The 288,358-nt window shown below is 38.0% G+C and overlaps 1 protein-coding gene and 3 pseudogenes across 7 annotated transcripts, besides 6 other annotated features; 3 read left to right on the top strand and 1 right to left on the bottom strand.

Annotated features, from left to right (window-relative positions):
- Nucleotides 1-26,699: 26,699 nt before the first annotated feature.
- MAP2K4P1 (mitogen-activated protein kinase kinase 4 pseudogene 1) lies at nucleotides 26,700-65,510 on the bottom strand (annotated as a pseudogene). Its single transcript, NR_029423.1, has 2 exons — nucleotides 65,385-65,510; nucleotides 26,700-29,112 (listed from the first exon to the last, which is right to left on the bottom strand). The product of NR_029423.1 is annotated as a mitogen-activated protein kinase kinase 4 pseudogene 1 (transcript).
- On the top strand, nucleotides 37,928-38,666 carry RPL7P53 (ribosomal protein L7 pseudogene 53; annotated as a pseudogene).
- Nucleotides 58,535-59,174: an enhancer, noted in NCBI's record as "OCT4-NANOG hESC enhancer chrX:72775946-72776585 (GRCh37/hg19 assembly coordinates)". NCBI's record gives its function as "activates a minimal SCP1, AML or CMV promoter by ChIP-STARR-seq in primed H9 embryonic stem cells {active_cell/tissue: H9 hESC(primed)}" and the evidence as "EXISTENCE:reporter gene assay evidence [ECO:0000049][PMID:30033119]".
- Nucleotides 65,542-65,601: a silencer, noted in NCBI's record as "silent region_20905". NCBI's record gives its function as "represses an Ori minimal core promoter by ATAC-STARR-seq in GM12878 lymphoblastoid cells {active_cell/tissue: GM12878}" and the evidence as "EXISTENCE:reporter gene assay evidence [ECO:0000049][PMID:35858748]".
- Nucleotides 65,573-189,536, top strand: CHIC1 (cysteine rich hydrophobic domain 1). Of its 6 annotated transcripts, XM_017029583.2 has the most exons (7): nucleotides 79,832-79,886; nucleotides 81,129-81,210; nucleotides 84,805-84,836; nucleotides 86,842-86,997; nucleotides 181,751-181,807; nucleotides 182,079-182,138; nucleotides 183,380-189,536. In XM_017029583.2, exons 2-7 carry the CDS (start codon nucleotides 81,195-81,197, stop codon nucleotides 183,428-183,430), a joined length of 372 nt encoding a protein of 123 aa, XP_016885072.1. In that variant the 5' UTR covers nucleotides 79,832-79,886; nucleotides 81,129-81,194; the 3' UTR covers nucleotides 183,431-189,536. The 6 variants fall into 6 exon arrangements, 5 of the variants coding, with proteins under 5 accessions (NP_001287813.1, XP_016885071.1, XP_016885073.1 ...); NM_001039840.4 differs by lacking the exons at nucleotides 81,129-81,210; nucleotides 84,805-84,836 and adding an exon at nucleotides 65,622-66,005; XR_001755699.2 differs by lacking the exons at nucleotides 181,751-181,807; nucleotides 182,079-182,138; nucleotides 183,380-189,536 and adding an exon at nucleotides 65,573-66,005 and having other exon boundaries at nucleotides 86,842-86,928.
- Nucleotides 174,331-174,506: a silencer, noted in NCBI's record as "fragment chrX:72891741-72891916 (GRCh37/hg19 assembly coordinates)". NCBI's record gives its function as "represses an EF-1alpha promoter that drives an FKBP-Casp9 reporter gene in an ReSE screen in HepG2 liver carcinoma cells {active_cell/tissue: HepG2}" and the evidence as "EXISTENCE:reporter gene assay evidence [ECO:0000049][PMID:32094911]".
- Nucleotides 230,958-231,506: an enhancer, noted in NCBI's record as "OCT4-NANOG hESC enhancer chrX:72948368-72948916 (GRCh37/hg19 assembly coordinates)". NCBI's record gives its function as "activates a minimal SCP1, AML or CMV promoter by ChIP-STARR-seq in primed H9 embryonic stem cells {active_cell/tissue: H9 hESC(primed)}" and the evidence as "EXISTENCE:reporter gene assay evidence [ECO:0000049][PMID:30033119]".
- Nucleotides 270,239-271,124: an enhancer, noted in NCBI's record as "H3K4me1 hESC enhancer chrX:72987649-72988534 (GRCh37/hg19 assembly coordinates)". NCBI's record gives its function as "activates a minimal SCP1, AML or CMV promoter by ChIP-STARR-seq in primed H9 embryonic stem cells {active_cell/tissue: H9 hESC(primed)}" and the evidence as "EXISTENCE:reporter gene assay evidence [ECO:0000049][PMID:30033119]".
- Nucleotides 271,475-273,045, top strand: SEPHS1P4 (selenophosphate synthetase 1 pseudogene 4; annotated as a pseudogene).
- Nucleotides 287,891-288,358: part of an enhancer, noted in NCBI's record as "NANOG hESC enhancer chrX:73005301-73006000 (GRCh37/hg19 assembly coordinates)", that runs on past the window's edge. NCBI's record gives its function as "activates a minimal SCP1, AML or CMV promoter by ChIP-STARR-seq in naive H9 embryonic stem cells {active_cell/tissue: H9 hESC(naive)}" and the evidence as "EXISTENCE:reporter gene assay evidence [ECO:0000049][PMID:30033119]".

A 288,358-nucleotide genomic window follows, 5' to 3' on the forward strand; every position in this document is an offset into this window, starting at 1 on the left:
GATCTGCTACTCTCTTTAGAGCAGGCAGGCAGATATGTTTAAGTCTGTTGAAGCTGCACCCACAGCCACCTCTTCCCCCAGGTGATCTGTCCCAGGGAGATGGGGGTTTTATCTATAAGCCCCTGAATGGGGCTGCTGCCTTTTTTCAGAGATGCCCTGCCCATAGAGGAGGAATCAGGAGAGGCAGTCTGGCCACATTGGCTTTGCTGAGCTGTGGAGGGCTCCACCCAGTTGCAACGTCCCCACAGGTTTGTTTACACTGTAATGAGACAACCACCTACTCAAGCCTCAGTAATGTTGGATGCCTCTCCCCCCACCAAGCTCGGGTGTCCCAGGTCAACTTCAGACTGCTGTGCCTGCAGTGAGAATTTCAAGCCAGTGGATATTAGCTTGCTGGGAACTGTGGGGATGGGATCTCTTGAACTAGACCACTTGGATCCCTGTCTTCAGCCTCTCTTTCCTGGAAGTGAACAGCTGTGTCTCACTGACATTCCAGGTGCCACTGGGAGATGTATATATATATATGTATGTATCTATATATAGATGTGTGTATATATATATATATATATATATATATATATATATATATATATATATCTTGCAGCTAGCTCAGTGTCTGCCCAAATGGCTACCCAGTTTTGTGCTTGAAACCCAGGGTGCTGGTGGCATAGGCACCCGAGGGAATTTCCTGGTCTGTGGGTTGCGAAGACCATGGGAAAAGCATAGTATCTGGGCGAGAGTGCACCATTTCTCATGGCACAGTCCCTCATCGCTTTCTTTGGCTAGGGGAGGGAGTTCCCCAACCCCTTGCACTTCTTGGGTGAGGCAACGCCCCATCCTACTTCAGCTCACCCTCTGTGGGCTACACCCACTGTCTAACAAGTCCCATTGAGAAGCTCCAGGTAACTCAGTTGGAAATGCAGAAATCACCCACTTTCTGCATTGATCTTGCTGGGAGCTGCACACTGGAGCAGTTCCAATTCAGCCATCTTGCCAGCCTCTCTTGAGTATGATTTAAGATTATATATTATCTCTTCTTTTGCTGTATCATTTATACTTTTTTGTTCTTAACATTTTGGCAGTTACTTTGGGGTTTACAATATCCATTTTAAATAGTTGGATTCTACCTTCACATAACATTATACACTGCATGCATAGTGTAAATATATTTTATCAGAGTATGCCTAATTCCTTTTTTCTGTCTTTTTTGGTATTGCTGTTATTTATTTTACTTATGCATATACTATAAATACCAATACATTGCTGCTATTATTGCTTTAAGCAGTTATATTTTAGATTAATAATAAAAACAATTAAAAATTGTTTTATTTTTATTAATTCTTTTTCCGATGATTTTAATTTGTATGTAGATCCAAGTTTCTTATATGCCTAACAAATTTACTTTCTGATGATAAACTTCTAACATTTCTTGTAGGACATATCTTCTGGCAATAAATTACCACAGTATCTGTCCAAAATTTTTTTTATTTCTCCTTCAATTTTGAAGGAAAATTTTCTTTCTGGATGTAGAATACTAGGTGTGTAGATTTTTCTTACACCATATTAAAGATTTAACTGCATGGTTTCTGATGAAAGGTATGCTGTAACTTCTTTCTTCCATACATGAGTTTGCTTCTTTTGATTCTTACAAGATTTTCCTTTCATTTTTGGTTTTCTGCAGTTTGACTGTGATATATCTTCATGTGGGTTTTTTTCAGTTTTTGTCCAGCTTGGTGTTCTGGGGCATTTGACTTTGCATACAAATATTAGAATAAACTTTTCTATATCTACAAAACCCTTGGTGGGGCTTTGATAAATATTGTGTTAAATAGGTTCATCAATAAGGGGAAGTCTGACTTCTTTACTATATTTGGTCTTCTAATCCAGCAATACATTTTTTTCTTCATTAATTTAGGTCTTTTATTGATTTCATCAGCATTTTGTAATTTTCTGCATAGAGATCCTATACACTGCATGACTCATTGTTAAGTTTATACCTAAGTATCTTATTTTTATGCACTTAATGAATGATATTGTGTTTCTAATATTTACTTCTACACATTCATTATTAGTATGTATAATTGTATTTTTTTGTTTGTTTGTTTTTGAGACAGAGTCTTGCCCTGTTCCCCAGGCTGGAGTGCAGTGGCAAAAACATGACTCACTGCAGCCTCCGCCTCCCAGAGCCAAGTCAACCTGCAGCTTTAGCCTCCTGAAAAACTGAGACCATGGGCATGTACAACTATGCCTGGCTAATTTATTTTACTTTATTTTATTTTTTGTAGAGATGCAGTCTCCCATGTTGCTCAGGCTGTTCTTGAACTCCTAGGCTTAAGTGATCCTTCTGCCTTGGCCTCCCAAAGTGCTGGGATTACAGGCATGAGCCACCACACCTGGCCTAGAAATGTAATTTCTATTTTGATGAGTATCCTGTGTCCTGCAATCTTACTGATCTCACTTATTCTTATTCGTTATAGTAAGTGTTTTGTAGAATACTTGGGATTTTCCACATAGACAATTATGACATTTGAAATAGGGACAGTTTAATTTCTTTCTTTTCTAAAAGCATGCCTTAAATTATTTCATACTTTATTGCACTGGCTAGAACTTCCAGTAATATCAATTATAAGAGTGGTGAGAGCAGACACCTTTCCTTATTCCCAATCTTGAAGGGAAAATATTTACTCTTTAACCATAAAGTATGTGGTTAGCTGTAGACCTTTTATAGATTCTCTTCATTAAGTTATGGAATATTTCTGTTATTCCTAGTTTGCTGAGCATTTTATCATGTGTGAGTCCTCCATTTTGTCAAATTATTTTTGTGTTACTTGATATGAATATATATTTTTCTTCTTTAGCTTATTGATATAGTGGATTACATTGGTTAATTTTCAAATACTGAATGACAATTTTATACTTGAAATAAATCTTACTTGCTATGATTTATAATCTTTTAAATACATTGTTTGCTTTGATTTGTTAATATTTTGTTAACAATTTTTTGTCTAAATTCATGACACATATTGATATGTAGTTTTATTTTTTAAAATTTGTACTGTCTGCCTGATTTTAGTATCATAGCAGCATTTATCAGGGCAAATTCAGCCCCCGATATTTCACGCAGGTTCTTTTCTATTTTCCCTAAGTGTCAGCCAGTCAGAGAAATAAAGGGAAAGAGTACAAAACAGAGAAATTTTACTAAATATATATGCACCCAATACAGGAGCTCCCAGATTCATAAAGCAAGTCCTCAGAGACCTAGAAAGAGACTCAGACTCCCATACAATAATAATGGGAGACTTTAACACCCCACTGTCAATATTAGACAGATCAATGAGACAGAAGGTTAACAAAGATATCCACGAACTGAACTCAGCTCTGCACCAAGCAGACCTGAAAGACATCTATAGAACTCTCCACCCCAAAGCAATAGAATATACATTCTTTTCAGCACATCACATTTATTCTAAAATTAACCACAAAATTGGAAGTAAAGCACTCCTCAGCAAATAGAAGAGAAATCACAACAAACTGTCTTTCAGACCACAGTGCAATCAAATTAGAACTCAGGATTAAGAAACTCACTCAAAACCGCACAACTACATGGGAACTGAACAACTTGCTCCTGAATGACTACTGGGTAGATAACAAAATGAAGGCAGAAATAAAAATGTTCTTTGAAACCAACGAGAACAAAGACACAATGTACCAGAATCTCTGGGACACATTTAAAGCAGTGTGTAGAAGGAAATTTGTAGCACTAAGTGCCCATAAGAGAAAGCAGGAAAGATCTAAAATCGACACCCTAACATCACAATTAAAAGAACTAGAGAAACAAGAGCAAACAAATTCAAAAGCTAGCAGAAGGCAAGAAATAATTAGGATCAGAGCAGAACTGAAGGAGATTAAAAAAAAACCTTCAAAAAATCAATGAGTCCAGGAGCAGCTTTTTTGAAAAGATCAACAAAATAGATAGACTGCTAGCAAGACTAATAAAGAAGAAAAGAGAGAAGAATCAAATAGATGCAATAAAAACTGATAAAGGGGATATTACCATTGATCCCACAGAAATACAAACTACCATCAGAGAATACTATAAACACCTCTATGCAAATAAACTAGAAAATCTAGAAGAAACTGATAAATTCCTGGACACATACACCCTCCCAAGACTAAACCAGGAAGAAGATGAACCTCTGAATAGATCAATAACAGGCTCTGAAATTGAGGTAATAATTAACTGCCTACCAATAAAAAAAAAGTCCAGGACCAGACTGATTCACAGCCGAATTCTACCAGAGGTACAAAGAGGAGCTGGTACTATTCCTTCTGAAACTATTCCAATCAATAGAAAAAAAGGGAGTCCTCCCTAACTCATTTCATGAGGGCCAGCATCATCCTGATAACAAAGCCTGGCAGAGACACACACAAAAAAGAGAATTTTAGACCAATATCCTTGATGAACATCGATGCAAAAATCCTCAATAAAATACTGGCAAACAGAATCTAGCAGCACATCAAAAAGCTTATCCACCATAATCAAGTCGGTGTCATCCCTGGGATGCAAGACTGGTTCAAGATATACAAATCAATAAACGTAATCCATCACATAAACAGAACCAACGACAAAAACCACATGATTATCTCAATAGATGCAGAAAAGGCCTTCAACAAAATTCAACAGACCTTCATGCTAAAAACTCTCAGTAAACTAGGCATTGATGGAACATATCTCAAAATAATAAGAGCTATTTATGACAAACCCACAGCCAATATCATACTGAATGGGCAAAAACTGGAAGCATTTTCTTTGAAAACTGGCACAAGAGAGGGATGCTCTCTCTCACCGCTCCTATTCAATATAGTGTTGGAAGTTCTGGCCAGAGCAAACAGGCAAGAGAAAGAAATAAAGGGTATTCAATTAGGAAAGGAGGAAGTCAAATTGTGACTGTTTGTAGATGACATGATTGTATATTCAGAAAACCCTATCATCTCAGCCCAAAATCTCCTTAAGCTGATAAGCAACTTCAGCAAAGTCTCAGGATACAAAATCAATGTGCAAAAATCACAAGCATTCCTATACACCAAAAACAGACAAACAGCCAAATCATGAGTGAACTCCCATTCACAATTGCTTCAAAGAGAATAAAATACCTAGGAATCCAACTTATAAGGGATGTGAAGGGCCTCTTCAAGGAGAACTACAAACCACTACTCAATGAAATAAAAGAGGACACAAACAAATGGAATAACATTCTTTGCTCATGGGTAGGAAGAATCAATATCGTGAAAATGGCCTTACTGCCCAAGGTAATTTATAGATTCAGTGCCATCCCCATCAAGATATCAATGACTTTCTTCACAGAATTGGAAAAAACTACTTTAAAGTTCATAAGGAACCAAAAAAGAGCCTGCATTACCAAGACAATCCTAAGCCAAAAGAACAAAGCTGGAGGCATCACGCTACCTGACTTCAAACTATACTCCAAGGCTACAGTAACCAAAACAGCATGGTACTGGAACCAATACAGAGATATAGACCAATGGAACAGAACAGAGGCCTCAGAAATAACACCACACATCTATAACCATCTGATCTTTGACAAACCTGACAGAAACAAGAAATGGAGAAATGATTTCCTATTTAATAAATGGTGCTGGGAAAACTGGCTAGCCAGATGTAGAAAGCTGAAACTGGATCCTTTCCTTACACCTTATACAAAAATTAATTCAAGATGGATTAAAGACTTACATGTTAGACCTAAAACCATAAAAACCCTAAGAGAAAACCTAGGGAATACCATTCAGGACATAGGCATGGGCGAGGGATTCATGACTAAAACACCAAAAGCAATAGCAACAAAAGCCAAAATAGACAAATGGGATCTAAATAAACTACAGAGCTTCTGCACAGCAAAAGAAACTACCATCAGAGTGAACAGGCAACCTATGGAATGGGAGAAAATTTTTGCAATTTTCTTCTCTGACAAAGGGCTAATATCCAGAATCTACAAAGAATTTAATCAAATTTACAAGAAAAAACAAACAACCTCATCAAAAAGTGGGCAAAGTATCTGAACAGACACTTCTGAAAAGAAGACATTTATGCAGCCAACAGACACATGAAAAAATGCTCATCGTCACTGGTCATCAGAGAAATGCAAATCAAAACCACAATGAGATACCATCTCACACCAGTTAGAATGGGCATCTTTAAAAAGTCAGGAAACAACGGATGCTGGAGACAAGCATCGCTAATCACTAGGATAAATGCGAATTAAAATTATAATGAGATATATCCTCACACATGTTAGAATGGCTTTCTACAAAAAAATGAAAGATAAACATGGCAAGGATACAGAGGAAAGAAAATTCTTGTACATTGTTGGTAGGAATGTAAATTAGTAAAATGATTATGGAAAACAGTATGGAGTTTTCTCAAAAAACTAAAAATAGAACTACCATATGTCCAGGAATCCCACTTCTGTGTGTATATCCAAAGGAATTGAAATGTGTAATTCGAAAGTGTTGCTGCACTTCTATGTGTATTACAGTATTATTCATAATAGCCAATATATAGATGCAACCTAAGTGTCCATCAGTGGATAAAATGAATAAAGAAAATGTGGTGTATATATACACAATGTAATACTTTTTGGCCTTTAAAAATTAAGGGAATTCTGTCATTTGTGATTGTGTGGATGAGCCTGGAGGCTAGCTAAGTAAAATAAGCTAGGCACAGAAAAACAAATACCACATAATCTCATTTATACGTGATTTCTGTAAAATTGAACTCATAAAAGTAGAGAGTGAAATGATATTTACCAGAGTCTGGAAGGGGAGTGATGGAGGGAATGAGGACTTCTTGGTCAAAGGGTACAAAGTTGCAGATAGACAGGAGGAATATGTTTTGAGATCTATTACACAGCAGGATGATCATAATCAATAATAATGTATACAGTCATGCATCACTTAATTACAGGGATACTTTCTGAGAAATATGTCATTAGGTGATTTTGTCATTATGTGAACATCATAGAGTGTACTCACACAAATCTACTTGGTATAGCCTACTATGCACCTAGGCTATATAAAATAGCCTATTACTCCTAGGCTATAAAGCTGTACACATTGTGACTATACTGATTACTAGTAGGCAGTTGTAACATCATGATAAGTATTTGTGTATCTAAATATATCTAAACATAGAAAAGGTTAAGTTAAAATACTATAATATAATTTTATGAAGCCACCATCATACATGCACTTCATTGTTAACCAAAAAATCATTATGTGATATATGATTATATTTCAAAATAACTAGCAGAGTACATTTCAAATGCCTCACCATAAAAATTAAATGAAGGGAGTGATAGAAATGTTAACTAGCCAGATTTAATCATTCTATGTTATATACACATATCAAAACATCATATTGTACTCAATACATGTATACAATTACGATTTGTCAACTAAACATAATATCAATGAGTAAATTAAAAACACACAGGTCAAGGAAGAAATCAAAAGAAAAATTAGAAAGTATTTCTTACTGAATGAAAATTAAAATACATCTCAAACTGTGTGGGATGCCACTAAATCAATATTTAGATAAAATTTATAGACTATTTCAGAAAGCAAGAAAAGACTGAAATCAATTTTCTCAGCCTCCACCTTAAGAAACTAGAGGAAAAAAAAAAAAAGAAAAAAAACCTAAAGTGAGCAAAAGGAAAGAAAATAATAAAGCAGATAAGAGAACAACCAACAAAATATTTTTTTAAAAATGGAGAAAATTGACAAAACTGAAATCTGGGTTTTTAAAAACTCAACAAAGTCAATCGATTAACTGATAACATGTGTTACATTACTGTAGCATTTGGCGTATGGCTTTTTCCCCTGAGCATAAAGTTGTTTAGATCCATCCAAGTTGCTGCATGTATTAACAGCACGTTTCTTTTTATTGCTGAGTGGTACTCCCCTGTAGGGGTTTACCTTTATCTGTCAATTGACTTATGAGGGAAATTTGGGTCTTTGCCAATTTTTCTTGCCTGTGGTTGTCTAATTGCTCCAGCATCGTTTGTTGAAAAAGTTATGCTTCCTAATTTGAATTGGTTTTGTACTCTTGTGAAAAATCATTCCTTTGATTCATGTGTATATGTCTCCACCAATAATATACAGTCTTGATTACCATACCAAACTCAATATTAGATAAAGTGATTATTCCCACTTTGTTTCTTTTTGAAATTGTTTAGCTATTGTAGACACTTTGTCTTTCTGTATAAATTTTATAATAAAGTTGTATATATCTACAAACAAAAATTTTGCTGGGATTTTGATAGAAATTATGTAAAATCTATAGATTAACTTCAGGAGATTTGGCATCTTGACTTTATTGTCTTCCAATTCATGAACATTTTATATATATGCATTTATTTGGATCTTCTTTTATTTTCTTTATCAGAAATTTCTAATTTTCAACATACAGAGCCTATATATGCTTTGTTAGAATTATACTTAATTCATTTTGAGAGTGACTGTAAATTGTGTCACATTTTAAATTTCCATTTCCATATATCAATTGCTAGAATATAAAAATTTGATTGGCTTTGGTGTGTTGGTCTTGTACCCTGTGACATTGATACACTCACCTACTAGTTCTAAGAGTTTTGGGTATATTCTGTAGGATATTTATGTAAATAACCATGTCATTTGCAAGTTGTGACAGTTTTATTCTTTTCTTTCCAATATGTATGCCTTTTATTTCTTTTCCTTGACTTACTTCATTGGCTAGAATTTTCAGCACTATTTTGAATAGGGATGGTTAATTAAGATATCTTGTTTTATTCTAGAGCTTAGGGGAAAAGAATTAAGTCTTTCACCATTAATTTTAATGTTAGCTGTAAGTTTTTAAAAACGCTCTATCAAGGTAAGGAAGTTTCTCTCTAATCCTAGCTTGTTGAACAATTTTTTTCTTCATGAACAACTATTGGATTTTTTTCAAATGCATCTCTGCATCAATTAATATGATTATGGTTTTTTCTCTTGTTTAGCCTGCTGACATTGTAAATTACACTGATGGATTTTTTAATATTGAAAAAAAAACCTACTTGGTCGTGTTGTAAAATTATGTATAGACATAGCTAGATTCTGTTTTGTAATAACTGTTGGTAGTTTTTTGTGTAAGTCTGTGAGAGATATTTATCTGTAATTTTCTTCTTTTATACTTTCTTTGTGCAGTTATGGTACTAGAAAAACACTGGCCTCATAAAATGAATTGTACAGTAATCCTTCACTTTTTATTTTGTGTAAGAAATTGGGTAAAATTGGTGTTAATTTTTCTTTAAATATTTGGTAGAATTTTCTGGTGGCATTATCTGTGCTTGGGGATTTTTTTAACTCTAATTTAATTTTTAAATAGTTCTAGGACTATTTTAATTATTTATATCCTATTGGTTGGCTTTGGGTAGTTTGCGGTTTTTAAGTAATTGCTGTATTTCATTAAGTTGTCTAGTTATTGTTTCTAAAGTTCTTTGTAGTATTTTCTCTTTTTTTCTTTCTTTTAACTTTTATTTTAGGTTTAAGGGTACATGTGCAGGTTTGTTAGTATTTTCTTATTATCCATTGAAGGGCTACTGAATCTGTAGTAATATTCCTTGCTCTGTTCCTGAAATTGGTAATTAGTGTCATCTCTCTTTTTACTTTTGTCAGCCTTAATATAGGTTTATCCACTTCACTGAACTTTTCAAAGGACCATCTTTTATTTCGTTGATTTTCTCTACTGTTTTTCTATTTTTAATTTTATTGATATGTTTTTATTATGTCATTTCTTCGGCTTGCTTTGGGTTTATTTTGTTCTTTTTCTATTTTATTGACATGGGAGTTTAGATTATTTATTTTAGGCATTTCCCTTTTCTTTTTTTTTTTTGTCTTTCTTTTTGTTTTTGTTTTGTTTTGTTTTGTTTTTTTGAGATGGAGTGTCACTCTGCCACCAGGCTGGAGTGCAGTGGCATGAACTCAGCTACCTGCAACCTCCGCCTCCCGGGTTCAAGCAATTCCCCTGCCTCAGCCTCCTGAGAGGCTGGGACTACAGGCGTGCACCACCACGCCCAGCTAATTTTTTTTTTTTTTTTTTTTTGGTATTTTAGTAGAGACGGAGTTTCACCAAGTTGGCCAGGATGATCTCGATCTCCTGACCTCGTGATCCACCTGCCTTGGACTCCCAAAGTGCTGGGATTCCAGGCATGAGCCACCGCACCCGGCCTCCCTTTTCTAATTTAAGTATTCATTGCTATAAATTTCTCTCAGTCCTGCTATAGCTGCATTCCATGGATTTTGATATGTTTTCATTTTAATTTAGGTTTTTGTACTTTTAAAAAATATTTCTTTGAGACTTACACATGAATTATTTAAAAGTACATTGTTTAATTTATAAATGTTTGGAGATTTTTCTATTATCTATTATTAATTTCTAGCTTGATTCTACTGTGAGCAGATAATGTACTCAAAATTATTTCAATTGTTTTTTATCTACTGGCCCATTTTATTTTTATTAGTGTTCACATGGCATATTTTCTCATGACCATTCTTTTTTGTATTTGTATTTTTTTAGTGTTAGATTCAGGGAGTACATGTGCATGTATGTTACTTGTGTACGTTGTGTGCTGGCTTACTTTCAATCATTACATTTGAAATGTTATTTGTAGACAGCATATTATTGGGCTTGTTTTATTTTTTAATCCATTCTGTCAACTTCTGCCTTTAATTGGCATATTTAGACCATTTGCTCTTGAAGTAATTTTTGTTAGTTAAGGCTTAAGTCTACCATTTTATTATTTGTTGTTTGTTCTATTTCTCATTCTTCTGTTTTCCTTTTCTTGTCATTCTGATAATTTCTTGAATATTTTTAGAATTCCATTTTTATTTACTTATACTATCTTTAATATCCTTCTTTTTATAGTTTTAATTCATATATATATATATATATATATATATATATATCTCCATACACATGTGGGTCAAAGAAAAGGGGAAAAGGGTCGAACTCTGTAAAATATTTGAAGAGATTTATTCTGAGCCAAATATGAGTGACCATGGCCCCTGACACAGCCCTCAGGAGGTCCTGAGAACATGTGCCCAATGTGGTTGGGGTGCAGCTTGGTTTTATACATTTTACAGAGGCATGAGACCTCAATCAAATACATTTAAGAAATATATTGGTTTGGTCCCAAAAGGTGGAACAACTCAAAGTGGGGGCTTCCAGGCTATAGGTGAATTTAAACATTTTCTGATTGACAATTAGTTGAATTTATCTAAAGACCTGGGATAGATAGAAAGGGAATGTTCAGGTTAAGATAAAGATTGTGGAGACCAGAGTTCTTTAAAATCTTATAGTGGCTGCCCTTAGAGGCAATAGGTAATAAAGTTTTCCTATCCAGATCTTAGTTAATCTCTTTAGGTTTAGGAGGGTCTGGAAGAAAAAGATCCAGCTATGTTAATAGAGATGCTTTACAGATGCAAATTTTCCCCTACAAAGAACAGCTTTGCAGGGCCATTTCAAAATGTGGCAAAGAAACATGTTTGGAGATAAAATATTTTTATTTTCTTCTTTGTCTTGTAATGTTATGCCAGAGTCAGTTTGGAAAGTAAATCATGATATATAAGGTTAAATAAAACCCATCTGATTAGAATTTATTATTTGTAGGGCATGGCTCCCCAAATCCCTTAGGTAGAAATTAGATAAAAATATAAGAGTTTAGTCCTCATGTGTTAGTGTGTGTGTTTATGCAACTTATCACAGTCTACTGTGATTCTACAAACTACTACCAACATTAAACAGCTTCAAATTAAGTATTGAAACCCTACTTCAACTTACCTCCCTTTACCCTGCCCGCTTTTTAAATGTAGTTGTCTTGGACATATTTCTTCTACACACGTTGACCACCATATCAGATGGTATTATAATTTTTGCTTCAACCTGTCAAACATGATTCAGAAACCACATGAAAAAAGACCTATTATATTTTTATCCCTATCTTTACTCAATTCTATATTCTTATTTTCTTTTGGAGATTCCAAGGCTTCTGCTTCTATTGTTTTTTTTTTTCCTGTTAAGTAACTTTCTGTAGCTATTCTTTAGGGGTAGGTTTACTTATGACAAATTATTTTAATCTTTTTACCTGAGAAACTCTATTTTCCATTCATTCTTGGAGGATATTTTGCTGAATATAAAATTTTGAGTTAACAGTTCTTTAATTCCAGTACTTGAAAATGCTGTGCCACTTTCTTCTGGCCTATATGATTTCAGTTGAGAGATTCAGTTTTTTATATTGTTATTCTTCTATGCATCATTTTTCTCTGTATTCAATTTTTTTCTTTAGTTTTAAAAAGTCTGATTATGATGTGTCTTGGTGTGGATTTCTTTGGGTTAATCTTGTTTAGTTTACATTGAGCATCTTGAATCTATATGTTCATGTCTTTTGTTAAATTTCAAGTACTCTTTTAAACCCACACTTATTTTCCCATCTTTCTAAAACTCCAATGATATAAATGTCAAATTTATCATTGTCTCCCAGGTTTTTGAGACTCTCACTTATTCTTTTCAGCCTACTTTTTCTTTGTTGTTTCAGCTAGGTAAACCCTCTTGAACTATCCTCTAGTTCACTGATTCTACACTGTTATATCCACTCTGGCATTGAATTTAGGCAGCAAATTTTCTATTTTTGTAACTTTAATTTTCAGTCTATAATTTACATTTAATTCTTTTTATCACATTTTAATTTTTTACTTCTTTTATTTTTTCATTTATTTCAAGAGAATTTGAAATTTCTGATAAAAGCATCTTTGTGATACCTGTTTTAAAATCATTGCAGATCATTTCAATTCCTGTGTCATGTCAGTTTTGGCATCTGGTGAATGTCTTTTTTAATTCATTTTGTGATTTTAAGTTTTGACCTCCTATATTCCTGGTATGATGAGTAATTTTCTATTTTATCTGTATATTTTGGATTAGTCAATTGATTTTTATTAAGTTGCAAAGGCAACTCAATGCAACTTAATGAAGAAAGGATTGTATTTTCAATAAAGATCACTGAAACTACTGGACATCTGTATGCAAACAGATAAATGAAAGTCCTCTCATAATTTACACTTCATAACTAATTAACTCAAAGTATATTATAAATCTAAATGTAACACTGGAAAGTACAAAACTTCTAAAAGTATATATGAGAGAAAAAACTTTTGGCCTTGCATTAAGCAAATATTCCTTAGAAATGACACCAAAAGAATGACCCATAAGAAAAAATGATAAATTAGACTTTATCAAACTTTTCAAAAGAAAAACAATATATTTCTTCTCTGTGAAATACATGGTTAATAGAATAAGAAGCTAAGCCATAGACTTCAGTGAAATCATTGAAAATCACACATCTGAAAAATACGGGGGAGGAGCCAAGATGGCCAAATAGGAACAGCTCCAGTCTACAGCTCCCAGCATGAGCGAAGCAGAAGACGGGTGATTTCTGCATTTCCAACTGAGGCACCAGGTTCATCTCACTAGGGAGTGCCAGACAGTGGGCGCAGGTCAGTGGGTGCGCGCACTGTGCGCGAGCTGAACCACAACTGCGCACACTGTGCACGAGCTGAACCAGGGCGAGGCATTGCCTCACTCGGGAAACACAAGGGCACAGGGAGTTCCCTTTCCTAGTCAAAGAAAGTGGTGACAGATGGCACCTGGAAAATCGGGTCACTCCCACCCGAATACTGCGCTTTTCTGATGGGCTTAAAAAACGGCGCACCAGGATATTATATCCCAACCTGGCTTGGAGTGTCCTATGCCCACGGAGTCTCGCTGATTGCTAGCACAGCAGTCTGAGATCAAACTGCAAGGCGGCAGCGAGGCTGGGGGAGGGGTGCCTGCCATTGCCCAGGCTTGCTTAGGTAAACAAAGCAGCCGGGAAGCTCGAACTGGGTGGAGCCCACCACAGCTCAAGGAGGCCTGCCTGCCTCTGTAGGCTCCACCTCTGGGGGCAGGGCACAGACAAACAAAAAGACAGCAGTAACCTCTGCAGACTTAAATGTCCCTGTCTGACAGCTTTGAAAAGAGCAGTGGTTCTCCCAGCACGCAGCTGGAGATCTGAGAATGGGCAGACTGCCTCCTCAAGTTGGATCCCTGACCCCCGACCCCTGAGCAGCCTAATTGGGAGGCACCCCCCAGCAGGGACAGACTGACACCTCACACGGCCGGGTACTCCAACAGACCTGCAGCTGAGGGTCCTGTCTGTTAGAAGGAAAACTAACAAACAGAAAGGACATCCACACCAAAAACCCATCTGTACATCACCGTCATCAAAGACCAAAAGTAGATAAAACCACAAAGATGGGGAAAAAACAGAGCAGAAAAACTAGAAACTCTAAAAAGCAGAGCGCCTCTCCTCCTCCAAAGGAACGCAGTTCCTCACCAGCAACGGAACAAAGGTAGATAGAGAATGACTTTGACGAGCTGAGAGAAGAAGGCTTCAGACGATCAAATTACTTCGAGCTACGGGAGGACATTCAAACCAAAGGCAAAGAAGTTGAAAACTTTGAAAAAAATTTAGAAGAATGTATAACTAGAATAACCAATACAGAGAAGTGCTTAAAGGAGCTGATGGAGCTGAAAACCAAGGCTCGAGAACTACGTGAAGAATGCAGAAGCCTCAGGAGCTGATGCGATCAACTGGAAGAAAGGGTATCAGCGATGGAAGATGAAATGAATGAAATGAAGCGAGAAGGGAAGTTTAGAGAAAAAAGAATAAAAAAATGAGCAAAGCCTCCAAGAAATATGGGACTATGTGAAAAGACCAAATCTACGTCTGATTGGTGTATCTGAAAGTGACAGGGAGAATGGAACCAAGTTGGAAAACACTCTGCAGGATATTATCCAGGAGAACTTCCCCAATCTAGCAAGGCAGGCCAACATTCAGATTCAGGAAATACAGAAAACGCCACAAAGTTACTCCTGGAGAAGAGCAATTCCAAGACAAATAATAGTCAGATTCACCAAAGTTGAAATGAAGGAAAAAATGTTAAGGGCAGCCAGAGAGAAAGGTCGGGTTACCCTCAAAGGGAAGCCCATCAGACTAACAGCAGATCTCTCAGCAGAAACTCTACAAGCCAGAAGAGAGTGGGGGCCAATATTCAACATTCTTAAAGAAAAGAATTTTCAACCCAGAATTTCATATCCAGCCAAACTAAGCTTCATAAGTGAAGGAGAAATAAAATCCTTTACAGACAAGCAAATGCTGAGAGATTTTGTCACCACCAGGCCTGCCCTAAAAGAGCTCCTGAAGGAAGCGCTAAACATGGAAAGGAACAACCGGTACCAGCTGCTGCAAAATCATGCCAAAATGTAAACACCATCAAGACTAGGAAGAAACTGCATCAACTAACGAGCAAAATAACCAGCTAATATCATAATGACAGGATCAAATTCACACATAACAATATTAACTTTAAATGTAAATGGACTCAATGCTCCAATTAAAAGACACAGACTGGCAAATTGGATAAAGAGTCAAGACCCATCAGTGTGTTGTGTTCAGGAAACCCAACTCATGGGCAGAGACACACATAGGCTCAAAATAAAAGGATGGAGGAAGATCTACCAAGCAAATGGAAAACAAAAAAAGTCAGGGGTTGCAATCCTAGTCTCTGAATAAAACAGACTTTAAACCAAAAAAGATCAAAAGAGACAAAGAAGGCCATTACTTAATGGTAAAGGGATCAATTCAACAAGAGCTAACTATCCTAAATATATATGCACCCAATACAGGAGCACCCAGATTCATAAAGCAAGTCCTGAGTGACCTACAAAGAGACTTAGACTCCAACACATTAATAAAGGGAGATTTTAACACCCCACTGTCAACATTAGACAGATCAACGAGACAGAAAGTCAACAAAGATACCCAGGAATTGAACTCAGCTCTTCACCAAGCAGACCTAATAGACATCTACAGAACTCTCCACCCCAAATCAACAGAATATACATTTTTTTCAGCACCACACCACACCTATTCCAAAATTGACCACATACTTGGAAGTAAAGCTCTCCTCAGCAAATGTAAAAGAACAAAAATTTTAACAAATTATCTCTCAGATCACACAGCAGTCAAACTAGAACTCAGGATTAAGAAACTCACTCAAAACCACTCAACTACGTGGAAACTGAAAAACCGGCTCCTGAATGACTACTGGGTACATAATGAAATGAAGGCAGAAATAAAGATGTTCTTTGAAACCAATGAGAACAAAGACACAACATACCGGAATCTCTGGGACACATTCAAAGCAGTGTGTAGAGGGAAATTTATAGCACTAAATGCCCACAAGAGAAAGCAGGAAAGATCCAAAATTGACACCCTAACATCACAATTAAAAGAACTAGAAAAGCAAGAGCAAACACATTCAAAAGCTAGCAGAAGGCAAGAAATAACTAAAATCAGAACAGAACTGAAGGAAATAGAGACACAAAAAATCCTTCAAAAAATTAACGAATCCAGGAGCTGGGTTTTTGAAAGGATCAACAAAATTGATAGACCGCTAGCAAGACTAATAAAGAAAAAAAGAGAGAAGAATCAAATAGACACAATAAAAAATGATAAAGGGGATATCACCACCGATCCCACAGAAACACAAACTACCATCAGAGAATACTACAAACACCTCTACGCAAATAAACTAGAAAATCTAGAAGAAATGGATAAATTCCTCGACACATACACTCTCCCAAGACTAAACCAAGAAGAAGTTGAATCCCTGAATAGACCAATAAGAGGCTCTGAAATTGTGGCAATAATCAATAGCTTACCAACGAAAAAGAGTCCAGGACCAGATGCATTCACAGCCAAATTCTACCAGAGGTCCAAGGAGGAACTGGTACCATTCCTTCTGAAACTATTCCAATCAACAGAAAAAGAGGGAATCCTCCCTAACTCATTTTATGAGGCCAGCATCATCCTGATACCAAAGCCAGGCAGAGACACAACCAAAAAAGAGAATTTTAGACCAATATCCTTGATGAACATTGATGCAAAAATCCTCAATAAAATACTGGCAAAACGAATCCAGCAGCACATCAAAAAGCTTATCCACCATGATCAAGTGGGCTTCATCCCTGGGATGCAAGGCTGGTTCAATATACGCAAATCAATAAATGTGATCCAGCATATAAACACAACCAAAGACAAAAACCACATGATTATCTCAATAGATGCAGAAAAAGCCTTCAACAAAATTCAACAACCCTTCACGCTAAAAACTCTCAATAAATTAGTTATTGATGGGACATATCTCAAAATAATAAGAGCTATCTATGACAAACCCACAGCCAATATCATACTGAGTGGGCAAAAACTGGAAGCATTCCCTTTGAAAACTGGCACAAGACAGGGACGCCCTCTCTCACCACTCCTATTCAACATAGTATTGGAAGTTCTGGCCAGGGCAATTAGGCAGGAGAGGGAAATAAAGGGTATTCAACTAGGAAAAGAGGAAGTCAAATTGTCCCTGTTTGCAGACGACATGATTGTATATCTAGAGAACCCCATTGTCTCAGCCCAAAATCTCCTTAAGCTGATAAGCAACTTCAGCAAAGTCTCAGGATACAAATCAATGTACAAAAATCACAAGCATTCTTATACACCAACAACAGACAAACAGAGAGCCAAATCATGAGTGAACTCCCATTCACAATTGCTTCAAAAGGAATAAAATACCTAGGAATCCAACTTACATGGGATGTGAAGGACCTGTTCAAGGAGAACTACAAACCACTGCTCAAGGAAATAAAAGAGGATACAAACAAATGGAAGAACATTCCATGCTCATGGGTAGGAAGAATCAATAACATGAAAATGGCCAAATCGCCCAAGGTAATTTACAGATTCAATGCCATCCCCATCAAGCTACCAATGACTTTCTTCACAGAATTGGAAAAAACTACTTTAAAGTTCATATGGAACCAAAAAAGAACCCGCATCACCAAGTCAATCCTGAGCCAAAAGAACAAAGCTGGAGGCATCACACTACCTGACTTCAAACTATACTCCAAGGCTACAGCAACCAAAACAGCGTGGTACTGGTACCAAAACAGAGATACAGATCAATGGAACAGAACAGAGCCCTCAGAAATAATGCCACATATCTACAACTATCTGATCTTTAACAAACCTGAGAAAAACAAGCAATGGGGAAAGGATTCCCTATTTAATAAATGGTGCTGGGAAAACTGGCTAGCCAGATGTAGAAAGCTCAAACTGGATCCCTTCCTTACACCTTGTACAAAAATCAATTCAAGATGGATTAAAGACTTAAACGTTAGACCTAAAACCATAAAAACCCTAGAAGAAAACCTAGGCATTACCATTCAGGACATAGGCATGGGCAAGGACTTCATGTCTGAAACACCAAAAGCAATGGCAACAAAAGCCAAAATTGACAAATGGGATCTAGTTAAACTAAAGAGCTTCTGCACAGCAAAAGAAACTAACATCAGAGTGAACAGGCAACCTACAAATTGGGAGAAAATTTTCGCAACCTACTCATCTGACAAAGGGCTAATATCCAGAATCTACAATGAACTCAAACAAACTTACAAGAAAAAAACAAACAACCCCATCAAAAAGTGGGCGAAGGACATGAACAGACACTTCTCAAAAGAAGACATTTATGCAGCCAAAAAACACATGAAAAAATGCTCACCATCACTGGCCATCAGAGAAATGCAAATCAAAACCACAATGAGATACCATCTCACACAAGTTAGAATGGCAATCATTAAAAAGTCAGGAAACAACAGGTGCTGGAGAGGATGTGGAGAAATAGGAACACTTTTACACTGTTGGTGGGACTGTAAACTAGTTCAACCATTGTGGAAGTCAGTGTGGCGATTCCTCAGGGATCTAGAACTAGAAATACCATTTGACCCAGCCATCCCATTACTGGGTATATACCCAAACGACTATAAATCATGCTGCTATAAAGACACATGCACACGTATGTTTATTGCAGCATTATTCACAATAGCAAAGACTTGGAACCAACCCAAATGTCCAACAATGATAGACTGGATTAAGAAAATGTGGCACATATACACCGTGGAATACTATGCAGCCATAAAAAATGATGAGTTCATGTCCTTTGTAGGGACATGGATGAAATTGGAAATCAGCATTCTCAGTAAACTATCACAAGAACAAAAAACCAAACACCGCATATTCTCACTCATAGGTGGGAACTGAACAATGAGAACACATGGACACAGGAAGAGGAACATCACACTCTGGGGACTGTTGTGGGGTGGGGGGAGGGGGGAGGGATAGCATTGGGAGATATACCTAATGCTAGATGATGAGTTAGTGGGTGCAGCGCACCAGCATGGCACATGTATACATATGTAACTAACCTGCACATTGTGCACATGTACCCTAAAACTTAAAAGTATACTAACAATAAATAAATTAAAAAAAAAAAGAAAATCACACGTGTCAAAAAAGCCTTTTATTCAGCATACATAAACAACTCTTGAAATTCAGTTATAAGGAAACAAACTCCTTTTGAAAGCAGGCAAAAGTCTTGAATAGTTAACCAAAAATTATACAGGTAGCAAAGAGGCACATAAAAATATGCTCAATATATTAGTCATCAGTAAAGTGCAAATTAAAATGATGATGAGATACTACTAAACACATATTAAAACTCAAAATTGAAACTTAAATTTTGTAACTAAATTAAAAAATTTTAACATTAAAAGAACTGACAAACGTGGTGCTGTTGAGAATGTGGCATAACTGGGATTATTGTTGGTTATACAAAATGGTATAACAATCTTGGAAAAAGAGTTTTAGTTTCATATAAGATTAAACATCCACTTACAATATAATACAGCAATCACATTCTTAGATTATTGCCCAGATAACTAAAAACTATGTAAGTACAAAAAAAAAACCTGTTTAAAATGTTTACAGCAGCTGTATTCCTAATTGCCAAAAGCTGGAAGCAACTCAATGTCTATCAGCTGTTGAATGAATAAACAAACTACGGAACATTTATACAATGTGTAATGCTACTCAGTAATAAAAGTGAATTGATACATGCAACATGATGAATATTAGAAGAAAAAGGTAAGACTCAAAAAGCTACATACTATTTGATGGCATATTATATGCCTGTCTTAGTTTATTCCTGCTGTTATAACAAAATATCTGAAACCAGGTAATTTATATAGAACTTAAAATTATTTCTCATAATTCTAGAGGCTAGAAGTTCAAGATGAAGGTGTTGGCAGGTTTGGTCTCTGTTGAGAGCTTGAGCTCTGCTTGCAAGATGGTACTATGCTGCATTCTTCAGAGAGGAATGATACTATATCCTCATATGACAAAAGGAACAGAAGGGGAATAAAAAGACTGAGCTAGTTCCTTCCAGTGCTTTTATACGGCACTAATTATAACCATGAGAGCAGAGTCCTTATGGCCAAATAACCCCCTAAGGCCTCACCTCTTAATACTGTTACACTGGGGGATCAAGTATCAACATGAATTTTGGGGAGGATACAAACATCCAAACTATAGCATTCTGCTCCTGGCCACCCCAAATTCATGTCCTTCTCACATGTAAAATACATTCATTGTATCTTAATAGCCCAAAACATCTTAATTCATTCCAGTATCATCTTTAAAGTCTAAGTCAAGAGTCTCATCTAGATTAAATATGGGTGAGATTCAAGGTATCATTCATCCTGAGGAAAATTACCCCTCCAGCTGTGAAATCAAACAAGTTGTGTGTTCTGAACTACAATGGTAGGACCAGCATAGGATAGACATTCCCATTCCAAAAGGGAGAAATAGGCAAGAAGAAAAGGGTAACATGTCCCAAGTAAGTCCAAAACCCAACAAGGCACATAACATTAAATCTTGAGGCTTGAGAATAACCTTTTCTGACTCTATATTCTGCATTCCAGATACACTAGGGTAGGGTTTGGGCCTCTAAGGCTCCAGACAACCCTGACCCCATGACTTTGCTGTGGATAACCCACAAAGCAGCTCTCAAGGTTTGGAGTCAGGTACTTTCAGCTCTCCTAGGTTGATATTTCATGCTGGAGGCTCTCTATTTCTGGGGTCTTGGAGGCAGCCTTACCCTCACAGCTCTGCTTGGAATTGCCCTAGTGGGGGATCTCTTCATTAGCCTCAATTCCACACCTCTTGGCATTCCTCTAAGTGGAGACTCTCTGCAATGGTCCCACCCACATGGTAGACAAGGCATTGCCCTAATGGAGGCTCTCTGAGGTGGCCTCACCCCTGTGGCACTTCTCTGCCTGGGCCCTGAGGTTTTCTCCTAAGAATCCTTTGAAATCTAGGTGAAGGTAGCCATGCCTCCACAGCTCTTGCACACTGCATGCCTGCAAAGATGATGCCACATAGACATTGCCAAGATTTACTACTTGTACCTTTTGAAGGGGTGGCCAGAGCCACACCTGAGTCCTCTTGAACCACATTTGGGGTAGCCAAGGAGTGCTGTGCCCAAATGCAAGGAGCAGAAACTTGAGATGGCACTGGGTAATGAGCCCCATGGTTCTACAAGTCATTTGGGTCCTTTCTTTGAACCTGTTATATCCTCAAGGCCTTGGCACTCGGGGCCTGTGATGGGCATGGTAGCCTTGAAGATCTCTAAAATGTTGTCAGTGTCATTCTTTCATTCTTGATAAATAGCATCCAACTTCCTTATGTCCATACTAACCTCCTTATCAAATATTTGCTTGGTCACACCCTAGGTATTCTCTCCCAAATATGCTTTTTATTCTTTAAATGGCTAGGCTGAAAATTTTATAAAATCTTTAAGTTCTACTTCCCTTTTGATTATAAATTTATTTTTATTTATCTATTCATTCATTTATTTTGTTTGTTTGTTTGTTTTGAGATAAAGTCTCACTCTGTCACCCAGGCTGGAGTGCAGTGACATGATCTCAGCTCACTGAAACCTCCACCTCCCTGGTTCAAGCGATTCTCCTGCCTCAGCTCCCCTGAGTAGCTGGGACTACAGGCGCATGCCACCACACACAGTTAATTTTTGTATTTTTAGTAGAGACAGGATTTCACCATATTGGCCAGGCTGGTCTTAAACTCCTGACCTCAGGTGATCCACCCAACTTGGCCTCCCAAGGTGCTGGGATTATAGGCATGAGCCACCTTGCCTGGCCCCATTCATTTATTAAGACAGGGTCTTACTCTGTCACCCAGGGTGGAATTCAGTGGCATGATTATAGCTTGCTGCAGCTTTGAACTCCTAGACTAAAATGATCCTTCTGCCTAATGCTCCTGCATGGCTAGGACTACAGGCACATACCACCATGACTGGCTAACTTTAAAAACTTTGTAGAGATGGGGTCTCACCATGTTGCCCAGGCTGGTCTTGAACTTCTGGCCTCAAGTGTTTCTTCTGGCTTGGTCTCAAAAAACACTGGGATTACAAGCATAAGACATCTTGGTCAGCCAATTTCATTTTTAATTTCTCTTTTCTCACATTCTACTATAAGCAGTCAAAAGAAGCCATGCCACACCTCAAACAATTTGCTTGGAGATTTCTTCCACCAAATATCCTAGTTTATCACTCTTAAATTCTGCTTTCCACAAAGTGCTAAGATATGGAAATAATTCAGACAAGTTATTTGCCACTTTGTCATAAAGGTGGTCTTTTTCCAATAAAATTTTCAATATTTTCCAATAAGATATTCCTATTTTCTGTCCAAGACCTTTACTTTCCATATTTCTGCCAACATTCTTATCACAACCACTTAGATAATCTCTAAGAAGATTCAGGCTCTGTCTACAGCTATCCTATTTTGAGCCTTCAACAGAATCACCCTTAATCCTCCATTGACATCAATCCAGGCTTTTTCTAGCATTACCTTTAAATTCCTCCAGCCTCTAACCATTAACCAGTTCTAAAGCCACTTCCACATATTCAGATATTTGTTACAGAAATACATGAGTCATTAGTACCCATTTCTGGCTCAGTCAGTTCAGGCTGCTATAATAAAATACCACAGACTAATTTATTAATAATAGAAGTGTATTTCTTACAAATCTGGAGGCTGGGTATCCAAGATCAAGGCACCAGCAGATTCAGTGCCTGGTGAAGGCTACTCTCTATGTCCAAGATGACATCTCGTTGTTGAATCCCCCAGAAGGGATGAATGTCATGTACTCACATAGAAGAAGGGGAATAAAAGGCCTACTTAGTTGCCCACAGCCTTTTCATAAGGCACTAATCCAACCCACAAAAGCAGAGCCATCGTGGCCTAATCACTTCCTACAGGCATCACCTCTTAATACTGTTTCATTGGAGATTATGTTTCAACATAAATTTTGGTGGGGACACAAACATTCAAATGATAGAAATGCCATTATGGAAAAGGAAAAATTTTAAGTGGATGCCAGTGGATGAGGGTTCAGGAAGGGTTGGACTACAAGGATACAGCACAATGAACTTTTGGTGGATGATGGAATTATTTCATATTTTGATTGTGGTTGTGATTACACCTGTTTGCATTTGTCAACACTCATAGAATTATATAACAAAAAGTATGTTTACCATATGTAAAGAGAAAAAATGAATAAACTACCAACAAATGTTTATCATTTATTTAATAAGAAATATTGTAATTTGAATAAAAACACTAAAAATGTATCAAGGAAACTTAGTGGTGATCTTCATTTGTATCCAAAGTCCAGTAAAATGGAAAAAATTATTTCTGTCATTTATGAGCTAATTGGAAATTTGAACACTGGATGTAGAGAATATAATTAGTATGTTGGGTATGATTGTGGTATTGTGGTTTGTTAAAATAATACCATTGGGAGCTATATTTTTTAATGTATTGAATACTTATGAATGAAATGTGATGTGTAGAATTTTCTTCAAAATAAATATAAGAAAAAGAAAAGTGAATGGGTGTACTGATAAAAGTAAATATTGATTATGTTGTTTTTGCTGAGTGATTCTTGAACTTGATAATGAATACACTGTGATTTATCATACAATTCTGTCTATTTTTTTAAATGTGAGATGGTTTGGATATTTGTCCCCGCAATTTCTCATGTTGAAATGTAATCTCCAGTGTTAGAAGTGGGGCCTGGTGGGAGGTGTTATGGTCATGGGGGCAGATCCCTTATGAATGTTTGGGTGCTGTTCTCACAAAAATGAGTGAGTTCTTGCTGTGAGTTCATGTGAGATACGACTGTTTAAAAGTGTGTGGCACCTCCTACATCTGTCTCTTGCTCCCACTCTCACTATGTGACATGCTGTTTCTACTTTACTTCCCACCATAAGTAAAGGCTCCCTGAGGCCTCACCCAAAGCCAAAAGGATGCTGGCACCACACTTCCTGTACAGCTCTGTGCAACCATGAGCCAATTAAATCTCTTTTCTTTATCAATTACCCAGTCTCAGGAATTCCTTCAGAGCAAAAGAAACACATTAACACACAAAATTGTTACCAGGAGTGGGGTTTTACTATAAAGATGCCTGAAAATGTGGAAAAGACTTTGGAACTGGGTAATGGGCAGAGGTTGGAAGAGTTTGGAGGGTTCGGAAGAAGACAGGAAAATGAAGTAAAGTTTGGAATTTCTTAGAGACTGGTTAAATAGCTGTGACCAAAATGCCCTTAGAGATATGGACAGTAAAGTACAGGCTAAAGAGGTCTCAGATGGAAATGAGAAAGTTATTGGAAACTAGAGTAAAAGTAACCCTTGTTACATGTTAGCAAAGAACTCAATGCATTGTGTTCATGCCCTGGGGAACTGTGGAAGTTTGAACTTAAGATTGTCGACCTAGGGTACCTGGTGCAAGAAATTTCTTTCTTTCTTTCTTTTTTCATCATCACATCCTAGATTTATTACAACTGACCTGCAGGCAAAAGGACAGAACTACTACATAAACACTTTGATTCCATGTATACAACTTAAATAGAGGAGGAATTCAAACAAGAATACAGGATAAAATATTCCAAAGCTCCAAGAAGCAGTTATGTTACTGAGCTCCATTTTTTACAGACAAATAAGGCAATATCCCTGCACATTATCTTTTTGATAATTTTTATACATTTTTCTCTGGTACAAGAGAAAAATAACCAGAGCTAACAATGTACAGTTCTTACACTATTTTCACAGTTTGTGAACACTATTCACACTTTTGTTTTAATAAAGATATATTGCAATAAACTCCTTGCCCTTAAGTTTATAGTTTATAATAATCTATGATTAATACATGAAAATTTCCTTTTTATGTGGTCATCCACACAATAGAATGGTCAGATTCGCTCCTGGACAGTCAGAATTGCTTTTATCTCCATTTGCATAATGGCAAAGTGACCCTATGCTGAGCCAGATGGGAAGCTGACAGCAGAGAAACAGATTCCTCTTGAGTCCCCGGGAACAATGGAGGATGACAGCTTGCTGTGGTCAAAGGGAGACATAAAGCAATGTCTCCTTTCAGAACAGTGGGAAGTCTAAAGTTTAGGATGCCATGGGGGAGAAGATAAGGAAATAAGGCAAGTAGATCAAAGAGATAATCACTTTTGAATTCTGCAATTTACAGGGATGTGATTTTAAACAGCACCATTCTTCCTTTATTGTTTGATAGTATTTATGACTGTCACTCTAAGAGGAGACACAGCAATACCTGCCATGATTTGGTTCTGTAATGGCATCACCTGCATATCAGACCATGGCTGTTTTATATTCCAGTGTGCTTGAACCATTCACGGTGCTGCTTCACTGTCATACAAAGCCTTAAGGTTCAGTGCCAGGGAGGCCCGAGCAAAATCTAATGAGAACCTGGCTAATGAGTAAGTTAAGAAGCGCAAGATACTTAAATGGTCTCTTGTAACAGTGCTGAGGGTTTTGTTTTGCTTTTTATATTTTTTCCAGTAGGCTTCCAATGCCAAGAAATGGTGTTGTACTACAGGAGGTTCTAGCTGGTGATGAACATAAAGGCTGCCATTTCAGATCCTCATCTGGTCCAATGTGTCTCTAGAAAAGATGCCTCTTTATCACTTACCACATCGGCTGGGCCCCACTATTCTTAGCCTTTTAAACACTAGCGCATATGAGAGATTTGGGGCTAAAAATCCTTGGTAAGAAACATCCCTGGTAATTATAAAGGTTTTTTGATATAAAAAAAGGCAAAATATTGGATTAAGCAAAAGTCACATAGCGACAACAGACCACAGGGGAAGGGAAAGAGATTCGGAAACTGAAGACCTGGACCAGTGATGGCAAGAAGGAAACAACTGAGATTTGGTCTTTTGCTGCCTACCAGAAATCTTTATCTAATCAATCAAGGCACATTGCTACTAGCTACTTCTCCCTGTTAGTGAGTTAGGATGGCTAAAGTATCAGGCTTAAGACCAAAGGGAAATATATAACTGCTACAAGTTGTTCCAGATAAAATAGTAGAATTAAAAACATCTGTAAACTTTGCCTTCTGTACTGTTTTCTTCTTTCAGTCCTGGTGGTTTGTGGCAGGTGGAACATCAAGTTGGCAGCACACCGAATTCTGAGAATGAAAAATTATTAGGATCAGCTCCTTCTTTGACAAGTGGCAGACTCCTGAGTCTTCCCAATGCAAAGTAGGACTGGTAAAGGAGAAAAGAACACATCTGGTCCTGTCTCAATATTTTAATGTTCACCTCTTTGAACGCAACATGGTTTTTGGTAAAGATAAATTCATTCTAATTTAACATGATATGTCAAACAGGAAATTTGGCTGAGCACATCAATCCCCAAACATCAACTGTAACTGTAAAGCAACAGAATATCACATCAGTAAATCTATTGCACTTGGTGAAGAAAGTAAATTCCTCCTTTGTCTCCTAGCTCCAGAAGGCAATGTGTCTCGTTGGCTGTGCAAGCTCTTCTCACTCAAGCCTGAGTCTCTATGTTCAGACATAGTACATCCATCACCGTGTCCTTCCAGGATTTGGAAGTCTGATAAAACACCATTCCAGTAGCTGCATCTCCAGGTTTGGAGTCTATAAATGAATATAAGATGTGATCTAATCACAGTCAACAACTTGATCATACTGACTTCTACATTTCATGAATATGTTCATCACAAAAGAGCAGGATGAGGTCTCTCTGACCAGCACTAACACTGTGTGATCAATCAGGTATTACCAGGATGCACGTTCTAGGTGACAGGAATATGTAGACATGATGGAAATGAACACCAATGTCATTGCACATGGTGTCTGGGTGAGCAATAAAAACACTGTGATAGGGATGAAAATTCTTTACCTTTTGCTTCCTCTCAGCCCTTTTTTTTAGTCTGATGTAGCAGCGATATCAAACAACATACATGGGAAAGCTGGGAGTAGCTGGCATTTGATCCAGGATTTGACAAAACATAGCATGCGACTTCAATGGTACGTTCTTCATAAATCAAAATAAAAAGATGTTTCAGAAGCTCTTTATGCTGTGGTCTTTTGGATTCATCCTTCGTAAGGCACAAGTTGACAAAGTTGATGAAACTTGGGGAGAATTCGTTTTCCTCAGAATTACTCAGCTGCGGAGGATCTCCTTTCACGACTTGTGTTAGTTGATCAAATACACTATTCCACTTTGGATAAGGAAATCAGCCCGTGGCCAACTCACACAATGTGATCCCCAAACTCCAGACATCAGAGCAGACATCATATGCTTGTCATGATGCACTTGGGTCTATTCTTTCAGGTGCCATGTATGGCCTACAGCCAGCATCTTCTGTCTTGGCAATAGAGTCCACAAGCTGCCCACTGATGCCAAAGTCACAGAGTTTAATATTTTCACTTCTGTCCAGAAGAATATTGGAAGGTTTGATATCTCTGTGAATAATTTTCAAGTTTTCTTTTAAGTGATTTAATGCTTTCACAGATGCTAAAGTGATTCTGCCTAAAATTTCTTCTGGAATAACATCATCTAATACACTATACACATATTTGTAAAACTTATCAAACGAGATAGACATGAGTTCCATACAGGTCCAACAGTCACCCTGTCTGTAGAGTGCATCATAAAACTGAACAATGTAAGGGCAATCACTACTCTGCATTACTTCATCCAAATCCGTAAGAGGTTGTTTTTGTTCTTTTTCATTCACTGTTGACCGAATTCTTTTAACTGCCATTATTTGCCCACTTGGTTTGTGGACCATTTTGTTGGCAGAACCATAAACTCCTCATCCAATTTCTCCAAGGTCTTTCAAGTCCTCTGCAGTGAAATCCCAGTGTTGTTCAGGGGAGATCTTCAGTTTTCCTGATGACTCAATGCTGTGTGATCTCAGTCTCTCTATGTGTGGGTTTTGAACTCCTGTAGGATTGGGATTCAGAGTAAACCTTGCTGTAGATTTGAAAGGTGGATTTGCAAAATTCAACTTCAGTGCTTTGCGTTTACCCTGCATGCTGCTGATGGCTGGGTGGCCTGGCTTCAGGGATCCTACAGGTCCCGGGGTGAGGCTGCCGCTGCTGCCCCCGGAGCCGCAGCCGCCGCTCAGTCTCGGAGCTGCCATTGTTGGGAGTGAGGAGCCAAGCGACGCCGTGGCGGCTGCAATGCAGCCCTGGTACAAGAAATTTCTAAGCAGGAAAGCATTCAAGATGTAGCCTGGTTGCTTATAACAGCATATTATCAGATATAGGAGCAAATAAATGACGAAGTTGGTACTTATATTTAAAAGGAAAGTAGAGCATAAGTTCAGAAAATGTGCATCTTAGCCCTGTGGTAAAGAAAGAATCCAAGCAGACTGTAGAGCAATCACTTGCTAGAGAGATTAGCATTACTAAAAGGGAGCCAAGTGCTAATATCCAAGACAATGAGGGAAAAAAAAGACTAGGAGGCATTTCAGAAGTCTTTGGGACAGCCCAGAGGTCTACCAGGAAATAATGGTTTCAGGGCCAAGCCCTGGGCTGTGCTATACTACACAGCCTCAGGACACTGCTCTTCATATCCTGGCTGCTCTGGCTCCAGCCTTGGCTCAAAGGGGTCCAGGACACTGCTTCAGAGGGCACAAGCTGTAAACCAGCAGCTTCCATGTGGTGTTAAGCCTGTGGACACAAAGAATGCAAGAGTAAAGGAGGCTTGGCAACTTCCACCTAAAATTTCAAAGGTTGTATGAGAAAGCATGGGTACCCAGGCAGAAACTTGCCACAGAAATGGAGCTACAACAGAGTGTCTCTACTAGGGCAGTGCTGAGGGGAAATGTGACATTGCAGTTCCAATACAGACTCTCCACCAGGTCACTGCCTAATGGAGCTGTGAGAGGGGGCTGCCATCCTCTAGACCCAAGAATAACGGAGGTAAGGGCAGCTTGCACCCTCAGCCTGAAAAAGTCATAAGCACTGGACTCCAACCCATCAGGGCAGCCATGTCAGCTGGATTCAGCAATTCCATAGAAGCAGAGCTACCCATGGCTTTAGAAGTCCTCTCCTCACACCAGTGTGCCCTGGATGCAGGACATCAAGTCAAATGAGATTATTTTGGAGCTTTAAGAGTTAATGAGTATCCTGTTGGGTTTAAGACTTGTGTGAGGCCTATTAGCCCTTTCTCTTGGCTGAATTCTCTCTTTTGGAATTGGATGTTTACCCAATGCCAGTACCACCATTATATCTTGGGAGTAAATAACTTGATTTTGATTCTACAGGTTCATAGATGGAAGGAACTTGAGTCTCAGATGAGGCTTTGGAAATTGGACTTGGGAACTTTTGAGTTGGGGCTGAAACAAGTTAAGACTTGGGGGGACAACTGAGAAGGGATCATTGTCAGGCCTTTGAGCCCAAGCTAAGCCATCATATCCCCTGTGACCTGCACATATACATCCGGATGGCCTGAAGTAACTGAAGAATCACAAAAGAAGTGAAAATGGCCTGTTCCCACCTTAACTGATGACATTACCTTGTAAAATTCCTTCTCCTGGCTCATCCTGGCTCAAAAGCTCTCCCACTGAGCACCTTGTGACCCCCATCCCTGCCTGCCAGAGAACAACCTCCTTTGACTGTAATTTTCTTTTTCTTTTTTTTTTTTTTTTGAGATGGAGTCTGGCTCTGTCACCCAGGCTGGAGTGCAGTGGCGCGACTTGGCTCACTGCAACCTCCGCCTCCTGGATTCATGCCATTCTCCTGCCTCAGCCGCCCAAGCAGCTGGGACTATAGGTGCCTGCCACCATGCCTGGCTAATTTGTGTGTATGTGTGCATTTTTAGTAGAGACAGGGTTTCACTATGTTAGTCAGGCTGGTCTCAAACTCCTGATCTCTTGATCTGCCCACCTCGGCCTCCCAAAGTGCTGGGATTACAGGCATGAGCCACCGCGCCCAGCCTTGACTGTAGTTTTCCTTTACCTACCCAAATCTTATAAAACGGCCCCACCCCATCTCCCTTCCCTGACTCTCTTTTTGGACTCGGCCCGCCTGCACCCAGGTGAAATAAACAGCCTTGTTGCTCACACAAAGCCTGTTTGGTGGTCTCTTCACAGGGATGCAAGTGAAATTTGGTGCCATGACTCAGACTGGGGGACTTCCCTTGGGAGATCAATCCCCTGTCCTCCTGCTCTTTGCTCCGTGAGAAAGATCCACCTACGACCACGGGTCCTCAGACCAACCAGCCCAAGGAACATCTCACCAATTTTAAATTGGGTAAGCAGCCTCTTTTTACTCTCTTCTCCAACCTCTCTCACTATCCCTCAACCTCTTTCTCCTTTCAATCTTGGTGCCACACTTCAGTCTCTCCCTTCTCTTAATTTCAGTTCCTTTCCTTTTCTGGTAGAGACAGGAGATGCATTTTATCCATGAACCCAAAACTCTGGCACCAATCACGGACTCAGGAAGACAGTCTTCCCTTGGTGTTTAATCATATGGGGATGCCTGCTTGATTATTCACCCACGTTTCAGAGCTGTCTGACCATGCAGGGATGCCTGCCTTGGTCCTTCACCCTTAGCAGCAATCACTGCTTTTCTGGGGGGCAAGCACCCCCCCCAACCCCTTCTCTAGATGTCTCTACCCATTTTCCACTTTCCTGGTGGGCAAGCACCTCCCATCCCTTCTCCACTTTCCTGGGGGGCAAGCACCCCCCACTCCTTCTCTCCATTTCCCCACCCCTTGTCCACTTTCCTGGGGGGAAGCACCCCCCCCACCCCTTCTCTCTGTGTCTCTACCCTCTCTTTTCTCTCCACTTTCCAGGGGGGCAAGCACCCCCCACCCCTTCTCTCCATGCTACCCTCTCTTTTCTCTGGACTTGTCTCCTTCATTATAGGCAACCACCCTCCATTCCTCCTTCTTCTCCCTTAGCCTGTATTCTCAAGAACTTAAAACCTCTTTAACTCACACTGACCTAAAACCTAAATGCCTTATTTTCTTCTGCAATGCCGCTTAACCCCAATACAAACTCGATAATGGCTCTAAATGGCCAGAAAACGGCACTTTCGATTTCTCCATCCTACAAGACCTAAATAATTCTTGTCGTAAAATGGGCAAACGGTCTGAGGTGCCTGATGTCCAGGCATTCTTTTACACATCGGTCCCTCCCTAGTCTCTGTTCCCAATGCAACTCATCCCAAATCTTCATTCTTTCCCTCCTGCTTGTCCCCTCAGTCCCAACCCCAAGCATCGCTGAGTCTTTCCAATCTTCCTTTTTTATGGACCCATCTGACCTCTCCCCTCCTCCCTAAGCTGCTCCTCGCCAGGCCAAGCTAGGTCCCAATTCTTCCTCAGCCTCCGCTCCCCCACCCTATAATCCTTTTATCACCTCCCCTCCTCACACCCGGTCTGCCTTACAGTTTCGTTCCGCAACTAGCCCTCCCCCACCTGCCCAGCAATTTCCTCTTAAAAAGTTGCCTGGAGCTAAAGGCATAGTCAAGGTTAATGCTCCTTTTTCTTTATCCAACCTCTCTGAAATCAGTTAGCGTTTAGGCTCTTTTTCATCAAATATGAAAAACCTAGCCCAGTTCATGGCCCATTTGGCAGCAACCCTTAGACCCTTTACAGCCCTAGACCCTGAAGGGTCAGAAGGCTGTCTCATTCTAAATATGCATTTTATCACCCAGTCAGCTCCTGAAATTAGAATAAAGCTCCAAAAATTAAATTCCAGCCCTCAAGCTCCACAACAGGACTTAATTAACCTCACCTTAAAGGTGTACAATAATAGAGTAGAGGCAGCCAAGTAGCAATGTGTTTCTGAGTTGCAATTCCTTGCCTCCATTGTGAGACAAACCCCAGCCATATCTCCAGCACACAAGAACTCCAAACGCCTGAACCGCAGCTGCCAGGAGTTCCTCCAGGACATCCTCCCCCAGGAGCTTGCTACAAGTGCCAGAAATCTGGCCACTGGGCGAAGGAATGCCTGCAGCCCAGGATTCCTGCTAAGCCACATCCCATCTGTGCAGGACCCCACTGAAAATCAGACTGTTCAACTCACCTGGCAGCCACTCCCAGAGCCCCTGGAACTCTGGCCCAAGGCTCTCTGACTGACTCCTTCCCAGGTCTTCTTGGCTTAGTGGCTGAAGACTGATGCTTCCCAATCGCCTTGGAAGCCCCTTAGACCATCACAGATGCCAAGCTTCGGGTAACTCTCACAGTGGAGGGTAAGTCCATCCCCTTCTTAATCTTAATCATTATGGAGGCTACCCACTCCACGTTACCTTCTTTTCAAGGGCCTGTTTCCCTTGCCTCCATAACTGTTGTGGGTATTGACAGCCAGGCTTCTAAACCTCTTAAAACTCCCCAACTCTAGAGACAACTTGGACAGTGTTCTTTTATGCACTCCTTTTTAGTTATCACCACCTGCCTAGTTCCCTTATTAGGCTGAAACATTTTAACTAAATTATCTGCTTCCCTGACTATTCCTAGGCTACAGCCACACCTCATTGCTGCCCTTTTCCCCAGTTCAAAGCCTCCTTCACATCCTCCCCTTGTATCTCCCCACCTTAACCCACAAATATGGGACACCTCTACTCCCTCCCTGGCAACCAATCACACACCCATTACTATCCCATTAAAACCTAATCACCCTTAACCCGCTCAATGCCAATATCCCATCCCAAAGCATGTTTTAAAAGGATTAAAGCCTGTTATCACTTGCCTGTTACAGCATGGCCTTTTAAGGCCTATAAACTCTCTTTACAATTCCCCCATTTTACCTGTCCAAAAACCAGACAAGCCTTACAGGTTAGTTCAGGATCTGCCCCTTATCAACCAAATTGTCTTGCCTATCCACTCCATAGTGCCAAACCCATATACTCTCCTATCCTCAATACCTCCCTCCACAACCCATTATTCTGTTCTGGATCTCAAACATGCTTTCTTTACTATTCCTTTGCACCCTTCATCCCAGCCTCCCTTCACTTTCACTTAGACTGACCCTGACACCCATCAGGCTCAGCAAATTACCTGGGCTGTACTGCCTCAAGGCTTCACAGACAGCCCCCATTACTTCAGTCAAGCCCAAATTTATTCCTCATCCATTACCTATCTTGACATAATTCTTCATAAAAACACACGTGCTCTCCCTGCTGATCATGTCCAACTAATCTCCCAAACCCCAATCCCTTCTACAAAACAACAACTCCTTTCCTTCCTAGGCATGGTTAATATGGTCAGAATTCTTACACAAGAGCTGGGACTGTGCCCTGTAGCCTTTCTGTCCAAACAACTTGACCTTATTGTTTTAGCCTAGCCCTCATGTTGGTGTGGAGTGGCTGCCACTGCCTTAATACTTTTAGAGGCCCTCAAAATCACAAACTATGCTCAACTCACTCTCTACAGTTCTCATAACTTCCAAAATCTATTTTCTTCCTCCCACCTGACGCATATACTTTCTGCTCCCTGGCTCCTTCAGCTATACTCACTCTTTGTTGAGTCTCCCACAATTACCATTGTTCCTGGCCCGGACTTCAATCTGGCCTCCCACATTATTCCTGATACCACACCTGACCCCCATGACTGTATCTCTCTGATCCACCCAACATTCACTCCATTTCCCCATATTTACTTCTTTCCTGTTCCTCACCCTGAACACACTTGGTTTATTGATGGCAGTTCCACCAGGCCTAATCGCCACTCACCAGCAAAGGCAGGTGATGCTACAGTATCTTCCACACCTATCATTGAGGCACCACTCTGCCCCCCTCCACTACCTCTCAACAAGCCAAACTCATTGCCTTAACTGGAGCCCTCACTCTTGCAAAGGGACTACGCATCAATATTTACACTGACTCTAAATATGCCTTCCATATCCTGCACCACCATGCTGTTATATGGGCTGAAAGAGGTTTCCTCACTATGCAAGGGTCCTCCATCATTAATGCCTCTTTAATAAAAACGCTTCTCAAAACTGCTTTACTTCCAAAGGAAGATGGAATCATTCACTGTAAAGGCCATCAAAAGGCATCAGATCCCATCGCTCAGGACAATGCTTATGCTGATAAGGTAGCTAAAAAAGCAGCCATCAAAAGGCATCAGATCCCATCACTCAGGGCAATGCTTATGCTGATAAGGTAGCTAAAAAAGCAGCTAGCCTTCCAACTTTTATCCCTTACGGCAGTTTTTCTCCTTCTCATCTGGCCACTCCCACCTATTCCCCCACTGAAACTTCCACCTATCAATCTCTTCCCACAGAAGGGAAATGGTTCTTGGATCAAGGAAAATACCTCCTTCCAGCCTCACAGGTCCATTCTATTCTGTTGTCATTTCATAACCTCTTCCATGTAGGTTACAAGCCACTAGCCTGCCTCTTAGTATCTCTCATTTCCTTTCCATCATGGAAATCTGTCCTCAAGGAAATCACTTCTCAGTGTTCCATCTGCTATTCTACCACTCCTCAGGAATTTCTCAGGCCCCCTCCCTTCCCTACACATCAAGCTCCGGGATTTGCCCCTGCCTAGGACTGGCAAATTGACTTTACTCACATGCCTGTGTCAGGAAACTAAAATACCTCTTGGTCTAGGTAGACATTTTCACTGGATGGGTAGAGGCCTTTTCCACAGGGTCTGAGAAGGCCACCACAGTCATTTCTTCCCTTCTGTCAGACATAATTCCTTGATTTGGCCTTCCCACCTCTATACAGTCTGATAATGGACCAGCCTTTATTAGTCAAATCACCCAAGCAGTTTCTCAGGCTCTTGGTATTCAGTGAACTAATGGTCTTTTAAAAACACACCTCACCAAGATCAGCCATGAACTTAAAAAGGACTGGACAATACTTTTACCACTTTCCCTTCTCAGAATTTGCGCCTGTCCTTGGAATGCTGCAGGGTATAGCCCATTTGAGCTCCTGTATGGATGCTCCTTTTTATTAGGCCCAAGTCTCATTCCAGACACCAGACCAACTTGGACTGTGCCCCAAAAAACTTGTCATCCCTACTATCTTCTGTCTAGCCATACTCCTTTCACCATTCTCAAATACTCATAAATGCCCTGCTCTTGCTTACACTGCCAGTTTACACTGTTTCTCCAAGCCATCACAGTTGATATCTCCTGGTGCTATCCCCAAACTGCCACTCTTAACTCTTAAAGTAAATAAATAATCTTTGTTGGCAGGGCTATGCTGAACCTCCTTAGGCACTCTCTAATTGGATGTCCTGGGTCCTCCCAATTCTTAGTCCTTTAATACCTGTTTTTCTCCTTCTTTTATTCTGTTTAGTTTTTCAATTCATACAAAACCATATCCATGCCATCACCAATAATTCTATATGACAAATGTTTCTTCTAACAACCGCACAATATCACCCCTTACCACAAAATCTTCCTTCAGCTTAATCTCTCCCACTCTAGGTTCCCACCCTGCCCCTAATCCCGCTCAAAGCAGCCCTGAGAAACATCACCCATTATCTCTCCATACCACCCCCAAAAATTTTCACTGCCCCAACACTTTACCACTATTTCATTTTATTTTTCTTATTAATCTAAGAAGACAGGAATGTCAGGCCTCTGAGCCCAAGCTAAGCCATCATATCCCCTGTGACCTGCACATATACATCCAGATGGCCTGAAGTAACTGAAGAATCACAAAAGAAGTGAAAATGGCCTGTTCCTGCCTTAACTGATGATGTTACCTTGTGAAATTCCTTCGCCTGGCTCATCCTGGCTCAACAGCTCCCCCACTGAGCACCTTGTGACCCCCACCCCTGCCCACCAGAGAACAACCCCCTTTGACTGTAATTTTTCTTTACCTACTCAAATCTTATAAAATGGCCCCACCCCTATCTCCCTCCACTGACTCTCTTTTCAGACTCAGCCTGCCTGCAGCCAGGTGAAATAAACAGCCTTGTTGCTCACACAAAGCCTGTTTGATGGTCTCTTCGCACAGACGTGAGTGAAAGTCATTATATTTTGCAATGTGAGAAGAACATGAGATCTGGGGGCTAGGGGTCGAATGATATGGTTTGGATATTTTTCCTCTCCAAATCTCATGTTGAAATGTAATCTCTAATGTTGGAAGTGAGCCGTGGTGGGAGGTGTTTTTGTCATAAGGGTGGATCCCTCATGAATGCCTTGATCCTATCCTCACAATAATGAGTGTATTCTCACTCTGAGTTCATGTGACAACTGATTGTTTAAAATAGTATGGCACCTCCCCCCTCTATCTTGCTCCTGCTCTTGCTATGTGACATGTTACTTCCATGATATGGTTTGCATCTCTCTCCCCACCCAAATCTCATGTTCAATTGTAATCCCCAGTGTTAGAGGTGGGGCCTGGTGGGAGGTGACTGTATTATGGGGGTAGATTTTTTATGAATGGTTTAGCTCCATACCCTTGGTGCTATTCTCATGATAGTGAGTTCTCACATAACCTGGTTGTTTGAAAGTGTGTAGCACCTCCCCCCAGCTCTCTCCTTTATTCCTCTTCCTGCCACCTTGCTCCTCCTTTGCCTTGCACCTCCTTTGCCTTGCACCATGATTGGAAGCTTCCTGAGGCCTCCCCAAAAGCAGAAGCCTTATGCATCCCGTACAGCCTGTAGAACCATGAGCATGTTAAACCTCTTTTCTTAATAAATTACCCAGTTTCAGGTATTTCTTTATAACAATATAAGAACAGACTAATACATCCTGCTTCACCTTCTGCCATGAGTAAAACCTCCCTGAGGCCTCACAAGAAGCTATGCAGATGCCAGAACCATGCTTCCTGTACAGCCTGCAAAACCATGGCCAATTAAATCTCTTTTCTGTATAAATTACCAAGTCTCAGGTATTCCACTAAAGCAATGCAAATTGGCTAACACAGTATGTGATTAATATTTTCTATAATATACAATTTTTAAGAATAAGTGCATATATCTTCTTTTATAATAGCAAAACACAAGTGGAAGAAAAGCAAATGTATAGCAACAGGTGTACAAATAAATAAACTGTGGTAGAAGAGATTGCTAACAGCCTAAGGAACTGAGCAGAAATTTTTATACACTCATTGGGACTGTACAAAAAAAAATTCGAGTTTAGGTACTACCAATGTGAGTAAAGTGCTGGTAAATACTTTAGGATCTGAAATGATTGTAGAAATAAGAATGAACAGGAAATATCCTATTCCTCACATGAACTTAATTAAGCTCAGATGGGAACTCTCTCAAACTATGATTGAATACATATAATCTATTTTATCTCTAAGCGTTATCTAGTGCCCCTAGCTATTACATATAAAGAAATATAAACCCTCTCTGAATGAAGACAACATTATGCTTGGCCTCAAGTTATCTCTATAACTTATCATCTACAGTGTTCAGCACTCAATAAATAAGGCATTTGAAGAAAAAGATGACATGATCAAATAGGAAGAAAAACAATAAATCATAGAAATAATCACAGAGTAAGGCAGACAAAAATATCAAGAATAAAACTCTGAGAGACAAAGGGATGAAGTCTTTTCTGGCTGGAACTGTGGAGGGTGTTGAAGAGAATAATAAGGTTCCTGCTGTGCCAGAAAGCTTTAAGGAAAAGGGAAGAAATTTCACAGAACTGAAGATCAAGCGCCTGAGAAAAGTTTCCCAAAAGATGCTTCTAAAGGCAAGGAGGAAGCTTATATATGAAAAAGCTAAGCACTATCACAAGTAATATAGGCAGATGTACAGAACTGAGATTTGAATGGCTAGGATGGCAAGAAAAGCTGGCAATGTCTACCAACCTGCAGAACCCAAATTGACACTTGTCATTAGGATCAGAGGTGTCAATGGTGTGAGCCCAAAGATCCAAAAGGTGTTGCAGTTTCTTCACCTTTGTCGGATCTTCAATTGAAACTTTGTTAAGTTCAACAGGGCTTCAATTAACATGCTGAAGACTGTAGAACCATATATTGCATAGGGGTACCCAAACCTGAAGTCAGTAAATAAACTAATCTACAAGTGTGGTTATGGCAAAATCACTAAGAAGCAAATTGCCTTGACAAATAACACTTTGATTGCTCGGTCTCTTGGTAAATATAGCATCATCTGCACAGCAAATCTGATTCATGAGATCTATACTCTCAGAAAATGCTTCAAAGAAGCAAATTGCTTCTTTTGGTCCTTCAAATTATTCTCTCTATGAGGTGGAATGAAGAAAAAGACCATCCATTTTGTAGAAAGTGGAGATGACCAACAGGAAAGAGCAGAGCAACAGGCCTATCAGATGGATGAACTAAGGTGTCCACCACGATAGTTTCTGTAATCCAGTCAGTTAATAAACAGTGAATGCTTTCAAATTGAAAAAAAAAATAATGTATCAAAAAGAGCAGCAAGATACATAGTGGACAGAGCAGGAAAAGTCTATGTATAATGTATATCCAAAAAGATAGAAGAAAAAGAAGAGGAGAGAAGCAGATTTGGAGAAAACAATGGTTAAGAATTGTCAAAATTAAAAGAAGATAAAAAGCCACAGATTAAAGAATCCCTACACAATTCAAGCAGGATAAATACATAATACCCACACCTAGACACAACCAAGTAAAATGTTAAAATACTAAAGGCAAATAAAAAAATCTTTAAAATTAATAAAAATTTTTACCTTGAGCTTACTAATGAATTCCCATTGCAGCTGAGGAAAGAGAACAGAGGCTATCATAAAACTCTACCCAGATTTTTCTTTCCTATCTCACTAAAGAAACAAAATTTTTAATCTTAAGGAAGAAGGTTCCCAAAACCATGGCCTATGGACACTGGTGGATATACACTGAAACTGAGGGAAGGGAACTGGAGAACAAAGTTCTACCTATGGAAGAGAACAGAAATATTTATGAAGGCCAACACTGTGATTCAGGTCTATAGTGCTTTGCAAAGACTTAGGCTTATTCACAACAATGAAGAATGCCCCCTTCCCTCCACCCCAAACACCACACTAAAATGCCCTGAGCCAAACTAACAGGGAAGCACAGCCGGGAGAACTACAAAACACAGAATTTTTCTGCAGTACAGCACAAAAGAAAAATCCAAAGGGAAAAATAAGTTATCACTAGAAGGGAGAAAAAAAATGGTATCACTAGAAAAATTTGAAGTCTCCTGTTACCATAGCAATAACACACTTCAACTCTGGTAAATAGCAACGACAAACTTTAAATGCAGACTAATTTCTAATTAATTAACAAAATGTGCCATACTAAAAGCATAGCAGAAGGAAATGTATTCTCCAAGCATAAAACATACTTATTACAATATCTAGTGACCACTACAAATCTCCAGTTTTCACTAAAAAGTTATGAGGTACACCAAAGGCAAGAAAGACAGTCTGAAGAGACAAAGTAAAGATCAGAATGAGATTCAGATATGACACAGATGTTAGAACTATTGGAAGGCAAATTTAAAATAATTATGATTAAAAATAGGAGGAAGATGGCAGAATAGGAGGTCTCCAGGTCATGTGGTCCCACACAAATAATGATCTGGCAGCCATCTATGGACAAAACTGCCTTATGGAATCTTTCAGATCCGGGTAGAAGATTGGAAAACACTGGTGAAGCCCAAGCCTGAGAGCCACTTTGAGATGAAAACCCACACCCAAGAGTCAGGGTCACTAATGTGGTCCCAGCTGCAGACTAAAAGCAGCCGCATTTCCCTATAAATGTGGCTCCAGGCCCACTATCCCATAGCCTGGTGTCAGTTTTGCCCACAAAGGAAACCTGTGGAACACATGCCTGATCATGTCCCTAATAATAAGCCCACTAATTTCAGACCCAGCTGCAGTCACTGAGGCAGACCAGTGACCTGGCTCCAGCCCCCACTCTGCTGTGGTCTGGAAGCAGTACTGCCAACCCTGAGACCCACTCAGGGACCCAGCAGGAGACCATTCAGGGACCCAGTGAGACCCATTTCTGCCCCAAGTAGAAGGCCTGCCATCTGCCCACTTGAGTGGAACAAAAAAGCAGCCCTGTGACTTGGCTCCAGCTCTGCTTAACCATGGTTCCAGAAATAGTCCTATTTGCCTCAGGATCCAACAGGAATAACACACACCTATATTCCCACAACAGTCCTGCTTAGACCCAAATGTGGACCAGTAGCAGCCAATTGATCTGACTCCACCCTCACTCAGCTGCCATTCTGGAGTCAGTCCCATCAATCTGGGACCAGTGAGAAAATGTCTGTACTTGCTAAAACCAGTCTGCAAAGACACGGAGAGGTATTTGCTCCTTCAAGTGCAGAGACTGCATAGATCACCAAAGAATCAGGTGAATAAGACACTACAAGAAGAAATTAGTAAAATTTTAGAAATCAATCTCAAATAAAGGAAGATTTACAAATTGACTAACAAAGAAATCAAAACAATTGTTTCAAGAAAGCTCAGTGAACTACAATAGGACTTGAATAGACATTTTTTAAAAGAAGACATACAAATGGCTAACAGGTATATGAAAATGTGCTCAATATCACTAATCACCAGGGAAATGTAAATCAAAACAATAATGACAATATCAAATCTGTTAGAATGGCTATTATCAAAAAGACAAAAGAGGCTGGGCTTGGTGGCTCACACCTGTAATAGTAGCACTTTGGGAAGCCTGGGCAGGTGGATCACTTGAGGCCAGAAGTTCAAGACCAGCCTGGCCAACACAGTGAAACCTCATCTCTACTAAAAATACAAAAATTAGCCAGGCATGGTGGTACAAGCCTGTAATCCCAGCTACTTGGGAGGCTGAGGCAGGAGAATCACTGGAACCCAGGAGGCAGAGGTTGTAGTGAGCTAACACCACTGCACTCCAGCCTGGGTGACAGAGTGAAACTTCATCTCAGAAAATAAATAAATAAATGTGTTGGTGAAAATGTGGGGAAAGAGGAACCCTAGTATACTGTTGACAGGAGTATAAATTGGTACAGTCATTATGGAAAACAATATAGAGATTCCTCAAAAACTTAAAAAGAGAACTACCATACTATCCATCATTTCCATTTCTGGATATATATACAAGGGAAATAAAATCAGTATCTTGAAGTGATATCAGCACCCCCTGGTCCATTGCAACATTATTCACAATAGCCAAAATATAGAAACAACCTAAGTGTTTGTCAAATAAATGGATTTCTAAAGTATACATACACACACACACACAACACACACACACACACACACACGGAATATTATCTAGCCTTAAAAAGAAGAAAATTCTGTCATTTGTGACAATGTAGATAAACTAGGAGGATATTACGTGAAGTGAAATAAGCCAGACACCAAAAGATAAATATTGCAATGTCTCCCTTATATGTGGATTCTAAAAAACTTGAGTTGGCTAGGTGTGGTGACTCATACATGTAATCCCAGAGTGTTGGGAGGCCAAGATGGAAGGATTGCTTAAGGAAAAAAGTAGGAGATCAGCCTAGACAACATAGCAAGACCTAGTCTCCATTAAAAAAAAAAAAATTGCTGGGCATGGTTGCACACACCCTGTAGTCCGAGCTGCTTGGGAGGGTGAGGCAGGAGGATTGCTTGAGCCAGGAGTTAAAGGTTGCAGTGAGTTATGATCATGCCACTGCACTCCCCATCTCTGAAATTTAAAAAATATATAAATAAACAAACAAGTTTAACTCATGTAAGTAGCGATTAGAACACTGTTTGCCAAGAAATGCAATGTAAAAAAATGGAGAGCTGTAAGTAAAAGGGTACAAAAGTTTAGTCATGTGGGATAAATAAGTTCTAGGGATTTAATGTACAACATGGCGACTATAATACTATATAATAACTATAAAATACTGTATTATAGATTTGGAATTTGCTAAAAGAGTTGATCTTAAGTATTCATAGCACAAAAAATAAGAATGTGATGTATACTTCACATATTCAAGTATACTTCAATAAAGACAGAAAAAATAAACAGAAAAAATTCAATAAATCTACACATATATTATTATCATTAATAAGAGGTTTAGTAAATTTGCTGAATAAAATTTATTATACATAAAATAGTCATAATATGCTGAAGACTCTAATGGAAAAGATAGAGGACATGCAAAATCAGGTAATTCTAACAGGGAAATCCAAAATATAATAAAGAATCAAATGAAAATTCAAGAAGGCAAAAATGCAATAACAAAAATAAAGAAGACTTTGCTAGATACCGGGAGACTTGAAACAGTTAAGGGAAAGAATCAGGTAACTTGAGAACAGGTAAACAGAAATGACAAAAACTGACACAGACATGGAAAAACTAGACTGTAAGAAACAGAACACTACATCCAAAAGCTGTTGGATAATACTGAATGGGCATAACATGTGTAATTGTAATCCCAGAAAAAAACAAAAAAAGAAAACATGACAGAAAAAACATTTGAAAAAATAATGACAAAATAAAAACTGTGTCAGGCACAAAATCACAGATTGAAGAAGCACAGAGGACAAGCAGGGCAGATGTCAAGCAAACAAGCAAAAAATCCACCAAAACGTATCAAATTCAAACTAGTGAAATTCAAACAAAGGAAAATTATGAAAGCAGACAGACAAGAAATGTCATTACCTACAGAACATGAGAATTACAGCAGAATTCTTATCAGAAATCCTACAGGCAAAAAGAAGGTAGAGGTGAGGGGCCAAGATGACCAAATAGGAACAGCTCTGCTCTGCAGTTCCCAGTGAGACCAACACAGAAGGCAGGTGATTTCTGCATTTCCAACTGAGGTACCAAATTTATCTCATTGGGACTGGTTAGGTAGCAGTTCCAACCCACAGTGGGCGAGCAGAAGCAGGGTAGGGTGTAGCTTCACCCCAAAATTGCAAGAAGCTGGGAGATCACCCTCCCCCAGGCAAGGGAAGCCATGAGGAACTGTGCTACCCAGCTGGGTTACTATGCTTTTCCCATGGTTTTTGCAATCTGCAGATCAGGAGACTCCCTCATGTACCTACACCACCAGGGCCCTGGGTTTCAAGCACAAAACTGGGCAGCTGTTTGGGCAGACACCAAGTTAGCTGCAGGAGTATTTTTTTGGTACCCCATTGGCACCTGGAACCCCAGCAAGACGGAACTGTTCACTCCCCTGAAAAGGGGACTGAAGCCAGAGAGCCAAGTGGTCTCGTTCAGTGGGTCTCACTACTATGGAGTCCAGCAAGCTAAGAAACACTGGCTTGAAATTTTCGCTGCCAGCATAGCAGTCTGAAGCCAACCTGGGAAGATCAAGTTTGGTGGGGGGAGGTGCGTCTGCCATTACTGAGGATTGAGTAGGCGGTTTTCCCCTGACAGTACTAAGGAGGCTGGGAGGTGTGGACTGGGCGAATTCACCAGAGAGTGGCAAAGCGACTGTGGCCAGTCTGCATCTCTAGATTCTTCCTCATGGGGAAGGGCATCCCTGAAGGAAAGGTAACAGCCCCAGTCAGGGGCTTACAGATAAACTCCCATCTCCCTGGGACAGAGCACCTGGGTGAAGGGGTGGCTGTGGGTGCAGTTCGGTGGATTTATTCATTCCTGCCTGCCAGATCTGAAGAGAGCAGCTGATTCTGACAAGAAGGATTCTTCCAGGACAGTGCACAAGCTCTGCTAAGGGACAGACTACCTCCTCAAGTGGGTTCTCATGCCTCCTGACTGGGTGCACCTCCCAACAGGGGTCAAGAAACACCTCATACAGGAGAGCTCTGGCTGACATCAGTCTGGTGCCCCTCTGGGATGAAGCTCCCAGAGGAATGAGCAGACAGCAATCTCTGCTGTTCTACAGTCTCCACTGGTAATACCCAGGTGGGCAGGGTCTGGAGTGGACCTCCAGCAAACTGCAGCAGACTTACAGAAGAGGGGCCTGACTGTTAGAAGAAAACCTAACGAACAGAAAGCAAAAACATCAACGTGAATATAAAGGACCCCCACAGAAAAACCCCATCCAAAGGTCATCAGCCTCAAAGATCAAAGGTAGATAAATCCATGAAGATGAGGAAAAACCAGGACAAAAACACTGAAAATTCTGAAAACCATGCCTCTTCTCCTCCAAATGATAGCAACTCCTCTCCAGCAAGGGCAAAAAACTTGACAAAGAATGAGATTGATGAATTGACAGAAGTAGGCTTCAGAAGGTGGGTAATAACAAACTCCTCTGAGCTAAAGGAGCATCTAACCCAATGCAAGGAAGCTAAGAAGCTTGATAAAGGTTACAGGAACTGCTAACTACAATAAACAGTTTAGAGAGGAACATAAATGACCTGATGGAGCTAAAAAACACAGCACAAGAACTTTGTGAAGCATACACAAGTATCAATAGCCAAATTGATCAGGCAGAAGAAAATATATCAGAGATTGAACATCAACTTACTGAAATGAGGCATGAAGACAAGATTAGAGAATAAAGAATGAAAAGGAACAAACAAAATCTCCAAGAAATATGGGACTATGTGAAAAGACCAAACCTACGTTTGATTGATATACCTGAAAGTGATGGTGAGAATGGAACCAAGTTGGAAAACACTCTTCAGGATATTATCCAGGAGAATTTCCCCAACATAGCAATACAGGCCAAAATTCGAATTCAGGAAATAGAGAGAACACCACTAATATACTCCTCAAGGATTGCTGGCAAGATGGCCGAATAGGAACATTAACCTTAAATGTAAATGGGCTAAATGCCCCAATTAAAAGACACAGACTGGCACATTGGATAAAGAGTCAAGACCAATCAGTGTGCTGTATTGAGGAGACCCATCTCATGTGCAAAGACACACATAGACTCAAAATAAAGGGATGGAGGAATATTTACCAAGCAAATGAAAAGAAAAAAAAAGAAGAAAAAAAAAAGAAAAAAAAAAAGCAGGGGTTGAAATCCTAGTATCTGATAAAACAGACTTTAAACCAACAAAAATCAAAAGAGGCAAAGAAGGGCATTACACAATAGTAAAGGGATCAGTGCATCAAGAAGAACTAACTATCCTAAATATATATTCACCCAATACAGGAACACCCAGATTCATAAAGCAAGTTCTTAGAGAACTACAAAGAGACTCAGACTCTCACACAATAATAGTGGGAGACTTTAACACCCCATTCTCAATATTAGACAGATCAACAAGACAAAATTAACAAGAATATTCAGGACTTGAACTCACCTCTGGACTAAGCGGACCTAATAGACATCTAAAAAATCTCCACCCCAAATCAACAGAATATACATCATTCTCAAAACATCATGGCACTTATTCTAAAATTGACAACATAAATGGAAGTAAAACACTACTCAGCAAATGCAGAAGAACGGAAATCATAACAAACAGTCTCTCAGACCACAGGGCAATCAAATTAAAACTCAGGATGAAGAAACTCACTAAAAACCACACAACTACATGGAAACTGAACAACCTGCTCTTGAATGATTACTGGGTAAATAATGAAATGAAGGCAGAAATAAAGACGTTCTCTGAAACCAACGAGAACAAAGAAACAACGTACCAGAATCTCTGGGAGACATTTAAGCAGTGTTTAGACAGAAATTTATAACACTAAATGCCCACAAGAGAAATCAGGAAAGCTCTAAAACCAACATCTTAATATCACAATTAAGTGAACTAGAGAAGTAAGAGCAAATAAATTCAAGAGCCAGCAGAAGACAAGAAATAACTAAGATCAGAACAGAACTGAGAGAGATAGAGACATGAAAAACTGTTCAAAAAGTCAATGAATCCAGGCGCTGATTTTTTGAAATGCTCAACAAAATAGATAGACCACTAGCCAGACTAATAAAGAAGAAAAGAGAAAAGAATCAAATAGATGATTAAAAAATGATAAAGGGGATATCACCACAGATCCCACAGAAATACAAACTACCACGAGAGAATACTATAAACACCTCTATGCAAATAAACTAGAAAATCTAGAAGAAATGGATAAATTCCTTGGACACCCTCCCAAGTCTAAACCAGAAAGAAGTCAAATCCCTGAATAGACCAATAACAAGTTCTGAAATTGAGGTAGTAATTAATAGCCTACCAACCAAAAAAAGTCCAGAACCAGACAGATTCACAGCCAAATTCTACCAGAGCTACAAAGAGGAGCTTGTACCATTCCTTCTCAAACTATTTCAAACAATAGAAAAACAGGGAATCCTCCCTAACTCATTTTATGAGGCCAGCATCATCCTGATACCAAAACCTGGCAGAGACACAACTAAAAAGAAAAATTTCAGGCCAATATCCCTGATGAACATTGATGTGAAAATCCTCAATAGAATACTGGGAAACTGAATCCAACAGAAAATCAAAAAGCTTATCCACCATAAAGTTGGCTTCATATCTGGGATGAAAGGCTGGTTCAACATACATAAATCAACAAAATAATCCATCACATAAACAAAACCAATGAAAAAAACCACATGATTATCTCAATAGATGCAGAAAAGGCCTTAGATGAAATTCAACAGCCCTACATGCTAAAAACTCTCAATAAACTAGGTATTGATGGAATGTTTCTCAAAATAATAAGAGTTATTTATGACAAACCCACAGCCAATATCATACTGAATGGGCAAACCTGAAATCATTCTCTATGAAAACTGGCACAAGACAAGGATGCCCTCTCTCACCATTCCTATTCAACAGAGTACTGGAAGTTCTCTGGACAATCAGGGAAGAGAAAGAAATAAATGGTATACAAATAGGAAGACAGGAAGTTAAATTGTCTCTCTTTGCAGATGACATGACTGTATATTTAGAAAGCCCCACCGTCTCAGCCCCAAATCTCCTTAAGCTGATAAGCAACTTCAGCAAATCTCAGAATACAAAATCGATCTGGAAAAATCACAAGCATTCCTATATACCAATAATAGACAAACAGAGAGCCAAATCATGAGTGAACCCCCATTCACAATTGCTACAGAGAGAATAAAATACCTAGGAATACAACTTACATGGGATGTGAAGGACATCTTCAAGGAGAACTACAAAGCACTGCTCAAGGAAATAAGAGAGGACACAAATAAATGGAAAGACATTCCATATTCATGGATAGGAAGAATCAATATCCAGAAAATGGCCATACTATCCAAAGTAATTCATAGAGTCAATGCTTTCCCCATCAAGCTAGCATTGACTTTATTCACAGAATTGGAAAAAACTTCTTTAAACTTCATATGGAACCAAAAGAGAGCCTGTATAGCCAAGACAATCCTAAGCAAAAAGAACAAAGCTGGAGGCATCAAGCTACCTGACTTCAAACTAAACTACAAGGCTACAGTAACCAAAACAGCTTGACACTGGTACCAAAAGAGATATATAGATGAATGGAAGAGAACAGAGGCTTCAGACATAAAACCACACATCTACAACCATCTGATCTTTGACAAACATGACAAAAACAAGCTATGGGGAAAGGATTCCCTATTTATTAAGTGGTGTTAAGAAAACTGGCTAGCCATATGTAGAAAACTGAAAATGGACTCCTTCCTTACACCTTACATAAAAATTAACTAAAGATGGATTAAAGACTTAAACATAAGGCCTAAAAGAATAAAAATTCTAGAAGAAAACCTAGGCAATACCATTCAGCACATAGGCATAAGCAAAAACTTTATGTCTAAAACACCAAAAGCAATGGCAACAAAAGCCAAAATTGACAAATCAGATCTAATTAAACTAAAGAGCTTCTGCACAGCAAGAGAAACTATCATCAGAATTAACAGGCAACCTACAAAATGACAGAAAATTTTTGCAATCTGTCTGTCTGACAATCGGCTAATATGCAGAATCTACAAAGAACTTCAACATATTTACAAGAAAAAAACAACCCCATCAAACAGTGGGACAAGGATATGAACAGACACTTCTCAAAAGAAGACATTTATGCAGCCAGCAAACATGAAAAAAAGCTCATCATCACTGGTCATTAGAGAAATGCAAATTAAAACCACAATGAGATACCATCTCATACCATTTAGAATGGCAATCACTAAAAAGTCAGAAAACAACAGATACTGGAGAGGATGTGGAGAAATAGGAATGCTTTTACACCATTGGTGGGAGTGTAAATTAGTTCAACCATTGTGGAAGACAGTGTGGCGATTCCTCAAGGATCTAGAACCAGATATACCATTTGACCCAGCAATCTCACTACAGGGTATATACCCAAAGGATTATAAATCATTCTACTATAAAGACACATGGACATGTATGTTTACTGCGGCACTATTCATAATAGCAAAGATTTGGAACCAACCCAAATGTCGATGAATGATAGTCTGGATAAAGAAAATGTGGCACATATACACCATGGTATACTATGCAGCCATAAAAAAGAATGACTTCATGTCCTTTGTGGGGACATGGATGAAGCTGAAAACCATAATTCTCAGCAAACTAACACAAAAACAGAAAACCAAACACCACATGTTCTCATTCGTAAGTGGGAGTTGAATGATGAGAACACATGGACACAGGGAAGGAACATCACACACCAGGGCCTGTCAGGGGTGGGGGTCAGGGGAGGGATAGCATTAGGAGAAATACCTAATGTAGGTGATGCGTTGATGTGTGCAGCAAACTACCATGACATGTGTATACCTATGTTACAAAACTGCATGTTCTACACATGTACCCCAGAACTTAAAGTTAAATATAAAAAAAAAAAAGATACTCCTCGAGAAGAGCAACACCAAGACACATAATCGGCAGATTCAACAAGGTTGAAATGGAGAAAAAAATGTTAAGGGCAGCCAAAGAGAAAGGTTGGGTTACCCACAAAGGGAAACCCATCAGACTAACGGCAGATATCTCTGCAGAAACCCTACCAGCCAGAAAAGAGTGGGGTCAATATTCAACATTTTTAAAGAAAAGAATACTCAACCCAGAATTTCATATCCAGCCCTACTAAACTTCATAAGCACAGGAGAAATAAAATCCTTTCCAGACAAGTAAATGCTGAGGTAATTTGTCACCACCAGGCCTGCCTTACAAGATCTTTTGAAGGAAGCAATAAATATGGAAAGGAAAATCTGGTAGCAGCCACTGCAAAAATACACCAAAATATAAAGACCAATGACACTATGCAAAAACCACATCAACTAGTGAGCAAAATAACCAAGTAGGATCATGATAACAGAATCAAATTCACACATAACAATATTAATCTTATATGTAAATGGGCTAAATGCCCCAGTGAAAAGACACAGACTGGCAAATTGGATAAAGAGTCAAGACCCATTGGTGTGCTGTATTCAGGAGACCCATCTCACATGCAATGAGAAGCATAGGCTCAAAATAAAGGGATGGCAGAATATTTACAAAGAAAATGGAAAAAAAAAGCAGGGGTTGCAATCCTAGTTCCTGATAAAACAGACTTTAAACCAACAAAAATGAAAAAAGACAAAGAAGGGCATTAAATAATGGTAAAGTGATCAATGCAACAAGAAGAGCTAACTATACTAAATATCTATGCACCCAATACAGTAGCATCCAGATTCATAAAACTAGTTCTTAGAGACCTTCAAAGGAACTTAGACTCCCACACAATAATAGTGGGAGACATTAACTCTCCACTGTCAATATTAGACAGATCAATGAGACAGAAAATTAACAAGAATGTTCAGGACTTGAATTCAGCTCTAGACTAAGCAGAACTAATAGACATCTACAGAATTCTCCACCCCAAATAAACAGAATATACATTCTTTTCAGTGCCACACAGCACTTATTCTAAAATCAATCACATAATTGGAAGTAACACACTCCTCAGGAAATGCAAAAGAGCAGAAATCATAACAAAGGGTCTCTCAGACCACAGTGCAATCAAATTAGAACTCAGGATTAAGAAACTCACTCAACACTGCACAACTACATAAAAATTGAACCACCTGCTCCTGAGGGACCACTGGGCAAATAACAAAATTATGGCAGATATCAAAAAGTTCTTTGAAACCAATGAGAACAAAGAGACAATGTACCAGAATCTCTGGGACACAGCTAAAGCAGTGTTAAAAGGGAAATTTATATACTAAATGCCCACATGAGAAAGCTGTAAAGATCTAAAATGGACACCCTAACATCACAATTAAAAGAACTAGAGAAGCAAGAGCAAACAAATTCAAATGCTAACAGAAGATAAGAAATAACTAAGATCAGAGCAGAACTGAAGAAGATAAAGACATGAAAAACACTTCAAAAAAATCAATGAATCCAGGCACTGGTTTTTTGAAAATATTAACAAAATAGACAGACTGCTAGCTAGATTAATAAAGAAGAAAAGAGAGAAGAATCAAAGATACAATAAAAAATGATAAAGGGGATATCACCAGTGACCCACAGAAATACAAACTAATATCAGAGAATACTATAAACACCTCTATGCAAATAAACTAGATAATTGAGAAGAAATGGATAAATTCCTGGACACATACACCCTCCCATGACTAAACCAGGAAGAAGTGGAATCCCTGAATACTATAACAAGTTCTGAAATTGAGGCAGTAATTAATAGCCTACCAAACAAAAAAAAAAAAAAGCCCAGGAACAGATGGAATCCCACCAAATTCTACCAAAGGTACAAAGAGGACCTGGTACCATTCTTTCTGAAACTATTCCAAACAATAGAAAAATAGGGATTCCTCTTTAACTCATTTTATGAGGCCAGCATTTTCCTGACACCAAAACCTGGCAGAAACACAACAAAAAAAGAAAATTTCAGGCCAATATCCCTGATGAACATTGAAGTTAAATCCTCAATAAAATACTGGCAAACTGAATACAGCAGCACATCAAAAAGCTTATCTACCACAATCAAGTCAGCTTCATCCCTGGGATGCAAGGCTGGTTTAACATACCCAAATAAATAAACATAATCCATCACATAAACAGAACCAATGACAAAAACCATGTGATTTTCTCAATAGATGCAGAAAAGGCCTTTGATAAAATTGAACATCTCTTCATGCTAAAAGCTCTCCATAAACTAGGTATTGATGGAACATATCTCAAAATAATAAAACCTATTTATGAAAAACCCATAACCAATATCATACTGAATGAGCAAAAGCAACAAGCATTCCCTTTGAAAACTGGCACAAGACAAGGATGCCCTTTCTCACCACTCCTATTTAACATAATATTGGAAGTTCTGCCCAGGGCAATCAGGCAAGAGAAAGAAATAAAGGGTATTCAAATAGTAAGAGAGGAAGTTAAATTATCTGTTTGCAGATGACATGATTGTATATTTAAAAACTCCATTGTCTAAGCCCAAAAACTCCTTAAGCTGATAAGCAACTTCAGCAATGTCTCAGGATATAAAAATCAATGTGGAAAAATAACAAGCATTCCTACATACCAACAATAGACAAGCAGACAGCCAAATCATGAGTGAACTCCCATTTACAATTGCTACAAAAAGAATAAAATTCCTAGGAATACAACTTACAAGGGATGTGAAGGTCCCCTTAAAGCAGAACTACATGCCACTGCTCAAGGAAATAAGAGACAACACAAACAAATGGAAAAACATTCCATGCTCATGGATAGGAAGAATCAACATCATGAAAATGCCATACTGCACAAAGGAATTTATAGATTCAAGGCTATTCCTATCAAGCTACCATTGACTTTCTTTGCACAATGTGAAAAAGCTACATTAAATTTCATATGGAACCAAAAAGAAGCCCATATAGCCAAGAGAATACTAAGCAAAAAGAACAAAGCTGGAGACATCACGCTACCTGACTTCAAACTATACTACAAGTCTGCAGTAACCAAAACAGCATGGTACTGGTACCAAAACAGATATATAGATTAATTGAACAGAACAGAGACCTCAGAAATAACATCACACATCTACAACAATCTGATCCTCAACAAAACTGACAAAAACAAGTAATGGGGAAAGGATTCCCTATTAAATAATGGTGCTGAAATAACTGGCTAGCCATATGCAGAAAATAGAAACTGGACACCTTCCTTACACCTTATACAAAAATTAAGATGGATTAAAGACTTAAATATAAAATCCAAAACCATGAAAATCCTGGAAGAAAACCTAGGCAATACCATTCAGGACACATGCATGGGCAAAGACTTCATGACTAAAACCCCAAAACCAATTTCAACAAAACCCAAAACTGACAAATGGAATCTAATTAAAGAGCTTCTGCATAGCAAAAGAAACTATCATCAGAGTTAACAGGCACCCTACAGAATGGGAGAACATTTTTGCAATCTAACCATCTGACAAAGGTCTAATATCCAGAATTTACAAGGAACTTACACAAATTTACAAGAAAAAAAAACAACACCATCAAAAAGTGGGTGCAGGGTATGAACAGACACTTCTCAAAAGAAGACATTCATGTGGCCAACAAACATATGAAGAAAAGCTCAACATCACTGTTCATTAAAGAAAGGCAAATCAAAACCACAATGAGATACCATCTCACTCCAGTTATAATGGTGATTATTAAAAAGTCAGGAAACGACAGATGCTGGTGAGGCTGTGGAGAAACAGAAACACTTTTACACTGTTGGTCAGAGTGTAAATCAGTTCAATCATTGTGGAAGACAGTGTGGCAATTCCTCAAGGACCTAGAACCAGAAATACCATTTGACTCAGCAATCCCATTAATGGGTATATACCCAAAGGATTATAAATCATTCTATTACACAGATACATGCATACGTTTGTTTATTGCAGCACTATTTACAATAGCAAAGGCTTGGAACCAACCCAAATGCCCTTCAATGATAGACCAAATAAAGAAAATGTGGCACATATACACCATGGAACACTATGCAGCCATAAAAAAGAATGAGTTCATGTCCTTTTCAGGGACATGGGTGAAGCTGGAACCCATCATTCTCAGCAAACTAACACAAGAACAGAAAATCAAATACCATGTGTTCTCATAAGTGGGAGTTGAACAATGAGAATGCATGGACACAGGGAGGAGAACATCACACATCAGGGCTGGTCAGGGGGTGGGGGCCAAGTGGAGGGAAAGCATTAGGACAAATACCTAATACATGTGAGGCTTAAAACCTAGAAGACAGATTGATAGGTGCAGTAAACCACCATGGCACATGTATCCCTATGTAACAAACCTGCACATTATGCCCGCGTATCCTAGAACTTAAAATAAAATAAATAATAAATAAGAAAAATAATTTAAAAAAGAAATTCAAACTATCAAAAAAAAGAAAATAGAGTGATATATTTAAATTATTGAAGGACAAAAAAAGTTAATACAAAATTCTACATAATGTAAAAAAAATCATTCAAAAGTGGAAAGAAATTCTTTCTTAGACAAACAAAACTGAGGGAATTCATTGCCAACAGATCCACCCTACAAAAATACTAAAGGCTGCACACTGACAACATCTATCTTTGACAAAGTTGACAATAACAAGTACTAGAGAAAGAACTTTCTATTCAATAAATGATGCTGGGATAACTGGCTAGCCATATGCAGAAGATTGAATCTGGACTCCTTACCTTCACCGTATACAAAAATCAACTCAAAATAGATTAAAGACCTAAAAATAAGTCATAAACCTCAGAAGGAAATCTAGAAAATACCATTCTGGATACAGGCCTTGGCAAAGATTTCATAATGACATTTCGAAAAGCAATTGCAACAAAACAAAAAATAGACAAGTGAGACCTAAATAAACTGAAGAACTTCTGCACAGCAAATGAAACTTTCAACAGAGTAGACAGACAACCTACAGAATGGGAGAAATATTTGCAAACTATACATCTAACAAAGGTCTAATATCCACCATCTATAAGGAACTTAAACAAATTTACAAGCAAAGAAACCCCAACTCCATTTAAGAAATGTTCAAAGGGCATGAACAGATACTCCTCAAAATAAGACATACAAGTGGCCAACAAGCATATGAAACAAGGCTCAACATCACTAATCATCAGAGTAATGCAAATCAAAACCACAATGAGATACTATCTCACACCAGTCAGAATGGCTATTATTAAAAATTAAGAAAATAACAGATCTTAGTGAGGTCGCAAAGAAAAGGAAATGCTTATCCAATGCTGGTGGGTATGTAAATTAGTCTAGCCACTGTGGAAAGTGGTTTGGAGATTTCTCAAAGAACATAAAACAGAACTGCCACTTGACTCAGCAATGGCATTATTGGGTATATTCCCAAAGGAATATAAATAATTATACCAAAGAGACACATGCACCCATATGTTCACTGAAGCACTATTTACAACAGCAAAGACATAGAATCAACCTAGATGTCCATAAATGGTGGAATCAATAAAGAAAATGTGGTACATATACACTACAGAATACTATGCAGCCACAAAACCCCTTGAAATCATGGCCTTTGCAGCAACGTGGATGTAGCTAGAGGCCATTATCCAAAGTGAATTAGTGCACAAACCGAAAACCAAATAGAGCATATTCTCACTTATAAGAGGGAGCTAAACATTGAGTATGCATGGACGCAAAGATGGGAACAATGTACACTGGGGCCTACTTGAGTGGGGAGGCTGGGAAGAGAGCAGTAGTCAAAAAACTACCTATACTGTACTATGCTCACTACCTGGGTGACAAAATCATTTATACACCAAACTCTAGTGGCTCCCAATTTACCCATGTAACAAAGCTGCACGTGTATCCTCAAACCTAAAATAAAAGTTGAAAAAGAAAAAAAAAGCAATAAAGCTATTGTAAATATATTCAAAGAACTAATAAAAACCATGTTTAAAAATTAAAGGTATGACAAAGGGAATCACTAAATACAGGACAATAAAAAAAGAAATTATTACAAAAATTGAAATTCTAAAGTTGAAAATGACAGTAACTAAGGTGCTTAACAGCTGATTTGAGTAGGCAAAGCAAGAACCAGCCAAATTTTATATAGATCAATAAAAGTTCTCTAATCTGAATAATAGAAAAAGGAATTTAAAAAATGAACAGAGCCTTCAAGACCTGATTAAGTGTGCCATCATACATTTAATGGGAGTCTCAGGAGAAGATAGAGAGAAATTGAGTAGGAAAAAAAATAATTGAACAAATAATGGTTGAAAATTTCCCATGAACTCCAAGTAAGATAAGCACAAAGAGGTTCACATCTAGACATATGTTACACTGTTCAAAGGCAAAGTAAAAACCTTGAAAGCAACAAGAGGAAAACTACTCAATATGTACAAGGCAACCACAATATAATCCAAAATTGACCTGTCATCAGAAGTAATTGAGGCCAGGAGGGAATGGAATGACATACCCAAAGCACTAGAAAAAAAAGTCAGCCAAATATCCTATATCCAGCAAATCTATTCTTCAAAAAAATGTAGGCAATATAAATACATGTACAATAAGCAAAGAAAGAGAATTTGTTGCTAGAAGACTTACAAGAAATACCAAAGAAAATTCTTCAGGAAGAAAGGAAATGACATTAGATAGTAATTCAAATTTACATTTAAACAGCAACAACAACAACAAAGATCACCTGTAGAGGTAATTATAGTGATAAGTATAAAAGATGGTATAAGTATATATTTTTTCTTTATCTCTCTCATGTGATTCAAAAGAAAATTACATAAAATAACGATTATAATATTTTATTGTTGGACTGATAACATATAAAGATATATATAACAACAATAAAACAAAAGAATAATGAGGGAATGAAGCTTATTGGAGTAAAAAAAAAAAAAAAAAAAAGACTCCCAAAGCCAACTTGTATCTACAGGTAGAAAGAGTAGTAAAAATTGTTAATACTTAGATTAATAGATAGGACTCATAAAGTGTTTTCTTCTTAATGTCTTTGAAAGATATTAAATTTGTGTAAAGCAAAAATTAAAAGTATATTATTTAATTAAACACAAATTTATACATAATACATGACAATAATAGCACAAAAAATGGTATGAGGCAATGGAATTATATTGGCACAAAGTTTTTACATTTTACTGAAATTGAGTTGGCATCAATATGAAATAGACTGTGATATGGTAAAATGCATATCTTAATCCCTAGAGGAACCATGAAGAAAACACCACCAAAGATAGTTTAAAAATACACAAATAAATTAAAATGGTGCATTAGGAAGATAGTAAATCCAAAAGAACAAAGTAAAGGAGCAATAAACAAAAAAACACGAGACGTATTGAAAACAAAAAGCAGGCAGAAATCGAACCATATCAATATTAATATTAAATTTGATGGATTAAAGCCTCCAATAAAAATTCAGCAAATGTGAGACTCAATTTAAAAATAAAAGATCCAATGGTATGCTGCCTACAGGAGATACATTTTAGGTTCAAAGATACAAATAATGTTAAAGAAAAGGATGGGAAACTGATGAAAACAGTAACAATAACAAAGCTGGAGTATGTATACTAAAATAAAAATATGAGCTTTAAGACCAACTGTATTACTAGATATAAATAAATGTATTTTATAATAATTAAATGATCAATTCATTGGAAAATATAAATATATCTTCACCTAGCAAGAGCACCCAATACTACATGAAGTAAAAACTAACAAAATTGAAGAAAGAAATGGAAGATTCAACAATAATAGCTGGAGACTTCAATGCCCCAATCTCAGTAATGGACAAAAAAATAGAGACAGAAATTCTACAAGGATATAAAAGATTTGCATAGCAATATAAAGTAGACATAAATGATATTTTCAGAATACTCCAACCAATAGCAGCAGAATATATATTCTTCCCAAATGCATGTAAAACCTTCTAAAAATTAAACAATATGATAGGTCATAAGAAAGTCTCAATAAATTTTAAGGGGTCCATATTATATAACTTTTATGCTCTGAAGCCATACTGGAATTAACTTAGAAATTTTGGCAATCTTCAAATATCTGGAAGTTAAACAAATTTATAATAACCTATAGGGCAAAGAAAAATCATCAGAGAAATTAGCAAAAATTTCGAGCTGGGTATAAAGAAAAATGCAACATGGAAAAATGTATCAGAGATAGCTAAATCAGTCCCTAGAAGGAAATAAATGAGTACATATATTTGTCCATTTTCACATTGCTATAAAGACATACCCAAGACTGAGTAATTTATAAAGGAAAGAGGTTTAATTGACTCAGTTCCACATGGCTGGCAAGGCCTTGGGAAACTTACAATCATGGTGGAAGAGGAAGCAGACATGTCTTACATGGTAGCAGGTGAGAGAATAAGAAAAAGGGGGAAGAGCCCCTCATAAAACCATCAGATCTCCTGAGAACTCACTCACTATCAGAAGAACAGCATGGGTGAAACGACCCCGATGATCCAATCACCTCTCACCAGGTGATCCTCCCTCAACACCAGGGGATTACAATTTGAGATGAGATTTGGGTGGGAACACAGAGCCAAACCATATCAGTATATATATATATATATATACATAAAATATATGAAAGATCTCAAATCAATAACCTCAGTTTCAGCCTTAATAAACTAGAAAAAGAAGAGCAAACTTAACCCAAAGCAAGCAGAAGAAAGAAAAGAATAAAGACTACTCTATGTAGTAGTCCATTTTGCATTGCTATATAGGGAATACCTGAGACTGGGTAATTTATATAGAAAAGAGTTTTATTTGGCTTACACTTCTCCAGATTGTACATGCATAACACCAGCATCTGCTTGGTTTCTGGTGAGGCTATGGGAAGCTTTTACTAATGATGGAAGGTAAAGGCGCAGCAAGCATTTCACATGGTGAGAGAGGGAGCAAGAGTGAGAGCAAGAGGTGCCAGGCCCTTTTAAACAACCAGCTCTTGCATGAATAGATACAGCAAGAACTCACTCATTACTGTGGGGAGAGCAGCACGTCATTAATGAGGGATCTACCCTCATGACACAAACACCTCCTGCCAAGCCTCACCTCCAAAATTGAGGATTATATTTCAGCATGAGATTTGAAGGGGACAAACAACAAAACTATACACTGGACAAATCAAAGGAATCGGTAACAAAAATAATACAGAAAATCAGTGAAACCAACAGTTGATTTTGTGAAAAGATACACGTTAATGGGAAAACCAAACCCTGTAAAATATTTTAAGAAGGTTTATTTAGAGCTAATATGAATGACCAAGACCTGGGGAACAGATTCAAGCGGTGCCTGAGGTGATCAGGTTACAGTTTGGTTTTATAGATTTTAGGGAGACAGGAATTTTATGTAAGATCATAAATTAATCCATGGAAGGTGTACATTAGTACAGCCTAAAGAGGGAGGATATCTTGAAGTGGAGGCTCAGGAGTCATGGGTGGTTTCAAAGATTTTCTGATTGACAATTGGTTGAAAGAGTTTAACTTTTTTAAAAAACTTGAAGTCAGTAGAAATAAATGCTTGAGTTAAGATAAGAAGGGTTATGGAGGCCAAAGCTCTTGTTATGTAGATGAAGTCTCCAGGTAGCACCCTTCAGAGAGAATAGATGGTAAATGTCTTTTTTCAGACCTTAATGGTGTCAGACTCTCATCTAATCTCTCCTAGATCTTGGAAAGATCTAGAAAGGAAGCCTCAGCTGCATTAATGGAGGTTCTGTACAGATGCAAATTTCCCTAACAAGAGATGGTTTTGCAGGACCATTTCAAAATACATCAAAGAAATATACTTTAGGGTCAAATATTTTTATTTTTTAAGGATATGCCGTCATGTGATGTTACATCAGAATCAGGTTGGAATTTGGTAACTTATTGCCACAAAGAGTGTTTTGTCAGTCTTATGATCTCTAGTTCAATGTTAATGCTGGTCAGTAGTGCCTAATCTTCAAAATGATGGGGTGTAATGAGGCATGTCTGACCTCCCTTTCTGTCATTGTTGGTCAGTTTTTCAGGTTTCTCTGGGGTCCCCTGGCCAAAAGGTGGTCTGTTCATTGGGTTGGGGGACTTAGGATTTTATTCTTGGTTTATATGAATGAAATAGAAAAATCTATGGCTAGGCAGTACAAGTAAAAAAAAAGAGAACACAAAATTACTAAATTTATAATGAACAAGGGGACATAACTACCTACTAACCTTACAGAATTTTTAAAAAAATTACAAGAAAAACTATAAAACATTTTAGGCCAACTAATTAGACAATTTATATGAAATAAATTCCTAGAAAGACAAAAATACTGAAACTGACTTAAGAAGAAATAGAAAATCTCAATAGAACTATTACAAGTAAAAAGAATAAATTAGTAATAAAAAAAATACCCCACAATGAAAAGCCCAGGCCTGCTGAATTCTATCAAACGTTTAAAGAAGAAAAATAACAATACTTCACAGTTTCTCCCAGGAAATAGAGAAAACAGGGAAAGTCCTCAGTCTGATAACACAGCCAAACCAACATCACAAGGAAAAAAAATATATAGACCAATTAGAATTTATCCCAGAATTTTGCAAAACAATGTGCAACTTCAACATTGTGAGGTTGATGACATTCTCAAATTGATCTACAGATTCAAAGCAATTCCTATCAAAATTCCAGCTGGTTTTTTAAAAAGAAACTGATGACATGACCCTAAAATTTACATGAAAATGCAAAGACTCAGGATAGCCAAAATAATATTGAAAAAGAGTAAATTTGATGGACTTAAATGTTCTAATTAAAACCTTCCTATAAAGCTACAATATTCAAGATGATTTGGTGCTGGCATGAAGATAGACGTAGAGAAAAATTGACTAGAATTAAGAGTCCCAAAATAAACCCAAACATTAATGGTCAGTTTTCAACAAAGATATTGAAGCAGCCTCATCGAATGGGGTGACATCTGACGTTCTTGGTCTCATGGCCACAGAGATCAAGGATGCAGACACACACAAAGGGTGAGGTTTAGAGCAGAATTTTAATGGGCGAAAGAAATTTGTCCACCACAGAAAGGGTTCCCAGAAAAATGGATTGCCAACGTGCAGTGAAATGCAAGGGTTTTTATAGATGAGCTAGTTGGGAGGCAGTATCTGATCGACATAGGACCTGAAAAACCGTTTAGGACCATATGTGCCATCTGCATAGGGTGCAAATCTCTGGCAGCCCTAACCCCAATCTTTTACTATGCAGGTGGGTCCTCTGCCTGAGCTACTCCATGTTGCTTATTTCTTTCTTACTGTGCACATGCTAACAAAAAAGGGAAGGTGGAGACCCCATGGTGGACATGCCTGGCCCCAGGTAGCCCTTTCTATAATATAGGTACAGCTGCTGGCATCCCCTGTGCAAGCTTCCAGCTTCCTTATCTATGTTTGCAGCACGATCTTCCAGGCTTCCCTTTGTCAGAAAAGAAATGATTTCTCGGGCTGCTTTTTGTTGGAAAAGAAGTTCTGCTGAGGACACTCTTTTGCCCTTGCTATTTGCCTAAATAATTTCTTTTTATCTCCTGTATCAATATCAAGGCAATTCAATGAAAACAGGACAGTCTTCAGTAAATGGTGCTAGAATAATTTCATAACCACAATGCAAAAATATAAATTTAGACCCTTACTTAATACCATACACAAAAAATTAATTCAGAATGAATCACAGACCTGAATATTAGAGTTAAAACAAGAAAACTCGGCCGGGCACAGTGGCTCACGCCTGTAATCCCAGCACTTTGGGAGGCCAAGGCAGGGGGATCACGAGGTCAGGAGATCAAGACCATCCTGGCTAACATGGTGAAACCCCATCTCTACTAAAAATACAAAAAAAAAATTAGCTGGGCAGGGTGGTGGGTGCCTGTAGTCCCAGCTACTTGGGAGGCTAAGGCAGGAGAATGGTGTGAACCCGGGAGGCGGACCTTGCAGTGAGCCGAGATCGTGCCACTGCACTCCAGCCTGGGTGACAGAGCAAGACTCTGTCTCAAAAATAAATAAATAAATAAATAAAACTCTTAGAAGAAAACATAAGAGCAAATATTTGTGATAATGGGTTAGCCAAAAATTCCTTAGGTATGTCATCAGAAGCATAAGTGATTAAAAATTGATGAATTGATCAAAATTTAAAACTTTTCCATTCTAAAGATATCATTAACCATGAGAAAAGGCAAGCCAAAGACTGGGACAAAATACTTGTACATCATATATGTAATAAAGGACTTCTATCTAGGATGCATAAAGAACATTTATAAATCCATAAGAAGACAAATAGCCCAATTTTTTAAAGGGCAAAGAAGCTGTGCACAATTTTTTTATAGCAGTTTATTCATAACATCTGAAGCCTGAAAACAACACATGCCTTTTAGTGGGTGAATAGCTAAACAAATTGTGGTAAATCTATACTGTGGAATATTACACAGCAATAAAAATAACCACTGATACACACAATAACTTGGATGATTCTCAGTGTAAGTATGCTGAGTGAAAAAAATCTAAGCCCCCAAAATTACATATAGTATAACACAATTTACATAATGTAAGGAGGAGGGTAAGAAGTATTATGAAAATATAACAGGAGGGATCCTTATGGTGATGTAATTGTTCTGTATCGACTGTAGTGATGGTCATAAGAACCTATACCTCTGATAAAATTGCACAGAGCTAAATGGACACACACACAGACACAAATGAGTACATCTATGATGGAAAATCTGAATAAAACAGATGGATTGTATCAATGTCAATTTTGCGGTTGTTAAATCTGCATAACAATAGTTATGCAAGATGTTGCTATTGGGGGATACTAAGTAAAGTGTAAACAGGATCTCTCTGTATTATTTTTTACACCTACATATGAATCTACAAGTATTTCAAAAAGAGCTTTATTTTAAAATGGGGCTAAAGATTTGGGTAGACATTTCATCACAGAAGCTATACAAACAGACAACAGGTACATGAAAAGATGTTCATCGCTAGTCATTAGGGAAATGCAAAGTAAAACCATGATGCACACCCATAAGAATAGTTATAATAAAAAAGACAATAACAAGTGTTGGAGAGGATGTGAAAAAAGTGAAGCTCTCCTGCATTGCTTGTGGGAATGTAAATTGATGAAGTCTCTTTGGAAAAATAGCTTGGCAGTTTCTTAATAAGTTCAACATCATCTTAGCATATGACTCAGGAATTCCACTCATAGGTTATCTATCCAAGAGAAATTAAAACCTATGTTCAAACAGAAGCATGTGTGTAAATGTTCGTAGCGGCATTTTCATAACATTCAAAATGTGGCAGCAACCCATATGTCATCAACTGGTAAGTGGATAAACAAAATGCAATTTATCCCAACAATGGAATGTTATTCATCAATTAAAAGGAATAAAGTACTGATACATGAAACAACATTGATGAACCACAAAAACATTATATGCTACGTGAAAGAAGCTAGACACAAAGAGCACACAGTGTATGATCCCATTTATTTAAATGTCCATTAAACAAATCTGTAGAAAAGAAGGTAGATTAATGCTTACCAAGTGTTGGGGATGAATGGGGAATGGCTGAAAAATGGGACAGAGATTTCTTTTGGGGATGATGTAAATGTTTTAGTTTGTAGTGACAGTTGCACAACTGTGACTAAAATCAATAAATTGAATGCTTTAATAAATAAATAAAATAAAGCTGTCTTTAAAAGGTTACAATTCTTTTCAGCTGTTTAAGGTTGAAACCCTCTCAGATGGTTAATGATCTCATGCCTCAGGTCTCTATTAATTATATGGGAGAAATACCCCCATACCCCACTTAGCAAGTTAGGCATAATGTTACATGACCTGCTTTCTTCTCCATCTACTCCTCGATTTACTATTCTTAATACTAAGGTATCATTTAGAAACCATGGTGTTACTCGTGTTTACTGACAATAGATAAACAAAATGTATTTTTCTTCAGCTTGCTTAATTCCAAATTCTCCTATATTTAAGCAAAACAAATTACCTTTGGAATCACATATGACTTTTAATCACAACATATAAGCCAGAAAACAGATGGACAGATTTGACTACACTTGTGTGTTTAGCCAAGTATAGCACTTCCCTGAATGTTTGGTCTTTTTGACATCTGACTAAACATGAGGGGCCTCTTTCTATTTTAACAGATTTTCCCCATCCCTTTCCTTCCTTCTCATTCTTCAAGGCCATAATTTCTCCACTTTTACCATAGTTCCAATATCTTACTTGCACTCATTACAAAGTCCACCCCCTACTCCTTTCCCTTCCTGTACTTCAAATAGCCTTTCCTAGCCTAATCTTGAGTGTGAGGAGAAACTACCATTTAAGCAGTAGTCAGTGAAATACTTTTCCCTCTAGACACAGACTTAGTGGACCTTCGTGGATAAGATATTTGGAAAAATTTTAAATGTCATTTACAGTTTTTTTTTTTTGCCTCTTGAAAGAGAAGAACTGTTGCAAAGTATTAATTTTGATCTTAACTCTGACACATTTATTAACACCCCAAAAAAGCAAAGATATATATGTCTTGCCAGAAGGCTATACAAAATATTTTAAGGTTCTATCTTCTATAATTCCTGGCTAGTAGATACAGTTATCTAAACTACAAAAAGTTATAATTTGTTGCTTATTGATAATGTTATGACTTTTTTTTTTTTTTTTTTGAGACGGAGTCTCGCTCTGTCGCCCAGGCGGGACTGCGGACTGCAGTGGCGCAATCTCGGCTCACTGCAAGCTCCGCTTCCCGGGTTCACGCCATTCTCCTGCCTCAGCCTCCCGAGTAGCTGGGACTACAGGCGCCCGCCACCGCGCCCGGCTAATTTTTTTTGTATTTTTAGTAGAGACGGGGTTTCACCTTGTTAGCCAGGATGGTCTCGATCTCCGACTTATTTTTAAAGTTCCCTAAATAAACCAACTTTTGAATAAAAATGGGCTTTTCATTTTAATAACACATACTCCTTGATGATAATGGTTTGATTCATTTCTCTTACAGAACTAATTTCTTCCTACTTCACACACATTAAATGCTTTGTTTATACTGATAATGTCGTGCTCATCCTAAATTAAAGTTTGACTATGTCTGTTTCCCCAGAGACACACCATCTGATTGGGATGCAGCCGTAGAGTAGCAGAAAGAGCAGTGAAGCTGGTATTAGAATGCCTGGATTACAGTGTTTGTTCTGTTACTTAGCAGCTGTGTGACTTTACTGTCTTAATGATATGGATTTTTGTGCTGCTGCCAAGTATGAAACAGTTTGGCACACTATTTAGATACGCAAAATATGTGATCCCCACAACATTTTAGTGAGTGTAAAGAAGATAGGATAGACCATTTAAAATGGAAAATTTTGAACAAAAGGTCACCATAGACTTGAATAAATTACTTAAACTTCTGAGACCCACTTTTGTCATGTAATAAAATAGATATAATGATACTTACCTCTCAGGATTAAGGGTTAACTGAAATATTGTATGTGAGGGTCTAGCTCAGTGTCTGGAAAATGGATGATGTTAATTAAGGTTTCCTTAGGTTGGAATGCTCCTTTCACCCCCTCCATCCGCCCCCTCCCCCAAAAAACACTCCAAAATTCAAACATGCATATTCTGATTCATCTTTTAAGGAAGAGCCCAAGAGGCACCATTCTACAAAATCTTTCCAAACAACTTCAGGCAGTACAGCCCTTTGGTTAAGAGTACTGGGCTTCTGGAATCAGAAGAGACCACCAAATTTAAAACCAGGTCTCCCATTTAGTAGCTCCCTGACACTGGACAAATTACTTATTTTCTCTGCACCTAGATTTCCCATCTGTAATATAAAATCATCATGATACATACCTCATAGGGTTGCAGAGGATTAAATGAGATATACATACAGAGCACTTAGCACAGTCCCTGAGTTAATAAGTCCTCCGTTAAGTATTACATAGGAGAAGTAGTAAAAAGTTTCCTCTTAAGTAAAATGCTAATAAAAGTGCTTACCCTGCCTCCCAAGATTGTGGCAAAGTTATGACGCAAGGCTTTTAAACTGTAATGCTGAACAAACGTAAGGGATTGGTATATACCTTGAGATATTTTGGACAAAGTTCTAACCTTACTTTTATACAATATGCTTTCTCTCACCCGCCTGCAGTTGGGTTAATAATGCCCAGCATTAATTAATAAGCAATAAAATCAGAAGATACCCCGAATACAAGTAGCTGACGCTCAGAGAGCAGTATTAAGGCGAGCACCCGCAGACCGGACCTGGATAACTCCTTGGAGTTCACCTCTAGCGGCCCCCTCCCCTTGGAGCTGCGCAAGCGTACACTGACTTTGCTCCTCTCTAGTGCCCCCGCCTCCAGCAGCCGCCCCCCCACCCCCCCGTCTGCCCAACACGCAGGCGCGTCTCCTCAAATCCTGTCCCTACACCCCTCCTCTTTCTCTTCATTTCGTTCCCCCTCCTCTTGCAGCACCTCGGCAGGTTCAAACTCTTCTCCGGGAGCGTGGCGGCGATCGCGAGGTCACGTGATGAGCATCCTGCTGCCCAACATGGCGGAGTTCGACACCATCTCGGAACTGGAGGAGGAGGAGGAAGAAGAAGCGGCAACGTCGTCGTCGTCGCCGTCGTCGTCGTCGTCGGTATCTGGGCCCGACGATGACGAGGAGGATGAGGAGGAAGAGGAGGAAGAGGAGGAGGAGGAAGAAGAGGAGGAGGAGGAAGAGGAGGAGGAAGCGCCGCCCCCGCCTCGGGTAGTGAGCGAGGAGCATCTGCGGAGATATGCTCCCGACCCTGTATTAGTGCGGGGTGCCGGCCACATCACTGTGTAAGCGAGAGGGGGTCTTGGGACTTGAAATGCCTGAGATTTGGCAACAGAGGAATGAGAAGTGATCGAGGGGCCTGTGGAGTGGGGGAGGGTTGACTGATTGACTGAGGCGTACACTTAGGAAAGGACACCTGGTCTAAATGGGGAAACCATGGGTGGATACGTGTGAAGGAAGTGAGGAGAATGTAAATATGATGCACCAATGCCAGGTAAAGAGTGAGTATAGGAGAGGGAAGTTAGGGGTTTGGGAGCCAGAGCGATTGGAGTAGGGGTGAGTCTCCTTTCTTGTATGTATGCTGGCAAGTGAACAGTCTCTAAACTGCAGGATGTACCAGAGGGTTTTTTGCTGACAAGATTGATACTTTGTGGGAAACAGCAATTGCTGTGACATGTGACAAGAACTAGGCTTGCATTCTTCAAAACAGAAACATGATATATTTTGTGAATAATAATAGAATGTTCATTCACCCACGTATTCATCCATCCATTCTTCCTATCGAATCCTTCCTTATATATCACTCGATTAGAGGTTCAGGATGAGAGGCAGCTATGGAAAGTAGAAAAAGAAATGGATTGAGTCAGGGCTCTTAGACGCTGGTCCCGGTTTTGCTTCTTACTGGCCCTGTGACCTTGGTCAGGTTGCTTTTTCTCATTTCTGCGCCTTGATTTCTTCATCTCTAAAATGAAGGGTTTGGAGTAGATGGTTTCTAAAGCTTTTCAGTTCTGAGATAATTTACCTCCAAGGGATTTTGTATGCCCAAGTATGAAATATACAGGCATTAAATATATATGGAAATTAATACTTTGGGAGCTGAGCATAATTTCTTTAAAATTTATCCAGGGTGGTTTTTTAAAAAATTGAAATCTTGAGGAAAAATTGAATATTTCAGAAAATAAAATGGGGAGGGACTTCATAACAGCTACAAGGCAAAAATGTTGATGATTCTCCGGGATTTAAAGAGTGCTTCCTCATTTTTATTTGCTTGGACCATAACTATTTGGAAGTTTGAGTACTGTGTCATGTTCATCCTCTGAACTATGCTATCTTTTACTGCATTTTCAAAATAGGTTGCCTTTTGTTGTTATGTCATGCTGCCTCTGGTTTTGATAATGGCTCACCTAGTCCCTTTGACTTTCAATTGAGTTCATGTTACATTAAATCATATATATGCTACCTCCCTTATATTAGCTTCAATTTTTAACATGTTGAGTTTTTTTTTTTTTTTTTTTTTTTGAGACAGAGTCTCACTCTTTTGCCCAGGCTGGAGTGCAGTGGCGCAATCTTGGCTCACTGCAGCCTCTGCCTCCCAGGTTCAAGCAATTCTCCTGCCTCAGCCTCCTGAGTAGCTGGGACTACAGGCGTGATATGTTGAGTATTTTAATTGTAATATACTTTCGTAATCTTTGCATCAAATATATTAACAAATATTTTGAAATTGGGGAAGTGTTGGGGGAGGGTTTTAGAGCTGCTTTTTGATTAGGAAATTTTAAGACAATTTTTCTTGGTCCAAGAATTTTGCAGATAGCCTACAATATTCAGATGCCAACTTATTGCACGGTTTTACTTCCATTCCTTTTGTCACTAGGGAGACAATTTATTACTCAAACTAATTATGATGGCTGGTACCAAAGGTTACTTTTATGCAGATTATGTTACATGACCGTTTAGTCCATAATTTTATACTCCAACATTCCACCTCCACATTTGCAAAATTCAGGCAAAGGAGAAGGAACAAGAAAATAAAATTTAAGTTACCTGAAATTTATTTATGGTTCCATTCGACCCTGCACAGGTACTTACCAACCTATTTGCTTCATTAGAAGAACACTGACACTTGCCATGCCCAGGCCCTTCTGATTGGTATAATGTCCTTCTAATTAGGAGCATGCGGGTAGTACTGTTGGTATTCATTGACTGAAACCAAAACCTGAAAAGAAGCAAACCAGTACTAGACTCACTAACCATTGTATATACTTTGGAAACTTATTTAGTTTTGTTGTACACATTCTTATACCTAGAAATCACATATGATATTAAATGTCTTGGGATTTGAAAGAGATTACATGTCTTGGAGAAAATTTAACTGGATCTGAGAAATGGGTCTTTGTATGGTAGTGAAGCCTTCCTTTTATCAGTTAAAGTAATATCCTTATGAAGTAGGTAATCTTATTCTGCGACTTCTAAAATATCAACTTCTGTTTATTTTTTTTCTGGCATAGGAGTGTTAGAGTTGCCTTAAACTATATACCCTATCTGAATGAAATATTTAATATTCTCTACCAGCCCTGATTTTTTTCCATTCTTTGTGCAGCCTTCTGTTGTATAGAGCATTTTGTTTCTTCTCAAAGTTTAAAATTTGAGAGCCCTCACCTCAAACTCAGTATATTTTAAGCTCAACATCCTCTCCACATTGCCCGTGCTTTTCATTTGTTTCATTTCTTTCCTTGATGCCACCATTCTGATCTCCCAGGGTAACATTCAAAACCTTTGAGTCATTTTGACTCTTCCTTCTCCTTGAATTGCCCTGTGTCAGTCTGCCCCAGAATTATATCATCATAGTTTCTGAAATATCTCTTAGATTTTTCATTTTCTCATTCCTATTTGGCACCACTCTAGTTTGGGTTGCCATCATCTCCTGCTTGACTTATTGCCACAGTCTGCTGCCTCTCCCTACTCCAGTCCATCCTGTGTGCTTGTGCCAAACTAATTTTCTTAAAACACAGTTTAATCATGTCACTTTCCTGCTGAAAACCTGCATTGGATATTAATTAGCTCTGAGTTTCTGTGCCATCTTCCTTCAATCTCAGAGTTCAAGGAGACCCTCCATTTGTCCAATGCTCACCTGTCCATTTGTGCCTTCCATACCTTTCTCTTCCAGCCTCCTCCCAGATCTTGCTCAACCAGGCCTCCCATCTCTCCAGTATTACCTCTCTCAGCCTGTACCCATATTCAGTCTCTAATTTTTAAAAAACAAAATAAGACAAAAGCCTTCCTATGCCCATGTTCCCTTTAGCTACTATCCAATCTCTCTTTCTTATCCTTCAAATTTCTAAAAAAGTAGCTACATTTACCTTATCTGTTTTCTCTTTACCCCTCTCTGATCTGGATTCTGCTACCAAAACCACAGAGGAGCTATCCTTAATTAATATCACTGTGACCCTCTTGTTGCTAAATTACTGGACATCTTTCATTCCCTATCCTTCAGGTTCTCTCTGCTGCATTTGACACTTATGATGATTTCTTCTTTTTCAGAAGCTTCTACTCCAGGGTTCACAAACACACAGGCCTTCAGAGGCAAGGCAGGTCACAGAAAATAGTGCAGCATAAGGAGACATGGGGCTTTAGTTGAACTGAAAGTTATACGTCTCAATTAATGGTATTCAAATTCTAATTTAAGAAAAAACATTTTGCCAGCCAAAAAAATCACAGAACTCCTTGGCCACTTCATTCTCCTGGTGTTCCTTTTATTTTTCTGGCAGTTTCTTAACTGTTCATTCATGGGCTTCTCTTCCTTCTTGACCCTTAAATACCAGCAATCTCTAGAGTTTTGTTCTCAGCCCACTACTCTTCTTATTCCCTGCTCTCCCTAGATGGTCTCATCTTACCTCTCATAGATTCAGTTATCTCATGGCTCCCAAGTAGGGATTTCTTTACCAGTCTCTGCGTGGGCTCTTATCTGGGCTTCTTCACTCAATAGCTTACTGTTATCTTAAATTTGACATAAACAAAAACCTCCCGACACCCCTCTCATATCCCCACCCCCAAATGCTCAAAAAAGCCTTCCTATTTCTGTATTCGCAACCTCAGTTGAATGTACCTCCACCTATCCCATTAAAGCATGCTTGGTTCTCCCCACTCACACTTCCCACTGCTAAGCAATTAGCAAATATCAACAATACATGGCTTAAGAATTTCTTCTTTTCCTCTCTACCACCACTTCATTGATTCAGGACCCTTTCACTACCCTAGCTAGTCATGTTGCCTTCATCCTTGTCATCCTCACATCCATCCTCCAGCCTGCTGCTAGATTAAGACACAAAAAGTACATATCTAATCAAACCACTTTTCCTACTTAAGATTATCTTGTGGTTTTTCCCTTCACCTGCAAGATAGAGACTAAGCTCCATAACAGAGCATACAGAAATGGACCCTGTGTATCTATCAGCCTAAACTTTTGCCATTTCCCTTACTGCTTGTATGTTCCTGTTCACAGCATGCTGTTTTTTTTTTTAATCTCATTGCCTCTGCTCAATCTGGGGCCTCCACCTAGAATGCTAATATTCACCTCCCGTTTCCCTGGCTCCCATTTCCCTGGCTCTCTGTATGTCACCACCTTCTGCAAGTCTTCTTTTTTTCCACTAAATTGTAAATTGCAATGACAAGAACAATTTCTGATTCCCTATGAATCCTCAGTGCATAGCACAGTACCTGACAAGAGGTGAGTTGAATGAATATTGGTTCACTTTAGTAACACTCAGTGTGCCCACGTAGTACAAACAATACTATAGGCCCTCAACAAATACGTAGTTGAATCATGCTGTGGAGAGCACTGGTTTCTGAGCATGGATGTGTACGAATACAACAATATCACCAGTACCAGTATCACCAGTGATGGCGTTTATGGCATGAGCTTACCTCTGAAAGCTTTGTTAAGCTATCCCCTGTGTGTCAGAGTATTATCTTAATGTTTTGGGTTTCTAGTTACTTTAACAAGATATTAATCTTTTAACATGAAATTCATTATGATTTCTTAAGAAGTAGAATGACCTAATCATACTACTTGTATTTCCAATTCTGAGATGATGATCATAAATGGATATTAGGAGATCTTTTTCCAAATTTTAAAAAATATGATTATATTAACTCTTACAGATTTGAGACTATAGAAAGAGAAATAATGAAATGTCTCTTGGAAGTATTGTGCTTCAAAAATATTATACATCTGAATAATATAACAGTATCACATTTCTTCTTGATATTTTTAGGATAAGTATTTGGATCTAATGTATTGAAATACAGAAAAAAATATTACATCACATGAGGTTTTTTCCTTATAGACATTACCACCCTCTTTGTATTACTTAAAATAGATAGATGTTTACCATTGATATTACACCTGCATAAAAATTAGTAGAGACAGCATATTACTGATCCTCAGAGGCTCATAACATTCTCATTAAAATTAATCTAAGAAAGCTGAAGTTATTAGATTATATAATTGAAAAAGATGGCCAATTTTGCCAAACAGTGCATTTCTCCAAAAACTTAGCACTACAAATATTGATAACTTCTCAAATCAGGGAATGGAATGCCTTTTCTGTAACAGTTGTCTGAGAAATTACAGTGATGATTGTTAATTTGTTTTTATATAAGGTGAATTTTTTTAAGGTTTTAGGCTTTGAGAATATTGAAGCCATGGTAACTTGCCATTGTATAGTGTGGAAAGACATTTTTCCCATATGAAATATTAAAGAGATTTAACTAGAATCTTTTAAAAATCTCCTTTTGTTTTGTGGCATAGCCTTTTCCTTGGTGTAGCAAATAGAGTTCAGTGCACATGCTTCAGAATCAGTATTCCTATAAGTGCATGGTTTTCTAGTGAAGTCATGTCTTATTGGCAGAATTTTACGACATTTTCTTAAACAAACTGAGTACGTGAACTTTAATTTGTGCAAGATTTTGAAAGGCTGGTATATAGCCATTTTCAAATATGAAAAATGGTGAGAGGTATAGGGAGGGAGACAAAAGGGAAGAGGAACTAAGAGTATAGATCCTTTGCCTCAGTTTCCTTTACTTCAAAGAATTTGTCTAAGAAATTAAAAATGTGGGCGTTGAAGACATTTGATGAAGAAAATACAATTATTGAGAACTACCAGCTGGGTCGGCTTCAAACATACAGTAGATTGTATATTTAATGAAGTTGATAAAATGATAGTGTGAGCACTTCCCAAGTGCCTGCTGAGCCCCACATCTTGGCTAATTTCTACCACTGATCAGTAATAAGTAGATGAGTTTGTCTAGCCTCTCTGGACTCATAATTCTTAACTTAATGGTTTGTTTATGAAACCTAACTGAGGTGTTTATTCAGCAGCAGCCATTTCAACATTTTCCTAGTAGCTGCTAAGTGAAATGTACCTAAAGTTATTTAAGTATTTTTTTAGTGTGCTGAGTCTATAAAAGGGAAAGTTAAGGGAAAAAATATCTCATAGGCAAGAACAAGATTGCTGCTGCCTATTAGCCAAAACTATGAGAGTATCAAGCCTACTTTGCCTTTCTTCATACTTTTTTATATAGATACATTTAGGTCATAAGGGAGTATTTTAAGAAATTAAGCAACACTTTAGTTACCATTTCTAATATACTTTTTATATTTTAGAAAAGGAAATCCCTTTATATATTGGAGAAGAAAGTTAGTAATGTGAATATAGCAAGTATTTCTCTAGAACTTGAGCACTGGGCTAAACACTGTGAAGAATATAGAGAAAACAAAGTATAGGCTTTGCTTTACAAAGCTAACAGGAACATTGCCTTTAAGATATTGATATGGAGCAGCAAGGAATAAAAGACAACATTTTGTTAACTGTTGAATTGTATAGTGCACATTAGAAGTGGCTGTGAGTATTCAGAGAAAGAAGGAATCCATGAAGCCTTGGGCATTCAAGGCATTACAGCAGGGGTTGGAACTTGATTTGAGCCTTGAAGGCTGCATAGGACTTAGACTTAAACTTTGGAGGGGAAGCAAGGAGAACCACATGAGCAAGGACAAGAGCCAATGTAGCAGTGACAATGAAGGAAGGGAACATTATGAGAATGATTTCAAAGGAGCAAATAACAGGATTTAGGGACCACCTGGCTGTAAGCAAGATGCAAAACATAGGAGAGGGAAGGTGCAAATATGATACCAAGGTATAGGTTAAAGGAAGAGAGTAATGTGCCATTGATAGAAATGAATTTGAAAGGGGGAACCAGGTTCCAAGAAAATGTAACATTTAGTTTTAGACAGGTTTCACTTAAGGTGGTATTATTTTGTGGCAAGATGTCCAAACAGAAATTTTCAGTATACAATTAAAGATGAGAGACCAGAGCATGTATGAAAATATATTACTAGAGCTATAGATTTGGTGATCGTTAACAGATAAATGATTGTCAAAGTTGTCAAATACAGATGAACTTTTGTAGTTTGCTTAGAAAGAAAAAAAAGCAGAAGACTAAAAGCTAAATTTTGGAAGAAGTATAGAGTCTAAGGGCAGAATGAAAGAATGGGAATGTTAGGAAGGAAGTGATCAACAGTGTCATAGCTGCAAACAAAGTCAAGAGAAAAAGTTCTGAGAAGACATTGAATTTGGCAATAAAGAAGACAAGATGGACTTGTCATTTTGAGTAAATTTACTGAATAAGATATTATTTTCAGCAAAATGACAGTATCAAAAATCAAGTTTCAAAATTTCTTAAGAAAGGAGATATTAGGGAAATGGAAGCAGTGGACAGTTCATTTGTCTGGTGGTAAGTGAAAAGAGAATAGTAAAGCTAAGAATTTTTAAAACAAAAATATTCTATACATTTTGAAGGATATATCTGTCTGTATTGACTATATATTTGATATCTAGTAGGGGAATGACAGCTGGCAAAAGCTAAATTAGCAGCAATTGCTAATCAAGGTAGGAACATGTTACTGTTGTTGCATTTATAAGGCATTTAGACAAGATGTGGAAATAGAGGTCTATTTAAAATGATCATATCTACTTTCTAAAAATGAAAACTGCATCTATGTCTTTGTACATAAGAATTTACTCTTCGTGTAATAATGAATTGCATCTTTTCACTAGTGATAAAGTCACTACTTCACTAGCTAAATAGATTTAAATGAAATATTTCTTGTAATATTAAATATTTGTTATTGATTGCTAAGTTAGCAAATAATTACAATAGGTTTAATACTAGAATATCAATTTCTCAAGAAGCAGATGAAGATTGCCGTAAAAATTCATGCATAGTGGTGTCCCATCTTGTTTTCAGTTTAGCTATACTCTTGTGTCTATGTATTGATTTAAAGGGAATATGTATTTGCATATAATATTCTCATTACATGTTGTACTGACACACCTGAACAGAATTAATGAAGGATTTTTTTAAAATGTAGTTAAAATCTTTTTTCAATTGCTGATTTATTTACTCGACTATTTTAAAATACAGAATTTGTTTTAAAATACATTTTAAACATACATAATATAGTATATTTATGTACAGGTATGTATCTTGCTACTAGCTGCTAAATATAGAGAGTTTTTGTGCTTAAAATTGCCTGTGTCCTTGAAAATGAGTTATTAGCATAAATGATACAAGGACAGTATGAAATTCCTGCATAGAGGTTTTTTTTTTCTTTGTCAAATTTTAGATTTGGGGGATACATGCGCAGTTTTATTACAAAGGTATATTACATGATGCTGAGGTTTGGGGTACAATTGAACCCATCACCCAGGTGGTGAGCATAGTACCCAATAGGTAGTTTTACAACCCTTACTCACCTCCCTTCTTCCCCCTTCATGTAGTCCACAGTGTCTATTATTCCCATCTTTATGTTCATGTGTACTTAATGTTTAGCTCCCACTTATAAGTGAGAACATGCGGTATTTGGTTTTGTTTGTTTCTGTGTTAATTCATTTAGAATAATGGCCTCCAGCTGCATCCATGTTACTGCAAAGAACATGATTTTGTTCTTTTTTATGGCTGCATAGGATTCCATGGTGTATATGTTCCATATTTTCTTTATCTAGTCCGCCATTGATGGACCCCTAGGTCAATTCCATATCCTTGCTGCTATGCATAATGCTGCGATGAGCATATGGGCACGTGTGTAATTTTGGTAGAACAATGTATCTTCCCTTGGGTATATACCCAGTAATGGAATTGCTGGTTTAAATTGTAGTTCTGTTTTTGATTCTTTGAGAAATCTCCAAACTGCTTTCTACAGTAGCTGAAATAATTTAAATTCCCACCAATGTTGTATAAGTGTCCTCTTTTCTCAGCAGCCCCGCCAACATCTGTTATTTTTTACTTTTTAATAATTGCCATTCTGACTGGCATGAGATGTAGTTTTGATCTGTATTTCTCTAATGATTAGTGATGATGAGCATTTTTTCATATGTTTGTTGGCCACTTACATGTGTTTTTTTGAGAAATGTATATTCATGCCCTTTGCCCACTTTTTGATGGGGCTATTTGTTTATTGCCTATTGAATTATTTAAATTCCTAATAGATTCTGTATATTATACCTTTGTTGATACATAGATCGTGGATATTTTCTCCCATTCTGTATGTTGTCTGTTGATTGATAATTTCTTTTGCTGTGCAGAAGCTCTTTAGTTTAACTAGGTCTTAATCAATTTTTGTTTTTGTTGCAGTTGCTTCTAAGGACTTAGTCATGAATCCTTTGCCAAGGCCAATGTTGAGAAGGGTGTTTCCCAGGTTTTCTTCTAGGATTTTTATAATTTGAAGTCTTACATTTAAGTACTTAATCCGTCTTGAGTTAATTTGTGTATATCATGACAGGTAGTGTTCCAGCTTAATTCTTCTGCATATGGCTGGCCAGTTATCCCAGCTCCATTTATTGAATAGAGGGGCCCTTCTCCATTACTCAGATTTGTCAGTTTTGTCAAAGATCAGATGGTAGTAGGTGCGCAGCTTTATTTCTGTGGTCTATTCTGTTCCATTGGTCTATGTGTGTTTTTGTGCCAGTACCATGCTGTTTTGGTTACTGTACCCTTGTAGTATAGTTTGAAGTCAGGTAATATGATGCCTCTGGCTTTGTTATTTTTGCTTAGGATTGCTTTGGCTATTTAGGTCCTTTTTTGTTTCTGTATAAATTGTAGAATAGTTGTTTCTAATTCCGTGAAGAATGATGTTTGTAGTTTGATAGGTATAGCATTGAATCTTCAGATTGCTTTATGTTGTTGATTCTTCCAATCCGTAAGCGTGAAATGTCTTTCCATTTGTTTCTGTCATCTCTGATTTCTTTCAGCAGTGTTTTATAGTTCTCCTTGTAGACATCTTTCACCTCCTTGGTTAGATGTATTCCTAGGGTATTTTGTTTTTGTTTTGTTTTGGCTATTGTAAATGTGATGCCATTCTTGATTTGGCTCTCAGCTTAAACGTTATTGGTGTATAGAAATTCTACTGACTTTTTACATTGATTTTATATCCTGAAACTTTAGTGAAGTTTTTTCTTTATCAGTTCAAGGAGCCTTTTGGCAAGTCTTTAGGGTTTTCTAGGTATAGAATCATATTGTCTGCAAAAAGAGATAGTTTGACTTCTTCTTTTCCTGTTTGCATGCCTTTTTTTCTTCTCTTGCCTGATTGCTCTGAGTAGTACTTGTAGTACTATGTTGAAAAGGAGTGGTGAGGTGGACATTTTTTTTCTTGTTCCAGTTCTCAAGGGGAATGGTTCCAGCTTTTGCTTCTTCGGTATAATGGTGGCTGTGCGTTTCTCATACATAGCTCTTATCATTTTGAGGTACATTCTTTTGATGGTTAGTTTGTTGACGGTTTTATCATGAAGGGACATTGAATTTTATCGAAAGCTTTTTCTGTGCCTATTAAGATGATCATTTTTTGTTCGTTTTTAATCCTGTTTATGTGGTAAATTACATTTATTGATTTGTGTATGTTGAACCAACCTTGCATCCCAGGAATAAAGGCTGTTTGATCGTGGTGAATTAACTTTTTGATGTGCTGCTGGATTCGGATTGCTAGTATTTTTTTGAGGATGTTTGTGTCTATGTTCGTCAGGGATATGGACCAGTAGTTTTCTTTTTTCCTTCTATCTCTGCTAGCTTTTCCTATAAGGATGATGTTAGCTTCATAGGATGAGTTGGGAAAGAGTCCTTCCTTTTCAATTTTTTGGAATCGTTTCAGTGGGATTAGTACCAGCTCTTCTTTGTACATCTGATAGAATTTGGTTGTGAATCAGTATGGTCTTGAGCTTTTTTTGGTTGGTTGGTGTTTTATTTCTGATTCAATTTTGGAACTTGATATTGGTCTGTTTAGGGCTTCAAATCTTCCTGATTCAATCTTGGGAGCTTGTGTGTTTCCAGAATTTTACCCATTTCCTCTAGATTTTCTATTTTGTGTGCTAGGTGTTCATAATAGTTATACGAATATTTTTTGTATTTATGTGGGATAGGTTGTAATGTCATCTTTGTCATTTCTGATTGCACTTATTTGGATCTTCTCTTTTTTCTTTGTTATTCTAGCTAGCAGTCTGTAAATCTTGTTTATTCTTTGAAATAACCAACTTTTGATTTCATCGATTCTTTGTATGGATTTTTGGGTCTCAGATTTTCTTCTGCTAGCTCTGGGGTTATTTTGTTCTTGTTTTCATAGTTCCTCTAGGTCCTGCATAGAGTTTTAATCAGACATTGGATTCTTAACATTTCTTTAAAGTGACCCTACAACCAAGTGCGATAAATCAGTTAAACAGTACAGTAGTTTATTATTTGACAAACATTTTTCAACACTGATTAGATTTCATTATGCTACTAGGTATAATAGAAAATAGCAAAATAACCCATAGTTCCTGTTTTCAAGGAACTTAATATAGGATAAAATAAGGATTTAGGGGGTCAACATTGGAGTTTTGGTTTCCCCCACTTAATACATGACTGTGGGCAAGTCATTTAATTTATTTTTTAAATTTTTTTCTGGTTGTTAGCTTCTTTGTCTTTAAAATGGGGTTGACAATACTTCTCTTGAAGGCTTTTAAAGCGTAAAAGTAATGTAGAGTCATGTGTCACTTAACAATGGGGATACCTCCTGAGAAATGTATTGTTAGGCAATTTTATCATTGTGTGAACATCATAGAGTGTACTTACACAAACCTAGATGGTATAGCCTAGTACACACCTAAGCTATATGGTAAGCCTATTGCTCCTAGGCTACAAACCTGTACAGCATGTGACTGTACTGATTACTATAGGCAATTGTAACACAATGGTAAGTATTTGGGTATCTAAACATAGAAAAAGTACAGAGAAAATATAAAAGACAAAAAATGGTATACCTTTAATAGGGCACTTACCATGAATAGATGTTGAAGGACCAGAAGTTGCTCTGTGTGAGTGAGTGAGTGAGTGAGTGGTAAGTGAATGTGAATATTACTGTATACTACTGTAGAATTTGTAAATACCATATACTTAGGCTACAATAAATTTATTTTCAAATGCTATTCTTTGTTCCATAATAAATTAACCTGAGCTTACTGTAACTTTTTAATTTTATAAACTGTCCAATTTTTAGAAACTCATCGACTCTTTTGTAATAATACTTAGCTTAAAACACAAACACATTGTACAGCTGTACAAAAATATTTTCTTTATATCCTTATTCTATTAATTTTTTTTTTACTTTTTAAACTTTTTTGTTAAAATCTAAGACACAAACACACACATTAGCCTAAGTTTACACAGGGTCATGATCATCAATATCACTTCCACCTTCACAGTTATCCCATTGGAAAGTCTTTAGGGACAATAATCACGGAGCTGTCATCTCCTGTGATAACAGTACCTTCTAGAATACTTCTAAAAGGGCCTGCCTGAGGCTATTTTACAGTTAACTTTTTGTTAGAAGAAGGAATATATACTAAAATAACAATAAAAAGTATACTATAGTAAATACATAAGCCAGTAACGGTCATTTGTTATCATCATGTATTATGTATTGTATGTAATTATATGTGCTATACTTTGCTATGGTGGCAAAGTAAGTTTGTTTATACCAGCATCACCACAAACGTGTGTAATGCATTGTACTACGATGTTATGAAGGCTATGACTATAACATTACAAGGGCTATGACAACACTAAGCAATAGAAATTTTTCAGCTCCATTATAATCTTATGGGACCACCATCATATATGCACTCTATCTTTGAAACATGTTATGTAGCATGTGACTATATTTACTTAGCACAGTGTCTAGCCCATGGTGAGTACATAGTTATTGGTAGCTGTTACTGTTATTGCCCACCTCATATGGAGTTCTCAGTAAATGTTACTGTCTTTTCCTTTTTGCTTACAACCTATCCTCCGCTAATGTAACATTGTAGTTAATATGAAATAGTATCATCTAACATTCAGGAAGTGACCTTTGTTATCCTTGAAATGAACAAGCAAGTGAGCAAAGCCTTATAAAATTCATTTTGACTTCTTAATGCAGATTTCACTGAGTGTACTGGAAAAGAGAGTTTTCAAGTCTGGGATCTGTTTTCTCAAAATTGGTCGAGCACAGACGTGAAAGCCATTCATAAGGATTAAACTTTGAGTATCTGAATAGCAACTGGTCACAAGTAGTCAAACTCTGTAGTTCCAAAGGCTGTATTAGTTGTGGAGGGGTAGTTTTTATTAGGAACATTTGCATACATACACAAAAGTGGAAAGAATAGTATAATGAAATCCCACATAGTACCCATAATCCAGCTCCAACAGTTATCAACTAAAGTAGGTTTTAACGGAAACATCTCAGTTAAAAATGGACACTTCCAGCTCAATATGTGTTTCTCTAACTTATTATTTTTTAATCCTACATCATGAGTTGAGTTAGAATCCCACTTTAATGTTTGCTTTTTGTTAAGCTTTTTAAAAAATATGTTAGTTTGGATTAATAATCAAAGATTTATTTTCTATAAATGTCATATAAAAATTTTTCAGGGCACATTTTTAAATTAAAAGGCCAAAAGAAAAATGCATGGGTTTATAACTTTTTTTTAAAAAAAAGGGAAGATTTAAGTATGCTGGGTAGAACATATTTTGTTCTGTGTTTGTTTTGAAGGTTTGGCTTGAGCAACAAGTTTGATACTGAATTTCCCTCCGTTCTAACAGGGAAGGTAAGTGAGAATTTGCTTTGAACTTTTCAGTTCTAAAGCATTGTTTTATGGCTTACTCATTGTTATGACAAATGCTTTGAATCATTGTTAATGAAGTCAAGTAATAGGAGGCCTCAGTAGTTGGAAGCTGTGTTTATAGTGTTTGAAAGCTGTTGCCATGGCTACCAGCCTCTGACCAGTTATTTTGTTCATTGTCCATTAATGCCAGCCATTATTTATTTGTCCGTTCAGCTTTTTCACTTTTGCATTTTTTTTCTCAGCATAGGTAGCTATAATTGTTTTTATTTGGGTCATTAATTTCCAGTGCTTTTAGAGTTAAAGTTATTTTTTTAACTGTATCACTCTATTAATTTTTAAAGTACCATATGGTATGATTTGTTATACATGAAAATAATTAAATTTTTGATTAGATGTTTTTCTGACTTTTAGATAGTTGGAGTTGGTAAGATTGGACTCACTGTAATAAATTCATACCTTTCTATTCCCTGGTTCCTCTACATTGAGTAGTATTTCCTAGTAAATTCAAAGATTTACTAGGATTCAAAACTATAAATTTAAAGACCTAATGCACAGCCTGATTACTATAATTGATAATATTGTATTATATACTGGAAATTTGCTGAGAGTAGATTTCAGGTGTTATCACAAAATAACAAAAAGGTGACTGTGAGGAGATGGATATGCTAATGTGTTTGACTAATAATTATTTTACTGTGTATATGTACATCAAAACATCATGTTGTACACCTTAAATATATACAATTTTTAAAAAGAAACTATATTTGGAAGATCATCTTATGACAATAATGTGAACTTTCTGTGCCCAAAGGAGAAGGCTCTGCCTAAGGCAAAAAGTTATTTACATACGTTTGTTACTTGAGGAAGTGTAGAACAGGAGAGAAAAACCATTATATTACAGAATACTCAGTCATTGCCAAATGGTTAATAGTTGAATGCTTGGATAGCTAAAAACATGATTAGGGGTTAAAGGAAGTTAACTTTTTGTATTTTGGAGCCTTTAAATTCAACATATTTAATTTTAGTACTAGAATAATGGTATTTGTCAGTATAGATTTTGGTCATATTTTAAAATTATCTCATTATCTAACAGGCTTTTTATTCTATTGTAGTGTCAATTATTCTCATATTGTTGGTGAGAAAAGCAAAATGAAAATCACTGTGTTTAGTATGTATAATAAATTGGAGAAATAAGCCCATTAATAAATGTATTTTTACATAAAGAAATTCTAGAGAGATACACATGAAACTAATAAAAGTTATTACCTTTGATGGGAGAAGAGGAATGTGATGGATAGAGGCAAGGGTAAGGATGAGACTTTTCTGATATCTTTTAGTATTGCTTTCATTTTTAAACCATGTGACTATATTACCTTTTGAACTTTAATTTTTTCTTAATTCACTGTCCCTTGTTCTAAACTCTTTGAAAACCAGATAAGATGCTTCTACTGATATTTGCTTCTTTCTGTCATGGATTTTCCAACTATGTACTCTTTTTGCTTTTGGCGTAATCACAATCTTCCCCCCAGCCTCTTTGCAGGGTAGACAGCAGACCTATTTCTTTTTTCAAGGAATATCTTTGAAATCATAAGAAATTCTGTTTAATTTAACCCTGCAAGGTATGTTACACTTTATTTGCCTCATTTTCCCCTTGAAAAATTGGAGGTAGCTTGAGACAGAATATAGTAGTTAAACAAGCTTTGCAGTCAAATCTGGGTTGGAATCCAGGTTATGTCACTTACTGTGTGGCCTTGTGCAAGTCACTTCTCTGAGCCTGTTCTTATGTGAAAAATAGAGATGATGCTGATAGTTACCTCACTTTTTAAGAGCTAAATGAGACAGCATATATAAAATTCCTAGTATTTTGTCATGTACTTATTAGCTTCCCAATGTTAGTTTGTAGTTGCAGTTGACTATTCTTCATCATTGTATTGTAGTTTCACCCTGGTTGCTTTTCATTCTACTCACTGGCTTTCAATTTTTCATTGCTTTTGCAAATTTTCTTCATCTAATTCTAAGAGAATACATTATTATTCTCTGGCCTCACCACTAATTTGTTCTGTTGACTGTTGACCTTTTCTGTCTCTCCTGAGGTATAATATCAAATCATTTCACAGAATACTAAACAGGTGATCATAGTTCCTGGCTAAGTTAGCCTTAGAGAATATGTGGCCATTTAACATTTTAGGACACAAAGAACCCTTTGGTGTGAGATTTTGGCTCACTCTTTAGTACGTTCTACCTTCCTATCCTGATCAATTGGAGTAATTTACCAATTGAAGCGGCAGCCTATACTTAGATTTGTTTTATATGAATTAATCATAAATGTTTTTTCAAATGAATAAAGTAGCTATGGAAATATATCTTGAATAATAGTGTATTTTTGTAGAAAGATGGCAAATTCATTATTAAAATTAAAGAGAATGTGAATTATAAGAACTTCAGTAAAAAACTTATTCTTCATGTTTCCTTTGATGCTGCTGCATGTGTTGTAGGTGTAGTTATATCCAACTTTACCATTGGCTTTGAAATACAGGTCCAAGAAATTCTAGAAATGAATAATCAAAAAAATATGTCAGTGTATAAAATTCCCAGGCATACAAATTATCCATTTTCAAAATTGGCCAATTTTATATGCTCAAGGAATCTTCAGAATATCTTTTCACACCTTCTCATTTCTTTACAAGCCTTCTGAAACTAAAAATTCCAGTGGCCCCAAAGGTAGTAGACTGTTTTAAACTAGAGGAGTAAGAATAATAAGCTGCTTTTGGTATGCACTCACACAACCTAAATTATCTGGATATGAGCTGCTCATAAATATATCCATTCTTTTCAAGTGATTGTTTTTGTAGCACATTGTCATAATGACTTGAGTATTTAAGTGTACATTATGTATAGTGTACAAAATCTATCATGTGTTGGATAAGGCATAAATTATAACTGTGATATTTTTCTTAGCATGTGTTTGGTGATGGGAAAAACACTAAAAGGAATTCTGAAGATCTGATTTAAAAGTCACATGGTGGTAACATTAGCTTTATTCATTTTCTCATTAATGAGATAATTTTTCTCCGACAGGCACTTTCATTTGTTTAGGTTCCTTTGCATTATCAAAATGCTTCTCAGATAACTGGAGAGAAAAGGCAAACATAATTAATGTATATCTGAGGAAAAAAATAAAAGAAAAAAGGTCTAAATTCCAGACTTAACAGCTCTTACATTAAAATATTTTAAAATGAATAACTGTGATAGCTAAAGTAGAAAAAAAATCTACCTTTTATGAAATCAGTCTTCCAATATGAATGTGATTCTAAATAGCTTTTATGCCTGCCTGATGCCTGAGCTAAGCAAAATTGCAGAGGGAAGTCTGAAAACCTAAAAAAACCATTTTGACAAGCTCTGTAGCTCAATATTAATTTTTTGCTTCTTATGTGTTAATGCTTTTAATGCAAACAAAAAGATGACCTTTTATATTAAGTGCAGAAAAGATTGTTTTCCCTATTTCATATCGAACAGATGTATATACACAGATTCTAGTGACCAGAAAAGGGAAGAACCACAGAAATTTAGAAAAGAAAGTAAAGCTTTTGGCCCTCAGCTTGAAACAATTAAACTGTGTTATGGGGAGACTAGTGTGCAGTGTTTGGGGATTGTAAGCAATAAAAACCGACCTTTACTATTGTGTTACAGTATGACAGCTGATTGATAGGGTTGTGTTCCCCATGACTGAAGAAGGCAGATCAGTCCTGCTGCGGTTTGCTTAGAGTTTCTTCTGTTTACAGAGTCTCTTGCATCCTGTTATAAAATATTATGACCCTTTACCCCACCTTTATGGTGTGGTTTTCTTTTTTCATTCCAAGAAAGCCAAAAGAAATGAAATGTTTCTTTACAACCTACTGTTCAGCTAGAAAGTAAGGGTCTTCTGCTGTCTAACCTTCATTGCTAGAGACACTCAATTATATGAAAGTAAATGAGTAAAATGTTAACTCTGATTCTACACAGTTAACTAAACATTTCTTTCACGTTGTTTAAAATTGAGTTTACTAATTCTCACTTCTTATGTCTTTAGCTCTGTTTTATGACTTTTACTGTTGCTCAGATACAGATTTCTTTCAAAGACAATCCTGGTCTCCTTTTAAAGTCAAAATGCAGATTTTAGTTTATTGTTTGAAACTCTAGTAAAAGCTTTTCTTTTCAATATATTTGTCTTATGACCTCAAAAAAAATTTGAATTCTCATTTTTAGTAACTTGAATATTTTAGTTTTTAATTCGTCTATGGTAAGAAAATAGAAATTGAGACCATTATATGTTAAAAAGAAGAAAGTGTTGGCAGGAAAGAAGGAAAATGACCACATTTTTAGGTAATGTTTTTGTTTTCAATTCCAGAAGCATATAATAAAAGGCAAATTTTATAACAAATTTTATATACCTCAACATACAATTTATTTTATTCACAGTGTTTGAAATAAAAAGCTATTTTCTCTTCCCTCTTTTATTCTCTAGCTTTTGTCTCCCTCAGTCTTCTAACACTATTTCATCCCTGGTAGAAGTGGAGCTTTCTTTTCTAAGGCTCCTTATAAACAATTTTTTTTTTCTTTTGGACTGACTCATTTCTGCACCTTTTGGTTTTATTTTTTTTCCATCTGTGTTTGTACTTACTTTTTAAATAAAAATGTAAATTCCAATTATAAGCATTTAAATTTGTAAATGGACAGATTTAATAATTTTATGATTTGCATGAGTTTATATCAAAATTTACCATATTTAAAAATATGTTAGCTATTCTGGATACATAATTTAAAGAGAGTTGACAGTAATGTAATATTACAGATTAAAGCTAAATATGTTCATATTTTTTCTTTATTTTAACTTCTATTTGGTTGCCCAATGATTCCCTAGGAGAAAAGAAGTTGAATATTGCTGTTGGAGAGGTAAATCTTAAGATAGAAACTTGGTACCTTGTTTTTAGAAAGAAGAGCTTGATTTTTCTTTTTTTTTTGCTGAAGAATTAAAGAGCATTGAATCTGCATTTAACATGCAGCAGATTATAAACAAATTATCCTTTTGTTTATAATGTAGTATATAGGAAAACTATGGAATATTAATAGTTACTTGAGTAAACCCATTGCCTTCAGGTGAGACTTCATGCAGAAGAGAGCTGTTTCTTTTCTTTCTCCAAACCTTCTCAGAGACATGATTTATGGACTTTCTTTTTCAAAGCATTTCAGGCAGGAGGTTACTTCCAAGGATTAATTTACATTTTCTGTGAAGTATATAAAACAAAGATTATTATTCTCATTTTATCGGTGGGAAACTGAAACTCAGAAAAATTAAATGAATTTGCCTAGGATTTTTCATAGCTAATAAGTAACTATAATTCAAGTCTCTCGATCTGTTTTTCAGTGTTTTTAGTTTGTCTTAGTTTAATGTGCTTAGTGCACTCTTGTGCACTAAGTTTGTTAGTGTTTTCTAATTTCAATTATAAGGCAAGGCTGTGTGAATTTGTTTTCATATTTACTTAGAAATTTTGCCATTTAATTGGAATTCTTTGCACCCAGTGATTGTCTTTACATCATGTTGCTGACAGTCTAGATGGAGAATGAAATTAGTTTACTTGCTCTGTGTAAACACAGTTTTGAGCCTTATAATTTCACAACTATTGTTTGTTAACATATTAGTAAGAAAATCAGATTCATGGGCTAAGCAATTAACCTTATTGAGTGACATGAACAATTCTAATAAAACTTCTAATAAAGCTTATATATGTAATGTTTAGCTTACTTTAGTGCTGAATTATGTGATCATGTATTTTTATAACATTTGCTAATAGGTATATGTTTTGTAGTGTTGATTCTAAGACATCTCTATTAAGAGACAAAAATGTAATAAATTGATTCCTCGAGTACAATTTTTATTTGGAATAGTAGTAGTAAAGCTCTATATTTTTGATTCCTAACCTGCTAATGCGGTTTTTATTTTATAATACCTTACTTTTCCTAACCATTGCCTAATTTTTGCTTTTATAGCCAGATGCTAAATGTTCTTTCATAAACTTTATAGTCTGACAGCTTTCTAAATGAAAGGGAATCATTTTTGTAATCTAGAAATGTGATTTCACTGAAAGCAAACTATTTTTAGTATATGTTTGAATTGTATAACATTCAAGCAGAATTTTTGGTATAAATCTAATTATTCCAGTCATGTGCATGCCTTTGAACTGACTTTGTCCTTGTTTACAGAGAAGCACAAGCAGCCACTTCCAAGAATGGAGGTAGTAACTAGAAATATTAAACTTGTGTATTTAAAGACCTTTCAACTTTAAAAGTTTACCGCAGTTATGAATCCATTTTATACTGAATATTAACAGGCTGTTTTGAATGCAATCACTAGGCATTGTCTTTTGTTAGTGTAACTAACAGTGGCTAATGTTAAAATTGTTATATTGCAAATTTGCCAGGGAATAAGGGTTTGAGAGTTGCCTTTTTTCAAAGTAATCCAGGAGTATTGCCAAGGTCTAATTTTAATTGCATTTTCTCTAGTAGTATTTGGGTTTTTTATTGTTGTGTTATGCTTCTAGTCTTACCCAGCTTTTACTCAGAATGACTAGAGACTATCAATTATACTGCCTTGATAATGAGAATATTTGGTAAGAAAAAGGCTTGAAAGTTATCCTTTTCCGTCAATTTTATTGCAGTCATTTTATTGGTGGTCATTTCAGAAGATTGATTTTCAACATCAGGCTAAGTTCTATGAACTTGAAATTATATTGTTGTGCTTTTCAACGTCATCCTAGAGTGCGTGAACATATTTATGGGGAATATATCTATTTAGATATTTGTGATTCCTTAAATTATTTGTAATAAATGTTTTTCTTAGATTTAGAGATAAACAGTGAAAAGCTGCCCACAAACTGTTAAAGATTGTACCCTCTTGTAGGTGGCCCCAGAAGAATTTAAAACCAGCATTGGCCGTGTGAATGCATGTTTGAAAAAGGCTCTCCCGGTCAATGTGAAATGGCTGCTGTGTGGTTGTCTCTGCTGCTGTTGCACACTGGGTTGCAGCCTATGGCCTGTTATTTGTCTCAACAAAAGAGTGAGTAACTGTTTTATTGTATAATAATAATAATAACTAACATTTATGGAAAACTTACTATGTGCTATGAACTCTTTTCAAGTACTTTACACAATTTAGTTAATTCTTGTAACAATGCTATCTTTATTTTAGAGATAAGGAAACTTGGGGACAGGTACATTGTTATTTGTCCAACTTTTGTCAACACTTTACCATTTAATATGGGTTCCCATCATTTCACATAAAAGCAGTATAAGTTAAATATTAAGTAATTATAAATGTAAGTGGGCTACTTATTCTTTTTAAAATACCTGATGCTGTGCCTTAAGGTATTTCCAAGTTATAGGTATAAAGGAGAGCTTCTGATCTGAAGAAAGGCAAAAGTGAGAGTAACCTACAAAGTTTGCAGGGCAAATCCTTAGTTTTAAACATGTTACAATAACATGCTAGCATAGCATTACTACTTATGTCATGGATTTAAGAGTACTGTCTTAATCTTGTCTTTTTTAAAATTTCACATTAGTTTTTGTAAATTTTTTCCTCTGGTGGGAAGATGCCTTTAAAATATTTTAATTGAAGCCAATGAGGAAAATTAATTCATTTTACCTAAAGTGTTTTTCCTAGTACTGTATGAATGATTTCATTTAAACTTTTAAATAATAAGTAGCCAATGAAATCAGATTCAAAATTATAGTGCCTTGTGGAAGAATAATTAGTGGTGCAGTTATTTTATTAAAGCCAAAAATATTCCCAAGAAGTACTCATTATTTTTTTATCTCTATTCTTTTCCTGCCTGGTTTAATGTTTACTTCAAAAAGACAAATAATGAAATATTGCCAACTCTATGACTCTTTGAATGGAAAAGTTAAGCATTTTAGTCTGTTGGTAATCACAAGTAGGTCAGAGCTTCACTTTAAATATTGCTTAGTCTATTGTTTGTCAGAGCAGGTACAGTATTCTCAAATGGTTTTCTATAAATAAAAAAAAAGCTGACAGCATAAATTCCTTTTCTTAATTGTCATATCTTACTTTTAAAAGTCACAATCAATAACTCCTACCCATCCCTATTATTTTAAAAGCCTCAGTATGAAATAATCATGTTTGAATTTCCCATCATGTAAATACAGCTAATCTCAGTTACTTAAGAACAGATTTTTTTGTTTGTTTGTTTCTGTATTATCCAGGACTATCCCTTTTTCTGATGACCTGTTTACACTTTGTCTATTTGTTAATACCTTCACCAGAAGGCCTGAAATAAGGAGAAACATTTTTTTTTCAGTCATTTGATTTTACTATCAATACTTTGAATAGAATATTCAATGGAAACTAAGATAATACTGATGCTGTGATCTCTCCTATCCTCCATTACTTTGGATAATTAAAAGCTCATAGTGAAGTTGAGGCATCAGTATATTCTGGTTCGCAAATCTGTCAATTTAAAAAATTTATTTAATATAGATTTGCAAATTGTCATCCATGAGCCAAATCCAGCCCACTCTGTTTTTAAACATTTTAATCAGTTTGCCAACATTTAAACATTGTAATATTTAAAATAAAATTCATGATATCCAGCCTCTTGTAAAATCTAAAGATCTGGCAATACCGGGCCCACATGGCTATATGTCAGCAGTTGGCTCTGAGTAGTGGCTGCTTCCTTTAAGTAGAACATACATTCTCTGGTTCATCTTAGAAACCACCCATAGTTTACATTATCTGCCTTGCTCTGTAAGCATTATAGTTCACGGCCTCTGATTTTGTATGTGCCATGTTGTCAACACTATACTAGACAGCAAAACATTAAGAACATGCTGGTAACCTTGTGCAAGTCACTGTTCTTTCTGTAGCCTCAAGTTTTCTCACCTATAAAATCAGGACACTACTAGTTACTTTTAACATGGTTTTATGATGAAATTTAAAGCAACTCAAAGATTTTTGTCTACATGAAGAAATATAAAATATAATTAAGAATTTTTATACATTCACTACTGATTTTCTAATATGTAAAATAAGTTGAATAGACTATAATAGTTTAATTGGAAGTATGATTCACATTCATATAGTTCAAATCCCTTATTTTACAGGTGTGGACATAAATCCAGAGGGTGAAGTGACTTTCTCAGAATCACATGGCAAATAGCACAGCCACAAAAATAATCCTTGCTTTATTTTGTTTTTGTTTTTGTCTTTAATACTGCATCCTCTTGACTACATCATGTTTCTTACATCAAATTGACTAGTCCTGAGACCAGAAATGTTTGCGTAAGTTGTATAATAAACAGCCCACTGAATTTTAATTCTTTAGCAGTGGATAGAAAACTTTTTCTTAAAGAACCAAATAGTAAATATTTTAGCCTTTGTGAGCCAGAGGTCTCTGTTGCAACCGCTCAACTGTGGCATTGTCACATGTAAACAGCCATAAGCATATGTAAATGAGTGAGCATTACTGTGTTCTCATAAAACTTTATTTACAAAAACAGGCAGCAAGCCAGATCTGGCCTATGGGCTGTTGTTTGACACCTTGCTCTAGCCATCTCTAATTGGGTATCTAGCTTTATGGAAGTCATATCTCTGTTTGCTCACAAAATAAAATGGAAATAATAATGAAGATGCTATATTAGCCAATTATTGAAAATATTTCCAGCAAAAGAATTTTTATGTAGATAGTCTGCCTTATAATTTTTTGGCAGTATAATTCATGAGAATTTTCTCTAGCAAATTAGGTGATAAAGAAATATAGGTCAGAGTGCCTTGAGTTCCCCCTAATCTCTCTTGACTCTGGTGCGATTTCGCAGCTACATGATACATTAAGTGAGGCTTTTCATTTACTTGTTCTTCTATCTACCACTGAACCAACTGTGATATCATAGTCAATTTCAGCCCCAGTCATGCTATGACTCAAAATTTGAAATTACTTTTATCCTTTCCTTTTTTGCTTTGATACTCATTAAATTGAGAGAGATGGTCAGAGGAAAGGACTACTTTCTGACTCATGACATAAATATGATGTTTTAGGAGATAGAGGTTATAATTCACTGTCCTGTTTGATTCTGTGTTTTTGTAGCTAATTATAAAAAGAAGGAAAAGCATATGATAGAAACAAATGCCCCATCCATACATTATGCCATTTGGAAAAGAAAATCAGTCTTTGCAATGAGAGACAAATAGTTCTGCCAAGAATTAAGCAAATTACGTGTAATCTATGTATAATTTAGGCCTTTCATAAAATACGTTTTGTGCTCTTGGGCAAAGACAACATGCATAAAGTGAGTGCATAGAGTATTATAACTTGGTCATAGACTGCCTTTTCCTTACTGTCTTTGAACCTTTTAATTTATGTGTCAACCTTGAGTCATTTGAGCCATATATAAGAAAATGATGTTTATGGCATGTTAATACTAAAAGCTGATAAGTTTGCTTCCTTTTTTGTTAGCTTTACTGGCTAATTGTATTGAATGTAGGATTGTATCTGCTCTGCAGAAGTACAGTGATTGGTATTAAGCTAACTTTGATACTTTTCTGGTCAGCTTGAGAGTCAGCCATCTGGTTTAAAAAATAATTTATTGGGAAATAATTTACAGAACATAAAGTTAACTCATATTAAGAGAACAATTCATTGAATATTATTGTACTTACAGAGTTGTGTAACTATCACCATAATCTAATTTTAGAACATTTCCATCATCCTAAGAGTAAACCTTGTGATCACTTTTTGTCACTCCCAATTTCCCTCCAATCCTCCCAGCCCTATACAACCACTGATCTACTTTCTCTCTTATGTTTGCATTTTTGAACATTTTATATGATATGTACTCTTTCATGGCTTTTAAAACTGAACATAATGTTTTTTGTGGAAAAATACACGACATAAAATTTGCATTTTTAACCACTTTAAAGTGGATAAAATTCAGTCGCATTAACTACATTGACAGTGTTATGCAACCATCCACTATCTAGTTTCAGAAATCTTTTATCACCTGCAAGGAAAATCTCATATCCATTAAGCAGTCATTTCTCATTTTCCTTCCCCTCAGGAAGTTAAAAAGTGTTTCCCTCTTTTCTGTATTTTACAAAAGTTTAAGAAGGATTGGTATTCTTCTTTTAAACATTTGGGAGAATTTCCTTTCTTTTGGGCATAACAGTGACACTATCTGATCTTGAGTTTTTTTTCTTGGTAGGTTTTTGATTACACATTCAATATTTACTTGTTATAGGTCTATTCAGATTTTCTATTTCTACTTGAGTCAATTCTAGGAGTTTGTTCATTTCGTCTAGGTTGTAGGCCTACAATTATTTTTAGTATTCACTTCTAATTTTTTTCTAAATTACTGTAAGAGTGATATGTAATGTCCCTATTTTCATTTCTGATTCTAGTCATCTCAGTCTTCTTTTTTTTCTTAATCCTTGTAGCTGAAAGTTTGTCAAATTTCTTTTCAAAGAAAAAACTTTTGGTCTTGTTCATTTTTTCTGTTGTTCTATTCTGTATTTCATTTCTCTCCACTCTATTTTTTCCTTTTTTCTGCTATGTTTGGGTTTAGTTTGCTCTTTTTAGTTCCATAAGGTCTAAATTTAGGTTATTGATTTGAGATCATTCTTCTTTCTTAATGTAGGCATTTACCGCCCTCAGTTTTCTTTGAAACATTGCTTACTCACATTCTGAGATACTGGGAGTTGTGATTTCATTGTATGAATTTTGAGGGAATATAATTCAGCCCATAACACATAAGGAAGGACTTCCACTATTTTGCTATTTGTTTTCCATGTCGTATGTTTTTTGTTCCTCAATTCCTTCATTACTTATTTATTTTATGTTTAATTGAGTTTTTTACTGTACTGTATACCTTATTTCCTTTTCTGTATCTTTTTAAGTTATTTTCTTAGTTGTTACAATTAACATCTTAAACTTATAACACACTAGTTTGAATTAATATCACCTTAGCTTTAATAGTATGTAAATTCTACTGCTATGTATATCTATACCTCCCCTTTTATGTTGTTGTTATCACAAATTATATGTTATATATTGTGTGTCCATTAACAGATTTATGATTATCATTTTGTCTTTTAATCATACGGGAAAAAGAGTTCCAACCCAAAAATACAATATTGGCTTTTAAATATATTTGTGCAGTTACCTTTACCAGTGTTCTTTATCACATGCCTCAAGTTATTGTCTAGTGTCCTTTCATTTCAGCCTAAGGATCTCTTTTTAGAATTTATTGAAAAGCTGTCCTAATAGTGATGAACTCCCTCAGCCCTTGGTTGTCTGGGAATTTCTTCATTTCTTTTTTTGAAGGATAATTTTGCTCAGTATAGAATTTTTGGTTGACAGTTTGCTTGTTTGTTTTGTAATTTCTGCACTTTAAATACTATATGCCATCCCACTGCCTCTGACCTTCATGGTTTCTGATGTGAAATTAACTGTTAATCTTATGGAGAGTCTCTTGTACTTAACAAGTCACTTCTTTCTTACTGCTTTCAAGATTTCCCTCTTTGTTTTTTACTTTCAACAGTTTAATTATACTTTATCTTGGTATGGTTCACTTTGAGTTTATCCTACTTGGAATTTATTTGGCTTCTTGGAATGTTTTTTTTCTGTGTGCAGTTTCAAATTAATATCTGGTGTCACTTGATGCCAGCCTGAAGAACTTCTTTTAGTGTTTCACATAAGCTGGGTCTGCAGGCCACAGATACTCTCAGTTTTTATTTAGGAATGTCTTTATTTTGTCTTCACTTTTTAATATGCAATTTTTAATTAATAGATTTTTAAAAACAATTTTAGGTTTACAGAAAAAAAAATGAGCAAAAAGCACAGATTCCATAAACCCCCTCATCCAATACCAATTTCCCCTACTATTGAGATCTTACATTAGTGTGGTACAGTTGTTACAATTGATGAGCCAATATTGATATATTATAATTAACTAAAGTCCATGGTTTACATTAGGCTTCACTCTTTGTGTTCTACATCCTATGGATTTTGGCAAGTGTATAATGATATGTAGCCATCATCATAGTATCGTACAGAATAGCAGTTTCACTGCCCTAAAACTCCATTATGCTACACCTATTTCATCCCACCCGCATATCCTGAGCAATCACCTAACTTTTTATTGTCTCCATAGGTTTGCCTTTTCCAGAATGTCATATAAGTTGAAATTATATAGAATATATTCATATTGGCTTCTTTCACTTACCAATATGCATTTAAGGTTCCTCCATGTCTTTTCCTGGCTTGATAGCTCATTTCTTTTTATCACTGAATAATATTCCAGTTTTGAGATTTGCCAGTTTATCTGTTCACCTATTAAAGGGTTTCTTGGTTACTTCCAAGGTTTCACAATCATAAATAAGACTGTTATAAACATTCAAGTACAGGTTTTTGAGTGGACAGTTTTGAACTCATTTGATGATTGCTGGATCATGTGGTAAGAGTATGTTTAGTTTTGTAAGAAACTGCCAAACTGTCTTGCAAAGTCGCTGTGCCATTTTGTATTCCCACCAGCAATGAATAAGACTTCCTGTTGTTCTACATCTTCATCAACGTTTGGTGTTGTCAGTATTGTGGATTTTGGCCATTCTAAAACGTAGGTAGTGATATCTCACTATTGTTTTAATTTCTAATTCTGCATAGTCATACGATATTGAGCAGCTTTTTACAAGCTTATTTTCCTTCTATGTATCTTCTTTGAAGAGGTTTCTGATCAGGCCTATGACCCCCCTTTTTTTAATGACATGGGTACAGGATGGTTCCTGAAGGAAAAGAGGGCTTAGTGGCCTCCAAATTCCCTCACTCACCAATTTCTGGAGGAGACTCTAGTGGGGTGAGGACTGAGGAGCCTATGCACACTTTTTCATTGGGTTGTTTATGTTATTATTGTTGAGTTGTTAAAGAGTTATTTGTATACTTTGGATACCAGTTTTCTACAAAGTATGTGTTTTGCAAATATTTTCTCTCAGCCTGTGGTTTGTCTTTTTACTCTCTTAATAGTATATTTTGTAGAGTGGAACATTTTAATTTTAATGAATTTCACCTTATTAATGTTTTCTTTTATGCATCTTGCTTTCTGGTGTTGTATGTAAGAATTCATTGCCAAACCCAAGGTCACCTAGATTTTGTTTTATGTTATATTCTAGGAATTTTAAGAGTTTGGCATTTGTGAAAGGTGTAAGGTATGTGAATACATTCAGTTTTCCTTGCATGTTGATGTCCATTTGTACCAGCACCATCTGTTGAAAAGACAACAATTTCCTTGAATTGCCTTTTTGTCAGAGGTCTATTTCTGCCTTGTCTATTCTGTTCCATTGAATAACTAATCAGTTCTTTCACCAATTCCACACTATCTTGATTACTGTAGCTTTATAGTAAGTCATGAGGTCAAGTAGTATCAGTCCTCTTTGTTCTCCTTAAATACTGTGTTGACTATTATGGATCTTTTACTTTTCCATATAAACTTTAGAATCATTTTTTCAATAATCACAAAACATTGTGATTTTGCATTCTGAAACTTTACTGAAGTTTTTTTTTTAATCAGTTCAAGGAGCCTTTTGGCAGAGTCTTTTGGGTTTTTCTAGGTATAAAATAATACCAACAGCAAAAAGAGGTAGTTTCACTTTTTTACCTATTTATGTGCCTTTTATTTTTTTGTCTTGACTGATTGCTCTGTCTAGGACTTCCAGTACTGTGTTGAATAGGAGTGGTGGGAGTGAGTATCCTTTTCTTGTTCCAGTTCTCAAAAAGGCTGGGGAAATGGTTCCAGCTTTTGCCTGTTCTATATGATGTTAGCTATGGGTTTGCCATAGATGGCTCTTAACTATTTTGAGATATATTTCTTTGATGGCTAGTTTGTTAAGGGTTTTTATGAAGTGAAATTGGGTTTTATCAAAGGCTTTTTCTGTGTCTGTTGACATGATTATATGGTCTTTGTTTTTTGTCCTGTTTATGTGGTGAATCACATTTATTGATTCGCATATGTTGAACCAACCTTGTATCCTAGGATTAAAGCCTACTTGATTGTGGAGAATTAATTTTTTGATGTGCTGCTGGATTCAGATTGCTAGTATTTGTTGGGGATTTTTGTGTCTATGTTCATCAGGGATATTGGCCTGAAGTTTTTTTTTCATTGTGTCGTTGCCATATTTTGGTATCAGGATGATGCTGGCTTCATAGGATGAATTAAGGAGGAGTCTCTCCTCCTCTATTTTTTGGAATAATTTTAGTATGATTGGTATTAGCTCTTCTTCGTACTTCTGGTCGAATTCAGCTGTGAATCCATCTGGTTTAGGGTTTTTCTTCATTGGTAGGTTTTTAATTGCTGTTTCAATTTTGGAACGTGTTATTGTTCTGTTCAGGGTTTCCATTTTTTTTTCCTGATTCAATCTTGAGAGCCTGTGTGTTTGCAGAAATTTATTCATTTCCTGTAGATTTTCTAATTAGTATGCATAGAGGTGTTCATAATAATGTCTGAGGATCTTTTATATTCCTGTGAGATTGGTTGTAATGTCTCCTTTGTCATTTCTCATTGTGCTTATTTGGATCATCTCTCAATTTTCTTTGTTAATTTAGCTATCAATCTACAGATCTTGTTTATCCCTTCAAAAAACCAACTTTTGGTTTCATTGACCCTTTGTATGGATTTTGGGGTCTCAGTTCCTTTCAGTGCTCCTCTGATTTTTGTTTTCTTCTGCTAGCTTTGTTAGTTTGTTTTTGTTTTTCTAGTTCCTCTAGGTGCAATGTTAGATTGATAATTTGAGATCCTTCTAAGTTTTGACTGTAGGCATTTGGCACTGTAAACTTTCCTCTTCATGCTGCTTTTGCTGCATCCTAGAGATTTTGTGTTTTGTGGATGATTGTCTTGTATAGTATCATGGAGAGGTTCTCTGAATTTCTTGAATTTGCATGTCGACCTCTACCAAGATTAGGGAAATGTTCATGGACTGTATCCTCAAATATGTTTTCCATGTTGCTTACTCTGTCTCCTTCTGTCTCAGGAGTCCTAATGTGTCATAGGTTTGGTCTATCTACATAATTCCCTATTTCTCAGAGACTTTGTTCCTTTTTTATAATTCTGTTTTCTTTATTTTTGCCTGACTGGCTTGATTGAAAAGGCCAGTCTTCAATCTCTGAAACTCTTTCTTGAGTTTGATCTAATCTTTTTAATGCTTCTAATTTTATGTTGAAATTCCTGTAGTGAATTTTTCAATTCCAGAAGTTCAGTTTGGTGCTTTTTTAATATGGTCATTTCATCTTTCAATTTTTGGATCATTTTACTGGCTTCCTTGGATTGGACTTCAACTTTCTCTTGAATCTCTTTGAATTTCTTTGCCATCCGATTCTGAATTCTATGTCATTTCAGACATTTCAAACTGTTTAGGATCCATTTCTGGGGACATAGTGCAATCATTGTTAGATAAGTAAACACACTGACTTTTTGAATTGCTGGAGTTATTGCATTGATTTTTTTTTCTGCTCTGGGGGTTCTTGTGTTTCTCATTTTGAAATTGCTATTATTTGGATGGGACTTTTTTATTTTATAGGGGTTTTTTTTCCCTCTTGAAGGTTTGACTGGTGAATGTTGTGTACAGGTGCTTTCCTTTGTTTTGTTTTGTTTTGTTTTGTTTTGTTTTGTTTTGTTTTGTTGAGGCAGAGTCTCGCTCAGTCACCCACGCTGGAATACAAAGGCATGATCTCAGCTCACTGCAATGTCTGCCTCCTGGGTTCAAGCAATTCTTCTGCCTCAGCCTCTCCAGTAGCTGGGATTACAGGCACCTGCTATCATGCCCGGCTAATTTTTGTATTTGTGTAGAGATGGGGTTTCACGATGTTGCCCAGGCTGGTCTTGAACTCCTCACCTCAGGTGATCCGCCTGCTTTCTTTTTGAGTGCTTTCAGAGGGTCATGGTTCTGTATGGGTTCCTTAGTTTTCTGCATTGGATTTCATAGGCATTGCATGCTGAAGAAATTTATTTTTGTTTGCTGCTATAATTCAGGTTGCAATCCAGTAGATAGAGTTTAAATGTAAGGGCCAGCAGATAGGATTTTACTCAGTAGTGTGCCTCTTTTGTATTTCAATGCATATGCATTTCAAGTACACGACTTGGAGCCCTCAGTTACATTTATACTGTTGTGGAACCATTACCAATACCTATTTCCAATTTTTTTTCATTACCCCAAATAGGAACTCTATAGCCATTAAGTAATAACTTCTCAATTCTTCCTTTCTTCATACTCTGCTAACTTCTAATCTACTTTCTGTCTCTACAAATTTGCCTGTTCTAGATACCTCATGTAAGTGAAATAATGCCATATTTTTTCTTTTAGATTCAGCTTATTTCACATACCATAAAGTCTTCGCTGTTAATCCATATCATATTTCAGAATTTCATTACCTTTTATGGCTTAATAGCATTCTATTTTGTGTAAATATCATAGTTTTGTCTATCCACTTATTTATTGATGGACACTTGAGTTGTTTCCACCTTTTGGCTATTGGGAATAATGCTGTAGTAAACATTACTATACAAGTGCCTGTTTGAGTCTTTGATTTCAATTCTTTTGGGTATATATCTAGGAGTACAATTGCTGGTCATATGGCAATTGTTTAGCTTTTTGAGGAACCACCAAAATCTTCCCTTTTTTTATTATATTTAAGTTCTGGGATACATGTGCAGAACATATAGGTGTGTTACATAGCTATACACGTGCCATGGTGGTTTGCTGCACCTATCAACCCATCATCTACATTAGGTATTTGTCCTAATGCTATCCTTCCCCTTTACCCCCACCCTCCGACAGGCCCCGGTGTGTGCTGTACCCCTCCCTGTGCCCATATGTTCTCATTGTTCAACTCCCACTTATAAGTGAGAACATGCAGTGTTTGGTTTTCTGTTCCTGTGTTAGTTTGCTGAGAAAGATGGCTTCCAGCTTCACCCATGTCTCTGCAAAGGACATGAACTCATTCTTTTTTTATGGCTGCATAGTATTCCATGGTGTATATGTACCACATTTTCTTTATCCAGTCTAATATTGATGGACATTTGGGTTGGTTTTAAGTCTTTGCTATAGTGACTAGTGCTGCAATAAACATACGTGTGCATGTGTCTTTGTGGTAGAATGATTTATAATTCTTTTGGTATATACCCAGTAATGTCATTTCTGGGTCAAATGGTATTTCTAGTTCTAGATCCTTGAGGAATCGCCACATTGTCTTCCACAATGGTTGAACTAATTTACACTCCCAACATCTGTGTAAAAGTGTTCCTATTTCTGGACATCCTCTCCAGCATCTTTTGTTTCCTGACTTTTTAATGATCACCATTCTAACTGGAGTGACATGGTATCTCATTGTGGTTTTGATTTGCATTTCTCTAATGAACAGTAATTACGAGCTTTTTTTCATATGTTTCTTGGCTTCAAGAATGTCTTCTTTTGAGAAATGTCTGTTCATATTCTTTGCCCACTTTTTGATGGGGTTGCTTTTTTCTTGCAAATTTGTTTAAGTTCCTTGTAGATTCCGGATATTAGCTCTTTGTCCGATTGATACATTGCAAAAATTTTCTCCCATTCTGTAGGTTCCCTGTTCACTCTGATGATAGTTAAACTTCTAAAGCTGATAAGCAACTTCAGCAAAGTCTCAGGATACAAAATCAATGTGCAAAAATCACAAGCATTCCTATACACCAATAATAGACAAACAGAGAGCCAAATCATGAGTGAACTCCCATTCACAATTGCTACACAGGGAATAAAATACCTAGGAATACAACTTACAAGGGATCTGAAGGACCTCTTTAGTGAGAGCTACAAACCACTCCTCAAGGAAATGGGAGAGGACATAAACAAATGGAAAAACATTCCATGATCATAGATAAGAAGAATCAATATTGTGAAAATAGCCATACTGCCCAAAGTAATTTATAGATTCAATGATATCCCCATCAAGCTATGATTGACTTTCTTCACAGAATTAGAAAAAACTACTTTAAATTTCATATAGAACTCAAAAAGAGCCCATGTAGCCAAGACAATACTAAGGAAAAAGAACAAAGCTGGAGGCATCACACTATCTGACTTCAAACTATACCACAAGGCTTCAGTAACCAAAGCAGTTTGGTACTGGTACCAAAACAGATATATAGGCCAATGGAACAGAACAGAGGCCTCAGAAATAACACCACACACCTACAATCACCTGATCTTTGACAAACTTGCCAAAAACAAGCAATAGGGAAAGGATACCCTATTTAATAAATGGTGTTGAGAAAACTGGCTAGCCATATGCAGAAAACTGAAACTGGACCCCTTCCTTACACCTTATACAAAAATTAACTACAGATGTATTAAAAGATTTAAATGTAAGATCCAAAACCATAAAACCCTAGAAGAAAACCTAGGCAATACCATTCAGGACATAGGCATGGACAAAGACTTCATGACCAAAATACCAAAAGCAATTGCAACAAAAGCCAAAATTGAAAAATGGGATGTAACTAAACTAAAGAGCTTCTGTACACCACAATCTTTTCCATGGGAGCTATATCATTTTACATTCCTACCAGCAATGCAGAAGAGTTCAGATTTATGGAGATCCTCATCAATGTGTGTTATTTTCCATTTCATTTATAACAGCCACCCTAGTGAGCATAAAATGGTGTCTCATTGTGATTTCGACATACATTTCCCTCATGATTAGTGATATTTAGTGTCTTTTCATTTGCTTGTTGAACATTTGTATGTCTTTTTTGAAGAGATGTCTGTTTACATCCTTTGTCCATTTTCTCTCTAGGTTGTTTATTTGTTCTTTAGTTGTGGGTGTTTTTATATAATCTTGTTAATCTCTTATCAAATATATAATTTACAAATAATTTCTACCGTTCTGTGGTTTGTCTTTTCACTGTCTTAATAGTGCCATGTGATGCACAAAATTGTTGATTTTTATGAAGTCCCATTAAACTAGTTTTCTTTTCTTGCCTGGGCTTAGGCATTATATCTTAAAAAAATATATTTTTATATATATAACATAATTATATATATACATATATACACACATATATATATACACACACACACACACATATATATATATATACGCACTATAAGTTTTGGGATACATGTGCAGAACGTGCAGGTTTGTTACCTAGGTATACACATGCCATGGTGGATTGGTGCACCCAGCGACCTGTCATCTACATTAGGTATTTCTCCTAATGCTATCCCTCCCCTAGCCCCCCACCTCCTGACAGACCCTGGTGTGTGATGTTCCCCTCCCTGTGTCCATGTGTTCTCATTGTTCAACTCCCATTTATGAGTGAGAACATGCAGTGTTTGGTTTTCTATTCCTGTGTTAGTTTGCTGAGAATGATGGTTTCCAGCTTGATCCATGTCCCTGCAAAGAACATGAACTCATTCTTTTTTATGGCTGCATAGTATTCCATGGTGTACATGTGCCACATTTTCTTTATCCAGAGTATCATTCATGTGCATTTGGGTTGGTTCCAAGTCTTTGCTATTGTGAATAGTGCTGCAGAAAACATTCATATGCATGTGTCTTTATAGGAGAATGATTTGCAAACCATTGGGTATATGCCCAGTAATGGGATCGCTGGGTCAAATGGTATTTCTGGTTCTAGATCCTTGGGCAATTGCCACACTGTCTTCCACAATGGTTTAACTAATTTACACTCTCCATCCTCTCCAGCATCTGTTGTTTCCTGACTTTTTAATGATCACCATTCTAACTGGCATGAGATGGTATCTCATTTTGGTTTTGGTTTGCATTTCTCTTTTTTTTTTTATTATTATACTTTAAGTTTTAGGGTACATGTGCACATTGTGCAGGTTAGTTACATATGTATACATGTGCCATGCTGGTGCGCTGCACCCACTAACTCGTCATCTAGCATTAGGTATATCTCCCAGTGCTATCCCTCCCCCCTCCCCCCACCCCACCACAGTCCCCAGAGTGTGATATTCCCCTTCCTGTGTCCATGTAATCTCATTGTTCAGTTCCCACCTATGAGTGAGAATATGTGGTGTTTGGCTTTTTGTTCTTGCGATAGTTTACTGAGAATGATGCTTTCCAATTTCATCCATGTCCCTACAAAGGACATGAACTCATCATTTTTTATGGCTGCATAGTATTCCACGGTGTATATGTGCCACATTTTCTTAATCCAGTCTATCATTGTTGGGCATTTGGGTTGGTCCCAAGTATTTGCTATTGTGAATAATGCCGCAATAAACATACATGTGCATGTGTCTTTATAGCAACATGATTTAGAGTTCTTTGGGTATATACCCAGTAATGGGATGGCTGGGTCAAATGGTATTTCTAGTTCTAGATCCCTGAGGAATCGCCACACTGACTTCCACAATGGTTGAACTAGTTTACAGTCCCACCAACAGTGTAAAAGTGTTCCTATTTCTCCACATCCTCTCCAGCACCTGTTGTTTCCTGACTTTTTAATGATTGCCATTCTAACTTGTGTGAGATGGTATCTCATTGTGGTTTTGATTTGCATTTCTCTGATGGCCAGTGATGATGAGCATTTTTTCATGTGTTTTTTGGCTGCATAAATGTCTTCTTTTGAGAAGTGTCTGTTCATGTCCTTCGCCCACCTTTTGATGGCGTTGTTTGTTTTTTTCTTGTAAATCTGTTTGAGTTCATTGTAGATTCTGGATATTAGCCCTTTGTCAGATGAGTAGGTTGCAAAAATTTTCTCCCATTTTGTAGGTTACCTGTTCACTCTGATGGTAGTTTCTTTTGCTGTGCAGAAGCTCTTTAGTTTAATTAGATCCCATTTGTCAATTTTGTCTTTTGTTGCCATTGCTTTTGGTGTTTTAGACATGAAGTCCTTGCCCATGCCAATGTCCTGAATGGTAATGCCTAGGTTTTCTTCTAGGGTTTTTATGGTTTTAGGTCTAACGTTTAAGTCTTTAATCCATCTTGAATTGATTTTTGTATAAGGTGTAAGGAAGGGATCCAGTTTCAGCTTTCTACATCTGGCTAGCCAGTTTTCCCAGCACCATTTATTAAATAGGAAATCCTTTCCCCATTGCTTGTTTTTCTCAGGTTTGTCAAAGATCAGATAGTTGTAGATATGCGGCGTTATTTCTGAGGGCTCTGTTCTGTTCCATTGATCTATATCTCTGTTTTGGTACCAGTACCATGCTGTTTTGGTTACTGTAGCCTTATAGTATAGTTAGAAGTCAGGTAGTGTGATGCCTCCAGCTTTGTTCTTTTGGCTTAGGAGTGACTTGGCAATGTGGGCTCTTTTTTGGTTCCATATGAACTTTAAAGTAGTTTTTTCCAATTCTGTGAAGAAAGTCATTGGTAGCTTGATGGGGATGGCATTGAATCTGTAAATTACCTTGGGCAGTATGGCCATTTTCACGATATTGATTCTTCCTACCCATGAGCATGGAATGTTCTTCCATTTGTTTTTATCCTCTTTTATTTCGTTGAGCAGTGGTTTGTAGTTCTCCTTGAAGAGGTCCTTCACATCCCTTGTAAGTTGGATTCCTAGGTGTTTTATTCTCTTTGAAGCAATTGTGAATGGGAGTTCACTCATGATTTGGCTCTCTGTTTGTCTGTTTTTGGTGTATAAGAATGCTTGTGATTTTTGTACATTGATTTTGTATCCTGAGACTTTGCTGAAGTTGCTTATCAGCTTAAGGAGATTTTGGGCTGAGACAATGGGGTTTTCTAGATATACAATCATGTCATCTGCAAACAGGGACAATTTGACTTCCTCTTTTCCTAATTGAATACCCTTTATTTCCTTCTCCTGCCTGATTGCCCTGGCCAGAACTTCCAACACTATGTTGAATAGGAGTGGTGAGAGAGGGCATCCCTGTCTTGTGCCAGTTTTCAAAGGGAATGCTTCCAGTTTTTGCCCATTCAGTATGATATTGGCTGTGGGTTTGTCATAGATAGCTCTTATTACTTTGAAATATGTCCCATCAATACCTAATTTATTGAGAGTTTTTAGCATGAAGGGTTGTTGAATTTTGTCAAAGGTTTTTTCTGCATCTATTGAGATAATCATGTGGTTTTTGTATTTGGCTCTGTTTATATGCTGGATTACATTTATTGATTTGCGTATATTGAACCAGCCTTGCATCCCAGGGATGAAGCCCACTTGATCATGGTCGATAAGCTTTTTGATGTGCTGCTGGATTCGTTTTGCCAGTATTTTATTGAGGATTTTTGCATCAATGTTCATCAAGGATATTGGTCTAAAAGTGTGCTGTATTCAGGAAACCCATCTCACGTGCAGAGACACACATAGGCTCAAAATAAAGGGATGGAGGAAGATCTACCAAGCAAATGGAAAACAAAAAAAAAGGCAGGGGTTGCAATCCTAGTCTCTGATAAAACAGACTTTAAACCAACAAAGATCAAAAGAGACAAAGAAGGCCATTACATAATGGGAAAGGGATCAATTCAACAACAAGAGCTAACTATCCTAAATATATATGCACCCAGTACAGGAGCACCCAGATTCATAAAGCAAGTCCTGAGTGACCTACAAAGAGACTTAGACTCCCACACATTAATAATGGGAGACTTTAACACCCCACTGTCAACATTAGACAGATCAACGAAACAGAAAGTCAACAAGGATACCCAGGAATTGAACTCAGCTCTGCACCAAGCAGACCTAATAGACATCTACAGAACTCTCCACCCCAAATCAACAGAATATACATTTTTTTCAGCACCACACCACACCTATTCCAAAATTGACCACATACTTGGAAGTAAAGCTCTCCTCAGCAAATGTAAAAGGACAGAGATTATAACAAACTATCTCTCAGACCACAGTGCAATCAAACTAGAACTCAGGATTAAGAATCTCACTCAAAACCGCTCAACTACATGGAAACTGAACAACCTGCTCCCGAATGACTACTGGGTACATAACGAAATGAAGGCAGAAATAAAGATGTTCTTTGAAACCAACGAGAACAAAGACACAACATACCAGAATGTCTGGGACGCATTCAAAGCAGTGTGTGGAGGGAAATTTATAGCACTAAATGCCCACAAGAGAAAGCAGGAAAGATCCAAAATTGACACCCTAACATCACAATTAAAAGAACTAGAAAAGCAAGAGCAAACACATTCAAAAGCTAGCAGAAGGCAAGAAATAACTAAAATCAGAGCAGAACTGAAGGAAATAGAGACACAAAAAACCCTTCAAAAAATTAATGAATCCAGGAGCTGGTTTTTTTGAAAGGATCAACAAAATTGATAGACTGCTAGCCAGACTAATAAAAAAGAAAAGAGAGAAGAGGAAAATAGACACATTAAAAAATGATAAAAGGGATATCACCACTGATCCCACAGAAATACAAACTACCATCAGAGAATACTATAAACACCTCTATGCAAATAAACTAGAAAATCTCGAAGAAATGGATAAATTCCTGGACACATACACCCCCTGCCCCCAAGACTAAACCAGGAAGAAGTCAAATTCCTGAATAGACCAGTAACAGGTTCAGAAATTCAGGCAATAATTAACAGCTTACCAACTGAAAAAAGCCCAGGGCCAGATGGATTCACAGCTGAATTCTACCAGAGGTACAAACAGGAGCTGGTACCATTCCTTCTGAAACTATTCCAATCAATAGAAAAAGAGGGAATCCTCCCTAACTCATTTTATGAGGCCAGCATCATTCTGATACCAAAGCTGGTTTCTGTTTCTCTAATGACCAGTGATGATGAGCTTTTTTTCATGTTTGTTGGCTGCATAAATGTCTTCTTTTGAAAAGTGTCAGTTCATATCCTTCACCCACTTTTTGAGGGGCTTGTTTTTTTTCTTGTAAATTTGTTTAAGTTTCTTGTAGATTCTGGAGATTAGCCCTTTTTCAGATGGATAGATTGCAAACATTTTCTCCCAATCTGTAGGTTGCCTGTTCACTCTGATGATAGTTTCTTTTGCTGTGCAGAAGCTCTTTAGTTTAATTAGATCTCATTTGTCTATTTTGGCTTTTGTTGCCATTGGTTTTGGTGTTTCAGTCATGAAGTCTTTGCCCATGCCTATCTCCTGAATGGTATCACCTAGGTTTTCTTCTAGGGTTTTTATGGTTTTAGGTCTTCCGTTTAAGTCTTTAATCCATCTTGAGTTAGTTTTGTACAAGGTGTAAGGAAGGGGTTCAGTTTCAGTTTTCTGCTTATGGCTAGCCAGTTTTCCCAACACCATTTATTAAATAGGGAATCCTTTCCCCATTGCTTGTTTCTGGCAGGTTTGTCAAAGATCAGGTGGTTGTAGATGTGTGGTGTTTATTTATAAGGCTTCTGTTCTGTTCCATTGATCTATATATCTGTTTTGGTATTAGTACAATGCTGTTTTGGTTACTATAGCCTTGTAGTATAATTCGAAGTCAGATAGCGTGATGCCTCCAGCTTTGTTTTTGCTTAGGATTGTCTTGGGTATATGGGCTGTTTTTTGATTTGATATGAAATTTAAAGTAGTTTTTTCTACTTCTGTGAAGAATGTTAATGGTAGCTTGATAGGGATATCATTGAATCTATAAATTACTTCGGGCAGTATGGCCATTTTCACGATATTGATTCTTCCTATTTATGAGCATGGAATGTTTTTCCATTTGTTTTTGTCCTCTCTTGAGCAGTGGTTTGTAGTTCTTCTTGAAGAGATCCTTCACTTCCCTTGTAAGTTGTATTCCTAGGCATTTTTTCTATTTGTAGCAATTGTGAATGGGAGTTCACTCATTATTTGGCTGTTTGTCTATTATTGGTATATAGGAATGCTTGTGATTTTTGCACATTGATTTCGTATCCTGAGACCTTGCTGAAGTTGCTAATCAGCTTAAGGAGATTTTGGGCTGAGACGCTGGGGTTTTTTAAATATACAATCGTGTCGTCTGCAAGCAGAGACTATTTGACTTCCTCTCTTCCTGTTTGAATACCCTTTATTTTCTTCTCTTGCCTGATTGCCCTGGCCAGAATTTCCAATACTATGTTGAATAGGAGTGGTGAGAGAGGGCATCCTTGTCTTGTGCCGGTTTTCAAAGGGAATGCTTCCAGTTTTTGCCCATTCAGTATGATATCTGCTGTGGGTTTGTCATAAATAGCTCTTATTATTTTGAGATATGTTCCATTAATACCTTGTTTATGGAGAGTTTTTAGCATGAAGGGTTGTTGAATTTTATCAAAGGCCTTTTCTGCATCTATTGAGATAATCTTGTGGGTTTGGTCAATGATTCTGTTTATGTGATGGATTACATTTATTGATTTGTGTATGTTGAACTAGCTTTGCATCTCAGGGATGAAACTGACTTGATGGTGGTGGATAAGCTTTTTGATTTGCTGCTGGATTCGGTTTGCCAGTATTTTATTGAGGATTTTCGCATCAATGTTCATCAGGTATATTGGCCTGAAATTTTCTTTTTTTGTTGTTGTTTCTCTGCCAGGTTTTGGTAACAGGATGATGCTGGCCTCATAAAATGAGTTAGGGAGGAGTCCTTCTTTTTCTGTTGTTTGGAATAATTTCAGAAGGAATGGTACCAGCTCCTGTTTGTACCTCTGGTAGAATTCAGCTGTGAATCCATCTGGCCCTGGGCTTTTTTCAGTTGGTAAGCTGTTAATTATTGCCTGAATTTCTGAACCTGTTACTGGTCTATTCAGGAATTTGACTTCTTCCTGGTTTAGTCTTGGGGGCAGGGGGTGTATGTGTCCAGGAATTTATCCATTTCTTCGAGATTTTCTAGTTTATTTGCATAGAGGTGTTTATAGTATTCTCTGATGGTAGTTTGTATTTCTGTGGGATCAGTGGTGATATCCCTTTTATCATTTTTTAATGTGTCTATTTTCCTCTTCTCTCTTTTCTTTTTTATTAGTCTGGCTAGCGGTCTATTTTGTTAATCTTTTCAAAAAACCAGTTCCTGGATTCATTGATTTTTTTGAAGGGTTTTTCGTGTCTCTATCTCCCAGTTCTGCTCTGATCTTAATTATTTCTTGCCTTCTGCTAGCTTTTGAATTTGTTTGCTCTTGTTTCTGTAGTTCTTTTAATTGTGATTTTAGGGTATGAATTTTAGATTTTTCCTGCTTTCTCTTGTGGGCATTTAGTGCTCTAAATTTTCCTCTAAACACTGCTTTAGTTGTGTCCCAGAGATTCTGGTATGTTGTGTCTTTGTTGTCATTGGTTTCAAAGAACTTATGTATTTCTGCTTTAATTTAGTTATTTACCTAGTAGTCATTCGGGAGCTGGTTGTTCAGTTTCCATGTAGTTGTGCTGTTTTGAGTGAGTTTGTTAATCCTAAGTTCTAATTTGATTGTACTGTGGTCTGAAAGATGGTTTGTTTTGATTTCTGTTCTTTTGCAGAGGAATGTTTTACTTCCAATTATGTGGTCAATTTTAGAATAATTGTGATGTGGTGCTGAGAAAAATATATATTCTGTTGACTTGGGGTGGAGAGTTGTGTAGATGTCTATTAGTTCTGCTTGATCTAGAGCTGAGTTCAAGTCTTGAATATCGTTCTTAATTTTCTGTCTCGTTGATTTGTCTAATATTGACAGTGGGGTGTTAAAGTCTCCCACTATTATCGTGTAGGAGTCTGAGTCTCTTTATAGGTCTCTGAGAACTTGCTTTATTAATCTGGGTGCTCCTGTATTGGGTGCATATATATTTAGGATGGTTAGCTCTTGTCGTTGCATTGAACCCTTTACCATTTGTAATGCCCTTCTTTGTCTTTTTTGATCTTTGTCAGTTTAAAGTCTGTTCTATCAGAGAATAGGATTGCAACTCCTGCTTTTTTTGGCCTTCTATTTGCTTGGTAAATATTTCTGCATCCCTTTATTTTGAGACTATGTGTGTACTTGAGATGGGTCTTCTGAATACAGCACATGGATGGGTCCTTACTCTTTATCTAATTTGCCAGTCTGTGTCTTTTAATTGAGCCATTTAGCCCATTTACATTTAAGGTTAATATTGTTATATGTGAATTTGCTTCTGTCATTATCATGCTAGCTGGTTATTTTCCCTGTTAGTTGATGCAGTTTCTTCATAGTGTCGATGGTCTTTAAAATTTGATATGTTTTTGCAGTAGCTGTTACTGATTTTTCGTTTCCATGTTTAGTGCTTCCTTCAGGAGCTCTTGTAAGGCAGGCCTGGTGATGACAGAATCTCTCGGCATTTACTTGTCTGTAGAGGATTTTATTTCTCCTTCACTTATGATGCTTAGTTTGGCTGGACATGAAATTCTGGGTTGAAAATTCCTTTCTTTAAGAATGTTGAATATTGGCCCCCACTCTCTTCTGGCTTGTAGGGTTTCTGCAGAGAGATCTACTATTAGTCTGATGGGCTTCCCTTTGTGGGTAACCCGACTTTTCTCTCTGGCTGCCCTTAACATTTTTTTCTTCAATTCAGCTTTGGTGAATCTGATGATTATGTGTCTTGGAGTTGCTCTTCTCGAGGTGTATCTTTGTGGTGTTCTCTGTATTTCCTGAATTTGAATGTTGTCTTGTCTTGCTAGGTTGGGTAAGTTCTCCTGGCTTATATCCTGAAGGGTGTTTTTTTAACTTGATTCCATTTTCCCCATCACCAATCAAATGTAGGTTTGCTCTTTTTACATAGTCCCATGTTTCTTGGAGGCTTTGTTTGTTCCTTTTCATTCTTTTTTCTCTAATCTTGTCTTCATGCTTTATTTCATTGAGTTGATCTTCAATCTCTGATATCCTTTCTTCCGCTTGATTGATTCAGCTATTGATACTTGTGTATGCTTCACGAAGTTCTCGTGGTGTGTTTTTCAACTCCATCAGCCCATTCATCTTCTTCTCTAAACTGGTTATTCTAGATAGCAATTCCTCTAATTTTTTTTCAAGGCTCTTAGCTTCATTGATTGGGTTAGAATATGCTCCTTTAGCTCAGCGGAGTTTGTTGTTACCCACCTTCTGAAGCCTAGTTCTGTCACTTCGCCAAACTTCTTCTCCGTCCAGTTTTGCTCCCTTGCTAGTGAGGAGTTGTGATCTTTTGGGGGAGAAGAGACATTCTGGTTTTGGGAATTTTCAGCCTTTTTGCACTTGTTTTTTCTCATCTTCATGGATTTGTCTACCTTTGGTCTTTGATGTTGGTGACCTTTGGAACAGGTTTTTGTGTACGTCCTTTTTGTTGATGTTGATGCTATTCCTTTCTGTTTGTTAGTTTTCCTTCTAAAAGGGCCCTCTGCTGCAGGACTGCTGAAGTTTGCTGAAGGTTCACTTCAGACCCTGTTTGCTTTGGTATCACCAGCGGAGGCTGCAGAATAGCAAAGATTGCTGCCTGCTCCTTCCTCTGTAAGCTTCGTCTCAGAGGGGCACCTGCCAGATGCCAGCTGGAGCTCCCCTCTATGAGGTATCTCTTGACTACTCCTGGGAGTTGTCTTTCAGTCAGGAGGCACGGTTGTCAGGGATCCACTTGAGGAGGCAGTCTTTCCCTTAGCAGAGCTTGAGCACTATGCTGGGAGATCCATTGCTCTTTTCAGAGCCAGCAGGCAGGAACGTTTAAGTCTGCTGAAGCTGCGCCCACAGCCGCCCGTTCCCCCAGGTGCTCTGTTCCAGGGAGATATGAGTTTTATCTATAAGTCTTTGACTGGAGCTGCTGCCTTTCTTTCAGAGATGGCCTGCCCAGAGAGGACGAATCTAGAGAGGTAATTTGGCTACAGCGGCTTTGCCAAGCTGTGGTGGGCTTTGCCGAGTTCAAATTTCCTGGCAGGTTTGTTTACGCTGTGAGGGTAAAACTGTCTACTCAAGCCTCAGTAATGGTGGATGCCCCTTCCCCCACCAAGCTCAGACATCCCAGGTTGACTTCAGACTGCTGTGCTGGCATTGAGAATTTCAAGCCAGTGGATCTTAGCTTCCTGGGCTCCTTGGGGGTGGGATCCACTGAGCTAGACCACTTGGCTCCCTGGCTTCAGCCCCCTTTCCAGGGGAGTGAACATTTCTATCTCGCTGACATTCCAGGAGCCACTGGGGTATGAAAAAAAAACACTTCTGCAACTAGCTCAATGTCTGTCCAAATGGCCACCTAGTTTTTGGCTTGAAACCCAGGGCCATGGTGGTGTCGGCACCCAAGGGAATCTTCTTGTCTGTGGGTTGTGAAGTCTGTGGGAAAAGTGTAGTAACTGGGCCGGAATGCATTGTTCCTCACTCACGGCACAGTCCCTCATGGCTTTCCTTGGCTCGGGGAGGGAGTTCCCTGACCCCTTGTGCTTCCCAGGTGAGGCGACACCCCACCCTGCTTCTGCTCGCCCTCTGTGGGCTGCACCCACTGTCTAACCAGTCCAGTGAGATGAGCCGGGTACTTTAGTTGGAAGTGCAGAGATCACCTGCCTCCTGCACTGATCTCGCTGGGAGCTGCAGACCAGAGCTGTTTCTATTCAGCCATCTTGCCAGCTACTCCTTAAGACATCATATCTTAGAAATCATAGCAAAATCCAGTGTCATGACGATTTCTTCTTGTTTTCTTCTGAGTGTTTTATAGTTGTAGCTCTTACATTTAGTGCTTTGATACACTTGAGTTAATTTTTATCTATGTGAGGTCAGCATCCTACTTCACTCTTTTGCATGGGGATATCCAGGTTTCCCTGTAGCATTTGTTGAGAAGACATACTTTCTCCTTCAAATGTTTGATACTCTTGTTGAATATAGTTGACCACGTATTTGAGACTTTACTTCTAGGCTCGGTGTTCTATTTCATTTGTTTATATGTCTGTCTTTATGCCAGTACCACACTTTTTTGATCACTTGAGCTTTGTAGTAAATTATTAAATCAGAAGATGTGAGTCTTCCAACATTTTTTTTCTCATTTTTAAGATTGCTTGGCTAATAGGGGTATCTTGAGTTTTCCTGTGAATTTTAGGATTTTTTTTATTTCTATGAAAAAGTCATTGAGATTCTGATAGGGATTACATTCAATCGGTACATTTTTCGGGGGTAGTATTGTCATCTTAACAATATGAAGTCTTCCAATCCATAAGAGCAGACTGTCTTAAATAAGTCTCCTGAAATTTCTTTTGGCAGTATTTTGTGGTTTTCTATGTATCAGTGTTTTGCCTCCTTGGTTAGATTTAATCCTAAGTATTTTATTCATTTTGATGCTATTGTAAATTGAATTTTTTTTCATTTTCATCAGCGTGTTTATTATTGCACAGAAACAAACTGATTTTTGTGTATTCAGTTTGTATCCTGTGACATTGCTCATTTTTGTGAGATTTAATATATTTTTGTGGATTCTTTAGGGATTTCTACCTATAAGTTTATGTCATCTGTGAACAGAGATATTTTTACTTTTTCCTTTAAAATTTAGGTGCGTTTTTGGCAGGACGCAGTGGGTCATGCCTGTAATCCCAGCACTTTGGGAGGCAGAGGTGGGTGGATCACCTGAGTTCAGGAGTTCAAGACCAGCCTGGCCAACTTATAGTGAAACCCCATCTCTACTATAAAATACAAAAATTAGCTGGGTGTGGTGGCACACTCCTGTATTCCCAGCTACTTGGGAAGCTGAGGCAGGAGAATCACTTGAACCCAAGAGGTGGAGGTTGCAGTCAGCCGAGATTGCACCACTCTACTCCAGCCTGGGTGACAGAGTGAGACACCATCTCTAAAAAAAAAAAAAAAAGTTTAGATGCTTTTTATTAATTTTTTCTTGCCTAATTGTCCTGGTGAGAATTTCCAGTGCTAAATTGAATAGAAGCGGTGAAAGTGTGCATTGTTACCATGTTCCCCTCTGAAACAAAAACCTTTTAGTCTTTTACTATTTATTATGATATTAGATTAGCTGTGTATTTTTCATGTATGGCCTTTATCATGTTGAGTAAGTTTCTTTCCATTCCTAATTTGTTTGGTGTCTTTTGTTTTGTTTTGTTTTAGACCATTTCTTGCTCTCTTGCCTATACTAGAGTGCAGTGGTGCAATCATAGCTCACTTCAGCCTCACACTCCTGGGCTCAAGCAGTCCTCCCACCTCAGCCTCCCGAGTAGCGGCATCTACAGTGACACACCATCACACCTGGCTAATGTTTTCTTTTAAAATACTTATAGAGATGGGGTCTCTCTGTGTTGTCCAGGTTGGCCTTGAACTCTTGGCCTCAGGCCATCCTCCTACCTCAGCCTTGTTTTCTCTAATTGATACTTAGTATTTCTACATATTTATGGAGTACATATAATATTTTGTAACATACATAGACTGTGGAATGAGTCAAGGTATTTGGGGTGTCCATCACCTTGAATATTTATTATTTCTATGTGTTGGACATTTCAAGTTCTCTCTTCTAGCTATTTTGAAGTATATAATACATTGTAATTAACTATAGTCACCTTAGTTGTAACAAACATTCAAACTTATTCCTTTTAACTACATGTCTCGCTGGCATTCCAGGTGCCACTGGGTATGAAAACATTCATACCCAGTGCTATCAAACATTCAAACTTACTCCTTTTAACTGCATGTTTATACCTATTAAACAACATCTCTTTATTTTCCCCCAATCACACACCCTTCCAAGCCTCTGGAAGTATCATTCTACTCTCTACCTCTATGAAATCAATGTTTTTAGCTCCCACATGAGTGAGAACCTGCACTGTTTGTTATTCCATGCCTAGCTTATTTAATGTAACAAAATGGCCTCCATTTCCATCCACGTTGCTGCAAATGCATTTCATTTTTTAATAGCAGTTTTTGTTTGCTTGGAGTATCTTTATCCATGGGAAAAGCAGAGTACTCGGCATGGGTAGCACAGTCCCTCACTGCTTCCCTTGGCTGGGAGAGGGAGGTTCCCCGGCTCCATGCATTTTCCGGGTGAAGTGATGCCCCACCGTGCTTCTGCTCGCTCTCCGTGGGTTGCACCCACTGACTAACCATTCCTAACAAGATGAACTGGGTACCTCAGTTGGAAATGCAGAAATCACTTGCCTTCTGTGTTGGTCTCGGTGGGAGCTACAGACTGCAGCTGTTCCCGTTTGGCCATCTTGGCCCCTTCCCAATTTGTTTTTATGTTGTGTCCTTGTCTGGTTTTGATATCAGTGTAATGCTGGCCTATTAGAATGAGTTAGGAAGAATTCCCTTCTCTTCAATTTTTTGAATAGTTTGTGATGAATTGGTGTTAGTTTTTATTTGATAGTTTGGTAGAATTCACCTGTGAAGCAATCCATTCCTGGAGTTTTCTTTGTTGGGACACTTTTTTAAATTACTGCTTCAATCTCATTATTTGATATTGGTCTGTTCAGGTTTTCTGTTTCTTGTTGATTTGATGCTGGTAGGTTATAGTGTCCTGGAATATCCATTTGCTCTAGGTTTTCTAGTTTTTTAGTGTTTGGTTGTTCATAATAGTGTCGGATGATTTGTATTTCTTTGTTATCAATTGTAATGTCTCTGCTTTCATTTCTGATTTTGTTTTTTTTTTCTCTTTTTTTCTTGGTTAGTCTAACTAGCAGTTTATTGATTTTGTTTCTCTTTTTAGAAAACCAGCTTTTTTTATTATTATTATACTTTAAGTTTTAGGGTACATGTGCACAACGTGCCGGTTAGTTACATATGTACACATGTGCCATGTTGGTGTGCTGCACCCATTAACTCGTCATTTAACATTAGGTATATCTCCTAATGCTATCCCTCCCCTCTCCCACACCCCACAACAGGCTCCAGTGTGTGATGTTCCCCTTCCTATGTCCATGTGTTCTCATTGTTCAGTTCCCACCCATGAGTGAGAACATGCGGTGTTTGGTTTTTTGTCCTTGTGATAGTTTGCTGAGAATGATGGTTTCCAGCTTCATCCATGTCCCTACAAAGGACATGAACTCATCATTTTTTATGGCTGCATAGTATTCCATAGTGTATATGTGCCACATGTTCTTAATCTGGTCTATCGTTGTTGGACATTTGGGTTGGTTCCAAGTCTTTGCTATTGTGAATAGTGCCGCAATAAACATACGTGTGCATGTGTCTTTATAGCAGCATGTTATATAATCCTTTAGGTATATACCCAATAATGGGATGGCTGGGTCAAATGGTATTTCTAGTTCTAGATCCCTGAGGAATCGCCACACTGACTTCCACAATGGTTGAACTAGTTTACAGTCCCACCAACAATGTAAAAGTGTTCCTATTTCTCCACATCCTCTCCAGCACCTGTTGTTTCCTGACTTTTTAATGATTGCCATTCTAACTTGTGTGAGATGGTATCTCATTGTGGTTTTGATTTGCATTTCTCTGATGGCCAGTGATGATGAGCATTTTTTCATGTGTTTTTTGGCTGCATAAATGTCTTCTTTTGAGAAGTGTCTGTTCATGTCCTTTGCCCACTTTTTGATGAGGTTGTTTGTTTTTTTCTTGTAAATTTGTTTGAGTTCATTGTAGATTCTGGATATTAGCCCTTTGTCAGATGAGTAGATTGCAAAAATTTTCTCCCATTCTGTAGGTTGCCTGTTCACTCTGATGGTAGTTTCTTTTGCTGTGCAGAAGCTCTTTAGTTTAATTAGATCCCATTTGTCAATTTTGTCTTTTGTTGCCATTGCTTTTGGTGTTTTAGACATGAAGTCCTTGCCCATGCCTATGTCCTGAATGGTATTGCCTAAGTTTTCTTCTAGGGTTTTTATGGTTTTAGGTCTAACATTTAAGTCTTTAATCCATCTTGAATTAATTTTTGTATAAGTTGTATGGAAGGGATCCAGTTTCAGCTTTCTACATATGGCTAGCCAGTAGAAAACCAGCTTTTTGTTTAATAGATCTCTTGTATTGTTGAATCGCTGTTACATTTAGTTCTGCTCTGATCTTCATTTTTTTTCATCTATTAATTTTGTGTTTGGTTTATTTTCTGTTTTCTAGTTCCTTGAGATGCAGTGTTAGGTTGTTATTTTGTGAGCTTTCTATTTTTTGTTGTTGTTGTAGGCATTTAATGCTATCAACTTTCATTTAGTGTTGCTTTTGTTGTATCCCATAGGTTTTGGTATGTTGTGTTTCAGTTTTCATTTGTTTCAAGCAATGTTTTTATTTCATCCCTAATTTCTTGTTAACCCCATGGTCATTCAGGAACATGTGGTTTAATTTCCATGTATTTGCAGAGTTTCCTACATTCCTCTTGTTATTGATATCTAGTTTTGTTCCATCGTGACCTGAAAAGATCAGTGATAGAATTTTGAGTTTTTAAAATTTGTTGATACTTGTTTTATGTGCCAACATATGGTTTATCCTAGAGAATGTTCCATGTGCTGATTAGAAGAACGTGGATTCTGTAGCTGTTGAATGAAATTTTCCATAAATGTTTTTTAGATCCATTTGGTCTAATATGTAGTTTAAGTATTATGTTTCTTTGTTACTTTTCTGTGTGGATAGATGATCTATCTAATGCTGAGAGTGAGGTGCTGAGGTCCCCAACTGTTATTGTATTGGAGTTTATTTCTTCCTTTATAACTAGTAATACTTGTTTTATGTATCTGGGTGCTCAAGCTTGTTAGGTGCATATATGTTTAGAATTTTTATATCCTTAGGCTAAACTGATCACTTTATCATTACATAGTGAACTTTCTGTCTCATTTTACTGTTTTTTCTTAAAGTTTGTTTTATCTGATGTATGTATGTATGTATAGTTTTTGTTTGCATGGAGTATCTTTATCCATACCTATTCTTTCAGTCCACATATGTCTTTACAGGTAAGATGAGTTTCTTTAGTCAGCATATAGTTGGTTCTATAATTTGATTTCTTTGTTTCCTCCAAATCTCATGTTGAAATTTGATCCCCATTGTTAAAGATGGGGCCTAATGGGAGTTGTTTGGGTTATGGGGAGGGATCCCCCCTGAATGGCTTGGTGACATCTTCATGGTAATGAGTGAGTTCTCATTCTGTTGGTTTTGCTGGTTATTGAAAAGATCCTGGTACCTCCCTTTCCACTCTTTCTTGCTTCCTCTCTTATCATATGATTTGTGCACATGCTGGCTTATCTTCCCCTTCCACCACAAGTGGAAGCAACCAGAAGCCCTCACCAAGAGCAGATACTACAGCCAGCATTTTTGTAGAGCCTGCAGAACTTTGAGCCAAATAAACCTATTTTCTTTATAAATTACCTGGTTTCCAGTATTTTTTATAGCAACACAAATTGACTGGGACAGTTGATTCATAATTTTTTATTCATTCAGCCAGTCTGTTTCTTTTAAATGGAAAGTTTTATTTGTTCTGTGTTACTATTGGTAGATGAGAGCTTATTCCCCTCATTTTATCATTGGATTTCTGGTTGTTTTATATACCTTCCCTCCCTCTCTCCCTCCCTCCCTTCCTTGCTCCCTTCCTTCCTTCCTTCCCTCCTTCCTTCTTTCCTTCCTTTTTTATCCATCCATCCATCTGTTGTGCTTTGCTGGTTTTCTATATTGTTAATATTTGAGTCTTTTCTTTCTTATTTGTATTTGCTTTACTGGTAGATGTTATACTTTCATGTGTTTTCATGAGGGCAGGTAGTGTGCTTTTGCTTCCAGGTGTAGGACTCCCTTAAGCAGTTTTTGTTGGATGGGTCTAGTAGTGATGAATTACCTCAGCTTTTGCTTATCTGGAAAAGACTTTTATTTCTTCTTCATGTTTGAAGGATGACTTTTCTGGGTATAGTATCCTTGGCTGGCATTATTTTTTTTTATTTCAGCAGTTTGAATATATCATTCCATTCTCTTCTGGCCTGTAAGGTTTCTGCTGAGAAATCTAGTTAGTCTGTAAGTTTCCTTTATAAGTGACAAGACACTTTTCTCTTGCTGTTTCTAGAATTCTCTCTTTGTCTTTGACTTCTGACAGTTTGGCTATAATGTGTTTTGGAGGGGACTTCTTTGAATGGTATCTATTTGGAGATCTCTGATCTTCCTGTATCAGGATGTCTAAATCTCTTGCTAGGAAACTTAGGATGTTTTCAGCTATTAATTAAGTAGGTTTCCTATCCCTTTCATTTTCTCTTCACCTTCTTAGACACCAAAAATTCAAACATTTAGTAACCTTATGCTGTCCCATGTCATGTGGGCTTTGTTCATTTTTTTCTTACTCTTTTTTTCTTATTTTTGTCTGACTAGGTTATTTCAAAAGACCTGTCTTTATGTTCTGAAATTATTTCTTCTGCTTGAACTTTTCTGTTAAAGATTTTGACTACATTTTCTATTTTATGTAATAAATTCTTTATTTCTAGAACTTCTGTTTAAATCTTTTTTATGGTATCTATCTCTTCAATAAATTTCTTATTCGGATACCCAATTGTTTTTCTGATTCTTTGTATTGTTTTACTCTACTCTGTGTATGTCACTGCGCTTTTTTTTATATCACTGTTTTAAATTCTTTTTCCAAGTTTTTATAAATTTCTTTCTGATTGGAGCCTGTTCCTGGAGAATTATTGTGTTCTTTGGAGATGTCAAACTTCCTTGCTTTTTGATGTTTTTTTGTGTGTGTCCTTATGTTGGTATGTATGCATCTGATATAACAGTTGCTTCTTCCAAATTTTCAAATTTGCTTTTTAGGGGAGGACTTTTTTAAGAAAATGTTTTTATGGTGTTGGTTGGGTAGAGCACTTTGGCTTTAATTCTTGATGTATAGTCTAGTCTTCATGGTATTTTCAGTTGTAAAAGCATCAGTGGTGTCTTTGATTCCTTTGGTGGCTTAGGGTGTGGTTGTTAGTGGAGCTTGTGGTGAAGTTTTGCTGGGGATGACAACACTATGTAAGCCTTTTTTTGCCCCAGTGGTGACAGCAGCGGGTCCCCAGACAGCATATGCTGGCACAAGTGTTAGCAGGTCCAGTCAAACCAATTCTTGGTCTCCAGTCAGGGTGCTTCAGTGCTGGTAGTTACAGTGGTGGGCCGGTTGGGTGGACAGGATCTTGGGGGGTAGTGGACGTGGCAAAGACAATGGCAGTAGGAGTGGCAGGACAACCCTCTGGCTCCTAAAATGTCCACACTGGTGTTGGCAGTGCCTGCACTGGGCTGAGCAGACAAGTCCCCAGGCCTTCAAATGGTGCTTGTGATTGGATGTCAGCTGTGGTACTAGTGGTTGAGTAGGCCTGACCATAGCCTCCTAGGAGGAGTTCTCAGGTGTCAATGATGGTATTGTGGGGTTGGCGGTCTCTAGGCTGCTGGAAAATGTGCTTGGGCACTTGGGGGGTGGGGTTGGTGGAGCTGGTCCAGATGGATGTGTCCTCAGGCCCTCTGGTAGTGTGTGCAAGTGCTTGGTTTGGTACACAGCGGCAGGGTCATCTCCAGGCTCCTGGTGGAATGTTTGGCTGGGGGCAACAGTGATTGTACCACAGCCTTGTTCCTGGGTCAGGTGGGGTTGCTTTTAGTGTCAGTGGCTATATGCAGGTGGCTAGGGGGCATGTGTTTTGCTTGTGCTTTGGCCCTGGTGGTGGCAGCTCACAGTAGAGGCAGCTACGTGGTGGGTTTGCTGCTGAGGGCAGTGGGGTTGTTACCAATGATTCAGGGGTCAGCCCTGGTTGGGACAGACAGTCACAGAGGTATTGCAGGTAGGGAAGATCAATGGAGCTCTAGGAATTTGGAGATTCCAGGGTTATTGGCCCCCCTCCCCCCAGGCAGGAGGCAGTATAGTAGGGGCTGGGCTCTCAGTGTGCACCTTACTGTAGCTGCTTAGGACTTGTGGGGGCATGGGACCCAATGTGACTACCCTCTATGGAGCAGTGCCTTCACATGATCTCCAGGCAGGCCTTTGTTAGCCTTAGGACCCATAAGCATCTAGGGGCTCTCCTGTGGCTGGAATTGCAGTAGTCTGCAGTGGGAATGTACAACACTGGAGGTATCTTAATTACCCTGTGGCTTTGCATGGTACAGCCTCCCTCCCAGTTGCTTTCACAGGCTGGCGTTGAATGTCTGCAGCTTTTTCAGGTGTATGGTGAGAGCTGTCGGTGGATCTACCACTCAGGTGTCTGGAGGACAATGGCCCTCTTCTCACAGCTCCACTAGGCAGTGCCCCAGTGAGGGGCTTCAACCCCACATTTTCCTTACATTGCCCTAGCAGATGTTCTCTATGAGAGCCCCACCCCTGCAGCAAACTTCTGCCTGAACATCCAGGCATTTCCATACATCCTCTGAAACCTAGGTGGAGGTTCCCAAACCTCAGTTCTTGACTCTTGTGCACGCACAGGATCAACACCACATGGAAGCTGCCAAGGCTTGGGGCTTGCTTCCTCTGAAACCATGGCCCAAGCTGTACCTTGGCCCATTTTAGCCATGGCTAGAGTGGCTAGGATGGAGAGCACCAAGTCCCTAGGCTGCACACAGCAGGGGTCCCCTAGGCCTGGCCCACAAAACCATTTTTTCTTTCTATGCCTCTGGGCCTGTGATGGTAGGGGCTTCCACAAAGGTCTCTGACATGCCCTGGAGACATTTTCCTCATTGTCTTGGCAATTCACATTTGGCTCCTTTTTACTTATGCAAATTTCTGCAGCCAGTTTGAATTTCTTCTGAGAAAATGTGTTTTACTTTTCTATCACATCATCAGGCTGCAAATTTTCTGAACTTTTATGCTGTTTCCCTTTTAAAAGTAAATAATTTTAATAGCACCCAAGTCACCTCTTGAATGCTTTGCTGCTTAGAAATTTTTTTTCTGCCTGATACCCTAAATCATCTCCCTCAAGTTGAAAGTTTCACAAATCTCTAGGATAGGGGCAAAATGCCGCCAGTCTCTTTGCTAAAACATAGCAAGAGTCACCTTTACTCCAGTTCCCAACAAGTTCCTCATCTTCATTTGAGACCACCTCAGCCTGGATTTCATTGTCCATATTATTATTAGCATTTTGGTCAAAGCCATTCAACAAGTTACAAAGTTCCAAACTTTCCCACATTTTTCTGTCTTCTTCTGAGCCTTCCAAACTGTTCCAGCCTCTGCCTGTTACCCAGTTCCAAAGTCATTCTACATTTTCAGGTATCTTTACAGCAGGACCCCACTCTACCAGTACCAATTTACTGTATTAGTCTGTTCCCATGTTGCGAATAAAGACATACCTGAGACTGGATAATGTATAAGGAAAAAGAGGTTTAATGGACTCACAGTTCTACATGGCTAGGAAGGCCTCACAATCATGGCAGAAGGCAAAAGGCACTTACATGGTGGTGGCAAGAGAGAATGAGAACCAAGCAAAATGGATTTCCCCTTATAAAACCATCAGTTCTCATGAGACTTATTCACTACCATGAGAACAGTATGGGGGAAACTGCCCCCATGATTCAATTATCTCTCACCACATACCTCCCACAACACATGGGAATTAGGGGATCTACAATTCAAAATGAGATTTGGGTGGGGACACAGCCAAACCATATCAGAGTGTTAAAGAAATTTGTTGTGTCATACTACCAGAATTGTTTTTCTGGTTCTTTCTCATTTGGGTAGACTATGTCAGAGGGAAGATCTGCGTCTTAAGGGCTGCTGTTCAGATTCTTTTGTCCCATGGGGTGCTTCATTGCTGTGGTATTCTCCCCCTTTTCCTAGGTATGTGGCTTCCTTAGAGCTGAACTGCAGTGATTATTTCTTTTTTGGATTTAGCCACCCAGCGGAGCTACCAGGCTCCTGGCTGGTACTGGGAGGTGTCTGCACATAGTTCTGTGACGTGAACTGTCTTCAGGTCTCTCCGCCATGGATAGCCATACCTACTATGATGGAGGTGGCAGTGGAGTGAAATGGACTCTGCAAGGGTCCTTAGTTGTAGTTTTATTGCACTAGTTTTGTGCTGTTTGGCTTGCCAGGAGGTGGCACTTTCAATAGAGCATCAGCTGTAGTAGTATAGGGATGATCAGGCAATGCACAGGGTCCTAGAACTCCCAAGATAATATGTCCTTTGTCTTTTGCTACCAGAGTGGGTAGAGAAAGACTATCACATGAGGGTACGGTTGAGTGTGTCTGAGCTCAGACTCTCCTTGGGTGGGGTCTGCTGTGGCTGCCGTAGGGGCTGGGGGTGTGGTTCTCAGGCCAGTGGAGTTATGTTCCCAGGGGATTATGGTTGCCTCTGCTGTGTCATGCAGGTTGTCAGGGAACTGGGGGAAAGAGAGCCATTACAGGCTTCATCCAGCTCCCATGCAGCCCAAAAGGCTGGTCTCACTTCCACCATGCCCCACCCCCAACAGCACCAAGTTGGTTTTCAGGCAGCAGGTAAGCAGGGCTGATAACCTGCCCCAGGCTACCAGCCTCCTGGCTGCGAAAGCAAGCAGGGCTTTCAGGTTTTATTCCTCCCCGCCTGCTGTGGCTTCTGTGCTATATCTGCACTCTGGATTCACCTCCTCCCCTGATTTCTGTCCAAGAAAATTCACACTAGGTCGATTTTCTTTTTTACAAAGTTCAGCTAGAAGTTTTCTTCTTCCTCTGGTCTTTTCCCAGTTCCTCTGGCAGCCCTCCTTAAGGACCTCTGCAAGACAAAGTCAGAAATGGCTTCTTTGGGGGCCAAGAGAGCCCACAGGGCACTTCCTGCTGCTTCTTCTACCCCTGCATTTTGCTCGGCTCTCTAAAACCGTCTCAGTTCCAGGTAGGGTCAAATCTTTCTCCCATGATCTGGACCTTAGGTTCCCCAGTGAGGGTGTGTGTTCAGGGGTAAGATGATCCACCTTTCACACTTTTACACTTTGGGGACGCACAGGTTTTGGGCTGTCTCCCGGGGTATGCAGGAGCAATCTACTTCCTTCAAAGGGTCTATGGATTCTCTTAGCTTTCTTTGTATATTCATGCAGTAGTCCTTGGAGCAAGAGTTCACAATGTGAATCTCTACACACTGCTCTGTCCTTCTGAGTGGGAGCCGCAATTTAGTCCTGCCTCCTATCTGCCGTTTTTCTTTCCTCTCCCCAGCCACTCTATTTCTTTTCACTGGAGAGTTTAATCCACTTATATTCAGTGTTATTGATCAGTAATGATTTACTCCTTTCATTTTCTTGTTTACTGGTGTTTTATTGTCTTCTCTTCCCTCCTTCTTTCCTTCCTGTCTTCCTTTTGGTGAAAGTGATTTTCCCTACTGCTGTTCTTTAATGTCTAGCTTCTTTTTGTTATATGTTGTATGTTTAATTTTTGATTTGAGGTTACCATAAGGCTTGCAAATAACATAATATATTATTTTAAACTGATGACAAGTTAACAATTATATAAAAACAAGCAAGCAAAGAGAAAACTAATAAAAACTCTACATTTTAACTTTATCCTTCCCACTTTTTTTCTTTAAAATTATTATACTTAAGTTCTGGGATATATGTGCAGATCGTGCAGGTTTGTTACATAGGTATACATGTGCCATGGTGGTTTGCTACACCCATCGACCTGTAATCTACATTAGATATTTCTCCTAATGCTATCCCTCCCCTTTTCCCCCACCCCCCAAAAGGCCCTGGTGTGTGATGTTCCCCTCCCTGTGTCCATGTGTTCTCATTGTTCAGGTCCCACTAATGAGTGAGAACATGCGGTGTTTGGCTTTCTGTTCCTGTGTTAGTTTGCTGAGAATGATGGTTTCCAGTTTCATCCATGTCCCTACAAAGGATGAGCTCATCCGTTTTTATGGCTGCATAGTATTCCATGGTGTGTATGTGTCACATTTTCCTTATCCAGTCTATCACTGATGGGCATTTGGGTGGGTTCCAAGTCTTTGCTATTGTGAACAGTGCTGCAATAAACATACACGTGCATGTGTCTTTAGAGTAGAATGATTTATAATTCTTTGGGTGTATACCCAGTAATGGGATTGCTGGGTCAAATGGTTTTTCTGGCTCTAGATGCTTGAGGAATCACCACACTGTCTTCCACAATGGTTGAACTAATTTACACTCCCACCAACAGTGTAAAAGCGTTCCTATTTCTCCACATCCTCTTCAGCATCTGTTGTTTCCTGACTTTTTAATGATCACCATTCTAACTAGCATGAGATGGTATCTCATTGTGGTTTTGACTTGCATTTCTCTAATGACCAGTGATGATGAGCTTTTTTACATGTTTTTTGGCTGCATGAATGCCTTCTTTTAAGAAGTGTCTATTCATATCCTTTGCCCACTTTTTGGTGGGGTTGTTTTTATCTTGTAAATTTGTTTAAGTTCCTTGTAGATGCTGGATATTAGCTCTTTCTCAGATGGATAGATGCTAAATTTTTCTCCCATTCTGTAAGTTGCCTGTTCACTCTGATGATAGTTTCTTTTGCTGTGCAGAAGTTCTTTAGTTTAATTATACCCCATTTGTCAATTTTGGCTTTTGTTGAAATTGGTTTTGGTGTTTTAGTCATGAAGTCTTTGCCCATGCCTATGTCCTGAATGGTATTGCCTAGGTTTTCTTCTAGAGTTTTTATGGTTTTGGGTTTTACTTTTAAGCCTTTAATCCATCTTGAGTTAATTTTTGCATAAGGTGTATGTAAGGGGTCCAGTTTCAGTTTTCTGCATATGACTAGCAAGTTTTCACAACACCATTTATTAAATAGGGAATCCTTTCCCCATTGCTTATTTTTTCAGGTTTGTCAAAGATCAGATGGTTGTAGATGTGTGGCATTATTTCTGAGGCCTCTGTTCTGTTCCATTGGACTATATATCTGTTTTTGTACCAGTACCATGCTGTTTTGGTTACTGTAGCCTTGCAGTATAGTTTGAAGTCAGGTAGAGTGATGCCTCCAGCTTTGTTCTTTTTGCTTAGGATTGTCTTGGCTATACAGGCTCTTTTTTGGTTCCATATGAAATTTAAAGTAGTTTTCTCTGATTTTATGAGGAAAGTCAATGGTAGATTGATAGGGATATCATTCAATCTGTGAATTACTTTGGGCAGTATAGCCATTTTCACAATATTGATTCTTCCTATCCATGAGCAGGGAATGTTTTTCCATTTTTTGGTGTCCTCTCTTTTCCTTGAGCAGTGCTTTATAGTTCTCCTTGAAGAGGTCCTTCACATCCTTTGTAAGTTGTATTTGTAGGTATTTTATTTTCTTTGTAGCATTTGTGAATGGGAGTTCGCTCATGATTTGGCTCTCTGTTTGTCTATTATTGGTTTATAGGAATGCTTGTGATTTTTGCACATTGATTTGTATGCTGAGACTTTCCTGAAGTTGCTTATCAGCTGAAGGAGATTTGGGGCTGAGACAATGGGGTTTCTAAATATACAATCATGTCATCTGCAAACAGAGGCAATTTGACTTCCTCTCTTCCTATTTGAATACCCTTTATTTCTTTGTCTTGCCTGATTGCCCTGGCCAGAACTTCAAATATTATGGTGAATAGGAGTTGTGAGAGAGGGCATCCTTGTCTTGTGCTGGTTTTCAAAGGGAATGCTTCCAGCTTTTGCCCATTCAGTATGATATTGACTGTGGGTTTGTTATGAATAGCTCTTGTTATTTTGAGATACATTCCATAAATATCTAGTTTATTGAGAGTTTTTAGCATGAAGGGCTGTTGAATTTTGTCAAAGGCTTTTTCTGCATCTATTGAAATAATCATGTAGTTTTTGTCATTGGTTCTGTTGATGTGATGGATTACATTTTTTGATTTGCATATGCTGAACCAGCCTTGCACCCCAGGGATGAAACAGACTTGATCATGGTGGATAAGCTTTTTGATTTGCTGCTGGATTTGGTTTGCCAGTATTTTATTGAGGATTTTCACATTGATGTTCATCAGGGATATTGGCCTGAAATTTTCTTTTTTTGTTGTATCTCTGCCAGGTTTTGGTATCAGGATGATGCTGGCCTTATAGAATGAGTTAGGGAGGAGTCCCTCTTTTTCTATTGTTTGGAATAGTTTCAGAAGGCATGGTACCAGCTCCTGTTTGTACCTCTTGTAGAATTCGGCTGTGAATCTGTCTGGCCCTGGGCTTTTTTGTTTGTAGGCTATTAATTACTGCCTCAATTTCAGAACCTGTTATTGGTCTATTCAGGGATTCGACTCCTTCCTGGTTTAGACTTGGGAGGGTTTATGTGTTGAGGAGTTTATCCATTTCTTTGATATTTTCTAGTTTATTTGCGTGGAGGTGTTTATACTATTCTGTGATGGTAGTTTGTGTTTCTGTAGGATCAGTGGTGATATCCACTTTATTTTTTATTGTGTGTATTTTATTTTTCACTCTTCTTTATTGTTCTGGCTAGCAGTCTAACTATTTTGTTAATCTTTTGAAAAAAACAGCTCCTGGATTCATTGACTTTTTGAAGGGTTTTTTGTGTTTCTGTCTCCTCCAGTTCTTCTCTGTTCTTAGTTATTTCTTGTCTTCTGCCAACTTTTTAATTTGTTTGCTGTTGCTTTTCTAGTCATTTTGATTATGATGTTAGACTGTCAATTTTACATCTTTCCCGCTTTCTTCTGTGGGCATTTAGTGCTATAAATTTCCCTCCAAACACTGCTTTAGCTGTGTCCCAGAGATTCTGGTATGTTGTGTCTTTGTTGTCATTGGTTTCAAAGAACTTACTTATTTCTACATTAATTTCGTTATTTACCCAGTAGTCATTCAGGAGCAGGTTGTTCAGTTTCCAAGTAGTTACGTGGTTTTGAGTGAGTTTCTTCATCCTGAGTTTTAATTTGATTGCACTGTGGTCTGAGAGACTGTTATGATTTCTGTTCTTTTGCATTTGCTGAGTAGTGTTTTACTTCCAATTATGTGGTCAATTTTAGCATAAGTGTGATGTGGTGCTGAGAAGAACGTATATTCTCTTGATTTGGGGTGGAGAGTTCTTTAAATGTCTATTAGTTCTGCTTGGTCTAGAGCTGTGTTCAAGTTCTGAATATCCTTGTTAATTTTCTGTCTCATTGATCTGTCTAATATTGACAGTGGGGTGTTAAAGTCTCCCATTATTATTGTGTGGGAGTCTAAGTCTCTTTCTAGGTCTCTAAGAACCTGCTTTATGAATCTCGTTGCTCCTGTATTGGGTGCATATATATTTAGGATAGTTAGCTCTTCTTGTTGCATTGATCCCTTTACCTATTGTAATGCCCTTCTTTGTCTTTTTTGATCTTTGTTGGTTTAAAGTCTGTTTTATCAGGGACTAGGATTTCAATACCTGTTTTTTTTTTCTTTGCATTTGCTTGGTAAACATTCCTCCATCCTTTATTTTTAGCCTACACACGTAGAATTTTTTACAAGGTTGATTTTTCACAAATCTTCCACAACTTGCTTAAGCCTTCAGCTTTATCCTATCTAACTTAAAACAATGTTTTAACCCTCTAAACTTAGCAAAAAAAATTTACATTTCTTTAACTTCTTATGATATTTTACCAAAAATACATTTCACTTTTCTTACACACCTTTTATAAAACTGTTTTTATTTCCCAAAGATTACCTAAGTCACATGAACTAAAAGGCATTACACTTTACTTTTTTGACAAAATATTTGATTTAACCTTTTATTATTGTAAACCAATTAAAGCTCTTTCATATATAAACATCACACACAACACGTATAAATACACAGATAAAAGAAGATCCAGTAGTTGTAAGGGTTTTCATTTGCCAGTTTTAAAGTTTCTCTTTAAAGTATGCAGTTACTAGGGCCTAATAAGCAGGCACAGCTGGAAGGCAAAAGAAATCCCCCAAAATTAAGGATCTCATTTTTATACTAGATACTGGATCTTAAAAAATAGGGAATCAGCCCATTCCCCATGGGAGTCTTATCTCTCAGGTGGGGGTGGGGAAATTTCCATAACTTCTAGGTGGTCAAGAGCATGCTTCTCTAATCCAAACATGCAAAGAGCCATGTATTTTTTCATAACTGCCATTAGCTGTTTTCAAAAGTACATTTTCTACCTAGTTACTACACACCAAGTTTCTCTCATAATGTGATACCCCCAAAAGTCAAAACCATCAGATAACATAATGCAAAACAGAACAGAGGCTTAGATTTTGAGAGGGATCTATCTGATTTTAATTAAGCTGACTTTTAACCATAGTGCTCTTTAAAGAAAAATTTTTTTAATCTCTTATTACCTGACATTAGCCAGGCCAATGGCCAATATTTCTGGCTTTTGAACTTTCTCCCAGGTGAAACTAATAAGCCTTAGCTACTAAGCTACAGCACTGGACAGTTCTATTGCTCTTCCCAGAAGGATCCTAGAGCAGTCAGTTTTGAGCTTGCATAGGCTTTTAACTGCTCAATATAATTTTTAGGGCTAACTATGACATGAGCCCTCAAATTTCTGTTTCCTGGATAGCAGAGACCAAGAGAGTACCACCACATGGTTACAAGGTCAAGCTCCAAAGGATATGAAACAAGATGAGAAGGAAACTTCATCCAGTTTTTTTGTTGTTTCAGAGACCTGCAGCAGTTTGTAACTGAGATCCTAAGCCCATGTTCTATCCTAAGGTATTCCTCTTTATGACAGAATGATACAGAAAGACACACAAAGCACACCAGATTTGCTACAGCTGAAGACTAGCCTCACAAATTGTTTTTCCTATTAATCAAAACTTTACAGAGGAGATAAACAGTGATTTTTACCATTCATTCAACCAGTTTGCATAAAGAAAGAGGACAGAAGTCTGATCAGTAAGAAATCCTTACCCTTTTGCTAACATGTCAGGTTTCTGGGTTCTCTTTCCCTGAGCAGCCCTAGTAACCTTGCTTGCTACATCAAAGCCCTTGGGGCCAAGCCACAACACAAAAGAATTTTTTTTTTTCTGTTTCATGGAACCGCAGGCAAAAGCCTCTCAATTTTGCAAGTGGCCACCCAACTGGTTGCATGGGGGACCTGAATTAATATTTTCCATTCAGCCAGAGAAAAATACATATGACAAACCATACAAATATTGAGCTGGCAAAGCTCAAACTTGTCCCCTGATGGGCTCTGTCACCTTTAATCCATTCAAAGTGGATTAAAATAGTTTCAACATGTGGTTCTCTGGGCAAGATGGTCACCCCAAGTAACAGAAAAAATAATAAAGGGAAAGAAGAGAGAGAGAGAAAAGCATTACTTGCTGCAAGGTGGGGAAGGCGAAGAGCTCAGGGAGGCTAGAGAAAGACCCACCCATTGCAGTGACATTTAATCAAAAGTTCAGGCAGCTGTTTGTTGGTCACAAAGGATCTTCTCCAGCATTCCCATTAGCTCTCAAGTTTTCCCCTTTAGGGAAAAAAAAGCTCCCCTTATCCCATGATCCTGTACCTGCCTAATCCTGTCACAGCCATCAGCAGAGTGCAAGGCAGATTAATCCAAAGAGAGTAACAGTTAACATCCCATAGTGTCAAATCAATTTTTTAGCCGACAGGGACTTTATTGAGAGGATCCTCTAACCCCCTAAATCTTAGGAAGGTCTGTAACCTTCCTAAGTTGGGCCTCAAACCCAAGTTTGGTCAAGTGTCATTGCCTTTTAAGAGGGGCCTTTAACCCTGTCTATCTCTAGAGAAAGTGCTTTAACCCTCTCTGTTTCTAGGAGAGGCTCTAACTCCCCTAAATTGGGCCTCTAACTCAATCCCATCCTTTACTGGATACCCCACCACTTACCCAAAGTCAGTCAATTGTTGCTGCAGTCTATTTCCTTTGGGTCGGGGGTCTCCTCAGTATCATCCCTTCATGGTTCGCCAGGAAGATGTTACTAGAAAGGGGTCCGGATCCAGACCCCAAGAGAGGGTTCTTGGAGCTTGCACAAGAAAGATTTTGAGGTGAATCCATAAAGTGAAAGCAAGTTTATTAAGAAAGTAAAGAAATAAAAGAATGGCTACTCCATAGCGGAACAGCCAGAGCTCCATTGTATGTTGTTTCCTCTGTCTTGCTGCATTTAAAGGATTCTTTCTGTATTGTTTACCTTTGGGAGTATGATTATTAAATGTCTTGAGGTAGTCTTCATTAGGATAAATCTGCTTGGTGTTCTATAACTTTCTTGTACTTGGATATTGGTATCTTTCTCCAAGTTTGGGGACTTTTCTGTTATTATCACTTTGAATAAACTTACTACTTCTGTCTCTATCTCCTTTTTAAGGCCAATAACTCTTAGATTTGCCTTTTTGATACTATTTTCTAGATCCTGTTGGCATGCTTTACGGTTTTTTATTTATTTTCATTTTTCTCCTCTGACTGCATTTTCTCATAGCCTTTCTTCAAAAAGCTAGTTCTTGCTTCTGCTTGATTAATTCTGCTGTTAAAAGACTCATGTATTCTTCAGTATGCCAATTGCTTTTTTCTGCTCCAGAATTTCTTCTAGATTTTTAATAATTATTTCAATCTCTTTGTTAAATTTATCCGATAGAATTCTGAATTCTTTCTCTTTGTTATCTTGAATTTCTTTGAGTTTCCTCAACACAGCTATTTTTAAATGTCTGTTTGAAGGATCACATTTCTCTGTTTCTCCAGGTTTGGTTCCTAGTGCCTTATTTCATTCATTTGATGAGGTCATGTTTTCCTGGATGCTGTTGATGCTAGTAGATATTCTTTGGTGTCTGTGCATTGAAGAGTTGGGTATTTATTGCAGTCTTAATTGTCTGGGATTATTTGTAGACATCCTTCTTGAGAAGGTTTTGGAGATATTTTAAAGGGCTTGGGTGTTGTGATCTAAACTGTGTCTGCATATGGGGCATCCTGAGCCTACTAACCCTGTGGTTTTTGCAGACTCGTAGAGATACCACCTTTTTGGTCTTGGGCAAGATCTGGAAGAATTATCTGTATTTCCAGGCAGAGACTCTTCTTCTTTCTTTAAGTTCTCCCAAAAAAAAAAAAAAAAAAAAAGAGTCTTTCTCTCTCTGTTCTGAGCCATCTAAAGCTGAGAGTGGAGTGACATAAGCACCCCTGTGGCCACCATCACTATGACTGTGCTTCGTCAGACCTGAAGCCATCACAGCACTGGGCATAGCCCAAGGCCTTCTGTAACCACTCGCTGACTACTACCTATGTTCACTCAAGGCCCTGGAGCTCTACAATCAGGTGGCAAATCCAGCCAGGCCTATGTCCTTCCCTTCAGGATGGCAAGATCACCCAGGCCTTGGATGGGTCCAGAGGTGCTGTCCTAGAGTCAGGGACTAGAGTCAAAAACCTTAGAAGCCTACCTGGTGTTCTATGGTATTGTGGCTAAGTTGGCACTGAAACCATAAGACGCAGTCCTTCCCACTCTTCTTCCCTTTCCAAAGGCAGAGGAGCTTGACCCCATAGCCACTGCCACCTCATGCCACGAAGAATTCTACCGGAGCACCAGCCAATGTTTCCTTCAGCCCCAAGGGCTCTTAAGTCAGCTTGTGGTGAAAGCTGCCCAGCCTTCAAATCACCCTTCAGGGCAGTGTGCTCTCCTCTGGCCCATGGTAGGTTGAGAAATGCTGTCCAAGAGTCAAGTCTTGAAATCAGAGACCCCAAGAGCCAGCTTGGTGCTCTGCCCTTCCCTGGTCGTGGTGGTATCTAAGAAAGTCTTCTTTACTTTGCCCTCTGCTTTTCTTAGTCAGGAGTTTTGCCCCACAGCCACTGCTGGTAATGTGCTGAGTCTCACCTGAAGCCAGCAAGTCTCAGAGGCTCACCCAAGGCCCTCGATGTTGTACCTGGGTATTGCTGCTGGTTATTTCGAGTTCAAGAGCTCTTCAGTCAGCAGGTGATAAATGTTGCCAGGACTTGGTCCTTTCCTTCAAGGCAGTGGGTTCCCTTCTGGCCCAGGGTGTGTCTAGAAATGTCTAGGAGCTAGGTCCTGGAACGGGAGCCTCACAACTGTCTGGTGGCCTGTTCTGCTGTGGCTAAGATAGTATCCAAGATGGAAGACAAAGTTCTCCCCACTCTTTCCTTTGCTCTCAAGTTGAAGGAGGGGGTCTCTTTTGAAGCCAAGAGCTGTGCAGCCTGAGTTTAGGGAAGTCATGATACCAGCACTCCCTTGACCGCTCCAGCTGGCGTCTCAGCATGTTGTGTGACTCACAGTCCACTGTTTCTGGGACTATTTCAGCACTAGGACTCACCTAAAAGTTTCAGTCCTTATGGGGTAGACCACCTTTCAAGTTTACCTGGAGACAGAGGGCTGTAGCCCTTTGTGGCAAGGTTTGTAGAAACTCAAGTTCCGAATACTGGAATCTGCGATTCCCCTCTGGCTAGGGCTGGTTTGAATGCTCCCTCCGTGAGTGGGTGGGCATCAGCTGAGTTTGGTCCAGTTTTTCTATCTGCTCTAGCAGGACAGCACTGTGTTCAGTGCCTCACACTTGCTGTGTTCTTTCTTCCCTAGCAGGCAGAGATGCTCTCTGCACCACACCACTGTTGTCAGGGTTGGGGGAGGGGTGGCTTCTGTGATTCTGGAGTGTTTTTTGTATCTCTTCAGTGCCTCTTTCAGTGATATGAAGTTAAAACCAGGTACTATGAGTGCTCACCTAATTTTGGGTTCTTATGAAAGTGTTATTTCTTTATAGATAGTTGTTAACTATCTATCCTTGTGGGGGTGAGGACGATTGGTGGAGCCTTCTATTGTGCCATTTTTCTCCCAATATTTTTTTAATTTTTGAGGAAACTCCATACTCTTCTACCTATTGACTCTACTAGCTTATATTACCACCAGTAGAGTTCAAGATTCTCTTTACTATATTTCCTTGCCCACACTTGTTATCTTTTTTTAAATAATAGGCATCCTAATAGGTTTTAGGTAATACATCATTGTGGTGTTGATTTGCATTCTCTGGTGATCAGTGATGTTGAGCACGTTTTCATATACCTGTTGGCCATTTATATGTCTTTTTTCTTTTGCTCATTTTTTAATCAGGATTTTTTTTTCTATTCAGTTATTTTTCTTTCATGATGTTCTTATATATTTTGGATGTTAACCTCATATCAGATATATTGTTGGCATTTATGTTCTCACATTCCATAGATTGCCTTTTTATTTTGTTGATTGTCTCCTTGGCTGTGCAGAGGCTTTTTAGTTTGATGTTGTCTGTCTTATTGTTGCTTTTGTTGCCTGTGTTTTTTAAAATCACAACTCAAAAATCATTGTCAATAGCAATGTTAGTGGGCTTATTCCCTAAGTTTTCTTTTAGGAGTTTTACATTTTTAAGTCATGTTTAAATGTTTAATTTATTTTTAGTTAATTTTTGTATGGTATAAGACAAGTGTACAGTTTCATTCCTTTGCAAATGGATATACAGTTCCCCAACACCATGTATTGAAAAGATTATCCTTTTTCCAATGTGTATGCTTGTTTTCCTTTTCAAAAATTAGTTGACCATATATGCATGAGTTTATTTCTGGGCTCTGTTGGTGTATTTGTCTACTTTTATGTCAGTATCATACTGTTTTGATTACTATAGCTTGAAAGTATAGTTTGAAATCAGGAAGATTAGGGACTCCAGCTTTGTTCTTTATTCTCAAGATTCTTTTGGCTATCCAAGATCTTCTGTGGTTCCATGTAAATTTTAGGATTGTTTTTTTCTATTTCTGTGGGAAGAAAATGCCATTGGAATTTTCATAGGATTGCATTGAATCTGTAGATTGCTTTGGGTAGTATGGACATTTTAGCCATATAAATTCTTCCAGTCCATGAATGAGATATCTTTTTGTGTATTTGTGTCTTCTTCAATTTCTTTCATTAGTGTTTTATACTTCACTATACAAATATTTCATCTCCTTAGTCAGCTATTGTAAACTGAATTGTTTTCTTAATTCCTCTTTTGGATAGTTTATACTGTATAAAAACACAACTGTTTTTGTATGTTGTTTTTGTATTCAAACCTTTACTGAATTCATTTTACAGTGCTAACAATTTTTTGGTGGGGTCTTTATAGGATTTTCTATATATAGAATTATGTCATTAGCAAACAAAATTTTACTTCTTTTAGATTTTGTTGCCTTTTAATTTTAATTAACTTATTTATTTACTTATTGCCTAATTGCACTGGCTATGACTTCCAGTAGTAAGTTGAACAAAAGTGTCAAGAGTAGGCATCCTTGTCTTATTCCTCAGGATTTCATCATTGCATATGATGTTACCTGTGTGCTTGTCATATATGGCCTTTATTATATTGAGTATATTTTTATTTACCTATATGTTGAGAATTTTTATTATGAAATGATGTTGAATTTTGTTAATGTTCTTTCTGTACATATTAATATGATCATGATTTTTATCCTTCATTCTTTTAGTATTGTTTACTGCATTTATTGATTTGAGTATGTTGACCCATCCTTGCATTCCAGAGAAAAATCTTACATGATTGTGGTGTATGATCCTTTCAATGTGCTGTTGAATTTGGTTTGCTGATATTGTGTTCAAGATTTTTGCATCTATTTGCTTCAGGGATATTGGCCTATAATTTTAATTTCCTCTTGTGTCCTTGCCTAGCTTTGGTATCAGGGTAATGCTGGCCTTGTAGAATATATTTGGAATTGTTTCCTCCTATTCAGTTTTTTGGAACAGTTTGAGAAGGATTGGCATTAATTAGTTTTTCAGTGCTTGGTAGAATTTACCCATGAAGCCATCTGATCCTGTGCTTTTCTTTGTTGGAAGATATTTGAGTACTGATTTTATCTCCTTGCTCTTTTTTGTTTTGTTCATATTTTCTGTTTCTTCACGGTTAGTCTTGGTGTTTCTTGGTATATTATATTTCTCTAGGAATTTAGCCATTTATTCTAGGCTATCCAGTTTGTTGACTTATAATTGTTCATAATAGTGTCTTCTGACCTATTGTATTTCTCTGTTATCAGTTGTAATGGCTCTTCTTTCATTTATGATTTTATTTATTTGAGTGTTCTCCTTTTTTCTTGGTTAAGCTAGCAAAAGGTTTGTCAATTTTCTTTATCTTTTCAAAAAGACTCATAGTTTTTTGGATCTTTTAAATTGTTTTTCTAGATTCTATTTTATTTATTTCTGTTCCTATCTTTATTATTTCCTTCATTCTGCTAACTTTGGGCTTGCTTTATTCTATTCTTGCTATTTACTTGAGGTGTAAAATTAGGTTGTTTAGGCTGGGCGTAGTGGCTCACACCTGTAATCTCAACACTTTGGGAGGCTTAGGCGGGCAGATCACCTGAGGTTGGGTGTTCGAGACCAGCCTGGCCAACCTGTTTAAACCCCATCTCTACTAAAAATACAAAAAAAAAAATTAGCTGGGTGTGGTGGCACATGCCTGTAATTCCAGCTACTCAGGAGGCTGAGGCAGGAGAATCACTTGAATCCAGGAAGCAGAGGTTACAGTGAGCTGAGATTGCAGACTGCACTCCAGCCTGAGCAACAGAGACTCCATCTCAAAAAAAAAAAAAGTTATTTGATATCTTTTTTAATGTAAGCATTTATCACTATAAACTTTCCTCTTAGAACTGCTTTTGTTGCATCTCATAAGTTGTGATATGTTTTGTTTCCATTTTTGTTCATCTCAGAATTGTTTTCAAACTTTCCTTTTGATTTTTTTGACCCATTGGTTGTGCAGAAGTATCTTGCCTAATTTCCACATATTTGTGAGTTTTCCAATTTTTATCCTGTTATTTCTAGTTCTGTACAATTGTATTAGGAAAATATACTTGATATGATTTTAATCTTGTGAAATTTGTTAAGACTCATTTTCTGGCCTAATGTATGCTCTGTTCTGGAGAATGCTCTATATGCAATTGAGAAGATTGTGTATTCTGCTGTTGTTGGATGGAATTTTCTGCGAATGTCTGTTAGGTCTATTTGTTTTACATTCTTATTCAAGTCCACTCTTTCCATACTGATTTTCTGTCTGTATGATTTATCCATTGTTGCAAGTGGTTTATAAATGTATATTTATGTGCTCTGAACTTGGGAGCATATGCATTTATAGTATCTTCTTGATATATATTCTCTTGATAAATTGACCACTTTATTATATAGTGTCCATTGTTTCTTGTGACAGATTGTGACTGAAAATATTTTTTCCAGTATAATTACCCCTGCTAATTTTTGTCCACTATTTGCATGGACTGTCTTTTTCCATTCTTCACTTTCAGCCTAGTGTGTGTCTCGTGAGCAGCATATAATAGGGTGTTGTTTGTTAATGCATTCAGCAACTCTATTTTTCTATTGGAGAGTTTAATTTGTTGACATTTAAATTAATTATTGGTAGGTAAGGACTTGTTATTGCTATTTTTTAAAACATTTCCTGACTGGTTCGTAGTTTCTTCCTCTTTTGCTGTCCTCCTTTTCATTTGTTGATTTTTTTTCCATAGTAGTATGCTTTTATTTTTTTTCTCTCATCTTTTGTGTGTCTACTATAGGTTTTATTCTTTGGAAGTTACCATGAGGTTATTTTTTCCTTTTTATGTTATGTATCCATTGACAAATTAATGTAGCTATAGTTGTAATACTTTGTCTTTTAACTTTTGTCATAGAGATGTGATTTTAACCACCATTACAGTATTGTTATTCTTTTTTTTTTTTTTTTTTTTTTTGAGTCGGAGTTTCGCTCTGTCACCCAGGCTGGAGTGCAGTGGCACAATCTCAGCTGACTGCAAGCTCCACCTCCCAGGTTCATGCCATTCTCCTGCCTCAGCCTCCCAAGTAGCTGGGACTACAGGCGCCCACCACCACGCCCAGCTAATTTTTTGTATTTTTAGTTGAGATGGGGTTTCACCGTGTTAGCCAGGATGGTCTCAATCTCCTGACCCGTGATCCGCCAGCCTCAGCCTCCCAAAGTGCTGGGATTACAGGCATGAGCCACCGCGCCTGGCCGGTATTGTTATTTTTAACTTGACTCTGCTTACCTTTACTGTGAGTTTTATACTTTTATATGTTTTTATGTTGCTAATAAGCATTCTTTTATTTCAACTTGAAAAACCTCGTTTAGCATTTCTTACAAGGCAGATTTACTGGTGATGAACTTACATCCCTCCCCCCACTGCCCCCCCACATTTGTGTAGAAATCTCTTTATCTCCTTCATTTCTAAAGGACAGCTTTACTAGGTACAGTATTATTGATTGGCAGTTTTTTTTTCCTTCAGCAGTTTGAATATATGATCTCACTCTCTTATGGCTTATAAGGTTTCTGCTGAGAAATCTGCTGATTTTCTTATTGGGGCAATGGTGAATAGTTCCCTTAGATGTGATGAGTTGTTTTCACTTTCAAAATCGTCTGTTTTTGACTTTTGACAATTTCATTAAAACATGTCTCAGTGAAGACCTCTTGGCTCTCAACCTATTTGGAGTTCTTTAAGCTTCATGCATCTGGATGTCCATTTCCTTTTCCAGATTTGGGAAGTTTTCCATCATTATTTATTTAAATAAGCTTTCTGTTCTTTCTCTTTTTCTGCTCCTTCATTGACTCCCAGAATGTTTATATTGGTTCACTTGCTTTTGTCCAATAAGTCTCGTTGGCTTTCTTTACTCATTCTCATTTTTTTTTCTTTTTCTCCCTATAACTGGATAATTTCAAATGATCTGTCTTTGAGGATGCTGATATTGTACTCAGCTTGATCAAGTCAGACATTGGTGGTCTTTATTGAATTTTTCTTTTCAGTCATTGTGATTTTCAGCTCCAGGATTTCTGGGTTTTTTTAATAGATTTTTTACTGCTTTTTTGAAGTTTTCATTTTGTTCATGTATTGTTTTTCTGATATTGTGTAATTTTCTGTGTTCTGTTCTTAATGAGTTTCCTTAAGATGATTATTTTGAATTTTTGTCAAGCTCTTTGTGGATTCTCTATTTATTCAGGGTCTTCACTGGAACTTTATTTTATTATTTTTGTGGTATCATATTTCCTTGATTCTTTATTTTCCTTTTAGCCACACATTGCCATCTTCACAGTTGAAGGAACACTCACCTTCTCCAGTCTTTACTCTTTGGCTTCAGGAGAGATAGACCTTTACCAATGAGCCTAGGTAGAGATTCCAAAGGTCTCTCAGAACTTTTCTGTGAATGTGCCCACCTGCTTCACTTGTTCTGTCCTAGGGGACAAGTGTTAGGATTGTGTGCCTTTACTCTATCCTGTCAAGCCAGGTATGGTGATAAGCCTCCTGTTTCTTTTCCCTATGGCACTGCCCAAGCATGAACAAGGTTGCATGCCTTTTCTCAGACCAAAAGAGTCAAGCCAGCTATTAAGATATGTACCTGCTATTGAGATTCGAGTACTGTCTGTGGGAGGTCAGGCAGGCTGTGCTCAGGGAAGTATGGGCACCATCCACAAGGTTGTAGGGGTTCATTAAGTGCTCACAGCTCATGTTGGCTAGTTGGGGTGTTCCTCAGGCAAGTCATTCTTCAGATTTCTTGGGTGGGCCTTGTGGTGGAGTCTTTAAGCAAGTTAACAGGATCTATAGCCACTGTTTTAAACTGCACACTGATTGTTGTGCTCTCCCTCCCCTTCTTTTTGCTTCTTGTTGTCCCCAGGCAATTTAACCATACAGATTCCCTCAGTATTCAAGGTGCAGAGAGATAGATATGGCCTCCTGGGCCATATCCTGCAAGTCTGAGGAAGCAAAATGTTAACTAACTTTTCTCCGTGGTAGAAATTGCAGGTTAAGGAGGGGGGCTTTTTTGGCATCAAGCTGTGCCATCTTGGTGGAGAGATGACATGGGTAAATTGAAACTGTAGTTTTTACCCTCTTTAATGCATCCACTTTCAGGATTTTTGCTGTATTACAGTGCTGAAACCTTAGTTAGACTCTGGCTCCCACAAAAGTATTCTCATCTATGGGTGGTTGCCAAAACTAGTGTATCTGTAGGGGAATGAAAGCTGGAACCTCTTGTTCTGCCATCTTGGTGGTGTTACTCTTTAATTTTTCAAATGTTTGTTTTGCATCAATGTAAATGATCATGTGGTTGTTTTCATTCATTCTGTTAATGTAGTATATCACACTGGCTTTCATATGATGAATCATTCTTGCATTGCAGGAATACATCATACTCGATCATGGTTTACAATCCTTTTATTATGCTACTGACTTTGATTTGCTTCTATTTTGTTGTGAATTTTTGCATCAGTATCAATAAGGGATGTAAGACTAGTTTTCTTTCTTTGTAGTGTGTTTGAATAGCTTTGTTAAATGGGTAATGTCCTCAGAGAATCAGTTAAGTGTTCTTTCAATTTTTGGAAGAGTTTGAGAAGGACTGGTGTTAATTCTTTAAATGTTAGGAATAATTTGCCAATGAAGTCATATTGTCTAGGTCTTTCATTTGGGGGAGGTTTTTTTTCTGATTAAATCATCTTACTACCTATTGTGTTCTATTTAGGTTTTCTGTTTATTCCTGATTCAGCCTTAGTAGTTTTTGTGTTTCTAAGAATTTAGCCATTTCATTTAGGCTAGCCAATTTGCATATAGTTATTTACCATATTCTCTTACAATTCATTTTTTATTTTTTTAAACCAGTAGTAAAGTCCCCACATTTATTTCTGATTTTATTGAGTCTTCTCTTTTTTCTTCATCAGTCTAGCTAAAGGTTTGTCAATTTTGTTTATCTTTTTCAATAACTAACTTTTGGGTTATCCTGGAGGATGTTTCTTGTACCGTTGAAAATAATGTGTATTCTGCTGTTGGATGGAGTGTTGTGTATATGTCTCTTAGGTCCTGTTGGCTCATGATGTTATTCAAGTACTCTCTTTTCTTTCTCTCTTGTTGTTAACATCATTATTGAAAGTGGTGTATGGAAGTCTGAAGCTATTATCGCTTCAATTTTGTCAGTATTTGCTTCATATGGTTAGATCTGTGATGTTTGGTATATATCTTTTTATACTTTTTATGTATTCTTAGCTGCTACATTGACCATTTTTTAATATGTTGTTCTTTGTCACTTGTAAGATTTTTACTTAAGGCCAATTTGGTCTGACATTAGTGTATTTATTTTTGCTCTCTTTTGGTTACTATTAGCATGTAATATTTTTTATCATTTTATTTTCCATTTATTTGTGTATTTAATCCAAAGTGAGTCTTTATAGATAGCATTTCTTTATGTGTTATATTTCTAAAAATGAGGTCTTACTGTGTTGTCCCAGCTGGAGTGAGGTGGCTATTCACAGGAATGATCACAGTGCAGTACAGCCTCAAACTCCTAGCCTCAAGCAATCTTCCTGCTTTAGACTCCTGAGAGGCTGGAACTACAGGTACCCACTGCTGCACCCAACTGAGAGCACTTTTTATCCACTCCCCCAATCTCTGAAATTTTGGTAGAGAGTTTAATCAATGTACATTTAAAAAAATATGGTAAGTAAAAACTTACTTTGCCATTTATTTCTTTTCTTCATGTCTTATAACTGTTTTGTCCCTTATTGCTTTCCCTTACTACCATTTTCTGTTTAGTTCTTTTTTTTTGTAATGACACATTTTTATTTTCTTCTAATTGTCTTTTGTGTTTATTTTATAGATATTATCTCTGTGGTTACCGTGGAGGTTACATAGGACATTAAAAATTTACAAGAATCCACTTTAAATTAATAACAACTGAACATAAATCAGATACAGAATCTCTATTTATATATATATCTGTTCCTCTGACACTTTGTTATTGATGTCACAAATTACATTGTATATACTGTATACCCACTAGTGTAGGCTCACAATTATTTTATGTGTTTATCATTTGTTTTATAGAAATAAAAAATGCAGTATATTACAATATAATAATAATGATGTCTTTTATATGTGTGCATGTGTTTACCTTTACCAGAGATGTTTATATTGACCTCTGGCATTGAGTTACTTTCTAGCATCGTTTAGCATTTTTTGTAGGGCAGATCTAATGGTAATGTACTTCCTTAGCTTTTGTTTATCTTAGAACGTCTTAATTTTTCCTTTATTTTTGAAGGAAAGTTTTGCTGCATATGGAATTCTATGTTAACAGGTGTTTTTATTGCAATACTTTAAGTATATCTTCACTGCCTTCTTGCCTCCAAAGTTTCTTCTGAGAAATCAGCAAAAATCTTGCTGAGGATCCCTTGTATATGACAAGTTACTTCTCTTGCTGATTTTAAGTTTTTTTTTTTTTTTGGTCTTTTTCTTTTGATAGTTGGAGTAGGTCTTGGTGTTGGTCTCTTTGGATTTATCACACTTGGACATCATTGAGCTTGGATTTGGAAATTCATTTCATTCATTAAATTTGGGAAGGTTTTAGCCATAATTTCTTCAAAGTTTCTGCTCCTATATCCCAAGTCTCTTCTTGGAAGCCCATAATACACATATTTGTCCATTTAATGGTGTCTCACAAGTCCCATAGTCCCTGCTCATTTTTCTTCATTTTCTTTCTTCTCTTCAGATTCAGTAACTTCATTGTCCTAACTTCTGCTTTGTTGATTCTTCTGCCTGCTCAACTCTGCTCTTCAACTCCCTCTATTGAATTTCTATTTCAGTTATTGTGTTTTTCAACTCCAGAATTTGGTGTGGTTTCTTTTTACATATTCTATCTCTTTTTTTAAATTTTAATTTTATCATTTTCTTAATTTTATTTTTGTATTTATGTTTTTCTTTAGTTCTTTAACAATATTTAAGAAAGCTCTTTTAAAGTCTTTGTCACATAAGTGCAATGTCTGAACTTTCTTGTGGATGTTTTCTGCCAGTTTATTTGTTCCTAGGAGTGGGCTATGCCTTCTTGTTTTCTTGTATGCCCTGTTATCTCGTTGTTGTTGAACACTGGGAATTTGAAAAAACCTCATCTGCCAATCTTTGCAGACTGGCTCTGTTCAGGAGCAGTTCTTAACAGATTACCAGAGCTTGATCTTAGCGTAGGAATGAGATGAAAAGCTAAGATCTTCTCAGGTATTTTCTGAGTATGCATCTTGCCTGGGCCTGTGTGTGGCTTTCTCAATTCCCCGTATACATGACTGTGTTTCATTGTCTTAATTTCACAACCAGTCTCATCTTTGGAACTTTAGCTGGTCTGTTTTTATGTATTGACTTGTAATCTCTTGCCCTAGCCTTCTACATGTCTGTTGCCTCTCTGCAGTGTTTATCAGGAGTGCCTTCTGCTTTCCCCACCTGAGATCCAAGGTAGGTAAAAAAGAGATCAGTCCTTCAGTTTGTCTTCAGACAGGTTAGAACATTGGAAATAACGTCTGCTCTTCTTTCTCTGTTTCAAGAGAGAGAATTGAGATCTGAGTTCCTACCTCATTCAGACCAAGAATTCTGCCATACATGGTGGGGTAAGGCAAGGAGAGAGCAAGGAAAAATGCCACAAAACCTTTCCCCCCATTTTGAAGATGTCTTTTCTTTAAAAAAAAAATATTTTAGGTTCAGGGTACATGTGCACGTTTGTCATATAGGTTAATGTGTTTCTGAGAGGTGTGTTGTATGGATCATTTTGTCACCCAGGTAATTAGCAGAGTACCTGATACATATTTTTTCTGATTCTCTCCCTCCTCCTACCCTCCTTCCTCAAGTAGGCCTCTGTGTCTGTTGTTTCCCTCTTTGTGTCCCTGTGTTCCTGTTGTTTAACTCCCACTTATAAGTGAGAACATACAGTATTGGGTTTTGTATTCCTGTGTTAGTTTGCTTAGGATAATGTCCTCCAGCTTCATCCATGTTGCTGCAAAGGACATGATCTTATTTTTTATGGCTGCATAGTATTCCATGGAGTATATGTACCACATTTTCTCTATCCAGTCTACTGTTGATGGGCATTTAGGTTGATTCCATGTCCTTGCTATTGTCAGCAGTACTGCAGTGAACATATGTGTGCATGTATCTTTATGGTAGAACAATTTATATTCCTTTGGGTATATACCCAGTCATGGGATTGCTGGGACAAACAATGATTGTGTTTTAAGCTCTTTGAGGAATCACCACACCATTTTCTACAGTGGTTTTCACATTTTCTACATTCCCACCAGCAGTTAAGTATCTCCTTTTCTATGCAACCTCAACAGCACCTCTCATTTTTTGACCTTTTAATAATAGCTATTCTGACTGACGTGAGATAGTATCTCACTGTGGTTTTGATTTTCATTTCTCTAATGATTAGTGATATTGATTTTTTATGTGTTGCTTGGCCACGTTTATGTCTTCTTTTGAAAAGTATCTATTCATGTCCTTTGCCCACTTTTTAATGGGTTGGTTTGTTTTTTCTTGGAAATTTAAGTTCTTTCTAGATTATGGATATTAAAACTTTGTTGAATGCATAGTTTGCAAATTAGTTTTCCCCATTTTGTACATTGTTTTCTCTGTTGATAGTTTCTTTGGCTATGCAGAAGCACTTTAGTTTAATTAGGTTCAATTTGTCCATTTTTGCTTTTGTTGCAGTTACTTTTGGCATCTTCATTATTAAATCTTTTCCAGTTCCTACGTCCAGAAGGGTATTTCCTAGATTATCTTCCAGTGTTTTAATAGTTTTGGGTTTTACATTTAAGTCTTTAATTCATTGAGTTAATTTTTTATATGATGTAGGAAAGTGGTCCAGTGTTTTGTAACTCTTGTTGTAGAGGTCTTTCACCTCCCTAATTAGCTGTTTGCCTAGTTATTTTATTCTTTTTATGGTAATTGTGAATTGAACTACATTTCTGATTTGGCTCTCAGCTTGAATGTTGTTAGCATATAGGAATGCTACTGATTTTTGTATGTTGATTTTGTATTGTGAAACTTTGCTGAAGTTGTTTATCAGCTCAAGGAGCTTTTAGGCAGAGAATATGGGGCTTTCTAGATGAAGAATCTTGTCATCTGCAAACTGATAGTTTGACTTCCTCACTTTTTATTTGGATGCTCTTTATTTCCTTTTCTTACCTGATTGTCCTTGCCAGGATTTCCAATACAATATTTAATAGGAGTGGTGAGAGAAGACATCCTTGTCTTGTGTCAGTTTTCCATGGGAATGCTTCCAGCTTTCATCCATTATTCGGTATGGTGTTGGCTGTGGGTTTGTTCTAGATGTGTCTTATTACTTTAAAGTATATTCCTTCAATGGCCTAGTTTATTGAGGGTTTTTAACATGACAGGATATTGATTTTGTGAAAGCGTTTTCTGCATCTATTGAGATAATCATGTGGTTTTTGTTTTTAGTTCTGTTTATGTGATGAATCACATTTATTTATTTTCATATATTGAACCAAGCTTGCATCCCAGGGATAAATCTTACTTGATCATGGCAGATTACCCTTTTGCTGTGCTGCTGGATTGAGTTTGCTAGTATTTTGTTGAGGATTTTTACATCTATGTTCATCAAGGATATTGGCCTGAAGTTTTCTTTTTGTGTGTGTCTCTGCCAACTGATTCAGTTTCAGAACTTGTTATTAGTTAGTTCAGGGATTCAGTTTCTTCCTTCTTCAGTCTGGGGAGGATGAGTGTGTGTAGGAATTTGTCCATTTCTTCTAAATTTTCTTGTTTGTGTGTATAGAGGTGTTTATAGTACTCTCTGATGGGATTCTTTTTGTATTTATGTGTCATTTCTAATATTCCCTTTGTTATTTCTAATTGTATTTATTTGGATCTCTTTTTTTCTTTATTAGTCTAACAAGCAGTCTACCTTACTAATTTTTTCAAAGAAGACACTCCTGGATTTGTTGATCTTTTGTATGGTTTTCTCTAGAATTTCCTTCAATTCAGCTCTGATTTTGGTTATTTCTTGTTTTCTGCTAGCTTTGTGGTTAGTTTGCTCTTGCTTCTCTAGGTCTTCTAGTTGTGGTTTAGGTTGTTAATTTGAGATGTTTCTAACTTTTTGATGTGGACATTTAGTGCTATAAATTTCCCTTTTAACACTGCCTTAGCCATGTCCCAGAGATTCTGGTACATTATTATCATGTTCTCATTAGTTTCAAAAAATTTCTTGATTTCTGCCTGAATTTTATTTTTCACCTAGAAGTCATTCAGGAACAGGTTGTTTAGTTTCCCTGTAACTGTATGGTTTTGAGTTATTTTCTCAGTATTTATTTCTGTTTTTATTGTGCTGTGGTCTGAGATTGTGGTTGGTATGATTTTTTTTTAATTTGCTGAGGATTGTTTTGTCTGATTGTGTGGTCAATTTTATAATATGTGCCATGTGTCAATGAGAAGAATGTATGTCGCATTGTTTTGGAGTGAAGAGTTCTGTAGATATTGATTAGGTCCATTTGGTAATGTTGAGTTTGGGACCTTTATATCTTTGTTAATTTTCTGCCTTGATCTAACTGAAACTTTGTATCCTTTGACCAATATCTCACCTTTCCTCTTCCCCAAACCCCTTTTACTGGTAACCACCGTTCCACTCTCTACTTTTATGAGATCAATTTTTTTAAATTTCATTATTATTATACTTTAAGTTTTAGGGTACATGTGCATAATGTGCAGGTTAGTTACCTACGTATACATGTGCCATGCTGGTGTGCTGCACCCATTAACTCGTCATTTAGCATTAGGTATATCTCCTAAAGCCATCCCTTCCCCCCTCCCCCCACACCACAACAGTCCCCAGAGTGTGATGTTCCCCTTCCTGTGTCCATGTGTTCTCATTGTTCAGTTCCCACCTGTGAGTGAGAATATGTGGTGTTTGGTTTTTTGTTCTTGCGATGGTTTACTGAGAATGATGATTTCCAATTTCATCCATGTCCCTACAAAGGACATGAACTCATCATTTTTTAGGGCTGCATAGTATTCCATGGTGTATATGTGCCACATTTTCTTAATCCAGTCTATCATTGTTGGACATTTGGGTTGATTCCAAGTCTTTGCTATTGTGAATAGTGCCACAATAAACATACGTGTGCATGTGTCTTTAGAGCAGCATGATTTATAGTCCTTTGGGTATATACCCAGTAAAGGGATGGCTGGGTCAAATGGTATTTCTAGTTCTAGATCCCTGAGGAATCGCCACACTGACTTCCACAAGGATCGAACTAGTTTACAATCCCACCAACAGTGTAAAAGTGTTCCTATTTTTCCACATCCTCTCCAGCACCTGTTGTTTCCTGACTTTTTAATGATTGCCATTCTAACTGGTATGAGATGGTATCTCATTGTGGTTTTGATTTGCATTTCTCTGATGGCCAGTGATGATGAGCATTTTTTCATGTGTTTTTTGGCTGCATAAATGTCTTCTTTTGAGAAGTGTCTGTTCATGTCCTTCGCCCACCTTTTGATGGCGTTGTTTGTTTTTTTCTTGTAAATTTGTTAGAGTTCATTGTAGATTCTGGATATCAGCCCTTTGTCAGATGAGTAGGTTGCGAAAATTTTCTCCCATTTTGTAGGTTGCCTGTTCACTCTGATGGTAGTTTCTTTTGCTGTGCAGAAGCTCTTTAGTTTAATTAGATCCCATTTGTCAATTTTGTCTTTTGTTGCCATTGCTTTTGGTGTTTTAGACATGAAGTCCTTGCCCATGCCTATGTCCTGAATGGTAATGCCTAGGTTTTCTTCTAGGGTTTTTATGGTTTTAGGTCTAACGTTTAAGTCTTTAATCCATCTTGAATTAATTTTTGTATAAAGGTGTAAGGAAGGCATCCAGTTTCAGCTTTCTACATATGGCTAGCCAGTTTTCCCAGCACCATTTATTAAATAGGGAATCCTTTCCCCATTGCTTGTTTTTCTCAGGTTTGTCAAAGATCAGACAGTTGTAGATATGCGGTGTTATTTCTGAGGGCTCTGTTCTGTTCCATTGATCTATATCTCTGTTTTGGTACCAGTACCATGCTGTTTTGGTTACTGTAGCCTTGTAGTATAGTTTGAAGTCAGGTAGCGTGATGCCTCCAGCTTTGTTCTTTTGGCTTAGGATTGACTTGGCGTTGCAGGCCGGTTGTTCCTTTCCATGTTTAGTGCTTCCTTCAGGAGCTCTTTTAGGGCAGGCCTGGTGGTGACAAAATCTCTCAGCATTTGCTTGTCTGTAAAGTATTTTATTTCTCCTTCACTTATGAAGCTTAGTTTGGCTGGATATGAAATTCTGTTTTGAAAATCCTTTTCTTTGAGAATGTTGAATATTGGCCCCCACTCTCTTCTGGCTTGTAGAGTTTCTGCCGAGAGATCTGCTGTTAGTCTGATGGGCTTCCCTTTGTGGGTAACCCGACCTTTCTCTCTGGCTGCCCTTAACATTTTTTCCTTCATTTCAACTTTGGTGAATCTGACAATTACGTGTCTTGGAGTTGCTCTTCTCGAGGAGTATCTTTGTGGTGTTCTCTGTATTTCCTGAATCTGAATGTTAGCCTGCCTTGCTAGATTGGGGAAGTTCTCCTGGATAATATCCTGCAGAGTGTTTTCCAACTTGGTTCCATTCTCCCCGTCACTTTCAGATACACCAATCAGACGTAGATTTGGTCTTTTCACATAGTCCCATATTTCTTGGAGGCTTTGTTCGTTTCTTTTTATTCTTTTATCTCTAAACTTCCCTTCTCGCTTCATTTCATTCATTTCGTCTTCCATCACTGATACCCTTTCTTCCAGTTGATCGCATCGGCTCCTGAGGCTTCTGCATTCTTCATGTAGTTGTCGAGCCTTGGCTTTCAGCTCCATCAACTCCTTTAAGGACTTCTCTGCATTGGTTATTCTTGGTATCCATTCATCTAATTTTTTTTCAAAGTTTTTAACTTCTTTGCCTTTGGTTTGAATTTCCTCCTATAGCTCAGAGTAGTTTGATCTTCTGAAGCCTTCTTCTCTCAACTCGTCAAAGTCATTCTCCGTCCATCTTTGTTCCGTTGCTGGTGAGGAGCTGCGTTCCTTTGGAGGAGGAGAGGCGCTCAGCTTTTTAGAGTTTCCAGTTTTTCTGCTCTGTTTTTTCCCCATCTTTGTGGTTTATCTACTTTTGGTCTTTGATGATGGTGACGTACAGATGGGTTTTTGGTGTGGATGTCCTTTCTGTTTGTTAGTTTTCCTTCTAACAGACAGGACTCTCAGCTGCAGGTCTGTTGGAGTTTGCTAGAGTTCCACTCCAGACCCTGTTTGCCTGGGTATCAGCAGCGGTGGCTGCAGAACAGCGGTGGCTGTAGAACAGCGGATATTGGTGATCTGCAAATGCTGCTGCCTGATCGTTCCTCTGGAAGTTTTGTCACAGAGGAGTACCCGGCCATGTGAGGTGTCAGTCTGCCCCTACTGGGGGGTGCCTCCAAGTTAGGCTGCTCGGGGGTCAGGGACCCACTTGAGGAGGCAGTCTGCCCGTTCTCAGATCTCCAGCTGCATGCTGGGAGAACCACTACTCTCTTCAAAGCTGTCAGACAGGGACATTTAAGTCTGCAGAGGTTACTGCTGTCTTTTTGTTTGTCTGTGCCCTGCCCCCAGAAGTGGAGCCTACAGAGGCAGGCAGGCCTCCTTGAGCTGTGGTGGGCTCCACCCAGTTCAAGCTTCCCGGCTGCTTTGTTTACCTAATCAAGCCTGGGCAATGGCAGGCGCCCCTCCCCCAGCCTCACTGCCGCCTTGCATTTTGATCTCAGACTGCTGGGCTAGCAATGAGCCAGACTCCATGGGCGTAGGACCCTCCAAGCCAGGTGCAGTATATAATCTCCAGGTGTGCTCTTTTTTAAGCCCATTTTGGAAAAGCGCAGTATTAGGGTGGGAGTGACCCAATTTTCCAGGTGCCGTCTGTCATCCAGGTTTGCTGTTTTTTTAAGCCCATTTTGGAAAAGCGCAGTATTAGGGTGGGAGTGACCCAATTTTCCAGGTGCCGTCTGTCATCCCTTTCTTTGACTAGGAACGGGTACTCCCTGACCCCTTGCACTTCCGGAGTGAGGCAGTGCCTCGCCCTGCTTCGACTCACACCCGGTGCGCTGCACCCACTGTCCTGCACCCACTGTCTGGCACTCCCTAGTGAGATGAACCTGGTACCTCAGATGGAAATGCAGAAATCACCCGTCTTCTGCGTCGCTCACGCTGGGAGCTGTAGACCAGAGCTGTTCCTATTCGGCCATCTTGGCTCCGGAAGCTGAGATCAATTTTTTTAGATTCCACATATAAGTGAGATCACACAGTATCTATCTGTGCCTGGCTTTTATCACTTAACATAATGTCTTTCAGGCTATCTATGTTGTCAAAAATGATAGAATTTTCTTTTCTTAATGCTGCATAGAATTCTATCATGTATATGTGCTACATTTTCTTTATTCATTAGTCCATTGATGGACACTTAGGTATCTCTCTATCTTGGCTATTGTGAATAATGCTGCAGTGAACATGGGAGTTCAGATACCCATTTGTCATACTTATTTCAATTTTTTTGGATGTATACCCAGAAGTGGGATTGCTGGATTATATGGGAATTCTATTTTTAGTTTTTTGAGGAACATCCATACTGTTTTCCATAACAGCTGTATTAATTTACATTTCTGTCAACAGTGTCAAAGAATTCCCTTTATTCTACATCCTCACCAACACTTGTTATCTTTTGTCTTTTTCATAGTAGCCATTCTAATAGGTGTGAGGTAATATCTCATTATGGTATTCATTTGAATTGCCCTGATGATTAGTGATGTTGAGCACCTTTTTATATACCTGTTGGCTACCTGTATGTCTTCTTTTGAGAAGTATCTATTCAGATCCTCCACCTATTTTTGGTAATTGGATTGTTTTACTACAGTTTGAGTTTCTTATGTTTTGGATATTAGCCTTGTCAGATGTATGGTTTGCAAATATTTTCTCCCAATCCATGCAATTGTCTCTTCACTCTGTTAATTATTTCCTTTGCAAAGCAAAGGAAATAGTTTCATGCAGTCCTGTTCATTTATTTCTGCTTTTGTTGCCTGCGCTTTTACCAAGAAATTACTACCCAGACCAGTGTCATGGAGTTTTTACCCTATGTTTTCTTCTAGTAGTTTTATATTTTCAGGTCTTGCATTTAAGTCTTCAATCAATTTTGAGCTGATTTTTATGTATGGTATGAGGTAAGGGTCCAATTTTATTCCTCTGCATGTGGATATTCAGTTGTTCCAATATCATTTATTAAAGAGACTGTCCTTTCTGTATTGTGTGTTCTTAGCAACTTTGTCAAACCAATTGACCATGGTTTGACCATGAGTAAACATAGGTTTATTTCTGGGCACTCTATCCTGTTCTATTGTCCAGTGTGTCTGTATTTATGCTGTTACCATGCAGTTTTGATTTTTATAGCTTTGTAATATATTTTGAAATCAGGTAGTGTGAGGTCTCCAGCTTTGTTCTTTTTTCTCAAGACTGTTTTGGCTATTTGCAATCTTTTGTGGTTCCAAGTGAATTTTAGGAAATGCTTTTTCTATTTTTGTGAAATATAAAATTGGAATTTTCATAGGAATTGCACAAACACAAAATATCCTTCCATTTGTGTGTTCTTCCATTTCTGTTATCATTGTTTTGCAGTTTTCAGGATACAGATCTTTCACATCCTAAGTGAACTTTAATCCTGAGTACAGTTTTGTGATGCTATTGTAAATGGAATTGCTTTCTTAATTTCTTTCTTAGTTTGTAGCATATAGAAACACAACTGAAACTTGTATGTTGATTTTGTATCTTGTAAATTTACTGAATTTGTTTATCAACTCCAACAGTTTTTTGGTGGAATCTGTCAGGTTTTCTATTTATAGGATAAGGTCATAAGCAAACAGAGACAATTTCACTTCTGTCTGACTTTGTTAGCTTTTATTTCTTTGTTGTAATTCCGTTTGTCTATTTTTACTTTCAAAGTTTTATCCATAAAATCTTTGACCCAGACCAATACCTTGAAGCATTTCTCCAACTTTTCCTATAGTAGTTTCATAGTTTCAGGTCTTACATTTAAGTCTAAAATACATTTCTATTTGATTTTTGTATATGGTGAGAGATAGGATTCTAGTTTCATTCTTCTGCATATGGATATCCAGTTTTCCCAGTACCATTTATTGAAGAGGATACACTTTACCCATGGTATGTCTTTGGTGCCTTCATTGAAAGTCAGTTGGCTGAATGGAGGTGGGGAGTGAGCGTGCTACCCAGCTAGGGAAACCATGCTTTTTCTACAGAACTGTGCAACCCACGTATTGGAAGATCCCACTTATAAATCCATGCCACCAGGGACTAGGGTTCTAACATCAGAGCCATGCAGATTCTCAACAGCATCTCAGCTAGAATCTGATTAAGTTTCTAGTTAGAACTTAACTAGAGTTCAGTTCTAGGGAGTTTCTAGAACTCCCCTGCTGAGTTCCTGGAGAGATGGGTGACCAGCACCACAGCTGCAGCTGCCTGTTAAGCTGATTGAGCTCCCTGGGGGGAGAGGCAACCGCCAGCACTGGGACTGACAGCTGCCTAACACACTAAGCTCCATGGGCAGGGGAAGGGTGGGAGCCATCTCTATAGCTTGAGGCCACAATTTTCCCCTGCTGGAGCCAGGGAGGCTGGATGACTTGGTCCCAAGGGATGTCCCCCACAACCTAACACACTGGCTATGTGGCAGACTGTGGCCAGAGCAACTCTTCAGGCTTGATGCTGACCCATCCCTCCTCACTGGGTGGGGCCTCCCTGCAGGAACTCCACCAACTTCATCCATGGGCTCAGGGACAGAACTCTGATCTCCCTGGGCCTGAGCCCCTAGGGGAAGGCATGGCCACAGTCTCTGTGGATCAGCAGACTTAGCCTTTCCTCCTGCTACTGCTGAGGAATCCAGGCAGCCTAGACCAGTGGGTTTCTGCCCAGTGAGGTACATCCCCTCCACCAAGGGACAGTCAAAGTGCATGATTAAATGGATTCTGTTCCCTGTGCCACCCAGCTGAGTGAGACCCTTCAACAGGAGTTGTCAGACACCCTATACAGGAGCAATTCTACTGACATCAGGTCAATGTCCCTTGAGATCAGAGATCCCAAAGGAAGAAATAAGCACCCAACTTTGCTGTTCTCCAGCCTCCAGGTGTGGAAGAGAACCAGATGAATAGGGCCTGAAGTGAACCCCCAGCAAACCACAGCAGCTGTAGAGAAGAGGGACCTGACCATTGAAAGAAAAACAAACAGAAAGCAACAACAACAGTATCAACCACAAAAAAAGTACCAACAAAAACCCCAAGGGACAGCAGCTCCAAAAATCAAAACTTAAACAAACTCATGAAGAAGAGAAAGAATCAACAACAACAACAACAACAAAACTGAAAACCCAAAATACCAGAGTGCCTCTTTTCCTCCAAATGATTGAACTCCTCTCTAGCAAGGACACAGAACTGGACAGAGAATGAGATGGACGAATTGACAGAAGTAGGCTTCAGAAGATGGGTAATAACAAACTTCTCTGAGTGAAAGAAGCATATTTTAACCCAATGCAAAGAAGCTAAGAAGGTAGATAAAGGGTTAGAGGAGATGCTAACTAGAATAACCATTTTAGAGAGGAATATAAATGACCTGATGGAGCTGAAACACACAGCACAAGAACTTGGTGAAGCATACACAAGTATCAACAGCTGAATTGACCAAGTGGAAGAAAGGATATCAGAATTTGAAGACCATCTTGCTGAAAAAGGGCATGCATACAAAATTAGAGAAAAAAGAATGAAAAGGAACGAACAAAGCCTCAGAGAAATATGGGACTATATAAAGACTGAATCTATGATTGACTGGAGTACCCGAAGGAGACGGGGAGAATGGAAACAAGCTGGAAAACACACCCCAGGAGAAATTCCCTAACCTAGTAAGAACAACATTCAAATTCAGGAAATACAGAGAACACTACTAAGATATTTCATGAGAAGATCAACCCGAAGACACATGATCATCAGACTCTCCAAGGTCAAAATGAAGGAAAAAGTGTTAAGGCAGCCAGAGAGAAAGGTCAGTTAACCTACAAAGGGAAGACCATCAGACTAACAGTGGATCTCTCAGCAGAAACCCTACAAGCCAGAAGAGAGTGGCGGCCAATATTCAACATTCTAAAAGAAAAGATTTGTCAACCCAGAATTTCATATCCAGACAAATTAAGCTTTTAACTGAAGGAGAAATAAAATCTTTTCCAGACAAGCAAATGCTAAGGGATTTTTTTCACCACTAGGCCTTCCTTGCAAGAGCTCCTGAAGGAAGCACTAAATATGGAAAGGAAAAACTGGAACTAGCCACTGCAAAAACACACCAAAATGTAAAGACCAATGACACCATGAAGAAACTGCATCAACTAGTGCGCAAAATAACCAGCTAGGATCATGATGACAGCATCAAATTCACATATAACAATATTAACCTTAAATGTAAATGAGCTAAATGCCCTAATTGAAAGACAGAGTGGCACATTGGATAAAGAGTCAAGACCCATCAGTGTGCTGTATTCAGGAGACCCATCTCATGTGCAAAGACACAGGCTCAAAATAAAGGAATGGAGGAATATTTACCAAGCAAATGGGAATCAAAAAAAGCAGAGGTTGCAATCCTAGTCTCTGATAAAACAAACTTCCCAACAAAGATCAAAACAGACAAAGAAGGACATTACATAATGCTAAAAGGATCAATGCAACAAGAAGAGCTAACTATCCTAAACATATATGCACCCAATAAAGGAACACCCAGATTCATAAAACAAGTTCTTAGAGACCTACAAAGAGACTTAGACTCCCACACAACAAAAATGGGAGACTTTAACACCCCACTATCAATATTAGACAGATCAACAAGACAGAAAATTAACAAGGATATTCAGGACTTGAACTCTGCTCTGGACCAAGCAGAACTAATAGACATCTAAAGAACTCTCCACCCCAAATCTGCAGAATATACATTCTTCTCAGTGCCACATGGCACTTATTCTAGAATTGACCACATAATTGGAAGTAAAACACTACTTAACAAATGCAAAGCAATGGAAATCATAACAGTCTCTCAGACCACAGTGCAATCTAATTAGAACTCAGGATTAAGAAACTCACTCAAAAACCACACAACTACATGGAAATTGAAAAACCTGTTCCTGAAAGATTCCTGGATAAATAGCAAAATTAAGGCAGGAATCAAGTTCTTTGAAACCAATGAGAACAATGAGACAACGTACCAGAATCTCTGGGACACAGCGAAGGCAGTGTTAAGAGGGAAATTTATAGCACTAAATGCTCACATCAGAAAACTGGAAAGCTTTGAAATCGACACCCTAACATCACAATTAAAAGAACTAGAGAAGCAAGAGCAAACAAATCCAAAAGCTATCAGAAGACAAGAAATAACTAAGATCAGAGCAGAACTGAAGGAGATAGAGACACAAAAAAACCCTCCAAAAATCAATGAATCTAGGAACTGGTTTTTGAAAAAATTAACAAAATAGACTGGTAGCTAGACTAATAAGGAAGAAAAGAGAGAAGAATCAGAAAGGCACAATGAAAAATGATAAAGGGGATATCACCACTGACCGCACAGAAATAGAAACTATCCTCAGAGAATACTATAAACACCTCTCCACAAATAAACTAGAAAATCTACAAGAAATTGATAAACTCCTCGACACATACACCCTCCCAAGACTAAACCAGGAAGAAGTCGAATTCTTGAATAGACCAATAACAAGTTCTGAAATTGAGGCAGTAATTAATAGCCTACCAACCAAAAAAAAAAAAAAAAAAGCCCAGAAGCAGACAGATTCACAGCCGAAATCTACCAGAAGTACAAAGAGGAGTTGGTACCATTTCTTCTGAAACTATTCCAAAAAATTGAAAAGGAGGAACTCCTCCCTAACTCATTTTATGAGGCCAGCATCATCATACCCAAACCTGGCAGAGACACAACAAAAAAAGGAAACTTCAGGCCGATATTCCTGATGAACATCAATGCAAAAATCCTCAATAAAATACCAGCAAACCAAATCCAGCAGCACATCAAAAAACTTATCCACCACGATCAAGGCAGCTTCATCCTTGGGATGCAAGGCTGGTTCAACATACACAAGTCAATAAACGTAATCCATCACATAAACAGAACCAAAGACAAAAACCACATGATTATCTCAATAGATGCAGAAAAGGCCTTTAATAAAATTTCACATTCCTTCATGTTAAAACTCTCAACAAACTAGATATTGATGGAAAATATCTCAATAATTTATAGATATAATGTTATTCCCATCAAACTAACATTCACATTCTTCACAGAATTAGACAAACCCACAGCCAATATCATATTGAATGGGCAAAAGCTGGAAACATTTCCTTTGAAAACCGGCACAAGACAAGGATGCCCTCTCTCACCACTTTTTTTTCAACATAGTATTAGAAGTTCTGGCCAGGGCAATCAGGCAAGAGAGAGAAATAAACGATATTCAAATAGGAAGAGAGGAAGTCAAACTGTCTCTGTTTGCAGATGACACGATTGTATATTTAGAGAACCCCATTGTCTCAGCCACAAAACTTCTTAAGCTGATAAGTAACTTCAGCAAAGTCTCAGGATACAAAATCAATGTGCAAAAATTACATGCATTCCTATACATCAACAATAGACAAGCAGAAAGCCAAATCATGAGTGAACTCCCAATCACACTTGCTACAAAGAGAATAAAATACCTAAGGATACAGCTAATAAGGGATGTGAAGGACCTTAAGGACCTCTTCAAGGAGAACTACAAACCACTGCTCAAGGAAATAAGAGAGGACACAAACAAATGGAAAAACATTCCATGCTCATGGATAGGAAGAATCAATATCATGAACATGGCCGTACTGCCCATAGTAATTTATAGATTTAATGCTCTTCCCATCAAACTACCATTGACATTCTTCACAGAATTAGAAAAAACTACTTTAAAGTTCGTATGGAACCAAAGAAGAGTGCATATAGCCAAGACAGTTCTAAGCAAAAAGAACAAAGCTGGAGGCATCACACTACCTGACTTTAAACTGTAATGCAAGGCTACAGTAACCAAAACAGCATGGTACTGGTACCAAGACAGACAGACCAATGGAACAGAACAGAGACCTTAGAAATAACACCACACATCTACAACCATCCATTCTTCGATGAACCTGACAAAAACAAGCAACAGGGAAAGGATTTTCTATTCAATAAATGGTGCCGGGAGAACTGGCTAGCCCATATGCAAAAAGCAGAAACTGTACCCCTTCCTTACACCTTATACAAAAATTAACTCAAGATGGAATAAAGACTCAAATGTAAATCCCAAAACCATAAAAGCCTTAGAAAAAAACCTAGGCAATAACATTCAGGACATAGGCATGGGCAAAGACTTCATGACATAAACACCAAAAGCAATTGCAACAAAAGCCAAAATTGACAAATGGGATCTAATGAAACTAAAGAGCTTCTTCACAGCAAAAGAAACTATCATCAGAGTGAACAGGCAACCTACAGAATGGGAGAAAATTTTTGCAGTCTACCCACCTGACCAAGGTCTAATACCCAGAATCTACTAGGAACTTAAATTTACAAGATAAAAACAATGTCATCCAAATGTGGGCAAAGTATATGAACAGACGCTATTCAAAAGAAGACATTTATGTGGCCAACAAACATATGGAAAAAAAGCTCAACATCACTGATCATTAGAGAAATGCAAATAAAAACCACAATAAGATATCATCTCATGCCAGTCAGAATGGCAATTATTAAAAAGTCAATAAACAACAGATGTTGGTGAGGCTGTGAAGAAATAGGAATGCTTTTACATTATTGGTGGAATGTAAACTAGTTCAACCATTGTGGAAGACAGTGTGGTGATTCCTCAAGGACCTAGAACCAGAAATACCATTTGACCCAGCAATTTCATTACTGGATATATACCTGAAGGAACAGAAATCATTCTATTATAAAGATACATGCACACATATGTTTATTGCAGTACTATTCACAATAGCAGTAACGTGGAACCAACCAAAATGCCCATCAATTTAAACTAGATAAAGAAAATGTGGTACATATACACCATGGAATACTATGCAGCCATAAAAAGAGATTATTTCCTTTGCAGGGACATGGATAAAGCTGGAAGCCTTCTTCCTCAGTAAACTAACACAGGAACAGAAAACCAAGCACCTCATGCTCTCACTCATAAGTGGGAGTTGAACAATAAGAACACATGGACACAGGGAGGGGAACAACACACTCTGGGGTCTGTTGGGGGGTGTGGGATGAGGGGAGGGAACCTAGAGGACGGGTCAATAGATGCCGCAAACCACCATGGTACACGTATACCTATGTAACAAACCTGCACGTTCAGCACATGTATCCTGGAACTTTAAGTAAAATAACAAGAAAATCAGTTGGCTGTAAAATATGTGGATTTACTTCAGGGTCTTCTGTTCTGTCCTGGTGTATGTGTCTGTTTTTTATGCCAGTTTCATGCTGCTTTGGTTACTGTAGCTTAGTAGTATATTTTGAAATTATTTTAGTGCCTACAGCTTTGTTCTTTTTGTGCAAGATTGCTTTGCTTATTCAGGGTGTTGTGTATTTCCATTCACATTTTATAATTATTTTCTCTTTCTATGAAGAATGTAATTTGTATTGTGATTGGGAATGCATTGAATTTGTATATTGCTTCGGGTAGTGTGGACATTTTAACAATGTTAATTCTTCTAACCTATTAGCATGGGCTGTCTTTCCGTGTTTTTGTGTGTGTGCCCTTTTTAATTTCTTTCATCAATGTTTTATGATTTTCATTACAGAAATCTTTTACCTCTTTGAGTAAATCTATTCCTAAAAAATTTTTTGTATCTATTGTAAATGGGATTTTTCGAAATTTCTTTTTCAGATTGTTTATTGTTGGCATATAGATATGCTACTGACATTCATGTGTTGATTTTGCATCCTGCAACTTTACTGAATTTGAAAGATTGGTGACATCTTTAGGCTTTCCTAATTATATATGATCATGTCATCTGCAAATAGGACAATTTTAGTTCTTTCTTCCTTTGTTGCTTTATATTTCTTCCTTTTGCCTTATTGCTGTGGCTAAAACTTCTAGTAAAATTTTGGTCAAAATAGTGAAAGTGGACATCCTGGTTTTGTTCCAGATCTTAAAGGAAACACTTTCAATTTTTCCCTATTTAGTATAATGTTAGCTGTGGTTTTATCATATATGGGCATTATTGTTTTTGAGATATATTTCTTCTGTACTCAGTTTGCTGAGAGTTTTTACTTTGAAGGTTGTTGAATTTTATCAAATGCTTTTTCTGCACTGATTAAAATGATTTATATTTTTACTCTTTTATTCTGTTGATATGGTTTATCACATTTACTGATTGTGTATGTTGCGCTATCCTTACATTCCTGGGATAAATCCCACTTGATCATGGTATTTATCTTTTTAATGTGTTACTAGATATTCATTTTGCTAGTATTTTGTTGAGGACTTTTGCATTTATGTTCATGACGTATATTAGCCTGTAGTTTTTCTCTTGTATTCTTCTCTGGCTTTGGTATCAGGTTAATGCGGGCCTTGTAGAATGAATTAGGAAGCATTTCTTTGTTTTCAGTTTTTTAGAGTAGTTTGAGAGGAATTGTTATTAGTTCTTCTTTAAAAGTTTGGCAGAATTCAGCCATAAAGCCATCCACTCCTGGGCATTTTGTTGTTTTGAGATGTTTTATTGGTGAATGAATCACATTTCACATTATTGGTCTGTTCAGATTTTAGTGTTCTTTCTGATTCCGTCTTGGTAAATTTGTCCAGGAATTTGTCCATTATTTTGGTTTTCCAGTTTGTTGGCATATAGTTCATAACAGTCTCTAGTGATTCTTTTTATTTCTGTAGTATCCCTTATAATGTCTCCTTTTTCAATTTGATTTTATTTATTTGGCTTTTTCTTTTATTTTAAGTTCAAAGGTACATGTGGCAAATATGCAGGTTTGTTACATAGGTAAATGTGTGCCATGATGGTTTGCCGTGCAGATCATCCCATCACCTAGGTATTAAGCCCACCATCCATTAGTTGTTCTTTCTGATACTCTTCATTCTCACCTCCCACCCTCTGACAAGCCCCAGTGTGTTGTTCCCCACTGTGTGTCTGTGTGTTCTCATCATTCAGCTCCAATTTATGAGTGAGAATGCGGGTATTTGGTTTTCTCTTCCTGCGTTATTTGCTGAGGATAATGGCCTCGAGCTCCATTCATGTCACTTCAAAGGATACAATCGCATTCCTTTTCATGGCTACATAATATTCCGTGGTGGTGGTGTGTGTGTGCGTGTGTGTGTGTGTATGTGTGTATGTATATATATACACACACACTATATACACTATATATACACACATACAAACACTATATACACACAATATTGTGGGTGTGTATATATATGTACATATATATACAATATTGTGTATATATAGTGTGTGTATATATATACATATATACACAATATTGTGTATATATATATACATATATACACAATATTGTGTATATATATATACATATATACACAATATTGTGTATATATATATACATATATATACAATATTGTGTATATATAGTGTGTGCATATATATACATATATATACAATATTGTGTATATATAGTGTGTGTATATATATATATAGTGTGTGTGTGTGTGTGTATATATATATATATATATATACACACACCACATTATCAAGTCTATCATTGATGGGCATTTCTGTTGATTCCATTGATTCTTTTGATTCTCTCTTTGCTGTTGTGAGTAGTGCTGCAATTAACATATGCATGCTTATCTTTATAATAGAATGATTTATATTCCTTTGGTATATTCCCAGCAATGGGATTGCTGGGTCAAATAGTATTTCTGCCTCTAGGTATTTGAGGAATTGCCACACTCTCTTCCATAATGGTTAAACTAATTTACACTCCCACCAATGGTGTAAAAGCATTCCTTTGCCTCCACAACCTCACTAGCATCTGTTGTTTTTTGACTTTTTAATAATAGGCATTCTAACTGATGTGAGATCGTATCTCATTGTATTTTGATTTGCATTACTCTAATGATCAGTGATATTGAGCATTTTTTATGTTTGTTAGGCATTTGTATGTCTTCCTTTGAGAGGTGTCTGTTTATGTCTTTTGCCCACTTTTTAATGGATTTTTCTCTTGTTAAGTTTGTTTAAGGTCCTTGTAGATGCTAGATATTAGACCTTTTCAGATGGATGGATTGCAAAAATTTTCTCCTATTCTGTAGATTTTTTGTTCACCCTGATAATAGTTTATTTTGCTGTGCAGAAGCTCTTTAGTTTAACTAGATCCCATTTGTCAATTTTTGCTTTTGTTGCAATTGCTTTTGGCATCTTCATCGTGAAATGTTTGTTCCTGTCTATTTCCTGAATGGTGTTGCCTAGATTTTCTTTTAGGGATTTTATAGTTTGGGGTTTTATATTTAAGTCTTTCATCAGTCTTGAGTTGATTTTTATATATGGTATAAGGAAGAGGTCTATTTTTCAGTTTTTTGCATATGGCTAGCCAGTTCTCCCAGCACCATTTCTTAAACATGGAATCCTTTCCCATTGCTTGTTTTTCTCAGGTTTGTCAAACATCAGTTGGTTGTAGGTGTGCAGTCTTAGTTCTGGGTTCTCTATTCTGTTCCAATGGTCTGTGTGTCTGTTCTTTTACCAGTACCATGCTGTTTTGATTACTGTAGCCTTGTAGTATAGTTCAGAGTCAGGTAGCGTGATGCCTTCAGCTTTATTGTTTTTTGCTTAGGATAGCCTTGGCCATTCAAGCTCTTTTTTTGTGTCATATGAATTTTAAAATAGTTTTTCTAAGTCTGTGAAGAATGTCAGTGGTAGTTTAATGGGAATAGCATTGCATTTATAAATTGCTTTGGGCAGTGTGGTTATTTTCACAATATTGATTCTTCCTATCCGTGAGCCTGGAATTTTTTCCACTTGTTTGTGTCATTTCTGATTTCTTTGAGCAGTGTTTTGTAGCTCTCCTTGAAGAGGTCCTTTACTTCCCTTGTAGGCTATATTCCTAGGTATTTTATATTCTTTTTTTAATTTTTTTTTTTTTTTTGAGACAGAGTCTTACTCCATCGCCCAGACTGGAGTGCAGTGGCACGATCTCGGCTCACTGCAAGCTCCACCTTCCGGGTTCACGCCATTCTCCCACCTCAGCCTCTGGAGCAGCTGGGACTACAGGTGCCCGCCACCATGCCCGGCTACTTTTTTTTATTTTTTAGTAGAGACAGGGTTTCACCATGTCAGCCAGGATGGTCTTGATCCCCGACCTCATGATCCACCCGCCTCAGCCTCCCAAAGTGCTGGGATTACAGGCGTGAGCCACTGCGCCCAGCCGTATTTTATACTCTTATTGTGGAAATTGTGAATGGGAGTTCATTCATGATTTGGCTCTTGGCTTGCCTGTTGTTGGTGTATAGGAATGCCAGTGATTTTTGCACATTGATTTTGTATCTTGTAACTTTCCTGAAGTTGCTTATCAACTTAAGCTTTTGGGCTGAGACATTGGGATGTTCTAGATATAGAATCAGGTCAACTGCAAATAAAGATAGTTTAACTTCCTCTCTTGATATTTGAATATGCTTTATTTCTTTTTCTTGCCTAATTGCCCTAGTCAGAACTTCCAATACTATGTTGAATAGGAATGGTGAGGGGGCATTCTTGTGTTTTCCCAATTTTCAAGGAGAATGCTTCCAGCTTTTGCTCATTCAGTATGATATTGGCTGTAGATTTTTCATTTATGGCTCTTATCATTTTGAGGTATATTCCTTCAATATCTAGGTTATTGAGAGCTTTTAACATGAAGGGATGTTGAATTTTATTGAAGGCCTTTTTTTGTCTATTGAGATAATTATGTAGTTTTTTTCTTTACTTCTGTTTATGTGATGAATCACATTTTTTGATTTGTATACGTTGAACCAACCTTGTATTCCAGGGAGAAAGACAACTTGATCATGGTGGATAAGCCTTTTAATGTGCTGCTGGATTTGGATTGCCAGTATTTTGTTGAGGATTTTTGCATTGATGTCGTCAAGGATATTGGCCTGAAGGTTTTTTTGTTGTTGTTGTGTATCTGCCATTTTGGGGGTATTAGGATGATGCTGGCTTCATCAAATAAATTAGGGAGGAGTCTCTCCTTTTCAATTTATTGGAATAGTTTTAGTAGGAATGGTACCAGCTCTTCTTTGTACCCCTGCTAGAATTCAGCTGTGAATCCTGGTCCTAGGTTTTTTTTTTTTTTTTTTTTTTTTTTTTTTTGGTTGGTAGGCTATTTATTACGGCCGCAACTTCAGAACTCATTATTGGTCTATTCAGGGATTCACTTTCTTCCTGGTTCAGTCCTAGGAGGTTGTATGTGCCCAGGAAAATATCCGTTTCTTCTTTATTTTCTAGTTTATGTGTATAGAGGTATTTATAGTATTCTCTGATGGTTTGTTGTATTTCTATGTGGTCAGTGGTGTTATTTTCCTTATCATTTCTGATTGTGTTTACTTGATAATCTTCTCTCTTTTTTTCTTTATTAGTCTAGGTAGAATTCTATTTTATTATTTAAAAAAAAATCCATCTCCTGGATTTGTTTTTTGAAGGTTTCTTTTTGTGTCTCTATCTCTTTCAGTTCCACTCTGATCTTGCATATTTCTTATCTGCTACTAAATTTGGCATGTTTGTTCTTGGTTCTCTAGTTCTTTTTGTTGTGATGTTAGGTTGCTAACTTGAGGTCTTTCTAGCATTTTGATGTGGGCATTTAGTGCTATAAATTTCCCTCTTAACACTGCTTTAGCTGCATCCCAGAGATTCTGGCACATTTTATCTTCGTTCTCATTTGTTTAAAGAACTTCTTGATTTCTTTCTGCCAAGTCTGACTGGCAGACCCTGGCCAAGCAATGGATGAAAAAATTTATGCAGACACAGGTTTTTTGCCTGGCCGTGTGGCTAGGGGACCAGGCCACCCACAGACACTGAGGAGGGTGCCATAAAGAGTCCCAGCAGCCATGGCCCTGACAAGCCAGTGCTGCGGGGATTTATTTAGCACAGGTTTAATGACAAAGGCTTTGAGTCAACGTACTTGTGGGTAATTAACATGGTCACCTCCCTGGAGAGAGCAGCACTGCACACAAATGATTAAAGGCCAGGTTCCAAGGCCTAAGTAAAGTAACTTATCTAGATCAATTCCTTTACACTTCCTTGTTATCTACCTCTTGCTCTCAGGCTCTGGATAAGAGAATTTGGCTGCCTTCAGTCAAATTATCTTTCAAAGCTTTTGCAAAACCTGGCCTTCCAAGAAGGTTTGTGTTTTTCCTATAATTTCTCCCACCACCCTGAATGATCTCCTACATCTTCCCCTTTTCTTTTTTTTTTTTTTTTTTTTTTTGCATCAGGAATTTTGTTGATTGAAGAGTACAGATGTGTGCAGCAATGTAACTATGAATCTTTTGTGTCCGACCTGGGACAGGGCACGTTCTAAGGTGGTAAGAGCAGAGGAGCCTTGCCAATCGCATGTCAAATTGACTGGCAGGAATGCCTTAGATTGTCTCCTTAATACCATGACACTTGCAATTTAAATTAGATATATTGTAATTAGTGATACAAGAGGCGAACCAAGCCTGTCCCTGCACTCAGGTCACAAACGTGGAGTTTTGGGATGTAATGGAAATATTGGTTCCCATAAGGAAAACATATGGTTGGGTAGTGCAAATCAGGCACTGATCAGTGTGATTATGAAAAAATGTCATAGTGTAATTGTGACTGGAATTATATGTCCCATGCCAGGTGTTAAGGGAGGTGCTAAGATGTCCCAGGCACCATAAAGTGTCTTGGGGTGGCATGGACTCTACTTGGGGTCTGGGATACCCCATTACCCTATCGGCCCAAATTATAGGGGAGCAGGACGTGGCTACGAAACTGTCATTGATGCCATGATAGACGCGGACATCAGTATGATCACCCTGAAATGGCTGTGGGAGCTCCAGTCTAAGATGTTATAATTGCCTAACTGGAGGCTACGGGCTTGTCCCCCAAGACAGACCTCCCAGCCAAAGTGGAATCCATTACTTTCTTGGCTTTGTTCTTTAGCACAGGGAGGAATGCTGGGGAAAGTAGCATTGGTGGCATTGCCCAGTTTGAGGCTACCTGCAACTAAGACTGTTAAGGCATTTCCTTTACCATGATGTAGCCATAATTGTGTTTGGGCAGGTACACAGTAAGGGTTAGAACTTTTATAATTTACACACAGTAGGAGGATAGTGGAGTGATATGTAGTGTTACCTGGCACCTTAGTCCAATGTGTGCCATTAATGAGGGACCCCACTGGGGGTAAATCTATTCCTCCTAGCCAAGCAGTTACATTATTAGAGGCTGGAAAGGGGGTGTCTGCCCAGGTGACAGGGCGGAAGAAAGGCGGATGCAAGGTATGAGCCCAATAGAGTGTAGCAGGTACAGGTTGCAGACAAAGCAAGAGCATAAAAAGGATTAATACCCTACGCGAGTTGCAGTGTACAACAGAGAGCATAGCAAGGAACAGATTATCTGGAGTGAATGGTGTCTTGTGTCCAGAGCAGAATTTGCTCAGCCTCCAGAGTTGTCTTCTTCAGCATCCCCCAGATAATGTCCAGGGCTTGTGTCGTCCAAGGGAGCTGCATCGTCTGGGTCTGCAGATCCTGCAGGGTCATTTTCTTCATTTCTGGTACCGGGTTGGGTCCTAGCCACGCCATGGTATGGTTTGATGCATCGTGCTGGAATCCAAAGAGGACCTGAGGGGGTATGAACACAAGCATATCCTCTTCCCCACATTAACAAATTATTTGGACCACACCATACATTACTGTTTATGTCTTTCCATAAAACGGTGGGCTTTATGTCTTGAGAGGTTTTAGCAAAGTGCTTTTCTACAGCTGATTGAAATTTATCATTTAAATTTAAGAAATCAAGGGTAAATAAGGCTTGTGCTAGTGGTGTTGCAGGGTCCTTACTCATAGTCCTCCTTTTTTGTTTTTTGAGCATATTTTTAAGGGTGGCGTGGGTACGTTCTACTATGGCCTGTCCTTGGGGGTTATACAGGATGCTTGTGGAATGTTGGATGTTCCATGTGTGACAAAATTGTTGAAATTGTGAGCTGGCATAAGCCATACCATTGTCAGTTTTAATTTTTGTGGGCCGCCCCATAAAGGCAAAAGTTAAAAGAAGATGTTTAATGACGTGTCAGGTGGACTCTCCAGGAAAGGCATGAGTGCTAATTAAGTGAGAATCATTATCAACAGATACATGAACATATCTTAGTTTTCAAATTCAGGGATGTGTGTAACATCTGTTTGCCATAACTAATTAGGTTCTAGTCCTCTAGGGTTAACACCTCTTGAAGGAGGGGACATGCCTGTGAGCTGGCAATCTGGGCATTGCAGGATAATTTATTTAGCTAGTCTCTGGGTAAGTTGAAATTGTTAAGTTTCTCCAATTTTGGTGGAAAAATTGATGCAATTGGGTGGCTTGATCAAACAATGATGTCATAACTTGTAAGTCTGCTTGATCATTGCCATTAGCCAATGGGCCAGGCAGTGAGCTGTGGGCTCAAATATGTGATATTTGGATGTGTACATTGATCTAGCAGTTGCTGAAGTCGAAGAAAAAGTGCACACAGGGTGGGCTCCAGAGTGGACTTCATGAGGGCTGTTTCAAGGTTCTGCAGTAAATAAACAGAATAAGCAGAGTCACTAACAATATTGATGGGCTGAGCAGAAAAAGTTTCCAGGGCTCCAACTTCAGCTCTGAGTGCTAGTAAATCCAGAATGAGTGAGGGAATTATGCGGTCTCCACCAAACAGCCACTTTTCCATGTTTACCAGAGTCATTCGTAAACAGTGTTAAAGCGTTAGGTATGGGGGAGTGAAATATTTTTGTAGGCAAAACCACAGAAGTATGCTAGATGATGAGTTAGTGGGTTCAGCGCACCAGCATGGCACATGTATACATATGTAACTAACCTGCACACTGTGCACATGTACCCTAAAACTTAAAGTATAATAATAAAAAAATAAATAAAAATAAATAAATAAATAAAAATAAATAATAAAAAAAAAGAAGTATGAGATAAGAACTGAAGTAGTTTATCAGCAGGAAGGGCATGCTCTATATGGCCTGGTAATCAGAAAGTGCTATTTGCAGGTCTGAAGATAATGGCAATACTGCTTCGAATTGCTTTTTACTTAAAGGAATTCTGATGACATCAGGGTCATAACCTAGCAACTGATTGCATTGTCTGCCACCTGAATGGATGACTTTACTAACTAGTTGGATATAGGGAGAGAGTGTTTTAGTCCCAGTAGTGAGCAAAAAAACCTGTTCTAGAAAGCTCAGCCCTGGGGGCATCTGTCCTGTTAACCCTATTGGGGAATGTTTAGTGGGAAAAACAAACAACTGAACTGAATATTGTGGATCTTATGCGATCTAGTTGCCTCTGAGAAATAGCTTGCTCTATTTCTTCTATTTCCCTTTTTGCTGCAGGAGTTAAATACCTTGGAGAGTCTAGGGCAGCATCACCCTTTAAGATAGAAAACAGATTTTGTAACTTATCAGTAGTTTTGCCCAAGATGAGGTGAAGTCAGTTAATATCGCCTAGTAATTTCTGATAATCATTTAAGATGTGCAAGTTGCTAGTATTTAATTTAACCCTTCTGAGGTCTTACTGACCAGGAAGTTAGTATGTACCTGAGATATTTCCAAGGAGAGAACATTTGTAGTTTTTCAGGTGCTATGATTAAACCTCTTAACTGTATTCTTTACAACAGGGGCGTATAAACTTAAAAATACTGGCTTATTGGGGCTGCTAGTAGAATATCATCCATAAAATGAATAATTGTGCAATTAGGAAATTATTTTCCATTGGGGATCAAAGCTTGATTTACATGATACTGACACGTGGTAGGACTGTTCAGCATTCCTTGAAGAAGCACTTTCCAGTGAAATTGGCGAGCTGGCCTTTCATTATTGATAGCTGGTATTGTAAACAGAAATTTTTCTCTGTCCTGTTCTGCAACGGGAATAGTATAAAAACAGTCTTTTAAGTCAATAACAACTAAGGCCAATCTTGAGGAATCACCATGGGGGAAGGGAGGCCCTGTTGAAGGGGTCCCATAGGTTGCAAATTAGCATTGATAGCCCATAGATCATGCAAAAGTCTCCATTTACCGGACTTTTGGGGAATGACGAAAATGGGCGAATTCCAAGGGCTTTTTGATTGTTCTATGTGGCCGGCTTTTAATTGCTCAACTAATTCATGGGCTCTTTGTAATTTTTCTCCCTTTAAAAGCCACTGTGCTACCCAAATTGGATCTTGAGAGAGCCATGTCAGGGGTAGGGGAAGGATAATAACAGTGCCCTTTATTAGAAAGGGGTCTGCAGAGTGACTCCCCCATTGGGCTAATAGGTCTCGTTCCCCAAAGATTAACAGGGATGAGCATGATTAGAGGTTGTATAAGTGCCTTTCTTCCCTCTGAATTGCAACATGTTAGGGGGCATGTGCTCTGCTTGGCTGTGTGTGCTTCCCTGACGCTGACAATTTTTTGTTTCTGAGTGACCCAAGGCCAAGTTTCTGTCCAGTTTTGATGACTAATTATCGAAATGTCCGCCCCTGTGTCCAATAAGCCAGAAAAATTTTTATTTCCAAGTTTTAAGGTAATCATGTGTCTCTGATCAGTGATTAATTGGTTCAGATATACTCCTGTGGCTCCCGTGCTTCCAAAACTTCCCTTTCCCCTTTCTTTTCCCTGGGCATTGGGGACCCAGTACAGTAAAGTATTAACTGAGCTATCTTTGATCCAGGGGAAAGGATATGCAGACCTTTACATTCCATCATAACTAGTATCTCACCTTGATAATCACTACCCCGGTAAGCACATTAATTCCTTTACTGGATAGACTTAATCGCCCTAGGACTAATCCCACTGTTCCTGGAGGCAGGGGCCCCAGATCCCAGTTGCAACCCTTTTAGGGTCTTCTCCTTCTTTTAGCCCTGATTCTTTGGGGCAGAGTAAGTCCAGTCCTGTGCTCCCAGTGGTGGCAGCTCTGAGAGAGAGGACTGTGGGCTTTTCATCTGACCGAGGAAAGCCACTGGCATTGCTCCAATTTAGAACAGGGCCTGGGACCAGTCCCTCATGAAGTTTCCCACCTGATTACTTATGGGGTTGCTGTTTTTATCAATTTGGACCTGCATTGATTTGCCCAATGTTTCCCTTTTTACATCGGGGCATATAGAAAGGGGTTGTTTTCCTGAGTTACCTTAGTCTCTACTATTGGGGGGCATTCCCACTTCATATGACCTGGCTCTCCACGTAGAAAACAATTTGGGTTCCTCTCACTTTTCACTTCAGGAGGCCTTAATGCCATAGCCAATATTTTGGCTTTGTGTGTTTTAGTCCCCACCAGTTGACATGCTCGTATAAGTTCCCCAACTGTGGCTGCCTTTCCTCTGATTGCCTGCCTTGCTTGCTGGCAGTTGATGTTAGCATTTTCATAAGCCAGTTGCAACAATAAGATACCAGTGGCCTGGGTGTGACTAATTTGTCTCTTAATTGCCTGGGTTAACCAATTGATAAATTCAACAAATGGCTCCTGAGGCCCTTGTCGAACATTTACAAAAGATCCCTGTTGAACTCCACTTTGGGGAATTCAGTCCCAAGCCCTGAGATCACACAAAGACACTTGTGTATAGACCTGGGGATCAAAATTTAGTTGTTGTTGTTCATCGAATGGGGACCCCCTCCCCTAGAGCATAGCAGTGGTTGTGTCTCGCCTGGCCACTTGATTCTGGTTGGCTTGTTGTTCGCACAACTCATCATATTCTGCCCTCCAGAGGAGGTATTGGCTGGGCTCCAAAGTTGTTTTAGTTAGCACTGACTAGTCCCATGGGGTCATACAGAAGTTGTCTGCCATGGCTTCAATTATTCCTTTCGTAAATGGGCTAGCAACTCCATTTGCTTTAATGCTTTTTATCTTTTTATAAACGTTAAAAGAAATGGGTTCATATACCTGATTGCCTTGTCAATTTTGCATTAACAGGCAGGCCAAGAGCTCCCCTTCTAATGCCACTTGCCTAAGACAGGGTCCCATAGCTGCAGTGTATCCCTTGTCTTTTTTCCAATTTATTGGAGGACGGGGCTCAGGCAAAACCTCCGTTTCCTCTTTGTTATTTTTGCCCAGAAACGGCAAGGCTGAGGGAGGTGGAGGTGGAAAGGTAGGTGATGGTTCCTCTTCCCTCCCCCTTTTAGGCTCTTCTGTGTATAGTGGGACCAAAGCAGCCCTTACTAAAGCCCATACTGTTAGAGATGTTACTGGGACCCATTGCCCTTGTACATGATGTTCTTGAAGATTTCTCTTCACTTGTTCCCAGAGCTCTACATCTACCATACCTTCTTCCAGGAATCATGGGTTATGGGAAACAAAAGTTTGCATTAGGTTCCTTAATTGAGCCTGCAAAACCGAGGCTCCACTAGCTTTAAGCAGCTGTTTCAATACTTTTATATACTGTTGCTGTTGAGCTGATAACTGTTGTCCCATGATGAAACCCTAGCCTGAACAACGTCCTCAAACTTGCAAACCCCAAGCAGGCACCAGTGACTTACTGACTGTGCAGTCTCTTCATCTTCGTTTTCAAGGGTTCCATTGCGACCCATTGCAGCTATTTCTCACACAGGGCACCAGCTGCCGGGTCTGACCAGCAGACCCTGGCAGAGTGACAGATGAAAAAATGTACGCAGACACAGGTTTTTTGCCTGGTCGCATGGCTAGGGGACTGGGGCACCCACAGACACCAAGGAGGGCATCATAAAGAGTCCCAACAGCCACGGCCCTGACAAGCCAGTGCTGCAGGGATTTATTTAGTACAGATTTAATGACAAAGGCTTTGAGTCAACACACTTGTGGGTAATTAACATGGTCGCCCCCTTGGAGAGAGCAGTCCTGCAAACAAATGATTAAAGGCCAGGTTCTGAGGCCTAAGTAAACTAACCTATCTAGATCAATTCCTTTACACTTCCTTGTTATATACTATTTGCTCTCAGGCTCTGGATAAGAGAATTTGGCTGCCTTCAACCAAATTATCTTTCGAAGCTTTTGCAAAACCTCCTGGCCTTCCAAGAAGGTTTGCATTTTTCCTATAATTTCTCCCACCACCATAACCAATCTCCTACATCTGCCTTAATTTCTTTATGTACCCAAGAGTCATTTAGGAGTACATTGTTCAGTTTCAATGCAGTTGTGTGATTGTATTGGGGAGTTTATTATGTATTAACTTACACAATCACAAGGTCCCACAATAGGCTGTCTGCAAGCTGAGGAGGAAGGAAAGACCGTCCAAGTCCCAAAACAGAAGAACTTGGAGTCCAATGTTCAAGGGTAGGAAGCATCCAGCATGGGAGAAAGATGTAGGCTGGGAGGCTAGGCCAGTCTCTCCTTTTCACATTTTTCTGCCTGCTTTATATTTATTGGCAGCTGATTAGATTGTGCCCACCAGATTAAGGGTGGATCTGCCTTCCCCAGCCCACTGACTCAAATGTTAACCTCTTTTGGCAACACCATCACAGTCACACCCAGGATCAATACTTTGTATCCTTCAGTCCAACGAAGTTGACACTCAGTAATAACCCTCACAGTGGTTTTGAGTGAATTTCTTAATCTTGTGTTCTAATTTGATTGTTCTGTGCTCTGAGAGACTATTATGATTTCTGTTCTTTGCATTTGCTGAGGAGTGTTTTACTTCCAATTATGTGATCAATTTTAGAGTAAATACCATGTGGCGATGAGAAAAATGTATATTCTGTTGTTTTGGGGGTGGAAAGTTCTTAGATATCTATCAGGTACACTTGATCCAGAGGTGAGTTTAAGTCCTGAATATCTGTTAATCTTCTATCTCAATGATCTGTCTAATAGTGCCAGTGGGGTGTTAAAGTCTTTCACTATTATTGTGTGGGAGTCTAAGCATTTTGAAAGTCTCTAAAAACTTGCTTTATGAATATGGGTGCTAGTGTATTGGTTGCATATATATTTAGGTAGTTAGCTCTTCTTGTTGAATTGAACCCTTTACCATTATGTAATGCCCTCCTTTGTCTTTTTTGATCTTTGTTGGTTTAAAATCTGTTTTTTCAGAAACTAGGATAGCAACCCCTGCTTTTTTCTGCTTTTCATTTGCTTGGTAAATTTTCTTCCATCCCTTTATTTTTAGCATATTTTTGTCTTTGCATGTAGGATGGGTCTTTTGAAGACACCATACCAATATGTCTTTGTTCTTTATCCAGCTTGTCATTCTGTGTCCTTTAATTGGGGCATTTAGCCATTTACATTTAAGGTTAGTGTTATTATGTATGGATTTGATTTTTTTCATCATGATGTTAGCTGATTATTTTGCAAACTTGTTTATGTGATTGCTTCATTGTGTCACTGGTCTATGTACTTAAGTATGTTTTTGTAGTGGCTGATGACAGTTTTTCCTTTCCATATTTAGTGCTTTCTTCAGGAGCTCTTGCAGGGGAAGTCTGGAGGTAACAAATTCCCTCAGCATCTGCTTGTCTGAAAAGGATTTTATTTCTCTTTTGCTTATGAAGCTTAGTTTGGCCGGACATGAATTTGGGGGTTGGAAATTCTTTTCTTTAAGAATGTTGAATATTGGCCCCTGATTTCTTCTGGCTTGTAAGGTTTTTCACTGAGAGGTCTGCTCTTAGTCTCATGGAAGACTGCTCTTAGTCTTCCCCTTGTATGTGACTTGGCCTTTCTCTCTGGCTACCCTTAACATTTTTTCTCTCATTTCAACCTTGGAGAATCTGATGATCATGCATTGGGGATGATCTCGTGGAGTGTCTTACTGGGTTTCTCTGCATTTCTTGAATTTGAATGTTAGCCTGTCTAGCTAGTTTGGGGAAGTGCTCTTGGATGATATCCTCAAGTATGTTTTCCAACTTGGTTCCATTCTCCCAGTTTCTTTCAGGTACCCCAATCAGTCATAGATTTGGTCGCTTTACATAATTCCATATTTCTCAGAGGTTTTGTTCATTCCTTTTCATTCTTTTATCTGTATTGTTGTCTGCCTGGCTTATTTCAGAAAGATAGTCTTCCAGCTGTGACATTCTTTCCTTTGTTTGGTCTACTTTGCCATTAATACTTGTGATTCTGTTGTGAAGTTCTTGTATATTTTTCAGGTCTAACATGTCAGTTATTTTCCTCTCTAAACTGGCTATTTTGGCTGTCAGCTCCTGTATTGTTTTATCATGATTCTTAGCTTCTTGGCATTGGGTTACAACATGCTCCTTTAGCTCAGCAAATTTCATTATTACCCACCTTCTGAAGCCTACTTCTGTCATTTCAGCTATGTCAGCCTCAGCCCAGTTCTGAGCCCTTGCTGGAGAAGTGTTGTGGTCATTTGGAGGAACAGGGGCACTCTGGATTTTTTAGTTTTTAGCATTTTTTTGTTCTTTCTCATCCTTGTGGGATTATCTACCTTTGATTTTTGAGGTTGCTGACATTTGGATGGGGTTTTTGTGTTTTTTTATTGTTGTTTTCTCTCTGTTTTTCTTCTGACAGTCTGGCCTCTGTTCCATAGGGCTGCTGCAGTTTGCTGGGGGTCCGCTCTAGACCCTAGTTGCCTCAGTTTTCTCATACCTGGAGGTATCACTAGTGAATACTGCAAAACAGAAAAGATGGCAGTCAGCCTATTCCTCTGGAAGCTCCATTCCAGGGCAGTACTGACCTTTTGCCAGCCTGAACATGTCTGTAGGAGGTGACTGGAGACCCGTTTGGTGGTCTCTCCCAGTCAGGAGGAACAAGATCAGGCACCAACTTAAGCATTCTGGCTGCATTTTGGCAGAGCAGCTGTGCTGTGTTGGTGATCCCTTCAGCCCCCGATCAGTTTGGGCTTTTCAAGGCCCACAGGCTAGACCAGCTGATAAGCCCAAACAGCCAAGTTGGCAGCCTGCCTCGCCCCTCAGGCATTCCATCCCAGGGAGAGGTGGGGAGGGGTGGCCAGAAGTTCCAGCTGGGAGGACGCACCTCAGGAGGAGGAGTGGATCAGGGTCCCACTTAAAGAAGCAGTCTGGTCATGCCTTAACAGAACAGCTGTGTCATAGTGGGGAATCACGTCTGCCCCTGTGTGCTTGGACTGTCCAAAGCTAGCAGGCTGGAACAGCTGAGTGACCAACCAACCCAAGTGGTGGCTTTCCTCTCTCCCAGGCACTCCATCCCAGGGAGAGATCAGAGCTCTGTCCCTAATAGGTTCCAGCAGGCATGGCTGAAAGGTCCTGCTGGGAGGTTCTGCCCAGTGAGGAGGAATGGATCAGTGCCCTGCTTAAAGAAGCAGTCTGGCTACAATCTGGCAAAGCCACTATGTTGCATTACTCAGGGGGACCCTTCCTCATCTGAATTGTTTGGACTCTCTAAGCCCACATGGTGGAACTGCTGAGCTGTCCAATCAACCCAGGTGGTGACCCTCCTCCTCCACCCCCTGCCCACCCCCCACCACACTATGTCTCAGGGAGAGATCAGAGCTCTATCCCTAATAGTTGCCTGCAGGCGTGGCTGGAGGATCCGCCTGGGAGGTCCTGCCCAGTGTGGAAGAATGGATTTGGTCCCACTTAAAGAAGCAGTCTGGTGACAATCTGGCCAAGCCACTGTGCTGCGTTGCTGGGGAGCCCCTTTCTCCTCCAGACCATTTGGACTCTACAAAGCCCACAGGCTAGAACAGCTGAGTCGACCAAATGGCAGAGATGGCACCTATCCCTCTCCCTGTTGCCTGAGGCTGACTAGGATTCCAAGCCAGTGGTTATTATCTTGTGAAGTGAGGTGGAAATGGGGCCTGCAGAACATGCTGCTCAGCTCCCTGGACTCTACCCCCTTCCTAGGCATATATGCAGACCTCCTGTCTTGCCTGAGTTGCAGACACATTCATTGGGGATCTCCGGGTCAGAGTATGCAAAGCTCTTGGGTCTTTGTGCATGCCAGAGCAGCCACTCTGCAAGACTCCATACAGCTCTGTGTCGGACCCAAGACTCTGGTGGCATGGGCTCACAAGGAGATCTCCTGACCTGTGGGTTGCAAAGAGCCGTGAGAGAAGCATGGTTTCCCAGGGTCACACAGTCACTCACTGTTTCCTTTGGCTGGGGGTGGGGTTTCTCTTGGCTCCATGTCACTCCCAGGTGGGCCATTGCCCCACCCTGCTTTTGTTCTCTGTGTGTCGAGTTATTTCTCTAATCAGTCCCAACGTGAGAACCTAGATATTTCGGTTGAAGGTGCTATATTCACTCACCCCTTTCATTCCTCTCCTTGAGAGTGGTGGACCACAGCTGCTTCTAATCGGCCATCTTGGCCCTCCCCTTTATTTGGCTTTTCTCTTTTTCTCTTAGTCTAGCTGATGGTTTGTCTACTTTATCTTTTTAAGAACCAACTTTTTCTTTCATTTATCTTTCATATTTTTTAGTCTCTATTTTTTTCTGCTTTGATCTATATTATTTTTTCTACTAAAATTAGTAGACTAATTTTAGGTTTGGTTGGTTCTTGCTTTTCTAGTTCCTTGAGGTGCATCATTATATTCTTTCTTCTATTCTTATATTTCTTTCTATCTCATATTCTTTCTTTCAAATCTACTGTTTTGATGTAGGCATTTATTGCTATAAACTTCTTAGTATTGCTTTTGCTGTATCTTACAGGTTTTGGTATGTTTTTCCTTTTTATTTGTTTTTGGAAACTTTATTTTCTCCTTAATTTCTTTATTGACCTAGTGGTCTTTCAGGAGCACATTATTTAATTTCCATGTATTGGTACAGTTTCCAAATTTCCTCCTGTTATTGATTTCTGGTTTTATTCTGTGGTGGTCTGAGAAGATACTTGATATGATTTTGATTTTCTTACATTTGAGACAGTTTTTTACTTAACATGTTTTTTGTCATGGAAAATGTTCCATGTGCTGATGAGAAGAATGTGTATCCTGCAATTGTTGGATGAAATGTTTTGTAAATGTCTATTAGGTCTATTTGGTCTATAGTGCAGTTTAAGTCTGATGTTTGTTTTTTAAGTGCAGTTTTATAGTGCAGTTTAAGTCTCATGATGTTTCTCTGTTCAGATGATCTGCCTAGTCTCTCCTGGCCTGCAAGGTTTCTGCTGAGAAATCTCCTGTTAGTTGATGTGAATTCCCTTATATGTGACTTGCTGCATTTCTCTTGCTGTTTTTAGAATTCTGATTCTGACTTTGACAGTTTGACTATGATGTGCCTTGAAGACGACCTTTTCAGTTGAATCTCTTTTGGAGTCTTTGAGCTTTCTGTATTTGGATGTCTATATCTCTCCCAAGACTTGGGAAGTTTTCAGTTATTATTTCATTGAATACGATTTTTATCCATCTCTTCTCTTCTAGAACTCCCACACGTCAAAAATTTGTTTGCTTGATGGTGTCACAAAGGCTTTCTTTATTCTTTTTCCTTTTATCTTGTTTTTCCTGCCTAGGTTATTTCAAAAGATTTGTCTTCAAGTTCAGAAATTGTATTTTGCTTATCTAGTCTATTGTTGAAGCTCTCTATTGTATCTTTAACGTCATTCATTGAATTCTTCAGTTCTAGAATTTCTGTTTTGTTCTTTTTAATGATATCTTTGTTGGATTTCTCATCTAGATTTTTAATTGCTTTCCTGAGTTTTAAATCTTGTTTGTTATCTTATATCTCAGTTTCCTTTTTCTATTAGTATTTATTTATTTTTATTTTTTTGTGCTTGTTCTTTTTTTTTTAATTTTATTATTATTGTACTTTAAGTTTTATGGTACATGTGCACAACATGCAGGTTTGTTACATATGTATACATGTGCCATGTTGGTGTGCTGCACCCATTAACTCATCATTTACCTTTAGGTATATCTCCTAATGCTATCCCTCCCCGCTCCCACACCCCACAACAGTCCCCGGTGTGTGATGTTCCCCTTCCTATGTCCATGTGTTCTCATTGTTCAGTTCCCACCTATGAGTGAGAACATGCGGTGTTTGGTTTTTTCTCCTTGCGATAGTTTGCTGAGAATGATGGTTTCTGGTTCATCCATGTCCCTACATAGGACATGAACTCATCATTTTTTATGGCTGCATAGTATTCCATGGTGTATATGTGCCACATTTTCTTAATCCAGTCTATTGTTGTTGGACATTTGGGTTGGTTCCAAGTCTTTGCTATTGTGAATAGTGCCACTATAAACATACGTGTGCATGTGTCTTTATAGCAGCATGATTTATAATCCTTTGGGTATATACCCAGTAATGGGAAGGCTGGGTCAAATGGTATTTCTAGTTCTAGATCCCTGAGGAATCGCCACACTGACTTCCACAATGGTTGAACTAGTTTACAGTCCCACCAACAGTGTAAAAGTGTTCCTATTTCTCCACATCCTCTCCAGCACCTGTTGTTTCCTGACTTTTTAATGATCACCATTCTAACTGGTGTGAGATAGCATCTCATTGTGGTTTTGATTTGCATTTCTCTGATGGCCAGTGATGATGAGCATTTTTTCAAGTGTTTTTTGGCTGCATAAATGTCTTCTTTTGAGAAGTGTCTGTTCATGTCCTTCGCCCACTTTTTGATGTGGTTTGTTTTTTCTTGTAAATTTGTTTGAGTTCAATGTAGATTCTGGATATTAGCCCTTTGTCAGATGAGTAGGTTGCAAAAATTTTCTCCCATTCTGTAGGTTGCCTGTTCACTCTGATTGTAGTTTCTTTTGCTGTGCAGAAGCTCTTTAGTTTAATTAGATCCCATTTGTCAATTTTGGCTTTTGTTGCCATTGCTTTTGGTGTTTTAGACATGAAGTCCTTGCCCATGCCTATGTCCTGAATGGTATTCCCTAGGTTTTCTTCTAGGGTTTCTATGGTTTTAGGTCTAACATGTAAGTCTTTAATCCATCTTGAATTAATTTTTGTATAAGGTGTAAGGAAGGCATCCAGTTTCAGCTTTCTACATATGGCTAGCCAGTTTTCCCAGCACCATTTATTAAATAGGAAATCCTTTCCCCATTGTTTGTTTTTCTCAGATAGTTGGAGATGTGCGGCATTATTTCTGAGGGCTCTGTTCTGTTCCATTGATCTATATCTGTTTTGTTACCAGTACCATGCTGTTTTGGTTACTGTAGCCTTGTAGTATAGTTTGAAGTCAGGTAGCATGATGCCTCCAGCTTTGTTCTTTTGGCTTAGGATTGACTTGGCGATGCGGGCTCTTTTTTGGTTCCATATGAACTTTAAAGTAGTTTTTTCCAATTCTGTGAAGAAAGTCCTTGGTAACTTGATGGGGATGGCATTGAATCTATAAATTACCTTGGGCAGTATGGCCATTTTCACGATACTGATTCTTCCTACCCATGAGCATGGAATGTTCTTCCATTTGTTTGTTTCCTCTTTTATTTCATTGAGCAGTGGTTTATAGGTCTCCTTGAAGAGGTCCTTCACTTCCCTTGTAAGTTGGATTCCTAGGTATTTTATTCTCTTTGAAGCAATTGTGAATGGGAGTTTACTCATGATTTGGCTCTCTGTTTGTCTATTATTGTTGTATAAGAATGCTTGTGATTTTTGTACATTGATTTTGTATCCTGAGATTTTGCTGAAGTTGCTTATCAGCTTGAGGAGATTTTGGGCTGAGACGATGTGGTTTTCTAGATATACAATCATGTCATCTGCAAACAGGGACAATTTGACTTCCTCTTTTCCTAATTGAATACCCTTTATTTCCTTCTCCTGACTAATTGCCCTGGCCAGAACTTCCAACACTATGTTGAATAGGAATAGTGAGAGAGGGCATCCCTGTCTTCTGCCCATTTTCAAAGGGAATGCTTCCAGTTTTTGCCCATTCAGTATGATTTTGGTTGTGGGTTTGTCATAGATAGCTCTTACTGTTTTGAGATATGTCCCATCAATACCTAATTTATTGAGAGTTTTTAGCATGAAGGGTTGTTGAATTTTGTCAAAGGCCTTTTCTGCATCTATTGCGATAATCATGTAGTTTTTGTCTTTTGTTCTGTTTATATGCTGGATTACATTTATTGATTTGCATATGTTGAACCAGCCTTGCATCCCAGGGAAGAAGCCGACTTGATCATGGTGGATAAGCTTTTTGATGTGCTGCTGGATTCGGTTTGCCAGTATTTTACTGAGGATTTTTGCATCGATGTTCTAAAATTCTCTTTTTTGGTTGTGTCTCTGCCAGGCTTTGGTATCAGGATGATGCTGGCCTCATAAAATGACTTAGGGCAGATTCCCTCTTTTTCTATTGATTGGAATAGTTTCAGAAGGAATGGTACCAGCTCCTCTTTCTACCTCTGGTAGAATTCAGCTGTGAATCCATCTGGTCCTGGACTTTTTTTGGTTGGTAAGCTATTGATTATTGCCTCAATGTCAGATCCTGTTATTTGTCTATTCAGAGATTCAACTTCTTCCTGGTTTAGTCTTGGGAGGGTGTATGTGTCCAGGAATTTATCCCTTTCTTCTAGATTTTCTAGTTTATTTGTGTAGAGCTGTTTATAGTATTCTCTGATGGTAGTTTGTGTTTCTGTGGGATCGGTGGTGATATCCCCTTTATCATTTTTTATTGCATCTGTTTGATTCTTCTCTCTTTTCTTTTTTATTAGTCTTTCTAGCGGTCTATCAATTTTGTTGATCTTTTCAGAAAACCAGCTCCTGGATTCATTGATTTTTTTGAAGGGTTTTTTGTGTCTCTATTTCCTTCAGTTCTGCTCTGATCTTATTTATTTCTTGCCTTCTGCTAGCTTTTGAATGTGTTTGCTCTTGCTTTTCTAGTTCTTTTAATTGTGATGTTAGGGTGTCAATTTTGGATCTTTCCTGCTTTCTCTTGTGGGCATTTAGTGCTATAAATTTCCCTCTACACACTGCTTTGAATGTGTCCCAGAGATTCTGGTATGTTGTGTCTTTGTTCTCCTTGGTTTCAAAGAACATCTTTATTTCTGCCTTCATTTCATTATTTACCCAGTAGTCATTCAGGAGCAGGTTGTTCAGTTTCCATGTAGTTGAGCAGTTTTGAGTGAGTTTCTTAATCCTGAGTTCTAGTTTGATTGCACTGTGGTCTGAGAGACAGTTTGTTATAATTTCTATTCTTTTACATTTGCTGAGGAGTGCTTTACTTCCGTGTGGTCAGTTTTGGAGTAGGTGTGGTGTGGTGCTGAAAAGAATGTATATTCTGTTGATTTGGGGTGGAGAATTCTATAGATATCTATTAGGTCCACTTGGTGCAGAGCTGAGTTCAATTCCTGGGTATCGTTGTTAACTTTCTGTCTCGTTGATCTGTCTAATGTTGACATTGGGGTGTTAAAGTCTCCCATTATTATTGTCTGGGAGTCTAAATCTCTTTGTAGGTCACTAAGGACTTGATTTATGAATCTGGGTGCTCCTGTATTGGATGCATATATATTTAGGATAGTTAGCTCTTCTTGTTGAATTGATCCCTTTCCCATAATGTAATGGCCTTCTTTGTCTCTTTTGATCTTTGTTGGTTTAAAGTCTGTTTTATCAGAGACTAGGATTGCAAACCCTGCCTTTTTTTGTTTTCCATTTGCTTGGTAGATCTTCCTCCATCCCTTTATTTTGAGCCTATCTGTGTCTCTGCACATGAAATGGGTTTCCTGAATACAGCACACTGACGAGTCTTGACTCTTTATCCAATTTGCCAGTCTGTGTCTTTTAATTGGAGCATTTAGCCCGTTTACATTTAAGGTTAATATTGTTATGTGTGAATTTGATCCTGTCGTTATGATGTTAGCTGGTTATTTTGCTCGTTAGTTGATGCAGTTTCTTCCTAGCCTCAATGGTCTTTACAATTTGGCATGTTTTTGCAGTGGCTGGTACCGGTTGTTCCTTTCCATGTTTAGTGCTTCCATCAGGAGCTCTTTTAGGGCAGGCCTGGTGGTGACAAAATCTCTCAGCATTTGCTTGTCTGTAAAGGATTTTATTTCTCCTTCACTTATGAAGCTCAGTTTGGCTAGATATGAAATTCTGGGTTGAAAATTCTTTTCTTTAAGAATGCTGAATATTGGCCCCCACTCTCTTCTGGCTTGTAGAGTTTCTGCCGAGAGATCTGCTGTTAGTCTGATGGGCTTCCCTTTGTGGGTAACCAGACCTTTCTCTCTGGCTGCCCTTAACATTTTTTCCTTCGTTTCAACTTTGGTGAATCTGACAATTATGTGTCTTGGAGTTGCTCTTCTCGAGGAGTATCTTTGTGGCATTCTCTGTATTTCCTGAATTTGAATGTTGGCCTACCTTGCTAGATTGGAGAAGTTCTCCTGGAGAATATCCTGGAGAGTGTTTTCCAACTTGGATCCATTCTCCCTGTCACTTTCAGGTACACCAATCAGACGTAGATTTGGTCTTTTCACATAGTCCCATATTTTTTGGAGGCTTTCTTCGTTTCTTTTTATTCTTTTTTCTCTGAACTTCTCTTCTCGCCTCATTTCATTCATTTCGTCTTCCATCACTGATACCCTTTCTTCCAGTTGATCTCATCGGCTAGTGAGGCTTCTGCATTCGTCACGTAGCTCTCGTGCCTTGGTTTTCAGCTCCATCAGGTCCTTTAAGGACTTCTCTGCATTGGTTATTCTAGTTATCCATTTTTCTAATTTTTTTTCAAAGCTTTTAACTTCTTTGCCATTGGTTCGAATTTCCTCCGGTAACTCAGAGTAGTTTGATCATTTGAAGCCTTCTTCTCTCAACTTGTCAAAGTCATTCTCTGTTCAGCTTTGTGCCATTGCTGGTGAGGAGCTGCGTTCCTTTGGAGAAGGAGAGGTGCTCTGATTTTTACAGTTTCCAGTTCTTCTGCTCTGTTTTTTTCCCGTCTTTGTGGTTTTATCTACCTTTGGTCTTTGATGATGGTCACGTACAGATGGGTTTTTGGTGTGGATGTCCTTTCTGTTTGTTAGTTTTCCTTCTAACAGATAGGACCCTGAGCTGCAGGTCTGTTGGAGTTTGCTAGAGTTCCACTCCAGACCCTGTTTGCCTGGGTATCAGCAGGGGTGGCTGCAGAACAGCGGATGTTGGTGAACTGCAAGTGCTGCTGCCTGATCGTTCCTCTGGAAGTTTTGTCTCAGAGGAGTACCCGGCCCTGTGAGGTGTCAGTTCGCCCCTACTGGGGTGTGCCTCCCAGTTAGGCTACTCGGGGGTCAGGGACCCACTTGAGGAGGCTGTCTGCCTGTTCTCAGATCTTAAGCTGCGTGCTGGGAGAACCACTACTCTCTTCAAAGCTGTCAGAGAGGGACATTTAAGTCTGCAGAGGTTACTGCTGTCTTTTTGTTTGTCTGTGCCCTGCCCCCAGAGGTGGAGCCCACAGAGGCAGGCAGGCCTCCTTGAGCTGTGGTGGGCTCCACCCAGTTCAAGCTTCCCGGCTGCTTTGTTTACCTAATCAAACAACTAACTCAGCAATGGCAGGCACCCCTCCCCCAGCCTCACTGCCACCTTACAGTTTGATCTCGGACTGCTGTGCTAGCAATGTGTGAGACCCTGTGGGCCTAGGACCCTCCGAGCCAGGTGCAGGATATAATCTCCTGGTGTGCTGTTTTTTAAGCCCGTTGGAAAAGCGCAGTATTTGGGTGGGAGTGACCCGATTTTCCAGGTGCCATCTGTCACCCCTTTCTTTGACTAGGAAAGGGAATTCCCTGACCCCTTGTGCTTCCCGAGTGAGGTGATGCCTCGCCCTGCTTCGGCTCGCACACGGTGCGCTGCACCCACTGTCCTGCACCTACTTTCTGGCCCTCCCCAGTGAGATGAACCCGGTACCTTAGTTGGAAATGCAGAAATCACCCGTCTTCTGCGTCGCTCACACTGGGAGCTGTAGACCAGAGCTGTTTCTATTCGGCCATCTTGGCTCCTCCCTCTCAATTTTCTTAAGATCATTTTTAATGCCTTTTTCAGGAATTTCATAAATTTAATTTTCTTTGGAGTCTGTTGCTGGAAAATTATTGTGTCCTTTTGGAGGTTGTTTTTTTTTTTTTTTTGTCCTTACATTGATATCCACATCTGCTATAATTGCCACTTCATTCATTTGTATGGAATAGCTCCCATAGAGAACGAGTTTTTCCTGTAGATGTATCTATAATTTTGGTTGGGTAGGGTGCTTTGGCTTTGGTTCTGCATGGGCAGCACAGTGTAATCTCCTTAGATTACTTCAGCTGTAATCAGTTTCAGCAGTGTCTTTGAGTTCCTTAGTGGCTCAGGCTGCAGTTGATTGTGGAGGCTGTGGTAAGGCTTTGTTTGGGACAGCAGTGCCAGGTAGACTGGTCCTCAATCCCCTAGATAGTGCATGTGGGCACTGACATTGGCTTGCCCTGAGTATGTCAGTCTTTGGACCATGGGTGGGCCATGCAGGTGTAAAAAGTGGTGGCAGCAGGCCCTGGGTGGGCCAGTCCTCAGGCCCTCCCTCAGGGCATGCAGGTCCCAGTGGGCCAAGAAGTTTGCTCTTCAGGCTCCCAGGCCAGATAGTCCCTGGGGTCCTGGGGGGAGGACGTAGGTGCTGGCAGTGTCTGCAGTGGGCCAGTGGGTGGGTCCATTAGTTCTCAGGTAGGGCACACTGGTGTTGGCAATGTCCATGATGGGCTAGGTAGGTTTCATCTTTTATTTTAATGTTTTGAAAAGCTTTTTTAACATTATGTACTCCTTACAAAATATACAGATTCTAAATGAAGAAACTCAGTCTCTGTCCCCCTCTTTGCTACATTACTGCTTCTCTGATTTATATTTTTCTAAGTATAAGTTTTTCCACTGGCTGTTTTTAACATGTTCTTTTCAGTGGAAATTCTGATATATGTTGGCTTTCTTTATTCAGCCTATAGACCTTGACTGAATGCTATATGACAGGTATTGTGCCAGGAGCTGTGGTAGGAAAACTTTCCATGAGAAATTAGATTAGCTTGGCATTAGATGATTATTTAAAGTAATCCTAAGACAGTTATGTGAAAATCTAGATTAAATTCATAAATGGACTACTAAAATCTCAACTTAGTATATAGTTTAGGTTTTCACAGTAGTCCAGTGGATGGCCTCACAACACAAAGAAATTCATACATATTTCATTTTAGAAAGCATATATAAAAATCTGATTGATTGATTGATAGGTAGATAATCTTATTATAATAGTCATCCAAATCTTACTCCTTTTTAGCATTTTCTGCCACTGATATTGCTTATTTCTCATTTCTAATAGAAAAACAAGGAGATAGTAATGGGATGTTACAAGTAGGCAGAAAAATATAGATGCACATAGTTTACAAAGCTCTTCAGGTCATCTTGTAACAAAGTCTTGATCATTTTTCTTAGACCAGAAGATCAATTCAGAAGTTAATAGAATGGGAAAATAACAGATTATATCACAAGGTAAGAAATTTTAAGCACATAAGTGCCCCATTCATATATTTGCAGCATTAAATTGAAAAATAAATACAAAATGGGAATTTTTAGGCCACAAAGGAATGGATTAGAGAATTAATACTCAATTTTTAATATATATTCTTTACAAGGTATTTTTAAGTGCTCTGTTTTGTATCCTGTACTTTTCCTGGATTGTTTTCAGTGATTTATTCAAATGTATAGGTTGTAATTAGTTTAAGTTAATATAAAAATTCTTAACAAGACTATACTTTCTTAGCTTGCTTTGCACTGGAAGTTGACTAAGAGGAAATGTGAAACTAGCAATATGATGGAGTATGTAAGTATGAGGTTGTTTTTAATTATTTTTTTATTCATTCTAAATGTACCATTTTCCTGTGTTTATCATTTGTCAACTATTCCTTCTTTTTTCTCCTCAGCCAGAACTTTTGTCCATTGAAATATAGAGGTTTTCTTCTATCTTCTTTAGATTTGTAGCCAACCTAAAATATCTTGAAAGCTAACAATCATTTGGATCTTAGAAAAGTTTCAGTTAGTATGCTAAAATGAAAACATTGTACAACCTTAATCATTTAACATAGGCACAAACCATAGCATGTGGTGGTGGGGAAAGCTGCTGTTGAACAAATATTTCTAAATGTAATCTTGTCAAAACTTGCATAAAATAGGAGTTGATATCTGCATTCTGGATTCCTATTACTGGCTTTTTTTTTTTTTTTTGGCTGACATTTAACTTTTAGTGAAGAAACTGTAGGTTCTAATTTTTGTTTTAACTGAAAGCTATACAATCTTAGTCATAAGACATAAATTCACATATAGCCAATGTGATCAATTTAGCATAATTAACATTGAAAATATTACATTTATCCAAACTTCCAATATGTAGTACATATTTAATAATAAACATTCCATGTGTGTTTCATAAGTAAGGATTATTATGGTATCTCTCTACACTTTGAATAATTTTGGGGAAAATATGCATATGACCACAAGTCTAAAATTCATTATAGATAAAACATTCAAAAATATCCGAGTTTTTTAAAATTATGTTTTCAAACCTTTTGTAATTAATATGTTTTACTCAATCCATTTGGGCACATTAATTTTTCACAACTTGTGAACGATAGTAATCTCCAACTAATATCAGTTTCTTTAATTGAAAAATATATAAATCTAATATAAAGGCATTTTTTAATCTGTATAGCATTTTTTTAATCTCTACTTTGCTAACAAAGAGATAGGGGTGTGGGGGAAAAACATAATATAATTTAATGGAGTTTGCTCCTGTTAACCTAGACAAATAGTTATTGTAAATCAGATAGTAAAATCTGTTAGCTACAATAAGTAGTTTTGTTTGCCAGCTTAATTTTTAAATTGCCAATCTAATAACAACTTGTGGTTTAAGTTCTTTACATATTTTTTTCATGTATTTCACTTACTTTATATGGTTCAGGATTGAAATATTGTCCTATGAAAAATGATTATAGACTTTCTGGGTTATTTATAAGTTATATTAAATGAAAAATATTTTGTAAATATATTCTTGTTTTTATTTTGCAGGTAATACTAATAGAATTCTTACCAAAATATCCCATATTCCGACCTGACTGAGGAGTTTTATCCAGTCACTTCTGTGTTACCTGTCATTTCCTACCCTTAGTGCCTTGTAGATTTGGAATGAAGATGGTCTCCTTTGCTGTGTTCAACTTATTCTTTATAATGGTAGAATATTCTTCTCGCTCTTTTGTGTTGGTTTATGAAGAAAATTTGCACATCTTTTTTGTCTTTCAATGAGGCTTGTGTTTTGCACTCTCAATTTTAAATACACACACATGCGTGTGTGCATATACATATATAGATAGTTGCCATTAAAGATAAATCATCAGTGTTGGTGTTTAAAAAACAAAAACTTGTTCTGAGCATGCTGCCTTATAATTTTCATACTCATTGTTTCTAAACTCGCATCATTTTTCTAGGCTACTTGATGCTCTGTAATCCCTTACTGGACAAACTTAAATAAGCTTTTGGTAGCTTTTAGAAATGGTTTTACTCTGCTTTTAAAGGACATGCTTTTAAAGGACATGCAATTAATGGCACTGGTTTTGTCCTGCACTTTGCTTTATCACTTATGTTAGTGGATAAAATATTTAAACTCCTAAAGACTTGTAAATATTGCCTCTTTGCATAATGTAAAATGTGGTATGCCATGGTTTACATAATGTAACATTACTCTTATTGTATTGCCAACAATTTTACATAGATTTTAATATGAATGAAGTTTGCAAGCATCCCTTTGAATGTAGAAACTGCTAACATGCTGTTTTATGGCAAGGCCATAATGAGTATGTTAAGAATTTCAGGTGTAGGGCAAGGTTGCCCTTTGTAACAAGTGGACTAAAATTGAAATTATTATCTCAGATATTCTGTATTGCACCTGAAACCATGACCTTTATTTTTCCATTTCGTTTAATAATTTCCATTTTGTTGTCTACTCCTTCCCACAAAAAAACTATTTGACATCTGACACATTTCACAGTCTCACTATCCTGCATTTATTAGCCTTTTCTTCCTTTGAAAATACACACAATTATGACTTTTAAGGAGTATTTTGAGATTTCAGACATCTTCAGAAGGTATCTAGACCCTCTTGAAAGCCACTAACACCTTTCTGCAGTTCTGATATTCTAGTTTGAGAAAGAGAGAGAACTATTTGAGAAGCTGTAGCTAAAGAGTATATAGCAGCTGATTCATAATTGAAAAAAAATTCTCAATTCTGTTTTTGATGATCCTTTATAAAACATTAATGAGGAAAGACAAGTGTTTAGACAAAAGTATTTTAGTTTATAAATTCAGCACATATGTAACATTTATTTGGTCCATATTTCTCTATTTTTCTTCACAATTAAAATGATTGCTAGCACCACACAACTAGAATTTGAAAATTCAGTATAATGAAAGCTTTATATCACATTAATTCAACTGCAAATGTATGCCTGTTTGTAGGCATTATTTGTAATTCATAGTGCTAAAAATAAAAGTGTCTAGGGCTCAGTAATATTTTGTCATCTTACTCTTACTGCTTTTAGTAAACCTTTTAGGCAAGATTCATCTCAGTGAAGTGAACAATCATTTCTTCATAGAAGGTCAAGCCTTTTTAAGCCACTCTTAAAATTTATGCCTAATTTGAAATCCACAGTCCTTGACCAGTTTAAAAAAGAGAGGAAAAAGAAGACACTATTTTATATGTGATTATAATTGTTTGCACAAACACTTTTCCACCTTCCTCTGTGCCCCATTACCTCTGTGCCACTCAGTCACCCCAAATCTCTAACCTTTAGTAATGTGTATGCCTGCAAATATTATGTGTTTGCCTGCTGCAAAATTGAAGGTGTATTTTTATAGACAAGGTAGAAGCCTCTGAAAATGTATACCAAATGTCTTGTTTTGTAGCTAAGGTCGGGAAAAATTGTATCTGAGGTTTATGTTCCAGCTAATGTTATCAAATTTATGCTTCAAACTGTGATATTTTAATACCAAAATCGATTTTCAGCATAATACAAAATATCTCATTTTCACTGATAGAAAATTGCTTTTAAGTGTTGATCCTTAGAAATCTTATTTTTTTCTATAACCTTAGAATTTGATCATATGATGGTCATAGGAACTTTTTCTGCCATGTATAAATCACACTTGGTTTTGCTCAAAGAACAGCATGAAGTGGTGAATTGTTTCCATGAAACAATTATTGAGAATGGGAATACAGTATATCTGGAAATGACACAGTATAATACAAGTTACAGTAGCATTTGTCACAAAAACCACTTGTCAGCATGTGTAAACTTAATTTTAAAGCCTATTCTAATCACTCGAGTTTATTATTTTATTGTTCGCTATGCTGGTTGACTCATCTTAGTTTCTTCAACTACCCAAAAAAATACCAATTTTTTTCCTCTCTTGTATGACTACTTTTTCAAACTGTTTTCCTTTGCAGGGGGCTGATTAGCAATTGAGTATTTTGTAATGTTTGGGCGGGGTTGCTTTGTTTTCAGTGAAATTGGTTGCAGTGAATGCTAAAATGACACAGCACACTGGTGATTAATTCCTCCCCCATGGAGCCTTTTTTCTGTTATGCTTAGGATAGAACATACTTGTAATTTTCCATTAGGTTAGTAACATACTTTTGTGAAAGTTGTTTTTAGACTGAAGAAAGTAATTTTGAATTTCTTTGTTACATAATATTCCTTTATGAAACTTGTGATAGTTTCCAGAGCAAAACATGTATTTGCCAAAGTATATAAATCTCACAAGGCTTTAAGATTACAAGCTAAAATTGTTTTTTAAAATTAATGTTCCAATGTTTCTCATTTGGCCCAAGATTCTGGCTTCATAAATTTGTCCAACTGGCTATTTTTAAGCTTGTCCTAAAAGCCAATAACATGTTTATTCCTAATAACTAATATGGGCAAGTGTTATTTACAGATTTATTAACTCCATCCCAGATATGTCTCCACTCTTTGTTCCCTCCTAATGCTAATTTAGGAAAGAGACCACTGTAGTAAAACTTTAGAAGAAGATGGAGAAGTGCCTTGTCTTTTTAGAACAAAGATAACACATTACGTGTAAGGAAGCATAATAAATGAATTGGTAGATGATTAGATTAGAAATCATCCTTTTCAACTAGGTCTAAGAATACTTTACTAGTGTATTATCTTTTATTTATTATGTAAAGCTTCTTTCCTTCCTTTTCCCCAATCATGATATATTAGTGACAAAATATTACAGAACCGGACTATCAGTCACTTAAAAAAACAGTATAATTCTAATGCTAGTAAACATGTAATTTAATTTAGTTCTGGAAGGACAGTTGTCTTTGATTAAAGCCCCACCAAAACCCATTTAAGTATTTAATGTACATACTATTCATATTATTATGGCCTGTAAACACTAATATCTGAGCAATCAAACTGTTTTATCTACCATTTTTGATGAAATTTGAATAAAGTTTAAAAACGTGTAAGCCTTTGAACAAATGTATGAAAGCTTTAAAAGATCATTAGCACTTTTATTTTGTTTACAAATAAGCTGCCATTTAAAAAAATAAAACCTCACTACTTGAACATAAAGCTCCCAAACAATATTGTATTAAAATGTACTATATTGACCTAGGAGGATATAGAAATTATATTCACCTGATTAACTGGAGCAGTTTCACATAGTAGAAATACTTTTTGCTAATTTGATTATAAGTGCTCAAATTTATTGAAATTAGATTCTCATGCCTATAAAAGTATACTTTAAAAATATTTTGCAACAACTGTCAAATTATTTGGGTTCCTTTAAATAGCAAACAATTGGGAAATTTTCCATAAAAATGAATAGGTTTTATTAATACCTGTTCATGTAGTATGTGGACTAAAACAATTGATATATATCTGTATGTAAAAATGAATGATCTTATCTTGCCCCAAATTTTTCTTACCTGATTCTGAGCCAGCCTTTTTGTTTTGATGGCACCCTGTGAGTATGTTCCATTTTCTGTGAACTTTGTCAAATTCATACTATATGAGGAAATGATCTAATATTGTGGGCTCCAGGCAGGTCATCTTAATTGCATGTCTGTCTCTTCTGTAAAATGATGAGGTGGAACCTAGAGCTGGACAAAAAATTAGAGATCACTTAACATTCTGTGATTCAAGGAATTCTTAGGACATTTTTACTCTATAGAATCTCAGAATGATTATTCTCAGATCTACTGTCCTTGGTGGAAACTCTCACAGTGCCTTGCATGCAGTAAAAGTTTGATTTGCCGACTGGCTGACGTGTTAATTATCACACAGACTCCAAGAACCTGATGCTTGCTAGACCTTAGTTCCTTGGTGATGCTAAGAGTAAATGTAGTTTTCCTAGGAACTGAGCACTGAGGTCTGTGTCCTTTGCCTGTGTAGAATCTGTCTATGCAGTTGGTATTCAGGCAAGAATTTTAGCTGTAACAACAATGGAAATATTGGAGGACCCACTTTGGCATTTATGTAAAGATTTCATATCCTATCCAACATTTACTTTAGTGTCTAATCAAATTCCATACCCTCAAAAAGATCTGTTGGAACAAATTGATAAAATTAGGTGGAAAGGAAAGTGGTATGGGACTCAAATACAAGTCACTTCTGGTTTAATTATTGGCTCTGCTGCTTAATTCCTCTGTACCTCACGTCCTCATTGTCGAAGTGGGGACAATAATCTGGACCTACCTCACAGGGGAATTGAGGATATTTTCATATATTAGTGTGCTTTGAAGTTGACTGAAAGATATACTGGATATCATAATTATATAATTTCTAAATAGATTTCTTTAAATCCATGCTATGTTTTCTTTTTCAGTCAGGTCCTACAGAATGACTATTGCACTTGGTCTATTGTTTTAATAGTAAATTTTGTTATTAATCTCCTATGTGTTAAACGTGGGTAATTGTATTATGTTAATACATACTTAGGGAGGAAAAGCAGGTGGATGTAAATCAGTGATTCCCAACTTCAGCAGATGATAGCAGTGGAGGGTATCCTTGAGCTTTTTGTAATATTTCAAAAAGTATATTAGAAATTATACATTTACCCATAATATTCCTGCTTCACAAGTCAATTAAGACATTGAATTTCCATTCATTTTGCCTATATTCTCTCAAAAGCTGTGAATGGCAGTATGTTTTTGATTAATAATAAAATAAGAAATCCTATTATGTGCAACTTATTAAATACTTGGGAACATGGGAAAAGAATAATGAAGGGATTCTTATGGTGAAAATGTTGGGAACCACTTTTATAAAGGAACTAAGATTATTTGACCCCCTCCACAGATTGCTTACCTAGTCTCTAAATAATGAAATGTGTGTGTTTGTGTGTTTTGGCTATATTAGGCTATATAACTTCAGGTTAGAATTTGCCTTCAGTTTTTTTTCTGTTTTAGAATATCACTGGCCTAATTTATTTAGGTGTGTACATGTTGCTCATACATACACACACATATAGGATTACAAATGTGGAAAATGTTATAATGTCATATTCTAGCATTGGACTAAATATCAATTTCTGACTCTTAAAGTAGTTCTGTGTATAAATTCAACATGATGAATCAAGGCAATAATTTCTCAAATGTTCTTTTATTTCTTTGTTTTTATCTCGACTTTTTATTTTCCATTTTTTCTAGTACGCAAATAGTGTAAAATTGTTTTAATGCCTGGACTTTGAAACAAGTAACAAGTGTTTGAAAGTATATAATCTACGAGCGAATTTGCCCTCCTTGGACTAACCACATACAAATATGAATCTGGCTGCAAGAACAGGATATCCAGGTAACTAGAGAGTGGGCATTGATAAAAATATCTGGTGGAGAAGCCTAGGATTTCAACTTTTTGTCAGAGGATTCCTGTTGGGACAGCTTTACCAGAAAAGAATAATAGCGGATATGTTCATCCAAACTAAGAACTTTCATGCATCTTGCATTGTTACATAGCCTGTGGAATGAATTCATTTTTTCTCCCTTGAGTCCAGGAATGACTTCCCTGGAAAAACTCAATCTATATACAGCTGTGCCAAAATGAAGGATACCTGCCTCTCCGAAACTTTCACTGCTGCTTCTGTCATTGTTCACTTGTCAGATAAAATTTTATTATCTCAGGATGCAAATTTAAAATAAAGTGTAAATCTATGTTAATGAATTGAATTCTGTGTTTTTTTTATGCATCTTCCTTTCTTCCCTTCCCTATATGTCCATCATTATAAGGCAATTAATTTAGGCTTCCTTTTAAAAATTGCATTTTATATCTGGCCTTTTTCCACATATACTAGTGTTAACGTTCAATCCTGTAAGTATTTTATGCTATAAACACATGCCTCAGAGAAGTGTGAATTCAGTTCCAGACAACCAAAATAAGTCACACAAATTTTGGGGTTTCCCAGTGCATATAAAATTTGTGTTTACACTATAATGTAGTCTATTAAGTATGCAATAACATTATTTCTTAAAAAATGTACATATCTTAATTTAAAATATTGTATTGCTAAAAAAATACTAGTGATCATCTGAGCCTTCCATGAGTCATAATATTTTTGTTTGTGGGGGGTCTTGCTTCAGTGTTGATGGCTGCTGACTGATGGGGCAGGTCATTGCTGAAGGTTAGGGTGGCTTTTGCAATCTCCTAAACTAAGACAGTGAAGTTTGCCATATTGCTTGATTCTTCCTTTCACAAGAGATTTCTCTGCAGCATGCAATACTGATTGATAGCATTTTACCCACAGAACTTTCAAAATTGGAGTCAGTCCCCTCAGACCTAGCTACTACTTATCAACTAAGTTTATGTAATATTCTAAATCATTTGTTGTCATTTCAACAGTATTCACAGCATTTTCACCAGGAGTAGATTCCATCTCAAGAAACCACTTTTTTGCTAATCTGTAAGATGAGCATCCATTCAAGCCTTATCATGAAATTGCAGCAATTCAGTCACATCTTCAGGCTCTACTTCTAATCCTCTTGCTGTTTTTACCACACCTGCCGTTACTTCCTCCACTGAAGTGTTGAATCACTCAAAGTCATCCTTGAGGGGTTGGAATCAATGTCTTCCAAACTCCTGTTAACATTGATATTTTGACCTTCCATGAATCACAGATGTTTTTAATGGCACCTAGAACAGTAAATCCTTTCCAGTAGATTTCCAATTTACATTGCCCAGAGATCGATCAGAGGAATCACTATCTATGGCAGCTATAGCCTTACAAAATGTATTTCTTAAAAAGACTTGAAAGTTGAGTTACTTGTTGATCCGTGGATTGCCAAATCGATATTGTATTAGCAGTCATGAAAACAACATTAATTTTCTTGTACATCTCCATCGGAGCTTGGGTGACTAAGTGCATTGTCAATGAGCAGTAATATTTTAAAAGGAATCTTTTTTATTCTGAACAGTAGGTCTCAATAGTGGGCTTAAAATAGTAAGCCATGCTGTAAACAGACATGCTGTCATCCGGGCTTTGTTATTCTATTTGTAGGACACAGGCCGAGAAGATTTAGCATAATTCTTAAAGGTCCTGGGATTTTTGGAATGATAAACGAGCATTGGCTTAGCCCCTAACAAGAGAGTCAGCATGTCCTTTGAAGCTTTGAAGCCAGGCGTTGACTTCCCCTCTCTAGCTATGAAAGTCTTAGATGGTGTCGTCTTTCAATATAAGGCTGTTTTGCCTACATTGAAAATATGTTATTTAGTGTAGCCAACTTCATCTATGATCTTAGCTAACTCTTCTGGATAACTTGTTACTTCACCTTGCACTTTTATAGAGAAAACTTCTTTCCTTCAACTTTATGAACCAATCTCTGCTGGCTTCAAACTTTTCTTCTGCTCCTTTCTCACCTCTGTCTGCCTTCATAGAATTGAAGAGAATTAGGGCCTAGCTCTGGATTAAGCTTTGGCTTGAGGGTGTGTTGTGGCTAGTTGGATCTTTGATCTTCTATCCAGACAACTAAAACTTTCTCCATATCTGCAATAAGGCTGTATTGCTTTCTTATCATTCATGTGTTCACTGGAATAGCACTTTATATTTCCTTTAAGGCATTTTTCTTTGCATTTACAATTTGCTAACTCGTGAAAGAGGCCTAGCTTTCACCTTCTCTCAGCTTTTGACATGCCTTCCTTGCTAAACTTAATCATTTCAAGCTTTTGATTTAAAGTGAAAAACATGCAACTCTTTTTTTCACTTGAACACTGGGAGGCTATTTTAGGGTTATTAGCCGGCCTAATTTCAATATTATTTTGTCTCAGGGAATAGGGAGGCCTGAGGAGGAAGAGAGCTGGGGAAACAGCACATCAGTGGGGCAGTCAAAACACAACATTTATTAAGTTTGCAATCTTACATGAGTGCAGTCCATGGTCCCCCAAAACAATTACGATAGTAATATCAAAGATCATTGATCATAAATCACCATAACAGATTTTAATAATGAAAAAGTTTGAAATATTTTAAGAATTAACAAAATGTGACAGAGACATGATGTGAGCACATGCTGTTCGAAAAAAATGGTGCCAATAGACTTACTCAATGCAGAGTTTCCACAAATCTTCAATTTGTAAAATCCACAATATCTGCAGAGCACAACAAAATGAAGCACAGTAACATGAGCTTTGCTTGTATATTGGGTTTGGAGACCTGTGTTGTTCCCAGCGTTTGGCATTTGGCTAAGTAGGAAGTTATTTCTAAATGACTTTGCATTTACCCTGCATAGCTACCTATAAACTGTAAAATTTAAGTATAAGTATAGTTCCACCTTATTGAGCATAAATTTTTAGTGCAGGGATGTGGAAATGTGAAGCTACTTGGCAAACGTTTTGACACTTCTTCAGACTGTGTAAGAAATTCAAGTGTTAATATCTTCTACTTCAGTTACTACTCAAGCTGATTTCATGCAATAATAGATTTTTTAAGGTTATGCCTAATTTTTGCAAATTCAACATATACAAGACAAACATTAATATTTCCCAATATATTTGGTAATTTTACCGAATATTTCAAAAAGATTATAAATTTCAAAATGTTAAAGCAGAGATGATAACACACTTAAACTTATATAAAAGTTTCATAATTATTTAAATTTTTTTTCAAAGCTTTATTATATGGATGGGGCAAAAAAGCATACTTTTATTGATGACTTCTTAGATGTGAAGTAGAATATGCTATGTGGGAAATACTTTTACATTCAACTTTACATTGAGGGCAGAAGCCACATGACATTACATCTATTATTAAATACTTAGTGCTTCATAAGATACTTCACTTACATAAATGTAGGAAATTCTCTGGGGGATAGTAGAATGCTCCAGTTATAATTACTAGGAATTTGAGTTAAAATCCGTGGTCACCTAGGTTACCTCTAGCGAAAACTTAGTACACTCAGTGAGCCTAATTTTGTCTGTCATACCCAAGGTAGGAGGTTGAGCTAGATCAAGGTTGTAAGCTGAGCTGTATCCAGTCCTCAGACATGTGTTTTTGACATACAGAATTTCTTTTACACATCATAACAAACTTAAAAGTCTTCATATAGAAATCCAGATTTCTGGCTTTCTTTGAATTTCACATATGGACAATTAGCTAGAGCTGAGTAACAGCCTGTCCCTTTTAGATGGAAGATTTATTTTCTGTTTTGCCATGGTCACCACCATTCCCTCTTATCTTTCTGAAATCCAAGTTTTCTTATGATTCAGTTAAAAGGAAAGCAAAATATTTCTTAAACCCATGTTCCTTTCAATATCAAAAAAATACAGACCATGATAGCTACATATATTATTTACAAAAATTGAGGGAGATGGAAATGAAGAGACTGCTGTGTATGTATGTGAAAAGGAAGCATTTTGAAAATGACCTGCTTCATTCATTGTTGTTATCTGGTGATTGTGGGCACTGGATTTCATGATCCCTGAGATCCCTTAGAGACAATCTCTAAAGTCTCATCTAATTCTGACATTGAGTTTCCATGAAATGATTCTTAGAACATTGGGGTATTTGAAATCGTTATGCCTTTGAAAGTGTGTGTATGATGATGAATGGATGCTGTTTATGAAACTTGCTAAGCTTTCAAATAGAATAGTGACATCACAGACTCCTTTTAGTGAAGCATAGCCACAAGCTGGGAAGACCAACACATTATTTTAGAACCGTTTTTTTACTTCATATCTTTTCAGCAAAAGTTTGGTCAGCCACCCAAAGCAGCATTGGCTTTGTTATCTCCCAAGGGTGATATTGCCCAAGGCGATATTAACATGGTTAAAAAAACTCTTGGTGGGAATCTATAAAACCTGCCTTTTATTTTCTTATGTGGATAAGACTACTGATTGGGATTTTTTTCTTACATTACATTGAACCAAATTGGCATTAATCTAAATGAAAATTTCTTATTTCAAAAATAGGCTTAACTCATTAAGTTTAGACACTGCAACCAGGACTAAATTAGGGTTTTTTTTTTTCCATAAGGCCTGTATTAGTGTCTGATGAATGAGAGATATGGCTGTTAACAGAATTTTTTCTTTATTATAATAATACATTTTCTAATAGCAATTATGAAGAAGAAAATTAATATCATTAACCCAACCATCTACTGCCATTTTAATGTTTTAAAATTGCACTGTATTACTTATGTATATGCATATAGTACTTTTTAAAATTTTTATTTTATGTTCCAGGTGCAGAACGTGCAGGTTTGTTACATAGGTAAATGTGTACCATGGTGGTTTGCTGCACCTGTCAACCCATCACCTAGGTATGAAGCCCGGTATGCATTAGCTATTTATCCTGATGCTCTCCCTCCCTCCCTGCCCCGACAGGCCCTGGTGTGTGTTATTCCCCTCCCTGTGTCCGTGTGTTCTTGTTCAGCTCTTATGAGTGAGAACATGTGTTTGGTTTTCTGTTCCTGTGTTCGTTTGCTGAGGAGGATGGCTTCCAGCTTCGTCCATGTCCCTGCAAAGGACATGATCTCATTCTTTTATATGGCTGCATACTATTCTATGGTGTATATGCACCATATTTCTTAATCCAGTCTATCATTGATGGGCATTCGGGTTGGTTCCATGTCTTTGCTATTGTGAATAGTGCTGTAATAATCATACATGTGCATGTATTTTTGTAATAGAATGATTTCTAGTCCTTTAATAGTAATAGTTCCTTCAAATGTAATGGGATTGCTGGGTCTATTCCTTTACTAGTAATAGTTCCTTTAATAGTAATGGGATTGCTGGGTCAAATGGTAGTTAACTACATTGTCTATTGAATATTGGTAGTTAATTATATATTAACTACCAGTACATATATAACTGGTAGTTAATTATATATTAGTATATACCATTAAATTATATGTTAGTATATACCAGTAAATACTGGTAGTTAATATTATTAACTACCAGTAAATATGTAACTGGTAGTTAATTATATTGTCTATTGAATACTGTTTTTACATTTTAACATTTTTCCATATATCTATTCTTCAAAACTAAATTATGGTTATATAGCAGCACAATGTGTGAATATACTATAATTTCATTATTTCCCATTATTTGGTATTTCGTCAGTTTTCAGTATTTTACGACAATGAATAATGACTTCATGAGCATCTTTATACAGAAATCTTTGCCTCAATCTGATCATTTCCTTCATATTGGTTTCTATAAATTGATTATTGGTTGAATGAGTATGAAGTCTGTATTGCAAAATTGATTTAGGAAAGGTGTGGGAGATACATTCTGAAACTGGGCATGTCTTCTGCTGGATAGATGAGGAGAAATAAGAGCAGGAATTAACAGACACATTACTTAGAGCTGCTAATTGGGGCTGGGTGCAGGCAAAAAAAAAATGTAGGAATAAAATTGCCAAATACACACATAACAATACTAACCTTAAATATAAATGGGCTAAATGCCCCAATTAAAAGACACAGACTGGCAAATTAGATAAAGAGTCAAGACCAATTGCTGTGCTGTATTCAGAAGACCCATCTCACGTGGAAAGACACATAGGCTTAAAATAAAGGGATGGAGGAATATTTACCAAGCAAATGGAAAGCAAAAAAAAAGGAGGGGTTACAATCCTAGTCACTGATAAAACAGACTGTAAATCAACAAAGATCAAAGAAGACAAAGAAGCGCATTACATAATGCTAAAGGGATCAATGCAATAAGAAGAGCTAACTATCCTAAATATGTACCCAATACAGGAGCACTCAGATTTATAAAGCAAGTTCTTAGAGACCTAAAAAGAGACTTAGACTCACAAATAATGATATTGGGAGACTTTAACCCCCCACTGTCAATATTACACAGATCAATGAGACAGAAAATTAACAAGGATATTCAAGACTTGAACTCAGCTCTGGCCAAGGAGAACTAATAGACATCTACAGAACTCTCCACCCCAAATCAACAGAATATACATTATTCTCAGCATGTCATGGCACTTCTTCTAAAATTGACCACATAATTGGAAGTAAAACACTCCTCAGCAAATGCAAAAGAATGAAAATCATAAAAAAAAATCTTTCGGACCACAGTGCAATCAAATTAGAATTTAGGATTAAGAAACTCACTTAAAACAGTACAACTACATGGAAACTGAACAACCTGATCCTGAATGACTACTGCGTAAGTAACTAAATTAAAGCAGAAATAAATAAGTTCTTTGAAACCAATGAAAATAAAGACACAATGTACCAGAATCTCTGGGACACCACTAAAGCACTGTTTAGAGGAAAATGTATAGCACTAAATGCCCACAAGAGAAAAAAGGAGAGAAAGAAAATTGACACCCTAACATCACAATTAAAAGGACTAGAGAAGCAAGAGCAAAAAATTCAAAAGCTAGCAGAAGACAAGAAATAACTAAGATCAGAGCAGAACTGAAGGAGATAGAGACACAAAAAATCCTTCAAAAAATCAATGAATCCAGCAGCTGGTTTTTTGAAAAGATTAACAAAATAGTTAGACCACTGTCCAAACTAATGAAGAAGAAAAAAGAGAAGAATCAAATACACACAATAAAAAATGATAAAGGGGATATCACCACTGATCCCACAGAAATACAAACTACCATCAGAGAATACTATAAACACCTCTATGTGAATAAACTAGAAGACCTAGAAGAAATGGATAAATTCCTGGACACATTCACCCTATCAGGACTAAACCAGGAAGAAGTCGAATCCCTGAAAGGACCAATAATAAGTTCCAAAATTGAGGTAGTAATTAATAGCCTACCAACCAAAAAAAGCCCAGGGCCAGATTCATACCTGAATTCCACCAGAGGTACAAAGAGGAGCTGGTACCATTCCTTCTGAAACTATTCCAAACAACAGAAAAAGAGGGATTCCTCCCTAATTTATTTTATGAGGGAAGCCTGCATCATTTTGATACCAAAACCTGGCAGACATAACAAAAAAAAAAAAAAAGGAAATTTCAGGCCAATATTCATGATGAACATTGCTGCGAAAATCCTCAATAAAATGCAACCAAATACAGCAGCACATCAAAAAGCTTATCCACCATGATCAAGTCGGCTTCATCCCTGGGATGCAAGGCTGGTTCAACATATGCAAATCAATAAATGTAATCCATCACATCAAAAGAACCAATGACAAAAACCACATGATTATCTCAATAGATGCAGAAAAGGTCTGTGATAAAATTCAACAGGCTTCATGCTAAAAACTCTCAATAAACTAGGTATTGATGGAACGTATCTCAAAATAATAAGAGCTATCTATGACAAACCCACAGGCAATATCATACTGAATGGGCAAAAGCTGGAAGCATTCCCTTTGAAAATTGGCACAAGACAAGGATGCCCTCTCTCACCACTCCTACTCAGTATAGTATTGGAAGTTCTGGCCAGGGCAATCAGGCAAGAGAAAAAAATAAAGGTATTCAAATAGGAAGAGAGGAAGTCAAATTGCCTCTGTTTGCAGATGACATGATTGTGTATTTAGAAACCCCATCGTCTCGGCCAAAAAACTCTTTAAGCTGATAAGCAACTTCAGCAAAGTCTCAGAATACAAAATCAATGTGCAAAAGTCACAGCATTTCTATACACCAATAATAGAGAGTCAAATCGTGTGAACTCCCATTCACAATTGCTACAAGGAGAATAAAATATCTAGGAATACAACTTAAAATGGATGTGAAGGACCTCTTCAAGGAGAAATACAAACCACTGGTCAAGGAAATAAGAGAGGACACAAACAAATGGAAAAAATTCCATGCACATGAATAGGAAAAATCAATATCATGAAAATGGCCCTACTGCCCAAAGTAATTTATAGATTCAGTGCTATCCCCATCAAGCTACCATTTACTTTCTTCACAGAATTAGAAACAACTACTTTAAATTTCATATGGAACCAAAAAAGAGCTCATATAGTCAACACAATCCTAAGCAAAAAGAACAAAGCTGGAGGCATCATGCTACCTGACTTCAAACTATACTACAAGGCTATAGTAACTAAAACAGCTTGGTATTGTATTAAAACAGATATAGACCAATGGAGCAGAACAGAGGCTTCAGAAATAATGCTGCACATCTACAACTATCTGATCTTTGACAAACCTGCCAAAAATAAGCAATGGGGAAATTGTTCCCCATTTAATAAATGGTGTTGGGAAAACTGGCTAGCCGTATGCAGAAAACAGAAACTGGATTCCTTCCTTACACTTTATACAAAAATTAACTCAGTTGGATTAAAGACTTAAATGTAAGACCTAAAACCATAAAAACCCTAGAAGAAAATCTAGGCAATACCATTCAGGACACAGGCATGGGCAAAGACTTCATGACTAAAACACCAAAAGCAATGGCAACAAAAGCCAAAATTGAGAAATGGGATCTAATTAAACTAAAGAGTATCTGCACAGCAAAAGAAACTACCATCAGAGTGAACAGGCAACCTACAGAATGGGAGAAAATTTTTGCTATCTGTCTATTTGACAAAGTGCTAATACCAAGAATCTACAAAGAACTTAAATTTACAAGAAAAAACCCCATCAAAGAGTGGGCAAAGGATATGAACAGACACTTTTCAATAGAAGACATTTATGCACCCAACAAACATATGATAAAAAGCTCATCATCACTGGTCATTAGAGAAATGCGAATCAAACCCACAATGAGATACCATATCACACCAGTTAGAATGGAGATCATTAGAAAGGAAACAACAGATGCTGGAGAAAATGTGGAGAAATAGGAATGCTTTTACACTGTTAGTAGGAGTGTAAATTAGTTCAATCATTGTGGAAGACGGTGTGGCAATTACTCAAGGATCTAGAACCAGAAATACCATTTGACCCATCAATCCCATTACTGGGTATATACCAAAAGTATTATAAGTAATTCTACTATAAGGACACATGCACACGTATATTTATTGCAGCACTGTTCACAATAGCAAAATCTTCGAACCCACCCAAACGCCCATCAATGATAGACTGGATAAAAAAAAATGTTGCACATAAACGCCACAGAATACTATGCAGCCATAAAAAAGGATGAGCTCATGTCCTTTGTATGGACATGGATGAAGCTTGAAACCATCATTCTCAGCAAACTAACACAAGAACAGAAAATCAAACACCACATATTTTCACCCATAAGTGGGAGTTGAACAATTAGAACACATGGACACAAGGAGGGGAACATCACACACCAGGTCCTATCAAGGGGTGAGGGTCTAGGGGAGGGGCAGCATTAGGAGAAACACCTAATGTAGATGACAGGTCGCTGGATGCAGCAAACCACCATAGCACATTCAAATTCAGGAAATACAGAGAACGCCACAAAGATACTCCTCAAGAAGAGCAACTCCAAGACACATAATTGTCAGATTCACCAAAGTTGAAATGAAGGAAAAAATGTTAAGGGCAGCCAGAGAGAAAGGTCTGGTTACCCACAAAGGGAAGCCCATCAGACTAACAGCTGATCTCTCAGCAGAAACTCTACAAGCCAGAAGAGAGTGGGGGCCAATATTCATCATTCTTAAAGAAAAGAATTTTCAACCCAGAATTTCATATCCAGCCAAACTAAGCTTCATAAATGAAGGAGAAATAAATTACTTTACAGACAAGCAAATGCTGAGAGATTTTGTTACCACCAGGCCTGCCCTAAAGAGCTCCTGAAGGAAGCACTAAACATGGAAAGGAGCAACAGGTACCAGCCACTGCAAAACCATGCCGAATTGTAAAGACCATCGAGGCTAGGAAGAAACTGCATCAACTAACGAGCAAAATAACCAGCTAACATCATAATGACACAATCAAATTCACACATAACAATACTAACCTTAAATGTAAATGGACTAAATGCTCCACTTAAAAGGAACAGACTGGCAAATTCGATAAACAGTAAAGACCCGTCAGTGTGCTGTGTTAAGCAAACCCATCTCATGTGCAGAGACACACATAGGCTCAAAATAAAGGGACAGAGGAAGATCTACCAAGCAAATGGAAAACAAAAAAAGGCAGGGGTTGCAATCCTACTCTCTGATAAAACAGATTTTAAACCAACAAAGATCAAAAGAGACACAGAAGGCCATTACATAATGGGAAAGGCATCAATTCAACAAGAAGAACTAACTATCCTAAATATATATGCACCCAATACAGGAGCACCCAGATTCATAAAACAAGTCCTTAGTGACCTACAAAGAGACTTACACTCCCAAAGAATAATAATGGGAGACTTTAACACCCCAATGTCAACATTAGACAGATCAACGAGACAGAAAGTTAACAAGAATATCCAGGAATTGAACTCAGCTCTGCACCAAGCGGACCTAATAGAGATCTACAGAACTCTCCACCCCAAATCAACAGAATATAGATTCTTTTCAGCATCACACCACACCTATTCCAAAATTGACCACATAGTTGGAAGTAAAGCACTCCTCAGCAAATGTAAAAGAACAGAAATTATAACAAACTGTCTCTCAGACCACAGTGCAATCAAACTAGAACTCAGGATTAAGAAACTCACTCAAAACTGCTTAACTACATGGAAGCTGAACAACCTGCTCCTGAATGACTACTGCGTACATAACAAAATAAAGGCAGAAATAAAGATGTTCTTTGAAACCAATGAGAACAAAGACACACCATACCAGAATCTCTGGGACACATTCAAAGCAGTGTGTAGAGGGAAATTTATAGCACTAAATGCCCACAAGAGAAAGCAGGAAAGATCTAAAATTGACACCCTAACATCACAATTAAAAGAACCAGAGAAGCAAGAGCAAACACATTCAAAAGCTAGCAGAAGGCAAGAAATAACTAAGATCAGAGCAGAACTGAAGGAAATAGAGACACAAAAAACCCTTCAAAAAATCAATGAATCCAGGAGCTGGTTTTTTTGAGAAGATCAACAAACTTGATAGACCGCTAGCAAGACTAATAAAGAAGAAAGAGAAGAATCAAATAGATGCAATAAAAAATGACAAAGGGGATATCACCACCAATACCACAGAAATACAAACGATCATCAGAGAATACTATAAACACCTCTACACAAATAAACTAGAAAATCTAGCAGAAATGGATAAATTCCTCGACACATACACTCTCCCAAGACTAAACCAGGAAGAAGTTGAATCTCTGAATAGACCAATAACAGGCTCTGAAATTGAGGCAATAATTAATAGCTTACCAACCAAAAAAAGCCCAGGACCAGATGGATTCACAGCCGAATTTTAGCAGAGGTACAAGGAGAAGCTGGAACCATTCCTTCTGAAACTATTACAATCAATAGAAAAAGAGGGAATCCGCCCTAACTCATTTTATGAGGCCAGCATCATCCTGATACCAAAGCCTGGCAGAGACACAACAAAAATAGAGAATTTTAGACCAATATCCTTGATGAACATTGATGCAAAAATCCTCAATAAAATACTGGCAAACAGAATCCAGCAACACATCAAAAAGCTTATCCACCATGATCAAGTGGGCTTCATCCCTGGGATGCAAGCCTGGTTCAACATACGCAAATCACTAAATGTAACCCAGCATATAAACAGAACCAAAGACAAAAACCACATGATTATCTCAATAGATGCAGAAAAGGCCTTTGACAAAATTCAACAGCCCTTCATGCTAAAAACTCTCAATAAATTAGGTATTGATGAGACATATCTCAAAATAATAAGAGCTATCTATGACAAACCCACAGCCAATATCATACTGAATGGACAAAAACTGGAAGCATTCCCTTTGAAAACTGGCACAAGACAGGGATGCCCTCTCTCACCACTCCTATTCAACATAGTGTTGGAAGTTCTAGGAAATCAGGCAGGAGAAGGAAATAGAGGGCATTCAATTAGGAAAAGAGGAAGTCAAATTGTCCCTGTTTGCAGATGACATGATTATATATCTAAAAAACCCCATCGTCTCAGCCCAAAATCTCCTCAAGCTGATTAGCAACTTCAGCAAAGTCTCAGGATACAAAATCATGTGCAAAAATCACAAGCATTCTTATGCACCAATAACAGACAAACAGAGAGCCAAATCATGAGTGAACTCTCATTCACAATTGCTTCAAAGAGAATAAAATACCCAGGAATCCAACTTACAAGGGATGTGAAAGCCCTCTTCAGGGAGAACTACAAACCACTGCTCAATGAAATAAAAGAGAATATAAACAAATGGAAGAACATTCCATGCTCATGGGTAGGAAGAATCAATATCGTGAAAATGGCCATACTGCCCAAGTTAATTTATAGATTCAATGCCATCCCCATCAAGCTACCAATGACTTTCTTCACAGAATCAGAAAAAACTACTTTAAAGTTCATATGGAACCAAAAAAGAGTCCACATTGCCAAGTCGATCCTAAGCCAAAAGAACAAAGCTGGAGGCATCACGCTATCTGACTTCAAACTATACTCCAAGGCTACAGTAACCAAAACAGCATGGTACTGGTACCAAAACAGAGATATAGATCAATGGAACAGAACAGAGCCCTCAGAAATAATGCTGCATATCTACAACTATCTGATCTTTGACAAACCTGAGAAAAACAAGCAATGGGGAAAGGATTCCCTATTTAATAAATGGTGCTGGGAAAACTGCTAGCCATATGTAGAAAGCTGAAACTGGATCCCTTCCTTATACCTTATACAAAAATTAATTCCAGATGGATTAAAGACTTAAACGTTAGACCTAAAACCATAAAAACCGTAGAAGATAACCTAGGCATTACCATTCAGGACATAGGCATGGGCAAGGACTTCATGTCTAAAACACCAAAAGCAATGGCAACAAAAGACAAAATTGACAAATGGGATCTAATTAAACTAAAGAGCTTCTGCACAGCAAAAGAAAACACCATCAGAGTGAGCAGACAACGTACACAATGGGAGAAAATTTTTGCAACCTACTCATCTGACAAAGGACTAATATCCAGAATCTACAATGAACTCAAACAAATTTACAAGAAAAAAACAAACAACCACATCAAAAAGTGGGCGAAGGATATGAACAGATGCTTCTCAAAAGAAGACATTTATGCAGCCAAAAAACACATGAAAAAATGCTCATCATCACTGGCCATCAGAGAAATGCAAATCAAAACCACAATGAGATACCATCTCACACCAGTTAGAATGGCGATCATTAAAAAGTCTGGAAACAACAGGTGCTGGAGAGGATGTGGAGAAATAGGAACACTTTTACACTGTTGGTGGGACCGTAAACTAGTTCAACCATCGTGGAAGTCAGTGTGGCGATTCCTCAGGGATCTAGAACTAGAAATACCATTTGACCCAGCCATCCCATTCCTGGGTATATACCCAAAGGATTATAAATCATGTTGCTATAAAGACATATGCACACGTATGTTTATTGCAGCACTATTCACAATAGCATAGACTTGGAACCAACCCAAATGTCCAACAATGATAGACTGGATTAAGAAAATGTGGCACATATACACCATGGAATACTGTGCAGCCATAAAAAAGGATGAGTTCATGTCCTTTGTAGGGACATGGATGAAACTGGAAATCATCATTCTCAGTAAACTGTCGCAAGAACAAAAAACCAAACACCGCATATTCTCACTCATAGGTGGGAATTGAACAATGAGAACACATGGACACAGGAAGGGGAACATCACACTCTGGGGACTGTTGTGGGATGGGGAGAGGGGGGAGGGATAGCATTAGGAGATATACCTAATGCTAAATGACGAGTTAATGGGTGCAGCACACCAGCATGGCACATGTATACATATGTAACTAACCTGCACATTGTGCACATGTACCCTAAAACTTAAAGTATAATAATAATAAAAGAAAAGAAAATGTGGCACATATACACTGTGGAATACTATGCAGCCATAAAAAATGATGAGTTCATGTCCTTTGTAGGGACATGGATGAAGCTGGAAACTATCATTCTCAGCAAACGTTCGCAAGGACAAAAAACCAAACACTGCATGTTCGCACTCATAGGTGGGACTTGAACAATGAGAACACATGGACACAGGAAGGGGAGCATCACACACCAGGGACTGTTGTGGGGTGGGGGGAGTGGGGAGGGATAGCATTAGGAGATATACCTAATGCTAAATGACGAGTTAATGGGTGCAGCACACCAACATGGCACATGTATACATATGTAACGAACCTGCACATTGTGTACATGTAACCTAAAACTTAAAGTATAATAATAATAAGAAAAATGAATAAATAAATAAAAATAAAAATACGTTGTGCAAAGTGAAAAAAAAAAGAAGCTCAGGAAAGGTTTTTCCTTACCAGCTCTCCATAAAAGTTGTCTTCAAAGACAGTTCTTTGGCTATGCAGAAATCCTAAATTGCAAACCCATTTTGATTGTTTTATTAGGGTACTCCCAGCTGAGAGATGTTAAAGGCTGGAGGATACTGACTTCTGTTATTATCCAGGTCTATTGGAACATCCTGTGGCTTTACTCAGCAGGTGAGGGTGCAATCATCTCACAATCTCCTGACTCCACTTTGAAGTCTTAGCCTTGAGTACATCCTTTAGACTCCACCTCTGTGGGCAGGGCATAGCTGAACAAAAGACAGTAGACAACTTCTGCAGACTTAAACCTCCCTCTCTTACAGCTCTGAAGAGAGCAGTGGTTCTCCCAGCATGGCATTTGAGCTCTGAAAACGGACAGACTGCCTCCTCAAGTGGGTCGCTGGCCCCTGTGTAGTTAACTGGGAAACATCTCCCAGTAGTGGTCAATAGACACATCATATAGGCAGCTGCCCCTCTGTGACAAAGTTTCCAGAGGAAGGCTCAGGCAGCAATATTTGCTGTTCTGCAATATTTGCTGTTCTCCAGCCTCTGTTGGTGATACCCAGGGAAACAGGGTCTGGAGTGGACCTCCAGCAAACTCCAACAGACCTGCAGCTGAGGGACCTGACCGTTAGAAGGAATACTAACAAACAGAAAGGAATAGTGTCAACATCAACAAAAACGTCATCTACACCAAAACCCCATCTGTAGGTCACCAACATCAAAGATCAAAGGTAGATAAAACCACAAAGGTGGGGAGAAACCAAACCAGAAAAGCTGAAAATTCTAAAAATCAGAGCACCTCTGATCACAGCTCCTCGCCAGCAATGGAACAAAGCTGGATGGAGAATGACTACAGAAGTAGGCTTCAGAAGATCGGTAATAACAAACTTCTCCAAGCTAAAGGAGGATGTTCAAACCCATCACAAGGAAGTTAAAAACCTTGAAAAAATATTAGATGAATGGCTAACTAGAATAAACAGTGTAGAGAATACCTTAAATGACCTGATGGAGCTGAAAACCATGGCACGAGAACTTAGTGATGCATGCACAAGCTTCAACAGCCAATTCGATCAAGTGGAAGAAAGGGTATCAGTAATTAAAGCTCAAATTAATGAAGTAAAGTGAGAAGACAAGGTTAGAGAAAAAAAGAGTAAAAAGAAATGAACAAAGCCTCCAAGAAATATGGGACTATGTGAAAAGACCAAATCTACATTTGATTGGTGTACCTGAAAGTGATGGGGAAAATGGAACCAAGTTGGAAAACACTCTTCAGGATATTGTCCAGGATAACTTCCCCAGCTGAGCAAGGCAGGCATTCAAATTCAGGAAATACAGAGAACACCACAAAGATACTCCTCAAGAAGAGCAACCCCAAGACACATAATCGTCAGATTCACCAAGGTTAAAATGAAGAAAAAAGTGTTAAGGGCAGCCAGAGAGAAAGGCCAAGTTACCCACAAAGGGAAGCCCATCAGACTAAGAGCGGATCTCTTGGCAGAAACCCTACAAGCCAGAAGAGTGGGGGCCAATATTCAACATTCTTAAAGAAAAGAATGTTTAATCCAGAATTTCATATCCAGCCAAACTAAGCTTCATAAGAGAAATAAAATCCTTTACAGACAAGCACATGCTGACAGATTTTGTCACCACCAGGCCTGCCTTACAAGAGCTCCTGAAAGAAGCACTAAACGTGGAAAGAAACACCGGTAACAGCCACTGCAAAAACATGCCAAATTGTGAAGACCATCGATGTTATAAAGAAACTGCATCAATTAATGGGCAAAATAACCAGTGAACATCATAATCACAGAAACAAATTCACACATAACAATATTAACCTTAAATGTAAATGGACTAAATGCCCCAATTAAAAGAGACACAGACTGGCAAATTGGATAGTCAAGACCCATCAGTGTGCTGTATTCAGGAGACCCATCTCATGAGCAAAGATGCACATAGGCTCAAAATAAAGGGATGGAGGAAGATCTACCAAGCAAATGGAAATCAAAAAAAAAAAAAAAAAACGGGTTGCAATCCTAGTCTCTGATAAAACAGACTGTAAACCAACAAAGATCAAAAGAGACAAATAAGACCATTGCATAATGGTAAAGTGATCATTTCAACAAGAAGAGCTAACTATCCTAAATATATATGCACCCAATACAGGAGCACTCAGATTCATAAAGCAAGTTCTTAGAGACCCACAAAGAGACTGAGACTCCCACACAATAATAATGGGAGACTTTGACACCCCACTGTCAATATTAGACAGATCAATGGGACAGAAGGTTAACAAGGATATCCAGGACCTGAGCTCAGTTCTGCAACAAGCAGACCTAATAGAGATCTACAGAACTCTCCACCCCAAATCAACAGAATATACATTCTTCTCAGCACGACATCGCACTTATTCTAAAATTGACCACATAGTTGGAAGTAAAGCACTCCTCAGCAAATGTAAAAGAACAGAAATCACAACATACTGTCTCTCAGACCACAGTGCAATCAAATTAGAACCCAGGATTCAGAAACACTCAAAACCACACGACTACATGGAAACTGAACAACCTGCTCCTGAATGACTACTGGGTAAATAACGAAATGAAGGGAGAAATAAAGATGTTCTTTGAAACCAATGAGAACAAAGACACAACATACCAAAATCTCTGGGACACATTTAAAGCGTGTGTAGAGGAAAATTTACAGCACTAAATGCCCACATGAGAAAGCAGGAAAGATCTAAACTTGACACCCTAACATCACAATTAAAAGAACCAGAGAAGCAAGAGCAAACAAATTCAAATGCTAGCAGAAGGCAAGAAATAACTAAGATCAGAGCAGAACTGAAAGAGATAGAGGCACAAAAAACCCTCCAAAAAATCAATGAATCCAGGAATTGGTTTTTTAAAAAGATCAACAAAATTGAAAGACTGCTAACAAGACTAATAAAGAAAAAAAGAGAAAAGAATCAAATAGATGCAATAAAAAAATGATAAAGGGGATATAACCACTGATCCCACAGAAATACAAACTACCATCAGAGAATACTATAAACACCTTCATGCAAATAAACTAGAAAATCTAGAAGAAATGGATAAATTCCTGGACACATACATTCTTCCAAGACTAAAGCAGGAAGAAGTCAAATCTCTGAATAGGCCAATAATAGGCTCTGAAATTGAGGCAATAATTAATAGCCAAAAGTCCAGTACCAGACAGATTCACGGCCAAATTCTACCAGAGGTACAAAGAGGAGCTGGTACCATTCCTTCTGAAATTATTCCAATCAATAGAAAAAGAGGGAATCCTCCCTAACTCATTCTATGAGGCCAGTACCATCCTGATACCAAAGCCTGGCAGAAACAACAAAAAGAGAATTTTAGACCAATGTCCCTGATGAACATCGATGCAAAAATCCTCAAAAAAATACTGGCAAACAGAATCCAGCAGCACATCAAAAAGCTTATCCACCACGATCAAGTCAACTTCATCCCTGGGATGCAAGGCTGGTTCAATGTACACAAATCAATAAACGTAATCCATCACATCAACAGAACCAATGATAAAAACCACATGATTATCTCAATAGATGCAGAAAAGGCCTTTGACAAAATTCAACAGCCCTTCATGCTAAAAACTCTCAATAAACTAGGTATTGATGGAACACATATCAAAATAATAAGATCTATTTATGACAAACCCACAGCCAATATCATACTGAATGGGCAAAAACTGGAAGCATTCCCTTTGAATACCAGTGCAAGACAAGGATGTCCTCTCTCACCACTCCTATTCAACATAGTGTTGGAAGTTCTGGCCAGGGCAATCAGGTGAGAGAAAGATATAAAGGGTATTCAGTTAGGAAATGAGGAAGTCAAATTGTCCCTGTTTGCAGATGACATGATTGTATATTTAGAAAACCCCATCGTCTTAGGCAAAAATCTTCTTAAGCTGATAAGCAATTTCATCAAAGTCCCAGAATACAAAATCAATGTGCAAAAATCACAAGCATTCCTATTCACCACTAACAGACAGAGAGCCAAATCATGAGTGAACTCCCTTTCACAATTGCTACAAAGAGAATAAAATACCTAGGAATCCAACTTACAAGGGATGTGAAGGACCTCTTCAAGGAGAACTATAAAACACTGCTCAATGAAATAAAAGAGGATGCAAACAAATAGAAGGATATTCCATTCTCATGGATAGGAAGAATCAATATCATGAAAATGGCCATACCGCCCAAAGTAGTTTATAGATTCAATGCCATCACCATCAAGCTACCAATGACTTTCTTCACAGAATTGGAAAAAACTACTTTAAAGTTCATATGCAACCAAAAACTAGCCCACATTACCAAGACAATCCTAAGCAAAAAGAACAAAGCTGGAGGCATCATGCCACCTGACTTCAAACTATACTACAAGGCTACAGTAACCAAAACAGCATGGTACTGGTACCAAAACAGATATATAGACCAATGGAACAGAACAGAGGCCTCAGAAATAACATCACACATCTACAACCATCTGATCTTTGACAAAACTGAGAAAAACAAGCAATGGGGAAAGGATTCCCTATTTAATAAATGGTGCTGGGAAAACTGGCTAGCCATATGTAGAAAGCTGAAACTGGATCCCTTCCTTACACCTTATACAAAAATAAATTCGAGATGGATTAAAGACTTAAATGTTAGACCTAACACCAGAAAAACCCTAGAAGAAAACCTAGGCAATACCATTCAGGACATAAGCATGGACAAGGACTTCATGACTAAAACACCAAAAGCAATGGCAACAAAAGCCAAAATAGACAAATGGGATCTAATTTAACTAAAGAGCTTCTGCATGGCAAAAGAAACTACCATCAGAGTGCACAGGCAGCCTGCGGAATGAGAGAAAATTTTTGCAATCTACCCATCTGACAAAGGGCTAATATCCAGAATCTAAAAAGAACTCAAACAAATTTACAAGAAAAAAACAACCCCATCAAAAAGTGGGCAAAGTATATGAACAGACACTTCTCAAAAGAAGACATCAGTGCAGCCAAAAAACACATGAAAAAATGCTCATCATCACTGGCCATCAGAGAAATGCAAATCAAAACCACAGTGAGATACCATCTCACACCAGTTAGAATGGCAATCATTAAAAAGTCAGGAAGCAACAGATGCTGGAGAGCATGTGGAGATATAGGAACACTTTTATACTGTTGGTGGGAGTGTAAATTAGTTCAACCATTGTGGAAGACAGTGTAGCGATTCCTCAAGGATCTAGAACTAGAATTACCATTTGACCCAGCAATTCCATTACTGGGTATATACCCAAAGGATTATAAATCATGCTACTATAAAGACACATGCACATGTATGTTTATTGTGGCACTATCCACAATAGCAAAGACTTGAAACCAACCCAAATGTCCAATGATAGACTGGATAAAGATAATGTGGCACATATACACCATGGAATACTATGCAGCCATAAAAAATGATGAGTTCATCTCCTTTGCAGGGACATGGATGAAGCTGGAAACCATCATTCTCACCAAACTATCACAAGGACAGAAAACCAAACACCAGATGTTCTCACTCATAGGTGAGAATTGAACAATGAGATCACCTGGACACAGGGCGGGGAACATCACACACCAGGGCTTGTTGCAGGGTGGGGACTGGGGGAGGGATAGCATTAGGAGAAATACTTAATGTAAACGATGAGTTGATGGATGCAGCAAACCAACATGGCGCATGTATACCTATGTATCAAACCTGCACATTGCGCACATGTACCCTAGAACTTAAAGTATAATAATAATAATAAAAAGAAAAAGAAAAAAGAAAAAATAACTTATAACCTTGTTGAACAGTGAGTCCTCTTATGTGTCATTCTGAGTAGGGTTTTTTTCATAGATTCTAATAATACCAATTTATTATTGGAACCATACCATAAATCTCTTGTTGGGCAAATAATGCAACCATTATCAGCCCAAATAAATTTTTATTTATGTGGTACTCAAGACTGACCATGTTTAACAACATCATTTATATCCTTTTTTGGAAAATAATGTTAGCTGTAAGGTTTTCAGTCTTAGTAAAACTCAAGGCAGGCACTTTTACTGCATGATCAGCCAAGTTGTTTCCTTTATCCTCATCAGATTTCAATTTTAATTACTTGTAAATTTTAAAATAACTAAAAGAGTATAACTGGATTTTGTAACACAAAGGATAAATTATTGCCCAGAAATTTCAATTATGGCCAAGGCAGGGGGGATGTTGAATTTTATAAATTATTGACAAAAGTTTTATTTTTAATTTGATTCCCTTTGGAGGAAAAAAAAATTCCTCTTCATTTCCAAAGCATGCTACTGATGAACAATCCCAAAGGCATAATGGCTACCAGTGTAAAGGTTTGCAGTTTTACCTTTTGCCAGGACACAAACTCTGGTTAAGCCATAAATTCTGCTTGTTGGGCCAAAGTAGCCATCAAGAGCAGGGCTAATTCAACTACTTCATAAAGGATAGTGATAGAATTTCCAGCATAGTTTTCTTCATTACATATCATATATGATCCATCAGTAAACCATGAAAGTTATGTGTTTGGTACAGGAGTTTCTTGTAAATCAACTCTAGGCTTTAGTGGCTAGTCAATTCAATTTAGACAGTCATGAGGTGTCTTCATCAGGTGGGGGAAGGAGGGTTGCTGGATTAAGATTATTGCAGTCAGAAAGAATAATACCAGGAAAAATCAAAAGCAACTTCTTAGAATAAATGAGTCTTCTTGCAGATAGATGTTGAGTATCATAAGAGTTGAGTAAAGTTTCTACAGCATGAGGAACATAGATAGTGAGAGGTGATCCCATGACTATTTCTTTCATATATTTAGACAAAGCCACAGTGGCTCATATAGCTCTCATGCAGGGAGAAAGTCCCTTAGCTACTGAATCTAATTGCTGGCTATAATAGCCAAGGAGTCTGTATTGATCTCCACATTTTGGGGTAAAGACCTCTAATGCATGTCCTTCTCTTTCATGCATGAAAAGGAAGGAGGGGAGCTCATAATTGGGGTGCCCTAAGGCAGAACTCAGAAAGTCTTTGAATTGATAGAAGGCTATACAAGCATTCTCTTCCCAGTCCAGGGAATCCGGTTTGCTAACTTTCAGAAGAGTGTATAATGGTTGAGCTATCAAAGAAAAATTAGGTATTCAGTTTTGACAGAACACTGCCAGGCCCAAACCCCCTTGTAATTGTCTCTTAGTCTAAGACTGAGGAAAGCTTAAAATGTTTATCAGGATCCAAGAGAAGTCCTTGGTTTGATATCTAGTGTCTTGAATATTTGATATGGGCCTGAATAGATTGGAGTTTTTCTCTGGAAACCTTTTATGGCTTTTGTCTGCTAGAAGTTTAAGGATTTGAATGCTATCATGTTCACAGACCCCTTTAGAAGGGGACAGAGAAGGAGATTATCAGCATACTGCAAGAAAGAAGATCCTTGGAGGGAAAAAAATGTCTGTTAAATCTGTCTTCAGTATCTATGAAAAGAGGGACTTTCAGTATAGGCATTACTCTCCAGGTATATTGTTGTCCTTCCCATGTAACAGCAAATAAAAATTGACTCACAGGGTTCACAAGAATGCTTTTTTGAAAAGCACTACCATGACCTATTACTGTGAAAAACTTGCTTTCTGTGAAGATGGAAGTAAGGAAGTTATGGGGATTTGAAATGACAGCATCAAGGAATGACAATGTTATTAGTGGCTCTTAGGTCTTGTACAACTCTTCATCCTCATTCATGAGGTTTATTTATGGGAAGGATAGGGGTTTTGCAGATGCTTGTGTGAGGCACTATAAGATGATTGGCTTTATATTCTTCTATACTTGGTTTAATTATAAACCAATTGAATGAAAAAGCAATAAAGCAAGGGCTTCAGGGTTTATGGGGTATTGTCTGATATTAGGAAGGGGCTTGTTTGGGTCAATTTGAATTTTTTAGTGGGGAAGCCAAATGGATTCATCCAATGTCTGTTGTGATTTAGCCAAAAGGTCCTCAAAAACCTCTTTTAAAAGAGCTAATCTCTCATTTTTGTTATTTAGATTAAGGGCAAAATTGGACAAAGATGTTGAGGAATTTTCACTGTTGTCAGTTAAAGTAAGGGTTGTGTCCATTCCAAGAACACTCTCCCCCTTTTGGGAAAAGGAAATGGCAGCGTGACATTTTTAAGTCCCTTCAGAGTAAATTAACTGGGGTCAAAGGAGCTAGAAAAAAGAATGACTGTCCTGTCGAAGATTTAATTGAAAAAGCAAGGGTAAAGATTTGTAAACTGTTATAGGTGTATTAGAAACTCCCACCATTTGAATGTTCTCAATACTCCAAGGAAGGGGCTGCTTGAGGCAGGTGAGGTTATGCACAGGGAGTTGCTCCAATGCCAGTAATGACAGTGAGAACCTCTTTTTCAGTCATTAGGAATATTTTGCCCAAATGATTAAGAGGCAAATTTGGAAAAATCAACTGTGTTTTCTCAGACCACTGTCAGTCCATAAGCAACATAGAGGGCAGTTTATTAAGGGGACTTTTAGCAGGTTTTAATTGTATACTTTTTTTCAATGTCCAGACTTTTTGCAGTAGTGGCAAACCCATTTAAGATTTGGTTTTATGAAAAGGATGAGATCATGTTCTTTGCAGGAATATGGATGGTGCTGGAGGCTATTATCCTTAGCAAACTTAGGAACAAAAAAACAAATGCCACATGTTCTCACTTGTAAGTGTAAGCTAAATGATGAGAACTCATAAACACAAAGAAGGGAACAACTGACACTGGGTCCTACTTGAGTGTGGAGGGTGGGAGGAGAAAGAGGAGCAGAAAAAAATAACTATTGAGTACTAGGCTTAGTACCTGGATGATGAAACAATCTGTGCAACAAACCCCGTGACACAATTTACCTATATAACAAACCTGCACATGTACCTCCAAACCTAAAAACAAGTTTTAAAGGTTTGGCTTATGGCATTAGACTGCCATGTTTTATTATAAAGGGTATTTTCTTTGCCCTTGCTTTATTGGTCATAGAAATTTTTCAGGTTAACTTGTTGTCCAGGTTAACTAAGTCAGAGGTGGATATTGTTTCCCAATTAAGTTGAGCCAATTTAACTAGAATTACAAGCTCTTCAGCTAGGCCATTTATAAACGTAGAATTAAAGACCACTTTGGTAGATTCCACATCCAAGGGAGTCCAGTTTTCCTCAAAACTGTTTCAAGTCTGTTGTAATAATCAGGTACTGCCTCACCTTCCTTTTGAGCACCAGCCAGAATACTGTTCTATTCTAGTGGCTTAGGGAATGCTAAAGGAATGCCTTCATGTAAATTTTTGGCTCTTTCTTGGGCATTTCCCCTATTGGGAGGCATATTGTGTTGGATATCAGTTAGATGATTGTTCCTACCTGCTTTTGCCATCCAGTGTTGTGGCTGACCTTCTCCAACAAGCATGTGCTTTAATTGGTAAAGGTCAGAGAAACCAGGTTCATAAGACTGGATAACAATTTGAAACTCTTCAGCAAATTCATGAGGGCTCTCAGTAACTTTGGGGAACTCTTTAACTATAGGCCTAGGTTCAGCTTTTGTCCAAGGTGTTTGGAAATGTTTAAGAGAGGGCCATTATTATTTGGATGGAGCTTAAATAGGTGAATTTGAATAGGTTTAGAAGAATGAGGGAATCAAGGGAAGCTTTGGGATGATAAGAACAGAAGTTCAGCAAGTACAGGATATAGAGACTGAGGAGCAGGAGAAGTAGAAAAATGAGAGTAAGGGGAAGAAACCTGGGCCTTGAGGACTTTTCCTTTCTTTCAATTTTTTTATTCACCTTTGTGAGTTTAGAGACTTTGTTTTGGAGGGAGGCAATTTTAGAGTCCTGAATGAGTTTGGACACTTCTAAATCTAATTAAAATCAGCACCTCATTTAGGTTTTATTGTTTTAAAACCATGGTCTTCTCCATTTAGTTCAGAGAAAACCTAGTTTAAATAAATCAAAGGAACACCAATTTGGCCATTGTAATTTCAAAATGTCTTTTATGTAAAAGGTCCATGGTTCCAGATAAACACATGTGGAGAGTCCATAATTTTTGAACATATAACTATCTTGAATCCCAGAAGGGGGACAATAATTACAAAGATTAGAATTAAAGAATCCCATATTTATAATGCTAATTTTACTCATCAATGGAAGAACTCCTAACCAATATGAAATTTTCTGACAAAAGCAGGAAAACTCCTGCACAAGGTAAGAGCTTTTGCCAGAACAATTGGAACAGCTGTTCCCAAACTCTCAAAGGCATTGTCCTCAACTAAAGGGAAGGAGGATGGGGCCTGAGAGGACTTACCAATGACCATATCAGCAATCCGAAGAGATGGAGAGCATAAGGAGCTCTTTCTTGTGGGTACGTCACCTGATTTCAGAAAACAGAGGTCCACTGGAAGGTAAAATCACTTAAGGTCTGACTTCTGTAATCCAGCTATGTTAACTAAAATATATATTGATACAAAATTCAGAGAAAATACCATTTATTTGAAAAACAAAGAATTGCAACCCAGGTACACAAAGTCAGGGCAACCCTGAATAACACACCCAGAGACAAGCACAGGAAAGCTTTATTTAAATGGGAATGATTTCCACACACACAAAAAAATGTTGTTTTCAGAGGCAGTTTACTGTCTGGGCAGAAATCCTAAATTGCAAACCCATTCTGATTGGTAAATTAGGGTATTCCCAGCTGAGATATGTTGAAAACTGGAGGATACTGACGTCTGTTGTTATCCAAATATATTGGAACATCCTGTGGCTTTATTTTTAACAGGTAGGTGTGCAATCCTCTCACAGTATCCTGACTCTAAAGCCGTAGCCTTAAGTATTTCATTTTCTTTCACACCCACACTAGTGAAGGTTTAATAAACTAAAATAGGATGTACATAACAGGGGCCAAATAGAAAGAGGAGTTAGTGAAAAATTACAAAGGCTTGGTACTTTCAGTTGTTGGGGAGATTTTTAGAGGCCTTTTTTCCTCCGGCTGATTATTTTTGGTGGCTAAGGAAAGAAAATTTCAAATAAATGAACCTTTAAACTGATACTCTTAACATCCATATTTGAAGGGAAAAACATCTGAGCCCCATTTTCCATGATATCTCTAATATTCATCTGACAATCTATAGGTGCTTAATGAGTAATCAATTATAACATGTTATAAAATCTTCAGTTTCATTTGTCTTTCTGTTTGGCTTTTGTCTCTAAGTCTTGACTTTTCTTCATCTCTGTCTAAACCTTCCATTTGCTCAAAGTGCTGAAAACAGTCAACAAATAAATTTGTGTGGGCAAGTGGGAATGATAACTCTACTGACTACCCCACTGAATTCACCTGATTCATGTTAGTGTTGGTTTGGCTTCTGAGACTAATGAGCTTTGTCATAATCCAGGCTCTAAGTAAGAATTAAGTCTCAATGGGTAGAAAGAATGCCTGGTTAAAAGACACCAGAATGCCACATACCACAAGATTAAGGAAAATGGATTGATGACTCATAGCATGCCCACACTGGTGCCAGAAGTTGTAATGAAGGGAAGAATTAGTCAAGACTAACCAAGAAGAATAGGGCAAGTGAAGGGATGTATGCTATTGGATCTGAATAAATCAGAGTGTTTCCCAAAGATTGTTCTTCATTTCCTCCTCAGACTAGTAATGGCTGACAGAGACAATTTATGTTCATGTTGTCTAGTTGTTTAACAGAAAAGATTGGCCATGGGACATGGCTTGATGACTTGGGCAATGATTTAGAATATGTGAAAATGAATAGTTCCTCAAGAAATGTCAGCAACTGGGCCTATAACACACAATCTACTTTAAAATCTCACTCTGTTTTCTAGGTATGCAATAGGTCTTTTCCACTTCTTAATTGGTTGAGCTACAACAGAATGTAAAGTAGAACTAAAGATAAGCATGAAAATAGATCATGGACCAAGGAGTAGGAAAAGAAAGAATACTTGGGTTTTGGAAGCTGCAGTGAGACTTTGCATCTGAGGTAGAGGAAAAGTGGTTTGTGGAAAAAGCACTGAACTTGGATTGTGTGGATTCAAATTCTGTCTCCACGTCTTACTAGCTTTGAGATTACTTAGTCTTTGATAAGTTTATGAAATGGGAAGAATATAATAATCTTTGTCTTGCAGGACTATTGTGAGGATCTAATTAAGTCATGGATGTGGAAGAGCTTTCGAAATTGTAAAGTGAAGGGGAAGGTATTGTTGTTGTCTGGGACATCTCCACGCATACTGGCTACAAGGGCACTGTGGAGAAAAAGGAGAAATCCTCTCCCTCAGGGGAGCTGTATCCAGTGAACTCCTACAGCTGTCAGCCTCTAATCAATCCTCTTGGGAAGTCCAAAGTTTGTGTGAAACCTCAGTGGCATGTAGTACTAAAGATTACTAACTAATTTACCTTTCCTTTTGGTTTTCTTCCTCCAAATGTAGGCTTTTAAAGGAAACTTGCTCTTTTATTCCCTTTAAATCTTTCCAACTGACCTCCAGAAAGCTGACATAATAGTTTTAAGCAGATTATGCCTTGCTGTCCTAATATCAGGCAGTATTATATTGGCATTGTTTACCAGTTTTGAGAATGTAGCCCAAACACTTTCATTCAGGCCTCTCCATGACAAGTAACATATTTGCGAGATTGCTACCTACAGTTGAGGGGTTAGCTTGTGATTCTAGAACAAGGGGAACATGTAAGATTTAAATGCAGTGGTTTGGCATTAGGAGCATGATGTTCTAACCAACTCTTTGAATTTAATTTTAAGCTTCCAGGAACCATATTATAGGATGACATAAAATGTTGGCTATAAATAAAGATCTTTGAGGTCATCTACTCCAAAAGAAACAAGAAAGCACAGTCCCAGAGTGGAGTCAGAGACTTGGTTTTAATGGCAGAGTTGGAACTGAAGCTAAAGTTGCCTTATTTTCGATGTAGTATTTCTTATTCTGTTTCCATTGAATTATTTTCACTTTAAGTACAGGACCACCTCCTTTCTCTATGCCTATTTCTGGACAAATTGTCACTGAATCAGGCAAATTATCCAAGAAGCATGTTGCCAACTGTTTGATAATTTAGAGATGTCAGATAGCTGTCAAAGAGTGGGCCTAAAAATTTAACTTTTCACAGGCTATATTTTTGTTTTCCCCTTTTTATTACATTTTCATCGAAAGCTGTGACTACCGTATTGTATCCATACCTTTTCTTACATTTTATAGTCTTTATCAAGTTTGGCTGTAGCATATGCATTCCAGTTGATATTAGAGTTTACATGAGTTCAGTTGCTTCCTCTGAAAAATAAAAAGGGGTGGAAAATAAATGGTATTTGGAAAAAATGACCTCAAAGATTCTAGCTTTAGCATTCTATGATTTTAGGATTTAAATATTTTTTCATTGTAGGGTTTTTGACAATTCCCAATTTTTCATTAATAAAAATATCAATCATTTTGTACAAATATTTTTTAATTTATTTATAAGTGTTTCCTTAGGCTACATTCCAAAAGTGAGATTGCTGGGTTAAAGAGCAAGCTGACTTTTTAATGACCTCTCAATGCATAATGCCAAACTGCTCTCTATAAAGATTTATACTGCCTAGTTATATCATTATAGCAGTTCATAATTGTTCCTGCTTCTTGACAACCTTTCCAACATTGGTTCCTTTATTATTATTTTATTTTTTATTTGTCCAGACTTAACAGATACAAGTGTAGTGTTTTTACATGGATATATCGTGTAGTGGTGGAGTCTAAACTTCTAGGGTAGGCATCACCTGAATAATGAACATTGTACCCATTAAGTAATTTCTCATCCCCCTCCCCCTCCCACACTCCCACCATTTCAAGTCTCCAGTGTTTATTAATTTACATTCTATGTCCCTGTGATCACACTACTTAGCCCCTTCTTTTATAAGTGAGAACATGTGGTATTTGATTTTGTTTCTGAGTTGTTACACTTAAGATAATGGCCTCCAGTTCCATTCATGTTGCTCCAAAAGACATGATTTTATTATTTTTTATGGCTGAATAGTATTCCACTCTGTGTGTGTGTATATATATATATATATATATATATATCATTTACTTTATCCAATAATCAGTTGACAAGCAGGTTGATTCCATATCTTTGTTATAGTGAAGAGTACTGTGATAAACATATGAGTGCAGGTAGCTTTTTTATATAATGATTACCTCTGGGTAGATACCCAGTAGTAGAATTGCTGGATCGAATAGTAGTTCTAGTTTTAGTTCTTTGAGAAATCTCCATGCTGTTCTCCATAGAGGCTGTAGTAATTTACATTCCCACCAACAGTGTATAAGTGTTCTCTTTTTGCTGCATCCTCACCAACATGTTATTTTTTAACTTTTTGGTAATAGGCATCCTAACTGATGTAAAATTGCTGGGTCTGACCCACAGACCCTGGCCGAACGATGGATGAACAAATGCACTCCAACACAGATATCCAGTGAAAGAGTGGGCTAGGGGACCAGGCCGCTCACAGAAAGAGTTGTAGCAGCCGTGGCCCTGACAAGCTGGCACTGTGGGCATTTATTTAGTACAGATTTAATGACAAAGGCCTTGAGTTAACACACTTGTGGGTAATTAACATGGTTGCCCCCCCCCACCACCTCCCAAGACAGCAGTCCTGTGTGCAAATGATTAAAGGCCAGGTTCTGAGGCCTAAGTAAACTAACTTTTCTAGATCAGTTTCTTTACATCCCCTTGTTATCCAACCTAATCTTTCAGGCACTGGATAAGAGAATTTGGCTGCCCTTAGCTATATCCTTTTCCAAAGCTCTTGTAAAACCACCCAGCCTTTGAAGAAGGTTTGCATCTTTCTACAACTTTTCCCACCACCCTGACCAATCTCCTACATAAAATGATATCTCATTGTGGTTTAAATTTGCATTTCTCTGATTAGCAATGTTGAACATTTTTTTCATATGCTTATTGGCCATTTGCATGTCTTTTGAGAAATGTCTGTTCATGTTCTTTGCCCACTTTTTAATGGGCTTATTGGGTTTGTGGTTGTTGTTGAGTTCTTTGTAAATCCTGAATATTAGTCCCAATTAATATTTTGAACTAATGGTTCAAAAATATTTTTTCCCATTCTGTAGGTTGTATGTTCACTCTGATTATTTCTTTTGCTGTGCAGAAGTTTTTTAGTTTACTTAAATCCCATTTGTCTATTTTTGGTTTTGTTGCTTGTGCTTTTGAGATCTTAATCATGAATTATTTGCCTAGACCAATGTCCAAGAGAACTTTCCCTAGGTTTTCTTCAAGTATTTTTATTGTTTGAGGTTGTATTAGTCCATTTTCATGCTGCTAATAAAGACATACCTGAGACTGGGAAGAAAAGGAGGTTTATTTTGACTTACAGTTCCACATGGCTGGGGAGGTCTCACAATCATGGAGGAGGGCTAAAGGCACTTCTTACATGGCAGCAGCAAAAGAAAATGAGGAAGAAGCAAAAGCAGAAACCCCTGATAAACCCATCAGATCTCATTAGATTTATTCACGACCACAAGAATATCACAAGTAACACCAGCCCCCATGATTCAATTACCTCCCACTGGGTCCCTATTCTGCATATGGAAATCTAATTTTCCCAGAACTGTGTATTGAAAAGGGTATCCTTTCCCCAGTGTATGTTTTGTCAACTGTGTCAAAGATCAGTTGGCATACATATGTGGCTTTATTTGTGAGTTCTCAACTGTTCCATTGGTCTATGTGTCTATTTTTACACCAGTACCATGCTGTGTTTGTTACTATAGCCTTGTAGTATATTTTGAAGTTAGGTAAGTGTAGTATATTTTGAAGTTTTTTGATGGAGTCTTGAGGGTTTTCTAGATATAAGCTTACATCATCAGCAAGGAGAGATAATTTGACTTCTTCTTTTCCACTTTGGATGTCTTTTATTTCTTTTCTTGCCTGATTTCTCTGGCTAGCTAGGATTTCTAGTACAATCTTAAATAGGAGAGGTAAAAGTGAGCATCCTTATCTTGTTCCTGTCTTAGGGGGAATGCTTTCAACTTTTCCCCTTCAGTATCATGTTGACTGTACATTTGTTGTATATGGCCATTATTATTTTGAGGTATGTTTTTTCTATGCCTACTTTGCTAAGGGTTTTTATCATGAAGGGAGGCTGAATTTTATTAAATGTCTTTTCTAATCTATTCTAATGGCCCTATGTTTTTACCCTTAATTGTTTGTGTGATGAATCACATTTATTGATTTGTATATTTGAACCATCCTTGAATCCCTGGAATAAAACCCACTTGAGTATTCTCTTTTTGATGTGTTGCTGGATTCAGTTTGCTAGTATTTTTTTCTTGAGGATTTTTGCATCTATTTTCATCAGGGATATTGGCCCATGATTTTCTTTTTTTGTTGTGTCTTTGCCTGGTTTTAGAATCAGAGTGATGCTGGCTTCATAGAATGAGAGGAAGAATTCTCTCCTCCATTTTTTAAAACTGTTTCAGGAAAATCGGTACCAGTTCTTCTTTTCACATTTGGTAGAATTCATCTGTGAATCCACGTGTCCTGGGCTTTTTTTCTGTTCTTGTTGGGAGACTTTTTTTAATTATTGATTCAGTCTCATTATTTGTTATTGGGCTGTTCAGAGTTTCTATTTTTTCCCGGCACAATCTTGAGAGGTTGTGTGTTTCCAGGACTTTATCCATTTCCTCTAGGTTTCCTAGTTTGTAAGAATATGGTTGTTCATAGTACTCTCTGATGATATTTTGTATTACTGAGGCATCAGTTGTAGTGTCTTATTTTTCATTTCTGATTATGATTTTAGATTTTCTTTTCTTGGTTAGTCTAGCTAGCTGTTTATCAATTCCATTTGTCTTTTCAAAGAACCAGCTTTTCATTTCATTGATCATTTGTATTGTTTTATTGGCCTCAGTTTTATTTAGTTCTGCTCTGATCATTATTTTCTTCTGCTAGCTTTAGCTTCGGTTTTTTCATGTTTTTCTATTTTCTTGAGGTACTATGTTAGGCTTTTAATTTGTGATCTTTGTATTTTTTTATGTAGGCATTTAATGCTATGAACTTTCCTCTTAGCACTGCTCTTGCTGTCTCTTAGAGGTTTTGGTATGTTGTTTATGTTGTGTTTCCATTTCCGTTTGTTTAATTTTTTTAATGTATGCCCTAATTTTGTCATGGACCCAGAGATCAGTTAGGAGCATGTTGTCTAATTTCTATGTGTTTCTATTGTTTCAAGAGTTCCTCTTGTTATTGATTTCTAGGTCAATTCTGCTTTGATTTGAGAAGATACTTGATGTGATTTCCATTTTAAAAAAATATTGAAACTTGTTTTGAGGCCCAACATATGGTCTATCTTGGAGAATGCTCTATATGCTGATGAGTAGAATGTATATTCTGCAGTTGTTGGGTACAATGTTTTGTAAATGTCTGTTAGGCCCATTTGGTCTAAAGTCCAATTTAAGTCCAATGCTTCCTTTTTTTATTTCTGACTTTTATTTTAGGTTCAAGGGTATACATGCAGAATGTGCAGTTTTGTTAATAGGTAAATGTGTGACATAGTGGTTTGCTACACAAATCATCCCATCACCCAGGTATTAAGCCCAGAATCCACAAGCTATTCTTCCTGATCCTCTCCTTCTTGCCATCCCCCATCTCCAAAATGCCCCAGTGTGTGTTGCTCCCCTCCATATGTCCATGCATTCTCATCATTAACTCCCACTTATAAATGAGAACAGGCAGTATTTGGTTTTCAGTTCCTGCATTAGTTTGCTAAGGATAATGGCCTCCAGCTCCATTCATATCCCTGCAAAGGACATGATCTTGTTCCTGGCTGCATATAATGCCATGGTGTATATGCACCACATTTTCTTTATCTAGTCTATAATTGATAGGCATTTACATTGATCCATGTCCTTGCTGTTGTGAATACTGCTGCAATTAAGATACACATGCATGTGTCTTTATAATAGAATGATTTCTATTCCTTTGGGTACATACCCAGTAATGGGATTGCTGGGTCAAATGGTAGTTCTGTCTCTAGATCACTGAGGAATTGCCACGCTGTCTTCCACAATGGTTGAACTAATTTACATTCCCACCAACAGTGTAAAAGCACTTCTTTTTCTCCACAATCTCTCCAGCATCTGTTATTTTTTGACTTTTTAATAATAGGCATTATGACTGGTGTGAGATGGCATCTCATTGTAGTTTTGATTTGCATTTCTCTAATGATCAGTGATGTTGAGCTTTTTTCATGTTTGTTGGCTGCATGTATATCTTCTTTTGAGAGGTGTCTGTTCGTATGCTTTGCCCACTTTTTAATGGGGTTTTTTTCTTGTAAATTTGTTTAAGTTCCTTGTAGATGCTGGATATTAGAAATTTGTCAGATAAATAGATGGAAAAACTTCCCCCATTCTGTAGATTGTTCACTCTTGATAGTTTCTTTTGCTGTGCAGAAGCTCTTTAATTTAATTAGATCCCATTTGTCAATATTTGCGTTCATTGCAATTGTTTTTAGTGGCTTTGTCATAAAATCTTTGCCCATGCCTACATCCAGAATGGTATTGCCTAGGTTTTCATCTAAAGACTTTGTGATTTGTGTTGTTGTTGTTGTTTTTTGTTTGTTTGTTTGTTTGTTTGTTTGTTTTTGACAGAGTTTCACTCTTGTTGCCCTTGCTGGAGTGCAATGGCACGATCTCAGCTCACTGCAACCTCTGCCTCCTGGGTTCAAGAGATCTCCTACTTTAGCCCCCCCAAGTAGCTGGGATTACAGGCATGCGCCACCATGTCCAGCTAATTTTTGTGTTTCCAGTAGAGACAGGGTTTCACCATGTTGGCCAGGCTGGTCTCAAACTCCTGACCTCAGGTGATCCACCCACCTCGGCCTCCCAAAGTGCTGGGATTACAGGCCGATGAGCTATCATGCCTGGCTGATTTTTGGTTTTAGATTTAAGTCTTTAATCCATCTTAAGTTGATTTTTGTATATAGTGTAAGGGAAGGGTCAAGTTTCAATTTTCTGCATATGGCTAACCAGTTCTCCCAGCACCATTTATTGAATACGGAATCATATTCCCATTGCTTGTTTTTGTCAGGTTTGTCGAAGTTCAGATGGTTGTAGGTGTGCAATCTTATTTCTGGTTTCTCTATTCTGTCCATGGGTTTATGTGTCTGTTTTTGTACCAGTACCATGCTATTTTAGTTACTGTAGGCCTTTAGCAAAGTTTGAAGTTGGGAAGTATGATGCCTCCAACTTTGTTCTCTTTGCTTAGAATTGCCTTGGCTATTCAGGCTCTTTTTTGATTCCACATGAATTTTAAAATAGTTTTTTTTTTAATTCTGTGATAAATGTTAATGGTAGTTTAATGGGAATAGCATTGAATATGTAAATTGCCTTGGGAACTATGACCATTTTCACAATATTTATTTCTCCTATCCATCCATGAGCATGGAATGTTTTTCTACTTGTTTGTGTCATTTCTGATTTCTTTGAGCAGTGGTTTGTAGCCGTCTTTGAAGAGGTCCGTCACTTCCCTTGTAAGCTGTATTTCTAGGTATTTTATTCTTATTGTGGCAATTGTGAAAGAGTTTACTCGTGATTTGGCTTTTGGCTTGCCTATTGTTGATATACAGGAGTGCTAGTCATTTTTACATAGTTAGGTTGATTTGGGATGGACAGTTCTGTAGATGTTTGTTAGGTCTGCTTGATCTAGTGCTGAGTTAAAGTCCTAAATGTCTTTGTTAATTTTCTATCTCGATGATTGGGCTAATATTGTCAGTGAGGTATTAAAGTCTTCCACTATTATTGTGTGGTTGTTCAAATCCCTTTGATGGTCTCTAAGAACTGGCTTTATGAATCTGAGTGCTCCTGTGTTGGGTACATATCTACTTAGGATAGTTAGCTCTTTTTGTTGAATTGAACTCCTTACCATTATGTAATGCCCTTCTTTGTCTTTATTTATCTTTGTTGGTTTAAAGTCTGTTTTGTCAGAAACTAGGCTTGCAACACTTGCTTTTCTGTGTTTTCTATTTGCTTGGTATCTCAATCAGTCCTAGATTCGGTCTCTGTACATAATCCCATATTTCTCAGAGGTTTTGTTCATTTCTTTTTATTGTTTTATCTCTATTCCCTCACAGCGCAACTGGTTTTTCTTCTTCCTGGGGGCTGTGGTGGGATCTGCCTTTCTGTGAGGATTCATGGGGTGGCTGGGCCAGCATCTGTCCAAAGGGAGGCACTTCTCCATTTTTTGTGTGTTTTTGCATGAGATGGGTCTCTTGAAGACAGCATACCTGTGGGTCTTGGTTCTTTATCCCACTTGCCACTCTGTCTTTTAATTGGGGCAATTAGTCCATTTACATTGAAGGTTATTGTTGTTATGTGTAGATTTAATCCTGTCATCATGATGTTAGCTGGTTGTTTTGCAGACCTGTTTATGTGGTTGCTTCATAGTGTCACTGGTCTATGTACTTCAGTATGTTTTTGTAATGGCTGGTAACAGTTTTTCCTTTCCATATTTACAGCTTCCTTCCTGCAGGGCAGATCTGGTGGTGATGAATTCCCTCAGCATCTGCTTGTCCTAAAAGGATTTTATTTCTCCTTCACTTAGGAAGGTTAGTTTGGCTGGACATGAACTTCAGGGTTGGAAATTCTTTTAAGAATGTTAAATATTGGTCCCAAATTTCTTCTGGCTTGTAGGGTTTTCCCTGAGAAGTCTGCCCTTAGTTTGATGGAATTTCATTTGTATGTGACCTAGCCTTTCTCTCTGGCTGCCCTTAACATTTTTTCTTTCATTTTGACCTTGGAGAACCTGATGATTCTCTGTGTCTTAGGGAGATCTTCTCATGGAGTATCTTACTGTGGCTCTCTTCATTTCCTGAATTTGAATGTTGGCCTGTCTAGCTAGATTGGGGAACTTCTCCTGAATTATATCCTGAAGTGTATTTTCCAACTTGGTTCCATTTTCCCTGTCTCTTTCAGGTACCCCAATCAGTCGTAGATTCCATCTCTTTACATAATACCATATTTCTTGGAGGTTTTGTTTATTCCTTTTTATTCTTTTATCTCTATAGTTGTCTGCCTGCTTACTTCAGAAAGACAGTCTTCAAGCTCTGAGATTCTCTACTCTGCTTGGTCTATTCTCCTATTAATACTTGTGATTGCATTGTGAGGTTCTTGTGTTTTGTTTTTCAGCTCTGTCAGGTTGGTTCTCTTTTTCTCTTTATACTATTTTGGCTGTCAACTTCTACATTGTTTTATTATGATTCTTAGCTTTTTTGCATTGGTTTACAATATGCTCCTTTAGCTCAGCAAAGCTCATTTTTATTCACCTTCTGAAGCCTACTTCTATCATTTCAGCCATCCCAGCCTCAGGTCAGTTCTGATCTCTTGCTGTAGAGGTGCTGTGGTCATTTGGAGGTAAGGGGGCTCTGTGGCTTTTTGAGTTTTGAGTGTCTTTGCACTGATGCTTTCTCATCTTTGTGAACTTATCTACCTTTGAGTTTGAAGTTGCTGATTTTTGGTTGGGTTTTTTGTCTTTTGTTGTTTTTGTTGTTGGTGGTTTGTTTGTTTTTCTTGTAACAGTCTCACCACTCTTCCCTAGGGCTGCTGTGGTTTGCTGGGGGTCCACTCCAGAGCCTAGTTGCCTCAGTTTTTCCAGTATCTGCAGGCATCACCAGTGAAGACTGCAAAACAGCAAAGATAACAGCCTGCTCCTACCTCTGGGAACCTCATCCCAGGGGGCTACTGACCTGTTGCCTGCCTGAACACACCTGTAGAATGTGGCTGGAGTCACTGGTTGGGAGTTCTTACCCAGTCAACAGGAAGGGGATCAGAGACCCACTTAAAGAAGCAGGCTGGCTGCATTTTGGCCATAAAAAAGAATGAGTACAGGGACATGGATGAAGCTGGAAGCCATTATTCTCAGCAAACTAACACAGGAACAGAAAACCAAACACTGTATGTTCTCACTCATAAGTAGGAGTTGAACAATGAGAACACATGGGCACAGGGAGGGGAGCATCACACACCGGGGCCTGTCAGGGGGTGGGGGGCAATGGGAGGGAGAGCATTAGGACAAATACCTAATGCATGTGGGGCTTAAAACCTAGATGACAGGTTCATAGGTACAGCAAACCACCATGGCACATGTATACCTATGTGACAAACCTGTACAATCTGCACATGTATCCCAGAACTTAAAAAAAAAAAAAAAAAAAAGAAGCAATCTGGCTGCATTTTGGTAGAGTGGCTGTGTTGTGTTGGGGGATCCCTTCGGCCACCAATTGGTTTGGGTTTCCAAGGCCCACAGGATGGAACAACTGTGATGCTCAAAGAGCAAAGGTGGTGCTCTCCATCCCAGGAAGAAATTAGAACTCTGTTGGCTATAGGACACAAGTGGGGGTGGCCAGAGGTTCTGGCTGGGAGGACCAACCAGCAAGGAGGAATGTATTGGGGTCCATTTAAAGAAGCAATCTGGCCACACCTCAACAAAACAGCAGTGCTGTGCTGGTGAACCACCTCTGCCCCAGGCAGCTTGGATTCTCCTAAGCCCACAGGCTAGAATGGCTGAGTTGTGCAAACTGCAAAGTTGGTGGCCCACCCCACCCTCTGGGTACTCTGTCCCAGGGAGAAATCAGAATTCTATCCATAGAACATGGGTGAGGGTGCCTGGAGGCCCTGGCTGGAAAAGGAATGGATTGGGGTCCTGCTTAAAGAAGCAGTCTGACCATGTATTGGTAAAGCAGCTGAGAGTCCAAACTGTTTGGACACTCCATGACCCACAGGCTGGAACGCCTGAGTCATACAAACAGCAAAGTTGGTTACCTACCCCTCCCTGCAATGACTTCATCCCATCTCAGGCAGGTGCTACCCTGTTGCCAGTGGCTGGCTGGAATTCTGGGCCAGTTGGTCTTATCTTGTGAGGTGCCATGGAAGTGGGGCCCGCAGACCAACACTGCTTGACCCCCTGGATTCATCCATCTTCCTAGGGGTATGTATGGACCTGCCTGCCTTGCCTGAGTTGTAGTCACCTTTGCCAGGGATCTTGGGGCCAGAGTAAATCTCCTGTGTCTCTGTACATGCCTGAGCTGCTTTTACAAATCCTTTTGAACATAGCTTATCTTTACAACTGCTTCTCTGGGAATGGTCGTCTCATAGAATCACATATAGTCCAGTAGTTTTCAAACCCAACTTTTGATATTTACTTGAGAAATATAATAAACATGAATGCATGAGCCCCACTCCAAAACAATCAGAATCTCTGGGAGACCTGCAGGCCCAACACCACATGGAAGCCACCAAGGCTTTGGGGTTGTGTCCTCTGAAGCAACATCCTGAGCTGCATGTTGGCCCCTTTTAACCATGACTGGATCTGGAATAGTTGGGACACAGGGCACCAAGTTCCAAGGCTGCACAGAGCAACAGGGTCCTTGGCCTGGCCCATGAAACCATTTTTCCCTCTTAGGCCTTCAGGCCTGTAATGGGACAGGCTGCCATGAAGGTCTCTGACATGGCCTGGAGACAGTTTCCCCATTGTCTTGGCTATAAACATTCAGCTCTTCGTTACTTATGCAAATTTCTGTAGCCAGCTCGAATTCTTCCCTAGAAAATGGGTTTTTCTTTTCTACCACATGGTCAAGCTGCAAAATTTTCAATCCTTTATGTTCTGCTGCTTTTTTAAACATAAGTCCCAATTTCAAACCATCTCTTCGTGAATGCATATAATTGAACACTTTCAGAATAAGCCAGGTCACCTCTTGAATGCTTTGCTACTTAGAAATTTCTTTTGCCAGATATCCTAAATCATCTCTCTCCAATTCAAACTTTCACAGATATCTATGGCAGAGGCAAAATGCTGCCAGTCTCTTCGCTAAAGTATAGCATAAGTGACCTTTATTCCAGTTCTTAATAAGTTCCTCATCTCCATCTGAGACCACCTCAGCATGGACTTCATTTTTAATATCACCATCAGCATTTTGGTCAAAACCATTCAACAAGTCTCTAGAAAGTTCCAAACTTTCCCACTTCTTCCTGTCTTCTTTTGAGACCTCCAAACTTTTCCAACCTCTGCCTGTTACCCAGTTCCAAAGTTGCTTCCACATTTTCAGGTTATCTTTATAGCAGTACCCCACTCTGCAGGTACCAATTCTCTGTATTAGTCCATTCTTACACTGCTATAAAGATACTGAGACTGGATAATTTATAAACAAAGGAGGTTTAATTGACTCACAGTTTTGCATGGCTGGGGAGGCCTCAGTAAAGTTACAATCATGGCAGAAGGTGAAGGGGGAGTGAGGAACATCTTCACAAGGCAGCAGCAGAGAGAGAGAGCAAAGAAGGAACTGCCAAACACTTGTGTAGCCATCAGCTCTCATGAGAACTCCCTCATGAAACATCATGAAAACAGCATGGGGTAACCTGTCCCCATAATCCAATCACCTCCCACCAAGTCCCTCCCTAAATATGTGGGGATTACAATTTGAGATAATATTTGGGTAGGGACACAGAGACAAACCATATCAACCATAATGAAGAAAGCAAGGTATATAAGATCAAGTGACTTGCCTATAAGTCCATGAGGTGTTCCAAACCTGCTGTGCAGTCTGCATCATTTTTCATTCTTTACATGCCTCTAGACTTAGAGAGGCTGATAAGCTTGGAAAATGATGTGCTTCTATCAACAGTAAAGATATTTTTCCATTTTCTACAACATTGTAAGTTCTGGCCATTAATGTATAAGCTTTTTTTTTTTTTCTGAGATGGAGTTTTGCTGCTGTTGCCCAGGTTGGAGTGCAATGATGCGATCTCAGCTCACTGCAACCTCCACCTCCTGGATTCAAGCAATTCTCCTGCCTCAGCCTCCTAAATAGCTGAGATTACCTGCGCTCGTCACCATGCCCAGCTAATTTTTGTATTTTTAGTAGAGATGTGGTTTTGCCATGTTGGCCAGGCTGGTCTCGAACTCCTGACCTCAGGTGATCCACTCACCTTGGCCTCCCAAAGTGCTGGGATTACTGGAGTCAGCCGCCGCACCTGGCCAAATGTATAATCTTAAAATACCACTAACATAGTATGATTTGAGAACCATCGCAGAATCTCACCATCCCTAAACATCCTTCTTGCTGATCTTTCACAGTGCCTGAAGTTTATTCTGCTAATCATTCTTCTAAGCTATGACACTGTTACCAGAATACAGGAATAGAGAGAGAGTGGGCTGTTAACATACCTGCTGTCACCTTGGAAAGCAGCCACAGAGCCCTGAAGATCTGGCCTGGGGTAGACATATTAATGAAAGATGCAGAAAAAAGGAAAAGCCCAGAATATAGGGCAAGCTCCCAGTAAAAGTCCTGGGTAGAATGGTGCCAAAGACTAGTTTTCTTATTTCAAAATGGTGCCCAAATGCTTGACATATCTACATTTTATAAAATCCCTTAAGTAATACGGTCAAAAGAGCACTAGAGTTGTGAAACAGGAGACTTGAGTTATTTTAGTAGTTCAGACTATGTGGCCTGGGACAGATCCATTTCCCTCTTTTTCTTACACATCAAATGTGAAGATTAAATTAGAGTAGCAAATATCCTGACTGCTTCTAAACGTTTGATTCTCATAGTGAATCAGTTCAATTGCCCTTGTGTCTAGTGTAGTTATGGCATAAGCTAATATGTTAATGCCTCCCCCTTACCACTGTGGCTGGCAGTATTTATAAAACATACAAGCCCTAAGCCTATTGAGAACCCAAGCAGTTGGTGCTGCCATACGTTTAAGAAGGACACAAAGAAACCTAGGGTCAAAGAAAGTCTGTTGAAGTAATTTAAAGGGAAGGAACTGTGAAAGGAGATGGTATTTTTCTTTTAAAACAGAAATATTGCTTCATTGAGTGGAGGTTGTGAGATGACAGGTAAGAAGATCCCAGACTTATAAGAAACTTCCTAAAGAATTTTAAAATGAAAATGGTTGTAGAAACACTCATCCACCTGAAATGAGTTAGATGCCTGTTTCTTGTCTCCAAGCAAAGGTTGGACTGGATAAAAAGAACCCCAGCAAGTAACCTAGAAAGTACCCTAATGTGGGCTAGGTGTGGTGGCTCATGCCTGTAATCCCAGCACTTTGGGAGGCCAAGGAGGGTGGATCACAAGGTCAAGAGATCGAGACCAGCCTGACCAACAACGTGAAACCCCATCTCTACTAAAAATACAAAAATTAGCTGGGCCTGGTGGTGCACGCCTGCAGTCCCAGCAACTCAGGAGGCTGAGGCAGGAGAATCGCTTGAACCTGGGAGGCGGAGGTTGCAGTGAGCCGAGATGGCACCACTGGGCCCCAGCTTGGCGACAGAGTGGGACTCTGTCTCAAAAAGAAAAGAAAAAAGGGAAAAAAAAAGAAAGTACCCTAATGTGGTACCTTTTTCCCTACTTTGTCTTTTTTGTTATTTTTTAAACTAAATGTTTAGCAAAATAGGAAAAAGCATAAATAAGAAAGCAATATTCATCCCAATCCTAATATGCAGCCTTCTCCTGCATGTCCCTGCCTTCCAAAATGTTTGCACATGGTACAACACCAGTATATAGACCCAGAGGTTAGTATGAAGGCAAAAGGCATTTTTTCCTGAACAAAAGCCAAAAAGGGAGCTGCTATTTTGTCAAGAAAGGGAGTGACAGCCCTTAGTACAGTGGTTCATGTTCAGGGTACTGAATAAGAACAAAATAGGGCTGATGGTGTTATTTCAGGCATTGGAGGGAAGACCACTGGGTAATGTTGACACTTCTACAATAATTGAGAGGATAATGGGGGCCAGAAGTCCCCTTTGTCAAGAAATGGCAGGGAGTCTGGGGTAAGAACTAGCAGAGTTAATATACATCCGTGCCATTAGCATGGGCTTTAAAGATGTTAGAACAGGCAGCAGAGCTATAGGCATTGCACCCAGGTCCCAGCCACCAGGCTTGGTGGATGGTAGGGAACTGTGGCAGCATTCCAACAGGGAGAGGCCAATGAGCATAAATACTGTTCTCTCGCTTTCTTTTAACTGTCACTAAGAGCACATTCAATTCAATGAGTCTACAATTCAGGTTGTCAGAAGAACAAAGGGACTCAATCTTTAGCCCTCTGGGAGAACTATTGAGAAACCAAGTAACTATTTAAATCTCTGTGCAGCTGGGCAGGAAGGAGAGTCCAGCTCTGTTGGAAAGATTTGGCAGCTTTGTAAGGGAGGGAGGTCCAGTACCTGACCCAGAGGCTGTGTGCCACCACCCGCCCCCATCCCCCCTGCAACCCAATGAAAAAAAGAGTATAGGGTCAACCACCTGCCCTACCACATATCAGCTGGTCCACCGACATTTATTTTAGCACTTCCACCCTAGTGGAGAACCTAGGTGCCAGTGTTTTCTAGGCCCTCCAAAGACAGTAAGCCCTTACGGCTCTATAAATGTATACATCCTCTCATCCTAGATAACCCCTCCCCAACTGAAACTCACAATCTCCACCTCACCTCTCCATCTCTCTCTCACACACACATACACGTTTTTATTTTTAGAAGACTCGGAGAAGGCCTGTGACAAAAGCTTATGCTCTAGCCAAAGTCTGTGCTAGTTCTCTGCCAGCCAGTGGCCAGGCCACTGAACTGCCATTATCTCCCTCCTCCCACTCTACGTGACCTCACCTCTGCTACCATTCATCTCTACCCAACCCTAGACTCTAGCATCCCTCACTCATTGCTTGTCTGCTTCTCTCCTTCTTGGCTAGTTATTGTGGCTGCTACAACAGTTACAATTAATGATTAGTTCCTACAGCATGCCTACCCATATCCTGTCCGCAGATCCAGAGGCCTAAACCCAGAGCTGTCTAGAGAGCAGGAACCAGAGTCAACTGAAGCAGAGTGCAATGCAAGGGGCGACTTGAAGCTGGAAGATGAACACTGAGTGGCTTTACAGAGGTAAGTACATACATTCTTATTGGTAATGTGAGGGAGAATTAGACCTTCCCTGGTCATGGGTTCAGTGATACTCAGATTCATTCATTCTCTCTAGATAGAGATAGATAGATAGATAGATAGATAGATAGATAGATAGATAGATGATAGATAGATGATAGATTATATAGAGAGAGATAGATTATATATAGAGAGATAGATAGATTATATATAGATACATAGATTATATATATATATATTTTCCCATGAGCAAAGGGGAAACCACCTCTTATCTCCTCAGAACTTTTGCTTGTCATACTACCTCTCCCTTGACTTGTAAGTTATTTGCCTATCTGCTAAACTAGGCTCCCTAGTTTCTCAGAAACTGTTGAATTGAATCAGGAGTTCCCTTTAACTGAAGAGACCCAGAATGATGAACAATACAGCCTTCTAAACCTTGAGATGAATAGGAATTTCATACTAATCCCTGTGACTGCAGGTGGATTCTTCCTTCTAGAGGTAAGAGCTGAAGTGGCTGAGGTGTGGATTCCATTCCTGAGGGTTGAAACCACTCTGGTATTTCATTTAGATAAGTTTACATTGAAAGGTTGGGGACATGTTAGAGGAAATTAGGTTTTTCCAGTGTGAAATGAACTCAGGATACCCTTTCTACTTCTCCCCTCCTAGGTAGAGTATCCGATATTGTTTACTGAACAAATTTAAGGAACTATCTGACAAACAAGCCCTATAAATGGAAGCATTTAAAACATACATTGGATTATTTTTACTACCATGGGAAAGTGGTGTTTAACCTTCCCATATCACAGTCTCACCTTCCATAAAATCAGGATTAATGCACAATCCTGATTCTTTCCTTTCTGAAACATGCAATAATAAATGTCTGCAAAGCACTTTGACCTCTAAGATATTAAATACACAAATTTTGTTTGCATTTGGATCTCTATTTTTTGTCCTAGGTGTATTTTTTAAACAGGGTCTTGCTAAATTTTTTCAATTTTTTTGTAGAGATAGGTCTTGCTATGTTGCCTAAGCTGGTCTCAAACTCCTAGCCTCAAACAGTCCTCCCAGCTCAGCGTCCCAAAATTCTGGGATTACAAGCATGAACCACACCTGGCTGGCGTTTTAAATTGATACATAATATTTTACATATTTATGGGGTACATGTGAGTATTTGTTACATGCATAGAATGTTTAATGCTCAAGTTGGGATATTTGGGGTATCCATCTCTTTGAATATTTATAATTTCTATCTATATGTTTGGAGTATTTCAAGCCCTCTCATCTAGTTACTTAGAAATATACAATACATTGTTGATAACTACATTCACCCTACTCTGCTATCATACTTTAGAACTTATTCCTTCTATCTAACTGTATGTTTGTACCTATTAACCAACCTCACTTCATCCCTCCCTCCCATGTACACCTACTTGCCAGCCTCTGGTATTTATCATTCTATTTTCTATCTGCATGAGATCAACAGTTTTAGCTCCCACAAATAAGTAAGAACATGCAATATTTGTCTTTTTGTGTCTGGTTTATTTCACTTAACATAATGTCTTCCACGTTTATCCATGTTGCTGCAAATGACATGATTTTATTAATTTTTGTGGCCTGATAGTATTCCATTGTGTGTATATACCACTTTTTCTTATTTATTTATTTAATTTATTTGTAAGGATTCAGAGGGTACATTTTCAGTTTTGTTACATGGATATATTGTGTAGTGGTAAAATTTGGGCTTCTAGTGTATCCATCACCTGACTAGTGAACATTGTGCCTAACAGGTAATTTTTCAACACTTATCACCCTCCAACCCTTGCCCCTTTTGGAGTCCCTAGTGTCTGTTATTTTCTTCTTTGTCTATGTGTACACCTTGTTTAGCTCCCACTTATAAGTGAGAATACACTGTATTTAGTTTTCTGTTTTCAAGTTATTTCACCTAAGATAATGGCCTACAGTTCCATCCATGTTGTTGCAAAAGACATAATCTCATTCCTTTTAATGATTGCATAGTATTGCGGTGGTGTACACACACACACACACACACACACACACACACACACACCCCTCACATTTTCTTTATCCAGTCATCCACTGATGGACACTTAGGTTGATTCAATTACTTTGCTATTGCAAATAGTGCTGTGATAAACATATGAGTGCAGGTGTCTTTTTGTTATAACAATTTCTTTTCTTTTGGGTAGATACCCCGTAGTGGCATTGCTGAGTCAAATGGGAGTCATATTTTTAGTTCTCTGAGAAATCTCCATACTATTTTCCATAGATGAAATATTAATTTATGTTACCATCAACAATGTATAAGCATTCTCTTTTCTCTGCATCCTTGTCAACATCTGTTATTTTTAAACTTGTTAATAATAGTATTCTGGACCTGGCATGGTGCCTCATGCCTGTAATCCAAGTGCTTTGAGAAGCTGAGGCAGGAGTATCATTTGAGGCCAGGAGTTTGAGATCAGTCTGGGCAACATAGCAAGAACCTGTCTCTACTTAAAAAAAATAGCCAGGCATGGTGGCACACACCTGTAGTCTTAGCTACTCAGGAGGCTGAGGTGGGAGAATCACTTGAGCTCAGGAGTTTGAGGTTACAGTGAGCTCTGACCATGTCACTGCACTCCAACTTGGGTAACAGAGTAAGACCTTGTCTGTAAATAATAGTCATAGCCATTCTGACTGGTGTGGCATGGTATCTCATGGTGGTTTTGATTTGTATTTCTCTGATTAGTGGTGATGAGCATTTATTCATATGCTCATTGGCCACTTGTATATCTTCTTTTGAGAAATGTCCCTTAATGTCCTTTGGCCAAATGTGGCCACTTTTTAGTTATTTTATTTTTAACTTTTATTATAGGTTCAGGAGTACATGTGCAGGTCTGTTACCAGGGTATATTGCATGATGCTGAGGTTTAGGGTAAGAATTATCCCATCACCCAGGTACTGAGCATAGTATGCAATAGTTTTTCAACCTGTGACCCCCTCTCTTCCTCCCCACTCTAAGAGTCCAGTTTCAATTGTTGCCATCTTTATATCCATGAGTACCTAATGTTTAACTTATAAATGAGAACAAGTTGTATTTGGTTTTCTGTTGCTGCATTAATTCTCTTAGAATAATGGCCTCCAGCTATATCCATGTTGCTGCAAATGACATAATTTTGTTCTTTTTATGGCTGCATAGTATTCCATGGTGTATATGTACCACATTTTCTTTTTTCTTTTTTGGAGAGAAATGGAAGGAAGTTTTATTTCTTTTTCATGAGTATCACTCAATTTTTTAAATGCTAAAAATCATAATGATCTATCATCACAAATTAGTTTTTGGTTTTTTATTTTTTATTTTTCTATTTTTTACTTAACTTTAAGTTCTGGGATACATGTGCTGAACGTGCAGGTTTGTTGCATAGGTGTACATGTGCCATGGTGGTTTGCTGCACCTATCAACCCATCATCTTGGTTTTAAGCCCTGCATGCATTAGGTATTTGTCCTAATGCTCTCCCTCCCCTTTCTCCCTACCCCCCTGACAGGCCCCAGTGTACGATGTTCCCCTCCCTGTGTCCATGTGTTCTCATTGTTCAACTCCCACTTAAGAGTGAGAACATGCATATGAACCACATTTTCTTTGCCCAATCCACCATTAGTGGGTACCTAGATTGATTTGATATCTTTGCTATTGTAAATAGTGCTGTGTTGAACATGTGGGTGCAAGTATCTTTTTGATAGAATGATTTCTTTTATTTTTGATATATACACAGAAATAGGATTGCTGGATCAAATGGTAGTTCTGTTTTAAGTTCTTTTGAGAAATCTCTGAACTGCTTTTTACAGTGGCTGAACTAATTTACATTCCCACCAACAGTGTATCTGTATTCCCTTTACTCTGTAGCCCTGTCAGCATCTGTCGTTTTTTTGACCTTTTAATAGCAGCCATCTGACTGGTATGAGTTGGTACCTCATTGTGGCTTGACTTTGCACTTCTGTGATGATTAGTTATACGGAACATTTTTTCATGTTTATTGGCCACTTGTACGTCTTCTTTGGAGAAATACGTGTTCATGCCTTTGCCCACTTTTAATGGGGTTGTTTTTTGCTTGTTGAATTGTTTAACTTCCTTATAGATTCTGAATAGTAGATCTTTGTTGATACATAACTTACAAATATTTTCTCCCATTATGTAGGTTGTCTGTTTACTCTGTTGATAGTTTGTTTTGCTGTTCAGAAGCTCTTTAGTTTAATTAGGTCCCACTTTTCAATTTTTGTTTTTGTTGCAGTTGCTTTTGGGGACTTAGTCATAAATGATTTCCCAAAACCAATTTTCAGAATGATGTTTCCTAGGTTTTCTTCTACTTATAGTATGAGGTCTTACATTTAAATCTTTAGTCCATATTGATTTAAGTTTTGTATATGTTGAAACATAGGAAACCAGTTTGATTCTTCTGCATATGGCTAGCCAGCTATCCCACCACCATTTACTAAATAGGGAATCTTTTCCCCATTGCTTATTTTTGTCAACTTTGTCAAACATCAAATGGCTGTAGATGTGAAGCTTTATTCCCAGGTTCTCTATTCTGTTCATTGGTATATATGTCTGTTCTACCAGTACCATGCTGTTTTGGTTACTGTAGGCTTGTAATATGGTTTGAAGTCAGGTAGTGTTATGCCTCTAGCTATGTTCTTTTTACTTAGGATTGCTTTGGTCATTTGGACTCTTTTTTCGTTCCATGCAAATTTTCAAATAATTTTTTCTAATTCTGTGAAAAATGACATTGACAGTTTGATAGGAATTGTATTGAATGCATATATTGCTTTGGGCAGCATGATCATTTTTTTGATATTGATTCTTCTAATCCATGAGCATACAATGTTTTTCTATTTGTTTGTGTCATGTCTGATTTCTTTCAGCAGTGTTTTGTAGTTCTCTTTATAAATATCTTTCAATTCCTTGGTTAGATGTATTTCTAGGTATTTTATATTTTGGTGGGTATTGTAAATGGGATTATGTTCTTGATTTCACTCTCAGCTTGAACATTATTGGTGTATAGAAATGCTACTGATTTTTGTACTTTGATCTCATATCCTGAAACTTTACTGAAGTTGTTTATCAGTTCCAAGATCCTTTCGGCAGAGTCTATAGGGTTTCCTAGGTAAAAAATCATATTATCTCCAAACAAAGAGTTTGAATTCCACTTTTCCTATTTGGATGCTTTTAATTTATTTTTCTTGCCTAATTTCTCTGGTCAGGACATCTAGTACTATGTTGAATAGGAGTGGTGAGAGTTGGCATCATAGTCTTACTCCAGTTCTCAAGCGGAATGCTTACAGTTTTTGACTATTCAGTATGATATTGGCTATGGGTTTCTCATAGATGACTCTTATTATTTTGAGGTATGTTCCCTTGATGCCTAGTTTCTTGAGGGTATTTTTTATCATGAAGATATGTTGGATTGTTTTTTCCATTTATTGAGATGATCATATGGTTTTTGTTTTTAGTTCTATTTATGTGGTGAATCACATTTATTGATTTGTATGTTGAACCAACCTTGCATCCCAGAAATGAAGTCTACTTGATCCTGGTGAATTAACTTTTTGATGTGCTGTTGGATTCAATTTGCTTGTATTTTGTTGAGGATTTTTGCATCTATATTCATCAGAGACATTGGCCAGTAGTTTTCCTTTTTAATTGTCTTTGCCAGATTTTGGTATCAGGGTGATGTTGGCTTCATAGAATGAGTTAGGGTCCTCTTTTATTTTTTTTTCAGGAAGGAATAATTTCATAGTATAGGTACCAGCTCTTCTTTGTATATTTCATAGCATTTGGCTGTGAATCCATCTAATCTGGGGCTTAAATTTAAGTTTTTGATCCATCTTGAGTTAATTTTTGTATATGGTGAGATAAAGTCCAGTTTTGTTCTGGATATTAGTCCCTTGTTAAATTGATAGTTTGCAAATATTTTCTCCAATTCTATAGGTTGTCTCTTCATTCTCGATTGTTTCCTTTGCTGTACAGAAGCTTTTTAGTTTAATATAGTCCCATTTCTCTATTTTTGTTTGTGTTAACTGTGCTTTTGAGGTCTCAGCCATAAAATCTTTGCCTATACGAATGTCCTATAGTGTTTTGCCCATGGTCTCTTCTAGAGTTTTATAGTTTTGGGTCTCACATTTAAGTCTTTAACATATCTTGATTTTATTTTTGTATATGGTGAAAGATAGAGGTCCAGTTTCATTTTTCTGCATATGTATATAAATTTTCCCTGCACCATTTGTTGAAGAGGGTGTCCTTTCCCCTATGCATTTTCTTGACATTTCTCTCAAAAATCAGTTGGCTATAAATGCATTGCTTTGTTTCTGCATTCTCTACTCTGTTCCATTGGTCTGTGTGTCTGTTTTTATATAAATTCTATGCTGTTTTGGTTACTATAGCCTTGTAATATATTTTGAAGTCAAGTAGTGTGATGCCAACAGCTTTTAACTGTTTTGCTCAGGGTTTCTTTGACTATTCATTGTCTTCTGTGATTCAACTGGAATTTTAGGATTTTTTTCTAATTCTATGAAAAATGACTTTTGTATTTTTATAGGAATTGCATTGAATCTATGGATTGCTTTGGGCAGTATGGTCATTTTAACGATATTATTTTTTCCAATCCATGAGCATGGAATTGCTTTCTATTTGGTTGTGTCATCTATAATGTATTTTATCAGTCTTCTGTAATTTTCTTTATAGAGATTTTTCACCTTCTTGGTTAAATTTATTCCTAGGTATGTCATTTTTGTAACTATTGAAAATAGGAATGCAGTCTTGATTTCTTTCTCAGCTAGTTTATCATTGCTGTTTTGAAACACTACTGATGTATGTTGATTTTGTATTCTCTAACTTTACCAAATTTACTAATCAGATAAGAGTTTTTAGGTGTAGCTTAATCCAACCCAATTGTCCTATAGAACTAATATTTATGGGGTTTTTGGAATAAACATAGAAATTGACCCCCCCGCCGCCAGTCTTAAAACTTGAAACTTAATATCTGTCTCATGTGAGTTCTTTCCTCAGGAAACTATCTCTCAAGCAAGGGACTGAAGCTCACCAGATCACTGCATCCAGACAGTGAGATGCTAGACCCCTCATTTGATTACCTTCCATACCCCTCCCTAGTTCCCGTTTCACATTCCTTCCCCACTATGAGAATATTCAGTTTTAGTCAGTTGAGGAGACAGATTTGAGATGTATCTCCCATTCTCGTGATTGATACCAACTAAATAAAAAGCCATCTTCCCTGGCAATAGTCATTATCTCAGTGATTGGCTTTCTGTGTGGTGATTAACAGGACCTAGACCCTGGCATTTCAGTAACAGACTATGGATTGTTCTAGATACAAGATCATATTGTCATTAGTAGAGAAGGACAATTTGACTTCCTCTTTTCCTATTTGTTTGCTTTTTATTTCTTTCTCTTGCCTGATTTTATGGTTAAGACTTCCAGTACTATGTTGAATAGTAGTGGTAAAAGTGGGCACCCTGTTCCAGTTAGTCCTTAGTGAAAGGCTTTCAGATTTCACCCATTCAGTGCAGCGTTAGCTGTGGGTTTGTCATATCTGGTCTTTACTTGGAGGGGGATACCTCTCTTCTATAAACAGTGTGTTGAGTTTCATTATAAATGTTGCTGAATTTTATCAGCTGATTTTTCTGTGTCTGTTGAAATGGTCATATGGGTTTTGTCCTTGATTCTGTTGACATGATGTATCACATTTATTGATTTATACATATTGAATCCCTGGTATAAATATCAACTTAAATCCCTGGGGTAAATACCCCTTAAATCCCTGGGGTAAATATCAACTGATCATATTGTATTACGTTTTTTGATGTGCTGTTGGATTTGGTTTGCCAGTATTTTGCTGAAGATTTTTGTGTCTATGCTCATCAGGGATATTGGACTGTAGTTTTCTTTTCTTTTTGTGTCTTTGTCTGGTTTTGGTATCAAAATAATACTGACCTTGTAGAATGAGTAAGGGAGAAAGTCCTCCTCTTCGATTTTTTGTAATAGTTTTAAGATAATTTGTGTTAGTTCTTCTTTGAAAGTTTGGTAGAATTGGGCAGTGAACCCATCCAGTCCTGGACTTTTTTTTTGGTGTGGGGAGACTTTTTAGTGTTGTTTTGATTTCATTACCTGTTATTGGCCTGTTCACGTTTTCTATTTCTTCTTGATTCATTCTTGGTAGGTTATATGTGTCCAGGAATTTATTCATTTCCTCTAGGTTTATTAGTGAATAGTTGCTCATAATAGTCCCTGATTCTGGTAGAAAAGATATCAACCTAATGACAGAACATGGCTCTGCATAATAGGGTTTTTTTGACACTAGCAGTTCACCTCAATGAGTTCTCCAACCACTTATCTTTCCTTTGCTTCTTCTTTTGGTTTGAGTTCTTATATTAGCTTTTAAAATAAACTTATAGATCATAATATCCGTCGGCAGAAGGATAGATTATTATTGGAGGGTAAGTTATGAAAACTTGTATTCACGTTAATTGTCATCTTTGTGGTGACAGCTGTATTGAATTAAAATGAACAACAAGCACTAAACTATCTTGTTACATACTGGGGTGAAGCATACATAAGGTGTACCCCTTCCTGGGACATTTTGGAGTAATAGCTAGGAATTTATCACACTTCATTTGTTAAAAGAAATAAACCTTTGCTCTCTCTACTCACTGACATTGGTAACTTCTTCTGACTCAAAAGAGTACTACTGGAACAAGCCTCCAAAAAAAGGTGTCTTTGGGGTCTTGATTACTCATGTTGTTCTTCCAGCCTTTTTTATGGAAGTTGGTCGGTGCCAGCTTCTGTTTTGTACTCAGTTTTCAGCCTGGGATCCTCCCAAGACTAAATGGACTGAGATTGCTAATAACTCTAAAGAATGAAGTACAATGCCTTAGAAATCTGGTAAACTGAACTACCAGGAACACTAGCAGAAAATAAGATTTTAGATTTAGAGTTTTCTTAGAGCTTATTTATTTAATAATGAGAGCAGGGGATAGGAGACTCAAAGTGCAACCATTCCCTTTTGCAGAAGCACAACCTCAATTGCCTAGACAAGCATGTTTTCCACTGTGAATGGCTCAGAATTATCATTGCAACATAGGTAAAACACTTTGTTATCACTGGTAAACCTACTTTTATTAATAATATTGGAAATCGAAACTTAATACCTGTGACTTGAGCCAAAAACAGGAAAAAACTGGAAATTCCAAACTGAAGCATTTTTTAAAAAGTAATCAGTAACCAAAACAAAGACATCAAGTGAACTTGCTTTAACTATCATAAATACTTTGAAGCAAAATATCTATTCAGCTCAACAAACTAAAGCATCTGGCTATAGAATTATGAGAAAATGAATTCATCTCCCTGGGCTTTCATTTCCTCATCTGTAAAATAAAGAATTTGGTCTTGGTGATTCATAATCTCCCTTTAGGGAGAGCTGGCATTCTGTTGTATGTATTATTGAATTCAATATTAACTACTCATTTACTTTGTTCTAGTGTTTGGATTGCCCTTAAAATAATAGACTACTACTAAGGTCTCTGTTTTGAATTGTATACAATATGGCATTGGGGCAAACAGCTCTCCAGAGTGTTTATTCTTATATTGTTTATTTTTTTTCCTAGCCATGCAGGATCATTTGCCTTCCTGCAAGATGTTCTTCAATAAAACAGGATTAGCAATGCTGATAATGGAGATATTTGCCAGAGTGTAAGTGGGACAAGAAGAACAGATAAATGCAAAGACAACGGAAACTGAAGAGCATAGAAAATGGCAAAAGAGGAAGAATTTAGAAGATATTTGTCAAAGATCGGATGGTTGTAGATGTGTGGTGTTATTTCTGAGGCCTCTGTTCTGTTCCATTTGTCTGTATATCTGTTTTGGCACCAGCACCATGCTGTTTTGGTTACTGTACCCTTGTAGTATAATTTGAAGTCAGGTAGTGTGATACCTATAGCTAGGTTATTTTTGCTTAGGACTGTCTTAGCTATGTGGGCTCATTTTTGGTTCCATATAAAATTTAAAGTAGTTTTTTCTAATTCTATGAAACTGACAAAAATAAGTAATGGGGAAAAAATTCCCTATTTAATAAATAGTGTTGGGAAAACTGGCTAGCCATATGCAGAAAACTGAAACTGGACCCCTTCCTTACACCTTATACAAAAATTAACTCCAGATGGATTAAAGATTTAAATGTTAGACCTAAACCCATAAAAACCCTAGAAGAAAACTTAGGCAATACCATTCAGGACATAGGCATGGGCAAAGACTTCATGACTAAAACACCAAAAGCAAAAGCAACAAAAGCCAAAATTGACAAATGGGATATAATGAAACTAAAGAGCCTCTGCACAGCAGAAGAAACTATCATCAGAGTGAACAGGCAACCCACAGAATGGGAGAAAATTTCTGCAATATGTCCATCTGACAAAGGGCTAATATGCAGAATCTACAAAGAACTTAAAAAAATTTACAAGAAAAAAACAAACAACCTCATCAAAAAGTGGACAAAGGATATGAACAGACACTTCTCAAAAGAAAACATTTATGTAGCGAACAAACATATGAAGAAAAGCTCATCATCACTGGTCATTAGAGAAATGCAAATCAAAACCACAATGAGATACCATCTCATGCCAATTAGAATGGCGATCATTAAAAAGTCAGGAAACAACAGATGCTGGCAAGGATGTGGAGAAATAGGAATGCTTTTACACTGTTGGTGGGAGTGTAAATTAGTTCAACTATTGTTGAAGACAGTGTGGCAATTGCTGAAGGATATAGAATCAGAAATACCATTTGACCCAGCCATCCCATTACTGAGTATATACCCCAGGGATTATAAATCATTCTACTATAAAGACACACATACACGTATGTTTATTACAGCACTGTTCACAATAGCAAAGACTTGGAATCAACCCAAATGCCCATCAATGATAGACTGGACAAAGAAAACGTGGCACATATACACCATGGAATACTATGCAGCCATAAAAAAGAATGAGTTCACGTCCTTTGCAGGGGCATGGATGAAGCTGGAAACCATCATTCTCAGAAAACTAACACAGGAACAGAAAACCAAACACCACATGTTCTCACTCACAAGTGGGAGTTGAACAATGAGAAAACATGGACACAGGGAGGGAAACATCACACACGAGGGCCTGTTGGAGGCTGGGGGGCTAGGGGAGAGATAGCATTAGGAGAAATACCTAATATAGATGATGGGTTGATGGGTACAGCAAACCACCATGGCATGTGTATTTGTAGGTAACAAACCTGCACATTCTGCACATGTATCTCACAACTTAAAATATAGCAAAAAAAATTTTTTTTAAAAAGAAGATATTTGCTTATGTGTCATGCTGGGATAGTGTTGTCCACTGAAAATTCAAGTACACTTATAATGTATATTTAGCTACTGGTTGTGATCTTTTATATATCCTGCTTTTAGAGCTTTAAAATAAAAATATGTGGCTAGATGGACACATAATTACTCATAGAGTTTTCTCTTTCTCTTCTTTCTCCTCTGCCTATTTCTGAAGGTATTTTGGGGACCAAGAAAAAAACTGACTATGCCCCTATAATATGCCATTTTAAAAATTGGATCCTGAGTATGTTCACAGGTCTGCAAACCCTTATGTTTAAGGTTTAGTTGCAGGAAAGATCACCTAATAAGTCATATTGTATTTCAATTTTCTATAATATTCCAGCATGTTGTTAAATATTTTTATTGATGAGGAATTAATTGCCTCCCATGGAAGTCTGTTAAATCTTTGAATAGCTCTACTGTTTCAAGTTTTCTACTTATGCCAAGCAAAGAGCTTTACTTTTTAACTGTTTATTCTAATTCATCTCCTCTGGACCATGTATGACAAATCTAATGCTGCCTGTACATGATAGACCTTCAAACTTGTAAAGATAGTGGTCCTTCTTCCCACTATGACTTCAGCCCTGAGTCTTCTCCTGGCTATACCAAATATTCAAAATCTATTCAACCTTTCCTCATGTGACTTAATTTGGAGTCCCCTCACCATGCTGGTTCTCTAAACACATTTTAGCTTGTTTGGGCATGTTTTAAGATGTGGCTTTCTGAAATGAATGCAGTACTTCAGGAGTTAATCAGAGCACAAGAAGATAGGACTGTCACCTGCTTCATTCTACATACTATATTTCTGTTAATTCAGCCTAAAGTAAATCTGCTACCTATTCAATCATATTTTATATTTATCCTACTACCAAGTAAAATTATTAGTATATATGCTAAATAGAGTTTTTTAACCATTTTACATGTACAATTGCTTTTATGTTAAACATGTATATTAAATTTCATATTGTAAAATTGGACCCATTCAAATCTGGCAAGAGATCTTTTTGCGGGATTCTAATTTGGTTATCTGACATACTGTCTTATATACTTCTTTTTTCTAGCTTTATTGAGATACACTTGACAAATAAAAATTGTATATATTTAAAGTATATGACATGATGATTTGATATACATTGTAAAATGATTGTCAAGATGAAATTAATTAACTATCCATTACCACATGTAGCTACCATTTATTATGTTGAAAATACAATCTACTCTCTTAGCAAATTTCAAGAATGCAATACAGTATTATTAATTATAGTCATCATGCTGTACATTAGATCCCCAGAATTTACTCATAGATTTACTCATAAATTTGCACACATCAGCCAACATCTCCCCATTTTCTCCACTTCCCAGCCTCTGGCAACCTATGTTTTACATTCTGCTTCTATGTGCTCTACTTCTTTAGATCCCACATATACATGAGATAGTATACTATTTTTCTTTCTTTCTGAGTCTGGCTTCTTTCACTTAGCATAATGTCTTCCAGGTTCCTCTATGTTTTCAGAAATGGCATGATTTCCTTCTTTTTTATTGTTAAATACTATTCCATTGTATATATACATTTTCTTTTTTTCATAAAGGAAATAACATTTTTTATTATTTTGGAGGGTGGGTGGTTTAAGTACTTTTTAAATTTTTTTCTTCCAAATTTTATTTTAGGTTCAAGGAGTACATGTGCAGGTTTGTTACTAGATAATTTGCATGTCATGGGGGTTTAGTAGTCTGATTATTTTATCACCCAGGTAATGAGCATAGTACCCAATGGGTTATTTTTTGATTCTTGCCCTTCTCCCTCTCTCCACCCTCAATTAGGCCCCAGTATCTATCAAGCCCTTCTTAGTATCCATGTGTATTCAGTGTTTGGCTTTCAGTTGTGAGAACGTGTAGTATTTGGTTTATGCATTAATTCACTTAGGATAATGGCCGCTTGCAGCATCCATATTACAGAAAACACTTAATTTTTTATGGCTTCATAGTATTCCATGGTGTATATGTATGACGTTTGCTTTATGCAGTCCACCACTGATAAGCATCTAGGTTGATTTCATGTGTTTGCTATTGTGAATAGTGCTGCAATGAACATATATGTGCATGTGTCTTTACACTACAATTTATATTCCTTTGGGTCTATATCCAGTGATGGGACTGCTGGGTCAAATGGTAATTCTGTTTTAAAGTCTTTGAGAAATCTCCAAACTGCTTTCCACAGTGGCTGAACTAATTTACATTCCCACTAGCAGTGTGTAAGAGTTCCCTTTCCTCCACAACCTTGACATCATCTGTTATTTTTTGACTCTTTAATAATAGCCATTCTGACTGGTGTGAAGTGGTATCTCATTTTATACCACATTTTCTTTATTTATCAGTGGACGTTTAGATTATATTGATATATTGGATCTTGCGAATAATGCTGCAATGAATATGGTGATGACAATATCTCTTGGATATACTGCTTTCATTTCCTTTAAATATATATCCAGAAATGGAATTGCTGGCTCCTGTGGTAATTCTCTTTTAAATTTTTTGAGGAACCTCCATACTTTTTTCCATAATGGTTGTACCAACTTACATTCACTACAACAGTGTACAAGGGTTTCCTTTTTTCCACATCCTTACTAACACTTATCTTTTGACTTTTTGATAATAGCCATCCTAATAGGTATGAAGTAATATGTCATTACAGTTTTAATTTGCATTTACCTGATGATTATTGATGCTGAGCACCTTTTTACATACTTGTTGGCCATTTGTATGTCCTCTTTGAAAAATATCTATTCAGGTCCTCTGATCATTTTTTAATCAGATTTTCTTTTTTACTTTTGACTTGTAGGAGTTCCTTATATATTTAGACATTAACCACTTGTGGAATGTTTGACTTGAAAATATTTTCTCTATTTCTGGGGTTTGCCTTTTCATTTTGTTGTTTTGCAGAAACTTTTTAGTTTGATACAGTCCCACTTGTTTTTTTTTGTTGTTGCCTGTGTTTTCACCATCATATTTAACAAATCATTCCAAGACCAATGTCAAGGAGCTTTTTCTCTATATTTTCTTTTAGAAGTTTTTGTTCAGAACTTACATGTAAGTTTAATCTGTTCTGAGTTAATTTTTTCTTATGGTATATGCTAAGGGTGAAATTACATCCTTTTGAGTCTGGATATGCTGTTTCTCAACACCAGTTATTGAAAAGACTATCTTTTACCAATTGTGCATTCTTGGCATCCTTGTCAAAGATTAGTTGACCATATATATGTGAGTTCATTACTGGACTCACTATTCTCTTCCATTGGTCTATTTGTCTGTTCTTATGCCAGTATGATACTATTCTGATTACGTAGCTTTGCAATATAGTTTGAAATCATGAAGTATGATGCCTTCGGCTTTGTTCTTTTTGCTCAAGATTGGTTTTGCTATTTGGGGACTTTTGTGGTTACATACTAATTTTAGGATTTTTTGCTATTTTTTTGAAAAATGATATTGGAATTTTGTTAGGAATTACATTAAATCTGTAGATCACTTTGGATAGTATGGATACTTTATTAATTCTTCCAATTCATGAACATGGGGTATCTTTTCATATATATGTGTCTTCTTTAATTTTTGACATAAATATTTTATATTTTTCAGTGTACATATCTCTCATCTCCTTGTTCAATTTCTAAGTATTGTTTTTGATGCTATCCTAAATTGAATTGTTTTCTTAATTTCTTTTTCAAATAGTTTACTGTAGTGTGTAGAAACACTACTGATTTTTTATTACTATTATACTTTAAGTTCTGGGATACATGTGCAGAATATACAGGTTTGTTACATAGGTATACATGTGCCATGGTGGTTTGCTGCACCCATCAACCCGTCATCTACATTAGGTATTTCTCCTAGTACTATCCCTCCTCTAGCCTCCCACCTTCCAACAGACCCCAGTGTGTGATGTTCCCCTCCCTGTGTTCATGTGTTCTCATTGCTCAACTCCCACTTATGAGTGAGAACATGCAGTGTTTGGTTTTCTGTTCCTGTGTTAGTTTGCTGAGAATGATGATTTCCAGCTTCACCCATGTCCCTGCAAAGAACATGACTCATTCTTTTTATGGCTGCATAGTATTCCATGGTGTATATGTGCCACATTTTCTTTATCCAGTCTATCGTTGATGGGCATTTGGGTTGATTCCAAGTCTTTGCTATTGGGAACAGTGCTGCAGTAAACATACATGTGCATGAAACACTACTGATTTTTGTATGTTGATTTTTATATTCTTCCACTTTACAGGATTTATTTATTAGTTGGAACAGTTTTTGGATGGAGTCTCTGGCATTTTCCTTTTTTTATTTTCGTGGGTGCATAGTAGACGTATATATTTATGGGATACATGAGATGTTTTGGTACAGGAATGCCATATGAGATAAGCACATCATGGAGAATGTGGTATCCATCCCCTCAAGCATTTATCCTTTGAGTTACAAACAATGCAAATTATACTCTTTAAGTTAGTTTAAAATGTACAATTAAGTTATTATAGACTATAGTTACCCTATAGTGCTATCAAATAGTAGGTGTATTATTTCTTACTGTTTTTGTACCCAATAAGTATCCCAATATACTCCCCAGCCCCCACTACCCTTCCCAGCCTCTGGTAACAATTCTTCTGCTCTCTATGTCCATGAGTTTAATTGTTTTGATTTTCAGATCCCACAAATAGGTGAGAACATGCGATGTTTGTCTTTCTGTATCTGATTCATTTTGTTAAACAAAATGATCTCCAGTTCCATCCATGTTGTTGCAAGTGATTGAATCACATTCTTTTTATCACAGAATCATGCTCCATTGTGAATATGTACCACCTTTTCTTTATCCATTTATCTGTTAATGGACACTTAGCTTGCTTCCAAATTTTAGTTATTGTAAACAGTGCTGCAACAAACATGGGAGTGCAGATATCTCTTTGCTATACTAATTTCCTTTCTTCAGGGTATATACTCAGCAGAGGAATTGCTGGATCATATGGTAAGTAAATTTTTAGCTTTTTGAGGAACCTCCAAACTATTCTTCATAGTGATTGTACTAATTTACATTTCCACCCACAGTGTACAAGGGTTCCCTTTTCTCCACATCTTCACCAACATTTGTTATCGCCTGTCTTTTGAAGATAATCTACAATGAGATATTATCTCATCCCAGTTAAAGTAGGATGAGATAATATTTCATTGTGGTTTTGATTTTCATTTCTCTAATGGTCAGTGATGTTGAACTCCTTTTCATATGCCTGTTTGCCATTTGTATGTCTTTTTTTGAGAAATGTCTATTCAAGTATTTTGTCATTTTGGATCAGATTACCAGATGGTTTCCTATAGAGCTGTTTGAGCTCCTTATATATTCTGGTTATTAATCCCTTGTCAGATGGGTAGTTTGCAAATATTTCCTCCCATTCTGTGGATTGTCCCTTTACTTTGTTGTTTATATCTTTTGCTGTGCCCAAGTTTTTTAACTTGATGTAATCCCATTTGTTTATTTCTGCTTTAGTTTCCTATCTTTGTGGGGTATTGCTTAAGAAATCTTTGCCCTGACCAATGTCCTGGAGATTTTTCCCAATGTTTTATTGTAGTAGTTTCATAGTCTGAAGTTTTAGATTTGAGTCTGTAATCCATTTTGCATTGGTTTTTGTATACAGTGAGAGATAGGGGTCTAGTTTTATTCCTGTGCATATGGATATCCAGTTTTCCCAGCACCATTTATTGAAGAGGCTGTATTTTCTGCAGTGTATGTCCTTGGCACCTTTGTCAAAAGTTAATTCACTGTAGGTATGTGAATTTGTTTCCAGGTTCTCTATTTTGTTCCATTGTTATATGTGTCTGTTTTATGCCAGGACCATGATGTTTGGGTTAGTATAGCTCTGTAATATAATTTGAAGTCAGGCAATGTGATTCTTCCAGTTTTGTTCTTTTTGCTTAGGATACTTTTGGCTATTCTAGGTCTTTTGTGGTTCCATATAAATTTTAGAGCTTTTTTCCCCATTTCTGTGATTAATACTATTGGTATTTTTATAGGGATTGCATTGAATCTGTAGGTCACTTTGGGTAGTCTGAGCACTTTAATAATATTTATTCTTCCCATCAATGAATATGGAATATTTTTATATTTTTTATGTCCTCTTCAATTTCTTTCATCAGTGTTTTATTGTTTTAATGCTAGAAATCTTTTACTTTTTTGGTTAATTCCTAGGTATTTAGTTTTATGTATGGCTATTATAAATGGGATTACTCTTTAATATCTTTTATAGATTGTTCACTATTGGAATATGAAAATTCCAGTGGTTTTTGTATGTTAATTTTGTAACCTGAAACTTTACTGAATTTGTTTATCAGCTGTAATATTTTTCTCATGGAGTCTTTAGGTTTTTCCAAATATAAGATCATATCATCTGCAAACAAGGATAACTTGACTTCTTCCATTCCAATTTGGATTCTCATTATATCTTTCTCCTGTCTGATTGCTCTAGCTAAAACTTTCAGTACTATGTTGAACAACAGGGGTGACGGTGGGCATCCTTGTATTCAGATCTTAGAGGAAAGGCTTTTACTTTTTCCCTATTCGGTATGATATTAGCTATGGATCTGTCATATATGACTTTTATTGTGTTGAGGTATGTTTCTCCTATCCCCAGTTTTTTTTAGGGTTTTTATTATGAAGCAATGTTGAATTTTATCAAATGCTTTCTCAGCATTCATTGAAATGATTATGTGGTTTTTATCCTTTATTTTGTTGTATGATTTATCACATTGATTGATGTGTGTATGTTGAACCCTTCTCACATCCCACTTGGGCATGATGAATGGTTTTTCTAATCTATTGTTGAATTCTGTTTTATAGTATTTTGTTGAGGATTTTTACATCAATAATCATCAGAGATTTTGGCTTGTAGTTTTTTTTTAATATGCCTTTATCTGGTTTTGGTATCAGGGTAATTAATATTGGCCTCATAGAAGGAGTTTAGAAGTGTTCCCTTCTCCTTTACTTTTCAAAATAGTTTGAATAGGATTGGTATTAGTAGTTATTTAAATGTTTGGTAGAATTCCATGGCACAGGTTTACCTATGTAACAAACCCATACATCCTGCACATGTAGCCTGAAACTTAAAATTAAAAAAAAAAAAAAGTTTGGTAGAATTCAGCAGTGAAGCCATCAGGTCTCATGCTTTTCTTTACTGGGAGACATTTTATTATGGCTTTGTTATAATTACTTGTTATTGGTGTGTTTGGGCACTAATGATCTTTGAATTTCTGCAGTATCAGTTGCAATGATTCCTTTATTATTGTTGACTTTATTTATTTGGGTTGTTTCTTTTTTTTCTTAGTCTGGGTAAAGGTTTGTCCATTTTGTTTAACTTTTCAAAACACCAACTTTTGTCATTGATCTTCTGTACTTTTTTATTCAATTTCATTTCTCTCTGCTCTGATCTTTATTTTTTCTTCTAATTTTGTGTTTCATTTGCTCTTGCTTTTCCAGTTCTTTATGATGCATCATTAGATTTTTTATTCTAAGTTTTTGTCTTTTTTCAATGTAGGCACTTATTGCTGTAAATCCCCTCTTAGTACTGCTTTTGCTGTATCCCACAGGTTTTGGAATGTTGTATTTTTATTGTCATTTGTTTCAAGAAATTATTTTTATTTTCTTCTTGATTTCTTCATTGATCCACTGGTGATTCAGGAGCATACTGTTTAATTTTCATATATATGCATGATTTCCAAAATTTCTCTTGTTATTGATTGTAGTTTTATTTCATTGGGTCAGAGAAGATGCTTGATATTATTTTAATTTTTATTCAATGTTTTAAGACTTGTTTTGTGACCTAACATGTGGTCTGTCTTTGAGAATAATAAATGTGCTAAGGAAAAGAATGTGTATTCTGCAATGAAATGTTCTATAAATATTAGATCCATTTGGTCTACAGTGCAGACTAAGTCTGAGAATTCTTTGTTGATTTTCTCTCTAGAAGATCTGTCCATTGCTGAAAGAGAGCTGTTGAAGTCTCTAGTAATTATTTTATTGAGGTATATCTCTCTCTATTAGCTTTAATAGTGTTTGATTTCTATACCTAGGTGTTCCAGTGTTGGTTGCATATACACTTAAAATATCTATATCCTCTTGCTGGATTGACCTCTTTATTATTATATAGTAACTTTCTTTGACTCTTCTTATAGTTTTTGTCTTGAAGTCTATTTTGATTGATATAAGCATAGCTATTCCTGCTTTTTTTAGTTTCCATTGGTATGGAATATCCTTTTCCATGCCTTAATTTTTAGTCTGTGCATCACATCATAGGTCAAGTTTGTTTCTTGTAACCAGCAGATCGATGGGTCTTGTTTTTTCATGCATTTAGCCAGTCTATGTCATTTGATTGAAGAGTTTAGTTCATTTACATTGACTGTTATTATTGATAAGTAAGAACTTACTCCTGCCATCTTGTTATTTGTTTTCTGGTCTTCTCTTCCTGCCATCTTGTTATTTGTTTTCTGATCTTCTTTTCCTTCTTTATTTCCTTACTGTTTTCCTCTAGTGAAGGTGATTTACTCTGATGATATGATTTAGTTTCTTATTTTTTTTTGTATTTATTGTACATTATTTGGTTTGAGGTTACCATGAGGCTTACAATTACTATCTTATAACTCATTATTTTAACCTGATAATTTAACCCAATTTGCATAAACAGAAAAACAAACAGGAAAAAAACTTTTAAAAACTTTATGCCTTAATTTTGTCCTTTGGCTTTTTAACTTTTTTTCTATGTATATCTTATTGAACTGATTATGTCCTGAAAATTTGTAGTTATTATTTTTAATTGGCTCATCATTTAGTTTTTCTACTTGGAGTAAGAGTAGCTTACACACCACACTTTCAATATTGTAATATTCTGTGTTTTCTGTATACTTAACTATTACCAGAGAGTTTTGTACCTTCAAGAGGTTATTGCTCATTAACGTCCTTTTCTTTCTGACTGAAGAACTCCCTTTAGTATTTCCTGTAGGACAGGTCCAGCATTGATGAAATCCCTCAGCTTTTATTTCTCTGGGAAAGTCTTTATTTCTCCTTAAGGCTTGAAGGATATTTTCACCGAATATAGTATTCCAGGATAAAAGCTTTTTTCCAGATGGGCGTGGTGGTTCATGCCTGTAATCCCAGCACTTTGGGAGGCCGAGGTAGGTGGGCCAGGAGGTCAGGAGTTCAAGACCAGCCTGACCAACATGGTGAAACCCCATCTCTATTAAAAATACAAAAATTATCCAGGCATGGTGGCATGCACCTGTAATCCCAGCTACTCAGGAGGCTGAGGCAGGAGAATCTCTTGAACCCAAGAGGCGGAGTTTACAGTGAGCCAAGATCATGCCACTGTACTCCAGCCTGGATGACAGAGCGAGACTCCATCTCAAAAAAACAAAAAAAAGTTTTTTTCCTTTAGCACATTAAAAATGTCATGCCACACTCCTGGCCTGTAAAATTTCCACTGAAAAGCTGCAAAACTTACTGGAGCTTCATTGTATGTTACCTGTTTCTTTTCTCTTGCAGCTTTTAGGATTCTTGCTTTGTCTTTGACCCTTGGAATTTGATTATTAAATGCCTTGAGATAGTCTTCTTTGGGGGTAAATCTGCTTGATGTTCTATAACCTTCCTGTACTTGTATATATTTTTCTGTAGGTTTAGAAAGTTATCCACTATTCCTTTGAATACATTTTCTACAACTATCTTTCTCTACCTCCTCTCTAAGGCCAATAACTTAGATTTGCCCTTTTGGGGCTATTTCCTAGAAACTGTAGGTATGCTTTATTTTTTTAAATTCTTTTCTCTTTTGTCTCCTCTGACTGTGTATTTTTAAATATTTTGTCTTTAAGCTCACTAATTCTTTGTTCTGCTTGATCAATTCTGCCATGAAAAGACTCTGATGCATTCTTCAGTATGCCAACTGCATTTCTCAGCTCCAGAATTTGTGCTTGGTTCTTTTAAATTATTTTAATCTCTGTTAAATTTACCTAAGAGAAGTTTGAATTCCTTCTCTGTGTTACATTGAATTTCTTCAAGTCTCCTCAACACAGCTATTTTGAATTCTCTGTCTCACCTCAGAAGTCACATATCTCTGTTTCTCCAGGATGGGTCGCTGGTGCCTCAGTTAGTTCATTTGGTGAGGTCATGTTTTCCTGGAATGTGTTGGTGCTGGTAGGTGTTTTCCTGAGTGTCTGGGCATTAAAGAGCTAGATATTTATTGTAGTCTCCACTGTCAGGGCTTATTTGAAGCCATTTTTTTGGGGGTGGGGGAGGTTTTCCAGATATTTGAAAGGACTTGGGTGTTGTGATCTAAGCTCTATCTGCTTTAGAGGGTACCCCAAGCCCAGTAACCCTGTGGTTCTTGCAGACTTGTAGAGGGACCATCTTTATGGTCTTGAACAAGATCTGGGAGAATTCTTTGGATTACCAAACAGAGACTATTGTACTCTTTCCTTACTTTCTCCCAAACAGAGTCTCACTCTCTGTTCTGAGCCACCTAAAACTGGGGGTAGAGTAATACAAGCACCCTTGTCGCCAACACCACTATGACTGCACTGGGTCAGACCTGAAACCAGCACAGAACTGGGTCTTGCCCAAGGCTCTCTTTAACCACTCCCTGGCTACTGCCTATGTTTACTCAAGGTCCTGGGACTCTACAATCACCATGCCAGTATTTTTCCCTTCAGGGCAACAAGGTCCCCCAGGCCTCAGATGTGTCCAGAGATGCAGCCCAGAAGTCAGGGACTTGAGTCAAAAACCTCAGAAGTCTACCTGGTGTGCTATGGTATTGTGGTGGAACTGGCACTCAAACCACAAGACACAGTCCTTCTACCTGTTCTCTCCTCTTTCCAAAGTCGGAGAAGCCTCACTCCATAGTCACCACCATGCCAACCCACAAGGGGTACTGGGGTACTGCCAGACTGCCGCCAATGTTTCCTTTAGTCCCAAGGGCTCTTAAGTCAGATTTTGGGGAATGCTGCCTGGCCTGGGACTCACCTTTCAGGGCAGTGAGCTCCCCTCTGACCCAAGGCAGGCCCAGAAATGCTGTCCAAGAGTCAAGTCCTGGAATCAGGGACTCCAAGAGCCCACTTTGTGCTCTACCCCTTGGTGGCCATGTTGGTACTTAAGGTGCAAGACAAAGTTCTCCTTACTTTGCCCTCTGCTTTTCTCAAGCAGGAGTTTTGCCCTGTAGCCACCACAGCTGGTAATGTGCTGAGTTTCACCTGACATCAGCAAGTCTCAGAGGCTCACTCAAGGTCCTCAATGTAGTACCTGGATATTGCTGCTGTTTATTCAGAGCCCAAGGGCTCTTCAGTTAGCAAGTGATGAATGCTGCCAGCACTGTCCTTTCCTACAAAGCAGTGGGTTCCCTTCTGGTGCAGGGTGTGTCTAGAAATGTTGTCTGGTAGCTACAGCCTGAAACAGGGGCCTCATGACTCTGACTAGTGGCCATCCTGCTGTGGCTGAGCTGGTATCCTAGATGCAAGACAAAGTCTTCCCTACTCATCCCTCTCCCTTCCTCAAGTGGAAGGAAGGGGAGTCTTTTGGAGCTGTGTAGCCTTCAGTTAGAAGAGGAGTAATGCTAGCACTTTCTTGGCTGCCCCAGTTTGTGTCTCAGTGTGTTGCATACTGAGACAATCCACTGTCAATCCATTGTCTTCCCAATCCACTGTCTCTGAGACCTCCCCAGTTCACTGTCTCTGAGACTAGTTCAGCACTAGGACTCACCTAAGAGTTGCAGTCCTTATGGCCTAGATTGCCTTTCAAGTTTACTTGGAGATACAGAGTGCTGTAGAGGGACCGTGGTGGCAAGGATTGTAGGCACTCAAATTTGGACCACTGGAATTGGTCATCCCCTCTGGCTAAGGCTGGTTTAAATGTTCCTTCCATGGGCAGGCATCAGCTGAGTTTCATCTGGTTTTCCTTTCTTCTCTAACTAAAGAGCACTGAGTTCAGTGCCTCACAATTGCTGTATTCTCTCTCCTCAGCACTCAGAGGTGCTCTCCACACCACGCTGCTGCTGCCAGGGATGGGGGAGGGGAGGCGTTGGCAATTCAGGGCTGCTTTGTCTATTTCTTCAGTGCCTCTGAAGTTAAAACCAGGTACTATGAGTGCTCACCTGATTTTTTGTTTTTATGAAGGTGTTTTTCTCTGTGTAGATGGTGATTAACTTGGTGTCCTTGTAGGGGGGATGATCAGTAAAGGTTTGTATTTCACCATCTTGCTCTGCCTCAGAAACCCTTTGGGGATTTCCATTTTTAAAAAAAGTAATGTCACCTACAAACAGAGACAATTTAACTTCATTTCTGATTCTGGTGCCTTTTTATGTCTTTTTCTTTTGCTTGGCTAATTGCTCTGGCTATATCTTCCAGTACAATATTGAATAGAAGTATAAATGTGAGTACCATTGTCTTGTTTCTGATCTTGGAAGAAAAAGTGAAAGGTTCACTGTTGAATATGATATTAGCTCAGGGCTTGTCATGTTTGTCCTCTATTATGTTGAGGTGCAGTCCTACTTCACTTTATTGAGATTTTTTATTATGAAGGAATGTTGAATTTTCTTACTGCTTTTTCTGCATCTATTTAGATAATCACATAGTTTTTATTTTTCATTTTTTTAACATGGCATGCCATATTTATTGATTTGCATAGGTTGATCCATCCTCATATCACAAGGATGAATTACACTTGGTCATGGCGTATGATTCTTTTTATATGCTGTTTAATTTGGTGTTTAGTATTTTGTTGAGGATTTTTGCTCTATGTTTACCAGGAATATTGGCTTGTAGTTACATTTTCCTTTAACGTATCCTAATTTGGCTTTAGTATGAGGGTAATACTGGCCTCATAAAATGAGATAAAATGAGATTAAAAATGTTACTTCTTCTTGAAATTTTTGGGGAGTTTGAGAAGAATTATTGTTTATTCTTTTTTTAAATGCTTGATAGAACTCACCTGTAAATCCATCTGGTTCTGGGGATTTTCTTGTTGGGAGGTTTCTGACTAGGGCTTTGATCTCCCTACTTGCTATTGGTCTATACAGATTTTTCACTTCTTCCTGATTCATTTGTGGTAAGTTGTATGTTTCTAGGAATTTATCTGTTTAGTCTAGGTTATCTAATTTGTGGTATATAATCGTTCATTATAGCTTAAGATCATTTGTTTTGTAGGGTATCAGTTGTAATGTCTTCTCTTTCATTTCTAATTTTATTTATTTAACTCTTCTCTTAGTCTAGCTAAAGATTTGTCAGTTTTGTATTTCTTTTCAAAAAATCCACTATTAGTGGTATTGATCTATTCTATTGTCTTTTTAGCGTCTATTTTATTTATTTTTGCTTTGATCTCTGTTGTTTACTTTTTCTGCTATCCTTGGACTTAGATTGTTCTTCTTTTTTTAGTTCTTTGGGGTGTAAATTTAGGTCATTTATTTGTGATCTCTCTTTTCTCTCAAGGTAGGGGTTTGTTGCTATAAACTTCCCTTTTAGAACTGTTTTTGCTGCATCCCATAAGTTTTGAAATGTTTATTTTCATTTCCATTGTCTCAAGTTATTTTTTTAACTCCCTTTTGTTTTATGTTTGGCTCATTTGTTTTATGTTTGGCTCATTAGGTTTGGCAACATAGTTATTCAGGACTATGCTGTTTAATTTTCACATATTAGTGAATTTTCTAAAATTTCTCCTGTTACTGACTTCTAATTTTATGCCATTGTTGATGCAAAGATATAATTTCAATTTTAGATTTGTTAAGACTTATTTTGTGGCCTAACACGTGATCTCCTGGAAAATGTTCTATATGCACTTGAAAAGAATGGAATATTCTTTATGTCTGTTAGGTCCATTTGGTCTGTAGTGTTATTCAAATCTGCTGTTTCATTATTGACTTTCTGTATGATGATCTATCTATTGCTAAAAGTGGAGAATTGAAGTCTCCTGCTATTTTTGTATTGCTGTATATTTCCCCCCTTATTTAATATTTGCTTCATATATTTAAATGCTGTGATGTTGGGTACATATGTATTTATAGTTGTGGTTTTCTCTTAATGAATTGACCCTCTTTTTACTATACAGTAACCTTCTTTGTCTCTCGTGACAGATTCTGACTAAAAGTCTGTTTTTGTCTAATACTCTCCTTTGGTTACCATTTGCTTGAAATATCTTTTTTTATTCCTTCATTTTCAGCCATTGTGTGTCATTAAAGATAATGTTCTTGTTGGCAGCATATTTTTAGATATTCTTAAAAATCCATTCAGCCACTGTCTTTTGATTGGAGAATTTAATCAAAGTATTTGTTGATAGGCAGGGACTTACTATTGTCAGTTCTGTTTTTACTTTTATTTTAGTAGCTTTTGTGGTACGAGTGGTTTTTGGTTACAGGAATGAATTGTATAGTGGTGAAGTCAAGAGTCTAGTGCAACTATCACCCAAGTAGTGTACATTGTACAATATGTAGTTTTTTATCCTTCACTCCCCTCCCACTCTCCCTTCTTCTGAGTCTCCAATGTCCACTGTGCCACTCGGTATGCATTTGTATACCCATACTTTAGCTCCCACTTGTAAGTGAGAACGTATGGTATTTGGTTTTCTACTACTGAATTACTTTGAATAATGGCCTCCAGCTCCATCTAAGTGGCTGCAAAATACATTATTTCATTTTTTATGGCTGTGTAGTATTCCATGGTGTATATATACCACATCCTCCTCATCTACTAATTGGCTTAGGCACATAGGTTGTTTTCATATCTTTGCAATTGTAAATTGTGCTGTGATAAACATACACATGCAGGTATCTTTTTGGTATAATGGCTTATTTTCCTTTGGGTAGATAACTAGCAGTGTGATTGCTGGCTCAAATGGTAGATCTGCTTTTAGTTTTTTGAGAAAACTCCACCCTGTTTTCCATAGAGGTTGTACTAATTTACATTCCTACCAGCAGTGTATAAGTGTTCCCTTTTCACCACATCCATGTCAACTTATTGAATTTTTAATAATGGCCTTTCTGGCTAAAGTTAGGTGGTATCTCATTGTGGTTTTAGTTTGCATTTCCTGATGATTAATGGTATTGAGAATTTTTTTTCATATATTTGTTGGCCATTTGTATTTTTTGAGAAGTATCTACTCATGTCATTTTTTCACTTTTTGATGGGATTATTTGTTTTCTTCTTGCTGATTTGAGTTCCTTGTAGATTCTGCACATTAGTCCTTTGTTGGATGCATAGTTTGTAAAAATTTTCTCCCATTCTGAGGGGTGTTTGTTTACTGTGATGATTATTTCTTTGTGCAGAAGCTTTTTAGTTTCATTAGGTCACATTTATTTATTTTTGTTTTTGTTGCATTTGCTTTTGAGGTCTTAGTCATTAATTATTTGCCCAGGTAAATGTACAGAAGAGTTTTTCTAAGCATTTCTTCTAGAATTTTTATGGGTTCAGGTCTTAGATTTAAGTCTTTAACTCATCTTCAGTTGGTTTTTGTATATGAAGATGGAGAACCAGTTTTATTATTCTACATGTAGCTATCCAGTTTTCCCAGCACCATTTATTGAACAGGGTTTTCTTTCCTCAATTTATGTTTCTGCATGCTTTGTCAAAGATCGCTTGATTGTAAGTGTTTGTTTGACTTTATTTCTGTATTCATTCTCTATTCTGTTCTACTGGCTGATATATCTACTTTTATACCAGTACCATGCTGTTTTTATTACTACAACCTTGTAGTATAATTTAAAGTCAGGTAATGTGATGCCTCCAGATTTTTTCTTTTTTCCTAGGATTGCTTTGGCTATTCATGCTCTTTTTTGATCCCATGTGAATTTTAGGGTTGTTTTTTCTAATTCTGTGAAAATTGATGTTGGTATTTTGTTAGGAATTGCATTAAATCTGTAGATTACTTTAGGCAGTGTGGTCAGTTTTACAATATTGATTCTTCCAACTCATGAGCATGGAATGTATTTCCATTTGTTTGTGTCATCTATAATTTCTTTTTTTTTTTTTTTTTTGAGATGGAGTCTCGCTCTGTTGCCCAGGCTGGAGTGCAATGGTGCAATCTCAGCTCACTGCAAGCTCCACCTCCCGAGTTCAGGCCATTCTCCTGCCTCAGCTTCCTGAGTAGCTGGGACTGCAGGCGCCTGCAACCACACCCGGCTAATGTTTTGTATTTTTAGTAGAGACGGGGTTTCACCGTGTTAGCCAGGATGGTCTCAATCTCCTGACCTCGTGATCCACCTGACTTGGCCTCCCAAAGTGCTGGGATTACAGGTGTGAGCCACCGCACCCAGCCCTGTGTCATCTACAGTTTCTTTCAGCAGTAGTTTGTAGTCCTCTTTGTAGAGATCTTTCACTTTCCTGGTTAAGTACATTCCTGGAGGTTTTTTTTTTTTTTTTTTTTTTTTGCAGCTATTGTAAAAGGGATTGAGTTGTTTATTTGACTCTCAGCTTAGTCATTGGTGGTGGATAGCAGTGCTACTTATTTGTGTACATTGATTTTGTAACCTAAAACTTTACTGAATTTATTTATCATACCTAGGAGTCTTTTGGAGGAGTCTTTGGGGTTTTCTAGGTATGCGATCATATTATCAGTAAACAGAAATAGAGGGCATTCAAATTGGAAAAGAGAAAGAATCTATATCCTTTTCCTGATTAATCTGGCAAGGACTTCTAGTACTGTGTTGAATAGAAGTAATGCAAGTGGATATCCTTGTCTTGTTCTAGTTTTTATAGGGAATGCTTTCAACTTTTCCCCCATTCAGTATGATGTTGGCTATAAATTTGTCATATATGGCTATTATTATTTTGGGGTATGTCCCTTCTATGCCCAGTTTGTTGAGGATTATTATCATAATGGGATCCTGGATTTTATTAAATGCTTTTTCTCAGTCTATTGAGATGATCATATGGTTTTTGTTTTTAATTCTATTTATGTGGTGAATCACATTATTGAATTGCATATGTTGAACCATCCCTTCATCCCTGGGATAAAACCCACTTGATCATGATGAATTATCTTTTTGATGTGCTGTTGGATTTGTTAGAGTTTGTAGACAGATATACATAAGAAAGAAAGGCAGCCCTGGAGGAAGGAAGCCCTGGAAACATTGCCCCACTAGCAATCAATGCTTCCCTAGCAGTTAGGATTTTTTAAAAAGCCAATAGCCACATCTAGACTTGTGGTTATGCTTATGCAGCCCCAACCAAGACTTATCCGTAACAGGAAATGACTGTAGTAGGGACTTTTCCCAGTGGCTAGCACGCACACCTCAACTTGGCAGTGTCACCCTAAAGGTAACATTTTGCTCATTATAATAGTAAGAAACACACCCCTAGGTCGAGATTTAAGATGCTAATAAGACATGCCCAGGGGACCACCCAAAACGTGCTTGCTAATAACACTCCTTCACACCATTCATGAATAATCCTGTGAGACTCTCGTAAGAGAGCCTCCCCGTGCCTATCTGGGCTGTCTCATTCTTAAGCAGCCCACTCTAACTCAGCATTCAGGGTATATTTTCACTTTAAATAAACTTTCCTAGTCTTAACTGTAACTGCTTTTCTCTTGGTTGAATTCTTTCTTCCAAGAAGACAAGAACCAAGGACCCTCTGCTTCCTGATATTAGATTTAGTTTGCTAGTATTTTGTTGAGGATGTTTGCATCTATGTTCATCAGGAATATTGGTCTGTAGTTTTCATTTTTATTATGTTATTTCCTGTCTTTGGTATCAGGGTGATACTGTCCTCATAGAATGAGTTAGGAAGGATTTCCTTTTTCTCAGTCTTTTGGAGTGGTTTCAGTAGAATTGGTACCAATTCTTCTTTGAAGATCTGATAGAATTCAGCTGTGAATCCATCTGACCCTAGGCTTTTTTTATTGTTGGCATTTTTTTTTATTACTAATTCACCCTCACTGCTTGTTGCTGGTCTGTTCTGAATTTCTATTATTTCTTCCTGATTTAAGCTAAGGGTTGTATATTTTCAGAAATTTACCCATTTCCTCTAGATTTTCTAGTTTGTGTGCATAGAGGTGTTCATAGTAGTCTTGAATGATCTTTTATATTTCTGTGGTGTTAGTTGTAATGTTCTCCATTTTTATTTCTACTTGAACTTATTTGAATTTTCTCTCTTCATTTCTCTGTTATTCTAGCTAATGGGCTATCAATTTTGCTTATCTTTTCAGAAACTGAACTTTTGTTTCATTAATTTTTTGTATTTTTTGTACCCATTTCATTTAGTTTTGCTTTGATCTTTGTTATTTCTTTTCTTCTGCTAGCTTTGGGTTCAGTTTATTCTTATTTCTCTAATTCCTTGTGGTGTGACATTAAGTTGTCAATTTGTGACCTTTCAGACTTTTTGATGTAGGCATTTCGTGATATAAACTTTCCTCTTAGCATTGCTTTTGCTGTATCCCAGAGGATTTTATAACTTGGGTTACTATTATCATTTACTTTGAAGAATTTTGAAATTTCCATCTTGATTTCAGGTGCATATATGTTTAAGATGGTATTATAATATCTTCTTGTTGCATTGATCCTTTTATCATTATATAATGACTTTTTGTCTTGTTTTAGTGTTGTTGCTTTAAAGCCTGTTTTATATAAGAATACCTGCTACTGCTTGCTTTTGATTTCCATTTGCATGCAATACCTTTTTCTACTCCTTTACTGTGAGTTTATAAGAATCATTACATATTAGGTGAATGTTTTGAAAATATTTAGTTTGTGACATTTTTTATCCATTCTGCCAATCTTTATTTTTTAAGTGAAGCATTTAGGCCATTTACATTCAATGTTAATATTGAGATATAAGATACTGTTCCAGAGATACTTTGTTTTCTTCATTGTGGTACTGTTTCATACACTCTGTGAGTCTTATGCTTTGAAGAGGTTCTATTCTGGTACATATGGAACTTTGGTTTCAAGATGTAGAAATCCTTTTAGCATTTCTTGTAAGTCTGGTCTGGTAGTGACCAATTTCCTCAGTATTTGCTTGTCTGAAAAATACTTTCTTTCTCCTTCATTTATAAAACTTAGTTTTATGGGATACAAAATTATTGACTGACAGTTATTCTATTTAAGGGGGCTAAATATAAGACCTTAATCACTTCTGGCTTGTAAGGTTTCTTCTGAGAAGTCTGCTGTTAATCTAATAGAATTTTCTTTATAGGTTATGTGATGCTTTTGTCTCACTGCTTTTAGAGTTCTTTTCTACACTCTGATTTTAGATAGCCTGATGACTACATGCTTCAGTGATGTTCTTTTTGAAAGGAATCTCCCAGGAGTTCTTTGAACTTCTTGTATTTGGATGTCTAAACCTCTAGCAAGGCCCAGAAATTTTCTTCAATTATTCCCTCAAATAAATGTTCCAAACTCTTTTTTTTTCCTCCCTCAGGAACACCAGTGATTTTTATGTTTGGCCATTTTACATAATTTCACATTTCTTGGAGACTTTGTTCATTTCTTTTGATTCTTTTTTTTTATTTTAAGTTCTGGAATACATGTGCAGAACATGCAGACATGCAGATTTATTACATAGGTATATGTGTGCCATGGTAGTTTGCTGCACCTATCAACCCATCACCTAGGTTTTAAGCCCTGCATGCATTAGCTATTTGTTCTGGTGCTCTCCCTCCCATCACCCACACCTGACAGGCCCCAGTATGTGCTGTTTCCCTCCCTGTGTCCATGAGTTCTACTGATCAACTCCCACTTATGAGTGAAAACATATGGTGTTTGGTATTCTGCTCCTGTGTTAGTTTCCTAAGGATGATGGCTTCCAGCTTCATCCATGTCCCTGCGAAGGACATGATCTCAATATTTTTGGGGGCTGCATAGTATTCCATGGTGTATACATACCACATTTTCTTTCTTTCTTTCTTTCTTTCTTTTTTTTTTTTTTTTTTTTTTTTTTGATGGAGTCTTGCTCTCTCACCAGGCTGGAGTACAGGGGCATGATCTTGGCTCACTGCAACCTCTGCCTCCCAGGTTCAAGTAATTCTCCTGCCTCAGCCTCCAGAGTAGCTGGGAATACAGGTGTGCGCCACCATGCCTGGTGAATTTTTGTATTTTTAGTAGAGACGCGGTTACACTGTGTTGGCCAGGATGGTCTCAATGTCTTGACATCATGATCTGCCCACCTTGGCCTTTCAAAGTGCTGGGATTACAGGAGTGAGCCACCGCACCCAGCCCACATTTTCTTTATCCAGTCTATCCTTGATGGGCATTTGGGTTGGTTCTATGTCATTCCTATTGTGAATAGTACTGCAATAAAAATATGTGTGCATGTATCTTTATAATAGAATGAGTTCTATTCCTTTGGGTATATACCCAGTAATGGAATTGCTGGGTCAAATGGTATTTCTGGTTCTAGGTCCTTGAGAAATCACCACACTGTCTTCCACAATGGTTGAACTAATTTACATTCCCACCAATAATGTAAAAGCATTTCTATTTCTCCACAGCCTCACCAGCATCTGTCATTTCTTGACTTTTTAATAATCGCCATTCTGATGGGCATGAGATGGTATCTCATTGTAGTTTTGATTTGCATTTCTATAATGATCAGTGGTGTTGAGCTTTTTTTCATGTGTTTGCTGGCTGCATAAATATCTTCTTTTGAAAAGTGTCTGTTCATATCCTTTGCTCACTTTTTGATGGGTTTGTTTGTTTTTTTCTTGTAAATTTCTTTAAGTTCCTTGTAGATTCCAGTTGTGTGGGCTCTCAAGTGGGATCTTCCACTAGACCTTTTTCAGATTGGTAGATTGCTAAAATTTTCTTCCATTTGTAGGTTGCCTGTTCACTCTGATGATAGTTTCTTTTGCTGTGCAGTAACTCTTTAGTTTAATTAGGTCCCATTTGTCAGTTTTTGCTTTCATTGCAATTGATTTTGGTGATTTCTTCATAAAATCTTTGCCCGTGCCTATGTCCTGAATGGTATTGCCTAGGTTTTCTTCTAGGGTTTTTATGGTTTGGGGTTTTACATTTAAGCCTTTAATCTATCTTGAGTTGATTTTTGTACAAGGTGGAAGGAAGGGGTCAGTTTCAGTTTTCTGCATATGGCTAGCCAGTTTTCCCAGCACCACTTATTAAATAAGGAATGCCTTCCCCCATGGCTTTTGTTCGGTTTGTCAAAGATCAGATGGTTGTAGATGTGTGGTGTTATTTCTGAGGTTTCTGTTTTTTTCCATTGGTCTATATGTCTATTTTGGTACTGGTACCATGCTGTTCTGGTTACTGTAGGCTTGCAGTATAGTTTGAAGTCAGGTAGCATGATGCCTCCAGCTTTGTTCTTTCTGCTTAGGATTGTCGTGGCTATGCAGGCTCTTTTTTGGTTCCATATGAAATTTAAAGTAGTTTTTTCTAATTCTGTGAAGAATGTCAATGGTAGTTTGATGAAAATAACATTGAATCTGTAAATTACTTTAGGCAGTATGGCCATTTTTATGATATCAATTTTTTCTATCCATGAGAATGGAATGCTTTTCCATTTGTTTTTTTCTTCTCTTATTTCCTTGAGCAGTGGTTTCATAGTTCTCCTTGAAGAGGTCTTTCACATCCCTTGTTAGCTGTATTTCTAGGTATTTTATTCTCTTTGTAGCAATTGTGAATAAGAGTTCATTCATGATTTGATTCTCTGCTTGTCTAATGTTGGTTTATAGAAATGCTTGTGATTTTTGCACATTGATTTTATATCCTGAGACTTTGCTGAAGTTGCTTATCAGCTTAAAGTTTTTGGGCTGCAATGATGGGGTTTTCTAAATATAGAATTATGTTATCTGCAAACAGAGACAATTTGACTTCCTATCTCCTATTTGGATACCCTTTATTTCTTTCTCTTGCCTAATTCCCCTGGCCAGAACTTCCAATACTATGTTGAATAGGAGTGGTGAGAGAGGGCATTTAACATGAAGGGATGTGGAATTTTATCAAAGGCCTTTTCTGCATCTACTGAAATTGTCATGTGGTTTTTGTCATTAGTTCTGTTTATGTGATGGATTATGGGTTTTTTGTTTTTTTTTTTTTTACTTTAAGTTTAAGGATACAAGTGCAGAACGTGTAGGTTTGTTACATAGGTACATGTGTGCCATGGTGATTTGCTGCATCTATCAACCCGTCACCTAGGTTTTGAGCCCTGCATGCATTAGCTATTTGTCTTAATGCTCTTGTTCCCTTCACCCCCCACCCCCTGACTGGCCCCGGTGTGTGTCGTTTTCCTCCCTGTGTCTTTGCATTCTCATTGTTCAACTCCCACTTATGAGTGAGAACATGCAGTGTTTGTTTTTTTGTTCCTGTGTTAGTTTGTTAATGATGATGGCTTCCAGCTTCATCCATGTCCCTGCAAAGGGGGGTCTTACCCAGTTGGGTGGAATGGGAAGCAGGACCCATTTGGCTTTCCCTTAATGGAGGGGGTGTGCTGCGTGGCAGGGAAACCCACTCGTCTGTGCTGCCCAGATTCCTCACAGGTAGCAGGAGGAAAGACTGAGTCTGCTGGTTGGCAGAGACTGTGATTACATTTCCCCCGAGGGGCTCAGGCCCAGGGAGATAAGAATTCTCTCCCTGAGCCCCTGGCTGGAGTTGGAGTTTCTACAGGGAGGCCCTGCAGCTGCTGTGTTGGCTGCTGCCCCTCCTTCAAGGAGCTCAGATGGCTTAGACAGCAGGCAGCCACAGCAGTGGTGATGGCTGCCCCTCCCACCAGGAACCCATCAGGCTTAGACTGATTCTACCCCAGTGGCTGTTGGACAATCTGTGCAGCTCTTCCTTCCTTTCCATGGGTCATGCCAGCTACCTTGTCAGTCCTAATGACAGAACCTGGATACCTCAGTTGCTGGTGCAAGATTTGCAAACCGTTTTGGATCTTTTCCATGACAGCCTCCGGTCACCACTGCTTCTAGTTGGTCATCTTGGCCCCACCCCCCATATTCTTCCTTCTTAATTTTTGTCTGATTGAGTTAATTCAAAAGCCTTGTCTTCAAGCTCTGAAATTATTTCTTCTACTTGGTGTAGTCTATTGTTAAATCCACTGCATTTTGTAGTTTTCAAAATGTATATTCCATTTCCAAAAGTTCTGATTTTTTAAAAAAATATATCTATTTCTTTTAAAAAATTTTATTTGTATTTTGAACTTTTTTAACTTTCTTTAGGTTTACTTCCACCTTTCTCTTGTGTCTCCTTGAGTAACTTAAAAACCAACCTTTTGAATTCTTTATCTGGTATTTCAGAGATTTTTGTCTTGGTTTGGATCCATTGCTGGAGAGCTAGCATGATCTTTGGGGGGAGCTATAGAACCTGTTTTGTCATATTTCCAGAATTATTTTTCTGATTCCATCTCATTTAGGTAGACTATTTCTTCTAATTACTTTTTAATTCTACTGTGGTTTTTATTTCCTTTTTACCCTTTGAGGGTGTGACTTTAATGATTATAGTTTATTATTTATTTATTTATTTATTTGAGATGGAGTCTCGCTCTGTCACCCAGGCTGGAGTGCAGTGGTGCTATCTCAGCTCACTGCAAGCTCTACCTCCTGGGTTCATGCCATTCTCCTTCCTTAGCCTCCTGAGTAGCTGGGACTACAGGCGCTCGTCACCACGCCCAGCTAATTTTTTTGTATTTTTAGTAGAGATGGGGTTTCACCATGTTAGCCAGGATGGTCTTGATCTCCTGATCTTGTGATCCACCCACCTCAGCCTCCCAAAGTGCTAGGATTACAGGTGTGAGCCACCACACCTGGCTGATTATAGTTTATTGTAACCTAATTTGGCTCTGAGTGTTGGAGGTAAAGATTTGGTATGAGTTCCTTGGTTATAGAGAGTCTTTACGTCATTGCTTACTCAGATGCTGGTTGTAGTAGCAATATTCTCAATGTGTGAGCAGGTTTACTGTCTCCTGTAGGGTTGAAATAGCAGAGGTCATTTGAAACTTCTTTATCCCCAGTGGTGTGTACTTTTTTATTGATTTATTTTTTTCTCAGTATTTTATTTACTAGGTTGAATAGTTCAGTCTTCAGGGCAGTAGGGGATGGTGTCTACAGGTGAAAACTGGCTGTGGCTAAAGCAGGTAGGTAAACACAATACCCAGTAGTGGGCAGACAACCCAACCTTGACAGAGGTGGCTGGGGGAGCTCTCAGTGAAACACACCAAGGTCCTTTCATGGGAGAAGGAAGAAAGCCATCTTGCTCCCCTGCCAGGCCAGCAAGAAAACAATCTGCCTCCCAGTCACACTCCTGACACAGTGTTCCTGCTATTCAGATCAGACAGGTACCTCTTTTAATCTGCAGGAATGCTTATGTTTAATGTAGAGAGGGATGGTGGCTCTACTAGTGCAAGCCTGAACCTGCAAGGCACTCCTTTTTGGGGGATGCTATCACCCTGAAGTGCTTCAGGAAGGCTGTTTACATGTTCACCCATGCTAAGTTCCCATGGGAGAAGCTGCAGCTGTGTCTGCAGTGCTAAGTAAGGGGAAGAGAAAGTCCCCTTCTCCAAGACCCTTCACAAGTACCAGGGCTGCCAGACTATCGTGGTAGAGCCACATAACTTTCCACACTGAGCTCAGTCCTGCACTTGTGCCTCTGCTGATAGAAACTTCCCACAAGCAGAAAGTTCAGGGACTCAAGGCTTGCCTTCTGGATTATTTTGTCAAACAGGGTGCTCTCTTGATGGGGTTCACTCCCCGCTTTCTTCCAGGAGCAGGAGTCCCTGAGGGTCAGATTACAGTGAATGCTGCTGCTCCTCTGAGTCTAGCTGTTCAGTGGGGATTCCATATGCCATGCTGGTGCTGGAGAATGTCTACAAGGGATCTAGTGATATGACCTCTCCCAGCCATCATACAAAGTCTCCCAGCAGCGGGTACCAGCATCAGCTCTGATGGGGGTGGCAGGGGAGTGATATAGACTCTGTGAGATTCCTTGGTTATAAATAGACTTAGAGTGTTGGCTTTCTCAACTGCAAGCTATAATAGTAATAAACTGGTCACATGGACAGACTCAGGACCTCCTACTTAGCCAGAGTGATGCAGGCAATGATGATAGCTTAGAACATGCCCAAGTTTTCTCCTTGCTAGGTGCTGTGTTATTCTGCCTGCAGGTGCTGTAATGGACTATGTTGGTTGGCCTCCAGCCAGGAGGTGGCACTTGCAAAAGAGCACCAGCTGCTGTGGTAGCAGTGGGATTTGTACTTGCCTTTTATTACCCAGGGGAGGTACTCTGGTATCTCAGGCAATGAGCAGGGCCATAGACTTCTCAAAATTTTCTTTCCTTTGTGTTAAGATACCAGGGTAGGTGGAGGGGCAAAGCTATGTGGGGGCTGGGTCAGACAAGTCAAACACTCTGGCTCTCCACATGTGAGTGCCAGCAGTGGCCCTAGTGGTTTGGAGGATAGTTTTCTGGCCACCAGGTTAATGTTCCAGGGAAGACTACAGCTGTCTCTGCTGCACGGAAGAATCCATATGGGGAATAGAGATTAGCAGGCAGCAGTAAGCTAAGCCCCACCTAGCTCCCATGCACTTAGCAAAGCAGGCCTCACACCAACATTATTCCGCTAGCAGCAGCTAGCTAGATTCTAGACAGTCTGCCTTCAAAACTCAAAACTGCCCTAGGCCATAAGCCTTCCCCAGGGAGACATAAACTGTAGCTATGGGGCTATATCTTTCCCAGTCTGCCCACAAAGCAGGGACAACCAGCTCCTGAACCCATGTCTACAGTTTACTTCCTACTTGCCCCCTCGGTTCTGGATTATATCATGAAGCTCAGTTGGGAGCTTCTCTCAACCTGTGAACACTACTTGAGTTAGCTGGCAGACTTCTGTGAGGTCCTGTGTGAGGTAGGATCAGGAATGGCTTCCCTCCATCTCTGCTGGAGAATGGAAATGCATGCAAGGCACGTCCTGTTTCTGCTACTTATAATATACTCCCCACCAGTCACTAAATAAGTTCCAGTGCTGGTAGAGTTAAGTTCATCCCCTGTGGCCTGAATTGCTGGGTTCCCAGTGGGAGTGTGTATCCTGGAGGCAGTTTATCCCCCTCTCACATTCTGGGACTTAGTTTTCTGCCTGGCTCACAGTGTAGGCTGCAGCCCAACACTTCTTTCAAAGGGTATGTGGTTTCTTTCACTTTTCCTTTTAAGTTTCTGTGTTGCTTCTTGGGAAAAAAAAATGTTCATAGTGTAAATCTCTACACATTGTTTTGTCTTTGCAAGTGGGAGAGTAATTTAAAAAACTATTGGCATTTTAAATTTTTATTTATTTATTTTTGGAGAACACTGTCTTGCTATGTTGTCCAGGCTGAATTGCAGCAGCTATTAATAGGCACAATCATAGCACACTACAGCCCCACACTATTAACCTCAAGCAATCCTCACACCTCATCCTCCTCAGTAGCTGGGACCACAGACATGTGTCACCGTTGCTGGCTTTATTGTCAATTTTAGCATTGTTTTATGTTTGTAGTTTCTTTGTTACTTTATTCCTCTCTTGCTGTCTTCCTTCATACTTTAATGATTTTTTTTGTAGTGGTATGTTTTTATTTCTTTCTCTTTATCTTTTATGTATCTACTAGAGCTTTTCTTTTTGTTGTTACCATCAGGCTTATATAAAACATCTTAAGGTTATAACAGTCTATTTTAAGCTGAAAGCAACCTAACTTAAACCACATATAAAAACTCTACAATAAAGGATTGAGGGCCTGATGGGTAGTTTTTGGGTCATGGGACACCAACCTCATAAATGATTAATGCTGTTATCATGGAAGTGTGTTCATTGTTGTGGGAATGGGATACTTATAAAATGACAAATTTGACCGATGGCTGAAGATGGCCGAATAGGAACAGCTCCAGTCTGCAGCTCCCAGTGTCATTGATGCAGAAGTTGGGTGATTTCTGCATTTCCAGCTGAGGTAACTGGTTCATCTCACTGGGCCTGATTGGACAGTGAGTGCAGCCCATGGAGGGTGAGCCGAAGCAGGGTGGGGCATCACCTTAACTGGGAAGTGCAAGGGGTCAGGGAATTTCCCTTTCCTAGCCAAGGGAAGCCGTGACAGACTGTACCTGGAAAAACGGGACACTCCCACCCAAATACTGCATTTTTCCCACAGTCTTAGCAACCGGCAGTCTAGGAGATTCTCTCCCGTGCCTGGCTCGGTGAGTCCCACACACATGGAGCCTTGCTCACTGCTAGTGCAGCAGTTTGAGATCGACCTGCAAGGCTGCAGCCTTGCTGGGGGAGGGGCACCTGCCATTGCTGAGGCTTTACTAGGTAAACAAAGTGTCCGGGAAGCTCAAACTGGGTGGAGCCCACCACAGCTCAGCAAGGCCTACTGCCTTTATAGAATCCACCTCTGTGGGCAGGGCGTAGCTAAACAAAAGGCAGCAGACAACTTCTGCAAACTTAAACATCCCTGTCTGACAGAACTGAAGAGAGCAGTGGTTCTCCCAGTATGGCATTTGAGCTCTGAGAACAGACAGACTGCCTCCTCATGTGGGTCCCTGACTGCGGTGTAGCCTAACTGGGAGACACCTCCCAGTAGGGGCCAATAGACACATCATATAGGCGGCTTCCCTCTGGGACGAAGCTTCCAGAGGAAAAATCAGGGAGCAATATGTGGTGTTCTGCAATATCTACTGTTCTGCAGCCTCTGCTGGTGATACCCAGGCAAACGGGCTGGATGGACCTCCAGAAAACTCCAACAGACCTGCAGCTGAGGGACCTGACTGTTAGAAGGAAAACTAGCAAACAGAAAGAAATAACATCAATATCAACAAAAAGGACATCCACATAAAAACCCCATCTGTAGATAACCAACATCAAAGACCAAACGTAGCCCCACATGCCCAGCAGGCATGAGTGCCATGGCCTGGCTCCCACAGGGCTATGCCAAGCCAGGTGAGCCCCCGCAGCACCCAGGCATGGGCCTGGGCTGCCACTGCTACTGCCACCAGGCGTGGCATTTTTATTCAGGCGACGCTTAAGGGAGTCCGGCCGTGCCCGGTGCATTGTGGGAGCGGCCCGCAGCCCGTTTTTGGGAGGAGGCGGAGGGTGCAAAGCCAGCCGGTGGATCCATAAAGAACCCAGCCAACCCACAGAGGGAGGGGAGGGGCTGAGCTGTGAGGAGAGCGGGGCCCAAGAACCATGTCTAAGCGGGAGTCCTTTAACCTGGAAAGTTATGAATTGGACAAAAGCTTCTGGCTAACCAGATTCACTGAACTGAAGGGCACAGGTTGCAAAGTGCCCCAAGATGTCTTGCAAAAATTGCTGGAATCTTTACAGGAGAACCACTTCCAAGAAGATGAGCAGTTTCTGGGAGCCGTTATGCCAAGGCTTCGCATTGGAATGGATACTTGTGCCATTCCTTTGAGGCATGGTGGGCTTTCCTTGGTTCAAACCACAGATTACATTTACCCGATCGTAGACGACCCTTACATGATGGGCAGGATAGCATGTGCCAATGTCCTCAGTGACCTCTATGCAATGGGGGTCACAGAATGTGACAATATGCTGATGCTCCTTGGAGTCAGTAATAAAATGACCGACAGGGAAAGGGATAAAGTGATGCCTCTGATTATCCAAAGTTTTAAAGATGCAGCTGAGGAAGCAGGAATGTCTGTAATGGTCAGCCAAACAGTACTAAATCCCTGGATTGTCCTGGGAGGAGTCACTACCACTGTCTTCCAGCCCAATGAATTTATCATGCCAGACAATGCAGTGCCAGGGGACGTGCTGGTGTTGACAAAACCCCTGGGGACACAGGTGGCAGTGGCTGTGCACCAGTGGCTGGATATTCCTTAGAAATGGAATAAGATTAAGCTAGTGGTCACCGAAGATGTAGAGCTGGCCAACCAGGAGGCGATGATGAACATGGTGAGGCTCAACAGGACAGCTGCAGGACTCATGCACACGTTCAATGCCCACATGGCCACTGACATCACGGGCTTCGGGATTTTGGGCCACGTGCAGAACCTAGCCAAGCAGCAGAGGAACGAGGTGTCGTTTGTAATTCACAACCTCCTGGTGCTGGCCAAGATGGCTGCGGTGAGCAAGGCCTGCGGAAACATGTTCAGCCTCATGCATGGGACCTGCCCGGAGACCTCAGGCGGCCTTCTGATCTGTTTACCATGTCAGCAAGCAGCTCGGTTCTGTGCAGAGATAAAGTCCCCCAAATATAGTGAAGGCCACCAAGCATGGATTATTGGGATTGTAGAGAAGGGCAACCACACAGCCAGAATCATAGACAAACCCCAGATCATCAAGGTTGCACCACAAGTGGCCACTCAAAATGTGAATCTCACACCCGGGGCCACATCTTAATCTAGACAGAAATAGCTGTTTGGTTTTGTTTTTAAATAGATCTATTTCCCTTATCACTTCAACTAAAGACTATAAACAACAAAAATCTCATTGTGTCTACACATCGGGGTGACCTTAGGTCAGTTTGTAAGTGGATACAATTAATAAAATAAAATCCACTGCCTTTTTTTCCTGTTACATTAACTGAAGATGCACCTAATCTTGAGGCAGCTTCTGAATTGAGAATTATATTGTTATCCAATGCTGTTGATTCATTTTGAATCTTTAGACACTTATCTCTTGCCGCATAGGCTCTTTTTAAAGGTGCTTTCACATAGCACAGACATTACCAGTAGTCATGTCAAATCGCAGTTGGTGTCTTCATTTTATGTATATTTATCAAGTAAGTCTGATTTTTTTATTAAGCATCTTGAATGGTTTTCTGGAGAGACAGCATTGGTAAGTGGCACATGATGGTATCCCAGTCATAAGAGGGTTGCATGATTCCTTTGAGTGTTTGATTTGAAAAGCCTAGTCTTGTCTCTCAAGAGCATCTCGGATCCAGAACATTCTCCAGTAGTGCATTCAGTTCAACACAGCAAGTGCTTCACTGCATGGAAAACATTTTGAAGACAAAAAAATCTTATATCTTTTTTTGTAGCCTTCCTGATATTTACAGTAATACGATTAACTGTTTTATCGATAGCAAAAAAGGATACTTTTTGCAATGTAATTAGATGTTCTATAGTGCTACAAGGAATTGCCTTCCAAATGGAGGTTCATGTATAATACTCATTTACAATTCAATATATAATTATGCAAATAATTTTTAAATATAATGAATAATAAAGACTGTTCTGTGGATGGTAGTGTTTAATACATTTTATATTTTGTATAGTGATTTCAGGCCTTTTATTTTCTTAAAATCAGTAGCTATTTGGCCTAATTCTTAGCACTATTTTGTCCTTTGCGCCAGTACTTTTTTGTGCATGCTTTTTGTGATCTGTGTTAAAAACCTGCATTGCCAACATTGCAGCTCGAACTTAAACTTGTTATTCAAATAAATATTTAATTTTTTTAAATTGCTCTTGCATAAAAAAAAAGACCAAAGGTAGATAAAACCACAAAGACGGTGAGAAACCAGAGCAGAAAAGCTGAAAATTCTAAAAACAAGAGTGCCTTTTCTCCTCCAAAGGATCGCAACTCCTCGCCAGCAATGGAACAAAGCTGTATGGAGAATGACTTTGACGAGTTGACAAAAGTAGCCTTCAGAAGGTCAGTAATAACAAACTTTTCTGACCTAAAGGAGAATGTTCTAGCCCATTGGAAGGAAGCAAAAAACCTTGAGAAAAAGGTTAGACGAATGGCCAACTAGAATAAACAGTGTAGAGAAGACCTTAAATGACCTGATGGAGCTGAAAACCATGGCACAAGAACTTCGTGATGGATGCACAAGCTTCAATAGCCGATTCAATCAAGTAGAAGAAATGGTATCAGTGATTGAAGATCAAATTAATGAAATAAAGCAAGAAGACAAGTTTAGAGAAAAAAGAGTAAAAAGAAACAGACAAAGCCTCCAAGAAATATGGGACTATGTGAAAAGACCAAACCTATGTTTGATTGGTGTACCTGAAAGTGACGGGGAGAATGGAACCAAGTTGGAAAACACTATTCAGGATTATAAGCCAGAAGAACTTCCCCAACATAGCAAGGCAGGCCAACATTCAAATTCAGGAAAAACACAGAACACCACAAAGCTACTCCTCGAGAAGAGCAAACCCAAGACACATAATTGTCAGATTCACCAAGGTTGAAATGAAGGAAAAAATGTTAAGCAAAGCCAGAGAGAAAAGTCGGGTTACCCACAAAAGGAAACCCATCAGACTAACAGTGGATATATCTACAGAAACCCTACAAGCCAGAAGAGAGTGGGGGCCAATATTCAACATCCTTAAAGAAAAGAATTTTCAACCAAGAATTTCATATCCAGCCACACTAACCTTCTTAAGGGAAGGAGAAATAAAATCCTTTACAGACAAGCAAATGCTGACAGATTTTGTCACCACCAGACGTGCCTTACAAGAGCTCCTGAAGGAAGCACTAAACATGGAAAGGAAAAACCGGTACCAGCCAGTGCAAAAACATGCCAAATTGTAAAGACCATTGATACTATGAAGAAACTGCATCAATTAATGGGCAAAATAACCAGCTAACATCATAATGGCAAGATCAAATTCAAACATAACAATATTAACCTTAAATGTAAATGGGCTAAATGCCCCAATTAAAATACAGAGACTGTCAACTTGGATAAAAAGTCAAGACCCATCAGTGTGCTGTATTCAGGAGACCCATCTCACGTGCAGAGATGCACATAGGCTCAAAATAAAGGGATGGAGGAAGATCTACCAAGCAAATGGGAAGCAACAAAAAGTAGGGGTTGCAATCCTAGTCTCTGATGAAAACGGAATATTAAACCAACAAAGATGAAAAGAGACAAAGAAGGCCATTACATAATGGTAAAGGGATCAAGTCAACAATGAGAGCTAACTATCCTAAATATATATGCACCCAATACAGGAGCACCCAGATTCATAAAGCAAGTCCTTAGAGACCTACAAAGAGACTTAGACTCCCACACAATAATAATGGGAGACTTTAACACCCCACTGTCAATATTAGACAGATCAATGAGACAGAAGGTTAAAAAGGATATCCAAAACCTGAACCCAGCTCTGCACCAGGCAGACCTAATAGACATCTACAAAACTCTCCACCAAAACTCAACAGAATATGCATTCTTCTTAGCACCACATCGCACTTATTCTAAAATTGACCACATAATTGGAAGTAAAGCACTCCTCAGCAAATGTAAAAGAAAAGAAATCACCACAAACAGTCTCTCAGACCACAGTGCAATCAAATTAGAACTCAGGATTAAAAAACTCACTCAAAACCACACAACTACATAGAAACTGAACAACCTGCTCCTGAATGAATGCTAGGTACATAATGAAATGAAGACAGAAATAAATATGTTCTTTGAAACCAATGAGAACAAAGACACAACGTACCAGAATCTCTGAGACACATTTAAAGCAGTGTGTAGAGGGAAATTTACAGCACTAAATGCCCACAAGAGAAAGCAGGAAAGATCTAAAATCAACACCCTAACATCACAATTAAAGGAACAAGAGAAGCAAGAGCAAACAAATTCAAAGCTAGCAGAAGGCGATAAATAACTAAGAACAGAGCAGAACCAAAGGAGATTAAAAAAAAAAACCTTCAAAAGAGAAGAATCAAATAGACACAATAAGAAATGATAAAGGGGATATCACCACTGATCCCACAGAAATACAAACTACCATCAGAGAATACTGTAAACACCTCTATGCAAATAAACTAGAAAACCTAGAAGAAATGGATAAATTCCTGGCCACATACAACCTCCCAAGACTAAACAAGAAAGAAGTTGAATATCTGAATAGACCAATAACAGGTTCTAAAACTGAGGCAATAATTAATAGCCTACCAACAAAAAAGTCCAGGACCAGACAGATTCACAGCCAAATTCTACCAGAGGTAAAAAGAGGAGCTGCTACCATTCCTTCCGAAACTATTCCGATAAATAGAAAAAGAGGGAATCCTCCCTAACTCATTTTATGAGGCCAGCATCATCCTAATAGCAAAGCCTGGCACTGACAAAACAAAAACAGAGAATTTTAGGCCAATATCCATGATGAACATCAATGCAGAAATCCTCAATAAAATACTGGCAAACCGAATCCAGCAGCACATCAAAAAGCTTATCCTCCACAATCAAGATGGCTTCATCCCTGGGATGCAAGGCTGGTTCAACATATGCAAATCAATAAACATAATCCATCACATAAACAGAACCAATGACAAAATCCACGTTTATCTCAATAGATGCAGATAAGGGCTTTGACAAAATTCAACGGCCCTTCATGCTAAAAACTCAATAAACTAGGTTTTGATGGAACATATCTCAAAATAATAAGAGCTATTTATGACAAACCCACAGGCAATACCATACTGAATGGGCAAAAACTGGAAGCATTCCCTCTGAAACCCAGCACAAGACCAGGATGCCCTCTCTCACCACTCCTATTCAACACAGTGTTGAAAGTTCTGGCTAGGGCAATCAGGCAAGAGAAAGAAATAAAGGGTATTGAATTAGGAAGAGAAGATGTCAAATTGTCTCTGTTTGCAGATGACATTATTATATATTTAGAAAACCCCATCATCTAGCCCAAAATCTCCTTAAGCTGATAAGCAACTTCAGCAGAGTCTCAGAATACAAAATCAATGTGCAAAAATCACAAGCATTCTTATACACAATTAATAGACAGAGAGCCAAATTCACCACTAACAGACAGAGAGCTAAATCATGAGTGAACTCCCTTTCACAATTGCTACAAAGAGAATAAAATACCTAGGAATCCAACTTTCAAGGGATGTGAAGGACCTCTTCAAGGAGAACTATAAAACACTGCTCATCAAAATAAAAGAGGACACAAACAAATGGAAGAATATTCCGTGCTCATGCATAGGAAGAATCAATATCGTGAAAATGGCCATACTGCCCAAGGTAATTTATAGATTCAATGCCATTACCATCAAGCTACCAATGACTTTCTTCACAGAATTGGAAAAAACTACTTTAAAGTTCATATGGAACCAAAAAAGAGTCCACATTACCAAGACAATCCTAAGCAAAAAGAACAAAACTGGAGGCATCATGCTACCTGACTTCAAACTATACTATAAGACTACAGTAACCAAAACAGCATGGTAATGGTACCAAAACAGATATATAGAACAATGGAACAGAACAGAGGCCTCAGAAATAACACCACACATCTACAACCATCTGATCTTTGATGAAACTGACAAAAACGAGAAATGGGGAAAGGATTCCCTATTTAATAAATGGTGCTGGGAAAACTGGCTAGCCATATGTAGAAAGCTGAAAGTAGATCCCATCCTTACACCATATGCAAAAATTAACTCAAGATGGATTAAAGACTTAAATGTTAGACCTAACACCATAAAAACCCTAGAAGAAAACCTAGGCAATACCATTCAGGACATAGGCATGGGCAAAGACTTCATGAGTAAAACACCAAAAGCAAAGGCAATAAAAGTCAAAATTGACAAATGGGATCTAATTAAACTAAAGAGCTTCTGCACAGCAAAAGAAACTACCATCAGAGTGAACAGACAACCTACAGAATGGGAGAAAATCTTTGCAATCTACCCATCTGACAAAAGACTAATAACCAGAATCTACAAAGAACTTAAACAAATTTACAAGAAAAAAAAACCCCATCAAAAAGTAGGCAAAGGATATGAACAGACACTTCTCAAAAGAAGACATTTATGCAGCCAACAGACATGAAAAAAGCTCATCGTCCCTGGTCATCAGAGAAATGCAAATCAAAACCACAATAAGATACCATCTCACGCCAGTTAGAATGGTGATCATTAAAAAGCCAGGAAACAACAGATGCTGGAGAGGATGCGGAGAAATAGGAATGCTTTTACACTGTTGGTGGGAGTGTAAATTAGTTCAACTATTGTGGAAGACAGTGTGGTGATTCCTTAAGGATCTAGAACTAGAAATACCATTTGACCCAGCAATCCCATTACTGGGTATATACCCAAAGGATTATAAATCATGCTACTCTAAGGTCACATGCACATGTATATTTATTCCAGCACTATTCACAATAGCAAACAGTTGGAACCAACCCAAATGTCCATCAATGATAGACTGGATTAAGAAAACCTGGCACATATACACCATGGAATACTAAGCAGCTATAAAAAGGATGAGTTCATGTCATTTGCAGGGACATGAATGAAGCTGGAAACCATCATTCTAAGCAAACTGTCACAAGGAGAGAAAACCAAACACCACATGTTCTCACTCATAGGTGGGAGTTGAACAACGAGAACACATGGACACAGGGTGGGGACCATCACATACCAGAGCCTGTTAGTGGGTGGGAGGCTGGGGGAGGGCTAGCATTAGGAGAAATACCTAATGTAAATGACACGTTGATGGGTGCAGCAAACCAACATGGCACATGTATACCTCTGTAACAAACCTGCATGTTGTGCACATGTACCCTAGAACTTAAAGTATAATAATAATAAAAAAAGAAATATATTTGTTCTTTTCATTTCTGAAGGACAGCTTTTCCTGTCATAGTGTCTTGATTGGCAGGTTTTTTTTTCATGACTTAAATATATTATTCCACTCTCTCGGCCTGCAAGTTTTCTGCTAAGAATTCACAGATAACCTTATGAAGATTCCCTTGCATGAGATTAGTCTGTTTTTTCTTGCTGCTTTCAAAATTATGTCTTTTTCTTTGACTTTTGACAATTTGATTATAATGTGTCTATATATAATCTTCTTTGGGTTTATTTTGCTTGAAAGTCTTTAAGCTTCATGAGTCTGGATATTTATATCTTTCCTAAGATTTGAGAATTTTCTACCTTTATTTGTTTGCATAAGCTTTCTTGCTATTTCTCTCTCTCCCTCCCTCCTCCCCCACCTTCTTAGAATCTGATAATGCATATTTTTATTCACTTGATGGTGTCCCTTAGGTCTCATAGGGACATTCACTCTTTTTTATTCTTTTTTTTATTTTTTGTTCCTTTAACTGACTAATTTCTTGAACTACTGACCTCAGGTGATCTACCTGCCTCAGCCTTTCAAAATGCTGAGACAACAGGTATAAGCCTCCACACCTGGCTAACTGGCTTATTTCAAATGACTCGTCTTTGAACTGACTGCTTGAGTCTGCTGTTGAAGCTTTATTCTGTTTGCGTCTTCTGTCGAAGCTCTCTATTGAATTTTTTCCTTCTTTCCTTGTATTCTTCAGCTTCAGGACTTCTTTTTAGTTCTTTTTTAAGGTTTCTATTTCTTTATTAAACTTCTCTTTTTTCATGCATTGTTTTCCTGGTTTTGTGTAGTTGTTTATCTGTCATCTTACATCTCATTGAGCTTCTTTAAATGACGATTTTGAATCCTTTGCCAGGTATTTCATATATCTACATTTCCTTGGGGTTGATTACTGGAGCTTTATTAGTCTCCTGTGGTGGTGTCATGTGTGCCTGATTTTTTTAAAATCCATGTAGCCTCATATTGATGTCTATACATTTGAATGCACAAACATCTCTTTCAGTCTTTACTGACTGGCTTTGGCAGGTAAAGACCTTTTCCTGTTGGATCCCCAAGCTTATGGAATTGCCATCTAGATTGCAGTGAAACAGTCTTGGAGCTGAGTCACATGGCTGTTGCTGGGTGCCCAGCAGGTCTGCAGTTGGTGTGTCTGTTAACAGAGTCTCAGACTAATGTAGATTCTGTCTAGCTCCTATGGACTGAACTACCTTCAGGACCTTCATCAATAGAGCTAGCTCTGGTTAAAGTGTCCACTTCAGTGTCTTTAGACAGTGGACTTGTTACCAGGTGGTATAAATGAGTGTGGTTTCCACTGAATCATTGGGAGGGCTCTTATCAATTTACTGGCCAGGTCCCTGGGCAGGAAGGACAGGCCACATATCATGGCTGAGAGGAGCTGAAACCAAGTCATAGGGCTACTTCAGGGTCCACAGCTGAGAATGAGGTCTGCAAACCTGACTCCAGGGGCATGGACAGGTATGCATCCTCCTGGGTGGGAAGGCAGGACTACTCCTAATTTTATCTGAGTGAACCTGGATCTTTGTCTCAGGGCTGCTTCAGAATCTGCAGTCAGAACAAAATTAGTAGGCCTACCACCCAGGACATGGATGGGCATGTTACCCAACAAATCCCTGAGTGGGAAGGACTACTCCTGGACCATGATTGGGAAGGGGTAGAACTGAGTTACAGTGCTGCCTCATGATCCACAGTCAGACTGAGCTTGGCAAACCTGCCTCCAGTAGCACAAATGGATGTGTCTACTGGTGGATACCTGGAAAGGCAGAAATATGCTCAGACCACAGTTAGGAAGAGCTGGAACTGAGTTACAGGACTGTTTCAGAATCTGCTATGGGACTGAATTTAGCAGACCTGCTTCTAAGGGTGTGGATGGGCATGTATCACAGCATATTCATGTGCGGGCAGAACTGTTGCCCAATCACATCTGAGAGGGGATGGAGGCAGGTCATGGATCCTTTCAGGGTCCATATCCAGGACCAAGGTTAGCAGGCCTATTACCTAAAACATGGTGTAGGCATGACTCCTCTTGGGTTTCTTGGCATATGGATTGGGTGGCAGATCCAAGACTAAACAGGACTGTAGCTGAGTCCACAGGGGGCAACAATGTTTCTAGGTCTGTAGCCAGGACTGTGGTAGGCAAGCCTTCCACCTGGGCACAGGCCTGCCTTCTCACAATGGTCCTCCTTGGCCTTGTGCTCCACCAAGATTTTGCAACTTCCTACCTGGATCCCAAAGCTTCCACAAAGGCACTTTTGTTTGTGGATAGTTCCCAAATTATTGTTGTTGTGGAAGGATATAAGGGGGGATACCTGTTATTCTGCCGTCTTGTTCTCACATAGCTTCTTAACATACCAAACTCTGTAAAGCATGCTTACTACTTCTCTATGAAAGTCACCAGTTAAAATTCTGGAAAGGACAGGGCTTTGAAGAATAAAGCCTCAGGACAGTACTATGGAACATCATCAGAACACTCTTTACACTTTTGTAATAATTTCTTAATCAGAACACTTAACATAGAGAACTCTAAATAGTTACATGCTCACTTAATTGTATTATTATCCAATCCATATATCTCTGTGTTGTCTACAAGGATATAATTAAAGACCATGTCAAATACTTCCTTGAGATTAAAATGTGATATAACCCACATTGGTGATCTGTCTAGCTTGTAAACATGTCAAAACAGAAAATGCAGTTAGTCTGATGTTAATGGATTATTTTTTTAATTTTTACTGCACGTTGGGGCCTAGTAAGTAGCTCTTTCACTTTTAAGTGCTGACGGCCAACCTTTTAAATAAGCTATTCTAAGATTTTGGGGGGAGACTGGCATAAAGTTTACTGTTATTTGGTTGAAACATTTCATTCTCGTGTGTTATACAAATATAGTCAACTCTCAGCATTCATGGTAGTTATGCTCTATAAAGCCACTGCAAACATTGATTTAGCAAATACTGAACCATTTCTTCTAGAGGAAGTACAGGGTTAAGTTCTTGTGAGCCTCTGGTCACAAAACGTTTTTCAACCAGTCAATATATAACCTTGTTTTATGTGTGTTTCCGTTTAAAGCCACGTTATTTGAATATATTGTTGTTTCATTAACTTTGAGATTAGGGGCAAAACCACTATAATTCATGCCTGAACCAAGCTTATCTAACACGTGTATTTTATCCTCACGGCCTATCCCATTCTTGCCCTTAGGACCCCTAGACAACACTTCAGCACTATGCTTGCCAGCAATTTAAAATAGTAAAACCACCAACAAAAGAAACAAAAATGTGAAAGACATGATAGGAAATAGACAATACAAAAGATATTTGTTTATAGTATGAGAGATGAAACAAAAAGACAGAGTATCACTTTGTTCAACCTCAGCTGGAAATGTGCACTTCAGATGACTCACAATTTTTACCACTCTGAGCATGTTTACAAATAACTGAAAAAGTGATGTAAGTATTAATTTGGGGATTACAACTAAATTTTAGAAAGGAAGTGAATTTTCAAATACAGAAAATGTAAATATTAGGGATCAGCTATGTAATAATCTTCTCAAATAGCTTCAATATACCTACCTTGAAGCTGAGGGTAATAGCACTGGAGAGTTGGGCATGATGAGACTTCAATGATGTAATCTTTTATAAGATTTTTAAAGAAATGAAATAAATGTCAACAATAACAGAAGAAAATTGAAGATTATAGTAAGCAACTGAGACAACTAAAGTATTCTAGAACCAACTGTTGAATCTCCCCAGGTTATCTGGTGCTATTAAATTGCATAACCTAGTATCATAAGAACGTTGTACTCAAGGTCCATTTTCCAAAGGTTATTAAAGTACTTCTTGATGTGGGGAAAGGGCAATGACCAGGTTATAGGGTAGAGCTGGTTTACTAAGCTTTGTTCCAACTTGACTTGCCCTCCTTAACACTATCACTTATAGTGTTAACACTAACACATAAATCCTTCTTCTTTGACTGCCGGAAGTTCCATCTAGTCCCTATTTCCATTTTGACTTTCTCTAGTGTCTTTAATCATTCCATAGGTGCCCATAGTGGGAGAAGGTGAGACCAGCCACAGTAATAGTGACACTGATAATGTGAAGGTCACCATTTGCAGCATAAAGAAATGTTTCTCTGTGTTCATGCGTGTGACCTTAAATTTACTTAAGAAAGCCAGGGGACATCCAAAAAGAAGGAAAACAGTACAAAAGGAATTTGAGTTACCTGTTTGTTACCTGTGCTTGAAATGTTACCCTTGGTATCAGATGGAAAGAAACATAGGAAGGCAATGATAACTGTCATAGTGATAACTGTCATCACTATAGACTGGTTGTGATATTCTGTGGCTGCTTTGTGGGGTTTTTTTGTTTTGATATTTTATTTTATTCCAATCTTTTCACAGAGATATTTTTGAGTGTTGTCTTGTTTAGGATTTTATTATTGCTGCTCTTGTCATTCTGTGCATTTTTTGTTGAAAATTTCAGAGTTTATAGGGTGAGAGAGCTATTTTATTTCTGATAAAGCAGCTTCTAAGTGAAAACAATATTCTGTAAAAGTCAGAAGTTTTACATTCTACTCAACAACCTACTGTTAGTTTGTGTATTAGGGTTCTCCAGAGGGACAGAACTAATAGAATAGATGTATATATGAAGGGGAGCTTATTGAGGAGTATCGACTTGCATGATGGTAAGGTGAAGTCCCACAATAGGCTGTCTGCAAGCTGAGGAGCAAGGAAGCCAGTCCAAGTCTCAAAACCTCAAAAGTAGGGAATCCAACAAATGCGGCCTTCAGTCTGTGGCCAAAAGCCTGAGAGCCCTTGGCAAACCTCTGGTGTAAATCCAAGAGTTCAAAAGCTGAAGAACTTGGAGTCTAATGTTCAAGGCAGGAAGCATCCAGCAGGGAAGAAAGATGAAGGCCAGAAGACTGAGCAAGTTGGCTTCTTCCACCTTCTTCTGCCTGCTTTATTCTAGCCAGGCTGGCAGTTTATTGTATGGTGCCCACCCAAATTGAGGGTGGGTCTGCCCCTCCCAGTCCACTGACTCAGATGTTAGTCTCCTTTGGCAACACACTCACAGACACACCCAGGAGCAATATGTGCATCCTTCAATCCAATCAAGTTGACACTTAATATTAACCATCACTGTTTGCCAAGTATTGGGGAGCCATCTAAGTTTTTAGTATTATTCCTTTAGAAATGGAAAAATGCCCTGTTTTCTGCATGGCTAAATGTTATAATTTCACTCAAAGTTCACTTTTGTTTAGGAAGTTTGGTGGCTTGTTTACAGTTAAAAAAACAACAACAACAAAAACAGTAGTTTCACTGAAAGTTTTTCCCCCCAATTCCTGGTCTTTTCTATCACACATGTTTCCTTTATCATTAAAATCAGAATTCTAAATTTCACAACTCTCTCCACCTCTTCTAATTGGGACACATCTCTTTATAAAGCTAATATCAGAATCCTCAATTGGCCTCATCCTTTCCAGCATAAATAGCCATATTTTATATATGTATGTACATGATTATACTACTTGCAGTGTCTCTTTAAATTGTTAATGTCAGCTTATTCTCAATCAATTACAATGGATATACATTTGTGTCCTAGGTATATGCTCATGAATCTAAACTCACAAACAGGCCAAAGCTTTGGAACATCTGCATAAAGTATCCTGTTTCTTATTTGTATTATTACTAAAGTCATATGTTTTATCTTTATAGCCTAACTGTCCCCTTGGGTGTTTGAAGACCTAGGTGATATGCCCATTTGTGATATGCTCTCCAGAAACAGAAGGGTTAAGATTACTGTAAGCTTCAGAGATATAGTGGGTTTGTTCTTTGGAATTTGGGGAAATAGAAAACTCTTATATTTCATTAAAAGGTACTCAGAAATATTTTCTGCTGGTTGGTTGATGATTCTTAGAGCTTAATGGTATTCCTTCCTGTTCCCTCCTCCTCCTTCATCAAGTTCTAGAGAAGAATATGTCTCCTTTCTCTAAACTTTCTAGACTCCTGAACTTTTATCTACCAAGCCCTAGCATGCCACATTAATACAGAAATCAGTACCTGAGTGGCAATCGTGCATAGCCATTGTCGACAAAAAGAGTCAAACTCTGTAAAATATTTGAAGAGATTTATTCTGAGCCAAATATGAGTGACCATGGCCCATGACACAGCCCTCAGGAGGTCCTGAGAACATGTGCCCAAGGTGGTTGGGGTACAACTTATTTTATACATTTTAAGAAGGCATGAGACATCAATCAAATACATTTAAGAAATACATTGGTTTGGTCCAGAAAGGTGGGACAATTCAAAGCCATGGTGGGGATTCCAGGCTATAGATAAATTTAAACATTTTCTGGTTGACAATTGGTTGAGTTTATCTAAGGACCTGGGATTATAGAAAGGAAATGTTCAGGTTAAGATAAAAGATTGTGGAGACCAAGGTTCTTTTGAAGTCTAATAGTGGCTGCCCTTAGAGACAATAGATGACAAATGTTTCCTATTCAGATCTTTAAAAGGTGCTAGACTTTTAGTTAATCTCTTTAGGATTGGGAAGGCCTGGAAGAATAAGATCTAGCTATGTTAATAGAGATTCTTTACAGATGCAAATTTTTCCCCACAAAGAACAGCTTTGCAAGGCCATTTCAAGATATGGCAAAGAAGCATGTTTTGGAGTAAAATATTTTAATTTTCTTCCTTGTCTTGTAATGTTATGCCAGAGTCAGATTGGAAAGTAAGTCACGATATATATAAGGTTAAATAAAACCCATCCGATGACAATTTATGATTTGTAGGGCATGACTTCCCAGACCCCTTAGATAGGAATTTGGACAAGATGAAAAAATCAGAATTTAGTCCTCATCATGTATCTTTCTCAAAAATAATAGATTGATGGGAACAGATATTTGGGGACCAAAGAAGCCAAAGTGGTTCCCATCCCTTTCTCTCTGTAACTTAACCTCTGTGACTTGGCAAGCCTTCATGTTCTAGGCTATAAAGCGGTAAGGGCAAGAGAGAAAAAAATAATAGTTGAGTACCTTTTATAGGACATCTCTGTTGTAGATAGCTTTTAAATATTAAGGTTAAGAACATTGCTCTCACTCTTCCTCTGACCCCCCCCCACCAACTCTTTTACTTTCCAGTTTCCACCATTTTGTGTAGCCCCTCCTAGATTTCTCAGTTAATCATGGAGAATAGAACAAGGAAGCCACTTTCACTCTGCATTTCATGAAAAAGATATTTCTGCAGCCTGATTCTCATTTACAAAGTAGCACCTACAACTATACATTTTTTATTCCATTAAGCATTTATTTTCAAAATTTAAACCAGTACTGAGAGGCATTAAACATGTAAATTATTTCTCTCCATTTAAGAAATGATTTGGCAATGCATCTAAAGAACCATGAAAACATTTATACCACTTGACATAATAATCAAAGTTCTAAGGAAAGAAAAGGCTAGAATGCAAAGGTGTTCATTATAGATCTATGGAAAAATCAAAAGCAGCCTAACAGTTAAACAATCAAAGATGATACATGCTTTATCTCATTTCCACAAATACCCTTTATCCCATCTGCAAATTAGACTCACAGGAGCAAACTCACTCTGTCTCATCTATCAGTGTCCAGTACTATATAAAAACACAATTCCTTTATAAGGCTTTTAACTCCAGATATTTATCAGAGGTCACATCCAAGTCATGAAGGGTCAAGCTCTGCCAATCTCCATGAAGCTCTATACTCTTGAGTGTTAGCCAGGGAACAGTTGACTAGCCACTGCAGGTTAGAAGTTTTTCTGAGGTATTCAAAGCCCAAATCACTCACAGAAAAAGAATCTGATTTCAGCCTCTCCTTCCTCTTTCATATATATCCCCACACTAAGAAGTACTAAGTAGAGTGGAGTTTGAGAAACTGAACACTCCTTACTCTAGCCCTTGAGGAGTTTATAACTATAAAATTTGTGGCAAACATAAGCTCAGTCTGAGTCCACAATATGACATTCGTAAAATTCTAACTTTGTGATTCTTCTTCAATAAACTCATTTGTCATTTTTAATATCGTATTTCTCTGGCTTTGGTCAGAACTTTAGCAGAGTGCAGAAGTACAATATAATTTTCTAAATATATTTTAAGATATTGAATAAAAGCCAGGCATGGTGGCCCACACCTGTAAACCCAGCATTTTGGGAGGCCAAGGCAGGTGGATCACTTCAGGTCAGGAGTTCAAGACCAGCCTGGCCAACATGATGAAACCCCATTTCTACCAAAAATACAAAAATTAGCCAGGTGTGGTGGTGGGTGCCTGTAATCCCAGCTACTCAGGAGGCTGAGGCTTAAGAATCGCTTGAACCTGTGAAGCAGAGGTTGCAGTGAGCCAAGATCGTGCCACTGCACTCCAGCCTGGGTGACACAGTGAGATTCTGTCTCAAAAAAAAAAAAAGATATTGAATAAAAAGTTATTCAACCTTGTTATTAAAGTCACATATTACAATCTTATAGCCTGACCATCCCCCTGGGTGTTGCTAAACATGAAGGCTCCTCCCTTCAGGACTTCACAAACACAATCTTATTGAAATAACTGAAAGCTTCTGCTTTTGATATGAGCAGCAGAGGATCCTGGAGATTGATGGTTGTAAGAGGTTATGTAAGTTTCACACAGCATTGGGTTAGGTGTCAGACTTGGATTTGAAACTATATTTTGTCACTTATTATCTGGATGGTCTTAGGCACATTGACTTTTTTCATTTTTTAATTGTTTTTATATTTGCTGGTTTATTATAAAGGATACTACAAAGGATATAGATGAAGAGATGTGTAGGATGAGGTATAGGGAAAGAGGTATAGAGCTTCCATGCCCTCCCTGGGTGTGCCACTCTCCAGGAACCTCCATATGTTCAGCTATCCAGAAGCTCTTTGAACCATGTCCTCTTGGGTTTTTACATAGGCTTCATTACAGAGGCATGGTTGATTAAACCATTGGCCATTGGTAATCAACTTGACCTTCAGCCTCTCTTCCCTCTCCAGAGTTTGGGGGATGGGGTTGAAAGCCCAACCCTCTAATCATGCCTTTGTCTTTCTGGTGACCAGCCCTACCCTGAAGGTGTCAGTCAACATTACCATATAAAAAGACAGCACTTTGGCGATTCCAAGGGTTTTAGGAGTTATATGCCAGGAAACTGGGATGAAGACCAAATATATATTTTAAAATATCACAGTCCACCCCTGGTATTTGAACCTGGATCCTTTACATCAAAAGGGCATGCAACTCAAAAGATATTGAATCCCATTCAGTCATTAATAATTGGTCCA

This window comes from Homo sapiens, chromosome X (assembly GCF_000001405.40).
Source record: "Homo sapiens chromosome X, GRCh38.p14 Primary Assembly".
NCBI lineage: Eukaryota > Metazoa > Chordata > Mammalia > Primates > Hominidae > Homo > Homo sapiens.

Bases quoted from the DNA above. Each gene is read 5' to 3' on its own strand.
- CHIC1 (NM_001039840.4), top strand. From the start codon at position 65,710: ATGAGCATCCTGCTGCCCAACATGGCGGAGTTCGACACCATCTCGGAA. The intron at 181,808-182,078 runs GTAAGAAATTTT...ATACTTTCTTAG, and splicing joins ATAACAGATTATATCACAAG to CTTGCTTTGCACTGGAAGTT. The intron at 182,139-183,379 runs GTAAGTATGAGG...TTTATTTTGCAG, and splicing joins CTAGCAATATGATGGAGTAT to GTAATACTAATAGAATTCTT.